Source organism: Lonchura striata, chromosome 19, assembly GCF_050655825.1.
Source record: "Lonchura striata isolate lonStrDom1 chromosome 19, ASM5065582v1, whole genome shotgun sequence".
Lineage (NCBI taxonomy): Eukaryota > Metazoa > Chordata > Aves > Passeriformes > Estrildidae > Lonchura > Lonchura striata.
In genome coordinates this window covers 11,365,888-11,643,712 of record NC_140721.1, presented here as the reverse complement: position 1 = coordinate 11,643,712, position 277,825 = coordinate 11,365,888, and the positions used below count along the sequence as shown (strand labels likewise).

Genomic DNA, 277,825 nt, shown 5'->3' with positions numbered 1-277,825 from the left:
CATGGACTGGCGAGTTTTCGTTCCGAGGGAAACGGCTGGAGTAAGTACCCAGGTCCCCCTGGCGCTTAGCTGGCGCTTGACTTCAAAAAATCCTTATATCGAAGGATATGTCCCAGACTGAAGTTGTCCCCACCTCAAACTTGTGTGGTCCTGATAGAGCCAAGGGAGACCTCAAACTCACATCAAGAACCTGGACTGGTGAGTTTTCTTTCCCAGGGAAAATGGCCAAAGGATGTGCCCAGGGGTCCCTGGCACTGGGCTGGGGCCTGACTGCAAAGAATCCATATATCGAAGGATGTGTCCCTGACTCCAGCTGTCCCCACCTCAAACTTGTGCTGCCATGATAGTCCCAAGGGAGCCCTACAAACTGACATCAGCAACCTGGACTGGTGAGTTTTCTTTCCCAGGGAAAATGGGGCATAGTTTGTGCTCAGCTGTCCCTTCCCCTGAGGTGGAGCCTCACTTTAGAAATCCAGATATTGAAGGATGTGTCCCAGACCAAAGTTGTCCCCACCTCAAACTTGTGCTGCACTGATAGAGCCAAGGGAGCCCTCCAAACTCACATCAGGAACCTGGACTGGTGAGTTTTCTTTCCCAGGGAAAATGGCCATAGTATGTACACAGCCGCCCTTGGCGCTGAGCTGGTGCCTGACTGCAAAAACTCCAGACATCAAGGATGTGTCCCAGACCGAAGTTGTCCCCACCTCAAACTTGTGCTGCCCTGATAGACCCAAGGGAGCCCTACAAACTGACATCAGCAACCTGGACTGGTGAGTTTTCTTTCCCAGGGAAAAGGGCGAATGTATGTGCCCAGGGGTCCCTGGCCCTGAGCTGGCGCCTGACTGCACAATATCCAAACATCTGAGGGAAGTCCCAGAGTGAAGGTGTCCCCACCTCAAATTTGTGCTACCCTGACAGTCCCAAGGGAGCACTAAAATCTGACATCAGCAACTGGACTGGTGAGTTTTTGTTTCCAGGGAAAGGGGTCAGAATATGTGCCCAGGTCCCCCTGGCCCTCAGCTGGTAGCTGACTTAAAAAATCCAAACATTGAAGGATGTGTCCCAGACCCCAGCTGCCCCCACCTCAAACTTGTGCTGCCCTGACAGTCTCGAGGGAGCCCTACAAACTGACATCAGGAACCTGGACTGGTGAGTTGTCTTTCCCAGGGAAAAGGGCCTGAGTATGTGCCCCGGGCCCCTGGCCCTGAGCTGGGACCTGACTTCAAAAAATCCAAACATCGAAGGATGTGTCCCCGACCAAAGCTGTCCCCACCTCAAACTTGTGCTGCCCTGATAGTCCCAAGGCAGCCCTACAAACTGACATCAGGAACCTGGACTGGTGAGTTTTCTTTCCCAGGGAAAATGGCCTGAGAATTTGCCCAGGGGCCCCTGGCCTTGAGCTGACAGCTGACTGCAAAAAATCCAAACATCGAAGGATGTGTCTCAGACTCCAGCTGTCCCCACCGCAAACTTGTGCAACCCTGATAGACCCAAGGGAGCCCTACAAACTGACATCAGGAACCTGGAATGGTGAATTTTCTTTCCCAGGAGAAACGGACCATAGTTTGTGCTCAGGTGTCCCTGTACCTGAGCTGGCACCTTGTGGGAGGGTCACGCTCCAGCACGGTGTGGGTGGAGGGAGGCAGAGATCTCTGAAGCTTACTCTTGGAGGAAGAGGTTTATTGGGGGTGCAGGAAGGCCTGTGCTTCGTGCTCTCAGGCGTAGCACGTGGCCGGGCTTAAGACGATGGGTGAGGGGAGAGACAAACGGAGGGTTTAGGAGAGGGGAAGCCCCAGGAGGGGAGGGAGAGGTTCTAAGAGAGGGGGAGAGGTCCAAGAGGGGGAAGAGGTCCAAGAGGGGGAAGAGGTCCAAGAGAGAGGGAAAGGTCCAAGAGGCTGCATAGCTTCTCAGAGCCCCCTTATCAGGGGCTCCTAGGTGGGCTGGGATAAGGCATGGGCCAATGGGGTTACAGACACTAATGTTTTAGGGGCAGGTACAGAGGTGTGGGATGAGCCACACATCTTTTGGGGGGTGGGATGGAACGATCCATTTCACTCCAGGATTCATCCAAGGGCAGAAGTGACATCCGGCTAGCTGAGAGAGCAATCATATCTATCTATCATCTGCAACAGCACCTGACTTCAAAAAATCCAGACATCGAAGAATGTGTCCCAGACCAAAGTTGTCCCAACCTCAAACTTGTGCAGCCCTGATAGTCCCAAGGGAGCCCTACAAATTGACACCAGGAACCTGGACTGGAGAGTTTTCCTTCCCAGGGAAAAGGGCCAGAGTATGTGCCCAGGGGCCCCTGGCCCTGAGCTGGGGCCTGAATGAAAAAAATCCATATATCGAAGGATGTATCCCAGACCCCAGCTGCCCCCACCTCTAACTTGTGCTGCCCTGATAGTCCGAACCGAGCCCTACAAACGGACATCATGAACCTGGAGTGCCGAGTTTTATTTCCCAGGGAAAAGGGCTGAAACTGACACACAGGACCATGCGTCCCTAGGCGGGCAGCTAACTGCAACGAATACGAACATCGAAGAATACGTCCCAGACACCATCTGCCAAAAACTCAAAGTTGTGCTGCCCTGACAGTCCCAAGGGAGCCTTACAAACTGACATCAGGAACCTGGACTGGCAAGTTTTCTTTCCCAGGGAAAAGGGCCAGAGTATGAGCCCAGGGTCCCCTGGCCCTGAGCTGACAGCTGACTGCAAAAAATCCAAACATCGAAGGATGTATCCCTGACTGAAGGTGTCCAAACCTCAAATCTGTGCTGCCCTGATAGACGCAAGAGACCCCTACAAATTGACATCAGGAATGTGGACTGGTGCGTTTTCTTTCCCAGGGAAAAAGAGTCAGAGTAAATGCCCAGGGGCTGCTGACCCTGAGCTGGGACCGGACTGCAAAAAATCCAAACATCGAAGAATGTATCCCAGATGGAAATTTTCCCCACCTCATACTTGTGCTGCCCTGATAGACCCAAGGGAGCTCTACAAATTGACATCAGGAATCTGGACTGGCGAGTTCTCTTTCCCAGGGAAAACGGCCAGTGTTTCTGCCCAGGAGCCCCCTCGGTCTTAGCGGGTGGCTGACTGCAAAAAATCCAAACATCTAATGATATGTCTCAGATCCCAGCTGCCCCTATATCAAACTTGTGCTGCCCTGACAGTCCCAAGGGAGCCCTACTAAATGACATCAGGAACTTGGACTGGTGAGTTTTCTTTCCCAGGGAAAAGGGCCAGAGTTTGTGACCAGGGCCTTTTTGCCCAGAGTCAACAGCTGACTTCAAAAAATCCAAACATCGAAGGGTGTGTCCGAGACTGCAGCAGTTCCCTTCTCAAAGTTGTGCTGCGCTGACAGTCCCAAGGGAGCCCTAGAAGGTGACATCAGGAACCTGGACTGGTGAGTTTTCATTCCCAGGGAAAAGGGCCGGAGTATGTGCCTACGGCCCTGTGGCCCTGAGTGGATGGATGAGTGCAAAAAATACGAACATCAAAGGATATGTCCCAGACCTCAGCTGTCCCTACCTCAAGCTCATGGCACCCAGGAGACCACAATGACACAATGCAATCTCTGGGAACTAAGTGGCAATTGCAAACTCTAACCCTAACTCTAACCTCTAATCCTAGCCCTTACCCTAACCGTAACCCCTTACTCAAACCTTCTGCCCTCCTCCATCACCACTGCCCTACCACCCTTGTCCTCACACTAGGAAGCACTGCAAGCTTTACTGCACTGCAAGCTGGAGGTCAAGGTCTAGGTTGTGCTCAAGCATGCTGGAAAACACCTTTCTGAGAAGAGATGTCTTCCCAAAATGCAATTTTGAATTCTTTCCCAAAGTTTGTTTTTACTGCCACCATCTTGGAAAGGACATCTTGACTTCACTGTAGTGAATTCTGGCCATTACTGCCATCTTGAGTGTGGTGTGATGCAATTTCTGGTAAATCTTCACCATCTTGAGAGTAGCACTGCAAGTTTGTTCTGGATCTGCCATCTTGACTGTTATAGCACATGACTTCCTGTCATGCTCACCATTTTGAGAGTGGACTGATGCCAATTCCTTGCTCCTCTACTACCTTGAGCACATTATCATCATAGAATCACAGAATCACTAGATTGGAAGAGACCTTTAAGATCATCTAATCCAACCCATGCTCTAACACCACCTCAACTAAACCATGGCACGGAGTGCCACATCCAATCTTTTTTTTTTAAACACATCCAGGGATGGTGATTCCACCAGTTCCCTGGGTAAATTAAATAGCACACCTGCGCAGTACCTCGTATTTACCACCAGGTAGCAGCAGCGATTTAAGGCCCAACCAAGGTCTCGGCCTTTGTCTTGCAGTGACACACAAAACCACTTTTTCTTTGAATACACAGAGCCATTTCTATGGCCTTCATAGAGATCATATTTTCAAGCTCTTTCTTATTTAAATTATTTATACAAAAAGTACATTTGTATTTTCAAACTCTATATATCTGTATTTGGAATTTCTTATACTCTTAAGATCCTGCATGTAAAACAGTAGATAAAGGGTTGTATTTGGAAATAATTTTTAATTAAAATTATATATATATATATATATATATATATATATGTTTAAAATATAAGAAAAATTACCAGTTTTAACTACTGTAACTACTACCCTAAGCACTACCCCCTACAACTACTTAACCCAGCAACTCAGTATCTCAGGAGCAGTTCAGAGGCAGCTCCCAGGACCCCAAAGCCAGCCAGAGTCATAACTCCTGGAAGCTTTCATCTTGTAACAATCCTCAGAATTCAGAATTTTAGGAGGCAGAATCCCACTTTTAGCCCCAGAATCCCACTTTTAGTCCCCACATTAGTGACTGCGAATGTTAGCTCTTTTCCATAGGAAGGAAAGCCTTGCAACTGACTGTCTCAGGGGCAGTTGAGACACAGCCCCCAGCAGTCCAAGGTCAGCTAGAGCCTGGCAGATTTCATCTGGAAGGAATCCTCTGATATTTGTAAATTTAGGAGGCAGAATCTAATTTTTGGATTACAGTGCCTGACCATGAATTGATAGCTCTTTTCCATATTAAGGAAAGCCTGGCAATCCAGTGTCTTGTGGGCACTTGTGCTCCAACCCAAACCACTCCATGACTCTATGATTGGTAGTGCTTCAAGAAGTCTTGCTGAATGAGTTCAGGGACAGGGGTACCACTGCAGGCTAGTAACTGCACTGTTATCCCAGTGCCTGTGGCTGGGAATGGGTCAAAGGGCTCTTTCTAGGTTTGGTGAGAACACCCTGGAAACAAGTTGATCTTTCCTCCTGAACCTTTACAGCAGAATGCGGAAATGAAGTTGACACTAACATAAATGCAGGTTTTATCTGGGTCTGCAGCTGTTATAAGCTCCATCCATTTCCTGATGCTCAGTCTTTTGGTCAGTGCCTGGACCTCCACACTCTCGTCCTTGACAGTACCCAGCACCATCCAGGATTGAGTGTCATCATGGAACACGGGACAGCAGGATGGTTCCATGTGCATGGCACAGGCATAGCCCTGTGAACAGACTGCTTGGTGATAAACATCCAGGATGTGCATCTGGATCTGCACGCCAGCCCCAGAGCTGCAGAAGTGAAGGGCACACATTGAGCTGATGGCATCAGCTACTGTTTGTTCTAAGGCTACTTTCTCTCTGTGGGTGCTGGCGACTTTAACATCGTCATCCACACCAAAAAATAAATATCCACCCTCGGTGTTTGAAAAGGCTGAGATGTATTTAGGAAGGCTTTTTTCTGATGCATTACAAACTACTCTTTGTACTGCATTCCTTAAATTCAGTAAGTGCTGCCTCTGTGAAACACAGGACCTCCTCAATGAGCACTTCATCCTTCTTTATACACCTGCCCACAGCATCTTGGATGTTGTGCTCTTGCATGTTCAGAGGAGTCTCTTTTGCTCCCTCATAAAAACTCAGCTGAGCTCTCTTGGGGTCAGTCCATTCTCATTGTGGCACTTGCCACAGTTTTTCTTCCTCAGGAATTCAGGAGCTTCTCTGGAAGTCACAGGATAAACCAATGCACTTGGGCCTATGAAAACAAACCAGTGGTTAAGCTGCAGAGGTGCAATTTTGTGGCTGCACCTCCCAGCTCCGGACCTCCACAGCACCATGTTTTAACAAAAAGCAGCAGGTCACTCCCCTTCTGCATCCATGCAAAGTATTCAGAGGCCTTGCTTCTGCCAGTGTAATCCCTGAGGCTTGTCTCTATGTCTCCACAAATGCTATGCTCCCAGAAGAAGTCATTCTTGTCCTCATGCTCCATTCTCAGTATTCCTCCTCCTGAATTCAGCAATGCACACACTTGCTATGGAAAAGACTTCTGTTTTCTGATTGCTAGACTTCTTCTTTCTGGAACTCTTTCCTGAAAGTATTTTCCCAATAACCACAAACACATCAGGAGTTTGTGTTCAAATCAATCATGCAGCTGCCCCTCCTGGCTGGCCATCCTGATGCTGAAATGATATATTATTAAAAATACTTCATGATTATCACAGAATTGTTAGGATTCAGAATTGAACAGAATTGTTGGGAAAGTTCTCTAAGACCATGGGAGTCCAATTTGTCCCATAGCACTGCCAAGGCCACCACTAACCCATGTCCCTCCCCATAAGCTACATCTACACATCTATTAAATCCCTCCACAGATGGTGATTCCACCACTGGCCTGGGCAGCCTGTGCCAGAGCTGGACAACCCTTTCACTGAAGAAACTTTTCCCCAGTGTTCAACCTAAATCTCCCCTGAGAAAACTTGAGACTGTTTGCTGTGATAAATGGATGTGATTCATGCTAATAAAATTGCAATTATATCAATAGTTTGGGAAAATAGTAAGAAAAAGCATACATTATAAGTATTACAGAGCAGGAGGGTTACCTTACAGATTATTCTTGTGAGAAAATGGATATAGGATGTAATGGTGGAAGAAGCAGAATATCCAAATGTAGAAACGGCCTTGAGGAGGAAAAACTCCCAACACATAATTGGCAGAAGTCAGTGTCCTGGTTTGTAAGATAAGCTTGTATTCTATTTGCCATCTGTTGGAGGTTGGGCAGGTTTGTTATCTCTTCCAAGAACAATGGTTTGCTCCGAAGAGGTAATGGTTTGTTAATGGGCCATTGACTGACTCACTGAAGGCCTGGTAACATAACACCATCCCATTGTGAGATACTCCACCCAGAGGGGGAAGCCAAGCACTCTTATTGTATAAAGGGGTACCTTTTGGGAGACAGAGCAGCTCTCTCTTTGCGGGATTCCCAGAGAAGCAGCTCCTTCGGCGGGATTCCCAGAGAAGCGGCCGGAGCGCGGTGAGGCGGCAGCGGCAGAGCTCGGAGGCGGCCCCGGCACAGAGGAAGACCGGCCCAACTGCCACCAGATCTTCAGAGAAAACTATACCCCTCTAAAGATCACCACTTCAGCTGCAATTCATCAGCCACTGCAAGAGGAGCAGCTGTCATTTCAACCGGACTGCTACTAACACCCCGACTCCTCAGGGTGTCAGGTTGTGGACTTTATCACTAGTTTTGTTTGTACCAATTGCATTTGCCTTTTCAAATTGTTATCTAGTTTTCTCCTAGTAAAGAATTGTTACTCCCATTCCCATATCTTTGCCTGAGAGCCTTTTAATTTAAAAATCCTGGTAATTTGGAGGGAGGGGGTTTACCTTCTCCATTGCACAGGAGGCTTTAGCCCTCCTTCACAGACTCCTGTCTTGTCAAACCAAGACAGTCAGGAACTGACTCCAAACCAAATTTGGCACTAACTGAAGTTAACTCCTAGAGCAGGATCGACCTTGAATATGAATAAAGTTGGGACCATTCCAGACAGGGAGTCTAAAATAGTGGTCTTATCTATGAAATAAATAAGGTTTAATTGGAACATACTGCTTACTTATATAACATCAAGCTCAATGTGAATGTGCCACCTGCCAGGTTATCCAGAGGACATGTGAGGAAGACCTTTGGCCTTTCTCCAAGAAGACCCCTGAAGAGACCAGAAGACCCCATAGCAACAATGGAAACATGCACTGTGCAGCAGAATGATGTAGATGTCAAGAATCGGAAATAGGAGATTTGTGGGAAACTATTAATGAATATGTATTAGTATACAGTATATGTCGTGTTTGGATCCTTTTGCCTTTTGTACATGAGGCAGGATGGGAAGCTCTTCACATACCCCAACCAATCAGTTTTTGCTTATGCTTTATCGGAACCGCTACCAAATTTATTTTTGTAACTACCGAGTTATATTTGATTGTGTTATTTTATCTCAATTAAAACTGCTGCTAAATTTAAAGTTTGTGGTATATTAAATTAGACATATGGGACCTCATTCACAACATTCCCCTCATGCCACTCCTTGTTCTGTGGGAGCAGAGCCCAACCCTCACCTTGCTTGTACCCTCCTGTCAGGGAGGCCAGCACCAGCCCCCGTTTAGCAGAAACTTCCCTTCTCTTCCCGCACCGCCCCTCCCCACCAGGCCGACATCGTGCTCTGCATCTGTATTTCAAACAGTTTAATTTGAAAAATATTCTATTCAGTGCTAAAATAACTTTCCACTTCCACACGCGGCCGCGCCTCCAGCTTCACCAGACTCGATCACGGACTCGGCGGGACATGCAGTGGCAGTGGGGGGAGAGTGGGGCTGGGGGGACAGTGGGTATTGGGGGGCGGCAGAGCCCCAGGGCGGGAGCGCTTCCTGGGTGCTCCAGCACCCTGGCGCTTCCTTCACCACCTCAGTGAAAGCGGGTACCTAGGCCGGGGCGAGATCCTCCAGCACAGGGCAGCAGCTCCCCCTGCTCTGCTGGCTCCTAGGGGACTGCAGATTCCACTCAGCTGGAGTTGTGCCCCGAGGCAGAGCCGAGGCCGGTCAGTACCTGCCCTCCAGGAGGGGAAAGTGCTCCCCTCTCTCCCAGCTGAATGGCTTAAACTAGCAGCTTATTGCACAGTGTCCCAGTGGGTCCCTGCTGGCCACCCCTTCACTGCCCCCCATAACACATCACCCGGAGCCAGGTGGAAGGTTGCTCTCCTGTTCCCAGCACCCAGGGGAAGGGCAGGCAGGGGAGCCACAAGCAGGCAAACAACATCTGCCAGTGTCCCAGGGACCATGGAGAGCAGGGAGCCCCATGGAGAACCCCCCCACACATGCAGCCCACCCAGCGGAGACCCCCAACTCTAGGGCAGGGAACGGGGAGAGAAGGAGCCAATAAATAGAGGCAAATTTGCAGGTACTGGCAGCAGCCCCATCCATCAGGCAGGGCAGGGCATGGCGCACTTGATGTGAGTGGTGGGAGCCCCGACACTGGGGAAGGGGCAGGCTGGAGGGAAGCGCTGATCCTGGTGGGGCCAGGCAGTTCTGCAAGGGGCTGGCGAAGGTGCCGGGCCAGGCAGGTTAGCTCTCTGAGGCTGTGTGGCACACAGAGTTCTGATCAGCACAAAATCTCTTCAGAGGTGGTGCACTGGAGTCCTCCTCCTCTTCAGTTACCTGCAAGAGCCAGAGGTCACAGGCAGTGATACCAAGCTACGCACACCTAGACAAGGCTGTGTCACACTATGGGGACAGCCCGGGCTGTCAGTTATGCACAGACCCCAGGGCACCAGGAATGGGAATCCACTCCAGCCCTGGAGCCTGCCAGAATTGTAGTTTTCGCACACCCCCATATCCTTCCCTCACACTTCAACACTTGATCTGAACCAGGGGATAAAGACCAAAGCTCAGAAAACCAGGAGGTTCTGGGAGCTCCCAGGGGGCACTTTGGGACTGCAGAGCAAGTCCATCCACCAAGATGCTTCAGCTACAAGAAGTAGCAACAATGGTCAAAGGGCCAGTCTGGGTCCAAGCACATTTAGAGATGGCTTCAATCCCCCTTCCCTTACCTGAGTCTCAAGAGGGACTGGCTCTTCCTTTGTGAGAGTGGGAGGCTCATCTGCCACTTCTGAGGAAGGCAGGGAGGGCTCTGGGGAGAACAGGTGGGTCAACAAAAATGCAGAGCCAGCACCCAGCTCAGTGCTGAACCAGGATAGAACACCTAGCTACAGAAGTCCCCGATGCCCTGGTAGCTTCCAGAAGCGCCAAGGCCACCCACCAGACCTGCAACAGCCCTGGAGTGGCCTTCCCTGAGCCCACCCATCTGCCTGCTCCCTTCTTGGCCCAGCACCCACCTTCCAGGGTCTCCTGCCCCAGGGTAGGAGGCTGCGAGTCATCCGTACGGAAGTCAGACGTGTGGGCAGGACTCATAGACTCACTCTGCTGAGGACTGGGGCTGGAGTTGGGGCTGCTGTCCACCTTGAGCTGGTATACATCAGACAAGGAGCTCTGGTTGCTGTTCTCATCTGCAGAAACAGCACCTGGTGAAGAAGAGCACCTTGACACAGCGGCACAGGCAGCCCAAGGTCCTGCTGAGATGGCAGAGCATGGTCAGAGAGTTAACCAGGGGATTCACTGTTCCCCGTCAGCCTAAGGGCTGTCAGGCACAGGACTGAGTCCTCCAGAACACAGTGGGAATCATATACATAACTGGCCATGGCAAAGGGAATGTTCCTGCCCTGGGAATGAGAACTGCCAAATTCCACATCTGCAGCTTGGGAGGGCCCTGGGCATCCAAAGAGCAGGAATCTCCTGCTCTGTATTAGGGTTTTGCTCCTTCTCTGTGAAGCAACACAAGGATTAATACTCAGCACCTGTCTCCCATGAGAAAGCAGGCCTGACACACACCTTGCCAAACTGCAGATCTGCAACATAACCCCACCACATCTCCTGAAGTGCCAGCAAATTCCTGATTTTCCTTAGCCACACACAGAGAAGGGGTTGGGGAGATGTGTACATTCTATTTCAGCAGTGAGTCTTGCTCTGCCAGAGCCTCTCCTGGCTGCACCACAGTGCCTAGACCAAGAGCAAGGCCACGGAGAGCCATTGCCCCTTCACCCTAAGGTCCATGGAAATAACTGTTGGAAAAGCAATCTTGGCTACAGGTGGCTACTGGACTCTCCCAAGCAGAGAATGGAAAGGGGTGATCAGGAAACCCCACTCCTCTAGTCAGCTGTGAAGCTTCCCACAAAAGAGTCCAGAAACAGCCCATTAAGAATCTCTAACAGCAAAAAGGAACAGTTTAGACAGAAACAATCCAGAAGTGGATCAGCCCAACTCCACAGCTCAACTTCATAGCTCTCTAGTCCACACCAGTGCTCAGAGGCAAGCACTGCTCTTCTCCATACAGGCAGCACAGAGAACCAGCAATGTCCCAGCTGCTGTACAGCCTTGGAGTCTTTCCCCATGCTGAAGGGAGCTCAGCCAGACCCACCTTGGAACTCCAGAAGGAGGGAGGAGTTGGCAGAGGTGTCAGCTGGGAAGCCATTGGGTTCTCGGGCCGTGCTGCTACTTGATTTGGATTTCTCTTTCTTAAGGAGAGAAAGAAAAGCACAAACACAATGTCAGAGAAACACATGCTGCTCCAGAGGAGCCATTCCCCTTTCTGTCTCCAGAAGCCCAGAGAGATGTGCTCAAGCTGGCCTTTTTCCCTTGCCTTTGGGGGCACATTCCTAAGTGAGAGGAAAAAACTCCATCTATGAAGGGACTGGAAAGCAGGAAAAGAGAGGAGGAGCAGACGCCCATCTAGGAATGACACTGAGTAAAGCAAATCCTTGGAGGAGTCAAGCAAAGAGTCTTAAGGGAAGCAGGAGGGGGCTCAAGGGAGCTCAGGGGGCTTGACAGTTCAGGGGATGCTCAGGTTGGCTGAAGGGGCCTGTTGGGGCTGGGAGGGGGGCCCAAGAAGGCTCGACAGGGACTTGGTGGGGTTCGGGGTCAGCTTGGGGGGGGATCAGGGGCTTGGGGGCGCTGGGAGGATCACAATAGGACAGGAGGGGCTCGGTGGGGCCTCAAAGGTCCTCAGCAGGGCTGGGAGGGCTCAGCGGGGCCTCAGGTGCTGGCTTGGAGAGGGCTCAGGGATCGACCTGGAGGGGACTCAGGGGGGTTTGGCGGCGTTCGGCGGAATCGGGAGGCTCAGGGATGGCTCGGTGGTCGGTAGGGCTGGGGAAGGCTCGGAGCTCAGCTGAAGTTAAGGGAGCTAGGCTGGCTGTGGGCGGTGGCTCCTGGCTCGTCTCCGCGCGCGGTACCCACCTCCTTACTGTCCGCCACTGGCACCCACTTGAATATCCGCAGGGACGTGTCACCCACCGTCACCCATTTCTTCTCCCTGCGAGACACGAGGGGGCCGGGCCGGGCCGGGGCACCATGGCAACAAGCCCCGCCCCCCGCCACCTTCCGGTTGGTCCGGAGCGCCGTCAGTTCCGCACCGGGCGGGCTGCCCCGCCCACCGCACTGCCATTGGCTGCACTCAAAGCCCATCACAGCCGCTTCCGTCCCCGCCCCGACCCCATTGGCCACCGCCCCTCCGCCCGCACCCGCTGGTTGGGCGCGCACTTCCGAGTCGCACCCCGCGGCGCGGCGATTGGCCGCGCGCGGGCGGCGCGGCCCTCCCCCTCCCCCCCCCGCGGGCCCGCCCTCACCATCTGCGGACGCGCTCGATGGCCGCCATCACCTTCTTGATGTCATCTTTGGCGCGGCTGCGGGTCTCGGCCCGCACCGAGCGCCCCGACATGGCGCGCGCAGCCCCGCAGCACCGGCCCCGCCGCACCCGCCGGCGCACCCGGCCCCGCGCACGCGCACTGCCTGGCCCGCCCGCGCGCTGCGCCTCCTGCGTCACCGCGCCCGACACGCCCCGGCTGCTGCGCCTGCGCAGACGCACGCGTCTGACAGCGGGCGCGGAAACGACGCGCGCGGGAAGCGGCGGTGCAGCGGTGGTTTCCCGTGGGGCACGTCCCGCTGCTCGATTCCCCCGAGATCCCGGGCCGAGGGAACGGGGCCACCCCGAGTCCGCTGCACCGTTACAGCACTGCCCCGTTCCCTGCAGCTGAATCCCTACCGTTCAGTATCAACACTGAACTTTGTCAGTTCTCTTGGAAAAAAAAAAACAAACGAAACAACTAACCATAAAACCTACCCCAAATGCACGCAACTCCCAATTCTAAGCTCAGGAGAACTCATAGGCATTGCCTTAGCAATCAATTCCATGGGATACTGATGATCTAAGCCCTGAGGGGAAAACAACACATGAATGTGACACTAGGAGATGCCACTGTCCCCAGCCCTGTCTTGCCATCACAGAGCACGCAAGGAAGAACCTGGGCACTCTGTTTATTATTGCTGTTCACAGTTATTTAAAAAAAAATAACACCCCCAAGGGAGAGTGCAGTTGCCTCCTGCTGTACAGGTAGCTTAGTACTTCTTGCCATAGATAGCAGCCAATGCTTTGTGAGCGCTGGAGATCTGCTGCTCCAGCCTCTCCTGCATGGCTTTGTTGCCAGTTTTTTTCAGCATGGCCTCCATCTCCTCCACCACAGCACGATGCCCAGCAGCGTTGTGGAAGACATGGATAGCACGATCCCCACAGGACACGATATAGCGGCCGGTGGTGTCAAACACAAGGTCTGTGACACAGTGGCTGTGCACGCCAAGAAAATGCTCCTCCTCCTCACCGTGCCGTGTGTTGTACACCACGATGTCTGTGCCGCCCGCCACGGCGACCGTGCGGCTGTCAGGGGACAGGGCAATGCGGCATGGCTCCGGCACTGCACACTGCCCTGTCAGAAGCAGATATGGGTCCTGCTGCTTCTTGTACTCCACATCTGTGTCCCAGAACTTCCATGTGCCATCCTTTGACACGGTTGCCATCCTGCAGCCAAAAGAGATCACGGTGAGTGTGTGGAAAAAGGGTGGCACCTCTTACCCTGCCCTGCCCATGAACCAGGAATCCTGTGGAGAGAGATCTCTTGGGAAGGGTGAGTCAATACACAGATACAGTCTCTGTTCTCTTTCCAAAGCAAAAAACCTACTACTAGACCAGGCTGCTCCAAGCTCCTTCCAATACAGCCTCAAACACTTCCAGGGATGGGGCAGCCACATCTTTTCTGGGCAACCTGTGCCAGGGCCTCACCACCCTCACAACCAAGGCTTTCTTCCTAATGTCCCACCTAACCCACTCTCCATCAGTCTGAAACAATTCCCCCTTATCTTGTCACTTCAGGCCCCTGTAAATACTGTCTCATCTTTCTTGTCAGTTCCCTTCAGGTCCTAGAAAGCCACAATTACATAACCTGAAACCTTCTATTTTCTAGGCTCAGCAATTCCAATTCTCTCCACCTTTCCTCATACCAGACCTGCTCAATCCCTCTGATCATGTTGGTGTCTCCTCTAGACTCACTCCAGCAGCCCCGTGTCCTTCCTGTGCTAAGACCCCAGAGCTGGAGGCAGCTCTGCGAGTGGGGTCTCACATGAGTGGGGCACAGGGGCAGAATTTCCCTCTCCTTTGTTACCCATGTGCTGTTTCTGGGCTGGGTCATGTCCATCTCTCACCTACCAGCACTCCCAGGCTGCTCTCAGTCTGTTCATCCCCAGCCTGGATTGATACCGGGGGTTGCCCTGATCCAGGTGCAGCATCAGCACTTGGTCTTGTTAAACCACATGAGATTCCTATGAGCAGGGAATACATAGGTGGCATGAGCTAGATTTGGCTCCCCAGGGTAGTGTTTTACCCCCTGCAGTTTAGTGATGCAGCTGGTGAACCCTGGAAGAGATGAGCTTACATGTTGTTAGGGTAACTCGGAGCAGGTAACACACATACCTTCTTGAGTCATTGGAGAAGGAAAAGGATTGTACACCAGCAGTGTGGCCTTTCAACTCAAAAGCCCTGGTCACCTCCCTGAAGTCTCCGTTCTTACTAAAATACACTTCCCACACTTTCACATCAGGGGTAAAGCCACAGGATGCCACAAACCTGTGTGAAGGAACAGAAGCAGAGACACAGGTTGCCTCTTAGAGAGAACCTGAGCAAGGCAGGGCCACAGTTCTGCAAATCCATCCTGACTCCTGCACTCAAGCTGAATTTCCACTTTTCTCTGAAACCTAGCTGGTAAAGGGAACACTAAGGAAGGGTACCAGAACAACTCAGGAATGAGAAACTCTTCGGTCAAAGTAGAAGAGCTAAATGCTATGGATCCCCAAACTCCTCATGCCAGGAGCAAGGCAAATCCAGCTACAGCAGCAAGTGATTTTCCCAATTAACAGATTTCCCAGGAAAATAATCTTTATTTTTATAATTAACCTTTAAGAGGTCACAGACAAGTTCAAAATGCTGTTTTCTTTGCAGAGGGCATTTGCTCTGTCCCACCCCTGCTACCTGAGACCAAAGCTGCTCTCAGGTTACCAAAACAGCAGTGCTGAGGCAGAATAGCAACACAAGAGTGCCTGACCCCACATCAGCTCCATCTCCTGGAGGGCCAAGATATCTTTTTAAACTGTGGAACCCTCAGAAAACTGCATTGCAATAACAATTAACTGCCAATGGTCTGAACTGATGCTATGCTGTGCAAAAGAGTAGCCTGGAATCCTGCCTGTCACTCACCTCCCACAGGGTGACACTGTGGCATAGGCATTGTTCATCTGGTTGGTGTTAATGCTGGCCAGGACTTTGCCCTTTGGGCTCCAGATCAGGATGGTTGTGTCACTGGAAGCTGTCATGATAAACTTCCCTGGGGAAAAAAAGGCAAAGTTCAGGAGAGCCCCCAGACCTAACACTGCCACAGACTCAATGAAGCCCCAGGATAACCTCTCCCTGCAGCTGGAGAAAACCACCAGCAGCACCAAAATCCAAGGAGTGTCAGTCTCCTAGGACAGAGTAAAGAGCAGTATCAGAAGACTCAGCTCCTGGTTATGCCTGAGTAGTCCCCTGGCTCCCAAGCAGGCAGCAGGCACTGAGCCCATGTGTGCCCTATACTCAGGACTCTGAGCCCCACAAGCAGAGCTGGGAGCCCCATGTGCAGCCCCACTGGGCTGTGCCACATACAGGAACAAACACTTCACCTGATCTGCATGCCCAAAATCAGCTTGAGGATAAGCACCTTTCAAGCTATGGATTGCAGGCAGGCAACTGAATCCCAGTCACAACCATGATCCACAGACCACGATCCATTATTGCTGGTTGTGCCCATACTGGACTCCTGCTTGTTCCCATTTCCCCTTTGCCACTTCAGCCCAGGCAGGGAGTTGCCTGTTTACCTTCCAGCTACTTGTTGCAGGTTTAAGTTTTCACTTTCACACCCCCAGTTTCAGTTAATATTTTACCTGACCTCCTATTACAGAGGTGAATTCACATCCACCTGCTCCCAACTGCCACTGGCACATACCTGACACATTAATCCATCAAGCCCTCACCACTAAAATGTAATTTCCACCCACCCACCCCCACCTCTGTTCTAGATGATCCCAGAAGCTCAAGGTAGACCATATTAACTCACTAGAGAGATTTCTCACTGGTTAAAGAGAGACTGGCAGCCCAGAGAACAGCAATCCTCTCAATATTGAGGCCAGACCTCTTTGCAACAGCATCTCTGAAAATGTAAATTAAGAAACTGTGCATATCAAGGAGCTGGTTACAGGGATATTATTGGTGTGAAAACAACACCTTTTGGTTCAGTTGGTAGCAAATTAAGTAAAAAAATCCCTAATAGACTACAGAGTTTAGTACAGAGTTTAGTACTGATGCTGTACACAGCCCCGAGAATGCCAAAAACTCCAACACTTTGAATCAAGCAGCTTCACAAGGAAATAAAAGCTTATCTGGAGAGGTGAGCAGCTCATTTCCATACCTGTCTCTGCAATCCCTATGTTAATGACAGGAGCCTTGTGCTTCTTTGGGAAGTCCCCAGAAGTCGCAGTGAAGGTGAAGCTGCCATCATCCTTCTTGGTCATCTTGTAGACGCGAATAGTCTCAGCATTGGCCAGCCAGACAATGAAAGCCCTGTGGAGGGACAGGCTCTGAGCCCCAGCTCAGCCCAGGTCACTCAGGGGCACCTGGGAAGAGGGATATGCTGCCAGATGAAAGTATTTACAAGGGCACCAAGTTCTCTCCCTGTGTTGGTTCAACTGCAACACTGAATGAAAAAGAATGAAATTTATTATCCATACGAGGAAACAAGATCCCTTTCTCTCTTTCCAGAAGAGACCACTTCAAAAAGCCAAAACACATTCTTCCACCAAATTTCCCACCCAGCAAGAGCTCCCCTGGCCACTGGAGAGACTCAGTAGCACATTGCAGCTGCAGTCAGCTGGCAGTGACCTCAACAGATACCTTCCATGGGGGCAGCAAGCTGTGCACAGGGATATTTGGCCTGAAAACCACATTAACCCACCAGGAGCTGGACTAGATGATCTCCAGAGGTCCCCTCCAACTTGAACTACCGTGATTCTGTGATTAAGTGCCAGCTGCTCTCAGGAAAGGCCATGGATAAGTGATACTGTGATGACCTGGTGAGAAATGCTGCCTCCACCCATCCCAGAGCAACACCACTGATCCCACCACAGCTTGGCCGTGAGACTGGCGGCTCTGCAGGACATCCCGGTACCAGTACAAGGTCCGGCTGTACCGTGAGTCAGGGCTGAGGCGGACGAGCTCGGCGTGGTCCAGCCCCATGTTGATGCGCAGGCAGCGGTGCTCCCGCCCTGCCAGGTCCCGGGTGCTCCACAGCCGCACTGTGCGGTCGTCGGAGCACGACGCCAGGTACTTGCCGTTGCTGCTGAAGTCCAGGCATGTCACCGGACTGCTGTGGCCCTGCAGACAGAAAGCGATCATGAAGGACATGGGGCGGATGGGGAGGAGCAGTAAAACACCAGCACCTGGTGGGGGGAAGAGGTACACCAGCATCGAGATGGACACCTGCTCCTGTTATGAGCAAAACAGCCTTGCTGGGACACTTGGCTAGAACTAAGTACTAACATTGAAATGTTAATTAGCTAATTGCTCCTGGGAATCACCTACACCCCCCCCCCCCCCCCCCCCCCAACTACCATTCTAGGACTGGGATGCAAAATAGGGAGACCAGTGGAATCATGGGAGGGGGGTTTGGGGATGAAAACACCCATAAATGGAAGGCTGGGCACAGTGGAGGGGGCTCAATGGGTGCACTGGTTGGGGAAAAGGGAACCACATCCCTAGTCTGTGTTTGACCTGTCACCATAACCCTCAGAGGACCAGACTGGACTGAGCTGTGGGAAGCAGGAACAAAGGAATAACTATTTCTGGTGTTATGAGGAGGAAAGGAGAGAGGACAGCTGCTGCTGGACTTCAGCAACAGGCTCTGCACATCCCTTCACCCTTTGGCTACCAGTGTGCCACGAGGAAAGGAGAGAGGATGGTCTGCTGGGACTTCAGATACAGACTGCACACCTCTTCATCTCTGGCTACCAGTGTGCCACAGAGGCTCCAAGGACAGATTCTGCACGCTTTCTCACCCTTCGGCTACCAGGAAAAAGCTACAACAGCGGGGGCGAGCTCCGTGTCGAGCCCCCTGCCCAGCTGATCTTTTTAATAAAGAGCTGCACATTAAGGCATAGACCCTGCTCATTTCACTCCGACCCCGGCAGGACAATGGCACCGGGGGGGGGGGGGGGGAGGGGAAGGGGGAGGAGGGATAGGTGGGGGCAGCGGCCGGCGGGACACCGATACCGAGGGGGACACCGATGCCTAGCAGCACACTAGCATCAGCACTGGGAAGGCACCGGCCCCTTGAGGTACCTTGAGGGCAGCCACCAGCAGCCGATGTGCGAAGCTGTGCTGGTGCGGCTTCTCCCTGCGAGCCCTCACCACCGCCTTCGCCTTCCGCGGCTCCTGCGGCCTGGCCTGTCCGTTCGCCCTGGGTCCTGCGGGAGCGGAGGGGTCGGTGGGTACAGTTCAGCTCCGCTCCGCTTTGCCCGGTGCCCCACCGTCCGCACGGTACTCACCGTCCTGCGGGGCGGTGGGGGTCTCCCGCGGAGCAGAGCGGTGCAGCGCGAACGCCAGCAACAGGACAAGGATGAGGACGATGAGGGCGCCCGGTATCTCCGACGCGCCCAGCGCCGCCGCTGCCTCCATATTCCCGCCGCCGCGTCAGCGGCCGGCACCGGGAGGGCGGGAATTTCCGTGTGCGGGTACGCGGTCCCGGTAATACGCGGAGGGCGGCCCCTGGCGGTAGCATCGCACCCCCCGCCCAGGCCGTGCCCCATTCAACAGCGGATACCCCTGACTCCTCCTAGGCCCTGTTCTCAGCCCCTGCCTCCCACATAGCCCCGTAACACCCCCCCCCCCCCCCCCCCCCAGACTCTAACACACTCCCCCAGCACCTGAGCACCCCAGACCGTGCTTTCCACGAAGCCCGGGCTCCTCTCATCTCACTTCCAGCTTCTACGTCCCCCCCGCCACCCCGGTCCCTGCCCTCATGCTCCCCAACGCCAGCTCCCCTCGAGAGACTGCTCCCCCAAAACCCGGCCATCACCTCCCGCCAGCTCTTACCTTAAGCCCGCTCCCTGCCCCCGCCAGCCCCTGCCCGCACCTCCTTTCACACCCCACACCCCCCACGCCAGCCCCGGACCACCCCTCCACAGCCTCTTCCTTCACTTGCCCCCACCTCAGTTTCTCTCATCCCCCGCCCCCAGCCCCTGGCCCCCCTCCCCGTCGCGGCTTTCACCCGTCCCGGTGTCACCCCCCTCAGGTCCCGGCCGTGCCCAAAGCGGCCCCGGGTCTGAAGAGCCAGGCGGAGTCCGTGGCACAGCAAATCCTTTATTGCAGAGGACAGGGCAGGACAGCCCTCGTGCAGTCCCGGTCCCCACGCCGGTGCCCGAGGGACACCCCGTAGCCCCCGGAGTAGTCAGATGGAGGAGGAGGCGCCAGGGCGTCCCAGCGCCGCCACTGCCCGCGCCGCCTGCTCGGGGACACGGGCAGGGTCGCTGAGGATGGCGGTGGAGATGCTCAGCTGCCGCAGGGAGCTCAAGACAGCTACGGGGATAGGGGACAGGGGGCTGGAAGGCGTGACCCATGCTGGGGAAGACGGCGCTGCCCGGCCCCGCTCCAGCCCCCGGAATGGTGGGACTGGTCGCTTCCACAGTCCCAGCAGACGCGGTGAAGGGAAACCCACCCTGAGGAGCTTTGGGGAGGGCTGAGTCTGCCCCGCCGAGACACGGGGTTGGGGCACTTCCGGCTCAGTTGGGGCGTGGGTGTGCCAGGAGCACGGGAAATCACTGATCAGGAGCCCCAGGACGTCCCACACATCATCCCTGCCATCCCCCAGGACACCCCTGTTCTCTTCCCCTCAGTCCATGCCAACCCAACTTGGTCAGTGTGCCACAGCCAGGCACAGGGCCACCTACTTGGCCGAAGTGCTGGGAGGGAGCAGTGCTGGTCCAGCCAAGCGAGCGATGTTTGGGTGAGGCTCTCCATGCTGGCTGTGGACACCATGCCATTGAAAGACTCGAAGAGGGGCCGAATAATGATACTGAACTGTTGGGATCAGAGGAGTTAAGGACCAGCTTTGCTATGACAATGGTCTCACTCCTCCCAGGCATGGGCATCACCCTTCTATCGCAGCAGGACAGACTTTCTTGTCTGGGCATGGAGCAGAACTGCTGGGACAGCAGGACAGGCCATGGAACAGACCTGCTTAGTGCTGTCCCAGCATAGCACCACATCTCACATTAGACCAAACTGCTGGGGTGATGGCCTAAGTGTTACCTGGGTAGGCAGTGGGAGACATTCAAAACCCCTGTCATGGCTGGGGTTGCTAGAAAAGGTTGCTGAGATACAAGACATGTCCTTCAGAGCAGGTCAGGGAACCAGCTAGAAAAGTGCTCAGGGACCAGGCAGGACACCAGTCTGTCCCGTAAGCTCCCCTATTGCTTCCAGCCTGCAGGGACCAGCCTGGTGTTTTTGTGCAGGCAATAATGCACAGAGATGCCTCCACCACAAGCATGTCCTAGAGCCCATGCTGGCTTTACTATACCCCATGTCCTGAGGAAGGAGCTCAGAAGGATGCATCAGAAGTAACCTCTGCCTTGTCCAGATGCCCTTTGCTGGATGGGACTATGGGCAGCAGTGCCTTTCATCACTCTGCCACTTGGGATTTCACAGACCTCACAGGCTCAGCCAGTGATTCCCAGTGTGTCTAATCCATGCTCACAGAGGAGCAGATCCAGCCCTTTGCCCGTAGGTTCCTTGGCCCTTGATCCTCTCCATTCCTGTGTTTCCAGGGTATGGCATGCAACCACCAAGACCAAGCCATCATGTTCACAGCTTTGTGTCTAGACCTTTCCTAATCCATGGCTACTGCCTTTCAGAGCCAGTTCCCATGTCATTGGGAGCAATTCCCTCCATAAGCTTAGCTCCACTTCCCTTCTCCCTGATGACCACTTACCCAACTGTTTTTGATTCCTTGGAGCAGAATATCCCTCCTAACCACAGAATACCAGCATATTCCCACCATGTGACTTTGGCTGGGAAACATCTCCCTGTGGTCCCCAAAGCCTCCTGAGCTTAAGAGACCCCAAAGACCCAGTAGCAGCAGATGAACCAGAGCACCTGGTGTCTAGTGGAGGGTGAGACAGAGCAGCAGGCACTGGCCCCAAAGGATACGATCCAGAACTTCCAGTTCTGCAGTGTGGAGGAGCGAACATACTCATCAAACATTCTGCGCAAGTGGTCAAAGCGCTGTCGTGTGATGGGCACCCCTGTGGCTGGCAGCTGCTCCTGGCATAGGCTGTGGGGAACAACCAGTGTTGTGGGGCCATGTTTGGGAGGCTGGGAAGCTCAGCAGGAGTTGCCAGCCACCTCTCAGGGCAGGTGTGGGACCTGGCCCTACTCTGTCCTGCCTCTTGAGTCTCAACCCTCCCACAGAGAGGATTTGAAGAGGGGCAGTCAGCTGGGAGGTGCTGCAGGGAGCCCTGCCATGTCTGTCCTGCTGCTATCCTGGCACTGCTGCTTGCCCTGCCTGGCTCCCCTAAAGCAGGCAGTGCTCCCCATCTCCCCCAGCCATGGCCTCCTTACTTGATGGAGCCATTGAGCTCCTCGATCTGCTCCCGCAGACGCTGTGCCTCATCCTGCAGAGCTGCCCGCTCCTGCTGCAGCTTGCAGATGTACTCTGCTGTCTTCTGCAGGGTGGTGGCCTTGCTGACCTGGGGGGCCGTGGGGGTGAGAGGGGAAGGGGTCCCAGACTACCCTCCCACAGCCTCACTGTGTGCCTGCTGTGTGCTCCAGCCTCCTGCACCACAGGCTGGGGCGCAGGAGAGGAGGTCTGTGCTGTGGGTCACAGCAGGGATGCAGTGTCTCTGGCTGATGTGCTGTGTTCCTCCATGCCCAGGGCTCACCCTGGGTACTCACCTTGATGCTGGGCTGAGCACTCAGTGTGCTCACCAAGCTGTGCAGTGTGGTGAAGCCAAGCTTGATGTTGAAGCGTCTCTTCTGCTCAGCGGAGATGTGTGTGATGCGGCGGCTCTCCAGCTGCAGGTCAGCGCCGTCAGGCACCTCCCAGCAGCGGGGACAGCATGGGCCACCAGCCCCACTGGGGACAGGCTGGCCCAAAGCGTGAAGTGAAGGTAGATGGTGTCTTGGGGGGAGGAGGAAAGGGGGATGCATATAAAGTTGGCAGCTCTTGCCATACCTTGCTGGACTCAGGCCTTCCTGGACGGGACATGGGCTGGTGCAGGGAGATGCTAGTGCCCTGCCTTGCAGTGAGTCCTGGGGAAACCTGGCTTGGCTTGGGCCAGTCACTGCCTGAAAAAGGAAAGGTGCTGCTATGAAGAGTGTGATAGCAACAGTACTCATGACAAGGTGATGTCTCAGCACCTGGGACAAGCAGAGAGGGGCATCCCACAGTGCTGTCCCCACCCCAGGACAAGCCACCCCACTCAGCTGATGGGGATGCTCCACTTCAGCCTCCAAGCACACATTATCCCAAGTCCCTCTCATTTTACAGCTGTTCAGAAATGAGAACATCTGAGATTTGACATTTTAAATGCCCAGTATTTCTTGGGGTGGAAATTGCATGGAAAGAGTTGTGAGGGCAGCAAGGTTGTGGTGTGCAGCACCAAACTGAACTGGGAACACCAGAGCCCGGTTTCCAGCAGCCGCACTGGGTACTGTAGGTGAAAGCGGATGCTTCTTGCTCCAAAACCAAGCTCCGGGGTTTCAAAACCACAGTCTGACATTTTGTTCCATTTTTGTCTTTCCCTATTTCTGCTTTTGCTGCTGGAGAAAGAAGCAGGCAAAGGGGCACAGAAGGAATCATCCAGGCTCAGCAGGATAAATGGAAATAGCCAGGATTGTAGCCAAAATGAAAATTCCCACAGCGCTTTGTCCAAGCTCTCTGCAGGAGCCCCAGTGCCCTGTGGAGCTCCTTGGGGTGGTCCAGACTCACCACAAGCTGATGTGGGGGACAGCTGCTCTGTCTTGGGGACTTGCAGGGGGCCCAGCTGTGTGTCCACTGTGTGCAGCAACACCTGGGAAGGGCTGGAGCCAGGAGCCAGTCCTGGGCTCATCTGGGCCATTCTGGAGAGGAAGGTGGCAGGGACTTTGGGGACAGTGCTCTGCTGCTGGGAGAAGACAGAGGAAGGGGATTTGGGGGATCAGCACCCCACGCACACCAGGTTGCACCAGGATGTGCAGCTCCTGCCATCATCTGCAGGGGCAGCCACAGTGCCCCAGAAAAGGGGCCCTGCAAGCAGGATGTCTCTTACTTCTGCCTTGATTGTTTTATAGGACAAGAAACTCAGGCAACTCCTGCCATCCCCAGCCACCCAGCCACATGCCCCCTCCTTCCCTCCATTTCTGTCCAGCCCCCACCAAAGTGTGACCTCCAGAGCCCACCTTCACCCCTTCCCCAGCAGCCAGGAGAAGGCAATTCCCAACCCAGGGGGGTTTTTAGTGCTTACCGGGGAGATAGGGGTCGTGGGCATGAGTCCTGCACCCATTGGGCAAGGGGTATCCAGCGCCAGATCCTGCTTGGCTGAGGGGGTAGGGAGCAGATGGGCACTGCTGTGTGAAGCTCTTGGGGCTGGGCTGACCTTCCCTGCCCCAGGAGACAGCTAGTCCCTCCCTGCACCAGAACTGCTTCAGCCCCTTCCCTGCTGGATTGCCCCAGAGAACAGGGATGTATCTCTGTAGGAGGAGTCTATTCTCCTCACAGGGGAGTTCTCAGGAGTTTCGGGCAGGCAGGGAGCCCTAGCCCCTCCTCAAGCAAGCAGAGGGCCATAACAGTGCCCAAGGGATCTGTCTTATCACACCGACAGGTAGCATATCAGGCAGGATACCAGTGGCCCCCCAGCCGTTGCGCCAACAGAGCCATAGAGACCAGACTAGGGTCACAGGAAATTCCCAGCAGTGCCTGTGGCCAAGTCCGGGGGCTGGGCTTATTCTCCCTCTGAGGCCACTGAAGCCAGGGCTGATCCCTCAGGTATGGCTTCACCCATGGCTTTGGAACTATCCCACTATGGAGACTGCCATGCGCCCTGCCCAGTATTCCCTGTGTTGCAACCCCAGGGAAAAATGGGGTCCCCACTCTGAATCCCACAACACCATGCCCCCCACCTCACTCCTGTGTCCCCCCACAGCCCCCCAACCCTGTTACCTGTGGTCAGGAGCTGGCTCGGGCAGCGGTTGGGCTCAGGCAGGTGGGACAGGGGGTGTCCTGGTAGCCTCCTTGCCTTGGTGCCACTGGGCTTTGCCTTGGGCTGCCCACCCTCACCCTGGGGTGGCCCCTTGTGGGGGGTAAACCTGGAGTTGCCCAGCAGGGTGGGGGGCAGGAGCTGGGAGACAGCAGGGCTGGAGTACCCCTGGGGCCCCATGCCTGTGGCATAGCCCAACCCTGGGACGTAGGGGGCAAAGCAAGGGCTTGAGAGAGGGGAGGCAGGGTGGGTGGCAAGTGAGGGGTCAGGTGAACTGCTGTAGGGGAGCTTAGAGCGGGGGGCCGAGGTGGGGGAGAAGGGGGGTTCCAGGCTCAGCAGTGGTGCCCGGGGGGACGGGACTGGGGGGGCATAGTGGGGTGCTGGTGGCTCCGGGCCAAGGCACTTGCCAGGGAAGTCGTACTGCAGTGTGGGCTTGTGTCGGATCTGGGGGCTGAGGCTGCTGGGTGCCACTTCGGGGGGTTCAGGGGGCAGGGGGGCCAGGGGCAGCTCAGAGCCCAGGAAGGCGCTGTGGAGGCTGAGCTGGGAGGCACCACTGGGCTGCAGAAGACATGGCAGGGTCAGGATGGGTGACTGGTACACCACCAGTAAGCCAAAGGCTGCAGGCTGGGATCCCACTCACCTGCAGGAGGGTGCCAGGTAGGAATGGGGTCTCGGAGCTCACAGGCAGACCCCGAGCACCCATCAGGGACCCCCCACTGCTGAACAGGGGCTCAGCCATGGGTGAGAAGCAGGATGGGTCCTGGTAGCCCAGTTGTGTCTGAGATGGGGATGGCCGGTGGCTGGTGAAGATTTCTGCGGAGCCAAGTAGAGAAACAGCGACCGGCATAAGTGGACGTGCCCGGCAAGGAGGGGGACACCATGGGGCATGAGGGGTGGAACCATACCCTGCTACTGGCACTCTGCACTTTTTGGGGTTAGGGCATCTCCAGCAAATTTTCACTCAGGGCCAACAAGTTCTGTGCTGCCCACTGCACTGCTGCTTTGCGTGCAGCCTGTGGCTAACCACATCCCATGGCCTTCCCGAAGCCAAGCCGCGTGACCCTGCCATGACTCCTACTCCCTTCCTCTCTCCTTCCCACAGCCCTGGTCCTTCCGCAGGCCCAGACACCACAGCACAAAGGGCTGGCCCCACACTTTTGGCAGCTCTCTCCCTGGGTGCATCAGCCCCATGAATGCCTTGGCTCAGTGCCTGTGTCAATGCTGGTTCTGGCATCGCCACAGGGAGGGTTTTTCATGGAGAGGATGACTGTGGGACACGGATGGCACCACTGGATGCTTCCCTGTAGGATGCAGTAGGAGCGTTCACTATGTTTGCTGCCTAGCAGCCCCTGGCACAGATGCAGTGCCTGAGCAGGCACTGGGAACAGGCACTTGCATCTCCTCTGGGAATCACCTAGCTGTGCTCTCCAGCCCTTGGCTGGCACTAGCATGCCAGCTCCAGGCCCTGCTGCTAGTTCTGCCCACCTGGTGTGCACAGCCATGCTTAGGGCACCATCTGTGGTCCAGGCTGCAGCACCTGGGGTGCCCTGGCTGGGACCCACAAAGGCCTACGGTCCTGCTGAATCTACACCAGAGGAGCAAACATGCCAGCACTGTGGATGCCAGGGGACTGGACATGGTGATGATTCCAGCACACCACACGCTGCCATCTGAGGGGAACACTGATGTGAGACAGGACAGAGCCACTGCTGAGATGTCCCAGTCAGCTCTCAGACTGCCTCTTACGCCTGCCACAGCCATGGTGAATCCCTGACAGCATGTCAGGGCCATCCTTGCCCCTCCACAGGCCAGCACTCTATGTGTGCCGCAGTGCTGCCAGGCAGGAGCTTGGCCTTCCTGGGATGCAGTCCCAGCCCCACATTGCCCCCACCTCAGTCATGCTCGCACAAAGATGTCTCTGCCACCAGCACTGAAGCTCTGCAGGTATTTATAGGAATCTGTGGTACCCAGCCTGCCAGATCCAATTGTGCCTCTCACCGTGCCAGGCCCTCTTGTGCCTCTCACTGTGCTACAGGGATAGAAGGTGGCTGGCAGTCCCTGGGAGCCTGGTCCTCCCTTTCTCCCACCCTTCCTCACCCCATAGCTCTTGCCCATGCTCCTCCTCACTGTCGTATTGGCCTGTTACACTCTAGGCAGTGAGGCATGGCCAGGGCACAGCCTACACAAGGGAGAAGAGCCTGCATGGTCAGCAAACCACACCTTTGGTATCCTGCTCAAACCTGGGGATTATCTCCAATGTGCTTGGGCCTTCCCAACCCAAAGACCCTTCAGCACTTGTCCCAGGCTTTGGGGAGAGCCCTGCAGTGCAGCAGGGCATTGCCACCCCATGGGACAGACAGCCCAGCCCCAGTGCCCAGCACTGATCCTACCTGGAGCACGGTGCCAGCAGGGCACAGGGCTGGACTGCTCCCTCGCCTCTGCCATCAGCACTCGTCCATCTGCCTCACACCGCACTCCAGCACCCACTGCAAACACGAGATGCTTCCTCATTTGGGGATTGGTTTGCAGGCACTGACTGACAGGCACTGAGCTCTGCCACACCACCCCACACAATGACAGCCCTGTGACCTCATGTGCTTACCCCACATGCCTGCCCTGTCTAGCTCTGCACAAGGCTGCTGGGTGATCCTTGCTCCCAAGTTGCCTGCCCTGCTGAAAAAGTGACCTTTTGGGACATCATTGGGTTGGCTGGCACCCAGCATCCCTATCTCCTCTCCCCACTCTCCCCACAGTCCCAGGGGTACATGGCACACACAGTGCTCAGATGTAACATCTTATCACCCAGGGAGCTGCTCCATCCAGGACAAAACTCCCACTGACAGGTCTCCAAGCACCCTATGGGATGCTGCTCTGTCCCAGGACACACTAGCCTGGCAGACCAGGAGCCACAGCTAGACTTGGAACCCTGCTCAGCCCCAACAGTGTCCTTGGGCTAAGGCACTGGACATGGTCAGAGCAGGAAGGGATGTTTCCTTCTGATGTTATGGTCTGCAGTAAGACCCATCCCATTGCCAAGAAGCACCCTGAAGCAAAAATGGAGGCATTTTCCCCATAAAAAAGCCAACCTAACTGATATATTGTCTCAGAAAGGAATCACTGCGCTCCTGCCATCTCCTGCTGAGCTTGAGGCCATGCTGGGCCCTCAGACAGATTCTGAAGCTACTGCTGTGACACCATACAGAACCTCTCAGGATAAGGAACACTTACCAAAGGTCAATTTGACCCACTTGTAGCTGTCACACCTTCTAGCAACTGATGCCCACTTGGAGCACCAGGCACAGAAGGTGAAGCACCTGCCATGACAACAGACCCTCCACCCTGCATGCCTCACTCTGATGGGATCTCTGGTTGCAATGAGTTGAGAGGGTGCTGGCAGGAGTCTTCCCACCTCATCCATCCCAAGAGCATCCATTCCAAGGGCACCCATGCCACCACCTGCCCTGGCACATAGAGTGCCCAGCCTGCTCCCTGCCAGCATCTGGTCTTGCAACACTCCACAGCCATATGGTGCAAGTACCCTTCTTTCCTCCTCCTGAAGGAAGTGGAGATGGACCATGGAGCTCCAGCCTGCTCACACAGGGGTCTGGAGATGCTGGTGCTGCCCAAGGCCACTAGCTATAACTGGGTAGCTAGCTCTGGCATGTAGAGGGCAAAGCTGGTCACCAACAGTGCCTTGCTCTGGCATTTATGGTCACTGCTGTGACCAAGACATATCCCAGATGACTGCATGGATACTCACAGCTCAGAGCCTACATGGCAGCATGGGGCAGTTTGCCCCTGCCCACTTGCTGGTGTTCCCACAGTTGGAAATTAGTGCCAGATTTGTCTTTGGGCAGCCTGGCAGGGACACTGACTTGTCCCCAGGGCATGTAGCACAGCCCTGTGCAGGGTCCCAGCTCCAAACCAACCACCCAGGCTGGCTGGTCAGTGGAGTGAGGAGGGGACTCAGCAGAACTTACTCTCTAGAGGTTTCCTCTTCCTCTGGGGGACAATTGTCCTTCCTCTATCTGCAGCCAAAATGAGGGGCTTTAGCACTCCTGGAAATAACCTCTTTTTGTAGAAATCTCCTCCCACAGCTCGTGGCCAAGCCCTTCCTGACCTTCTGTGGCTCTTTCCAGGGGCAGGCAGGCACAACAAGGCTCTGCCTTCATTGCCTACAGCCCCTGCCCATCCATGCTGCTTTTCCTATGCCATTAGATGTGCAGTGCTTTCTGCCTGCCTCAGCAATTCCCACTACTGCCAGGCCAAACCTGTGACCCCCCCATTTCAGGCAGTCACAGCGTGCAGGGCTGGGTGGGATGCAGTACTTCAACCAGGCTGCCTCTTACCTGATATGTCCATGTCATCCAGGCTGGGCTGCAGGGGTGCCAAATCCGGCTGTATCATGTCAGCATTCCCAACATATGCTGGAAGAGGGCAGAGCTGGAACATCAAAGCCCAGCCACTGCATCCCTGAGACCCACCTTGAGGGCTGCTCTCACCATTGCCCTGACACCTACTTGGCTGTCACATCTCTGTGTCACCCCAGAATCACCCTGTATCTCCTGGGCAGGGAGAAAAGTTCCTACCCTGAGGAGAGCCAGGGACATCCCATCCTATCTCACCACTGTCCATCAGCCCCTCTAGGGCCTCATCCAGCTCCCAGGAACCCCAGTGAAAGGCTGATCATTGGCACAAGACCTGTCTGGAGCTGCAGATGCCCAAGGGACATGGCCAGGTAGGGACAGCAAAGAGTGGCCATGGAAGCAGGACCTGCCCTGGGGGCTGGGGCAAAGTCCTTCATGGTGCTGGTGGTCCCTGGGGAGCTCAGCCTTGGGACAGAGCATGCTGATGCATAGGGAACCAAAGGAGAAGGGGATGACCCCACCCTGCCCAAACACTCCTTAGCATCCCCTCCCCTGGTGGATCCTGTTTGGGCAGAACAGACACACCCCTTCCCCCTGCCCAATCAGGGCAGATGCCAGGGGACCCTGCCTGCCCAAAAGGACATGGCTGGCAGCTCTCAGGGGCTAAACCAAGACAAAAAAATCTGGATTCCTCCTCCACATCCTGCTGAAGCATGGTCTGCAGCACCTACCATCCTCAGGGAGTGCCTGGTGGGTGCTGGGCATCTGTGTCATGGTGAAGAGGGTGTCAGATATGTCTGAGAGGAAGGTGTCCAAATCGAAATGCTGCCTGCTCCCATGCTCCTCCTCCTCATCTCCAAGCAGCATGGGCACCACATTGCAGAAGAGCTGGTTGCACCATTTCTCTGTTGGCCTCCAGACATCCTCGTCCTACATGAGGTAGAGCAAAGGAGCCGAGTGGACCTTTCATGGGTAGGGTCCATGTCTGGCTGTCTGGCTGCCCACCCAGCAGCCCCCATGCTCCCTGCAGTGTTTGTTCCCTCCAAACCTTAAGGCCTGGCACATTGCTACTTCCAGAGGGTGAATCCAGCATCCCAGGTGCTTAGCATCCCATTCCAATGGGTTTATCATGCCCTGGGGCTTTTCTTTGCCTTTCTACCCAGTGCAGGAGTCCAAACTGCGTTCCCCTTTCTCCCTCTTCCCACCCTTTCTCAGCAGACTCACCCGCTTTGGACTGGAGATCCCTCCCTCCCGTGTGGATTTTCGGAGCTGGAAGGAGAAGACAGCCTAGGTCACCCCCCAGGCAGGGAGAGCTCAGGGGGCCAGCCAGCAACACCCTGCCATGCTGGCAAAGTCATGTCCTGCCCTGTCAGCCATGGCTCCAAGTTGGTTCCATCCCACTGCTGGTACTGCCACAGGATGGGGAGCAGCACAGGCAGAGCCACTCACCCGTTTCTTATAGTAGATCCTCCACTTGTGGTACTCCCTCATCACCACCTCAATGCGGCGTTTCCAGTAGTTGCCCTCCAGCACGACAGCCTGGGGGACAGGACAGGGGGTCATGGCTGAGCTCTCTGGCCCCAGCACCCAACAGCCAGGCCTGCCTTCCTTGTGCCTTGTCAGAAACACCTTTTTCAGCAAATCTATGAAATGCAACGTGTTCCCAGATCTCCACTGTGTCACACAGACCTTGGTGCTGCCCCAAAGAGCTGCAAGGGACCCTGTCCTACCTCTGGTTTTCGGTGCTCATCAGCCTCCATGCCTTCCAGAGGGGTGATGAAGCCACACATGGGGTTTTTCCTCCGCTCCACATCTGCACAGGGGAGAATACAGTTGGCTATCCCTATCTCTGCACTCCTCCACAGTCATTACAGCGCCAGCCCCATCCCACTGGCACAGCCTGGCATCTGGCAGACATAGTGGGGCCTGGTGCCCATACTCACATTGTATGTACCATGCTCTCCAGATCACATTGTTGAGTCGAATCTTATCCCAGCAAAGCAGCCGTAGCCCCTTGAAATTCTTCCACTTCGGAGATACTAGCTTCCCACTGAAACACCAAGCAAAGGGGAGGCTGAGGGGCACCACCTTGAAAGATGTCCAGGGGCCACCAGCCTGGTGGTAGGTCAGGAACAGGTACAGCCACATGACTCTGCTGGAGGTGCTTGCCAGGCACCTGTGGGAGTACCCAGTGGAGCATTCCAAGTTCCTGCACACCCTGTGAACAGCACAGACCTAAACCCTGAGCTTCACAGACCCACAGAAGGCTTCTCAAACCCCTGGATTAAAGCACAGCCCATTGAAGCATTGATTACTTGATGTTTGAACCCCAGCTTTGAGGTGGGATCCTGCTGCCCCTGACTACACCAACTGTGTACTGGCCCTGGGGGACAGGAAGGTAAGTCTCTGGCCCAGATGACATCCATGGTGACATGTACTGTAGTGGCTCTTGCCTCATCACAGTGTTTGGGCAGCTAATTCTGACCCTTCCTTTAGCACCAGGCAAGGCTTGGAAATGCTGCCTTCAGCTGGAGCAGTCAAGGGCAGCCCTTGTGGAGGGTCTGGGAAGGCAGGACAACACTGGAGGATGTTCAGGATGTTAAGGGACACTTGCCTGTGCTCCAAGACAGACACAGAATGACACCAGCCCTGGTCTATTCTCCACACCGATCCCTCCAAACCTGCCCCCCCAGCCTGAGCTGAGCTCCCTGCTTCCCATTTCCTGGTTCTGAGGCAGCTGTGCTTGTTCTGCAGCTCATCGTAGTGGTGGTGGTGATGTCCCCGATGGGACCTGCAGTGCAGGAAGCCTCATTTCCTCCTCGTCCTCATCTTGTTTCCATCCAGCTGAGGAACACAACCCCTCATGTGCAGCCACTGAGGAAGTCCTGAGGGTCCTGCTGCCCCAGGAGCTCTGAGGGGGAAGCCAGGGTCCCTCTGCCTTACTTTGGAGTCCATTTCACATCTCCAACTCTCCCAGCAACATGGTGTGGCTTCAGGACAATGCCAGGTGCTCCAGGGGTCCCTTTGAGAGCTGGCTGCAGGCTGCATGGCATTCCTGCCTGGGAAACCATGTCCATGTTCAGTAGAGAGTTTGTACCTTAAATATCTTGGTGCTGCTTTAACTCCTACTTTTCCTTGGCACATGCATGGAGCAGGAAAGGTGGAAGCGGAGCTGGTGTCAGGGTGCTGCTGTATCCCGTGTTCCCAGCCTCTCCAGGTGCCATCTGGCATGCCCCCAGGGAGGTGCATGAAGGCTCTGACTTGTTCATTAAAGCTTGTGAAACCTCTAAGTGCTCTCAAATAATGATTTTGGTGGGTTCTGTTTTGACCTGCTTTGTAATCCGCCTCTGGCAGAGGAGGAAGACTGGACACCCCTGCAATTCTGAGCCTGATGCAGGGATGTGTCTAGGAGCAGGTGCAGGAGTGGATGGGGATGGTCTCCCAAGGGAGACCCAGCCTGACACATGGCCCCCAGGGCTGGGGAAGGACCTGTGACTCCAGCCTGCAGAGAGTTAAGGCTGACACTGACCACTCTGCTATCATCAGGATTTTGAACTTTCCCCAAGCGCACATGGCAAACAGCAAGATGGTGCCAAGTGGAGGAGCCAATGGAAGAGACAGGATTCCTGGGCACATGGCCAGATCTTACTGGTCAAGGCCATGTTCCTCACTCACAGCCAGCTAAAAAGAGCAGCCTGAGCCTGTGGGACACACCTTGGCCTCGTGCAAGGCCAGTGGGCCATGGCTAGGAGTTGCTGTGGGACCTGGAGGCAGTGGAAGCCTTTGAGCTTTACTACCAAATGCCTTGTCTCCCCCTTAATGATCCTTTCTGTTTTGGGGCTTAACAGGCTGATCTTTGCTCCCTGCTATTCCTTGAAAAGGGCCCCACCCTTCACTGCAATTATCTCCCCAGGGGAGACGGACACAAACTTCACATTGAACCGTGGGAAGGTTATAGGGTGCCCCAAACAGGTTGGGGGTCCTGCTGCCCTACACTGTCAAAAGGAGGGGGACACAGATCCAGCCATAGGCTACAGCCTGTTTGGGGTTCAGGGTGAGGTGGGCTGGCACCCACCAGTGGCAGGTACCACCTCTGGCAACAGGGCTCAGCCTGGGTCCAATGCTGGCATGGGGCCAGCAGTACCTTGTTTGGTCTGTGACTCATTTACCTATCCAGCAGTTTCAGGTGTTGCAGTCCCTGATTTCATGGCAACACGGGTACTTTCCTCTTCATCAACAGCAAGAGGAGCTGCTGTATGAAAAGAGGAGTGATCTGGAGAGATGGAGGGCTGCACCAGCACAGCAGCCCAGCCCCTATGTATGATCCTTGAACAGGATCAGGCTCAAAACCTTGGGGAATGACCAAAGAAAGAAGTGCAACTCCCTGCCACAAATGACAGCAGAACCACAGTGCAGCGTGGGTGGGTTTAGCCCAAGCACGAGCCTTTCCCACTCATCAGAACCTCTAGAATGGAGGTCATCTGCAAGAAAAAATAAGGTTGAATTATGAACTCCACTGGGTGCATCCCTGGAATCTCTGCCTGGTGTTCACTACCCCTGTGTGAGCATTTAGGGCACTGTGAATTAGAGAATCAATAGCAGCAGTTCCACTTCTCCCAGGGGAGACACAGGCTAACAAGAGGATGAATTAGTAGGGAATTGTCACACAGTTTTAAATCACAAGAGAGGCTGAGTGTATACTCCAAGTCACTTCCCAGTCTGATGTCCCTGCTTGTCAGGTCTCCTCTCCGGAGCACAAGACAAATGTTGGCAGGTAAGACCACAAATTACTGCAGTTCACATCTCCCAGTCTGCCCCCAGTTTTCCTTCCTTCAGGAGGATGTTCCCCAGATCAGTGATTCCCAACATTAAGTCACAGGAGGGGGAGTGAGGCCAGCCATGGCACTGTGCAGGTCACACTGTGGTGATGGAGAGGATGAGCCTTCTCATGCTAAGGCCAAAATGTCAGCAGCTCCTGAGGGAGCTCAGCTCCACCCTCAGCTTTTTGGATAATGAGATGCAGCCAGGTGAGCTGCAGGGGGAAACAACATGCAAGGAATGCAGGAAGGATGCAAGGAATGCAGGATGTTCCAGGAGAAGGAGTGAAAAAGGATCATTAAGCAGGAAGCTGCTCTAAATGTCCTGGGATATAGGTAAAAAGGAACTGCTTTATCCTAGCCTTAGGATGAAGACTTCAGAGAGGGGAGTTGCTTCTATTTGGGGAATCTGAGGAAACAAATTACTGATGGAAGAAAACTTTGATGTGGAGAGAGCATTTCTTTACCAGTGAGGGGTGAGGTACAGTCCTGCCCATGGAAGGAAGATAAGTCATATCCCCAGAATGATTGCTTAGACTGAGACAGGACTGCTATAATGTCTGTGAAAAGCAGAGGAGGAATGCTGGAGAGGGGAAGAATTCCAGCGGTAACCATTGAAAAATATTTAGGGAAAGTTTAGTGAGTTACCTTTGAAATGGTGTGAGCCCAGACAGCAATGGATGCAGCAGGCACAGCTCACCAGGAGACAGGATGGTTTTCCCCTCTGCTCCACACTGCTATGGCCAAGCCTGGACATTGTGTCCAGTGGACAGAGAGGGAGGTATACAAACTGGAGTGATCCTGGAGGAGACTATCAAGGTGGCTGGGGACTAACATATATGACAGAAGAGGACTGTGAGGGATGGGTTTGTTCAGCCTGCAGAAGGTGAAGAGAGAATTACTGCCATCAGCTGCCCTAAGGAGGAGATGGAGCCAGACAGTTCTCAATCATACACTGAGAAAGGCCAAGGGGAAACAGACCTAAGAATTGGAACAGGGAAACTCCAAACTACAGCCACAGACAGCAATTCCCTAGGGGAGAGGAGCAGCCCTGAGCAGGCTGGACAGATGGTGAGGTCACATCCTAGGGCTCCATCTGTCAAAGTAATGGCTCTGAGCAACCTGACTTGGCTTTGGATCTAGCCCTGCCCTGCATGAGAGTTGCATGATGAAATCCACAGGTGCCTCCCAGGTGACAGCTTACAGTGGTTTCTCCTTGGTTAGGAATTTAGTCTGAGCTTAACTGTGGGTGCTCTCCTGAGGGCTGGAGGATACTGGGCTGGTGACCCCAACTGAGGCTGTTCTGCCTCTGGGAACCTGGATGGGAGGGGAAGTGTGAAATGACAGGTGATGCAGACCAGTATCAAATCAGACAACACTAAATGTAGAAATGCACCAAGAACACTTAACTCCATTATTCCACCCTGATACCTTTCTCTAGCTGCTGCCTACAAGAGTGTAAAAAAATTATTAGCAAAAGAAAAGCTAAGAGAGCTGGGGTTGTCCAGCCTGGACAACCTTAGAGACCTTAGAACCCCTCCCAGTGCTTAAAGAGGATCCAAGAGAGCTGGAGAGGGATTTTGGTCAAGGGCCTGGAGTGACAGGAAAAGGGGGGATGATTTCACAATGTCAGAGGACAGGACTAGATGGGATATTGGGAAGAAATTCTTCCCTATGAGGGTGGTGAGATCCCAGCACAGGCTGCCCCATCCCTGGAATTGTCCAAGGCCAGGCTGGACAAGGCTTGGGTGAGCATCCCATTACATAGGAGCCAGTATCTGCACTGCCATGCTCAGTGCAGGAAGGAAATGAGCCACTGAGATTCCAGGTAGTGGGGAAAACTGGAGCAATAGAACCCTGACTGCAGTGGAATGGCCAGCCCCCAGTTACACACAGTACTCCAGTTGTCAAAGCCCTTGTACCCTGTCTGTTTCCACTCTGCCTGGGAGCTCCTGAGCCCAGGGGCACACTGAAGCTTCCTTGCACCTCATGAGTCTACAGTTTGAGCACCCTGGTGTGACAGTGTCTGTTTCTCCAGCCTCAAATCTGCAGGGCTCAGTATGGAAAGAATGGGGCTGGGAGAAGAAAAGGCAGCGAGGCCACCAGTGTTTCTATGACCCTTGTTTGTGGCACTCAGGAGTGACCTGCCCAGCCAGGAAGCATGATCCTTACCTGGGTTACCCCATGCTGAGGCTCCCTGTGATCCCAGAGAGCACTGCTATGCTGTGCTGGCTGCTGGCAAACTGGGATGATTCCATCCATCTCTTGGGATATGATCAAGGGTCAGATGTACACAGCCATGCGGGAACTGGTACCCTCTGTGCCAAGGATGCCCTGGCAGTGACCACATTCCCTATTGCATTGAGCACTTGAGGACTCCAAGGCAAACCAGAGAGCTCAGTCACTGGATGAGATCCTGGATGAGGTAATGGGCACCTCTTCAAGGCTGCTTTGCTGAGGTTTTGCTTTCACGTGGTAGAACATCATCATCTAGGTTTTCACATTTGGACATCTTGGGAGAGCTATACAAGTGGTGTGGCACTGACTCCATGCTGATGCCGTGCTGGAGAGAACTCAAAACCTCGGGGCTTGGCAAAGGAGGGGAGCTGCCTCCAAAAATGTGGACTGTGGCCATAAGAGACACACTGCACTCTGTCCTGCTGTCACCAAAGAGCTGCCACTGGGCTTTGGCAATTTGTACAGCAGGGGAACAATGCAGGCACCCATCTGATTTTGCAGGAGAGAAGGAGGAAAGCTTTCAGGAGACCTTGGATAAAAGCCATGCAGCCATCCAGTCCCAAGTGCTACTGCATATCATGGAATAACCTCAGGACATGGGGATAGAGCCAAGGACAGAAGGCAGGACTGCTCTGGGCTGGACTGCCAAACAACTGAGTGTTAGCTGTCCACAGAGTCACTGCTGCTCTACAGAGTGTGCTAGGTCTGGCCATGGAGGAAATACAGCTGGACACAGTGACGCCTGATCTCATGCAAAAATGGAGAAAAGTCAAGATACATGTGGAACAGAGAAGCTTCTCACTTGGCTCTGCAGCCAACAACCCAGCATCAGCTCTCTCTCCCTGAAACTTTCCAGGATGGCAATTTCTGAGCATATGACACATCACAGCCCATGAAAAAGAGGAGGAGGAGGTCAGATGGAAAAAAATTCCTGGCTGGGGAACGGGGGGGCTCAGCTAGCCTCCTGCCTTCAGCCAGCTGGGGGTCTGTAAGACACACACAAGGGCTCTAGGACTCACCTGTACTCCAGGCTCATGCACTCAAAGAGCCGGGTGAGGGTTGGGTCAATACTCCGGGGATCAGCCAGCTCGGGCTCGGCACGGTGGTGCCGCCGCCGGGGTAGCGAGTCGCTGTGCGGGCACGACACCATGAAGTGGCCACTGTGGATGACCTGGGAGTAGTTCTGTGCTGCAGCACTGGGTCCTGTGCCACCCACAGCCGTGTCCTCTGAGTCTGAGTCAGAGTCAGAGTCGGAGACGGGGCAAGGCCCAACCGGAGGCTCCAGGAATGGTCCCGGTAGTCCCACCTGAGTTCCTGCCATTCCTGCTGCCTACTGGGGAACCCTGATGGATCTGACCCGGCACTGTGATCCGTGTCCCCGTTGAGCTGAAGCCCTACAGACACTCCATTGGCATCGAGCACATGCTGAGCTCCCCAGTACAGAACACTGGCACCACGCCTCCTGCTAGGCACCTCCTCCAGCCGGCCCACAGCACCATCTGTTCCTTGCTCCAGGGTTCAGCGGTTGGTTCCCCAGGGCTGATGCACTGCCAGCCCTATTTATGGCGCTGCTGGCTGATCCCGCCCATGGCAGGCCTTCAGCAGGACACATCTGGTGGCCACCAAGCACCAGAGCTTCAGCTCCATGCCACTGTCCTGCTCCAGCAGTGTCCTAACAATCCCAGCTTTTACATCCCCCACACACCTGGGGCGGGGCACTGCAGGTCCCCTGTCCCCCCGTTGCTGTGGCCAAGGGTTGGCTGGCGGTCGGCTCTGTTTACCTGGAGTTAATCACTGATCCTGGGTGCTGGTGGAGTGAGGAGCAGGCGGTATTTACCCAGTGCCTTGCTTTAATGGATCTCCCTGCACTTTCAAGGGAACAAATACAGATTAAGGGACACAAACAGGTAAAATTATAGCAACGGGCACTCTGTTCAGCACAAGGCAAGCCAAGGCACTGAGCCAAGTGCCGAGCTGAGAAACAGCCCCAGGAAAGCCTGCTCCAAGCGGAGATCCAGCAGGAGAGGAGATACAAACAACAAATGTGAGAGAGAACAGATACGAGTTTGGGTATGGTGGGATTTACACATCTTGTTGTCATGTAAAAATCAAAGACTCATCAAATCCTAGAATGATTTGTGTTGGAAGGGACCTTAAAACTCAACTCATTCCACTACCCTTCCACTAGACTAGGGACACCTTCCACAAGAACAAGTTGCTCAAAGACCTGTCAACCTAGCCCAGAGTACTTCCAGGGATGAGGCAGCCACAGCTTTTCTGGGCAACTTGTGCTCAGACTTCACCACCCTCACAGGAAATAATTTTTTCCTAATATCCACTCTAAATCCACCCTGGATTGCCTTCACCTCTGAGGTTTCTAGTTTCTGGCAAATTCTTTCCCAGCCCCACATCCTGGAAGGAGCACACATGCCTGGAAAGCACCCAGGCAGAGATCTTAGGTACCTCCAGTGGAAATACAATATAAATGGGTGGGATAAACTCAGAATAGACAGCTGCAGGCATCCAGTTTGTAGATGGAGCTGAATACTTTCCATACCACCCAGGTAAGTCCAAGAAGGGTCAGCAGCTATCCAGGGTATTTTCCAGAGCTAGAAGAAGAATAAACACAAAAAGCTGGTTTGGACAGCTTCTACACTGGTTGGTGCAACCCTCCCTTTCAGACCATTTCTTCACTTGAGAACCATGTCTTCATTTTCCAGCCAGATTTCTGTGGGTCTGTAGCTTTTTTTCCCCTCTGTGATCCATTACAAACACTTCAGCATGTCCCAAGCTGCCTGTCATGATGTTGAATAGAGAAGTAATTTTAAAAGTACCATCTGTATACATTTTAAAGCAGTAATGGGCATGTGAATGTCCTGGGAAACTAAGAATTAGGCAAGGCACAAAGAAACAAACATGTCAGAGATACAGAGGCTTTCTGGGCACATTCCACTCATGTTGTGCAAAAGGCACTTCCCAGAATTTTGACCAAAAACATTTGCCATCTGTTCACCAGTCCCAGGCAGACTTCAGTCCTCTGGGATAACATCTATTTGAGGGAAACAGAGAAGCACATCAAGTGAGGCCTTTATGAACATCACAAATCCTTCATTGCTGGTCCAGCAGCTCTTGTGCTGCAGAGGAGGGAAATCCCATGAGGTGACAGAACCTTAGTCAACCAGGGAGCAGAGCAGGAGTCTGACACAGGGGCAGGTAGGCTGCAGAGATGAGGAATTTTGTAAAAGGCTGTTTGGATCCTAAAATGTTTGATGCCATTGGAAATGAGAATCAATGTTGATAAGGGTATAGTGAAGCATATCCTTCACTGTACACTGGGGGACTCTAGATTAATGCCAGTCAAGAGCTGAAGGTAACTGCAAGCAGTTCCCTGAAAACATCAGCTGAAAGTTCATGAGTAATTAAAAAGTAAAAAAGGCTCCAGATATTGCAAGGAAAATATTGCTTGCCCCCATATAAAGCAAGCTCACAAGTGTGTGTGGCTTTGGTGCCTGGCTGAGAAAATTTGGAGAAACACCGGAAAAGGTCACAAAGATGAAGAAAATGGGTGGTCAGAAGTGTGAATGGCATCCTTGCAAGAAAAAGGATCAGGACTGTTAGGAAAGATGTGAATCAGGTAAAAGGCACTGACAGTGTAGACATGGGTATAGGAGGAACAGGGAATGATTATAGGTGATTATTCATCACTTTTCAGAGCTGGAGCTTGGAATGGATGATCTCCAGAGGTCCCTTTGAACTCTGACTATTCTGTGATTCTGTGTTTCTGAGGGCACCAGGCAAAGGAAGTGCTGGCATGTTCATCTCAGGATTTTGTGAAACTAAAAGTCCAATCAGACTTAATAAGGAATTGGATAAACTGATGGAGGACTGTAACCATTAAAATTCTTTCTGTGTCCAAAGCAAAGCTGACTGATGGGAACTCAGAGCTTGGAGAAACCTGGTCTAGTGGAAGGTGTCCCTGCCCATGGCAGAGGGATGGAACCAGATGAGCTTTAAGATCCCAAATAATTCTGTAAGTCCATGATTCAATATCTATGCAATGAGGTTCTTGATGCTTTTTTCCTTGGATGGTCTTGCTCACATTCCCTCTGTGAACAGCTGGTGCTGACAGGAGCTTAACACTCCATGCAGTAGCAGGACAGAGTAAGGAACATAGAAAAGAGAACTGCAGCCTTCAGCCTGCAGCTAGACTCCTCATAGAATATTTCTGGGCTCTCCTTGTCTGCCAGACATCCTTCCCACAGGAAGCTGCCTGGCAAAACCTGGGCAAGAGCACCCTCTGGGGACCAGCAGAAATGTAATGGTGATATTGCACTTCTCAAATCCCTTCTTTTCACACTGACATTGCATTTTAAGTGGGTTTCATGATGGTGATGCATGCCAGGTTGTTTGCCCAGAAAGCAGAGTCTGCTGGAGAGGGTGGGCTCATTAGACTTCATCTCTGTTACTGTGGGACAAGCTGAACCTCCCTGGAGAGAGCAAGAGAAGCCTGAGGCCACACAGCAACCTTGGAGCTTCTACGAAAAGTGAGGTATCACTTCAAAAAATCGTGGAATTGTTTGGGTTGCAAGGGATCTTAAACATATTTCATTCCAGCCCTACTGCCATGGCCAGGAAACACCTTCCACTACACCAGGTTGCTCCAAGCCCAGTTCAACCTGGCCTGGAATACTTCCAGGGATGGGGCAGCTTCTCTGGGCACCCTGTGCCAGGGCCTCACTATGCTCACAGGAAAGAACTTCTTCTCAATATCCCATCTAACTCTGCCCTCTGGCAGTGGGAAGCCATTCCCCCTTGTCCTGTTACTCCAGGGGCTTGTTCAAAGTTTCTCTTCATCTCTCCTGGCGACTCTTTTGTTGGAATCTGTGGTATTGATGATTCCAAGATTGTAGAAAGTCTCTGTCAGCCCTGTTGCCAAAGAAGTCATAATTTGTCTGTGCTGGTTTCCAGGTTGTTTATTCTGTTTATCTCTATCATGTTCTGCTGCCCTGCCCAGCTCTGTCCTGCAGGGCAGCATGTGGGGCTCTGCCCTCAGAGGGATGTTACAAACATTAAATACCAGAAACTCCCTGGGCTGGATTTACAATAACGTGCCAATATCTGTCACCTACGTTGGACAGTGTGTCCCCAGCCTGAACCAACAGAAAAATGCCAACACCACAGTGACACATGGAGGGCATGAAGAAGGAGAAAAAGGACAAGACACACCCAATTTCCTCCATCTTGTCCCCTTTGAACCCCTAATCTAGAATCCTAAAATTTTACTTTTGCACCCATGCCACACTTAATTATTACTTATATCAAACACTCAGAGCTGGTAATTCATCCTGTAAGATTGAAAACTCTTTTCCATGGACAGAGATCACAGACAGTGTCTCTGGGGGCTCTGTCCAGGGGGGTTCCTGACCCCTGCCAGGGTCGCAGACCTGCCAGGGCAGCCAGAGGGAAGCTCTGGACTTCCACATCTTTAAGCACTGGAAGAGGATCAAAGGTCTCTTTCCCAGGCTGGACACCCTCAGCTCTCCCAACCTGTCTCCAGAGTAGAGAGGCTCCAGCCCTTGGAGCATCTCAGTGACCACCTCTGGACTTGCTTCAGCAGCTTCATATCTTTCCTGTGCTGGGACCCCAGAGCTGGAGGCAGCTCTGCAGGTGGGTGCCTGCTTTTGAGTCAGGGATGGGATGAAAAGACGCCATGGTGTTCAGAAGGCTTAAAGAAGAATAATCTTTATTAGCAGGAAGTAATGTTCCTTTGATAACCAGGATTGCTAAGGTGAAATATGATTGGTCTCAAAGTGAAAACTTTTCACACCATTGGTGCACTATGAATAGCACACTGTGATAGAACATATCTATAAACAGCATGAACAGAAAGAGAGATAATTGCTTTCATTCCTTCTCATAACTTTCCCAGGCTAGGCCTGGGAGAATTCTCTCTTTTCTCTCTGATTGAACTGAGAACATCTACAGCTGGGGTCTCACAAGGACAGATGGGGACAATCTCCCACCTGACAAATGTCCCACTGGTTAAAGATAATAAGCAGACATGGTGCAAAAGAGATTTTTCTGCATCTTGCTAAAGAGACTCACCATGAGGATGGAATATACAATGGAATTGTCTTTCCTGTCATGGAAGGGAATGTGATGCTCGGAGCCCAACACAGGAGGGTGGTGCTGCCCCTGAGCTGCCTCTCACCCTACCTGGATGCATAGTGGGTGCCCAGCCTGGGGGGAGGCATTAGCAGAGGGTCCTTTTAATCATACATCTCCATGTGTATCTCAAGGCAAGTGAGTTAGCCAAGAAAAAAAAACAAAAAATATTTCTAAATGCAACACAAAATTCCCAAGTTTGGCAGCCAAGAACACTTTATGTAAGTTATTGTCTCCTACACTGGGTTTAGTCTCCATTCTGAGCTGGCAGATGCCTACTCCCACCTGTCACACACCTCATGACTCACTGAAGAGGAGCAGGAGGCAGTGGGAGGCAGGGAGAGAAATCCCAGGTTTCAAGGCAGACATGCAGTAAAACAACAGTGTAAAAAAATCACACACAAGCCTGACAAAGTAATAGAAGATTTGTTATGGATGATTTTTATTTTCTAGCTCATGTCTCTATATTGATTAGGAAACAGCTCTCACCTCCCTGAACCAAAGGTACTCCAGGACTCACATGCCACTGAAGGCAATTTTAGTACGTAAACACCACGGAGGCTGGAAGCTGGAAAGGGTGGCATCTGCTGAAGAGTTCTGCCCTCAAAGATGAGGATGTGTCATAGAATCATGAGGGTTGGAAAAGCCCTCTACCTCAAGTTCAACTCTTCTACCAGCACTGACTCTGGGAAGTCATCATGGCCCTGACTCAGGGAAAAGCTGAGCTGCAGCAGTAGGAACCCTCTAATGCATTAACCTGTTTGAGAACTTCAAAGGTCTGAAATAGACTTTCACAATTCAGACAGTTCTTTGAATACCAATTTATTTGACTAATTAACATCAATTAAGCCTTACATGCATGAGGTTCAGAGTGGGAAGGTGCCTGTGCACTTTACTATCTTGAGCAAGATCGTCAGTAAAAATCAGGTAGTTTTCGTGAAACTAAGGATGTAATTTAACTGACAAAGCCACAGAAGTCTACTGGGTTGACTATTTCACATGTTATATAAAGCACGCTACCAATCTGGAAACTTCTGCATTTCCAGGAGACTGTTTCTATTATTAATGTCATTAAAATGATCTGACTCTGAACTAGAGGACACAGGCACAGCTGAGAAGTAAAGAAAATCTACAGGAGGAATTAAAAATTGAAAATTCCTTCTTTTATTCAGTAGCTACATATGACCAACCTCTGCAAAGACCCCGTGGCACATCCAGTTTGGTTTTGCTTTGTTCCAATTCTTTGAAGACCCAGAATTAGCCCCAGGTTGGACAGTAAGGAAATGAAAATGCAACTAGCAGTAGGTGGTGGCTTTGATGAGGATGGCTGAGGCTCTGCAGTTCTCCGGGCACAGGCTGCCCCATGTCATGGCCCCTTTTGAAGTTCAGATGCACAGAGTAACAAGCTGAGTACCACCACCCACCCCCAGGGCTGGTGGCACAGTTCCCACTAGAAGTGTCCTGATCCCAATTTTTAGCAGAGAGCTTCATGTTGTTGTGCATGGTGGTTGTGCCCTTGGAGGCCATGGCTTCTTCGAAGCACCATCCCCAAGTGCGCTCCCAGCCTCAGCTGGTAGCCCTGGGACTCATCATCCAGACTGAACAGGTTGTAGTCTGCACACTTCATGTTATTTGAAGCATCCCAGATGACAAACCTGACATGGTAGACCTTCTGCCTCATGGATGTACTCGGTGCCCAGCCAGAACTCGGTATGCACATCCCTAAGCCGTGTTTGTAGGTGCTCTGGGACTCATTCCAGCTGACTGGTGTATCTCTGTGGTTCCTCTGGATGACAGTCCAGCCTCCATCTTCCCTGTTCATCTCACAGTAGACCACAATGGTTTGCTGTCCTGTGGGCTGGATGATGTAGACGCCACTGGAGCTGCTAGCAGGGAGCTCACTGCAGTCCTTGGGCCAACCTGGAGCATGAGAGAACATTGGAGGACCAATGCACAACATCCCAGTCTGCTGTCCCTGCAACCCTGGCATTCACTGGATCCCTAGGGTTGGGAAGGAGGAAACCTCACTCCTTTAGCATTGGACCCTGTGGATGGCTGTGAAAGTCCAGCTTTGCTGAGAAGGGACATTCTCTGTGGACTTGTGGCAGCAGAGTAATAGTAGCAAAGTAATGGCAGTAAAGTCCTCTGAGATCACAGAATCCCAGAATGGGTTGGCTTGGAAGTGACCTTAAAGCCCATCTTGTTCCACCCCCCTGCCATGGCCAGGGACACCTTCCACTAAACCAGGTTGCTCCAAGCCCCATCCTTGGACTTGGACACTTCCAGGGATGGGGCAGTCACAGCTTCTTTGGGCAACCTGTGCCAGGTCCTCACCACTCTCAATGTCTGATGTTTCTTCCCCATTTCCAACCTGACCCCACCCTCATTCAGTGCCTTCAAGTTTGGAGGAGCACTTGGAGTTCTGCTGAAGTGATCAGCTGGCTGATCCCCAGGCTGACTGCCAACCCACCTCCACTGTGCCTTCATTCCCTACACTTCTCCCTGTTCCCTGGGGGATGTGGGTCCTTACTGCTCCGGCCCTGTGTCTGCTGAGGGTCAGCTGCCTGGTTCCACTGGATGATCCCTCCAGTTTCATCTGCATCAGGAAACAAGGAGTGAAAAGAGCAGCCCTGTGCCACAGCAAAGAGATAAGTATACCCCCCACAGGATATTATTTCCAGCACTGAGTTTTTTTAAGGGCATTTCAGTGATGCCACTTGCACATTTTTCTTCCTGTGTGGTAGTTTTTGGTTGGAAAAACTTCAAAGGCATCAGAGACTATGGAGATCAGAGATCAGAATGGGAATGTTGCAGCCATTAAGCAGCTGCCTATTTGCTCCTCTCAGCAAGGAGCAGACAGCATGTCTGAATAGAACCATGGAATTATGAATGGTTTAGGTTGGAAGGGACCTTTAAAAGACTACCTAGCCCAACCCCCCTGCTATAAGCAGGGACACTTTCCCCTGAACAAGTCGCTCAGGGTAGTAGTGATGAGTAGGATGTACAGAGAGAGAAGGATAGAGAGGGAAATCAGACCATGGGTGTTCTCAGACCAAGAGCAAACAGATGGAAGCTGTTGTTGTGAACCTGCTTTTCAGTGGTGGACTCGTGTTCGTTCGATCCATAATGAGCTCCAGAAACCTTCAGAGTGTGAGGGAGCTCACAGCTATGAGAGAACGATGCTCTGTTTAAGCGAAATCCCAGCACCCATCTCAGTAAGACCATTTCCCTGAGAGCCTCTGGAATTGTGACCTCCATCAGTGGTGTGATGAAGTTTTGGGACTGTTTAGCCACATGCAAGCTTCAGAAAGCGTTTTGGTTTTTCACTTAGACAAAGTCTTGTAGTAGATAGGGACAGGCGAACGGAAGATTTCGGGATGTGACGGAAAGAAAGACCCCTTCCCCCTCTCACCCTGCAACATGTTATCCATTACCCCAAAGAATGTAACCACACCTAACCCAGTAGTTTTCCACTCCTGACTAACCCTAGAGACCCTACCAACCCCCCCTGACGTAGCAGAGTCCCCCAAGACTATTTAAACCCATGAGATAAGATAATAAACGCTTTTGACCGTCCACCACATTGGTGTCCAGCGCGTGTTGTTAGCCCGAGTGGCCCAGGGGAGACTGGGCTGCCGTGCTGTTCCTTGAAACCAGGTCACCTTGCCTTCCCCTGAAGGCAACATAACTGGTGCCGAAGCCCGGGAATAATTCGCTCGGGTTGCGGGTGTCGCCTGGACAAGAGCAGCGGCCAGACCGGTGAGACCGTGTTCTCGGCGAGGGAGACGTCCCAGGACCCGCGATCATCATGGATGCCATCGCCAGGGTCGTAAGTGAGGTTCATAAGCAATGGGGAATTGAGTGTAAGCTCAAAGACTTTTATCTTGCTATAGCAAGGCTGCTTGAGCATGGGGCAATTGAACGCCCTGTGGATGTTTTGCATCTGGAGATATGGGAAAAATGCACAGCCGCGCTGGCCGAGGACACGAAATCCTCAGGCAGCGGCAAATGCCTTAAGGCGTGGGGAAAAGTAGAGAAAGCCCTGCGCAAAGCAATAGAAGAGCAGGAGATGTGGAGCGCAGCGCGTACGTGTTTATTGGTTACACCCAAGCTAGGGGTAAGAGCGGCAACGCAAACAGCCCCTGAGGACGATCCGCTCGGGAGCGGGGATCAGGGGGGGCTCGGCGCGTCCCTCCCCTCCCCGGGCCGGGGCCCGGGGCCCCCCGCGGAAACCTCCCAAAGATCCACGGCTTCCCCATCCGCCCCACCACCGCCGGTCGGTGACCTGGTACCGGAGGTGCAGCAGCGCGCAGAGCTCTGTCGGTGGGGACTGGCGGGGGAAGCCAAAGGCGCGGAGGCCGTGGCTCGGGAGGGGATCCTGCCCACGCCGCCTCCATACCCCTTTGAAAATGGCGCCGGCAGCCAAGGGGAGGGGCGGGGCGCGGGCAGTCTCGGCGCGAAGAGCCCAGAGGCGCGGAGTTTCGCTAATGCGCGTGTGCGGGAGAAAGAGGAGGAGAGCGGCAGAGGGCTCGGAGCCGATCGGCAGCCGTGCCTGACGCCGCCACCATGTAAGGGAGAAACCCACCCCTGCAGGAGGCAGGGCGAGCCCGGGGGGCGGCAGCGGCGCCGCCCCCGGGGGGAGGAGCGGGGTTGGAGCCGCACAAAACGGCACCGAGCCCCGGAAGTGCGCTGGCATTCGACTTCCGACTCGGAGTCCAGCAGCAGCTCCGGCAGCTCGGAAGAGCTGTCAGCAGCCGGCTGGGACTCTGAGACGAAGAGAATAGAGCCAATGCAATTTAAAACAAAACCAAGTAAAGCTTTAAGCCGCACCGAAAAGCAGCCACAATACGAGCCAGCCCAGTTTACCGACTGGGGAGAAATAAAAATAGCCTGTGCCGAATGGTCCCCAGCGGCTGCCGTACAAGCCTTCCCAGTGAGGATCACCGGCCCAGAAGGGAACCAGCAGAGGGTATATGCCCCGGTAAACCCAAAAGATGTACAATCAATTGTCAAAGCCATTGCAGAAAAAGGAATCAATTCGGCCATGGTCTCCACATTAATCGATGGTCTTTTTAGTAATGACGACCTGCTTCCCTTTGATATCGAGCGAATAGGTCGCATGATACTTGATGGTGCGGGAATGATTGTGTTTAGACAAGAATGGGAGGATAATTGTACAAAGCTATTAGCCCAAGCACCTGGCGCGAGGCAGCCACTACACAGATCGACTTTATCCAGGCTTATGGGAAAGCACGATGATATGATCACGCCTCAGCAACAAGCCATGCAGATGCGGGCTGAGGAGGTCAGGGCGACCACTCAGGCTGCTAGGGAGGCTATTCGTGCAGCCTCCCGGGTCGTGGCCAAGCTGTCGCCGTGGTCCACCGTGAGGCAGGCAGAGAGAGAAAGCTTCACGCAGTTCGTAGATCGCCTGCAGGCAGCAATAGACTCTTCTACCCTGCCGGCAGAGGCAAAGGGCCCCGTGGTATCTGACTGCTTGCGCCAGCAGTGCAACTCTGTCACCAAAGATATCTTACGTTCCCTGCCAGCCGGAGCCAGCCTGGCTGGCATGATCAGACATGTAGTGAGGGAAGAACAGCTGACACCCATTCAGGCAGCCGTCCACACCCTGACCAGTGCCATGGCGTGTTTCAAGTGTGGTGAGGCAGGTCACACCGCGGTGAGCTGTCCCCAGCCGGCACGGCAGCCCGCCGCGGCACCTCCACCCCAAGCACGCCCGAGAGGAGCCTGTTGGAGCTGCGGGAGGAAAGGACATCTAGCCAAGGAATTCAGGTCCCGGCCCCAGGGAAACGGGAGAGGGAGGGGGCGTGCGGGCTGCACCCAGCCTCCTCCTGCCGCGAATGCAAGGCAGCCCATCTATGCCAACCCCCAGTGGGACGGGGCGCCCTTATACCCCATACCCACACAGGAGGCAGCCAGCTTGGTACCCTCGCCAGCGAATTTCGCAACACAGCCTGCGGTACCTTCGTACCCACTACCGCCGCAAGCAGTGCCTGTGCCGCAGGGTCAGCAGGGGACGCCCCAGAACGGGACCCCTGGGTGGCCCTGGCCATGAAAATAGGGAAGGAGCCACCGAAGGTGTGGGAGACGTGCCGCCTTTATGGCAGTCAGGACCCCCATGTCATAGGGCTTCAGTTTTGGGCAGACACAGGAGCAGACTGCTCGATTTTTCCCCAAGCACTGTGGCCCCGACACTGGCAATGCAAAGAAGTCCCCCCAGTGAACAGAGTGAGAGGGCCGTCCCGGACTTAAAAATCACCAGACCCCGTATGGGTCGAGCAGTGGCCCCTGTCAAAGCCTCGAATGGCAGCCTTGCTGGAACTGGTCAACCTCGAGCTGCAAAAGGGTCACATAGAACCCTCCACCATCCCGTGGAACACCCCTGTGTTTATATACTAGAAGCTACCTTTCTAACCCTAAACGAAACCAAACCGAACCTAACTAACTCCTGTTGGCTTTGTTATGATGTTAAACCCCCTTTCTACGAAGGCATTGCTTTAGACACCCCCTTCAGTTACTCCACAGCCAGTGCCCCCCACCAGTGCAGATAGGACACTCCCCGCAGAGGAATCACCCTAAGTCAAATCACAGGACAAGGCAAATGTTTTGGCAATGCAACTTTAGCAAAGCAGAAAGGCAACTTCTGCACTAAAGTTGTCAAGCCCAACAGAAAAACCAGTAAGTGGGTAGTCCCATCCACATCTGGGATGTGGGTTTGCCAGCGATCCGGAGTGAGTCCTTGTGTGTTCCTTGCCAAATTTAATGACTCTATTGACTTCTGTGTCCAAGTTCTGATTGTTCCTAGGGTCCTGTACCACTCAGATGAAGAAGTGTACCACCTTTTCGAAGAACCTGACAGACTCCACAAAAGAGAAATAATCACAGGTATAACTATCGCAATGCTGCTCGGCCTGGGAGCAGCTGGTACAGCCACAGGTGTCTCAGCCATCGCAACCCAACAGCACGGACTCTCTCAGCTGCAAATAACCATCGATGAAGACCTGCAGAGGATCGAGAAATCCATCTCCTATCTAGAGAAATCAGTCTCTTCGCTTTCAGAAGTAGTTTTACAGAATAGGCGAGGACTGGACCTCTTGTTCATGCAACAAGGAGGACTGTGTGCAGCTTTAAAAGAGGAATGCTGCTTTTATGCAGATCATACGGGAGTCGTTAAAGACTCCATGGCAGAACTCCGAGATAGACTGGCTCAGAGAAAGAGAGACAAGGAAACCCAGCAGAGCTGGTTCGAATCCTGGTTCAATCAATCACCTTGGCTCACCACTTTAATTTCTGCCCTGGTAGGTCCACTGGCAATACTGCTTTTAGCTGTTACCATAGGACCATGCCTGCTGAACAAGCTAGTCTCATTTGTTCAGGCCCATCTAGAACGGGCGAACATTCTGTTTGTAGGCCAGCAACAAATGCTGTAAACCAAAAACTGCGAACACAGTCAGCTGCAAAAGCCTTCGAAACTCACCTTGCGAGATTTACTCAGGTTTACCAAAAACCCTTTTTTCCTTACCAAGTTACAAGTTTGTACCTCACTCCAGTGCCTATATCTACGACTACCTCATGTTACTTATGAAAAGGAGGGGGGAGATGTAGTAGATAGGGACAGGCGAACGGAAGATTTCGGGATGTGACGGAAAGAAAGACCCCTTCCCCCTCTCACCCTGCAACATGTTATCCATTACCCCAAAGAATGTAACCACACCTAACCCAGTAGTTTTCCACTCCTGACTAACCCTAGAGACCCTACCAACCCCCCCTGACGTAGCAGAGTCCCCCAAGACTATTTAAACCCATGAGATAAGATAATAAACGCTTTCGACCGTCCACCACATTGGTGTCCAGCACGTGTCGTTGGCCCGAGTGGCCCAGGGGAGACTGGGCTGCCGTGCTGTTCCTTGAAACCAGGTCGCCTTGCCTTCCCCTGAAGGCAACAAGTCTCTCTGAAGTTTCAGGGCTGTGAATGAACTATACAAATATATATGGGAAGAGAGTACATAAAGGAAGAGAAACAGTCTGCCTAGAAAAAGCTGCCACATACAACCTTGTCAATAACAAAGAAAGTCGAATTACCAAATCTGGTGAAGTTTGGTTAATATATTAAGTTAGAGGAAGATTTGATCAGGATCCTTGTATTTCCACAAGACTATTTTCCACCCCTCCCTTTCTGCACAGAGGAGAGGGCTCCTGATATTTGGATGAACAGAGTTCAGGGATGTAAGACAGAGAACACATACCAGGAAGAGGCCCATTGGAATGGATATTAACAGTTTCATGTAAATTTACTTTCAATCTCTCCAGGTTTTCAATGTGCAGAGCAAGAAGTGGGGATAGCTGGGCCAGCATGGAGGTGAAGAGCAGAGGACTGTAGTGATGAGCAGCTGGAAAAAGAAGATAAACAGTGAATCTGGGAATGTGTATCCTCTGGAGGAAAACTGACATGTTGGGTTGTGGGCATTGATGGTACCTAAAGATACTCAGAAGCTACTGCAGGAGCCATAAACAAAGCACAGGGACCTAAGACCTTGGAAAAAAAGGCTGGGATGCCCAGCTGCACACAGAATTGATCCCATCCCATCCCACACTCATCCATGGGTGGGGAGCTGAGTAGGTCTGGTCTGGTGGCAGCACAGCCAACTGTGATGTTATATAGGGCTCATCAGTGAGGTGAAGCAGCTGATCAAATAGCAGTACCCATCCATTCCTGGAAATTTATGGTCTGTTTGTCCTCTGCAGGTACCTCTGCTCATGCACCATCTGTTGTATGTCTGTGGTAAGGTTCCCAGCTGCTAGGGTTCGCACAGGATTCCAGGAAACCAAGAAAAGATTTTGATTACACCTACCAGGACCATGGCCCCTGGTGTCAGCCAGCAGGTTGACCATTACACCAACCAGAGGACTTGCTGGTGCAGCCCAAGCACTGGATGAAAATGGGGACTGAAAGCAGGGGAGAAGAAAGAAGAGACTCCAGCTTGGTGCTGAGGATTTACCAAAATACCCTGCACAGATGTGACCCAACAGCTGCAGCTCCTGCCTGATGCACTGGCTACAAGAGAATGGAGATGTTCTCTGAGAAAGCACCAGGGCTGGGGTGATGCCCACCCACACACAGTGAGGGAGAGCAGGTCAGCAGAGCCTTCCTGAGTTTGTCCCTCAGGACATATGGGATAAGGGCAGGAGTGTAGGGAAAGGGGCCAGGTTTTTGCTCAGAGCTGCCACCAAGTATCCAGGACCACCCCTGGGAAAGATTGTTGACCTTAGCCCCAGCCTTTGCTGATGGAAGGCACAAAGCATCTCTGCCAGCAGCCCAGCTCTGCTTGTCAGCGAGGTGAGGTAGTCAATCCAAACAGCAGAACTCACCCATTCCTGTACATTTATGGTTTGCTTGCCTCTTTCCACAGACTTGTTTTCTCACGTGCCAGCTGTTGTGCTTCAGTGATAAGAGTTCTCAGCTGCTGGTGTTCACACTGAATTCCATAAAAGTGACAAAAACTACTGATAAGGATTTTTCTCAGGGTTGTAAATACTTATGGGCTTTGAAGCCAAGCCCTGTAGGGACAGTCTGTCACCTAGTCATGCCAGAAATCTCTGTTAGACATCCACCAGCTCTGTTCACATTCACATCACTTGAGGGGATATTGTGCTCCAACATTTCACATGGGATTCCACACACACCGAGCAGCAAAAGGGCCTCATCTGCAGCCCTGACCCTTGCTTCCAGTGCCATATACAACCAGGGACTGTAGCATTTGTCTCAGACACATTTCTGGCAGCCCAATGTCAAAACAGATGAGAAGGGTCTCCCCAGTCCTTCCAGCAGCACTCTCCATGCCACACAGAAGCAGGGCTGGCTCTCTGCACCCACCTGGGCACCAAGTGCAGCCCCAAAGCCAAAGTGCCAAGCTGTGCTTGCCATCCCAACCTGTGGGCACTGGGGTAGACATGGCTGCTGTTACCCTTTGGTGACATCCTCATCCTACAGCTATAAGGGAGGTCCCTGCAGCCAGGACCCCATGGTGAGCCCCTCCAGTGTTGTGGATCCTTGAAGTAGCAGGGTATGGATGGCCTTGGAAGTGTGAGCCCAGCCAGGGTATCTGGAGGTCACAAGGGAAGCTGAATTATGGAAGGAGGGAGAAGAGCCTCCCCCAGATGGAGACTTGCAGTTGCCCCTGCTCTGCCTCTGGCCTCACTGTGGGGTCTGCTGCCCAGGGAACCATCATCTTCCAGCACAGAGAGTGTACCAGAGCCAGATGGACCCCCAGTGCTGGTGACACACAGTGGTACAAACTGTTCCATCAGGGCCACAGCAGGAGTAGGAGGTCAGACAGAAGGTCAGAGAAGAGAACCTGCTGGTTCAACCAGCACCCAAGCACTGGATGAAAATGGGGACTGAAACCAGAGGGGAAGAAGGAGAAACTGGCCCAGTGCTGAGGATCTACTGAAACAGCTGGCACATGTGTGACCCAATAGCTGCTGCCTGAGGCACTGGCCGTGAGAGAATAGAGACGTTCTCTCAGAGAGCACCTGGGCTGGGGTGATGCCTACACACACACTGGAGGAGAGCAGGTCAGCAGAGCCCTCCTGAGACTGTTTTTTTTCCCTCAGGACACATGGGATAAGGGAAGAATGTTGTAGAAGGGGCACTGTATAACACATCCTGTCAGAGAGCTCAGAGTTGCCACAAAGCATCTAGACATCGGGGATAGCCCCTGGGAAAGATGGTTGAGTTCAGCCCCAGCCTTTGCTGATGGACAGCACAAGGCATCTGTGTCTGCAGCCCAGCTCTAGGACTGATGTCTGGGCAGCTCTGCAGGAAATGGGATGAGACAGATCCAGCTGTCACAGAGGTGTCATGTCATGCTGAAAGTTGGGGACTTTTGATAAACCACTTTCCATATGTGTTATTCTCTTTGATTTCCAGATGACACTAATCTTCCTTTCAATTCATTCTCTGGCCCTTCCATTTGCCTTTCCTCTCTCCTTCAGCTGCTTTATTGACTTGCAGAAGTTGGTACATCTCCAAGATTTTAACTCCTGGGCAGATCCAATGAATTGCAGGTGATAAATGCCCTGCAGCTGGGAGATTTAGATTACTTTATTGTTCCTCAAGAATAAAATCTTGAGGCTCTTTGTGTAATTGTGAGCAAAGACAAGCCACTAGATGGGCACACAATGATGAATGCTGTGAGATAATGTGCTCACACAGAGGAGGTGTGCATAGGGACAGACTTGGGAGTGAAGTGACAGGGCCCAGCATGGTCCTGGGTGCAGCAAGACTGGTCAGCAGCACAGAAATTATGAATGACTCCTCCTCCTCCTCTTTCTCATGGCTCCTTTCCTTGCAGCTCCAGGAGATACAAGCAGAAATCCAAGCTGGGGGACACCAGTGAGGACCAAGGGAGTGGGAATGGATGAGTGTGTCCAGCATCCATCCTGCCATTTCTTTCTGATTTGCTGCTGCTGTGCTGTTTCCTGCATCCCTGTGAGCTGCATCCTCTGCACCTGGAGCACCAGGTCTTACACAACAAGTTCAGGTTCAGTGCTTTGAACAGTTTACTGTGGATGGTCTTACATATTTACTTATTTACCATAAAAACATCCTTTTGCCCCTAGACCTATAGAAAAAAAACCCAAACTGTTAGTGTTCAGAGGATGATAGGTGTGGATCCCGTGTCAGTGCCTTGATTATTTTCTGGTTCCAGGATGTCCTCTTCTGTAGCTCTCCTTTTAGGACACTGTAGACTAACCAAATTACTAAGAACACAATTAATAGGATTATTACACTCTCAATGATAGACTTAATCCATGAACTCACATTCCACCCTAACCCTTTAAAGACTTTGTCCAACTAGCTTGTAGTCAAATCTTTCTGCTCTTCTTGTGCTTCATGCTCTATTTGTTTTAACTGATTGATGTCATATTCTACATCTGCAGTTACATTTGGGATGTGGATGCAGCAATGATCAGTCTGTCCCTTCAAAAATCCACACACTCCATGCTCTTTGAGAAGTAACAAATCTAAGGCAAATCGATTTTGTAAGGTCATTTTTGTGGTGGCTTGTAATTGTATGTTTAGTTCTTTAAATCCTTCCCTAGTGACCCTAGCCAGTCTATCTACCTGACCTGTAAGTTTGTACAACATTTCTTTATTCTGATAGTTTGCTCTAGGACCAAGCAAAGACTCTAAGGCCCACCCAAATTTCACTCCACTAGAGGGTTCTTGCCAAGTTTCATCTTGATTTTCATTATCTGTAACTTCTTGTCTTGTTCTTATCTGCAGAAGTTCATCTTTTCCCTTAAATGGGGACTTTCTCCAAATTGGACACAAAGTAGGGAGGCCTAAAGTAATTTATTTTACTTTCCCATCTACAGGTAGATGGGTTGTCAAGTTACCATCACTTGTTGCCCATACAAATTGTCCTGGACTTCAGAGTGTACTCCTGGTACATCCTACAAGTATTTTATAATTCACTTTACCATGTTTGTGTTTGATACCTCTGCAGGCACAACCAATTTGTAAGGCTACTGCCAGTAGTGGAATTTGTTTTATTTCTAGATCATCAGAAGTGCAATCATAAGTTTTATTACATGCCCACCAACTTACTTTGTCTGTCTTTGTTCCACTACTAGTGGCAGTGTTCACTACTGCTGGATCTGTTTCATTTTCTGAATCTTCCCATGTAATGCACCAAGGAGTGGTAGCCATGTACTGGAATTTTTGAAGTATACTCAGAGACCAAGCACTGTCCCAAGGCTCTATTTGACCTTTGTGATCTTTTGCCTCACACTTCCACACCAGAGTGGTTTTTGTAACATTTTCTGTAACTTTTTTATAATGTGGTAGGTAGCATTGCCATTGATTTGGGATGCCCCCTGCCCATTCTATTGGATAACCTATTGTGCCATTATTTTGAAGACAGTCTCTTTGACTCAAAGGATGCAACCATTGTCCTTTTACTTTCCAGGTTACCTTGATTACCTGTCTTGATTCTGGTACCTGTTTGCATGTAATTGTTTTGTTCTTTTGTATTTCAGGCAGTTTTGTCGTTATGATTCCCCAATTTATTGGGTCTCCCGCTGCCTTTGGTATTGGCAGACAGGCAGTTATTCTGCTAGTGTTCTGCATTTCGGCAAAATCTTTAACTAATCTAATCATTACCTGAATTGCATTGGAAACCTTTATCACCTGTGTTTCTGTCTGCACCTCCCTCCTCATTCTAGAATGAAGAGTAGTTAATTGATCTTTTTGCATTCCACATCCCAAAGACCATGAAACGAGCATTGGTACAATTAATGGCAACATTCCTGAAACAGTTAAACACATCTTATCTGCAGCTTTGTTGGTCCCACAGTTTACACAGTCCGCAGTCTGGGATGGGCTTTCTTCACTCAGTGTAGTGTATCCAGGAGTCCACTCCAGCTACCTTGACTGCTGTAAAGGTGGTCAGTAGTACCTGATGGGGTCCAGTCCACTTTTCTTTCAGTGGTTCTTCATTCCAATTCTTAATGTACACCTCGTCTCTTGGATGTATGTCACAAACTGGATTCTTGAGAGTCAGTGGCCTGTTCCACACGAGGATGCTCTGAAGCCATTCTGAAGTTTTCCCAAGAGACAGAACATTGTTATATACTTCCTGGTTTTCCATTACATGTACATTTGGATTGGGTCCAGGAGATTCGTATGGTTTCCCATACAATATCTTATAAGGATTGACTGACATCCCACTCCTAGGCTTTATCTGGATTCTCAGCAATACTATTGGTAAAGCCTCTGGCCACTGCAGTTTAATTTCTTGACATATTTTACAGATTTGCTTTTTTAGTATCTGATTTATCCTCTCCACTTGTCCACTTGACTGGGATCTCCATGGTGTGTGGAGGTCCCAAGTTATTCCCAGCAACCTAATTACTTCTTTTACCGCCGTGGCTATGAAATGAGGTCCCCTATCTGATGATATCCCTAGAGGAACCCTGAATCTGGGAATGATTTTTTGTAGTAACCACTTAACTGTTTCTTTTGCTTGGTTCGTGCGACAGGGAAGGGCTTCTGGCCATCCAGAAAATGTATCAACCCCTACTAACAAATATTTGTATCCTCGAGTTCTTGGTAATTCTACAAAATCTACCTGTCAATAATCTCCTGGTTCTATCCCTACCCGAAGCCTTCCTAGTTGTGCCTGTTGTCTAGCCACTGGGTTGTTTGTCAAGCAAATCTCACACTTTGACATTATTGATTTTGCCATTGTTAACATTTGTACTGAGACCAAATAACGTTTTAGAAACTTTACCAACACCTCTGCATACCAATGACATTTGTTATGTTTAATTTGTAGAACCTCTGCCATTACCAAGGGCGGTACCACTATCTGTCCGTGTGCAGTTACATACCACCCATCTGGATTCTTCTGTGCATTCAGCAAATGTCCCAATTTCTCATCTTCTGCTGAATATTTCAGCTGTGGAGGTAAATTGAATTGAGATACATTAAGTTTTAAAGGTATCAATGCCATTGCTGTTTGCACCTTTCGAGCGGTCTGTCAAGCTGTCCAGTCTGCCTTTCGATTTCCCTCACAAATTTTGGAGTTTCCTGATTGATGTGCTTTACAGTGCATAATTGCCACTTGTTCAAGTTTTTGTACTGCTCCTATCAGTTGCAGAACTGCATCTTGATGTTTAATGTGCATCCCTTGAGACGAAAACAGGCCCCGTTCTTTCCATAGGGTCCCATGCACATGCACTACTCCAAACGCATGTTTTGAATCAGTCCATATGTTCACCTTTTTCCCTTCACTTAATTCTAGTGCTCTGGTTAAAGCAATGAGTTCTGCCTTCTGGGCGGATGTATTTGGTGGCAATGCTTTTGCCTCTACCACTGTACTGATTGTTGTTACCACATATCCAGCGTGTCTGATTCCGTTCTCCATGAAACTGCTTCCATCTGTGAACAACTCCCAGTCTGGCTGCTCTAGGGGGACATCTTTCAGATCTGCTCTAGCCGCACAGGTGTGTTCTATTACTTCCACGCAATCGTGTTCCAATGAGCTTTCTTCAGATGTTGTACCTAGGAACAAGGCTGGGTTCAAAAGGTTAGTTGTTTTTAATGTTACATCATCTTGCTCCATTAAGATTACCTGGAATTTCATCATTTGACTCGGGGAGAGCCAATGGCCCCCCTTCTGTTCCAACACAGTTGTTACCATATGTGGTACACAGACATCTATGTACCTTCCATTGGTGAGCTTCCTGGCTTCTTGTATCAGGATCGTAGTGGCTGTGACTGCCTGCAGACATGAAGGCTATCCAGCACTGACGTTGTCAAGTTGTTTGGAAAAGTAGCCCACCGGCCTTTTCCAGCTTCCCAAACGTTGGGTTAAGACTCCCAATGCCAGACGCATCTTTTCATGTACAAACAGCTGAAAATCTTTGGACAAAGCAGGTAACCCCAATGCTGGAGCAGTTGTCAAAGCCTCCTTTAGTTTGAGGAAAGCCTCCTTCTGTGGTTTGCCCCAGGTAAATGGCTGCATCTTCTGGGCCTCATACAGGGGTTTTGCAATTAGTCCATAGTCCATGATCCACAGGCGGCACCACCCTGTCATCCCAAGGAAGACTCGCAGCTCATTAGATTCTGGGGCTCTGGAATGGCACAAATAGCTTGAATACAGTTAGTACCCAGTTTTTGCTGCCCTTGTGAGATTTCACATCCCAGGTAAATCACAGTCTGTTGGGCAATTTATGCTTTTTCTTTAGATACCTTATATCCTCCCATTCCCAGTGAATTTAAAATCTCGATTGTTACATTTTTGCAGGTTGTTTTCTCCTCTGTGGCTATCAGTATATCACCAACATACTGTAGCAGCAGGTATTGTTCTCTCAGTGCTTGCCCCCTCCTCGCCATCCAGGTCTCCAACTCCTCTGCCAGTTGGTTTCCAAATAGGGTCAGACTGTTCTTGAATCCTTGTGGGATTTGTTTCCAGGTGAGCTGGGTCTTTCTTCCATTTCCTGGATTTTCCCACTCAAAGGCAAACAGGTTCCTACTTTCTTTGTCAAGGGGTATGCAGAAAAAGGCATCTTTTAGATCAATTACTGTAAACCATTTATATGTCTCTCTCACTGATGTTAACAATGTGTAGGGATTGGCAGCCACTGGATAAATGTCCTTAGTTATTTCATTTATTGCGCTCAAATCCTGCACTAGTCTATACTCACCATTGGGTTTCCTCACTGGAAATATAGATGTATTATATTCTGATTCACATTTTTCTAAAATTTGGTATTTCAAGAATTTATCAATAATTTTTACTATTCCCTGCCATGCTTCTGGTTTTAAAGGATACTGTTTAATCTGTACTGCTTTTGCCCCTTCCTTTAATTCAACATGTATTGGTTGTGCTAATTTAGATTTCCCAAGTATATCTGTTTCCCATACTGAAGAAATTACTGCATCTTCTGCTTCCCTAGGAATAGAGGGAGCTGGTTTTTCCTTAATCATTAAAATTTGTCCTGTCTTTGATTCAGGTATTTTCATTAAAAGCTCCCCATTCTCAAAGGTTATCACCGCATCAAGTTTTGCCAATAAATCTCTGCCTAAAAGGGGAAATGGACACTCAGGCACATACAGGAATTCATGCGTCAGGACCTTATTTCCAAAACACAGATCTAAGGGTTGTAGGAATGGCCGATTTTCTTCTTTCCCTGTGGCCCCGACTATTGTTGTTTGTTTGTCCCCAATTTGTCCTTGCAAATCATTCAGTACAGAATATGTGGCCCCCGTATCCACCAGGAATTTTGCTGTTCTATCACCTAGCTGTATGGTCACGAAAGGTTCCTTGGTATTTTCTAGTCAGCTGCTGTGTTCTCCTAGCACCATTAATTTTGCAATATCTTGATCCTGGCTTGGCTGGTTGCCTTGGTAAAACCGGTTTGGGCACTCATTCTTCCAGTGACCTTCTTGCTTGCAAAAACTGCACTGGTTAAATCCTAATTTTGGCACAACAGTTCCCCCATGTCCCCTTCCAAGTCCACCTCCCCTCCCCAGTCCACGGCCACCCCTGCCCCCCCCTCTCATGACTTGGTTTCCTTTCCCTTGTATTACTGCCAGGAGGTTTTGCTGTTGCCTTTTACTGACTTCTTTTCCCCTGTTATTGTATAGTTTCTAAGCTACTTCAAGGAATTTGTCCAGATTTCTTAATTCTTCACCTTCTAGTTTTTGCAGTTTTCTCCTAATGTCATCCTGTGACTGCCCCAGGAAAATGAGAGTGAGCTGAACCTTTGCTTGTGGTGTATCTGTTTGGAGATCTGTGTATTTTCTTGCTGCTTCCTTAAGCCTATCCAAAAATGCAGTAGGGAATTCTTTCTTCTCCTGCCTTATCTCATACAATTTAGACCAATTTATAGTCTTAGGCACAGCATTCTGAACCCCTGTCTGGACCCACTCTTGATATTTCTTCAGCCTCTGCATATGCCCAAGTGCATTAGGATCCCACCCTGGTTGGAAAATTATCATCTAGGGTTCCCATTACAAGCCTGTTTCTGATATCCTCCCTTGCCCTTTTCGTGGCTGCTTTAAGTACCATCTCTTTCTCTGTAGAATCCATTAGGGTGTCTAATATTACTTGTATATCATCCCAATCTGGATTCTGAGTTTTCATAATAATTTTTACCACTCTTGCCACTTTATCAGGATTTCCCCTATAAGTTCCAGCTGATTGTTTCCAAATTACTAAATCTGCAGGGAAAAAAGGTACCTGTACAAACACCGGCCCCTCCGGTCCTATTCTCTGTCGTAAGGGGGCAATCACAGTCCGCTTCTGTCTACCCAGATCTTTTCTGGCCAAGACTGGGGCGGGCTTTGACCGATTCTGAGTCCTATGAGATACCAGTATCGCAGGTTCACTTTCATGTCTACTCTCACTATCTCCTTCACTTTCATCCTCCCCCCTTCTATGCATCACAGTTAAATTTAGATCATCTCCAGGGGAAGAGGGGTCAGGTGATGGTGGAAGAGGAGGATAGGAAGAGAGGGTTTGAGTGGGTGAAATAGGACTAGACAAAATAGGATTGGGTGAAGCAGATGATGAAGTAGGGGTAGGGGCAGGCAGGATAGGGTTAGGTTCTCTTGGTCTTGCAGTGGCTACCTGTAAACCAACATCTGTATTGTTCCTCTGACTCAGACTTTCTTTCAATGCAAAATGTTCTAAACGTTTCTCCTTCACACAAACCTCACACTTATCACTTGTAGATACCTTAACTACCATCAATCCACATTCAACCTGCCATTTTGGCTTATCTCGCAAGTAGAAAAAAACAATCAATATATGGAACCTCATCCCATTTTCCTTTGCATTTACAAAACAGCATCAATTGCAAAATAGTGTTATCTTGCAATGTTCCATGCACTGGCCACTTTTCACCACCTTCCAAGACATAGTCTGGCCACCATGTATTACAGTAATTAATTAACTTACCCCTATGTAAGTCTTGCCCAAAATTACCCTGTTTCAAATGTGCCAATAAGCACCCCACACTGCCTACACAACACAGAGGCATCTGTTTTGTCCCAGGAGCCATCACGCACCATCCCCCACACGTTGCTCTATCCATCAAACCTCTATCCATCCCAAGCACTGGTTGGAGCCATTCACAAATCCTGCAAGTCCTTGGAGAAAAAGAGCTTAAGGATCTGTCAGTGTGTGGACACAGACACCATGAACAGGCTTGAGCAGAGGCAGGTCTGAACATGGCTTTAGAAAGGCAGAGTCAACACCAGATTGTGACAAGAGCAGTTCAAGGAGGTTTTTAACATGAATTAAAAATGTTAGCAGAGTTCTCTAACTCTATTCTTTTTTCTCCCTTATATACATATGTAATCATTGGGATGAGCTTTGTTACTTATCTTCCTGGTGTTGTCAACATCTGCACACCATTGTTCCCTATCTGTACCTGGCCAGGTTTATGATGTCACCCCTTGCCACAGAAAGCACAAGATCACTGCAGGGACACAGGGATGAAACACAAGGACAATTGAGTTTGCCACTATTAGTGGTAAAATCAAGTTCTCCAGATGAATCCTTGTTATTCCAAACTCAAGGATGGGGGAAAAAAAGATAATACGGATGTGCTCCCATCATCCTGGATGTTATATGTAATAAAAATAATTCTTGCTGGTAGAGTGATATATATGTAATATTTGATATTATTAAGAAAATGCACAAGTCAGCACTGGGGGTTGTCTCACATATGTGGAAACTGGTTCCCGATAAAACCTCATTTACAAGTTAATACATGTAGCTCATCAAGAGATGGGTTGTTTCTCAAGGTGATCCAGGAGCTCCCGAGCAATGATCATCCTGGCAACAGCCCAAGATTGGGATCACTGGAACCCTCCAGGGTGATATATCTGAATACTGTATTCCCATAACTCCATCAGGAGGACCCATCTTCCCGGACACCAGATTGTTCAGCTCAACAGAGAGAAAAGAGACTTTATGAATATGTGGGACTTTGAATGGAAAGAAAAGGCAGATCACTGAAATCCCAGCTCGAGCAAAAATTTAAATGAACAGGGCTTATGCCTCTATTAATGCCTCTCTATTAAAAAGATCAGCTGGGCAGGGGGCTCAACACGGAGCTCACCCCCACTGTTGTAGCTTTCCTGGTAGCCAAAGGGTGAGAAGGCTGCAGAGTCTGTCCTTGGAGTCTCCGTGGCACACTGGCAGCTGGAGGTGAAGAGGTGTGCAGTCTGTATCTGAAGTCCCGATCAGCAGACTGTCCTCTCTCCTTTCCTCGTGGCACACTGGTAGCCACCAGGGTCAGTTGCTGAAGTTCAGCAGCAGCTGTCCCCTCTCCTTCCCTCCTGGTAACACCAGGAATAGTTGCTTCTCTGTTCCTGCTTCCCACAGCCCAGTCCAATCCAGTCCTCTGCAGGCTCTGGTGACAGGTCAAACATAGACTAGACATGTGGTTCCCTTTTCTCCAGCCAGCGCACCCATCCAGCCCCCTCCACTGTGCCCAGCCTTCCATTTATGGGTGTTTTCATCCCCAAAACACCCTCCCATGATTCCACTGGTTCCTCTATTTTGCATCCCAGTCCTAGAATGACAGTGTGGGGGGAGGTGTAGGTGATTCCCAGGAGCAATTAACATTGCAATATCAGTACTTATCTCAAGCCAGCGGTGTCACAGTATTGCCTTGGGAACCAGGAAGGCTGTTTTGTTCATAACAAATCCCTCCCTTATTTCTTTGATCGGGCTTAAGCCCGCATCAACTTACAGTCTCTGGCTTTTAGGGTTAGCTTCTTTTGGTAATTCTCCCAATCTCTAGAAACTAAGTAAGGCTTAATAACATTCTAACTTTTTAACTTCTTTGGCTAAAGGACACTTATTCTTATTAAATAGTTACAAAGTACTTATAAACACTTGAGCCAATTCATTTTTGTCTCTTCAGTTAATTTGGTTATTACATTTTTAAGAGTTCTGTTAGTCCTTTCTACCCTTCCCAAGCTTTGAGGATGCCATGGGGTGTGCAATCTCCACCTTATCCCTTGGGCTTCTGTTACCTGATGCAAAGTTCGAGCAACAAAATGTGGACCTCGGTCTGAGTCAATGTTTTTGACTAGCCTGAATCGAGGTATGATGTTTTCTAAGATTATTCTTGCAACTTCTTGTGTGGTTTCCTTTTTGGTTGGGAAAGCCTCCACCCAGTGAGTGAGATGATCTATGATCACTAGTACTGTAAGATCTGAACTTTTTCCTCTGGGGTGAATTGCCCTAATAGTTCCTCTAGTGCTTGCCCAAAGAGGTTTGGGAATTCCGTAAACACCTGTGGGAGACGTGTCCACCTTAGCTGTTGCTTTCTCCTTCTGTCAGGATCTTCCCACTCAAATGCAAACCAGTCACGACATTCCTCTGCTAGCGGGCATGCCCAGAAGGCATCTTTCAAATCTACAACTGTGAACCAGGCATGCTCTCTTGGAATTTGGCTTAAAAGGGTATAGGGGTTGGATACCACAGGGTGTCTGGTAATAGTTTTCTTGTTTACTTCCCTGAAGTCCTCAACTAGCCTGTATTTCCTTTCTGCTTTTCTTACGGCTAGTATAGGAGTGTTATGGGGGGACATACATGATTCTAGAATACCTTGCTCTAGTAACTGTTCGATCACTGGGGCTAATCCTCTCCTGCCTTCAGGGGATATTGGGCATTGCTTGAATCGGATAGGGGGTGTATCTCTTTGCATTTCTATTTTTATTGGTATGATGTTCAAGTATCTACACTTACTTTCTTCCACCCATACTTTGGGGTCTATTTCTTCTATGTCTCTCTAGGTCAGTTTCATGACCTGGACTGCCATCCTTCCATCTTGTAGGATGATCCCTATCCCCAGTTGGACTTGCAAGTCTCTTCCCAAGAGATTACTTCCTAAATTTGGCAGATAGATAAAGTCTGCCAAACATTGTCTAGAATCCCCCTTGATTTCTATATTTTTAGCTACAGATGCTTTAAATGGCCTTCCCTCCACCCCTAAAACCTCACAGACCCTCTTCCCAATAGTGACTCCTACTGGTAACTTGTTTATACTGGACTTATCGGCCCCTGTGTCAACTAAGAACTCAAAATCTTCATAATGGGGACCTACTTCAAAGTTTACCAAGGACTCTTCTTGATGGTTCATTGGATCCCCTAACTTATAGAACCCCTTACACCCCTAGTCGTCTCTCCTTGAAATCTCTTCTAAGACTTCTTGTTCTTTATGCAATGCCTCATCAAACTGAAACTTCTTACAATTCTTTTTAAGGTGTCCTGTCTCACCACAGTAATAGCACCTCCTGTTGCTTTGTGAAAACTCAGGTTTCCTGAACTCATTAAAGTTCTTAGTTTCAGATGATGGTGCTGGTTGGTCTCTACCTTTTTTTGGTAATGGCCCTGGTCTATTCCAACTTGGCTTAGACGGCAGTGCTGGTGATCTGTCTGCTCTCATACTTTCTCAAGAAACGGTGATCATAATTCTAGCTTTAGTTTTGGCTTTTTCTTCTTCCCTCCTTAAATATACTCTTAGGGCTTCTTTGAGTAACTCATTCATGTTCTTTTCTTGCCAGTCATCCATTTTTTCTAGCTTCCGTCTAATATCAGGCCAGGATTTGGTGACAAACTGGACCTTTAAGAGGACTTGACCCTCTGGACTATCTGGGTCTATATTTGAATATAACTGGAAATTTCGTTTAAGTTGGTTAAGCCAAATTGCTGGGGTCTTATCTTTCTCTTGAGTACTATCAAAGACCAGTTTCGTGTTGCTTCCTCTGGGGATAGACTCTTTGATTCCTCTCATCATGAGGGATCTATAGTCTCTCATGTTTTGCCTTCCTTCTTCCTGGTTAGGATTCCAATTGGGGTCTACTAAGGGTATCTTTTGGTCCCCTGGGGGCCCCAGTCTATTTTCTCTTTCCCATATCTTCACCCCTGCTGTTCGGATCATCCGCACCTCTTCTCGAGAGAACAGGATGCTTAGAATAGAGTTCAGCTCTCCCCAGGTATAAATATTCAGCCCTAGGAATTGGTCTAACTGGTTAGATATTCCAGCAGGGCCTTCTACTAAATTTCCTTGCTCTTTCTTAAATCCCCAAACTTCAGAAGCGGTCAAAGGTGCATCTACAAACCCGACTCCTCCAGCTGCCCCACCCATAGGAACTTCTTTAGGGGGAAAGAGCTTTTCTACCCTTGGTATTTTGGATCAGGTGTTACAATATGGCCCTTCTCCCAAGGCACCAGGTGGGGAAATAGTAGTGGAGATAGATGCTTGTTGGAGGCTATGGGGCATGCTAGGTGGTGAACAATCACTAGGGAAGGGTGGCCTCAGCTCCCAAGTGGGAGGAGGCAAGGAAACTCTGGTTGGAGAAGGGGAGGAGGGAGTTGGGAAGATGGTTGAGGAAACTGGGGGAAGGGACAATGGAATCAGGGACTCAATAAAAGGGGCCTAAGGATTAACTGGGGAATCTGTTGGGGAGGGAACAGGAGTAGAGAGGGGTAGGTAATCAAGCAGGTCCCATTTTTTTCTTTTTCTTTTTCATTCTCTTTTTCTCTATTTCTTTGTAACTTGCATATTCTCACAGTCCCATCATTTCTTGAGTTCTCCAGCTAGCAAGCTGCATAAGATAGTTGTACTATATCAAGGACTTCTCGGGCTTCTGGGTGTTGGTTTAACTGATTACACATCCACTGATCTTGGGTTCTGTACCATGGCCACTGTCCCTGTAATTTTAACTTCGGCCATATTTCTGTACTGTAATGTATCATCTTACTCTTGTCCAGACCCTTTGTGGTCTCCCAAGAATCCCATTGGTCCAACAATTGCCCCAGGGGGCTGTTAGGGGGAATTCTCTTTACTTTCTCTTTGAAAGACCTGCTTTACTATAACCTCTTATAAGTTTATATAAAAGATTGTTAAAAAGAAATGACAAAGGGGAGGTCAGCCTGGGGAAAAAACAAAACAAAAACAAAACCCAAAGGATATCAGAAAAAAAAAATTATAACCCAGATACCGGTCCAAAAATGGGAAAACAATGTTAAAAAACTAACTGGTGGGGTAATGTATTGAAAATGGGATGGTGGAAGAAATTAGGATTCTTCCTTTTATGTGTTTCAACTGTTTTGATGTTTCTTCTTTGTTTAATCCCATGTTTTATCTGATTAAAAACAGAGTCCAAAGAATGCAAGTGAATAAGAAAAATTGCTCAAGCCAAATGATTTATAAAGAATAAGAGGGGGGATTGTGAAAAATGCGTATTTTACGATTGGCTTTTCACAAATGTTACAATGAATATTATATCTGTAATGTTAGAATGTTATGCTGTATTAATTCTCTTAAGTAATGTGTTAAATAGAGTTTTAGGTTACAACATAATGTTGAAATAGAAATCTCAAGCAAGAGATGAGATAATCAAAAAGTTCTTCACACAGAGATGATAGTGACTTGGGGCCCATGAAGAGCTACTGCCTCCTCATCAGAAAAGACAAACATTCTTCCACCTTCTCTCCATCTTTATGGAACCACCAGGATTAAGGGGAAGAAGCTGACAAAAACCAGAAAAGTTCTTTATTTGCAAGGAATGTATGCATCATGTATGAGATATATGAATATGCAACAGGCTATTACTTTTAAGGTTATTCCTTTGTTCACAAGGCATGCTTTTTGTGACTTAGTGTCTGAGGGCATCCAGACGTCCGTAGTTCTTTGCTTTTTATTGTCTTGTAATTGTCCTAACTCTAAATTTTATTACTGTAATTGTATTACTATTTTTATAACCATTTTATTATTATTAAACTTTTAAAATTTTAAAAACCAAGTGATTGACGTTTTTCCCAATTTATAACACTGGAGACATCTTCCAAATAGGAACTTGTAACACCTTTTTACTTTCAAGCCAGTGAATTTTTCATATGAACTCATGGTGAGTGCAGCTCCACAATGCAGATGCCAGGACTCATCACCTTAGCAGAACAGCATTGGCTTTGCAGCACTGCAACACTTGACAAGAACATCCTCTTCCCTGTGGTGATAGCTTGGAAATATTTTGAAGTCAAGGCTACTTGTCTCATGAAATACCTTCCCAGGTGTTAGCCAGCAAAGTGACTTTTCTTCCTACTCTATCCTAATGTTATAGGTAAAAATGATCAAGCCAAATTATTAATTAATAAAATAGATTTTTATTTTGATTGAGATTTGGCCCAAGCTACAATCAAAAGGACAGTGCCGAGCCTGTGATTGGCACTGGGTGAAACACAGGTCCGACCTCTACAGCATAGTGTCTCCTCTGTTCACCCCGACTTCCCGTCCAAGCTGGTTTTATACAGTTTATAATGCCTGAGGCAGAGTTTTCGGCAATCAAGTTTTTCTTCCTTTCAGAGTCCCACATATTCATGTAGTTTCTTTTCTCCACCTCGAGCTGAACAAAACGTGTCCAGAGAGCATCTATGTCCATGACTGAGTTACTGGAACTTGGCATTGAGATGTATCTTTCTGATGGCTCCAGCTATCTCAATCATAGATATTTATCAAGTAGATCATCGCTTGGGAGTTTGTTTATTCATCTGCAAATGAAGTCCTCCTTCCTTTTGTCAGTGGTGGTTTCGACATATGTGAGGCAATCCCCCCAACTCTGGCTTGCATGCTTAAAATCTTATAAGAATATTTCTCGTCAACATAACATATTTTATATATATTTCTTTTTATAGGCACAAATTATCCAAAACACACATAACACTAATAATTTGTATGTGGCTACAGGCTTGGCAGGTCTCAGACAGCCACAATAGCACCAATCACTGCCCTTTCCAGTTTCCCACACCCTAGGGAAGAGCCTGCAGGTCCTCTCTAAAATTTCCTCAGGAGGAATTCAACAGTGCTGTGGTCCAGCCCCATGGTCCTGGAGTGACAAGAAGTGATGGGTGGCCTAGGAGAGGCTCTGGTTCCTCGGGAATCTGAAGCAATTCTTCAGCAGCAACATGGACACCAGGCCAGGAGGAGTGTAGTGGTTTTGGTTTGCCAATTTGAGATTTTGCCAATTTTGAGACTTCACAGCCAATATACCAATGCATGTGGTGGGTTCAGTGCTGGCAAATCACCAGTGCACCCACTTCCTGCTGTGAGATAAGATTAGGAGAAAGGCAAAGCAGGCACAAAACTTTAGAAGGGTATAAAGAAAAGTTTATTAACAATAATTAAAAGAAAGAGGAATAAGAATCAGAACAAAACTTTCAGGACACTTCTCCTCCCACCACAACTTTTTCTTTCCCACTAAAGAAGCAAAACCTAAAACTTCAGTTAGTTTACCACCTCTAAAATAGTCTTTTTTCAGTTCACTTAGTGAGAGGAGTCCCTCTTATTAATGTTGTGGAGGCTTCTCCACAAGAAAACAGTTCTCTCATAACTTTTAATTTCCATGAATAGCAGCTGCCAGGGGAACTCTGCAATCATGAAATCCCTCCCATTTTACACAAACTTTTCCCACAGATGTGTTTATGGGCCATGTCAACTTATGGGGTATTGTTTTAAAGATGAACTGTTCAAAGGCACAGGTTCTCATTATCTATCTCTAAAATCATCTTCATCTTTGGGAACAGAGGTCTTCTCTCCCTAGGGCCACAGGGTCTTCACTCTTCTCTCTGCTCAAACTTCTTATAGATTACAACTACTTTATCATCTGCTTAGTTTGGCATAGAGACCTTTGCTCGGTAGTGATTTGAACTCTTCATATCCCAGTGATTTCATGTGTTACAGGGAAACAGAGTCTTTTCTCCATAGCTTTACAAGGGGATTTCAGCCCTAAGATTAAGGTATCTCCTCATCCCTCCCATCTGGAACTTCTTCACTGACCTCGATGTCTTTATGTTGGTCCTTTATATTGCCTGCATTTTGTTCTTTTCTCTCACTCAAGGGACAATTGAAGCACTGAAAGTTAACATCTTGCCAAAGGCCTGCAGATGGTCACCTGACCCTGGCCAGGCTGGATGATACAGATGGCAGGAATGGGGGGAATGGGAGGCTAGGATCTGATCAGCCAGGCCAGAACTCAGCAGCACGCTGGGGAAGGGGAGGGGGGTGGCTTCTCCTTCCCCCTACCCGGTGGTTGCAGGGGAACTTCCACGGTGGTAAGTAAAATCCTGGCCGAACCAGTCTGGCGGGGGCTGCTTCTGGGGGCTGGCGAACTCAGTTTGGCCCCAGGCGAGCAGCAAGATGTCAGCAGCTGCAGCCATGGCCCAGCCTGCCCGGCCCATGGCACCCCCTTCCCTGCCCAGCAGCCAGTGGCAGGAGGCTGGCAGGTGCCCTGGGGAAGGAGTCCAACCTGCAGCAGAGGCTGCCCGGCCTGGCCTGGCTGAGATTGAGGGCTGGGGCATGTTACTTCTTATAGTAAAAAAGGCAACCCCGACTCAGGGAAGAAATGATGATGTCTGACTCCACATCAGAAGGCTGAAGGATAGCTTTATTAAAATTATACTATATTACATTAATACACTATTTAAAGAGAGACTACCCTCTTCTACATAAATACTTCTTACTTACCTATCAACTAACTGACAAACTCGTGACTTCCTGCTGAGAGCCTGAGCCACAGCTGGATCCAACTGGTCACTGAACCCAAACAACCTTCACCAGAACCCAATCCAGCAATCACTTCAGGTAAATAATCTCCACACCAAATTCCACATGGGGAAAACAAAGGAGCAGAGATAAAGATTGTTTTCTCTTCTTCTCTCTGTGTTTCTCCTGAGAGACAGAATTATGTCTCTCTGTCCAGAGAATGTGAACGCCACAACATCTTTTGCCAGCTGGAAGAGAAAGAGGAAGTTCCCGGGTTTCTTTCATCTTTGACATATTTTTCACAGAGTTGTGTAAAAGTTTCTAGTAGCTAAAAGCTTTGCATTACTTCCATAAATGTCTCCCATGCAAAACCAGGATACTGAAGCACCATGTCTCTCAGCTGGGGTCACCAAGCTTCCCCAAAAAGGGAAAACTGATGGAATAGCAGCTTGAGTTTGTCTCCCCTTAGCCAGCACTGAGTGCTGCAGGGAGAGCTGTGGGATTGGGCCTTTGGATGGGTGTCTCTGGCTTCTCTCAATTCCCCAGTCAGGGAAACACAGTATATGTGAAGGAGCTTTTCCGTCCACTCCTCAGCCTAAAACAAAATACTGGTTTTAGGCCAGAGTAATTTCTTACCATGTGGAGGATGGCAAAGAGACGGGAGAGAACCCTTTCTCTTTAGGACGGCAAAGAGAGGGGAGAGAACCCTTTCCCAAAGAGATCTTTGGGTACCACAGGGAAGGTAGTCTGGTCAGATGCAGAGGCCACCCCTAAGCTCAGAAGCCTACAGCACCCTACTTTTTGCCCATATGGGTACAAAGGAGCTCCCAGTACATGCAGGAGGCCCCATGCCTGTGATTGACCCAAGGCAGGCTTTCTCCTTGAAGACACCAACTGCAAGCAGGTGTTTCCTACCCAGGAATTTGGGAAGATTGGAGTTGAGCTGTTGAGTAGGGTTTGGCTGTTGCACACTCTTGGTGCAACTGCCTGTGCTGCAGTGCCAGTCCAGAACCCTTGACTCAGGTGCTACCAAAATGTGCTAACAGGGATGGCATTACTGGCTTGTCCTAGGGTGACTTTATAATGCTTGTATCCCCAGTCATCTGTTCTGTTTATGCTGGATATTAAATTCTGCACTGTTAAGACTGGTTTCAAGAGTGATGTGGGAGGGGAAAAGCGCAGTTTGTTTTCAGAAACTGCACGTGTTTCCCCAAATACTTTCTCACAGACTGCATTGTTTGCAGCATGGACAGACAGCAGGAGAGAGCTCTCCTTTTACTTTTTTTTTTAGCTAGCTAAGGCAGAGAAGTTCCCCAGACTTTGCCTTTTCTTTTTCTTGGAACTGATCAGCACTACTCTGGACTAAAAACCCAGAAGAACACTGGGAGCTCACACCTGTGGCCCACCAGGGCCAGGACGTGGCATCTTCCACTGCAGGAGGAACTGATAAGAGACTGAGCAAACAGAGCTACACCAGAGAAGGAATTTCTGAATTTGCCTGCTGTGTCTCCCCCTCGAATCCACGGGGATAGAACCCCTGTGGAGCCCGGCCAGCTGGGCAGTGGGGTGACGCAGGCAGAGGGAAGGAACTTCTCCTTGGATCCCAGGGTACTTGGAGAAGCTCCCACGTGAGTCCAAAGATGAGCTGGTCCCAAAAGCAAAGGAAAGAGGTGCTCTCCCTCAGGATTAGTTCCAAAGTTTAATGAGGGCCTGGAGAGATCCCAGGCCACATCTGGCTTCGAAGGACCTCCAGAGCAAGAGAGAGCGGGCCCCGCCCAGAGCAGCCAGGTATAGGGGTGCGGGGAAAACCGAACAGCCAGCAGGGGAAGGACATGGGAGCGGCTCTCGGGGGGCAAGGCCTCAGAGTGACCACTGAGCAAGGGGGTCGGGGAGGAGTCCCAGCCAGGGTCCAGCTACCTGGTGACCCTGGGGGAAGGATCTGGACAAAGGGGAAGGGTCACCAGGTGATGGACACATCACCTGGGAGGAGACAGGGGGATGGGTTGGGGTTTGATGGACATACAGGTACTGATGGGGAAACTGGGATGAACCAAACAGGTACAAAGAGGGGATATGGAGGGACAAAGCATTATGAGGGGATATACAGTGCAAACACAACTTTACATTTGCCATCTCTTCAGAACAGCAAGAGGTTTTGTTGTTTAATATTATTATTTTTTTCATGTTTGTGAATGCTTTGCTTGTTAAAGAAACAGGGTTTTTTCCACTTTTCTCCTAGGAAATCTTTTCCCAAACCAGTAGGGGGAGGGGCTGCTTGAATATACTTTCTAGAGGGAACCCTTTGGAAGTTTCCTCCCAGATTTTCCCTAAACTAGGACAGGCTCTGATAGTGAAAGATTTTGTGACCAAAAATATATAAGGATGCATATTTGCACCTGGGATGGCCATGTACTGTCTGAGCAAGACCACCAGCCAAGAAACATGCTTCAGGCTCACATGTATGGAGTAAAGCCAGAGCCTTTTGGTCCAATTCAAATGTTCACTGATGTTAGAAAGGAACAAGATTACATCAAACACCTGGATTAACTCCAGGCTGGAGCAGGAGAGTTGACTCAGACACACCTGGGATGTCATCACCAGCAGCAAAGAGCATCTGCAGATGTCTCATAGAATCTGCATCTTTTGTGTGTACTATGAGCCAGAAGCTGGGCAGCGCTCACTGCCTCACTGGGAGAAGGTCAGTGATGCTGGGGATGTTTGGGGACATTCTCTATAAGCCTATTGTTTTCCCACACCTGGGAGCTCCTCGGGTGCTGCTCTGCCCACCTCTCCAGGAGCCTGCCTGCCTGGCAAGGGCATAATGTCACCTCAGTATCAGGCAGGCAGGCAGTTCCATTGGAAGTGATTGACTGAAATCAGCCAAGGAAAATAGTGTCAGAAATTTTATCACAGTCTCCTGGGAATATATCAAAGCATCACCAGGCTCCTAATAGAGTAAGTACCGTAAGCTGTCCCGTATATAGAAGCAGTAATGGGGTATGGCTTTCTGCAGGAGATAGTTTGATGTATCTGGGCCATTTCTAACTAAATCCTCCCTTAAGTCCCCTTTTTCTGGCTCTTCCAGCTCCTCCAGGATTAATCAGCTATTTCCTTTTTCTCTGAAAGACACAAGGTTGCTTGCAGCTCCCAATGCAAAGCCCTGTGGGAGCTCCCCTCTGGGGAGCATCAATGGGGACAGCAGGGTGGCAGCCTTGGCCACCCACTCACAATTGTGTCCTGCTCCCAAGTCCTGTGTTATTTAAGGCCCTTGCCAGCACAATGTCCAGACAGCTGGCACCGAGTCTAGTGTTGTGTAGTCCAGCAGGCACCAGGATGAGAGCAAACCCTGATTTTGGATCCTGGCAGCTACCTGGGGTGAGGGGAGAGGCATGTTAAGACCCACATGACCAAAATCACATTTAGGATCAAACTGACCTTGGAGCACTTGGGGCAGAGTTGGCTTCTGCTGGTTCAGAACCCAGAGGAGCAATAACTGGGAAGTCCAGATTGCCATGGGAAGGATGGGGAAATTGAGAAATTGCTTGAAGGTGTAGGAACACAAGATAAAAGTTTTCAAGCACAGATCATAAGAACAGCTGACAGATCAGCAGGACACTGTGCCCAGAGATTAGGCACATTGACTTCCTCCTATGTCAGTACAGAGGAAGTCCATGACCCAGAGAAGGGGCTTTGCAAACCACCAGGTCAAATGCCTCCAAGTGTGTTTGGAAGCTGCTAGGAACAGCATCAATGCAGTACCTCCTCAGGTGCCCTAAGGGCAGGCAACCCTGGGCAAGAGTCAGACCAGCAGCATGGCCAGCCTGGACAGACCCCTGTCACCCCTGTGTCACCTCTCCCACCACTCACCAGCTCCTCACTCCTCTGGGTCACCAACTCAATCTCACTCTCTAAACACACATGTATGAGACTTGCAAATCTGCTTTTGTTTCTGAAGAGGGAAAATCTGAGAACATCCCCAGGGACACAGCTTAACCTCCAACCTGTATTCAACTCATTTGCTCAGATAAATGCACTGAGTTCCACCACTGTTTAACACAAGTGGAAGCTGATTTCAAGTGAGTCCAAGTGCTTTAATTTTCTCTATGTACACTGCTGGTGAAGGCAAGGGAAGATGGGGATTGAGGGGAAGGGCAAGAGCAGTTAAGGGCTATAAGTGAAGAGCAGTGCGGGGGGTCAAATCATGATTTCCATCATGTGCTCCCTGCTGGAATGCTAAAGGCACCAGCTGTGGCTGAGAAGAGGCAGCCAGTAGTAAGGCTTCATGACAGTGGGCACCATCCTCACAAGGATGCTTTCATCTGGCTTTCACACCTGAAGGAGCTGCAGCTGCATGGACCTCACACCTTCAGGTCCTCTATGGTGGTAACTACTTGACAGTGACACCAACCCATTGCTGGAGTTTGTGGCATCGATATGCATCCAGGAATGCCTGCCTGGTTGGCAGAGACTGTTCTCACAGCTCACCACCCCAGCTTTGGTATTGCCCAGAACAGGAGAGATCACCAGACACTGCAAATGTGGCCACTTCCCTCCCCAGCAAACAGGCATCCCACGATGGGATTCTCCTCTTCAGGCAACCTCTGGTGTCTGGAGAACAGCTGCACACAGTCCAAATGCAGGAGTGCCATCTCCTGGGCACTGGGAGACAGTATACAACTGCCTTGGAAAACCATCCTGGAATAACTCGGTGCTCCTGAGGCTAAGAAGCTGCTGCAATGGGCAGGTACCACCCATGAAGAGAAACCCAACCTTTGTGTGCCTCAGCAAGCAGCTGCAGGGTAAATGAACAGCTCTCTAGTCAGTGCATGATTAACCTGTGCCAGGAACTACACACAATTTCCCAGCCTGAAAAATGACTGCGGGACACCAGACCTTTACCAGTCCTGTATCAGCACTGAAGGGTTGCCATGCCCCAGATCCCAATGGCTTGCTATGGAGGAACAGGCACATGGCTCCACGATGGGTGTGCAGGGACAGGTAACTCACCCTCCCATCCCTCCCTGTGGTCCTGCCTCCCTCAGCTCCCTGCCCTGCCTGCATCTCCCCTGAGGCTTCTCCCTGTCCAAGGACTAGCCCTGTGCCTGCTGCCCCCCTCCTCGCATGCTGTCATCCCCCAGGGTCAGACCCCTGATGTGTCCCCACATTGTCAGAGCTACAGAGTGGCCATATTCCCTCAACACCACCTTTCAGCTAAGCATGTTCTTCCCACATTATACTGCTCCACAGGTCTGCACCCCATTCTTCCTTGGTTCATTACACTCTAGTTTTCTTTCCCCTCCCCACTTTGCCCTGCAGCCCAGAGAGGCAGACATACATCATGTAGAATTTTAGCTCAGGTACTCTAACTTCTGACAAAATAACATGGAATGAAGCCAAGCTCCATGTGAAGTACCACAATAACCTGTTTCACTGGCTGTGAACTGACTGTGCTTTCAAGCAACTCTTATAGTAATGGGAATCCTCAACAACCATTCTTAAACTCACTGATGGATTTATGGCATTACTTATCTGTTCTGGTACGAAATAGAATCATAGACTCATGAGATGGAATAGATTGGAAGGGACCTTGAACATCATCTTGTTACATCCAAATAATGGACAGGGACACTTTTCACTAGGCCAAGTTGCTTCAAGTCCTGTCCAGCCTAGCCTTGGACACTTCTAGGGATGGGGCATAACTTCACTGGGAGCCTGTTTCATTGCAGAATACTACTACTAGTGCCAACAACAATAATGTAAAAGTGAACACTTATGTTGCAGCATTACCCTTCTTTCCTGCCTGCTTACAGTGCTGTAGAAAATGCACTGGATTTTTGATCCCAGAAGACTGTGCTCTATGTTCCATTATGCAACTGCTGTATTCCAGGGATACTCACAGCACAAACTTCCCAGAATTACACAACACATCAAATGAGTGTACACCCAAAGAAAGTTAAATGATTTTAATACTTCACCAGCAGAAATGATGGGATCCTCATTGCTATAAAGCAATCTAGTAAACTAATAATAATCTGATTATTACATCTACAATCTGGAGAATACTGTGCGAGGTCCAGTTACTGTCCTGTCTTTTAGGGAAATTAATGACACCATTAATTCTGTTGCTCCAGAGCAGAACTGGTCCCAGTTCATACATCCATGTGGGCCAAATCACCCAGCATAAACAGCCCTCTGCATGCAGGAGGTACTCTGAGTGTCCATCTGCCTGACACAGTGCATGATTAGACTGGATACCGGGAAAAAATTCTTCCCTGTGATAATGGTGAGGCCCTGGCACAGGTTGCCCAGAGAAGCTGTGGCTGCCCCTGGATCCCTGGCAGTGCCCAAGGCAAGGCTGAATGGGACTTGGAGCAACCTGGTTTAGTGGAAGGAATCCCTGCCCATGGCAGGGGGTGGAACAAGATCATCTTCACAGTCCCTTCCAACCCAAGCCCTTGTGGGATCCTATGATTCTAAGCAGTTTCCCAGGGTTGCTGCTTCTCATCCTGAAGAAGCCACATCAGGGCTGTATAAAACAGACCTAATCCTCAGTGCCATGAACAGCACAAACCCCGGATCCCTAGAATGTATTTACACATTAAACACAAATCTGCTTTCCAATCAGCTATGAGATTACAGCTTCTGCTTTGACTGCTTTAGGCAAGCAGTGCTCGAGCTTCTGCCCCTCCAATCTCCAGTAAACGTTCATGCCATGAAATCTCCCCACACATTTCCTATAGAGAAAAAACAAAACCATAAACCCACAACTGTCGAATTTTTATCCTTCCTCCATTCCCAGGAGTGCGTAGCACCCACGGGATGGGTCGGGCCTCCCTCCCCATTGTCCCAACAGCCCCCAGCCCGCAGCTCCTGCCTCTTCTTCAACCTCACCCGGCCCGGAGGCCGTCCCGCCGGAGCCGCCGCTCCGCGTCCCCACAGAGCGGAGGGAGCCGAGCCCAGGGCCTCCCGCGCGAGCAGCGGCGCCCGCCACACAAACCCCCACGGCCCCACAATGCCCCGCGTCAGACGCGGAGGACAAAGCCCGGCGCGCGGGCGCGCGGCCCCGCGGGGGTACCCGGATGGGCGCGAGGCGGGGCGGTGGCCGGAACGCACTCTGATTGGTAGTCACGGGGTTGGAGGGGGCGGAGTGCGCTCTGATTGGTCGCTGCGCGACAGTGGGCGGGAGGGCGGATAACGGAGGCCTACAAAATGGAGCCGCGCGCTGCGCCGCCGCTTATATAACGCGACCTCTTACCCCGCCGCGCCAGCGGGGTGGGGCGGGGCGGTACGATCGACCGGCTGTGCGGCCAATCTGCAGCCGGCAGAGTGGGCGCCTAGCCAATAGGCTGCCGGCGCCGCGACGCAGGGGGCGGGTGCTGCGGGGCGGGGCGGCAGGGTCGGGGCGCGCGCGCGGGGCCGATCCCGCCGCCTGCTGTAAGGGGGAGCGGAATCTCCCGCCATTTTTCAACCGTCCCTCCCGGGCCCCACCGGGTACCACTATGGCGCCGCTACTCGGCCGCAAACCATTCCCGCTGGCCAAGCCATTGCCGCCGGGGGAGCCGGGCGAGCTGTTCGTCATTCCCCACACGCAGGAGGCCTTCCGCACCCGCGAGTATCCGCCACACCGGGGCGCGGGGTTCGGGGCGGGTCCTGGGGCGGTGGAGCCGAACAAAGCGGTGGTGGGATCGAGCGGGGAGCGGGACCGTGAGGAGAGCGCAGCGGGCGCTACCCTGGACTCGGCGGGGTCGTTGTTCCGTGAGGAGTTCTGAGCCTGTTACAAGCGGGCGGGGGATGTGGGACAGCAACTCCGCGGGGCTGGAGCGGGCGGGGAGCGGAGCTAACGGGGACGGTCAAAGCGGGCTATGAGAGCAATTCACGCACTCCTGGAGCGGGTGTGGATACTGGGGTCCCGCGGGCCAGGTGCACACTGGTGCCGGAGACTTCCGCAGTTCTTAATCTCTGGAAAATTAGACAGCGGCAGGAGCTCTCGCTGCGTACATCCCGGGCTTTCGTTCTGAGCGTATCTCTTCCTGGGCTGCTTTTGCCTAAAAACCAATTTTTAATTTTTTTTTTTTTTTTTCCCTGCGTGTGACAGCCCTTGGTCGCAGGAAATGGCCCTTGGCCAGGCTGGTGACTGACAGAGCTGCGCGGTGGCAGAGTTTCTGTCCGGGGCCGCAGTAGGGTTGAAGGGGCAGGACCTCGGCGCTGTAACGTGCAGACTTGCTGCTTCAGAAGGCCGGCTTGGTGTTTGTGCTCTAGAAATCAGGATCTGAGTTGAGAACTAAAGAAGGGCTCTAAGTGAGAGGTAATGCGTGAATATAGGAAGGAGGTGTTGGAAGACAAGGGGCTCCAGAACTTCCATAGCCCCTGTGTTGAAGAATGTCTTGTTTCTGCAGTGAACAGAACAGGCAGAGGAAGCCCCTAGGAAGGATTAGGTGGCTTTTGAAGAGGAAATGCATCTCTTGAGTGCAGGTAGGCATTGTTAATGCATTCACTCCAGTGAAACAAGATTAGGTGGAGTGTTGGAGACTTGCTTTTTAACTGTGTTTCAAATTAAAACATGCAGTGTGTGATACCAACCTGCTCTTCTGGTGTGTGCAAACTGAAAGTAGCTAAGTCATCCACCTGACCAGGCAGTTCTTTCTCTTTCCCTTAGAGGAGTGATCAGTGATCAAAAAGATAAGTTTAAGCCTAAATACTACTTTTATAAAAGAAGACTTGGCTTTAAGGGCCATCTGCCTTGTTGGAACAGCACAGGGGAGTTCTGAGGCTCCTGAGAGCACCATTTTTTTGGGGTGGCTCTTGTGGATATAGTGAGTAGGTGGAGGACATGTTTCTGCAAATGCTTGGGTCGTATTAAAATTAAGGGGAGAATAAAGTGTCTCCTCCTGAGAGGGGGAGGGTGTTAGCTGTAGGATTAGAAGGAAAGAAGAAACCAAGACGAGCTGTTGAGGTTCTGGAGAGATGCTCTTTTCTTGGAGGAAGTATTTAACGCGGTGCTGTGGGAGGCAGCCTTGCATGTTCCAGAAAGTTCATCTTGGCAGGCAGATGTCATGAGGCTAAAAAGAGAAACCAAGCAATGTTTGGTTTCTGCTTTGCCTTATGGTGTATAATATATGCTAGGCCAAAAGTGGAACAGAAAATTGCAAATGAGCCATTGAGCTGCAGGGAGATGTTGCTCAAGGAAGACTTGGAGGGTTTTTTTGGTCACTTCCATTTATCCTAGATAGTGCTGAGGAGTGGCTCTGGAAGATGGGAGGGGCCTACTGAGAGCATGCCCGGCGGTACCTGAGTTTTCACCCAGTGTTATTTATGCCAAGACCTGACAGAATATATTCTCCTGAATTGTTTTCTATCTTTAAAAATCATTCATCAGCTCTTCCCCTAGAGACTGTATATAAGTTCTTGTACTACACAGCTACAAGTGAGGCATTTGAAGGACACCAACGTTTCTTAAAGCTTTTTTTTTATTGTTAAGATTTGCAGCTGTTGCAGGTTGGGTCACACAAAAAATGGAGACTGTGCTGGTGTGCATGAGGAGAGACATCTTCCTCTTGGATATGTGTTGTGGAAGTGTTTGGCAGCAATGGGAATGGAATAAGCTGGTCAGCAGCGTTCAGGTGTTTGGTTGGCCTCTTTTTCCTTTGTAGCTTTATGCTGTTTCCTGTGACTGCCAAATCCTGCAAAAACCTTAAAAGAGAAGTCCTGCTGTGTAGAACCCTTTGCATTCTGGCAAAGCCTTGGGTCTTGCTAATCGTATGGGTGTGGGGATGACAGATCATAGCCAGGGATAGACTCATCCCTGCAGGAGCTCAGTGGGGTGTGCTCTGAGCTACCTGAAGTGTCGGGAAAATGTTTTGCACTTGTACAGTGCTGTCAGCATTGCAGTAGATGCTGAACATTTGCAGTCTCCCAAATACCCAGTGTGTACCCTGGAGAACAGTCAGCTCAGCTGTGGGCATGTAGGTCTGCTGCAGCATAGCTTGGAAAACTGCTGCCAGATCAGGAGGTATGCTGGGTTCAGAGAGCTCAGCTACCCTGGGCTCTTCCAGCCAAAGTTTTCCCTCAGCTTCCAGTTTTGGGAAGTTCTATTGTCTCTTGTCTGAATAAAAAGCCTGCTGTCTTTCTTTAGTTCATACTTTTGTATGGTATCAGTGCAGAGAAGAGGAGGAGTTAGGCAGGTTAAAGGCTGCTGCTCACATCCTCACATGTGGTACTGGCCAGACAAACTCTGCCTGGAAGATAGCAGCACCAAGACACTGTTGTGTCACACTCTCCAACTGCAGAAGAACTTTGCCACACATCCTTATAAATGTATCCACATTTCTGGGAAGTTTACCTCCTTGGCTAATGTAAGTGCAAACAATTCAGATAGAGTAAAACTTTCTTGGAGTTGATATTAGTGCTCTCCCAGAAATTACTAATTGAGGAAGAAGTAAATTTTTTATTTTGTCAACAGTTGTTTTGTGCAGTGGTTAGCTTGCTAACTTTTAAACATCTTTCTTTAAAAAGGTCCTTTTTTTCTTCTGTAATTTTGTTTGTATTTTAATTTTGCCATCTTTCAGCATTAGGTGATCTGCAGTGACATGGAAACAGATTTGATGTATTAATACCTACACAGTGGATAATCAGTTGCTTCATTTAATATACATGTTATTTGTAGCTTTGTGGGCAATGTTTGCAAGTAGCTTGTGTCTAGGATTTTTTATTTATTCCTGTGTGGGGAATTTTTGGTATTGGAGGCTCCCACTGTGTAAAGAGGTGGGTTGATTGTGGCATACCACAGGCATGATGACTTGCAGTTCTGGATCAGACCTGCTGAACGATCTGAAATTTCTTGGGTTTGTTTCCAGTCTGAATGGAGAAGACAAACAGCGTATATGTAGTGGAAAGTTTGAGCTATAGTAAACTTTGCAGAAATATCCTTCTGCATTTTGACTTTGTGCTGGCCCCAGGAATTCAAAGCAGGACCTGACCTGGACGTCTTGGCAGAGCGCAAAGGTGGGACAAATCTGGAGCCCTAGGTAAGGTGTGTGTCCAGAGTTAGTGTTAGATGAGCTGACCAGCTGGAGGTGGAATTAAATTGCATGGAAGAGGCAGATCTGAGCTGAACAGGGAATGACCCTGTCTGTCACTTCTAAATTCCAGGCTTTTCTGGGAAATGTGAGTCCTGATGTGGTAAAGTTAAGCCTGTTCTCATAGGTGTGTACAAGGAGTGGAACATTCATAGGGAGAAGTCTCCTGAATCTCCCTACTGATATCGGAAATAATGTTAGGGGAAAAAAGTGTCATTCAGTTATTCCACAGATACCCAGAGGGGAAACTAAGGGGAGAAAGCAGAGAGATTGCTGGATGAAGCTGGAGATGACTGCTGCTCCTGTATTTAAGCTCCTGTCTGCTGTGAAGATTTGATTTGGTTTTAATGCTGTTCTTTGTGGGAAAGGCACAGGAATAAATAGTATTATGGTTGCAACTTAGTCATTATTAAAGTGATTAATTGAATCATAGAATCTCAGAATGGTTTGTGTTGGAAGGGATCCTAAAGCTCATCTTGTTCCACTCCCTGCCATGGGCAGGGACACCTTTCACTAGACCAGGTTGCTCCAAGATCTGTCCAACCTGGCCTCGGGGATGGAGCAGTCACAGCTACTCTGGGCAACCTGTTCCAGTCCCAGGTTGCTGAAAATCCAAAGAAGATTCCTGGTTTCTTGTTTAATTTTTTATATTTTTTATTCTCTCCTACCTCATTATCACTACAACAGGTATCACAGTGGCACTCCTGGGCTGGTCAGTGGAGCTTTGCAAATGAGCTGTGATTTTTTTCCTTGCCTCTGCTCCACCAAAATGATCACACTTCCTGCTCCTGAACCACAGAACCTCTTGTTTCTGTGAAAAATTTAGCGTCTTTTAAAGCCCAAGGAGGAAAAGAATGGGCCAGATGGCTTGAATCATAGTGGGGTGATAACTTGTCAGATCTTCTGCTGAGGACCAGGAGGCTCCACAAGCAGGACAAGCTGGGAGACCATGGGATTTCTGCTGGATTTTGCAGTGTGCTTCAGGAAAAGGGAGTACTGTGGTAGACTTTTCTGGAGTTGACTCTGTTCCTGGTTAATATTCTTGCATAGTGCATGGTTAATATCCTTGCGTTGATCAGAGGGCAAGATTGCTGTGTCTGCAAGTTACCTGTACATCAACACCCATAATGCAGCTGCTGTACCTTGTTATGCTTTACCTTGGAGCTATGAGGAAACATTTAAGGAAATTTGCTTTGCTGGAGTTGTAATTCCTAATAGGAATCTTAAAAATATTCCTATTAGTATTTAAAAAACATAAAGATTAAAAAAGATTCGTTGGTCACACTACAATGTCCTTGAATGGCAAAAGGTGTGAGACACACAGAGTGCTTTTAGCTGGTGGCTCTGCCTGTGCAGGAGTGTAGAGTAATCTGCTGTTCCCACAAAGCTCTGAGAATCGGTGCTGTTGTGGCAGTGGGCTGAGCTGTGGCTGTACCTAGTGTGCCTTATACTGCATACTGGCTTTGCCACTGGAGGGCATATGCAGGAGAAGCTAAAGGTGCTTTTCTTGTTTCTGTTAGAATTTCTCCTCTTCCCATTAGAAGGCATGTGGCATTGATCACAGGGCAGTTGGTGTGGATTTACACCACAGTGATAATTGTGCCTGTGTCTTCTGTCCATAGTGAGTGTGAAGTAGCTGCTCTCTGTTTACCCTGAATATTAATTACCACTCAGGTGGAGCAGGGAGAGCAGCCAAAGATGCTCACAGCAGAGTAGCATTTGCTGTCTGCACCCTGTTGGCTTGCCCAGGCACCCTTGAATCATGTAATTCCACCTGGAATAACATAACCTTGAGGCAGGTTGTGACACAGGAGTGTCAGCACCTGAAGCAAGCCAACAAGAAAGACAGGGACTTTTTACAAGAGCTTAAAGTGACAGAATCAGAGGGAATGTTTTTAAATTAAAAGAGTAAGTTTGGATTAGATATTAGGAAGAAGTTCTTTGCTGTGTGGATGGTGAGTTCCTGGCGTAGGTTGTCTAGAGAAGCTGTGGAAGTGTTCAAGACCAGGTTGGACAGGGCTTGAAGTGACCTAGTATAGTCCCTGTGCATGACAGGGGGGTGGAACAAGATCAACTTTAATGCCCCTTCTGACCCAAACCATTCTGGGATTCTGTGATTCCATGAAGCAGGTGATGTAGTTGGCGAGTGAGCTCCTCTTGTTGGAAACCAGAGGAAAAAATGGCCTTTCTATGGGTTTCAGTTTCAAATGGTTTAGGTTGTTTTTTTCTTTTGTCAAAAGATTGGGGGTGATGGGCAGCTTGGTAATTTGCATCTGGATTTTGTAACGCCACCATGAGGCATTGGTAGTAGCAGTGCCACAACAGTTATTGCCAGGAATTTAGCAGCAATCCATGCTGTATTTCCTGCATGTGCCTGTGACATTGATTGTGCTGTTTTCCAGTGTATCAGACTGGAAAAGCTGAAAAGTAAGTTAGCAATGCTGTGAAACCTTCAGCCATCTGTGTTCCCCTTGTGCAGTGCAGCTGAGCTATTGGTGGTGTGGAATCTTCTGTGCCAGGATGAGCAGGGCAGGCATTTTGGCCTCAGAAAGCACCAGCACTTTAATTTAGCACAGCATCCTCATGGTAGTCACAGGGTCAGACTGTACTGAGGCTCTCCTTAGCCTTTGTACACTCCAGTCATAAGAGTTTAATTAAATTTTACTGGTTTGTGCTATGGTGATTGTGCTTTCCACTGCATAAATCCTGTTTTCCTGAGCTGCCACGCGTACAGAGAGTACGAAGCACGTTTAGAGCGATACAGCGAGCGGATCTGGACATGCAAGAGCACAGGAAGCAGCCAGCTGACACACAAAGAGGCTTGGGAGGAGGAGCAGGAGGTTGCTGAGCTGTAAGTACTGGTGGAAATGTGGGTTTGGGCTTATCTTTAGGTGTTGGGGTGTAAGAGTGGGCTTGGGAATGTGTGGCTAGTTTGTGAGGTGAAGTAAGGAGCTTTAAGGAGAGCTGGGAATTCTGGAGTTGAAAGCATATTAATTCCAAATTTTAAACCATCACTAATACAATTGGGTAATTTACTTATTTGGTGCTGTATCTTGGTATTACTTGAATGAAAAGTAGTTCAGCATATGGCACTTGATGTATTTTAAAGCCCCTGGCATGTTAGGAACATTTTAGAGGGAAAGAGAACAAATCTTGAATAGTACAGTCAAAATAGAATAAAAGGAGTCGGTTGAAGTGTTTGAGATCAGCCAGGTCTGCACCTGTCATTGTTTTCTCCAGATCTGCATTAAAGTCATTGCACTGATTAAAAAAAAAAAAAAAGTTGTATTGAGATTTTGGGGAATCTGCTCTTCTTGAAACAAAGAGTCCTTGTTCTGTGCAAATTGTGTTCCTGTGGTCTGCTGTGGCCCTGACCTCCTCCTCTAGCCCACAGGATTCCTTGGATGAGATCCAGCATGGCCCTTATCATAGAAGTGAGTTTTCTGTAAAGGTGCAAGTCCTTGTCTCAACCAACACATACAATTTACTGTGTGATTACCAAATTGTAGGAATAATGCCAAACAAGTGATGTATTTCTCCATTCTGTCAACTGATGGACTTGGACTTCTGTGACTGTTTTTCCCCTGGATATAAACTGTGGAGAATGTCAGTGGTACCACCTAAGAGATGGAATTTTCTGCTGCCTCTCTCCATGTTTCTGATCCACTGGCAGAGTTCACAGCCTTCTCCTAAGGAGAAATTCCACATCATTTGTGCTTGATCACAACCTTAAAGACAACAAATAAGAAGCCCATTTGCTAATAGTCCTAATTTCTTTGAGGGGTGATGCACTACTGTCTTCAGGCTTTGTTCCCTGGTCTACTTTTTTGAGAGTGCAGGGGAAGTGCAGAGGCAGCTCCATAAACTTAAAATCCCGAGTCAAAACTCAGTGGTCTGCTGCTACTTTGTTTTGGTTGTCTGTGTTGGATTGATTGACCACTTCTGGAAAGTTAAGAAATGTCAATGAAATAGAAATGGGAAATTTCTCCATAACAAATTTAGCTATAGTCTCTCTAATATGGAGGGGGAGCGGGGGGGAGGTCTGGGAAGATTCTGTGAAATGCAGTTTTGGTCGTCTCTTTGAAACAGGATGAAAAGCTTCCCAGGTAGTTTGTCTGCTTTAACACCTGACACTAAGCTGGATAAAAAAGTTCATTTAGACAGGCTGCTAAAGGGATAAATTTGCTTATGGCAGTTATAACACAGCACATATAGCTGAGGGCTCTCAGCCACGGATACTGGAGTCTGGGAAGATGAAAGTGCTTTGGAAAAATTGAGTATTTTTTTCCTCCTTATGGTAACTTGAAACGGACTTTATTTTTTAGCCAGAAGGCTTTATGCAACATATGCCTTACTGTCCCTGCCAGCTTCCTGAGGTCAGCTTTCAGAAGGGAAAGAAGTGAAGTTTAATATCACAGTTCTTTCGTTTCTTTGAATGGAAAAGTTTGGAGCTCCTGACGTGTGAAACACACAAGATGTTTTTCTCTGGCAAGATAATATGGTTGTGTAAACCTGCCCCTGTCTTTACTGCACTGGCAGCCTGTTGGGGGAGAAGGCAATACTAAATCTTTATCAGACTTGTGGTGTTACTGGAAACAAGCATTTTAAAGTAACAAGCCCCAGGATAATTGTGTCATCTTGATCTATATTTAATATCTAATAGAGAAACAGCAATAGCCATCGTGAAAGAGTTCACACTGAGTGCTGCTCTTCCCGAGTGTTTACAGTATTCCTTCTGGGAAGGACCAGGCCAATTGGGATTTTCGTGCCAGTTAACACCTGGGGAAGGGAGGAGAGCAAAAAGCCCTTGCATGTTTGCATGCTAATAGTACATCTGCCTTGAAGGTCCTTGTGACTGTTAACACAAGGAATTGGGAAATGGGAGGGTACTTTGCATTTGGGCTTTTATTCCCTTGAATAACAAAAACTTCTATGGTTGCTCAGCTTAAAGGAGGAGTTTCCTATCTGGTATGAGAAACTGGTCCTGGAAATAGTCCACCACAACACTGTGTCATTGGAAAAGTTGGTGGATGCGGCTTGGTTGGAGATCATGACCAAATTTGCAGTGGGTGAAGAGTGTGACTTTGAGGTAAGGATATGTTTTCCATTTTGTCCTGTGCTTCTGCATAGGCCTAATTCCAGATAAGCTAAAGGTAAGAGATAGGAATAATATGTTAGCCACTCAAGTTATTAGAAAAATGTGAAAATTTATTCTCTGTAGAATCCCAGTGACAGCATCTGCTTTTGGATGGAAAATGGTTCTGTAGGCCATACTTCTAGTGGAAGGTGTCCCTGTCCATGGCAGGAATTTGGAACTTTTAAGCTTTTAGGGGCCCTCCAAGTCAAACCATTCAGGATCCTGGAAGGAATAATATCAAGCAAAAAATGACTGATATGCGTGTGCATGGGAAACAGATAAAATTATTATACTGCTTAAATATGTGATGATCTGTTTATATATGAATACATTATTTAATTAGAAGAAATTAAAAATTATCGTCTGTCATAATCTTTTCACTTGACACATTGCAGGAAGGAGCAGTAGTCTGAAACAAATGGAGCCTGAAGCCAAAGCTTAAAAATCTCTAAAAAGGCCATAAAGATCTGAAAATTCCCACTAAAACTGGGAATATTGATGAAAACTCCAACTTTTTGAAAATGGGGAGGAGTTAATGTTGTGTGTGAGCAATGTTTAAGAAATAGTCTCTAGACTGAGGTTGCTGAGAACACACTTGCACTTTCTGCACATGCTGTGTCCTTAGGCTGAGGAAGCAGCATTGGAAAAGACTGTGGGTTGGGAGTTTTGCTTTTAGGTCGTCTTAGCTGGTATTTTTCTCTTCCTCATAGTGTCAAAGCCTGTTAGCTCACCTGTTGTGGTCAAGTTCAATCTTCACCAATATTTCCATGCAGGTTGGTAAGGAGAAAATGTTGCCAGTAAAAGTTGTGAAAATGCATCCCCTGGAGAAAGTTGATGAAGAAGCCTCGGAAAAAAAATCTGACGGAGCTTGTGATTCTCCGTCGAGTGACAAGGAGAACTCCAGCCAGGCAGCCCAGGACAACCAGAAGGAAGCTATGCTGAAGGAGGATGACAGCAGGAGGGATAGTATGAGTAAGTAGAGAGACAGCATGGCAGTAGGTAGCACCTGGCAGTGAGTGTTGGAGTTGCTCAATAATCAAATTTACATCTCGGTGCTGGGCTGTTAATGTCTAAACAGTGTTACATGGTGAAAATCCAGAAGTTATCCTTAGTGGTGAATTTTTGGGGCATCAGTGCTGTTGGCTTTTAGCTGTTCTTGCCTGATTAAAAGCAGAAAATGTGCTGTCATTCTAAGGTGTAATACCAAAAGCAATGTGTGAAATATATAAACATCTAAAGTGTATCAAGGGTATTTTAAAAAAAAATTAGGGGAACAGTGAAGATTTGTTCAGAATTATAAAATTCTGCTGCAGTGTTCATCCTCAGTGGAAACTTCCCTGGTTCTAAAGTGTGTTATTTTGGAGTCAGAGACAAGCTCTAATTCTTTGTCCCCAGTCATAAAAAATATGTGAGGTTTTTCATTTTTAGTTTCCAATTTTCATATGTTGAGATAATTTTTTTTTCCTCTAACAGTTTGAAATAAAGCTTCCTTTAAAAGCTTGTTCCTCTTTCATATGCTCTTCTTGGTGCAGAGATAGGTAGTGCTGTCCAAGGCTTTTCTTGACTCTGAGGAAGTATTGAAAAAACCAAACAAACAAACAAAACCCCACAAAAACAAACCAAAAACCCAAACAAACACATTAAGTTTGTCCTGTGCAACTTCTTAAAATGGAATTATAAGATTCTTTAAAACAGATTATAAAACAAACCTATCCCGACCCCACAACATAGTTCTAACCTGGAGAGCTTTATTTTCAAGTCTCATAAATGAATAAACTGTTGACATTTGTAAATAGTGACTCCAGCATTCAGGAAAGTTGTGTAATCCCCTCTAATGTAGGGAAGGGGAAACTTTGAAAATAGCCCAGCAAGAAAATAGTGAAGTCAAGAGTGGAAAAGAAGTCATACCAAGGTCTAGTCCTGAGCTTAAAAATTCAGCTGTTTTTGATGGGTACTGTGATGAGCTGTTCTGATTTCATAGTAGTGTTCTGTATAATCAGGAAACAGAAAAAGGTTTCAGAAACAATCTGGTCTTATACACATCATTGGAAAAAGGGGTTGTGCTTGGAGAGGGGCTAATGATGCTTTAACATTTATTTTTTATTGAGTGATGATTCTCTTGAGATGCCACATAAGAGGCATGGGAAATACCTTTTACTTCAAAAATGCTCAGTGATCAAATTTAAAGCAGCAATTTTGGATCTGGATGTTTAAAAAAGATTTATTGTGATCCTTTGGGCATTGGTGTGTGGTATTCCAGCAGCTGTGGGCATTGCCAGTGCACCACTCCAAGATCGGATACTACAAGGAACGAGGGTTCCTGCTGTTGTTTCAGTCCCTGACTCAGTTGGTTCTGGCCTATATGTAGTCACCTCTGGAAGCTGGGACTGTCGTCCCCTTCCTGGGAAGGATGAATCTCAACATCTTCCACCTCAAGATGCTGGCAGAGTCTTAACCTAAGCAGTAAACATGCATTGTTTTATTTCTTTTCCTTGTACATATGCTGCTACTAAAAGGCTATTTTATTGCTAATGCTTTTATATTCTGGGTTATGACAGAACATAGGCTTATAGTAACATCATTGACACAAATTCATCCAGAATGTGTTAATATAATTATGCAGCATTTCTTACACAGCAGACTACAGAAGTAGGAAATGTTGAGTTGCATCCACAGAGGCTGGGGGTTTGCAATGACACTGACCTGGACTTTTTCTCTCTAATAATGGCCACATGTGGCCACATGATGTGGGTTGAAGTGACTACACTACTGGAAGCAGTATCAAGCTCTGTATAATTGTGATGTAAGGGGTGTGTGTGCCTGTGCACGCAAGAGGGGACAGAGCAAACCTTGGCAATTCTATTAATACTTCTGTCAAACTTGCTGGTTTTGTTGGAGGAGAAATGGAGCAGAGAAAGATAGTTTCAGTCTCTCTGCTTAGGAGTCTACTCTCCTTCAGAAACTAAAAATACGGCATTATACCAGCTTTGTTGCATCATTTGTGTTTGAAGTGACTTTATATTTTTAGTTGCTTAGGGAATGAACTCGGGAAAATCTGCAGGAGCAAGGAATGGCTAGATTGTCCTGAAAATTGATGGTGAACTGCTAAAGGGTGGTTCTGTAGCTTGGGCTGAACTTGGAACCTGTACTGCTCTGGACAATCTGAAATAAAGTGAATACAGGAGACAATGCAATATAGATGCTTTAGAAATACAGAACTGGCTGTGTTGAAAGGGACCTTAAAGATGCTCTCATTCCAGCCCTCCTGCTATGGACAGGGACACCTTCCAGTAGACCATTTTCCTAAGAGCTTCATTCATATGGCTTTGAACTCTTCCAGGAATAAATGTATGTTTTATTACAATAGAATGCAACAACAAATGAAGTTGGCTTTTTAAAATTAACTACAGGATGGAATGGGTAGTAATTTCTTCCTCACCCAAATACCCAGGTGCTGTTTGATGGAATTCCATATAGCCATCCCTGTTTGTGGAATCATAAAACAGATTTGTAAATCATTTGTAAATCATAAAAGAAGAGGTCACTTGGGTTTATACCCATGTTAGGTATAATGATGCTGGAGCTTCAGTGCTCTATTATATGATTCTGAGATGTATATTCTTAAGTTTTATTTAGGTTTAACATCTGCTTTGATTCTCTATATATTTAGCAGATTATTACTCTCATCCCTCATGCTTGCTGTATTGTTTTCTTTGAATCCTAGGAAGAAGTTCTTCCCTGTGAGAGTGGTGAGCCCCTGGCACAGGTTGCCTAGAGTAGCTGTAGCCCAATGCCTGGAAGTTTCCAAGACCAGCTTGGGCAGAGCTTGGAGCATGCTGATCTAGTGGAAGGTGTCTCTGGTCTAATGAAGGGGGGAGTGGAATGAGATGAGTTTAAAGTCTCTTCCAACTCACACTATTCCATGATTCTACAGTAACCACAATCATAAGAACATTTGGAGATTGCTTTCTTCTTAAGACAAAACCAAGTCAGTGATTCTTGCCATGAAGTTATTTCAAAGAAGGCATGGCAGAGGCAGCCAGGACAGTTGGAGGCATTCCCTTAGCAGGTTTAGTGGTCGGGTTATATCTCCCATTCATAAATCTTATAGACATTTTCTACCTTTGTGTAGGTGGTTGCAGCTTACTATCTGCAGAGAGATGGGTTTAAATGAAGATGGTCCTTTGTACTCTTTGAAGATAGGTGTTACCTCCTTACTTCAGAGCTGATCCGGGCCTCCATTCCCAGCCTGTATCTTCCAGCTATTTCTAAATCCCATTTGGGTTATATTCCTAATGTTCTAGTTTAACCAAACACTGTACAGATAGCAAGAAGTAGGATGCCTGTCCAGAGGTGGTCTGGATTTTTTAACCTTTTTTTTTTTTTTTTACTGTAATAATAAGACCATGTCTCACCTTCTTTTATCAGATGATCGAGCACGTAGGTCTCCTCGAAAGCTTCCCACTTCGTTGAAGAAGGAAGAAAGGAAGTGGGTCCCACCTAAATTCCTGCCACACAAATATGATGTCAAACTGAAAAATGAAGATAAGGTGAGTTGTCTGCTTGAGTCCTTTCTATTATAACATGAATATGCAAGCTTAATTAATCACTGCTAGTGATTATACAGCCCAATGTAGTACTTTCTGCTAGAGTCATGGCACTGGAAGTAGGATAGTTGTCTGAGGCTGACCAGTCTGTTTCTATCTGTAATTAGGTTTTGTGCATGGAAACAGTTGGTACCACACACACTGAGTCACAGAGCTTTATTGTAGTTGCTTTTAAGTGCCTCATCTCTGGTCTTGCAGTTCATGAAACTAGTGAAATCATGAGTGGCAGTTGTTGCTGTTGTCCTGACCAAGCTGCTCTGAGTTGGAGGTAGCAGTGCTTTGGGAAGCTCTGGGTAGCTGCAGCACTGCTCTGCTTTTTGTCTACTCTTTGGTAATTTGACAAGTGAAGCAGTGCTGACCTCAAAGAATACTATGTGCAGAGATGCTCCTTTGATCTCAGGAAAAAAAATCAAACATGAATATGTAAAAGCTTTAAAGTCAGTAGCAAGCACAAGCTGGAGGAAGGTCAGAGATAAAACAGTGGGCTTTGGTAAAAAATCTGCATCATAAACTCATGGTTTTTAACTGTTTTAGCTATCTGATCCTCCTACCAATCTCTGTGTCTCAGTTCTGCAAATAGTTTGGTTTGAGTCTTTCCAAATGAGCTTTGAATGAGCGAAGAGTTTTTGGACATGAAGCAGTACAATGATCCCTGGTTCCTTATAGGCATATGATCTGTATTTATAATGTGGTTAGAAGTTAGTCATTAATAGTGTGTCTGTTTGTTATCTCCAAGATCATCAGCAATGTTCCAGCAGATAGCTTAGTCCGTACAGAGCGTCCTCCCAACAAGGAGATCCTGAGGTACTTTATCCGTCACAACGCACTACGTGCTGGCACCTGTGAGAATGCCCCGTGGGTTGTGGAGGATGAGTTAGTGAAGAAGTATTCTCTCCCCAGTAAATTCAGTGACTTCTTGCTTGACCCACATAAGGTAAGAATTCCTAGAAGTACCTGCTCTGCTTTGCATGCATTCCTTAGGTCTTGGCAGAGACCTCAGTGTGCTGGTTTTAGAATCACAAAATTATTAGGGTTGGAAAAGCCCCCTAAGATCATCAAGCCTAACTGTTACCCAGCACCAAGGCGACTACTAAACCATGTCCCAAAGTGCCAATTCCACATATCTGTTAAATCCAGAGAGAAGCAAAGCAGGAAAACCTACTCTTTTGAAGGCTGACATTTTGAGAGGTGACATGGCATGCACAGTGATCTGCTTAGAAAATTTGAGATGCAATTGCCTTTTAATTTTTCCAGTGGTTTGCATTACTTGTCTATGAGTAGAGACATGATTTCCTGGTGCAGGAGAAATGGGAGAGCTACAGTCTTTGTGTGGTAGTGTCAGGTATTGGACCCAAGACCTGGATGCATGTGACTTCATGAGGCCTGGTTCATGTACAGGGTTGCATTGAGTGATGGCAGATAATACAAATTTAGTACTGAATACATGCATAGCGTGAATGGGTTCTTCCAGCCCTTAGTGCTAACCAGCCAAATATAATATTAACCAACTAAATGCCATACCATGAAATCTGCTGTTTTAAAATTATCTTCTGGTGTAGAAAGGACTATTTTGTTTATTCAGTAAACTCACTTTTTCATGGACTGTCAAGTGTTGTTCTAAAACTAGAAGATAAATATTTGTTCAGGACAAGGGGGAATGACTTCAAACTCACACACAGTAGGTTTAAATTGAATATTGGGAAAAAATTCTTCCCTGTGGGGGTGGTGAGGCTCTGGCACAAGTTGCCTAGAGAAGCTGTGGCTGCCTCATCCCTGGAAGTGTCCCAAGTTCAGGTTGAACAGGGCTTGGAGCAACCTGGTCTGGTGATCAGTGTCTGTGCCTATGGCAGGGTTGGAACAAGATGATCTTTATGGTCCCACAGAACCCAGGCTATTCTCTGAATCTGATTATGATTGTAGAAGCCTGTTACCCTTAATGCAATGAGCAATTTCATTAGAAACAAACATTAAAACATGGGCAAAAATAATTGACAGAGATCTAAGTGACTTATTTACCTTTCAATATTAATTTTAGTATATGGCTCTCAATCCCTCAACCAAGAGGAAGAGCTCTCGGTCACCTGACAGAAAGCATCCTAAGAAATCCAAAGCAGATGGATCTTCACTGGGACAGCCACTGAGTCCAACCCTATGGTGTCATGTGCATTTGGAAAAATCTATAATTGGCTCTCCACTGAAGGTGAAAAACTCTAAGAACTCAAATTGTCCTAAAGAGGAGCTGGAAGAGGTGATGAAAATTGTGTCACCTGCTAAACTTGCTTCTAACTTTCACATTCCAAAGAGGAGCCAACTAGGAAAAGGCAACAACAAATCCTTGGACAAAAAGCAAAGAGGCAAAAGGGTTCTGAATGGGCAGAAATCATCAGGGAAGGCAAAGTCTCCCAGGAAAGGTTTGAAGACCCCCAAAATGAAAATGAAACAAATGACACTGCTGGACATGGCTAAAGGTACCACTAAGGTGTCCAGGGCTCCCAGGAATTCTGGAGGCACCCCTGGATCTTCCAGGAAACCCCAGAAACATCTGCCTCCTGCAGCACTCCATCTCATTGCCTATTATAAAGAAAACAAAGACCGGGAAGACAAAAAAAGCGCTCTTTCCTGCATCATTTCCAAAACCGCTCGGCTGCTTTCCAATGAGGACCGTGCCCGTCTCCCCGAGGATTTACGAGGGTTGGTACAGAAACGCTATGAACTCCTGGAACACAGGAAGAGATGGGCCACCATGACTGAGGAACAGCGGAAGGAGTACATGAAGAAGAAAAGGGAAAAGCTGAAAGAGAAACTGAAGGAAAGAGCAAAGGAGCGGAAGGAGAAAGAGATGAAGGAAAAACTGGAAAAACAGAGGAGATTTGAGGACCAAGATCTGAAAGGGAAGACATTGCCTACTTTTAAACTGGTTGATACTCCAGAGGGGCTTCCTAACACACTTTTTGGGGATGTGGCCATGGTGGTGGAGTTCCTGAGCTGTTACTCAGGGTTATTGATGCCCGATGCTCAGTATCCCATCACAGCAGTGTCCCTGATGGAAGCCCTTTGTGCGGAAAAGGGAGGCTTCCTGTACTTGAACAGAGTACTGGTCATCCTCTTGCAGACCCTGCTGCAGGATGAAATTGCTGAGGATTATGCTGAGCTGGGAATGAAACTTTCTGAAATCCCACTTACTCTGCATTCTGCTTCTGAGTTGGTTCGCCTGTGCCTGCGCAAGTCAGATGTGCAAGAGGAAAGCGAGGTCTCAGATAATGTAGATGAAAGTAAGGATTCAGCAGCTTTCGAGGATAATGAGGTACAGGATGAGTTTTTGGAGAAACTGGAGACATCAGAGTTCTTTGAGCTGACTCCTGAAGAGAAATTGCAGATCCTTGGAGCGCTGTGTCACCGGATCCTAATGACGTACTCGGTGCAGGACCATGTGGAGGCCAAGCAGCAGGCCTCAGCTGAGCTGTGGAAAGAGCGCCTGGCTGTCCTGAAGGAGGAGAATGACAAAAAGAGGGCAGAGAAACAGAAGCGAAAAGAAATGGTGGCTAGAACTAAGGAGAATGGGAAAGAAGAGCATATGATGGGAAGAAATGAAAAGAAAAAACATGAAATCATGAAAATAGAGCACCAGGTGGAAATCGAAGCTGATGATATGATCAGTGCTGTGAAGAGCAGGCGCCTTCTTGCCATCCAAGCCAAGAAAGAGAGGGAGCAACAAGAAATACAAATGAGAGGTAAGAAAAATTACCTAGTGAGTAGAGTGTTTGTGTGTTGTGAGATAACTTCATGGCAAAAGCAACAGCCTGTTTTCAGAAGCATTGTCTGGTTTTAAAGAATTTGCTCACTGGAGTTTTATAGTTCGTCTCCTGTGGTTCCTGTGGCAGCTAAAACTTTGTAAATTTAAGAAAAACCAATACCTGCTTCTAGTTTTTTTTTATCTGTGGGTGGTTTTTTTTCAATACCTTTCTAATTTTGGCAGGCCCAGAGAGGTTGGACAACGCAATATCTGTTTTGGGAACAGAAGATAACCAAAAATTTGTCTTATGTTCAAACATCATCTGGTTCTTGGGTATAGACGAGATATTTCCTGCCTAAAATCAGTTTCTACTGCTGGGAACAGCTGACCCTGCTGCTGTTCCCATGGTCAGGTTGCCAGCAGCCCTTCTCTCGATCAGGATTTGGGCAATAAATCTGAGTTTAGTGTTTCTCACTTTAAAGAATTAGTTATGGAGCTGTATAAATATAAACGGTCCACTCAAACCTCTCTAAATCACAAGTTGTGACACCAGACCTTGTCTCTGTGTCTTGAGGAGCATAGATGTTGAGAGAACACTTCAGAATTAGTTTAGGGGGGGTTTTATTGGTTGTAAATGTGGATTCTGGGCACATGGAAGTGGACAATGTAGTTCATCTAGGTTGTTACTTTCCTTCTGAAACAAGTGAGAGATAAGCATCCCTTGTGGAGCATGGCTTTTGCACCTTAGCTGGAATGTGGGGATATCTGTTCTTGAAGACCAAAAATCACAGAATGGTTTGGATTGGAAAGGACCTTAAAGTTGATCATGGTCCACTCCCGCTTCATGGGCAAGGACACTTTCCACTAGACCAGATTGCCCCAAGTCCCAGCCAGCCTTGCCTGGCACAGGTTGGCCAGAGAAGCTGTGGCTGCCCTATCCATGGAAGTGTCCAAGGCTAGGCTGAGCAGGGCTTGGAACAACCTGGTTTAGTGGAAGGTGTACCCTGACCATGGCAGGGTTGGAACAAGATGATCTTTAAGGTGTCTTCCAATCCAAACCATTCCACGCTTCTGTGATATGAGGGTTTTTATCCAGGGCTTCTTCAACCCGATCCATCCTTACAACTTAACTACTTCTTCTATATATATGTCCATATGGGTGGGGTTTTTTGGGTGTTTTTTGGGTTTTTCCTTGTTTTTTTTTTTTTTTTCTTAGAATGATGGGCAGAAAGTATATGGTTGTAAAGAATGTTTATTAAAATCCCCAATAAAATGTTTTTTTACTCCCATGGTACAGTAAAATAAAAGACAATATTGATGTCTGGATACAATAGAGGAAAGCTAATGCTGCTCTTTGCTGATTTAACAGTGAGGATGGAGAAAGAAGCAGAGGAAGAAAGAATCCGGAGGCATAAAGCTGCTGCTGAGAAAACTTTCCAGGATGGAATTGCCAAAGCCAAATTGGTGATACGCCGGACCCCAATTGGCACTGACAGGAATCACAACAGGTGGGAAAGGAAATGACCATGAACTTCCATCTCTGCCCTGAGAGAGGGACTGTGTCAGATGCCATCCTCCAAAAAAGGGATTGATAGGAAGGGTGTATGGAATTGCAGAGGAGATAGAAGTGGAAAGTATTTGTGTATAGGGAGTGTAGTGGCTGGTTACATGCCCAGCTTTCTGAAGCCTTCCCATGGAGGTCAGGACCAGTGAAGGTTCAAGTGCTGGGAACTTCGTTATCATCTTTTTTTTTCCATGGTTGTTGGACAGGAATGCTCTTGGAATGGATTCTAAGCAAAGATTTCCCTGTTTCTCAGCTGGGTTAACATAAAGATATGCATGCATTCAGGTTTTAGTGAGCTGAACACACAGATGCTTCTCCACTCAATGCAAATAAAAGTGTATGTGTATTTAACTAGCCAAAAGGGGACAGGTACCTGTAGGGAGCGCTGGTGTCCTGGACAGATCTCTGAAGTCAGATCTTAGAATATACAGTTTATTGCAAAGGGCATGGATTTGAGGGCCCTGCTTGGAGCTGCCAGCTGCAGCTCAGAGCAGGCCCCAAGGAGTGAGGACAGTTTATAGTTTCTGTATTTTCCAAATCTTTGCCAGGCAATCATATTTATAAGGCTTTCCTATTTCATCTTCACCAACAGGTACCTAATAACATATTTCTTACAGGTACTGGCTGTTTTCAGATGAGGTTCCTGGCCTGTTTATTGAGAAAGGCTGGGTACATGACAGTATAGACTACAGATTTACCCTTCCCCACCAGAAAAAGGAAGATTTGAAGAAGGACTACAACCCTGGAGGTACAGTCTCTTGAGGGTATTTCCTCTGCTCTGACTATTCAAATGGAGTCATGAATGTGAAAGTGTCAGAGTGTTTTCATTGGGATACTCTGATTTAAGCCTCCTTTTAACTCTAGGAGCCTGCGCAAAGGAGGTGCTGGTGATATTTACATTCTACTGCTGCAGGTCTGGAGACTTGCCTACAGTGTTCCACCTAAGGACCATGGCATACAGTTTCCTCTTCTTCAAGTAGCATGGTTGATGTCAGTTGGTATTATCCCTCTGATTCACCCTGACCCTGCTGAGTTACAGTGTGCCAGACCCTTGCACAATTAGTTGTGCTGCAGAATGAAGATGTCTTTCACAATGCTGATATTCTGCTGGTGCCAAAAGTCCCAGATCAGCCTGTGGAATTGTTAGATATGCACAGCTTTGCTGATTGAAGTTGTTTTGGCAAACATCCCTCATGCACTTACTCTCAGGTGAGGTGCAAGGGAATTGCTGAACTTCTAGTGCTTATTCTGTGATTTTGCCTGGCTGACTTGGAGCCCAAGTCTGGGAGCCTTGCAAGCTTGAACAGGCACAAAAACCTATCTGTACAGAAGGAAACTCAACAGTTCTGTGTGGAAGTAGTTCTTGGGACAGAAGATCCTGCAATAATCGGACTCAACTGAGTTTCAGTTGTGATCATTTCTTGCTTTTGGAACATCACATTCTGGCACCGAGTCCACCTACAGCAGTCCTGCATGGGAGAGCTTGTGGAGTTAGATCCAAGTCCACACCTGGTAGGGTTGTCTTAGACAAGGGGCAAACTAGACACCTGTAGAAGAATAGAACAGAGCAACCCTACAGTGAGATCTTTCTTCCAGGTGCAGCTTAATCACCACCTGTGTCTTTGAGACTGACTGAGCTGAAGATGTATCATTCCATGTTCCTCTGTGGGTATATTTTCTTGCTAGAGCCATTTCAAATACTGACCAGCTGTGTTCCTTTTCAGCTCCTTGCTTCCAGCTGTTTTCATCTCTCAGCTGCTGCTGCTGCTGCAGCCAATGGGCAGGATTTCAGCACATTCCTTTGGAAACTTAACAATCAAAGGCCTGAATGAGCAAAAATTTAAATTCATGTCAGAGTGTTATCTGAGATGTCAGAAATAAAAATGCTGCTTTTACCTCCTTTGGTTTTCAAAGTGCTTTGTCAGTATACACCTAAAAAGTTAAACTAGCTTTACATATTTGGAATAGTAGAAATGCTGTTCAAGAATCTTCCTGAGCCTGTGCTTTTGTTTTGCAGAGAAGCGGAAGAGCACAGGCAGTGATGGCCAAGGGAGCAAGGTGCACCACTCCATGCTCACCACAGACCTGCCTGCTGAGACTACCACTCCCAAGCAGGGCCAAAACTTATGGTAACATACACTTTCATGGCTGTAAAGTACTCAAAGTGTAAAGGTCAAGGAGTCTAGACAGATTTCTTTTACCAAACCCTGCTACAAACCTGTTCCTCTTTCAGTGCTGAGCAGTTGGGTTGGTTCAGCAGCTCTGCAGGCTCCTTTTACTGATATTATTCCTGCTGATATTACTACAGCCAGTCCAAGAGCCAGTGGAACCATCATTCACCCTAATCAATCATACAAAGCCAGTATAAATCAAGCTATTAAAATGCTTCTTTGATGTATTGACTTTAAAATATTTTGTTCTTCCATGTTGACAGCCTCTTATCCCTTTAATACTTCTCAATGCCAAGCAGTGTCTTCTAAGTGAATCAAATCTACCTTTGAGCATGCTTGATTGTAACCTGCTCCAGTAATTGGCCCTATCAGTGTCCTTAAAGAAATTCTCCTGTGTTGGATGTTGCTCTGTGTGGTAAGGAGTGCTCTTCAGTTGTCCCCATGCCAGAAAACCCTGGCTAAGCTTCACCTGTTAACTGTTGTGGAGCATTTTGTATTTCTTAGATAACCCTGAGGATAACTGTCAACTCCTGCAGCTCCCCTCTTTAAAAGTGTATGTCCCACAAGAGTTCCACTGCTGACACACAGAGTGAGGTTCCTTGGTTTTTGATAGAGTTGAACTCATCTCCAGAGAATAGTTGCCAGTCAGAACTACTTTACTAAACGTGTACCTGCTCACCCACCAGGAACTGTAAAAGAGACTGAAATTGTGGGTGTCTCGATTTGTCTGAGCTATCAGCATTGAGTGCTGACTTGGTATTGCCTGGCTGCTTCTCTGTCATGGCAGCAGGTCACAGGATATCACAGAGTTCCTGTTTTTCCTTCACTGCCCCATCCTCCCATGAGAAATCCCAACCCTGTTACCAGTCTGGGCCTTTGCACATCTTGCCAAAATTCAGGCAGTTGGTCTTTCCTGGGGAATGGGTCCTCACAGGCTATGTGATCCACAGGGAAGTCCTCTGCTCTTCCTAACTGCCTCATCTAACACCTGATCTTTATTGAGCAGAGATGGCAAGGTGTTTTCTACGAAAAGGACCAATTCCATAAGGAAAACAGCAGCTTAAATTTACAGAGCGTATTGCTAACACTGAGGGCAACATAGAGCCAAATGGGATGAGTTAACTAACACAGGATTCCTTCAACTTCTGTGACTCCAGGCTGAACTTGAAAAAGCACAGTATTTGATCTGCTCATTCAGGTTGGCAGCTCCCAACAACATTCTGAGGGAGATCAGTGTGGTGACAGAAGCAGGAGTGCTGTGGAGTAACCAGTCACAGCCTGGGAGGAGCAGCTCTTGGAACCAGATCCTGGACACACTCAGTACTGAATTATATTCTGTCACTAAGAGGTGCTTTGTATGGAGTGACCATAATGGATGGTATTCTCCTTTTAGAAAAGAAAGCAACAAAAATAATTAAGAAGCTTCTTTTAAAAAAGCTTAAAGTGGCAGCCAGAAGCCCAAAACACTTTCAAAAAGATTTGCCTTAGAGTTTCCTACTAAATGGTCAGAGCAAGTGCTGTCTCTTACCTTTGGGGTTGAGGAAGCTGGAAACAAATAGAGAGGAAAGTGCTGCAGCTGAGGCACACAACTGACTGCTACCAGCTGCTCTTGATCTGTGAATTGCACCTGTTCAAAGCACCAGTGGACAAATTACTGAGAGAGGAGTTCATTGAGGAGTAGGAATTGTCCTGGCACACAGAGGAGTCCTCAAACCAGCAGTTGCTGCAGTATGGAGAGGTAGGTAGAAGAACTGTCACTGCATACCTGCTCTGCCTTTTGGCCACCCAGACATCAGACACTGGGCTTTGTGTGGTGTTTTTTTGGCCCGGCTATTATGCCACGGTGTCCTTAATTTTTATTCTTTCTTCTCCCTGCTAGGAAGGAAGGACTTTTTAAGTGTTGACAGTCAAAGCACTTGCTGGTTTTCACAAGGGCCTACGTGCACTGTTCTGCCAGGCAGGGGCAGCAGTGCAGGTGGAAGATCTGAGCCCCAGGCGTGGGCCTTGAGCAAGGGCACAGAGGCAGCTTCTCAAAGGACAGATAACTCCTTCTGATTGAGTGCTGTGCTGGCTGTCTCTCCCTGATTAATAGGGCATCCAAAGCTATGCCTGCAGCTAAGCAATAAGGTCTCTCAGCTGAAAGGTTTTCCTTAAAGATCTGGAGCTCCTTAGAGTTTGTTTGCTAAGTACCTGTCTGACACCTGCCACCACTTATATGTAAGTATCCACAGAAAGCCAAGTGACAGGCTGGGAGCTCTTACTTCAAGGAAATAGCCAGGAACTATTAACTTTCCTCTGAGGAAATCCATATTCCTATTCCTGTCATTTCCTTTGGGGCCATTGCCATTGATCTCAAGATCTTATGCTCTGAGCATAAGTGGTTATGGAAGAGTCTTCTCCTTGGCTGCTATGTGTATATTGTCCTTGGACACTGTGAGAAGCCCCAAGCCCACACTGAAGACCTTTGATATGTGTTGTTTGGATACAAGGACTTGCCCGGTTATAACTCATAATTTTGGTATGTGCATAGGAAGTTTAATTTCTTTGTGTTCTGCTTTAAGTCATGCTGTTTGTCTCTTTTCCTAGTGGTGTGTGGAACATGGGATTGAGTAGCCTCAGAATGTGTATAGAGCATTTTTAGCCCTTTTATCCTTTAGAGTGGTGAGACTAAAATTAAACACCAAAATAACTGATTAGTTGTATTTCACAGTCCTGCCCCTTTCCCCCTTGAGGATGGTAGCTGGTAGGGCACTGATAAAGGGAGAAATAGATTTATACTTCTATCAAGAGTTACATAAACAGTATCTCACAGAAGTAGTTCTGCTGTCAGTACTTTGTCCCCAAAAAGAGAAGGGTCCAGTGTTCAGTCCTAAAAGTGTAGCATCATAAACACTTAGTTACTTCTTTCTTCTCCAGAACAGATGGACCACTCTCTCTGTTCACCTTGTGCTCCACTTGCACAAATGTTGATCCTTATTTAAAAATCTTTGTTCTGGGTATATAGATTCCAAAGAAGTCTCTGTCTGTACCATAGTGCTTGTGAGCTGTGTACTTCCTGATCTTTCCTGCAAGAACCATGGGGGAATCATAGCCTTGGCAGGAGACTTCTCATCCTGGTCAGAAAGGAGTTGAGTTTTGGAAACAGTGGCATCTCTGCAGAATAACTGCCATTGTTCTTCATCTCTTAGGAATTCAGCATGGTATGATGGGTCCCCTCAGCAGACAATTTCAATTAATGAGTGGGTGCTGACAGACTCCATTCTCATGCCTGTATTCTAAAGATGGAGTGCCCCTATTTCCACAAACCCTACAAAGCAGTTACTGGTCCTAGGTTCCTCTAGTTGTTGTCCTCTCAATTTCATTGTTCCTTAGGCCAGGTTTTAGACCTTTCTGTGTCCCTTGTAGCCTGAGAACAGGTAGGAATATTCAGCCTGAATGAATACTGAGAGCTCCTTGATGCTTGTGCCATTTGTGCCTGCTGTTCTGGTTGCTGACCTGTCTGTTGGCTTGTCCTGCCAGAAATGTCAGGAGAGAATCTAGGCTGTTCTTTAGGAATGCAGGAAGCCCTTACGTCGGGATTTCCCACTTGAATATCAATTTGAAGACCCCCCACCTGGTCTTGACTTTCCCAGAGGGATCTTTCCCATCCTTTTAGAGTGTGTGATTAACCTGTGCCAGGCCACACAAAGGGCACCAACTGTCTTACCATCCCTCTCTGCAAGACTCACTTTTGTCTTCCCCATTTAAAATGCCAGCCCTGTCTTACCATGTCAATGCTCCCAGCCTGGAAGTGGTTGAGCTCCAGTTGGATGTGCAGGTAGTTCCTACAGGTAGGGTATGCCTGGAGCTAGTTTGGGAAGCAGGAGCTGTGGGTGCACAGAGCAGAAAGGGATTACTAATCAAACTAACATGATGTCTATGTTTGTATTTTGCAGATCAGGCTTAGGTTTAGGCTTAAGTTCAGACTTAAGTAGATCAGTTCCCTGTCCCAGAAATCCTAGTTCTTAATCTTCAGGGTGAACTGGGAAGATTTAAGTACCTGTTGCAGCTGTTCTTCCTTCCCTGTCCCATGTCCTTTTCAGCAGGAACAAAGTTGTACCAGGGCTTAACTCTGACTTTCTTAAAAGGGTGGGAGCTGTCTTCTGCAGCTGCCCAGCAGCCTGCGTTGTCTTCTCCCAAACCCTACATCATGACTGTTTCCAGTGCCCTTTTTACAGTGTGACAAAACAGTGCAGTGACTTCCCCTCTTTAATTTGTCTCCATGGGAGAAAGCAGGGAAAGCTCAGGCATTGTAATCTTTAATATTTTTCTAGTTGGATTCCGTAGTGTATGTTGATGTCTGGTATTGTTTTATCATGACCTGGGCAACCCATCTCAAGGTGTCTGGGTAATACTCCTGTGCTGGGTATCTGTAGAGCAGATGGTTTGGAGTGTGGTTTATGCTATTCTCAGGTAGTGACAGATTCTAGTGGGTGAAGGATATCTGAAGCTGCTCTGTCCTCTTCCACAGGGAGAAGTGCAGAGAGTAGTGCTGCCCAAAGGTTTTGATCTTGGGGTACAGAGTGAGGCTGCTCCACAGGGTCAGATGTACTGAAGTAGATGACTGGCTAAAAAACATTCTGCTTCTGTTGCTGAACAATCAATGCTATGTTCTATTAGAGTAGTGAATTTCCTAGCTGAATGCAAATTGTGAGGCCATTGCCCTAGTAGGACCATACACAGAATCATTAAATAGTTTCAGATATGGTATTTAGTAAGTATTTCTACCGGAAAAATAAGCATTGTGGAGACTGGTATTCCAAGAGGAGCCACAATATCTTTCTCTAGTTGTTGCTTGGCTCATCTGAGCTTGTGCCCAAGAAGAAAGATTAAATCTGGAATCTTCTAGTAAGGATCAGAGAGTGGTCCTTTGCAGTTGTTTCCAAATAAGGTTGATTCTCCTATTTCCTGTTTTCCCTCTTCTAATGAGCAATACTTTAATAGAAGATAGGGAATGAGTCGTATTTTCTATAAATGACCTCTGAAGCTTGAGTTGAATCCACATCCGCTCACATGAAGGATCTCCATGGTTTCCTGGAATAGGGTTGGAAAGAAAAGAAGGAAAGGGCAGAATTTCAGGTTGTCTTAAATCTCATTTAAATGCAGAACCCAGCATGCAAACATGATCGTACTTTGGAATTGAAGAATATCTTGATTTCGAGAACTCTGTAAAAGTAGTTCCCCTTTTAGATTGGGCTAACTGCTGATGGCCACTGCTGTCATCAAGGATTCCTGAGCGGGAAGGTTTCAAGCTGATCAGTGTGGTTTTCAGATTCTGCACTTGAGCTTTCAAGTTTGGGCAAGCTTAGAGGAGGACTTACGCACTTGCAGAGACAGAGCCTGCACAGGCACACAGCTCCAGCAGCAGAAGTTGTGGGATCAGCCAGGACATCTCCTTTTTAATCTGGGGACTTCTGGTTATTGAAAGAAAATATTAAGTTGCCATGCTGTCAGTACATAGTGTGTTAGTCTTTTCTAGTCATCTAACACAACATTCAGATTGCTTAAATTAACTGTAGAGTAGTGAATGGAATCCCTGGGGATAGACAGCTAAATTCAAACATCAGTGTTTTAATAAACTTAATGGGGAAAATAATTCTATAAACCAGTTTTGTGTTTATTTTGATTCTGTTTTTCTTATCCTGACATTGGCTACATTTGGGGACCTTGAAACAAAGCCAACCTGAGTCAGAATTCTTCTACCAGCATTCCTGGAAATGTTTCATCTTTCTCCATCGGGTCAGGATATAGGTTACCTCTTATCCCTACCTACTGATCATTGGGAACTATTTAGAAGATGAAATTGTATTGTCACAGAGATACCCTAGGTGATCTAGGTGCATTTTTCTGTCTTTCAGGTTTCTCTGTGACAGTCAGAAGGATTTGGATGAGCTGCTGGATTGCCTGCACCCCCAAGGAGTAAGGGAGAGCCAGCTCAAGGAGCGCTTGGAGAAAAAGTGAGCCTGCGCTTTGTTTTTGTGTGTGTGCCTTCTCCAAGTCAGAGCATGTCCTTGGCACAGCAATCCTTACCATTCCTGGGGCAGCATCCCAGGCTGGGCTTTGATTATTCCTGTGCTGGAGAGGACATTCAGGTTGAATAATTGCTGGTTTTCTTGGGCAGATTCTGGATAAGTAACACTGAACAGTGAGGAAGTTCTGCTAGTCTTTAAATTCCTCCTTGAAACCAGGAACTAAGGCAGTGCTGGTTGCTGTGAGCCAGAACTGCCACGTGCTTTCATGTGTCTTTCAAAGAACATTCTGCACTGGTGGAGCTCATAGCTCTCAGTGGAGACCATTGTGCGAGAGCCTGCCCAGCTCCCAGGGCAGTGCTCTGCCTGTACTCAAAGGTTGGATTTGATTTTCCAGGTATCAGGACATCACACATTCAATTCATTTGGCTCGGAAACAGAACTTGGGCCTCAAATCTTGTGATGGCAACCAGGAACTGTTGAACTACCTCCAGAGTGATCTGATTGAGGTTGCAACGCGGCTGCAGAAGGGAGGCCTGGGATATGTTGATGTGACACCAGAATATGAAGCAAAAGTGAGTGAACAAGACAAGTATGAGATTATACTTTCTGTGGAAGGTCTTCAGTCTTTTGTTCTCCTCAGACAAGAGGAGCAGGAAATAAATTTTCTCATTTGTCCTTTAAACAATTATTTCAAGATTACACAGCTGATGGCTTGAAGTGTAGGCAGGTCATAATGTTGGAGCTGAGTGTCCTGTTCACATATTCTTATGACAGACTTCTTTATGGAGCAAAACTCCATAGCTGATTTTTATCTTCTACATCAAAGCCAGCATGTCTTGTTGAGACAGCGGCAATATGCTGATTCTATGACCAGGTGTGGCAGGTAACCACACTACATTAGGTACCATGGGTGGTCATTTGCTGATGCATTTCAAGCAGCAGAGAGAGTAATATTCAGCCGTTATGGGGTCATATGCTCTTCCAACAGGTGTACTCGCTGGAGAGCCTAAAGGATTTTGGAGAGTGTGTGATTGCGCTCCAGGCTGGTGTTGTTAAGAAGTTTCTGCAAGGTTTCATGGCCCCTAAGCAGAAGAGAAGGAAACACCAAGGAGAGGATTACATTGCCAGGGCTGAGGAGATAGATGAAGACAAGAAAATGGCAGAAGAAGCCAAGGTACTGTTCACCTCAGGGCTCTGTTTTGGTTTTGCAGTAGAGCTCTTTGAGCCGTAGCAGTAACATTTCCTGGGGTACTAAATCTTGAGCAGCTTCCTCCCATTTCAGATTTGTAGTTGAGTGTGTTTGGTGTTTATGGGGCCAGGTGTTGCCTATTTATTTTTAGGAGTAAATGTATGGGGAAAATAAAAATAATAGTGAGGAGTTACCTAATTTTCTCTCTGTGAATAGGAAATGGGTCAAGTTCCTTCCATACAGTTCTGCTTAAATAAAAGTATATTATGGAGAACTTAATAGGAGTTGTATCTGCCAGAGAGGTCTGATGGTGCTTTGGTCCACAAAGAGAAGGAGAGACATGCTGGGGATTTGGTGACTTCAAGGGAGTGAGATTCAGGTAAATACCACATTAGGCAAAGGGAGATACAAGTTGTTGGATGCGTAGAAGCACTTGGAGGTATGTCTGGGCAAACAAGCCTCCTGGGCAAGCCTCCAGGAGAAAAGTAGTATTGTAAGACTAAGTATGTATCCCTCCTAATAAAAGGGATAGAGAGGAACTGCAGAGGGTTGGGAAGGGTACTGCAGGCACTTGTGGCGCACCAGTGTTTTCACCCTAACAGGGGTTAGTTCAGGGGTAGTTTCTATACACTAAGTTGAGTAGGACATTAATGCCCCATGGCAAGACTTTCTCCACTGTCCTCAGCTCTGCCTGACTGATCACTGACTTCAGCAGAGGCAACAAGATCAGAATTGGATCAGAGAAGTACTTGAAAGTCCCAACTTAAAAAAACAAATACTTCTTCATCTGTGTTTATCTGAAGGAAGCAGGCAAAAAAGGTAGAGGGCGACTAATGTACAAGAGCATGTAGTGACAGGACAAGGGGAAGTGACTTCACACTGATACAGAGTGGGGTTAGAGTGGGTATTGGGAAGAAATTCTTTCCTGTAAGAGTGGCGAGGCCCTGGTACAGGTTGCCCAGAGAAGCTGTGGCAGCCCCATCCCTGGAAAAGTTCCAGGTCAGGTTGGATGGGGCTTGAAGCAACCTAATCTTGTGGTAGGTATCTTTGCCTATGGCAGGGGAGGTTGAAACAAGATGAGCTTTCAAGTCCCTTCCAACACAAACCTTTCTGGGAATCTGTGACTGAGGCTGGGGGTAGTTATTTTGGTGTGGATCTGTGGGGCTTTTTTTAAAGCTCCTGTCACTATATGCTGAATGCTTGTTTGAACATCAGGTCTTTGCTAAGTTGTGCTATTGCTGTGTTAGCGGAATAATTTGGATAGGTGTTAGAAATTTTCACATTTCTCAGTTGTCCTGAAGTATTTAAACTTTGCTAATTTTAAATCTTCAATCCTAAATGCAAGGGTAATGGGAGGATGATGTATCCTGAAAGCTTGCAGCAAAATGTAGTGCTGTAAAGTTGGTGAGGTCTGAGGCAGAAAGGATTTGGATCAGCACATCTGTTTGTACAGCAGCACCATATTGTGCTTTACTCCAATCTGCCTTGGAGCTGTAACCCTGGAGGCTGTAGCTGTAAGGCATACTCAAGGTAGCATCAGATTTATTACAACACAGTCGGTTTGTGCAGGTCTCTCCCCTGCAAGCACTTGATTTAGTGTCATGCCAGTCTGTTTGGAGCATTTATTTATGCAGTGCATTGCTTACTATCTTGTTCAGACTTTTCTAGACCTTTGTGGTGGTACAAGCAATGGTCAACTTTTTTGGGGTTATTTGTTGGTTTGGTTGGTTTGGCAATTTTTTTAAACCTCAGTTTATCTGAAATAAGCTTTCTTTTTGCCAAAACAGAAAACGTTTACAGACGACCTTGAAAGAGCTGCCTGCTTCTTAGATACAGTTAATCTGAGGAAAATCCCTGACTTCCAGGCAGACTGTTGTGGAGAAAAATCTGCCTAGGCTAGGAATTATGAAGCCTTTTGAGCCAGAACTGCACTGAGAACACACAGGAGGTGCAATACAGCATAGTCACACTGGAAAAACACACTCAAATGTACTTCCAGACTTTAGAGGAAGAATGGCAGCCCTGTGGTATGGGTATGTCTCATTTTCCCTTTGAGAAACAAGTTATGGCTTAACAGGCAAGGCACCCGTTCCTGCTGGCTCAGCTACGTTGCTGGAGCTCACACTGCTGAGTGGCAAAGGATTGCAGTGAGACCTGGCTTGAGGCTGCTCCTGAAAATCAGGCTGGTGCCTCTGTTGATGCAAACATTTCCCATTTCCAGTAGTAGTAGCATGCTGGACTGTCCCAGAACAGCACAGGGAATGTGACCTCTTTGTAGCATGACATTGCATCACTACAGCATGAGAAAAGTGAAGAACATGGGTGGGGTATCACTCCTGTGACCCAGGTTCAGTAGTCTGTGCAAGGGAGAGTCAGTCTGCACCTGCAGACAATCCCTCAAAGAGCGGCTTCACAACCAAGCAATTCCAGATTCAGCTGTTCCAAGGGGTTTCAGCTCAGGGTACCAGGTGAGAGCCTTTATATCCGCAGGCTTGTCTACCTTTACCAAAGAAGGTGTTTTCTGTCACTCTGAGATTGACATGTGACTGAGGACTTTTATTCTGGGGGTTGCTTTTTGTTTTTTTTCCCTGCTTGGTTGCTGCTATCCAGTATGGAGGGGATTTAAGTAACTTCCTCCAGTCTTCCATTTTGCCTTGTTAGCAACTGGAACTCCCTTGATACTGGTGCTGCTCAAATGCCATAGTCTCCTGATGCTTGGGAAGCAAGGCTAGAAATCTGTTAAATTCCACAGACCTGGGGAGAAGTATCTCAGCAAAACTTGCCAACAGCTTTTGCAGATTTATCTTGGCCCGGCATGTTAACAGCAAAACCCATGGAACAGTTTCTTGGAAAATCAATACACCATATGTGAAGCACCTCAACAATGTTCTGCAAATAAAGAGTGCAGAGCTGTGTAACCTCCACAGGCACTGGGCAGCTTTACGTTTGTCTCTGGTGGTTCTCCAGGATCCACACTAGCAACAGTAGTAGGGATGGTGGCATTTCAGAAGCTTGTGTGTTTTTCCAAGCATCTGATATATGCTGTGCTTCCTCAAATTCAGAGGAGAATGTGCAACTCTGCAAAACTCTCAGGTTTTGTTTGGCTCCCAAATTGCTGTCAGCTGCAGAGTTTAGATTTTCCTATCTGACACTTCACTGTTTGTTTTTTCATTCTCCTGCAGTAGAAGAACATTAACTTAAGGCCTATTACATCCCTGTCATGTCTGGGCCATTGCCTCACTGTTGTAGAGCACAAGATTACCATTGGAGAGGGAGATGGCTCTGGATAACTTCTGTCTTGCTGCATTTCAGATTTATCAAAATGGTGTTTCCAAACCTCCTGAGCTGGGTGTATGGTTTCCCGTTGGCCTTGCTCTGTGCAGACCCTGGCAGCTGCCCTGGTGTAAGCTTGGCCTTGACGCTGTCATCATTATTCCCAGTTTCTGGGATTTCAGATGAACTGAGACCATTAGTGTCTCAGGGAAGCATCTGGTTTCATATTTGGCGGTGCAAATGCCTGTGCAGTGTGATTGTAAGTTGGTGGCACAGGGTTCCCTCTGCCACCTGAACAGCTCAGGGACTGCACCAGTGTTGCTGAGGTCTGTGTGCCTGTGTGGTACCCACTGGAGGGCAGCACAGGCCACTTCAATCCTCCTTCCACTGTGACTTCCAGCTGTTCCACAACTTTCCTCCCACATTTTACAATGCTAGATTTCTGCCTTTTATTTTCTTAGCCTGCTGATTATTTGGGTTAGACCTTCAGAGCAAGAATTTAGTGGAGTTTATGTAGATTGATTCAGCTTGACTGTGAAATGCAAAATTAACCGTTGACTGTTACAAAGAAACTGTTTGATCCAGGGAGACTGGATATGGATAAACCACAACCAGAACTGCTGAGATAACACAGAAGGAAATAAGTATCAGAGTTGAGCTTTGGTTATGAAGGGTCCCAGCTAAGGGATAGAAAAACATGTTTAGAATGGAGGGAGCTGTGTCTGTGCATCATTTGAAGATGTTAGGTCTGTCTGCAGGTTGCTTCAGCCGTGGAGAAATGGAAGACAGCAATCCGTGAGGCCCAGACCTTCTCCCGTATGCACGTACTGCTGGGGATGCTGGATGCCTGTATCAAGTGGGATATGTCAGCAGAGAATGCCAGATGCAAAGTGTGTCGCAAGAAAGGTAGGCATTCCTGCCCACAGAATTCCTACCTGTGTAACAGCTGGATGCTGTCACCTCTCTGCTGCACTTAGGCAATGTGTCCTTGTAGTCTGCCACTCTGACTATGGCTGTATTTTAAGTTCTGAATGTCAGGATTTATGGTCAGCAGCATTGACCTCTCAGAAACATTTGAACCTGGCTTCAGTAAACCATTCTTATGTAGCCAATATTGCAGAGCTGCTATCCCCTGGATATTTAAGGTACTTGAATGAAAGTAATCTACAAATCCTTCTGGGAACATTTGTGCAACTGTCCATTCCCTAGGTTTATTTTTGGAATTGTCTTTGGGTATCTGAGACTTGTCAGTTAATCCTGCCTTTTAGAAAAGGAGCAGGCAAGGAGAGGTTGGGAAGGTTATTATGCGGAAAGTGAGGTGGGATATTGCTGCTCTGAGGCCAGAGTGGGAGCAGAACTACTCAATGAGCTGGAGAGGTCACCAAACAGGTGATGAGGGGATACTTTCTCTGTGTGCACTGTAGCATGAAGGATTTTAGAGTCTTCTAGGTGGAGGGTGAAGTAGAAGGGGTGTCAGCAGAGATTAGGTGCTGGTATTTGTTCTGCCATAACCTCTCCTGTTGGATAGGAGCCTGGAGGAAAGAGCCTGTTAGTACATTCTGTGTCACCACTTTTACATTTGCTGAAACAGTAGTGGGAAATGAGGGCAGGCAGAGCCTGGGGGACTGCTGGGCAACTTCTGTTTACCACAAGGCTTGCCATCCATCCCTTCAGAGAATTAAGGGCTGAATGGTGCAAAATCTGCCTTCACTGCAGAATCTCAGGGTATTCCAAACCAGTGCCAAAACTGTCCTACCTACTGTTGAGAGGAGCTTCTAGGCAAAAGTAAGGGGTTGGGGGTGGGGGGAGATGCTCACCTGAGACTAACACAATAAGTTTCACAGAAGTTAAGAACTGAGATGTTAGAGAAAGACAAAAGACAAGCTGGCAAGCCCTCTGCACTTTCTTTTTCCACTTTAGTAAAGGAAAGCTGGCTCACGATTGTTTCCCAGTTTCCCTTCATCAGTGGGAGGCACAGAGAGAGACTAGTCCTGCTGCATACTGATTTTCAGTGTAGCCTTGTCACACTGAGCAGAAACAAGATATCATGTAGGTTAACCAGACTGAACATAGAACAAAAATAGCTCAATTTTTAGCTTACAGCTCTGGGGCCTGGTTTGCAGCAAACTTTCCCCATGTTTGTCTGAGTGGAACCTCTTTGGCAGATTTCTATCTTTGCCTTCAGTGAAATCTTCGCAGGGCAAGGGACTTCGCATTGGTTTTGTTTGTTTTTAAATGCTGCTGTTCATAAATATCGTGGTGGAACAGAAAGATGGATCCCCAAGTAAGGCCATAAGAGAAAGGATCCCTGCCCTTGGAGGAGACTCTGCATCTTTCTCTTGCTTAATCCTGCCCTCTAGCACTGCAGCAGCTTCTGACTCTTGGGTTGAGTGAGGCTGTGGCCCTGTTACAAGTGAGCTTCACTTCCCTAGGTGAGGATGACAAGCTGATCCTGTGTGATGAGTGTAACAAGGCCTTCCACCTGTTCTGCCTGCGGCCGGCGCTCTATGAGATCCCAGACGGGGAATGGCAGTGCCCAGCGTGCCAGCCTTCGACAGCCCGGCGCAGCTCACGAAGCAGGTGAGTGACCTTGTCGCAGCACAGTCCCAGGCCTCTTTTCACCAGACCCAAGCCAGCCTGGAGCAAAGCCCCTTTAGAAGGTTTGAAATTACCCCATTAAAGCAGCACTGGAAGAAAAGCAGTTTCAGGATGCAAGTTTAGCACACCTGTGTGTTCTACTGATGTGTTACAAGTTCATGAGTTACTTATTAAAACTTGGGTTTGGAAATGAAAACATAGGCAAAACAACCACCAAAATTAGTTGCACCAAGAATTGTTTTCCTTTGAGTGTCTGGTTGGGTTGTTTCTTCATGTAGTTGGTGGCTGCAATTCTGTGAGTTCCTGGGCTGAGTTACTGCAGTGTTCTTGTAAGCTACAACAGACATTACTCCAGGATGCAGCTCAATTCCTACTCTGCTACAACAAGTCAAAATGCCATTCTAATGGTTTTCTGTACCTGATAACCTTAGCAAAACAGGACTACCTTATAATGTGACAAAGGGAATGTGATTTGAGGAGGTGTGTCAAATATGAGTAGTTGCCTCCTGACAGCACAGGGTTAGATAAGTTTTTTGAGTTGCAAGCTGGAACTTAAGCATTTTACAGTGGGTGTCATTTGCTGGTGGTGACTGAGCTGCATCTCCCTGTATGCCAGTGAGGTGAGGCTGTCTGTCAAGTGGCACCTGATGCAGAAGCAGCCAGCAGATTTTCCCTGACAGAGGAGCAACACAATAGAGGTGTGCCAGCCAGTACCATGCAGCTGGTGTATAGCTTCAAAAGTATTACTTACTCCCTGGACACCGTTTAAGAGTACATCATGCTTGTACAGAAATGACAGGGCTTAAAGGCAACTGTTGTAGCCTGAGTTCATAGTTACTTTGATGTGGGCAGAGCCACCTGCAGGCTGCTCAGCTCCTGGCCCAGAGCCATCAGGTTAAGAACACCTGTCCTGTTTTCTGCTTTCTGCTCTTGTCTTCCGGGCTGAGATAGGAAAAGAATGTCAGCCTGGCAGATTGACAAAACCTGTGTTATTTAAATGATCCTGAGATTGTAGAAAGTCTCTGTCAGCCCCGCTGCCAAAGAAGAAGTCATAACTGGTCTGTGCTGGTTTCCAGGTTGTTTATTCTGTTTATCTCTAACATGTTCTGCTGCCCTGCTGCAGCTCTGTCCTGCAGGGCAGTGTGTGGGGCTCTGCCCTCAGTGGGATGTTACAAACATTAAATACCAGAAACTCCCAGAAACTCCTGTGCTGGATTTACAATAAAGTGCCAATATCTGTCACCTATGTTGAACAGTGGGCCCCCAGTCTAAACCAACAGAAAAATGCCAACACTACAGTGAAACATGGAAGACATGAAGAAGAAGAAAAAGGACAAGACACACACAATTTCCTACATCTTGCCTCCTTTGAACCCCTTATTTAGAATTCTAAAATTCTATGTTTGCACCCGTGCCACACTTAATTATTACTCATATCAAACACTCAGGGCTTGTAATTCATGCTGTAAGATTGAAAACTCTTTTCCATGGACAGAGATCACAGACAGTGTCTCTGGGGGCTCTGTCCAGGGGGGGTTCCTGACCCCTGCCAGGGTCCCAGACCTTCCAGGGCAGCCAGAGGGATGCCCTGGATTCCCACAGCAGATCTTTTATCCTCTGTGCTTTGGAAGTTTTATTCCTTTTATTGCTCAAGATGCTCTTTCTCCAGGGGATTTAGACTCCCACAGCAGCTTTGCCTGTGCATGCTGGTTTTTAATGGTCTAAATGAGACCCCACCAGCAGTGCTCCCTCCTAGCCCCGGGGTCCCCAGCACAGGAAGGACGTGAACCTGTTGGAGCAAGTCCAGAGGAGGCCACCTAGTTGATTTGAAGGATAGAGCACCTCTGCAATGAGGGAAGGCTGGGAGAGTTTGGATTGTTCAACCTGGAAAAGAGAAGGCTTTGGGATGACCTAATTGCAGCTTTTTAGTACTTGAAGGGAGCCTGAAAAAAGATGGAGAGAGACTATTTACAAGGGAGAATGGCTTCCTTGACATTCTTCCTTGACAGAAAGCATGGTTAAATTGGATAGTGATTGGGAAGATATTCTTCCCTGTGAGGGTGATGAAGCCCTGGCACAGATTGCCCAAAGAAGCTGTGACTGCCCCATCTCTGGAAGTAGTGGAGCTTGGAGTAACCTGCCTCTAGTGAGAGGTGTCCTGGCCCATGGCAGGGGGACTGAAGCAAGATGGGCTTTAAGGGCCCTTCTGATCCAAACCATTCTATGATTCTATGAATGATTAAACAGACACAGATGAGAAGCCAGAATGTGCTGGGCAGGGAGTTTGTGTGGCTTCTGACTTCAGCACATGAGAAACCTGACATTCTGTTCACCAATCTGTTTCCCATAAGGTAAGGAAGTCAATCTATTTCCTTAAGAAAAGGGAAAATATTCCAGGAGGAAAAAGAGCCCCTGTTGAAACTCTTTAGGCTAGGCCTGCAGACCTGGGCAAATAGCAAATCGTCCTCTCAGGGAGGAGTAATTACACAGCAGTCACAGTCTTAAAATCCCCTGTCCCATGGTCAAGGTGCCTAGAATACCAAAAAATACCTAGATTCAGCTCTTGGGAATTTTCAGCCCAGATGTTTAGCTGAGGAACTGCTCTTTGAGCTGTAGCTATAACTTGATATTCTGGAATGCAGCAAGAAGCTTTTGGCTGAGCCTGGTGGTGTTGTACAGCCCAAACAGTACCAGGGCCACTGATGCTCAGGCTCTTGTATCACAAACACATACACCTGCCTTGTTCTAGGAACTATACAGAGGATTCTGCTGAAGATGAAGGCGAAGAAGGTGAGGAAGTTTCTGATGTACCAGATGCTGAAGAGGAAGAGGAGGAGGAAGAAGACTATGAAGTTGCTGGACTAAAATGTAAGGCTTTGACCGTGTAGGGAAATAACAGAAAATAGTAACCCTCCCGCCTTCAGTATCTGAAATACTGATCCTTTTTGGGACTTGTGCTTTTCCTCATGCAGACCAAGTATAGGCCTGGGAGATGTCACAGGGAAAGGCTGTGGCTGTGCTGTGGTTACTTGGGGAGCTGGAGTAAACCCATGGCCATTTGTGATGGGATCAGCACTAGTAAAGATTGAAGTTGCTCACTGCCCAGTCACTCCTTGGGGATACTGATGACACTATTCTGAGGGCTGAGAGGGGTCAGTAGAGGCTGCAGTGGGCTGTGGGGGGCTCAGCAGAGCCTGCAGAGTGGTGGGATTGTCAGTCTCTATGCCTACTGGATTTGTTGTACACTGGAAGCTGTTTAATTGCTTATGGGAGCTCTCGCCACAGCCCCCTCTCCTGCCTTTTCTTTTTCCCACCAGTTCATAACCCCTTGAGTGCAGGATTTCTATTGATTTGGCAAAGAGTCATTTTGAAATAGGAGGACTAGAACTTCCCCTCTTTATTCGAGTGAGAGGGCACAGTGCTCCAGGTGCAGTGTGGCCTGGACCACCAGCACCCTTTGATTGCCTGCAGAGACCACTTGGGATGCTCCTGGGAGGAATAAAAGACTGTTTTCAAGACTCCTCAATGTCTGCTTTTTCACCTAAACATATTTAGTATGTGTCTCCACTTTGGTTTTAGGGGAGTATGATTCCAGTCTCAGTTGGTCAACTTGCTGCACTGAAAAGCTCAGTCTGGGAATGGCACACTGCCAGCATTTGCTTTTTGTCAAACTGTCCTTGACTGACATAACATTAAATACAGGTTGTCTTAAACAGGGCAGATGGAATCCAGAGAATGGGACTCAGATGATTATCCCAAGTTCTTTTGAGGGTTTCCATGCAGGCCTGAGCCTTGATTCCCTTACTTTATTCTGGTTTCAGGAAGGCTCGCTGATGCCACGGCTGTGCATACTGCTTGTTGTTCTGCGGTGTATCCATGTCTACACTTGGAGTGTGTTTAGCCTGTGTTGCATGGCCAAGGCAGGAGCTGAGCCAAGCTTTCCAAACAATAGCAAAAGAGGGTTACAGTCACTAAAAATAAAGTGCTAAATGCAACCCCTGGCTTTAGAGAGCATTAACATGGAAAGGTCACCATGGAAAACTTTTGTTTTAATAGAGAAATCACATTGATCCTCAAGGCGTTTATCCTGAGGGATCTAACCTAGAGTGTTGGATTGTCAGACATTTAGCACGTGCTGCACGCTTGACACACAAGTGGAGCGACAGCAGGTGGACGTCCTGCTGCCTCGCCGCACGCCCAGCATGATGATTTATGGGACAGGGCTGGGTCAGAGACTGCAGCTGAGGTTTCCAGTGTGCTGGATACAGCTCAAGGACTTGGGATCAGGTGGAAGGGCTTTGACTTAGGATGGCAAACACATTCTCCTTGTACAGAGGGGTCATGGGAGAAATTTAAGACAAGGGAGTGCGTCAGCATGCTTGCATTGCCACCAGTGTGGAGCTCTGAGAGTCAGACTCACACAGGCAAGTGCATTTCTGTAGGATGTAATGTGGCAGCCCCAAGTCTTAGGGAATAAAATCCCATTGTTTCCCACTTGTGGCACATAGAGCAGCTCCCAGCTGCAGTAATTTGACACTCCCCCTGCCCACGGTTCCCTTCTCAGAGGGGCTTATCACACTGTGTGGGCCACTTGGAAAAAGACCCATCCCCAAAACTGTGAGGAGCAAAGGGGCAGCAGGAAACTGAGGAAACTCAAGGTTTCTGCTTCCAGTGCTTTCAGAGGGTATGTTGCTGTTTGAGACCACTGTCTGTGCTTGCATTGCTTTCCTGTCTTTCCCTCAAGCCTTGATGCATGGGGGTCTCTTAGTGCTGCAGGCACTAAGGGTTTGCTGTAACCTGCAGTGGATGATCCAGGAACTTGAGGATCTGCTGTGTGTGAGTACCCTTTTAGCAGCAGGGTGTTGCTAGCCATGGCCTCTTCAGGCAGGCAGTGATGACCCACAGATCCCCTCTGCAGAAAGTGTGAGAATGTAGCTGAGATGAAGCTGGGTGGTCCCTGAGCTCACCAGCCTGAGTGAGGCTCAGCCTAGCATGGAAGGCAAAGGGTAGTTGTCTGCTTCCAGGTGCACCCAGGCCTCTAAGCCCATGGCTTATATGTTTCAGTGAGGCCCAGGAAGGCAGCCCGGGGCAAGCAGGGCTCCATGTACTCCTTGAGGCAGGGAAGGCACCAGAGGAAGAAGCAGACGCTGCATACTGTGCGGGGACCCCGGCAGCGCACGGCACCTGTCAACGGTGCAGACATCGATGAGCTGGTAAGAGTCAAATTTCTCCCTGGAGACTGTTCACATTGTGGGTTATATATCAAACAGGTGGCATGCTTCCTCCCTTCCCTTCATAGAGAAATGCTCTGAATCCTAGTGGAAGCCCGGATTGGGCTGGGTTAACAAAAGATACATATCCTTAAGGGCCTACAGCAGACAGAGCCCAGATATGCCAGGCATCCCTCCCCAGCCGATTTCACACATTGTCCCCTTGAGCAGCCGGCAGCCTGCAGCTTGTTAAAGGGTTTTAAATAGTATCCATATGTCTCTGCAGAGAGGTGGGGGAAGTGAGGGAGTCCTGGATGGCCAGGGAATGCCAGCAATGCTGGACCCTTGCTCCCCAGCCTTGGCCATTTTATGACAGTTGTTGTCTGTATGGTCACTCCCCAACTTCCAGGATATAATTTGGCTGGTTTAGGTTTCACTTGATATTTAAAGAATAAAGCCATAGGCTCCTGCACAGCGCAGTCTGTGCGTGCTGCGTGGGGGGAGCTACAGCGACTGACTCTGGGGAGCACCAAGCCATAGGGCATACGTGAGGATACTCCAGCCCCACAGCCACGTCACAGCGTCCTGCAGATCAGCCATCTGTGGCATGACCAGCACTAGTGGTGCTGGTGTGCCGGTCACTCTCCTTGGTCATGGGCTGTGGGCTCTGAGGGACTGTGTTTAGTGGTCTGTGTTAGACACTGAAGGGCAAGCAAGCCCAGCATTGACAGCCACAGCTAGCACAGAGGGATATTCCAGTGGGGAAAATCTTACTTGAACAGCACACTGGCTCAGAGAAGAGGACTTTGCCATGATTTATCATTTGTCCTGGGAAGAGACTGGAGCTGGGTCACAATAGTGAGTACCCTCTGCTGTGGAGCTTTCCTGTCATTCAGTATTTCCTCAGCAGTGATGTCCCATGAGCTGTGCTGCAGAATCTATGAGGATGCACCCATGCTGGGTGTGACCTGTTCGGAGTCTCGGGGCACATGAGTGACCTTGTGCTGAGCCTGCACGGGGACGGCAGTGCTCGGGGCACCAGCTGCTCCCTGGGATTTGAAATGGCACAGTCAGCTCTGCCAGGGCAGAACAGCAGCACAAATGCTTCTCCGTCTGCCTCAGGTGCTGCCCACTGCAAGTTCAAGAGAAGGCAGGGAGAGGGAATTCATATTCTCTCATTTGCTGGCATTTATTTTTTGCCTGCTTGTTGTGGCCATATTGTCTTTGAACTTATTTTGAAAAAGCCACCTGCTACCAGAGGAGAGCTGGGCAGTTTGTGAGCTGTTGCCATCAAGCTCCTGAGTGGGGCTGCTGTCCTGAACCCAAGCAGCTGCTGTATGTCATAATCACAGAATGGCCTGGCTTAGAAGAGGTCCTAAATGCATCTCATTCCAACCCCTCTGCCATGTGCAGGGCTTGGCACCACTGGACCAGCTTGTGCCAAGCTCTGTCCGAGCTGTCAATGAATACTTCCAGGGATGGGGCAGCCACAGCTCCTCTGGGCAGCCAGTGCCAGCCTCTCACCATGTTCAGAGGGAAGAAATGTCCTGGCTGTGCTAAGAACTAGCTCCTTTTGGCCTCAGGGCTGTTAGCTGAACCCCAAAGCCTGCAGCAGTTCCCTCCTTTTACCAACACCCTTTGTGTGGGCAGGTCCTTCAGACGAAGAGGACAGCGCGTCGCCAGAACCTTGAGCTGCAGAAGTGTGAGGAAATCCTCAGCAAGCTGATCAAGTACCGCTTCAGCTGGCCCTTCAGGTGAGGGCAAGTGGCATCTTCCTCCTCTGTGGGCAGGACTCGCCACAGGCGGTGTGGGGATGTGGGCTGGCTGTTGTGCAGTCCTGCCAGATCTACCTGGGAGACATAGGGCTCCAAATGCAAGTCTTACCTGGGAAGAAGCTGCTTCAGAAGAACCACCATGTTCTCAGTCTTCTGCTGGACTAAAGATGTGGTGCCCTTCTGAGGTGGCAGACAAGGGGCTGATGCAGGAGGTAGATGTTCTCTATTGCCCCCAGGATTTATGGAGCACTGAAGGAGGTGCTGTGATCGAGGGAAGGTGTGGACATTCCCTATGCCTGAACCAGCCCCCTGGGCTCCTGTGCTTCCCTTTCCTGTCTGATGTATCTGTAACACTGTAGAAGTATTGCTTGGGCTTGTTGCACCACTGTGGGGCTGCAGGTCAGGGGTGCCACAGGGGGGAAGGGGTGGTGGGACCACACTTCTCTGCAGTGGTGCCAGGGTCGGCATTCCCTTCTATCCCTGTGGCCCTTCCTTTGGCAGGGAGCCAGTGACCACGGAGGAAGCTGAAGACTACTTTGAGGTCATCAGCAACCCCATGGACTTCCAGACGATGCAGAGCAAGTGCTCTTGTGGCAATTACCGCTCTGTGCAGGAGTTCCTCTCTGACATGAAGCAGGTGTTCTCCAATGCCGAGCGCTACAACCAGAACGGGAGTCATGTACTGTCTTGCCTGGAGAAGACAGAGCAGTGTTTGATTGACATGGTGCACAAACACCTGCCAGGCCACACGTATGCACGCAGGAAACGCAGGAAGCTCTCTGCCAGGTGCCAGGGACTGGAGGAGCAGGAAGGGGACAGTGAGTCAGAGCCTCTTGAACATTCCCGGGGGCGGAAAAGGAAGAAATGAGGGATGGGGAGGCTAGGAGGAGAGCCAGAACTGGAGCAGGCCTTCTGGTCCTGCCAGGCAGTTGGATGGGGTGTCTGGAGGGAGTTGAGAAGCAGCGGGGGCACTTCTCTATTAATCCAGCCTTCCCTTGGGCCCATCCTATTTTTAATTTTTCTGCAATTTCCTCAAGTATTTGGTCATCCATTGAGTGATGATGACTTAATGCTTCCTCCAAAATCTATAAAGCTCTTCATAAGTCTGTCCTGACGGGAAGGGAAGGTGGGAGGGCAAGGGGAGGGCCTGGCCAAGCTTGGCTGGGCAGAGAAATACCAGCCTGCTCCAGCTCGGGCACTGCTGGTTTCCTGGAATAAATTGCTTCCTTGCCTCTGCAAGCAGCCAAAGCATGGTGGGACCGTTTGATGCCAATCATGCGAGCACACCAGCCTCAAGCTGGTGCAGGGGGGGGATCGTGTTGCTCCACAGAAGGACTGGGTGCCATCAGGCCAATGGGCTACTCAGGCTTGCCTATATATAATTATGGTGTTAATTCTGAGCCCCAGTTCCAGGCTGTGTGGGGCAAGCAAGCACTTAGGTGTACTGCGGTCTGGTTTTTACCAGCATCCCAACACCACTGCTCTGAGGTGCTCCTGCTTTCCCCTCTCCTTGGGAAGCAATCCCTGGAGGTCTCAGTGCAAGGAAGGCTCTGAGCTCAGCTCCCCACCTGTATATGCCAAGAGGAAGCTCCCTGCTCACTTGGACCTGCATGCAGTCATGCAGCCCTTTGGAGTGCCAGCAGCAAACTGGAGAGTGTGGGTGTCTGCGCAGCCCAAGGAGAGCTCCAAGGCTAGGGGAGCAGCTGTTACTTTTTAAATTAATTTTTTAGTTGAAAGTGGCTTGTTTCTAGCTTTGATCTTGTACAAAGAACACCTGTAAGATACCCTTGTCTTGCTTTGGCACATGTACAGTTTATATAAAATGGTGTTTGCTTTTTGTTTTCCTCCTCTTTAAAACTCATTTTCCTACCAGTAAGTAGCAGGAGTTAACATCAGGGGACTTTGTGGAGGGAGAGGAAGATCCTGTGCCATGGCCCAGGACCAGCTCTTGCTGTCCCAGATGCTGACTTTTCCCTAAGAAGAGGATTTGTTTTCTCATTCTCTCTTCCTCTCCATCATGACAGGTTTGGATGATACAATCAGGGCTTGAACATCTTATCCCAGAATTGTTTCTTGTGGAACAAATGGGCCATTGGGCTGTTCAGTACTGGTTTTGTAAGAAAAAAGCAGAAGCAGCTGTTGTAGCTCTTGGATTTGAGGAGAAAAGAATCATCCGTTACAAATTGCACCCTAGTTTTGTGAATGTTTTAGTTTTGGGGTTTTTTTAACAGGTGCTTGTTTTCAGTTCTGGACTGTCTACGATTGCAGATGAGGCAAGTTTCCAGCCCCTTCCCTCTCCTCAGCCTCAATCCCTGCCCCACAGAATAGTGCTGACATTTGTATCTCACACATCCCTTCAGAGGCTGTTTTGTCTTGTTTCCTAGAGAACACTTCCTGCAGGTCCTCCACAGTGGAACCTTTGGAACTGCACGTTTTCTAAAAATCAGTGTCATTTGGGGGGAAGGGGTTTCTGTAAAGGGCTGTACTTGTAATAAATTGGAAACTTAAGAATAAACATTACGTACTTGTGTTTGTAAATGTGACTTGTGTGAGTTCTTTGTTGGTCCCTTTGTTGGTGTGGGATTGTCTGATATGGCTCTCCTCTGCCTTCCTAGAGCCACCACCAGACATCTCTGGAGCACAAATGGAGCTCTGGTGTAAAGGAATGGTGAGTCAGGATCAGCTCAGCTTCCGGGATGGTGCTAGTCTGTTGCTGCCTTCCCCCGGGACAAGGAACAGAGCTATGCTCTGCGTGCCCCTGGAGTGGGGAGCAGTCTTTGTCCCTTGTCCCCTACAGGGTTCCAGTGTGACACTTGTCCTCCTGTTCCATGCAGGGTACCCCTGGAGGGGCTACCTCCAGGTGATGGTGAGCTGGGATGTCTCTGCTCTTTTGCCCTAGCATGGCCTGACTACCCCCAAAGCCTCTTCCCTTATGTTGGGGTGTGTTTTGCAACCCAAGCCATGCTTGCAGTAAGGATTATTGCTGCTGTGTCCCAGGCTGCTGTCCTGATCTCCAGCAACCCAGTAGGGACACTTGGAGCTCCAAGGGCAGCACACTGAAGCAGTGACGTGCCAATGCTCATGACCACAGCTGTGACACAAAGGGTTTGGCCGAAGCTTTACTTGTTTCTGCTGGGACAACAAGGGCTCCTGGGTGTCTTCATCCTGCTCCTCACTCTGGATCTGAGCTGGGAGTGTTCCAGCCAGGCCCCATACTGCTGGGCAGGGAAATTCTAATGGGTTTGACAGCTTGAAGGCTCTCAGCAATGGGCTGATGCTTTTTTCCCTGGAGAAACTTCTCTCCACAGGAGGTGGTTTGGCTTGCTGGCTGTGCAACAGGACCTGGGTGAATCTGAGTGACTCCTGGATATTTCCAGGCCTCAGTGTGGAGATCTTGCAGCAGCATCTGCTCTAAGACCTTTTTGGAGATTTGTTTTTTATAGCAGCCCCTCCATGGCATCAATGTCCTGTGCAGGCTTATAAATAGCTGTCCTCACACCTGGCAGGGCAATGTGGGGGCTTGGCGGGCAGCCAGAGCCCTGCTATCACCATCATCAGCCCTGCTGCACCTGCTGCCTTCAACAGACCCTGGGAGCTCCTATGATAGCTGGAGTTCCAGCGTGGCCTGAGGAAAACAAGACCCAACTTTGGCCCCCTGCGTTTCCTCGTGGCTTAATTCTTGATCATTAATTAATATTCTGGGTAATGGAGGTTTTAGCAAATTCCCAGAGCACAGTGGCTTTTCTTTTGCTACTCAAACCTGGAGGGAGAGTCTATCTATGTGAGGGTGGATAAACTCCATGGCTCAGCAAATGCCAAGAGTGACAAGACTCCATTTCTCCATGCTGAGCTGGACCAGGACCTCAGGGACCTCAGAATGTCCTGGTCCTGTTCACGCCAAGCTGGCAGCCCCAACTCGCCCTCCACAGCCATCCCAAGCCAGACACTTCCCTGTGGGGCCTGGGCACTGCTGAGCCCTACTTGTTGCTTGCTGGGGGTTTATTGGAGGCAGGTGTTTGGTCTCCTTGGGGCTGCTGTGAGCAGGATGGCGATGGAATGCAGGGGTGAGTTTGGGCAGGGGGCGTGTACAGAGGGAGCCGAGCCCCACAGCACAGGGTGGTAAGAAGCTGTGACTAGGAGCCAGCAGTGTCCCTTGGCCAGCCCTTGCATGTGACAGCTCCGCTTTGCAGCAGGCTCTGTGGAGCTGTGTCCTGGCTATGCTCGGCTCTCAGGACTGGGAACCTCCAGTGGAGCCAGCCGGGCTGCTGGGGCCGATAGCGGGCAGTGGTGGGCCCCGATAGCTGGGGCCTGTTGGGACAGGTTATCTGGGTGAGCACTCCGGAGGCAGCTGCTCCTTGGCAAGCACTGGGTGCTCAAGGGCAGCCTGTCCCCAGGGGTGCCGCCAGCCAGGCACCAGCGCTGGGCTGCATGCCTGGCACACAGGGTGAACCAAACTGGCTCAGGGCCTGGCACCCACGGCAGAACACAGGGAGAACGTGTGGCTCTGTGCCCCCTTCCCAGGCAGTCCCTGCCTAGAGCTATGCCCAGCTCCCCAGCTGAACTTTGGAGCCCGTCCCACAGCCAATATTTACTTTCCTGCCTCAGGTCACGGCCCTCTTCTCTACCCAAAACAAACCTTCCTGTGGCAGCCAAGGGAGCTCCAGAGGCTGCAGCCCACCAGTTCTGGGGCCAGGTAGGGTCCCTGCCCTAGCACCATCATCACCACCAGCCTGGGGAAAGGGCTGGATGCCCACCAGCACAGCCAGGGGCACACAGATCTGTTGAGAGACCCTCGGTGCCCTCCCAGCAATACCCACTGGGGGTTCCTTCACACCTTGTCCACCACACCAGCTCCTGGAGGAGGAAAAGGCTTTTCTCAGCTCAGTGACCCAACTTCTCCTGCCTTCCTGGCATCCCAGTGGTGTCAGGGAGGAGACTAAAGGTGCTTCACTGGTCCCACCATCACAGCAACACAAAGGGGTGGATGAGGCCTTGCCCCCACTCCAGCCATAGCGGGGGGGGCTCTTGCCCCTGTCCTCCAGCCAGTTTGGTAGTCTAGACCCTGAAGGCTTCATCAAATGGGGGCCAAGGGCTGTTGGGGTGAGCAGTGGATGCCAGGTTGAGTGTTGGAGAGAGGGTCTGTTGCTGGATTGTTGCTCCCTGGACACGGGTAGACCCTTCCTGGGGTCCAGATCTGCCCAGCCTGCAGGCTGGCTAAATTAGATGATGAACAAGTTAAGCATCACTAGAGTTATGTTGCCCCTACAGATCCTGCTTGTCACAGGCATTGTGTTGCCTATCCCCCTGCCACAGCCACCTGCCTACTTCTCTTCCCTAGCACTGGGAATCCCTGGCACATCCCTGGGGCCAGCCAGGCAAAACAGCCCCACCAAACCCCTGCAGAGACGAGCTGGCCCCTGCCAGCCCCTCAGGATGTCTTGGGGAAGGGTAGGCACTTCTCCCCCCTTTGAGCCCCTGCAGAGCCACACTCCTGCCCACCCTGTGCCCACCAGCCCCAGCTCCCTCTGCCAGCCCCACCAGCACCAGCTTAAACTTGAATTTCTCTCCAGACAATGGGGAAAGCGAGCTGGGATTGTAATCAGAGCAGGAGATAAATAAAGCTGTCCAGAAGTTTCCATTACCCACACCTCGGGCTTCTGCAGGGGACATCAAAGCTGAGCCCTCTCTGCCCCAAGGTCCCGTGTCCCCAGCCCATCTCCCTGGCTCCTGGCCTGCCCCCTCAAAGCCCCTCAGCCTGGCACCAAGGCTCCAGCAGCCAATGGCACCGACACAAATCACCTTCAGAGCATGGAGTGGAAAAGATGATTCGTGTCACAGCACAGGAAAACCCTCCTCCTCCTCTTCCTCCCCCTCCTTGCCAAGGAGGGGACAGAACTGGCCCCAGGGAAGCCACAGAGGGGAACTGGATGGTGGCACTTGCCAGCACTATGCTCTTGCCAGAGACAGAGGCACCCCAGCATGGCCTGGCATGGCCTGGCCCAACATGAAAGCCCCCAAACTGGGGTGGGGTCCCATGGGGGAGCTCTTGACCCCCTGGAATCCCTGCAAACAGCACCAGGCTTGGATCAAATAACACATCCAGGGTTTATTGTTTTTTCCATTCCTTGCAGCTAATGATCAAAAAAAAATTTAAAATAAATTACAGAATTAAATAAACATGGATGGATTATTCCTCTCCCTGTCCGATCCCCACCATCCCCCAAATAAAGCGTTAGAAGAGTCACTGGATTTGTCAAGAGCAACAACAAAACAACCTCTAGGAAAAAGCGGCTACTTGTCAGTAAGTGGTGCTGGGGGGTCCTGCAGCCTCGCCCCTCTAAACCTGGGAGTGTCCCTCCTGCCACCACACAGCCCTTGCCCCTGCCCCTGCCCCTTACCCGTGGGGCCACTTCTCCCGATGTGGGGGTCAGCCCCCATCTCTAGACGTGAGTCGGGTTGTCCAGGTACGGGTCTGTCTTGGTCATGTGCAGCATGACTGCAGGAGCTTTGTAGTGGCAGTGTCCCCCGCCACAGCTGACCCCACTGCAGGGCTTGCTCCGCGTCCTCATGCCCAGCCGCCTGTTGCACAGGCTCTGCCAGGTCTGCAGCGTTTTAGAGCTCCACACCCACACCCCACTGGTGATGCCCACCACCAGTGACATGAAAATCTTTAGCATAAAGACAGCCACGGTGGGCACCGAGGTCTCAAGGGAGCAGTCGGTGGCACGGCGGCCGGGCAGGCGTAGGCAGCCGCGCTCCAGTGCCCGCAGCATCCAGTAATCCATATTCAGCCGCTCATAGAAGTAGCACACAATGACACAAGTGGCTGGGACAGTGTAGAGGATGGAGAAGACCCCAATCTTCACCATCAGCTTCTCCAGCTTCTCTGTGTTAGTGCCACCCGTCTTCATGATCTTCCGGATATGGAAGAGGGCAACGAAGCCAGTGAGGATGAAGGAAGTGCCAATGACCAGGTAGCAGGAGAGGGGGATGAGGACAAAGCCGGTCAGGGCACTGATGTCCATGCTCCCCACATAGCACAGCCCGGTGAGCTCATCCCCTGCCACCTTCCGCATGGTGAGGATAACAATGGTCTTCATGGCTGGGATGCCCCAGGCGGCCATGTGGAAGTAGCTGCTGTGGGCCTCGATGGCCTCATGTCCCCACTTCTTCCCGGCAGCCAGGAACCAGGTGAGGGTGAGGACAACCCACCAGAGCGAGCTAGCCATGCCAAAATAGTAGAGGATGAGGAAGACAATGGTGCAGCCTGTGCTCTCCAGCCCCTCCTGTATGATGTAGAGCTCACTGTTCTCCCGGTCACAGGCAATGTTCTCAGCTCCAGCCACAGAGCGGATGATGAAGGCCACAGAGTAGACATTGTAGCACATGGAGAGGAAAATGATGGGCCTCTCAGGGTACTGGAAACGGTGGGGGTCGAGCAGAAAAGTGAGGACAGTGAAGGCAGTGGAGACGAAGCAGAGGGTGGACCAGACAGCCATCCAGATGAAGGCGAAGTCCTTGTCCTCCCGGGACCAGTACACGTCCACCCCAGGGGAGCACCTGGGTGCGCACGAGAGGCTCTTCTCTACGTACTGGAACTTCTCAGGATTGTTGCAAGCCCCCAGCCCATTGGGTCCCTGCCCCTCGGTAGCGGTGCCAGGTGGCCAAGGCCGGGGGGCCACAGGCAGCATACCCTGTCCCTTGTGCGGCTCGGCAGCTGAGGCGTTTTCAGGGGCCTCCATGCAGAGGGCATTGGGGTCATTCTTGGTGGGCAACCTGCCACAGTCAAGTGACTCAGGCCAGCCGAAATTGAACTGTTCCATGATGGGGACGCACTTGTGGCGGGCCTGCTCACACATGGGGCGGCAGGCAGGGATGCTGGCACTCACCTGATCGGTGCACATAGGCGCGTAGAGAGAGCAGAGGAAGAAGCGCAGGTGAACGTGGCAGCCGTACTCCACCAGCGGGGCGAACTCGTGCAGCTTCAGGGCGGCCTCACGCTGGCTCTCGTGCCCCAGCAGGTTGGGCATGCGGGTCAGGTTGTACCCGATACCCCGGCACATCGGGATGTCCACGGGCTGGCACCGCGCCGCGCGGCCCCGCGGGCCCTCCAGTCCCGCCAGCTCCAACCCGCGACCGCCCACTCCAAAATGCCACAGCACCCACAGGGCCACCCGCAGCCGTGCCGCCGCCATCGCCCGCCGTCCGCACCGGCCCCGCGGCTGCTACAGCTCCGCCATCGCCCCGCCGCGCTGCCCCCGCCGCCGCGGGGCCGATCGCTGCGCTGCTGGAGGCGCCGCGCCGGGGCAGCACCCGGCCCCGGCCCCGGCCCCGGCCCCGGCCCCGGCCCCGGCCCCGGCCCCGGCCCCGGCCCGCGCCATGCGGCGGCGCCCCCCGAGCGCCCCGCGCCGCCCGCGCCCGCCGACACCGGCAGCACCCGCCGAGCGCCCGCCCCGCCCCGCCGGGCGTGCCCGGGAGGGGCCGGACGGGCCGGGGAGGGGCGAGGGGCGGGACCCGGCGGCGGGGCCCGGGAGCTGCCGGCGCTGGGGAGGCGCGGGCACACACCGCAGGCACACACCGCACTCACATGCGTTCACACACAGAACATTTACACAAACAGGTACACACGTGCTGCTCCCGCACACACCAATGAGCACGTGTCCCTGTGCACCCACACACCTAACACACACACCGACATGCACACCCTTCCACACAGCTACACACATACCCTACACTTCTACACACCCTAACGTGCATATGCCCACACACTATCACACATAATCACACACTAAAACACGCACTTATCTACACACTAATGTTCACATGCACACGCACATTGACACACGTGTCCATGTGTACACACACATACACTCGTGCACATGCACACGCAGACCAAGACAAGCACAAACAGGCTAACACATGCACGCACACACACATACTGAAACGTAAACTTTCAGGAATTTAGAGATTTTAGAGGAGCTAAGATTTTAGTTAGAAATAAGCCTTACTATAGTTAATTAAAATAAATGAGTAGGCCTTGATGAAGTTAGGAATTAGTAGTTAACTAATAATTGATTGCTTGTCAGCACAATGTTGAGTTAGCTGGGTTTATAATGAAGAATATACAAACTGACAAATAGCTTTAGGAACATAAGTCAATTGTGGGCCTCCTCTGTTCTGAAACCAATTGAAGACAAGGAATGGGAGTTCTACCAAGAGTTCATTTGTCATATCTGCATTGAAAAGGTAGAAAGGTCAGAACGAGGCAGACTTCATTTACTTCTTCATTTTGGGACCCCTCCCCATGAAAGGGACCACTGACCCATTTCAAGGGACAAACTACGCATGCTTAATAGCTTTTGGAGTGATTAGCACATGAAGCGAAGAATGGGATGTACCAAAATTATGAATATGTATTTGTATTTTGGGTATTCAATACTTGGATGGATAAAAAGACTCTGTAATCACCTGGAAGGCGGGTTGTGTATTTGGGAGCTATCCCGCACGCTGCCCGGCGTCGAATAAACACACACTTTCTAACTTTAAGCTGTTAGAGAGTTTTTGTCCGTCACATTGGATATCGGTACTAGATCAACATCCATATTTTTTAATAAATCAAAAGCACAGCTTTGGTGCCGCTGCTGAGAACGGAGGAACTCGCAGCAGGTGGCACACGATGCCTGTGCCCCTGGGGTTCAGCATGTGGTAGAACACTGGAAACTGGGAAATGGCTCAGCTCTAGTGCCCACAGCACAGGCCAGGAGAGCTGAACGACAATTCAGGGCAGGCACAGGGCAGGGCACAGCAATGTCGCTATAAGGCCAGGGCAGCTCCTCGCAGGTGACATAAGTCAGAGTAGTCAAGCCAGGGCTGCTTGACCCCAAAGTCCAGTGTCCCACTCACAGGGTGACAAATTACATCCAAGGCATGGGGAGGTGTTACAAACACTCTGGGGGTGGCAGCACCCCTGAGGACAGGCTGTGCTGCCCAGGCCACCGTCACAAGGCATGATCAGCAGCCCCCCACTCCTACAAGCTGCCGATCCCAGGTTGCTCTGTGCCATATCCTGCACTCCTTTTGAAGCAGCTTGTCCACCCTGGGGTGATTCCAGCAGGGTCCCAGTGTCCTGTGGGACATCTGGCATCCAGTGCCTGGCTGGCGCCAGGGGATCTGGGCATCCAGCCATTCCTAGGCATTTCCACAGCCCTATGATTTCTTTAGTAACAGCATAACAACCTGTCAGTGTGGCTCCTAATCACTGATGCCCACTGTGCAGGATCCAAACATCAGCGCTATAGGGAAATTCCATGGAAGCTCCTTATCAGCCATATAAGCAGGAGATAAGGTGTTGCCCTGGAATTTCCCTCTAACACGGGGTTTCTGCACAATGGGCTCCGGGGCCCTGCAAATAGGGTTATTGGGGATTATTTGGGATGCTGGGATGTTTGGCACCTTGGCCACCAGCTCTGGAGTGTTTCAGAAATCACCACCCATGTGCCCAGTGACACAAAACAGCTTCAGGGGGCTTCATGATGTGGGTTAGGGCCACATACTCTAAGAAATGGCTGTTTGGGGGTAGTTTGTGCTGTGGTACAGTCCTGGGGACAAATTGTCACGAATGGCAGAGCAGTGAAGTGATGGGGGATGGAGGTGGCACTTGCAGTGTGCTGGGACCTTTCCCTGGGTCCCTCATCCCTCCAACCCCGAGACCCAGGGCATGTGTCCTGTGTGAGGTGAGGGACCCAAGGCAGTCACTGCCACTGCTCCAGCACACCCCAAACACAGCTCTGGCCACTGAGGCTTCCCTTCAAGGAATTGATTGCTAAGGAAAGCTGGGAAGCATCACCTGGAAAACCTGAAACTTCTCTGACCCAGCCCTGGCTGCCCAGTGAGGGGCTTGTTCTGTGTCCTCATACCCAGCTGCCTGTTTCACAGGCTTTGCCAGGTCTGTTTTAGAGTTTGACTAAAGCTAGAGTTTAGATAGGCAGTGGGCACAGCCAGGGGCTGATGAAACCCAGGATCCTAGCCCCACCTTTCTGGTTCACCCCCATGGGTGCCCTCCACCTGGACTATGAAAGGTTAAGGGGGGGGGAGGCGGCAGAGGGCACAAACAAATATATTTTAATTTAATTTTGCTTTAATATGTAAAACTGTTGCTCTTGGCTCCTGTTACTGCAGCCTGGCCAAGAGCAACACAGGGATTTTTGGAGTCAAGGGGCTTCTTGTAGAGGTGTGGCTGCCCCTGACCTCTGCCCTGCACCTTGGGGTGCTCCTCCCTCATCCCTCCCCTCTCCCCCAGCTACTCCAGGGGGTGTGCAAGCCCTAGCTGAGCCCCAGGAACCTTCCCGGAGCTGGATCTCACCCCAGAGGTATGGAGGGGGTATTGGGAAGCACAACCAGTACCCCAAGCCTTGCCTTTGCACTGCCCCACTGCTGTGCCTGATGGAGAAGTGCCCTGTCCCTGCCTGGGCAGTGCAGGAGTGGGGACATCCCGGCCATGCACAGAAGCTGAGATCTCCAGCAGGTCTGGGAGCCCCACAGTGAAAACAAGAACCCCAGGTAGAGCAACTCAGAGATTTACGGTCTTGGAAGTGGCGCTGCGCTGTGGATCCAAGATCAATAGCAGAAAGAAAGGGCTCTCAGAAGTGCTCAGGAATCCTGCCCGGGAAGCGGCCAGGCAGGCGAGCGGGACGGATCGCCGGAGCCCGGGAGCCTGTGGTTCCTGGCACAGCTTTGCCCCATTTCCTTTCTTCCCGTCAACAGCGCCTGAAACCTGGGCGAGAGCCTCGGCAAGGGGAGGGGATGAAGGGAAAAAATCCACTGGTTGCCCTCCGGGTCCAGGGCGCTGCAGAAGTGCCTCTCTGACCAGCCATGGCAGGTGGGGAGGACTTGGGGGATCCTCTTGGCACCAGAGATGAGGACAGTCACTGAGGGGGCAGTGGAGGTGGGGTGGTGGAGCAAGGGAAGGGATGGTGGAGCTGGGGAAAGGGTGGATGGAGCACAAGAGGAGGCAATGGATGTGGGGAGAGGGAGGGGAGAGAGGATGGGGAAATGGAAATGGATGAGTGATGGAGTAGGGAAGAGAGTTATGGAGGTGGGGAAGGAGCAGTAGAGTAGAGGAGGAGGGGATGAAGCTGGAGAGGGGGGCAATGGAGCCTGGGAGAGAGTGATGGAGCAGAGAAGGGAGTGATAGAGCTGGGCAAGGGAGGAGGTGATTGATCCAGGGAGGAGGTAATTGACTTGGGGAATGGGTCATCAGGGCAGGGGAGGGGGCAATAGAGCAGGGGAGGGGGCAATAGAGCAGGGGAGGGTGAATAACAGCAGGGGATCTATTGGAAGATGGAGTTAGGGAGTGGGCAATGGACTCGGGAAGGGGGTGGTGTAACTGTGGCAGAACTGTGGGTGCTACTCTGCCCAGCCTTGACCAGGGCAGCAGAACTTGTTGCAGGGAGTGTGTGGGGGGCTCCATAACATCACTGCCTTTGCCTCAGACCTGACAAGCCCCCAGACCCCAGTGGTCCCAGTTCCCACCAGTGCCTGGCTCACAGAGAGAGGCAGGGGCTGGGGCAGGGAGAGGACAGCCCATGTCCATGTGAGCCAGGGCTCTGGGCACTCTGTGCCCTACCTGCCAGCTTGGAGGCAGGAAATGGCACAGTCCTGCAGGGATCTGGAAGAGATCATTTTCTCTTCCTGAAGAATTTCACAGGAATTGCTGTGCAAAAGGCCAGTGGCTTCAGTTTCAAAAGGATGCCAGTGCCAGGCTGGATGGGCTGGTGAGAAGGTGGAGGGGTCCATTCTAGGAGCAACCCACAGGGCTGTGGGCTTGCATCCAGCCAGCCAGAGAGGCAGATTACCCCTGCCCCAGCCACCATCTCCCTGGGGACACCAGGATCACCACGAGTGATCCTCAAACCCAAGTTCCTCCTGCCTCAGGCACAATCCTGTGTGATGCCAATTCACATGCACGTGCAACGAACTGTACCCACCATAGGACAGCTGATCTCTTTGCACCTGGGCAGGTTCTGTGCCATGGGCAGGTGCAGTAGGGGGGAAAGATGGGGATTTTGGCATTTGCTTCCCAAACAAGCAGGTGGAGCACAAACAGTGTCCCCAGACAGTGTCTCCAGGCAGTGTCTCAGTCACCTCCTGGCCTCTGGTTCTTTGCAGGTATTTGTGGTTACAACCCAGCCCATGGTGCAAGGACCATGGCCTTGACTCAGGGATGCAGGCTGACCTGTGTGACATTACCAGTGATGCCCTCTGCACCCTTGTCACACCATCACCCTGCAGCTGGGGACTTGTGCTGCCAGCCAGCCGCCCTTCCCCAGCCCTGACCACAGTATCCCTGGGCCATGGCATCCCCATTCACACAGCAGTGATACAAATCAGGGAGGAGACACATGGCTCAGGGCATGACCTTAACCCCAGGATCCCTGGGAGCCTGAGGGACCAGCACAGGGATGCGGACCACAGGCAGCTGTGGGACTCAGGGGAGGACAGTGGTGTGTCCCAGGGGAGCTATGGCTGGGGCAACGAGGGATGAGAAAGACAATGTCCCTACCTCATCCACAGTATTTTATCTGGTGAGTGTGCTGGCAGCACAAGGGGCTGTTTTCAGCTCCTGGCAACACTGAGACACTTGTCCCCAGCAATGGGACCTCTCTCATCATTGGGAAACCTGGACTGAGCCACATCCCATCCTCAGCCACCTCATTTACCCCTGCAGAACCCTTCGAGGGGGACAGGAGCCAGGTGAGCCCTGGCAGCAGCCATTCACTCTGAACCCTACTGGTGGCAGCAGCTGAAGATGGGAGCAGATGCTTGAGAGAAGCTGATCTTCAGTGCCCACCTCTGTTTCCTGGTAGCCCAAGGATGGGCTGAGGAAGTTCCTTGTGCTGGGAGCAGGCTCCTAGGTTCTCCCAAACAACATCCCAAGCCAGCACAGGAGCCCTTCCACCCCCAGCCCTGCTTGCCCCCCGAAGTGAACTTTCTTCCCCAGGATCCCCCGCTCTGGGCGGGTGCCTGCACCAGGTCCTGGTGCTCACACACACAGTCAATCCTTTCTTCAGCCCCAGGCACAGGCTCGGCGCTGGCAGGAGGCTCCAGGCTGCACAATGCTCCTCCTTGTTCACCCGGACCAGGGCTGACTTGTGGGGAATGGCAGGGAATCGCCTCCATTTCCTGCTGGAGTTTTATTACATTCACCGTATAAATAAATAAATATGATCCAGAGAAGAAGGGGAGAAGCACGGGGCAGGCTGGAGCCAGGCAGAATGTGGGCTGGGACTCAGCCCCACACCACCAGGGCTGGGGGCACCCTGGGAGGGGGTAGGAGATGCACCACAACAGCAATGTCAGCAGTGTCCTGGGCTGTGCATGCTCAATGCCTTTCCAAGGAGCAGCAAAATCCAGCAGGCAACTGCCTGGTCAGGGACTGTGGTCACCAGCCCTGCTACCTGACTGGAGGAGAAACCTCCCAAGCAATGTGGGAGGAGTGGAAGTCCCCTCAAGCCCTGCCACCTCCTGATGAATTGCTGAACGACGCCATGGGCCAAGAACCTCTGCACAGGTTCAGGCTTTTACAGAGTAACAGGCTGGACACAGTCAAAGCATCCCCTGGAAAGAAAGAACATCCTTGAAGAGCTAAGCCCGAACCCACCATATGCTGCAGGAGCAGGGAGGGCTCTGGGAACCTGCTAGAAATAGTTTTATCCCACCACTGACTTGGCCAAGCTGCCCACTTGGTTGCCAGGACCAATTACATGTCTCCAGGTGCAACCTCAAGACTCTGTCACCTGTCACTTCCCCTGTCACAAAGCCATGGAGGACCTTCTCCAGGTCCTCACCTGCTGGCAATGCCATTGGTGCATGGACCAGGAGGAAGAATCCTGGCTTTTCCAGGGTTCTTGGGTTGAGTTGGTCTCATCTCCCCTGCCCAGCTGGGCCCAAGTGCAGGCAGAAGGCAGGAGCAGCCCCAAGTGAGGTCTCCTGTCTCTGATACCTCTGGGTGAGCATTTCTCCTCCCAGTTACTGGACAGAGTTTTCAGTGCTGGGAAATCCCATATTGCATTTCTCCCTTTCTTCCCAGGCCCCAAACACCTTCTAATAGGTGGCATCCCAGTCTACAGCAGGAAGTTGGAACAAAAGGATCTTTCAGGTCCCTTCCAATCCAAACTACTTGCTGATTCCATGGAAGCAGCCCATGTTCAGGCATCATTTTGATGGTTCCTACCCAAGGTTGGGTCACTCCTTGCTCTGGATAAACCATCTGGCACCAGCATCCTCTTCCCTGAGCTGATTCCTTCTTGAGTACTACCTCTTCTCCTCCTCTCCATATGGAGAACCCTGGAAGATGCTCATCTCTCACCTGGCCAGAGGAGAAAGGAGGAAGTTCCTCAGACATGTCTAACCCCATCACCAGAGATCTGCTAAAGTGCAACAATTCCATCTCCATCTTCCCTGTTTGAAGAGGATCTGCTGTGGATGAGCTGTAGCTCAAGGACCTGAGTTCCCCAGAGCCTTATTTCTCAAAGAACAGAGCCTGATGTCCTGGCAGGGCCAGCTCAAGGGACACAGAATTTTGACAAGTTCAGGGTAAAAAATTTTCTGCTCTGCTGGAGATGGACCCAGACCCCTTCTGCCCTTCTGCCTTCCAGGATTTGGGTTAATGTCCAAATGGAAGGTTCCTGGTGGGTCACTCTGCTCTTCATTGTCACCAGCTGGTCAGATGGGCTCTGACACTTCTCAGGGATCAGAAAACCCCTCCCCTGCGTGGCCCCCACAAGCATTCCACTTGGGAAGTTCAGACCTGATCCCAGTCTCCCTGGGGAAGGTGGGATTTAGGCACAGGGAATCCAAGCTAGCAAAGAACTACACCCTTGATGATCCAAGTGTGTTCCAGAAAAGCAATGGGACCTCTTGCCATTTCCTGCAGCCTCACACAGGCAGGAGCATGTCAACCCTCGCAGCTCCCTGAGGCACCCATCCCTTGGGGCAGCATTGGTGCATACAGGGAGCTGGAGGGACGCATTCCACCAGGGAAGGACTTTGTATTGGACCAGCACCAGTGTGGCCTCCTTTCATCTCAAAAACACTCTAATATGCCAACATATCTGAAAATATTCGAAAAACCAAAGTTTGACAAAGAAAGCAAGCAGCTTTTTCTTTTCCAAAACATATCTTCACAAGATGGGGCAGTGCCTTGTCAGGTCTATCATTATCATTATCATCATCATCATCATCATCATGGCACTAGGAGCTCAAAACAGCAACTTCAAGTGGAAACCCTCAGGTATGTCAAACAGAAACACAATTCTCCATTCACTGGCTAATCCTGTTCTTGAGGGGAAAAAAAACCCCACAAATCTCCCAGATTTATTCAGCCAAACTCAACACTTTTGGGTTTTGCTGATGGTGTCTAAATATAGTTTGTGAGAAACAAATAATCTTTCAGGGATTTCTGCTACCTCCATCTCTCCAACCACCTTATTTAAAGGTCAGTGGTGTGGTGAGGGCTCACAGGCATCATAGGGCAGGAGCCTGGAGGTGAGGAAATGAGGTTTTTGGTGTGTCACCAAGGCTGTGAGCTGGGTCACCCATCCCTGGGCTCCTCCAGCAGTGCTGGGGTGGGCTCTGGGGTGGCTCCACTCTGTCCCCATCCCCAACTCCAGCCTCTCCATCTCCTGGCCCTGCTAATAGCACAAATTTCCCTGTCATGTGCTGGTCACTGGAGGAGATGGGGAGAGCAAAAAGCTGTTATTGAGGAGGGCACAAGCTAGAGGTGACATACTTGGAAGGTCAGGCTGGATGGGGCTTGGAGCAACCTGGTCTAGTGAAAGGTGTTTGGTGAAAGGAAGTTGGATCATCTTTAAAGTCCCTTCCAACTCACACCATTCTGTGATTCCATGATCTCATCCCAGAGCAGCATGAGACAATAGATCCCAGCTCTCTGAGTGCCCTGCTGAGCCTCTTCCCCTGATGTTCAATCTGCACATTCCTGCTTTTTCCCTGCCCCAGGGTACCCTGAGTTCCCTTCCCTCTCTCTCAGTCCCTAATCCTGCCCTGCTCCAAGCCAAAAGAGCCACAGGCAAGGGAGTCGGTGCTGTCTGGCAGAGCTGAAGATTCCACCAGCTCTACATACTCCCAAAATCCAGGGCTGGAAAACAAAGGTCTCCAGGTCTGCAGCAGAGCCATGGCCCAAGGAAATGTCATATCCTGTCACCCTGCTGTGGCTGTCTGAGAACCCAGCTGCCCTCTTAGGTAAGTCCAAGTGTTTCTGCAGACAGCTCAGGCTCCCAGTTGTTGGAATCTGAGGTATTGACGATCCCTGGATTGTAGAAAGTCTCTGTCTGTCAGCCCCGCTGCCAAAGCAGAAGTCATAACTCATCTGTGCTGGTTTCAAGGTTGTTTATTCTGTTTATCTCTAACATGTTCTGCTGCCCTGCCCAGCTCTGTCCTGCAGGGCAGCGTGTGGGGCTCTGCCCTCAGTGGGATGTTACAAACATTAAATACCAGAAACTCCCTGTGCTGGATTTACAAGAACGTGCCAATATCTGTCACCTACGTTGGACAGTGTGTCCCCAGCCTGAACCAACAGAAAAATGCCAACACCACAGTGAGACATGGAGGGCATGAAGAAAGAGAAAAAGGACAAAACACACCCAATTTCCTCCATCTTGTCCCCTTTGAACCCCTTATCTAGAATTCTAAAATTTTACTTTTGCACTCATGCCACACTTAATTATTACTCATATCAAACACTCAGAGCTTGTAATTCATCCTGTAAGATTGAAAACTCTTCCATGGACAGAGATCACAGACAGTGTCTCCGGGGGCTCTGTCCAGGGGGGTTCCTGACCCCTGCCAGGGTCCCAGACCTTCCAGGGCAGCCAGAGGGAAGCCCTGGATTCCCACACCCAGTAATGCAGGTTTACTGCAAACACCCCCGGAGCAGCAGTAAGGTTTCTAAGTATAATATGAGATACCTGCATGCCATAGGGGATGGCTTTGGGTGGTGGGAGAGAGCTGCAGTACTGCAGCAGACCTGGGTTCAGCCCTGTGCTCCACGTTCTGGTGAGTCCCCTGGCACCTCTGTAGCATTCCCATCACATGTCAGCCCCAGGGGTGCCAGACCATGCCACGGGAGCTGAAGGCCACGCAGCCTGTGGAGCTGTCCTGCTTTCCAGCCAATTCCTAGCCCCAGCCATCCACTTCGGAATGTGCCATGTCCATATCCCTGCCATGGCCTCTGCCCTGGCAGGCAGGTCACATCCCAAAGCCCCCTCTAGGCCCCACACCCCTCCTCTCCCACCACATTTTCCACCCTCACTGCAAACCCCCAGTGAAGGAAAATGTGAAGCCGTGGAAAACCAAGCCTGTCCCTGTCAGCCAGGCCACATTCCTCCTCCTCCTCCTCCTCCTCAGCTGCTTGACCCTCAAACCACAGCTTGTTCATCTCCAGGATCTCCAGTGTCCCACTCCTTCTGTGCAGGATCTGGAGTACCTCGAGCTGCAGGGAGCCTGTTTTGGAGCGCTGAGGGTTTTGTGGAGAAGCCACAAACTGAGGGTTTTGTGGAGCAGTCAGAGTTGCTGGTGTAGCCCCAGTGGCTCCCCATTCACCTTTCTCTGTGTTGCTCCTACGTCCCACATTTAGTACTGGTCCCTCCAGCATCTGACATATGAGGCCAGGGGGACACCACTGTCCCTCTCCTCTGGGCTCAGCAAGGGGAGCAGAGCTGGGAATCACCACGTTCCTGACCCTTCCACACTGGAACGACCACAATCTTTCCCCTGCACTTCTCATTCCTGACACAGGTCAGTATTCCACCCTCAGCTTTCAGACCCATGTGCATAATCTGAAGTCTTCCTTTGCCTACATAACTCCAGAACCTTCTCTACTACCTTCCCCAGAATCAGCCCCCAGAGCCTGTCAGGCTCCTGCATGGCTTTACATAAGAGGATGCTCTGCATTGTGGGAGAGGCAGCAGGATACACTGAACACAAGACATGCATGGGAAAGGGTGGACAAACTACCAAAACCCCAGAGAAAACGGCTCAAATCTGATTTATTTTCCAAAAACCTGGAAAAAGAAGTGCAGGATCACCAGGGAGCTCCCACTTTCAATCTCAGTGTCAGAGTCCAGGAATCCCTCTGGCTGGCCTGACTGTCTCAAGACCCTAGCAGGGGTCTCAGAGACCCTGGCAAGAAGTCAAAAAACATCTGTGGCTTCAATTTTAGCCTGTGGAAAGCTGTCAACTCTGTATGGGGAATTACAAGTCACAAAGGTTTCAGTAGTGTGATATTTGAACTAACACAGAGTGGAAAAATAGAATTTTGGGATCTTTAAAATGGGGTTCAAGATGGAGGAATCTGGGCATGTCCTAGTCTTTTTCTCCTTCTTCTTCTCCTCCATGTCTTGCTGTGATAGTGACACTTTTCTATTGGTTTAAGGAAAAGATTCACTGTCTATCAGAGGTGATGGGAATTGCTGAAGATAAAGATACATGCATAGTTTTGAGTATATAATGTGGGAGCTGCCCAGGACTTGAGGCCAGACTGCTATGGCTTCTGTACTAGGCAGACCACAGCAGGTCAGAGAGAAAATATTATAGATAAGAAGAAATAAACAACCTTGAAAAAGCAACTGAAAGCATTGCAGGACTCCTTCTTCAGCTGCGTTTGGGATAAGGAAGCACAGACCCTTTGGGATCTCTCTTGGGGTCACCCTGACCATCAGGAACCCCGAGAGAGAGAAGAAATCGACATGTCAGGGCCAGGTGAGGAGTTGAAGATGCTGGACCCCTCCTAAGAGCATCCTTACCTGGGAGCTGCATCATCCCTAGGGAGCACCCTTGGAACCTGCTTGGATGGGAATGCTTCTGTCAGCTCTGGAGCCACAGCTGTATCCTGAAACAAATGCTAATTGTTCCCAGTTCAGGATAGAACTTGGATACTCATCAGCACATAGTACCAGCCCTAATGATTCTCCCAGGATGGCTGGGAATGGGGGCAGTGGAGCTGGGGAAAGCTCCTGCTGCCTGAGAAGGGAGATTTGTGTCTATGCTGCTTTCAGGGAAAGGGAAAACGTGCTTTGGGCTCCCCTGGGCTTTCATAACAGCTCCTCAAGGGATGGAGCAGCAGTGTGGAGGTCCCCAGGGACCCCAGTGCCTCATAGCAGTAGTGCAAGAGCTGGCCCAGGGGACCTTTTGTCCTGCCAAGTGATCCCCCCTTCCCTTCTCCCACTGTGATTGGTTGTCTTAGGGCATCCCAAAAGTAGCTGGGGCCAGGGCTGAGATAGCACAACCCTACAGGCAGCCCCAGCCTGGGATATTCTCAGCTGGGCTGGCTGAGGACACTGAGTGAGGGCACCGGGGGCTGAAGAACCACCCAAATATGGCAAACAACTGAACCCAGAGTTTGGCTGGGCTGTGGGTGCCCTTCAAGGAACTCAGACAAGAGGAAAGCAGAATCGTTTTGCCTGGATCCCCAAGGCTGAGCCAGGCTGGATGCTCTGTGTGTCATACCACGCTTACTGCTCCTGCAGCTCACAGGGATTTTCTCAAAGCGGGAGGAAAAAACCTAATGGAAGCTGCAAAGTCATGAAGAGTAGCAACACAAGATAGCAATACAGCAGTTGCACCCAATGACCTCAAACCTACCTAAGAGAGAGCAAGCTTCCAAAACCTGGCAGGTGCTGGGAACACTTTCAGCAAACATGGGAATCCCTGGGGCTGGGTCCCAACTCTACTAGAGGGGTTTGCACCTGGAAACACCAGCTGAAGGCACGAAGAGCCCCTGCTCTGCTTGGGGGGGGGGATCTCCTTGGTGACCACATTGTTGGGGAGGTGAGGTACCCCAAATCAGCCTGTAAGCAACAGCCGCTTCCTCCATTACCCAGTCAGCACTGCCAGCACACAGGGGAAGAAAGGAATTTCTGTGTAAATCCCATTTATTGTCGGGTTTCTCACTTCCCGCCCAGCAGACAATCCCAGTCCTCAGTGCAGCGCTACATGAAGGGGTGGTTTCATGTATTTTTGGAAGGAGAGAAAAAAAAAAATGCCCTTACTGAAAAGAGCCTCTTTCAGCTAATAATGAAGTGAATATTATATTAAGAGTGAAAACATATTCAGGGGAACTTACAGAGGGAGACAGAAAACCTTTTCATAACACCCTGGCCACAAACACAACTGCCAATTAAAGCGGCTTCGCTCTCTGGCCAGTGCCAACACAAACGAGGGGCCAGGAGTGGAGTATGGAGTGTTCTGTGCCCAGCTGGGCTGGGCTGGGCTGGCAGCACAAAGGGGTTTCTGCTTCCACGACTTTCAGAGCCAGCCACCGGAACAAAAAGATTGGAGTCCCTTGTCCTTACCTGGGGGAACTGGTGCCCAGTAAGGCAAGGGGGTGCCATGGGGGTGCTTGGTGCTTGTCTCAGCCTGGGGGTTCAGTACCATGGGAGCTCCTGGTTCCTGTCCCAGCCCACAACAGGGTGCCCAGTAACTCAAGGGGCTTCAGAACCCCAGGGGGATCCAGTGCAACAGAGCCCCTGGTCCCTGCCTGTCGCCTCCTCCCTGCCCTGTCAGCAGCACAGGGATGGTGACAAGAGCCCATGCCCCCAAGTCTGTGGGATCAGCAGGATTGCTCCTGGCCCAGGGGAGGGTGCTGAGCACCCACCCAGACTGAGCTGATAGGACCAGCATCCCCATGCATGCCAGGAAGGTTTGGAGAGGTGCTGCAGTGGGAAATGCAGCACCTTGTGCCTTGGAGGAAACCTGTGACCAGCCTGTTGGTGCCACAAGGTAAAGCACCTTCCAGCACTCCTATTTCACATGCCCTGGATGTCTCAGCACAGGTTTAGCACAGCCATTTCATGTGTTTGGTTACTTGCCAGTGGTCCTAGCTCAACCTCGTCCCTGGCAGAGCAGAGCCCACACCTCAGGGGGCACAAAGACACCCACCCACACTCCCCAGGGTTTCTGCAGCAGCTGCCAGTGGAGGGAACAGACATGAAGTGGGATCTCACAGCCCTTATGTGTTCTTGGGGGTCAGTGGTGTGCAGGGGAGGACAACATGATGGGAGATGCTCAGGTGACACACAGGGGTTTTGATTCACACTTCAAAGAAGCATACCTTGGATTGATGGGTTGAGGGTGCATGACATTTCAGGTTTGGATAAACAGCCATGCCAGGAAAACTTCACCTGAGATCAGATAATCTTGGAATTGAGCAAACCCAGCACAGCTGCAGAGCTGCAGGCTGACATTTGATTAGCCCAAACTGGAAATACAAGACCACTGCTGAGCTGGGACCAACCTTTGGAACAGCTTCTCCAGGGAACACATTGAAGATGTTTGTCAAAAACTATTTCATGGTGAGAGGAAAGAGAGGCATTTTGGCCAAAATTAAAAATTCCAGTAGGAAACTTTTCTCTGATTCAGTGTTTTTTGACTACCACCCCAAAAAGGTGGCTCTCTGTAGAGATTTTTGTCTCTTTTGCTCAAGGACTAGTATTTCTGCTTTAATGCCAAGTCAGGATCCAAGCACACCTCTGATTTTGCCCAGAGGCCAAAAGATTCTATTTCCTCCTTTAATAACAATAAAGAAGGAAGGAAGAGAGAAAGGAGGGAGAAAAAAAAATAAATAAATAAGGAACAAAAAGAAAGTAGTTTTTGGATATAATTTGGTAAAGAAAAGTGCACTTCAGCAAGATCTACATCACCATGGGAAGTCTCCAACAGCAACAAACTGCCTTTCAACAGACTTTGGGTAAAGCACAATTAACCAGCATGACCTGGGTGGCAGGGAAGGGTGGTTGCTGTTCCTGCAGTGTGTGGGCTGGAGGCAGGACTGGAGTGGATCTTCCAGAGGCTTGGAAGGCTCCTCACTATGCCACAGCAGCCACACCACTCCTACACTTCAGATTCAGCAAGAGAAACGTCTTCCTCAATGGGCTCTGTCCCCACAGGTTGGGGTCCAGGAGATCCTGCTTTTCCAAGGTCATTGTTGGACAGAGATGTGCTATGTCTCCACTCATGGATCCAGGGCTGTCAGTGAACTGCCAGCATGGCCCATGTCAGGGAACTCCACGGAGGCAGAGCTGTCCCAGTCTAGAAATCTTGTTTTGTTTATATCTTCAGAACTATCTTATTCCAGGAAGCACAAAGTTCTTTGCTTGCAGGGAAGGGGCATCAACTCCCAATCAGAGTTACTACAATATTTATGCAGAGAAAGACACATATACATATTTAAAGGCCATCAGAAAGGAGTCCCAAACACCGCTGGGAAGGAGGCATTGCCATCTAGTGTCAGGCTAGGAAAGGGCTCAGTGACACACTGGCCCTGCAGCAGGAGCTGAACTGGATAATCCCAGTGGGTCCCTTCAGCTCAGGACATTCCATGCTTCTACAATTCTCCTCTTAGTGCCAGGCCCAACCTCTCCTGACTGGAGATACAGTTTGAGACCCTTCTGCAAAACAGCAAGGCCAAGAACATGGGCAGACAAGGCTACCTGAGACGCATGGATGGCTGGGAAGCCCTGGCTAATATGGCTGTGGAAGTCAGAATCATGGAATGGTTTGGGAGGGACTTTAAAGCTCATCTTGTTCCACCCCCTGCCATGGGCAGAGACACCTTCTGCTGTCCCAGGGTGCTCTTAGCCCCATCCAACTTGGCCTTGGACACTTCCAGGGATTCAGAGGCAGCCACAGCTTCTCTGGGCACCCTGTGCCAGAACCCTCACCACATTCACAGGGAAGAATTCCTTCCCACTATCCCATCTAACCCTCTCCTCTATCAGCAGGAAGCCATTCCTCCTTATCTTGTTACTCCAGCCCCTTGTCCAAAGTCCTTCTCCAGCTCTCCTGGAGCCTCTTTACACAGAGGAGTGGGCTCTAAGGCCTTCCTGGAGCCTTCTCCAGGCAAACACCCACAGTTCTCCCAGCCTGGCTCCAGAGCAGAGGGACTCCAGCTCTTAGACTATCTCTGACTCTGCATTGATTCAATCCCAGCCACAGCCTCATGTTCTGAGCACACAGAGTTCTGGAGTTTGCTCCAAAGCTGGTATTATTCAGCAATTTTAGATCTAGCATCAACATTCACAGGAACGTTCAGCTAAAACAAAGAGTACAACAACCAGTCGCCCACGAAGGGAGCCAGTTCTACAGACCCCATTCCAAATTCCAGCTCCTTTCAGGCATTAATCACTCTTGCAATCACTTTTATTTGTGCAATAAATTGGCACAAGTCCTGCCAGCTTTAGTGTTCAGGTTGGTTTATTTCACCAGAACAAAACAACCAAACATATTTTTTTTAAGAACAACCTGTGTAAACAGAAAACTTCATGGCGTCCTCCTCCTACTTACAAATTCCCTGAAAGCAGCCTGGAATCTATCTGCAAGAGGCAGGATGTCAGGAAAGAATTTCCTTCAAACAGTGTGCATGGGAGAAGAGAAGGGATTTACACAGACCCATTCCTCTCTCCAGCAGCACAGATTTAATTATTCTGGAAACTGCCTCAAAACATAGCAAACAAATCAAACTTCAGGAAAATCAGGTTGTGCATAAACACTAAACCTTCACTTCAGTCTCTTGAAGTAAAACAGTGCTCCTGTCCCTTTTCCCAAAACTTGTATGTGATGCTGAGGTCTCCATGTGCCAAAAGATGGACGGCTGCAACAGTCCTAGGATGACAAAGTATCACAGTCAGTTTTTCCCCAGCACCACCTGTACAGTTTATTGAATTTCAGCTCTCAATGATCCACGGTTACCAGCATACACCTCCAGTGGCCCTGAAATAAACACCCAGAATTCCACAGATTAGCACAAGTGGAACAAACACAGTGAAATCCCCTTAAAATCCATTCAACTTCCTCATGAAAGACTTGGAGAAAACAGAGTATTAAGTGACAAGAGCTAAAAACAAGTCAGGCCCCCTCAGGAAAATCCCCAAAGCACTCCTTGGGCCACCTCCCTTCCTACACAGGGTCATCCATGCTTCCCATTGCTTTTCCACTCTGGTTCTGGGATACTGAGTCCTGGATACTTACTCTGCCTTTGGGAGAAAGCTGAATCTTGTATGAGACATAGGAATTTCTCCTCAACCCAGATTTCTGCTGTTTCTCCCCATATTTCCCTGCTCCCAGCTCCTTCCTGTTGCAGGCCAGGAGCACTGGAAGGTTTGGCCATCTGGCTGCAACCCAGCAATGGATCACAGAGCACCCCCAGCACTTAGGGCAATTGTTTACCTCACCCCACCACTTGCAGCTGGATCCTTGACAGTCTTGAAGCCCTGGCAAGGGAAACTACAAATTTCCACATCCAGCAAAAATCCACTATTTCATCTCAGCCTCCACCCATACCTCCCCTTCTTCAGGGTCACCAGAAGGAAATATGTATCTTGGTACAGCATCAGCTTGGTCTGGGTAAGAACCAGGACTGTTTTTAAGTGGTGAGGACTGTTTTTAAGTGGTGATTCCTCCCTCCTCAGCTCTAAATTTGAAAGGGGAATCTCTCTGGTCACTGACCAGGACTTAGCTCACTTACCTCACCTTCTAATGGCTGCACTGACCTTGTTGCCAAAAGCTTCACCTGCTCCTCCAGTGCCTCTCCCAGTTGGGTTTTCCCTCTGCTCCTGCAGAAGCAGCACCTTCCCCTCCCTGGTCCCGAGACAGAATAAGCACCTTCCCCTGTGTCTGGTGCCACAGGTCACATCCTGCTGTCCTTGATGTAGCTACAAGTGGCTCCTCTCAAATACCAACACATAAAAACTCCTTTTGGAAGTATTTCCCTAATTTTTGAGCACAAAAGACACCAAAATACTGTTGGAACATAAACCTTGTCCCTCTCTCATCTATAGGATTACCAGCAGAAGGAAAAACAGAATAAATGAAAACCCAAGAAAATCCTTAGAAACCTTTCCCAAAACAACCCAGTATCTGTATCCTACAGGAGCTCTGAGGGTCAAAGGCTCCCATCCCAAAGGTGCATGACTTGCTCACAGCTCAGGAATACCAGGAGCCCAATCCCATTTTTATACTCTTCCAGCATCTGCGTGCCACCACAGCTGGCCCAGCCAGCTCAGCTGGCCATTCCAGCACATGTAAAACAAATTACTGGTAGAAAAATAGGGAAGCCTGTTCCTTAGAGGATAATGAGTTACAGGCTGCTAACCAGGAGGCAAAAAACAAAACAAAACAAAAACAAACAAACAAACAAACCACCAGGAACTGTGAGGGGAAAAATAGCTTCTTTACAGACTAATAGAGGAGAAGATGAAGCATCACATGATGTTCAAAATCCACACCTCATTCATTATACATCCTTGAAAGGCACCACAGGATCATGGGATAACTGGGGCTTTGAGGAACACCAAGACTCTCCAGCCCACCCCCAATGACTCATCTCCCTCTGATGACTCTGGAGTAGTGGGATCATCACTCCATGGGCTCAGAGCCACACAGAACCCATGACCAAGGGCCACCCTGCCAGAAAACTGGGTCTGAGTCAGCACAATGTGCCTCTTACAAGGGTTGTACCAAATTTAAAGTTCAGGATAATAAAAGCACGAAAGACTTGAGGAACTTTTAATATGTAAGAAACACAGGAGTGAGACTTCCAGCCTACCACAAACTGTGAGTTAGTGCATTCACCAAATCCCATGTTACAGCCTCATTTAATGGGCCCCCTTGTACTGCCAAACCTTCCAAAACTGGGGGTACACAAGGTTCCTGACACACAAGATATCAGTTGTCAGTCCAGGCTGGTAGCACTTTCCAGGAAGTCCATAAAGAAGGAAAATGACTGAAAGGCACTTCAGCTGATCTCCTCTTTGAAAATGAATCAGAGAGAGAAACACTTAAATCATTTCTCCAGTTCACAGCAGAAAGTTCTTTTAACCAGAAGGAAAGAAAGGCTTCAAGTGAGAAAAAGGAATCCTTATCCTTGATGTGCTATAGTGTTCTCTGCATTGTTAAACTAAAGCATCCTTGCTCCTCCTAAAATACAACTGATTTCCACTCTGTTCCTTGTCAGTCTAATCCCATCCCCACACAGCAGTTCCTTCACATGTTCCCAACAGGAATACTTCAAAGCTGATCACTGGGTGTTCCCACCAGCTGTTAGCTGGTGTTTGGGGTGTCTAACTTGGAATGAGCCTACAGCTACTGAGGCTTCTTATACAACAGGAAAATAAAGGATCAGACCAAGAGGTTTCTGGTTTCATGGTTGCTATTTGAAGCAATAAAGTCTTTATGTGCAGCTAATTTAAAAAAATATTCAAACTGAAATCCTAAAGCCATTTCAGGTAATGTTTGATCAGTTTATCTCTTTCATTTCCACCAAATGGCTCCACAATCAGAAGAGAAGTGGAGGGGAACCACAGGACCCTGCAGACACAACAGCTGGATGGGGTTCAACACCAGTGCTGCTCCTGCATGGAGGAGAACAGCACACTCCAACCAGAACCCTGCTCCAAGATTTGTTTCCTTCACTACAGCAGGTTGGCAGCAACTCATCCATGAAATCCAGCAAGGCACATTCAGATTTCAAGGTCACACACAAGCCTGTTGGTCTCAGCTATTTTAAGTCATCCTTTGGAACTACAAAGCTGATCATCAATTCATAGGGAGTAACACACCAGGTCATGGGTCATTTATAATCATAATTATGATCTAATTATATCACCTTTACTCTGCATTAAAATCACAATTAAGAGTTAATGCTTTAACTAAGGCTTAAGCTGCTTTTCTGCATAAAACCCTGCAGGTGCATCTTCCCCAGCTTCCCCTTTCCTGCCTCCATCTCTAGAAGGGCTGTAGGGAGGCACCAAACACAACAGATAAAGTTCCTGCCAAAACACAAGGAAACTGGAAAACTCAGAATTGTGCACTTAAACATTCTTTGCCAGTTCAGCCCTCACTGCCCCCACACCTTGAGGCAGCAGCTCCCAGAGTGCTGCACTGGGATAACCCTCAGTGAGAGGAGCTCTCCTCAAGGCAAGTATCCAAGAAATCAGGTTGGTGGTGGCAGTCTGGAAAGCTTTCACGTATCAGAAACGTGACCTCAGTGGATATTCAGAGAAATGCAGCCTCCTCTCTCAGGGGAAGCAGAACATCTCCTCTTCAATGCTTCTGTTCAGATCTAAGTGGGCATGTTCAGATCTAACTGAGCATGGAGAAGAAATAAAGGGAAGTTGTGACTCAGGAGCCAGAAGGATAAAGCACATCCTAACACCGCAGCTCCACATGAGCCTGGCTGGGAAAGCTGAAAGATGTTATGAGCACACGTCAACAAAGAGCCAAACCCGTGAACAGCAAGTGCCTGAGAAGTGCTCTTCTCTCAGAGCCTGACCAGTCCACAGGCACTGACACTGGAGAAAAACCACTGCGACCAGAAGGGAACAATCTCATGGACTCCACTAGAGGTTCCTGACGGTCTGCATCGCTCTGGAATGCTAAGATGAAATTCCAGCAGCACCAGGGTGCTCTCAGCAGCTGATTGATAATATTATGTGCTGGGCAATTCACCCTGACAGCAGGAGAGGAACAGCAATTTACAACACTAGCCTGTCCTGATTAATCTGGGCATGAGGCACTGCCATCCCAGGGAGCTTTCTCTGAGCAGGTGACATGCCTTAGGGAGAAAATTCCCTAATTAGGGACCATTTATATGTTCTCTGTGGAAGTGGCTCTGCAGTCAGCCATGCTCTCCTCTTTTCTCTGTAAGTGCTCTTTAGGGATGTCCAGCTGTGAGGGCTTCAAGTGGCCACTCCAATGATTGAGGTGGCTGTGGATATATTCTCAGAGCATGGCAGCACAACAAGCACAGACACTCACCCTTCCCACATCCAAAGTCAGAACCACATCACAGATATCCAAATCCACAGAGGAAAGTGGAAGGAACAGATATGCTGCTCCTCTTTTCTAGAGCCAAGCCACATAAACTTAAACTGTCATCTCAAGATTTGCACTCAGACACATTTTTTCCTCAGGACTTTTTTTCCAAGTCAATTTACCAAAACTCTCAGCTGTACAAATGATCCACAGTGAGTTCCAAGAGCTGTGTGTATGCTAGATAGACACTCTGTGTGAGGAAGAATTCTCCAGAGATCTGTAACAGGTCTTGACTCCAGAGGCCCTGAATGCTGACGACATGAACTACCATCCCAAACCTAAAGCGATGGAAGGAAGAGCTGTGAAGTCTCCTTAGATCTGGGATAAGACAAAGATACATAAAGCAAAAAGGACACAAAGCAGAGCTCTTTCCCAAGCACATCTTAAAAAAAAAAAAAAACAAAAAAAAACCCACAAACCCTTAAAACAGCACCCAGACAAAGCAACAAAAGTTCTCATTCAGAGAGCAAGAGGTCTCATAAGAGAAATGATTATGGGAAGGTGAAGGAAGTGATGAACTCTTCAACACACACACTTCTGACTCGGGAAGGATTTCACCCAGCAAGTGGGGGCTGAAACTGATCCTCGGAACAGCTCCCAGTTCTTCAAGTGCTCAGATAACCTCTATTACAATAACGTTCAGCATTCTATGGAATCAACAGCCCCTGATAAAGCAGGGTGGGCTGTGCAAGAGGCACATTAAGGTCATGTCTATCCTTACTGGAAATAACTCTTGAGCTCAGCAAACCAACTTTCAACAGTGCCAAGACACTCCCTGCATCTGAAGCAAAAAGATTTTCCAAAAGGTCATTCCCTAAATATGGAGCCCTGGTGGGGACTTCCTGGTGCCAACAGCCAAAATCATCACCTGTTTGCAAAGTGCTGTAGCCACTGTGTCAGACACAGCTGCTGATGCCCAGATGCTACTCCAGCAGGGATACAGGCCCCAGTTCCATCAGACGCTCTGTGCTGCTGATGATGGAAAAGACACTCCGATACAGAGCAACTGAGGGAGCTGGGGAAGGGGCTCAGCCTGAAAAAAAGGAGGCTCAGGGGGGACCTTCTAGCTCTGCACAGCTCCTGACAGGAGGGGGCAGCTGGGTGGGGGCCAGGCTCTGCCCCTAGGGAACAAGGGACAAAACAAGAGGGAAGAGCATCAAGCTGTGCCTGGGGAGGTTTAGTTTGGATTTTCTGGAAATTTTTTTCACAGGATGGTTAGGCACTGACACAACTGCCCAGGCCAGTTGTAGAGTCCCCATCCCTGGAGGGGTTTAAGAGATGTGTGGATGATACACTTGGGAACATGGGTTAGTGATGGCCTTGGCAGTGCTGGGGGAACAGGTGGGCTCTGTGATCTTAGAGGGCTTTTCCAACCTTAACAACTCTGCGTTTCAGTGATTCCGTGCACAAGTGAACAAGGTGAACAAGGCTTAGGAGGTCACAAGCAGATGAGTGTTTCTCAAAACCACAATGAACACTTTTGAAGGCCCTCAGCACTCATCACATTACCCTCAGCTGCCCCTGTATCATCACAGCTACTGCAATACCCAGTTAGAGCATTTAAAACTCTGCTCAAGTTTGTTAGGGTTTCACTGCTCACTAGAGCAGAGAGCTGGCAGGTGTCAGGACTCGGACTAGCACCAACACTCTCTTATACCCCTGAAGGGTATCAAGCCATGATAATTTAAAATCCCTAGATTAAAGAGTGAGAAAAACAGGACAAAGACATCTGTTAGTTCAAAGGGAAAGTCTGGAGCCTCCAAAGCAGGAGGATTGGTGCCCAGACAGAGCACAACTTGAGGCAAGAAAGGAGGTCTGAAAAATTTTAACTCAGAGAAAAAACTTAGGATAATCACGTCCTTCCTTGCTGCTGGAAGTGAGGGATAGTGACTCTGAGTGCTCTGCAAAGCTAAGACTTCATAAAGAAATTCCCATCTTACACATAGCCAATTCTGTTTAAACTCCACCTGCATGATAAACCAGATGTTATCATGGGAACAGAAAGAGTCCAGCACCTTTTTCATGTTCTACTGATTTGTAGCACCAGAATATTTTATATTAGAGCTGCTGGAAAAAGCTCCGAGAAGTAAAACCTCACACAGGAATATCCCTTGGGGTCTCAGCCAGGCCTTCCCAAGACCAGTGCCAGGTGACCTTTAACAGGCAGGAGGTGGAAGAGAACAGAATCACAGAAGGTTGGACAAACCCTCTAAGATCAAGTCCAACCACCAATCCAGCACCACCACATTCATACAAACCATATCCCACATCCATGCATTTTTGGAACACTTACAGGAAGGGTGACTCCACTACTGCTCTGGGCAGTCTATTCCAATGCTTTACAAGCTTTTCCATTAAAATTTCCCAAATACCCAATCTAAGCTCGGTACAACTTGAGGCTGTTTCCCCTTGTCCTGTCATTTACCACCTAAGAGCACAGCCCAACCCCACCTGGCCCCAACCTCCTGTCAGCAACATTTCCTTTCAGCACTGCAGCCAGGAATCTGCTCCACCTTACCTGGGAGCTTTGTGTTTGAACACCAAAGGAAATTACAGGCTTTAGACACTTCCTAAATCAGAGAGAACAGCCGAGGGCCCATCCTTAGATAAGGCTGGAGGACCAATACTTCACCAAAGCCTTGAAGGACAGGCACAGTGGGACACTGGGATATTGCACAGGTCTCTCTCCTTTCCATTTCACATCATCTTGTGGCTTCTAAGTCCTGGCCAGACCTCCCAGTCTGGGCAAAGCCAGCCCTAGTGCATCCAGAATCACGTCCAGTACGTCCCCTAGGAAAGCATATCAGGGATCCCTAAAACCAGGTGCCACAGTAATTTCTTCAGTTTCCAGAGGAAAACAGAGCCAAGGATCCTTCCAGAGATGTATTACAGGTACTACTGCAGGCAGGAACTGCAAAAATCCTCAGAAAAAAGTGCAAGACACTAGAAGAGGAGAGAGCCTGAAGGAAAACAAAACCCCCAGCTCAACAACTTCATTAAAGCTTTTCTCCTTCCTCTGCTTAACAAGGAGAATACTTAATTAAGTCCTCCTTCAAGTCTTCCCCCTCAGCTGGGAAGGCTCAGCAGAAAACAGAGATGTAACAATTTCCTCTGCAGCACAGGGCACCTCAGTGGGACAGGGATTTGCATATTCTAAAGGAGCAGTGAATCGCTGCTTCTCTGTTGTTTGGCCGCAGTGGGGAGGGACATTTCAGCTCTGCTCAGGAATAAGAGAGAGCAGGAGGGGAAGGAGAAAGTTGCTGTTTATTCCAAGTCTGGAGCTTTCCCAAGGCAGGAGTTTGATTGTGTTATGCACAGACTTCTCAGTTTATTTGCAAGGCTCTTGCAGCTTAGTAGGTCAGTTCAACTGGCAACTGCTGCTGATTTTAAGCCCAATTATAGACACTTCTACCTGGTGACACAGCCTCAGTTCTGCAGCCAGTTCTTGCCCATTAATGCCTCCAAAACTGGTAGAACTTGCAATTCATGGCAATCATCAGTTTGACCTCAAAGTTACTGTTATAATTTCAGTCTTGTCTGTTTTCACTGGAACATCTCCCTGTGTACTCCCATCTCCTGGGACCACTTCTCCTGTGTACTGAGCTGAGATACATATTAGAGACAAGCTTTCAGCTCTGGCGCACCTATAACCAAAATTAAGAGTGCAGAGACTCATCCTCCTGGGACAGAACTATCACCAAGGAGCCACTACTAGAATCCAGACATTCCTAAGGAAGTTGTCCCCAGTCCTCATGATTTAGTTCTCTTATGAGAGAGAGTCCACAGCAACACAACAATGGGAAAGTTGGTTTTTTTTTTGTGATGGGTCTTTCAATCAAAACAAAACAAAAAGCTCCAAAAAGCCAGAGGCCTCAGCCCACCATTCTGCAGTTTAGGGGACACCAAGGAGGACTTCCAGCCCTGCACATCCCAGGAAATTAGGCTCTACATACCTGCACCACACAAAGTGAACAGAGACAGGTAAATAAACCAAACCCTCAGAGGGGCCAGCCTGAGACCCAAGGGATTCAGAAGAAACTGCAGCAGGATGGATTTAAAAAGGAGTTTGTGCTTCTGTCTCCTTCTGAGTACTTCTGAATTCCCCCCAAGAAGGACCACAAGCAGCCTTGCATTTCGCCAAAGGGAAAATCTACTCTGACACAAAATTCCACTGAAAGGGTAGGAAATGTGTTCTGAGTGAGATGTTTGAGGCAATTAGAAGAACTGGGCTCTACAGCTGGCAGGGGTTACAGAAATCATGGAATAGTTTGGGTTGGAAAGGACCTTAAAACCTGTTGGTTTCACTCCCTGCCATGGACAGGGGCACTTGCCACTAGACCACGGTGCTCAGAGCCACATCCAGCCTGGCCTTGAGCATTTCCAGAGATGGCACAGCCCCAGTTTCTCTGGGCAACCTGTGCCAGGCTCTCCCCACCCTCACAGGAAATAATTTCCTCCCTATATCCAATCTGAATCTTCCCTCTTTCAGCTTAAAGCCATTCGCCCTTGTCCTGTCGCTACAAAATGCCTTGCAAAAATATCAGGCAGAAGGAAGATGCTCAGGTGCACCCAGGTTTGAGTGTAATTATACAAAACAGCCCTGGATTAGTCAGTACAGAGAACTGAACTTTGTTCTTGGAACACAGCAGGGCTCAGCAAAGGCACAGCAGTCTCAGCTTGGAAAGAGCTCTGAAGCAAGGGATGGAGGCAGCAATGATCAGGAGGGAAGAGATGCTACAACTACAGCTCTGAGCCATTCAGGAGCTGGACCACAGGTCAGCTCAGTGCTCCACAAGCACCTGTCAGCTGGTATATAGGGAGATTTTCTTTAATTTTTGTGATTGCACTGGTCCATTAACCACAGACTGCAGACAGCACTCCCAGCCCATCTCCTCACTCAGTGTCTAAGAGAACGGATGAAGCTGGCCTGCCAAACTGCCCCAGTACAGCCTGTACCCTAAACTTTACTGGTACAAAGCTGTTGGAAAACACTGAAGAATGTTCTGCCTCAATTCTGACCAATTACCAGTGTCTTTGACAGGGAGCAGGAGCTCCTGCTGGAACTGCTTTGCCCCTCTCTGAATGCATAATGAAGTTTTAAAGTAGCAGCCCAACCTTCAGCTCACACAGGACCCTGCAAGAACCTCCTCCAGCAAAGGACTTCTTTTGCCATGAATGAACAGTAGATTTTTGTTTGGGACTCAGTGATTTATGTTCATCTGGGAGACTTAGTTTCCTTTTAATACTGCAACAAAAATCAACTTCAAGGAGGCTTGGAAACATTTTTGACTGACAGCTATCCATCAGCTATGTAAGGTGTGAGAAATCCATACACAGGAGTCAGTGGATAAATTGGCTGATAAACAGTTCAGCCCAGCACTTAAGCTTGACTACAGGAGATATTTTGCTCTTTTCCTTTGTACTTCTCAGTCTCCTCTAACCAAAATCACTGGCTTTACTTACAACACAAAATGCTTTTTGGGAAACAAGTAGTCACACAATTCTCCCAGGGGAGGACCTGTCTGATGCCCCAGCAGATCACTACAATCACTCTGACTTCCACCACCTGATTCCAAACCCTCACAAGAGCTTCCCAGGTCAGACACCACCAGGGATGAGACCCAAGGTCCTGTATGTTTCCAAACTGCAACTTCCTGAAACACAGCAAGTGGAGAATCAGAGCCTCATGCCAAGTCTAGAGCCACAGACTTTCTGCACAAGATCTCATCAATCTTACATCCCCTTTCAGAGCTCCTTTCCTGGGGGCAAGTACCTGCTAACACACTTAGTAGCCTCATCCCAAACCCAGGGCAGGATGACTTGTGCTCTGAATTCATATGCCCAGCTTGGACCAGAGCACAGGGGCAGCAGGAAGGGTAAAGGCTCCACAAGGAGTCATGTGCAGTCAGGAGAAGGTTGTGTTCCTTTAGAAGCAGCATTCAATCCAACCTCTTCCTCAAACACTGCCTTAGCTTCCTCATAAGCACAAAGAGACAACCTTAAAACACCAGAGCTGATGGAAAGACTGCCAATATTCATTTTCTGCTACCGAAGAGGTACTGTCTGTATTGCAGGAGAGACAACAGCAGCAAACTGATGGCCCTGAGTGGGCATGGTTCATGACAGAAGGATTTTGTCATTTTCCAGAATTCTTTCCCTAGGGTTTCCCCCAAAGCAAGAGACCAGAAAAGATTTCTGCTCCTGCTTGCACCTCCCTGAAGATTTTGAGAAAAAAAAAGATCAAAGAGCCTTTGTACGTTTATAAACCTGTCAATTTTGCTAGAAGACTTAAAGCTTTAAAGAGTCCAAAACATCTACTTGAAGTTTTCTATACAGACTTATTTTAATACTTTAAAAAACCCCAGAAATAAAATATTTGTATTTTTCTAAAGTGAAGAATTCCAGACAAAAGTGCTGAAGACAGAATTCCAGACAGAAGTGCTAGAGGGGAGGAGGAAATCCAATTCTTAAGTTTGACGGGAACTTTTCTTTTTTTCCCCTTTCTTTTAATTGGCAGAGAAACAAGATTACAGACCTATTTCAGCCCCTGGCTCTGACCAGGAATAGCTGGGATGAGCAGCACAGGAAACAACAAACCAAACTTACTCAACTGCTGCCAGCTCCAAGTCCCTGTCCCACACATTTGCCTCACAGGAAAGACTCTTCAAGATGATGATGTAGCAGTACTCTACCCCACCATCCTGCCTTTCCTCTCCACACACTCCCATCACTTTCCATTTTGCCTCCAAAAGCCTCCCCGGCAAAAGAGAAGCAGGCTCTCCACCTGAGAACACTACAGGTATGACAGGTTTTGGGAGAGCTCAGCCCTTTTAAAAACCTGGTTACCTTGATTTCTTCTCAGCCATAAGAATTGAGAGGGTCAAACATCTGGCAGCACATTTCTTTCTCCGTTTCCACGTACTCCTTGTAGCATCTGCAAAGTAGAGCACAGAATGGCGTCAGGGGCTGGAGACTGTCTGTGCCACCCCCTGAAAAGAATGTTATTTTTTGGATATAAATAAATTAACACAATGGAAGAGTGTGCTGGCAGCAGAGGCACAGCTCCACCAAGCCCTTCTTTCTACAATGTCAGGAAAAGAGCTGGGAATGTCATGCCTCACCCCCAGCCCTTGGATCTCTGCTGTGCTTGGGACTAATTAGATAATTCGCCTTCTGTGAGACAGGTGCTTTCTACACTGGTCTTGGAAACATGGGATAGTGCAGAGGAACCCCATCTGTGTGCTGTGGGATACTTTTGTGTGTCCTTATGCAAGTCCTTTTAGCACCCAGGAGACACTGTTCAACTGCCATACAGCAGGATATCTGCCATGGATATAGGATCTGGGCAGAGGATGGGAAGGAGACAGCAAGGATTTGTGTCTGGGCTATGTGGATGACAAGCAGATGTATCCTGCTCTGTTCTGTCTTCCTTGCCAGTGTGACAGGATGTCAAAAGCTTCGCAGTCTGCTCCATTTGAACTTCTCCAAGCGCAGTATCTTCTGCTCTCTGTGCTCTCACCTCACTGGTAAGGAATCTCTGAACTGCAGGCTGACTCAGTTTGGGAACACTGTTCCAGGGATCAGTGGCTGCCCATGAGTTCAGCTTTCCTGCATCTGCTGCCATATAAGGCCAAAAGCAAAGAGTTTTGTGCAACACACTAGAACCAGCCCCAGTGAGAGGCTGGCTCAGGTTCTCTCAGCCCCAGCCCTCAGCATCCTTGGGGCCCAGAACCTTAGAGGGTATGAAATCCCAGCACAACAAACTCTCTCCTGGTAAGTCTCACACAGAAGTTGCTGACCAAGGATGCTCACCTGTAGCTGGCACATTCCCACACCTATGATAGTAGGAAATCCAAGAGCCCTTTGTTTGGATGAACAGGGTAATGCCAGATATTGGAAGAACCCAAATTCATTCTGGTTTTGATGCAATGCAAGCCTTCCAACAGAATTCCTAGATCCAGCAGCAGAATTTGCACCAAATCCACCACAGCAGGTACCAGACACATTCTACATACCTCTCACTCTGGATTCTCCTGAGCATTTTGCCTCTTGTTCTCCAGAGCATTTTGCCAAGAACCTGTTTCAGCCATGAAACAGATGCATTCCAAAGGTTTGTTTTAGACAGCAAAAGGGAGATTGCTGATTACCATACAACATTGCTTTTAATGAAGTATAAATGTACCCAGTAAGGAAGTGAAAAGCCACTAAGAACAAGGTTTTGATTCATATTCCCTTTCTGAAGCATTTGTCAGATCACACTACCAGTTCTCAGGCAAGGCAGGCTGGCAACATTACATATCTAGCCAGAGGTACATCTGCTTCACACTAATTCCACTCTTTGTCACAGGCAGAAGACCTCTCCTACAGTGCTGCCTCCAGCATTGAAAACACATCCAGCTGCTGGAGCAAGTCCAGAGGAGGCCATGAAGATGCTCCAAAGGCTGGAGCCCCTCTGCTCTGAAGACAGGCTGGAAGAACAAGGGTGCTCACCTGGAAAGAACTCCAGGAAGACCTCAGAATCCCTTCCTTGCCTAAAGGGGCTCTACAAGAGCTGGAGATGGACTTTGAACAAGGACAAGAGGGAATGGCTTCCTGCTGCCAGAGTGCAGGGTTAGATGGGATATTGGGAAGAAATTCTTCCCTGTGAGAGTGGGGAGGCCCTGGCACAGGCTGCCCAGAAAAGCTGTGGCTGTCCCATCCCTTAAGTGTTAAAGGCCAGGTGGGATAGGGCTTAGAGCACCCTGGTATGGTGAAAAGAGTCTTTTCCCATGACAGTGGAATGAGCTTTAAGGTCCCTTCCAACCCAAACCATTGCATGATTAAAAGCAAAAAGTACACCAGTTTTAACAGGCAGTGAAGCAGGAACTCCAGGACAACAGTGGTTTAAGGTGCACTCAATTCTGACACATGCACACTCCCTGAACATGCTGCTCTCTACAGAGCTGGAGCTGACAGAGGCAGAAATGCCTTGTTGCTTCCTGGCCACACCACCTAAACACCATTAGCAAAATTTCTCTTTTATCTACCAACATATTTCAAACAAAACTAAGTGAAAACATGAGGCTTCTAGAATCAGGCCTTCTAGCTTCCAAGAGCAGCCAGCCAGATCTAGTTTAGAACTCCCCACCCTCCGTGGACAATTTGATAGCTCCACATCCAGTTGGAGATCAGGATGAATACAAGAGATTAACTTAAAATTTCCAGACCAGAAGCTAATACTGCCTTCAAGCTCTTTGTACTTCAGAAGTAACAGAACAAATTTGCAGATTTGGTGTTATGCCAGACTATTGAAGACAACATGGATACACAAAACAGAAACAGCCCTCCAGCAACATATCCCCTGGCAAAAGGCACTCAGCCCACCAGCTTTTCCAGCAGCACCAACCACTCTTTTTAGGTATTACTGCCTTTCTGCAAGTGCCTGGCACTGACATACAGAAGAGGGTTTGTATTCAAGGGCTGCTTTGTGAGCTCCAGAGCTGAGGACAGCATCTCTTCTGCCTCAGTAAACAGTGCCAGGAGGACAGCACACACTTTTGGGAAAAAGCTAATGCTTTTGGCAGTTTCAAAGGAAGAGCATCATGAGGACATAGATAACCATTAGTCACATTTTGGTGGGGTGGGGGCATGACTAAAGGTGGCATGAACTCAGCCTGTGAGGAAAAGAAGACTTCATCTGTGGGGAAGGGAAGAGTTCATCTTCAGGGCTGTTCATTTATTATCTCCAAGACAGCAAGAAATTAACTTTTAATGAATATTAGTATTGTGCATTGAAGCACCTGCAGCTGCTGAAAATAACAAACACATCTTAAAGGGAATGAAAATCACACTCATTGAGAACATTAACAGCTAGATCATCAGCCAACTGTATTTCACTGTATTTGAGATATTCTAGTAGCCCTCACATCTCTGTCCTCAGCCTGATCTGCTCACAAGTCAGGAAACACACATCCGACCAAAGAAATATATGGAAAGGGTGGGTACTCTGAGCTCCTGACTTGCAGCTTCTGGGCCTGAAAAGTCTTTCAAGCTGTTTTCTCCATATGTGTTTTCCCAAGTCACTTATTAACCCAATAGTTTGGGGTTTTTTTTAATATTTTTAATATTTTGGAATGGCTATTACAGCCTGTCCAAACACTCTCTCTTCCCCAGGTATGGAAAGGAGGGCTCTCACCTTGCCAACTTCTTCAGCTCATTGTTGATATCACGGCTGAAGGGCTGGATGCGCTGAGCTCTGGCCAGGAAATCCCGGGATTTGTTGTACTCCTTCATGTATAGACAAGCCTGTCATGGAAACAATTTAGATGCATCACAAGATAAATACAGACCCACTGACCTTCTTCAGGCCTTGTGCCAAAACAAACTTTCCTGCAACAGAGAAAAGCAATTAATGAACACTCCAGGAAAAGCTCCATGTGACACATTTCCAGAGAGCCAGACTTTCCAAAAGGGCAGATGCAGACAGATCACCTTGACTACTGAAGCAGCCCAGAATTCAGAGATTCTCCTCAGTTTATTCTGGGCTTCCTCCACAGCCAGGCTGGGATGTTCCATGATGATTTATTTGCCCACCTGGCCACACCTGAAGAGCGCTTTGGCATTTCCTTGGTCCATCTCCAAGGCTAACTCTCCGTATTTCAAAGCTCGGTCGGCACGTTCCAGTTTCAGGTAAGTGAGTGAGAGATTCAGGAACAGCAGCAGTTTGGAAGCGTTGATCTGGCTCTGCTCTGCCTTACTGGAAGAGCTGTGACCCAGGATGGAGAGCGCCTGAACAGAGAGGGAAAACCAGTCAGTGCACAACAAATGCATCATGGAAAGTGAGAAATCCATCTCATCTAACAGCTACATCCGTATTTCTGTTCACCTAGGTCACTAAAAAGTAATAACAATCAGAACTCTAAATACAGAGCATGGCATTCTCAGCATTACTAGTCATGCTGACAGGTTTAGAAAATTACCATGAAAAGCAGCAGAGTCCAAAAAAAGGACCCAGGTCTCAGATTTAATATGGATGTCTTACAGGATAAATATGGATATCTTACAGGGGAGAAGGCAAGTCCTTTCAAAAATACCAAGCAAAAGCAACTTTGAATCATCTCTACCCCCGAAAAAATAGCAGATGCCTTCCAGTTTGAGAATAACTGAACATCTACCCTGCTGAGAGAGGGAGCTGAAAAGGCTCAGACTGGGAAAAAGGACCAGCGAGATCACCTTCTCACTCTCTACAATTCCTGGACAAGAAGGTGCAGCCAGATGGGGGTCAGGCTCTGTTCCCAGGTAGCTGGACAAGACAAACAGCCTTGAGTTGCAGCACAGGAGGTTCAGGTTGGATGCTGGGGAAAATTTCTCACTGAAAGTGTTGTCCGACCCTGGCATAGAGGCTGTTCAGGGCAGTGGTGGAATCCCCACCCCTGGAGAGATTTAACAGCCCTGTGGACATGGGTTAGTGGTGGCCTTGGCAGTACTGGGGAACAGTTAGACTTGGTGGTCTCAGAAAGTTTTTCCAAACAAAATTATTCTGTGACTATTCCTTCATTTACCACTGCTGCTCACACAAAATCAGGTGTGCAAGCCCGGTTCTGAAGTAACAAACCTGCAAAATACCATAAAGTTATTTGATCTCTAACCTGTACCTGTTGTGGTGAGCTAAAAAAATCCCTTCTTTCACAGCTTTCCCAAAGCACACCCCACATTTTCCTGGTGCCATACCCTCTTGTATCTGTCCTTGGCAATCTTGAAGTGCTGCTTATAGAAGAAGTAGTTGCCAAACTCTCTCTCTGTGGCTGCCACTTTCAACAGCTTTTCTAGAGGAAGTTTATCCTGCTGTTCCTGTGTGAAGAAATATCTGAATTTCAGCTCAAACTAAAGAAAAGAGGCAGAGAACTCAAATAGGGCAGTCCTAACCAGCCCCCTCCTATTCACAGAGCAGAAGCCAGGTCCTTACCAAGGCCAGGCCACCACCATGTGGTATCTCCCCAGCCAGGCTGAAACATTAGTGTTCTTGTGCTGATTATTCCCAGTAAAGAGATCAGGAAGCTCCCCAGGCCCAAAGTAGAACGGAAAAAAGCAGGAATGTGTTCTTAAAACCTGCCCAACTCCTTCAGCACACAGTTGAGTTAACACAAATCCTGGCACTGGCACAAAGCTGCTTGAACGGTTTTGTTGCTCTAATTGCTCTCAGGCCAGCTCTGGGACAGCCTGACACTCCCAAAGACAGCAAAACAAAAATCCCAATAATCATTAAATAAAAAATATAAAAATGGAGGGACAGGTTTTCTTTTGGGTCTGCAAATTGGAACCAGCTCATAGAGGGAGGTCAGTCAGCCAAAATAGGTGGGCAAGGAGGGAGCACAAGTGTGGTTTGCTCACAGGGTTCTGGGGAAAAATTTGCCTGTGCAGGGGCTGGAGGGGCTCCCCCATTAGCTTCTGCCTCCACTCACTGACCCATAACCACAGCCCAAAGCCCTTGGCATGAAAAGGTGAATTAACAATAGCACTGTAACTCACCAGGAAGGAAAAAACAAGGAGCACTTGGGAGAGGAGCCAAGAGGCAGAGACAAAGGGTGGGGGCTGGTGGGGCACTGGGACACTGCAGACTGAATAGGATTATTACAGTCAGCTCCTTACTGTTCCTTAAAGAAATTCCTAGAAGTTAATGCCCTCTAGTGCAACCATGAGGTTTCTGGTGAAACTAATAATAAATGGGAGCCATTCCACTGACTCCATCCAGCACAGAGGAGCAAACAAAGGCAAACCTCACCTTCTCCCTCTGCGTGGGAGGGCAAACAGTGAGATATGGAGGGACACAAAGGGCAGAGACACGGATCAGAGCAGAGCTGGGAGCCCAGAGACTAGATACTTGCACCAGCATTCACCTGAACACATGTAACGCACAAGCCACACTTGTGTGAGACAGGACAATGATGGTTCACCCACCAGATTTTGGGCTCAAGCTTTATTAAAAGAACTCACATAAGTCAACTCAAAGAAGGCATCGCACTCCTCTGAATCGATGAAGTCCAGCACCTCCACCTTGAAGAGGACCATGGTGTTTGAGGGGATGAAGGGAGGACAGCCCCGCTGACCGTAGGCGTATTCGGGAGCGAGGACGAACAGTGCAGCCTCGCCTTTGGTCATTGACAGTAGCCCGATCTCCAGCCCCCACAGTGTGATGTCTGTCATAACAAGGGGTGAGACAGGTGAGCTTCACAAACACCAACACCCTCACACACCAAACTATGATTTCTCCTTAAGCCTGAAGGAAAAAAAAATCCCTGGGAGCTCCTGTCTCAGCAACTACAACAGCAAGCTGCTCCAGAATGGATTATCAGGGAAACTGCCACTGTGGGACTGAGCATGTGGTACTGCAAATCCAGAGCTAGATGAGCTCGAAAGGGGCTTTAGAGATCATCCAGTCCAAGCCCTGCCACAGGCAGGGACACCTTCCACTAGACCAGCATGCTAAAAGACCTGTCCAGCCTGGAAAACATCATCTGCTCTCAAGAGATTTAAAACTACCTGAGCGCAGGTGGGGAACACCTCCCTACCACTCCCAGGCAGAGGGTGAGCAGGTCCAGATTCCATCTCCCATGTGAACCAGGAGGATTTTGGACTCCATGAGCAAGTGTTAAGGGTTTCAACTAACCTTAAGACACCAAACAGAGTTTAAACTAAAATGCCTTAATACAACCCCAGTTCCCAAAATGCCTTAATACAATCCCAAGCCCCATGACAAAGTTTGTGGCTCAACCTACCTTTTCCAAGTTTCATCAGCCTTGGATACTTGCTGTTCCCATTTGAACAGAAGAGCTTATTCCAATTTCCCAGGTACCCGGAGTACTTCACTGTACAGCCCAAAGCGAGGAGTAGGGACAAGGGAAAAGCAAGAGGTTGATTTCATATCCCACAGCATCAGGAGTACACCAGGAATTGCAACCACCCAGTCATCCTGCTTCTCCTTTTCTGTTCTGCTATAGAACAGCAGAGGCAGCAAAAACCCTTCTGTTTTACACCAAAAACCTGGTCACATCCAAGCAACCATCTGCTGTGTGTTTTAACATCCCCAGACAAAGCAGCTGCTTTACAGTCCTAATCTATTTAAGAGATGTAACTTTGCACATTTAAGAATTGGAAACTTCAGCTAAGTGAATTAAAATGCCCCAGCTATATGCATAAATATTTAAAAAGAATTCCCTAACCAAAGCTGGAGCTCTAGAAAGAGGGACAAGGGGGGAAATGTACTGCTACCCCAAGCTCTGCATCTGTAACTCCAGTTCTGTCTCAGAAAATGCACTGTAATGGGCCTCTCTTGACACAGCACGAGGGCCCTGCACTTCAGGAACTGCTTCCAGTTTCAAACTTCTCTGTGAGCACAGGTGGGGCCTAGAAATCCTTCATTCCTCAAGGTCAAGATGCCTTCTCATTTAATGTTTCAGCCACGAGAAGTTAAACAGGGTATCCCAAGTGCTAAAATACTGATAAGGAGAGGAGACAATCTATGAAACAGAGACACACTACAGTATAACATGAGCATGTTTAAGTCCTTGTTGTGGTCTTTGCCAGTCACCAGTATGTCAACATTAAGAGTCTTGGGGGATCTTTCCCAACAGGCTCTGACCTGTTTTCCTCAGCACCTGCTTCAGGTCCAGCTACACAGACCAAACTTCACATGGGGGAGACAGGTGACAGAGATGAGCACCAGATCCCCACTCCAGCCCACACTTCCAAGGATTTTCATGTTCTTAGCCCTGCTGAACACAGGCTAAACTAAACAATTCCTATTTAAAAGCTGCTCAGGAGATGGTTACTGGTGCCTGAACTACTGAATTCAGGCATAACATTCCTGCAGAGCACCCCGAACACCCGCGGGCAGCCAGGCTGTGCTCAGGCAGCCTCACTGCAGGACACCAGCCCTGGAGACACCGCGAGAATCCTGGAACGGTTTGGGCTGGAAAGGACCTTGAAAATGATCCAAGTTCAACCTATGAGCAGGGACACCTCCCACTAGAGCAGCGTGGCCCTTAACATTCCCAGGAACGGGCAACCACAGCTTCCTTGGGACATCCTTTACAGGAGTGCCCGGACCTGGCCATGGGACCTCTCGGGGCCCACAGGAGACCCCAGACCCGGCTCTACCTGCCACAGAGGCGCCCGGCGGCACGGGCTGCCCGGTGCCGGGGCGCAGCTGCTCCTTGCGGACCCCTCCATCGCCGGTCAGGTCCTGCAGGGCTTGGAGAGACTCCGAGGCCAGAGGCAAAGCGGGTGTGGAGGCCGGGGTCGGTGCTAGAGCCCACGGCAGAGCCGGAGCCGGGTCCCGCCGCCCCTCACGGCCGGGGCTTCCCGCCATCTCCGCCGCGCGCCAGGCCCCGCCCCCGCACCAGGCCCCGCCCCCCGCGCGCGGCCTCCGGCCAATCGTGCTCCGAGCAGCTGCCCCGGCCCAGCGCGCGGCTTTCGCGACACGCGAGAGCTGGCGCGCCACGGCGCTGCACCAATGGCAGGAGGGACGTCGCGGCGCGCCGCGGTGCACGCTGGGGGATGTAGTCCGTGGTGCGCGCTGCCTCCCGCGCTTCCTTAGAACAGAAACCCCAAACCAACCCAAAACTCAAAAACCAAAACCAAACCTGCGAAAAAACGCATATTTTATGATTGGCTTTTCGCAAATGTTACAATGAATATTATATGTGTAATGTTAGAAAGTTATGCTGTATTAATTCTCTTACGTATTGTGTTAAGTGTAGTTTTAGGTTCCAACATAACATTGAAATACAGACTATGTATGTGGGGGATGTTTGGTTTTTTTTAGGGATGAGATACTCACTTTGAGAACACCTAAATCTTCCAAAGGAGAAGAATTGATGGTTTTCTTATCAGAAGAAGCTAATTTCTTCAGGCCTTGTCAGACTCAAAGACGCCAGGGGATTAAAGGAAACAGTTGACATACAAGAGACAGAGTTTCTTGTTTAGAATAGAACATATGCATAACCATGAAGGATGTATGAATATGCAACAAGTGCATTGGTTTAAGGGTGATTCCTTTGTTCACAAGGCATGCTTGTTGTGGCTTAAGTGTCCCAGAGCATCTGGACATCCATAATTCTTTGCTTTTTATTGTCTTGTAATTGTCCTAATGCTAAACTTTATTACCCTAATTGTATTATTATTTTTATAACCATTTTATTATTATTAAACATTTAAAATTTTAAAAACCAAGCGATTGGCGTTTTTCATAAAACCCCACAAAAACAACATTGTGAAAAACCAAGCCAATTGCTTAGTTTTTAAAATTTTAAAAGTCTGAGCAAGGCCTGAAGAAATTTGCTTCTTCTGATAGGAAAACCATAAATTCTTCTTTGGAAGATTAGGGATTCTGTGACTTTTATCTTGAGGTGAGTATCTCATTCCCTTAAAAAACCCCACATACACAGTTTGTATTTTAGCTACTAAAGCTTCATTTTAACTACAAAACTACATTTACCATACTATTAAAATGTTAAGACAGCACAACTAATCAATATAACATAATACATATAGTAAATATCTGTGTGGAGCCATATTATATGCATTTTTCACAAACATCAAAAAACCCAACCAAATCACAGCAAAAACCACACAACTGCAGAATAAATAAAACAAACAAAAAACCCAAAACCACAAATCAAAACCCAATCAAACAAAAATCCAAACCAAAGGTAAAACAAAACTAAAAACACCCCTGCCAACCAAAAAACAAACAAACCAAACAAAACCAAACAACCCCAAAACAAAACAAGACCAACTCCCCCCAAAAAACCCAGAAAACAAACAAACAAACAAAACAAAAACTACACAAACCCCAAACAAACAAAACCCCAAAACTACAGTCCAAAACACAACAAAACAAACAAACAAAATCCCACAACAAAACATGTTGCTTCTCTTTCAACCGCCACTTTGCTCTCGGGGGTTTCTCGCCGCTGTCCCCTGCCCCTCCCCGGCCCCCCGGGACCCTCCGGCTAGCTGTCCCCTCCGGGGCCGGGGTTTTCCGCGGTCCCGCTGCCCTGGGCTTACCAGGCAGCGTCTGGGTTAGCACGGTCCGAGCTGCGGCGCTGCCTCAGTCGCCGCTAGGATTCGACATAAAGAGACCAAGAGAGACCAATGGTATGCTTGTCCAGAGAGATTGTATTGCCTGAACGGTAGCAGGGACCAAAGGCCCCGGGCTATTGCTCAGATACAGTTTTATACAGCAAAATTAAGAGATAAGGTTTTAAACAATAGAGACAGTGTTCAGCTAAGGCACATCAGAACCACCCCAGGGGCCAGGTCCAATGGGAACTGCTCAGGGGTGGCGAGAAGGGGGTCTACAGAGGAATGCTGAAGCGGGACTTTCCCGAAACAGTGGAGCATACATAAATGTATCTTTTACCTCAGTTTACCATCCCCAAGGCCTTTCTAATACAATGGGGCATACATGAATGTATCCTTTTCCTCAGTTTACCATTCCCAAGGCCTTTCTAAAACCTTCCTCCACGCTACCATGCCAGCATGATAACTACAAAAACAGAACAGAAACCCCAACCCAACCAACCAAACACCACCACAGGCAAAAAAATCCAAACTGGTTTGGAACAAGGTGGTAAGTTTGGTTTTCTTCAGGCACTTGAAACGGTATAAATGCAAAACTAATGAGAATGCAAAATAAAAGCAGAAAGAAACCCACATTATTGAGAATTTGAGACCATCACAAAAGAACATAAACTCGGAAGGAAGGTCCCCACAGCCTGTCCCCAGCCCCCTTTGGAGAGAAGTTGCTTCATTCTCTGCTTTGCTCTGTCTCCAAGACCTTCAGTGTAAGGCTGGGTGACAGCCCCAGGGTGATCCTTCCATCATCAGATTCCTGAAGCTGGACACTCCTGGGGAGAAGCCAGGACCATCCCCAGCCCCGTGGGAGATGCTGAAAGGGAAGATGGGGAATGGGATCATGATGGGATTCATATGAGGGATGCTCATAAGCCAAACACACCCATGAACCAGGAGTTATTATATGAGAAAATATATTTTTTTCACAATCAGACAAAAGAATTCCTTGTTCCTTGACCCACACAGTTAGAGCACTGTTTGGGTTCCTTGGGGTTTTTTTCCAAAAGCATAAGAGGTTTTCACCGCACCACAAAAAAAAAAAAAAAAAAAAAAAAAAAAAAAAAAAATTGTAGTTAATAGCAAAGTTAATCTAGCTGATAACAATATCATCAAGTCAAGTTATCTTAAACTTAGGTGATAACAAAGTGATTTGCTGAGAACATTCTCTCTGCTCTCTGCTGCAGTGGGGATAAATGAAGTCCTATGGGGACTTGGCTGCTGTGGGAAGCACACACAGCTGGCTCTTCTCTTGGTCCTTACAGATTGGATACACACTGCTCTGTGCTCCCTGAGGCTGATGGGAGCGGCTGAGATTTCAGTTCACATCTTTTGGGGCAGAGCTTCCCAAATCCAGGCCCCCATCTCCAAGATAAATGTGCTTTTCATGTTTTCCTTCTGCTTCTTACTTAGAAGTATCACTTGAGTGATGCCAGGCTTTGTAATGATGTCCATGTGCTGAGATAACTCCAAAGAGATCTGTGGGAATTCATACAGGGTCATGTCGGAGTCTGAGGTATTGATGATTCTGAGACTGTAGAAAGTCTCTGAGCCCTGCTACCAAAGAAGAAGTCATAACTCATCTGTGCTGGTTTCAAGGTTGTTTATTCTGTTTATCTCTCACATGTTCTGCTGCCCTGCCCAGCTCTGTCCTGCAGGGCAGCGTGTGGGGCTCTGCCCTCAGTGGGATGTTACAAACATTAAATACCAGAAACTCCCTGGGCTGGATTTACAAGAACGTGCCAATATCTGTCACCTACGTTGAACAGTGTGTCCCCAGCCTGAACCAACAGAAAAATGCCAACACCACAGTGAAACATGGAGGGCATGAAGAAGGAGAAAAAGGACAAGGCACACCCAATTTCCTTCATCTGGTCCCCTTTGGACCCCTAATCTACTTACTTTACTTTTGCACCCATGCCACACTTAATTATTACTTATATCAAACACTCAGAGCTTGTAAATCATGCTGTAAGATTGAAAACTCTTTTCCATGGACAGAGATCACAGACAGTGTCTCTGGGGGCTCTGTCCAGGGGGCTCCTGACCCCTGCCAGGGTCCCGGACCTGCTAGGGCAACCAGAGGGAAGCTCTAGATTTCCACACCTTATGGTGACTGTTCTGCGGTATCCTTTATGAAATGAACAGGTTTTATGCCTTTATTAGTGGTCAGCTCTTTATTAAAAAGTCAGCTCGGTGGGGGGGGTGGTGTAGCTTCTTCCAGTAGCCACAGGGTGAGAAAGTTGCAGAATCTGTCCCTGGAGTCTCCGTGGCATGCTGGTAGCCAAAGAAAAAGAGGTGTCCAGTCTGTATCTGCAGTCCCCGCAGACCATCCTCTCTCCTTTCCTGCTGGCACACTGGTAGCCAAAGGGCAGAGAGATATGCACAATCTGCTGCCAAGGTACAGCAGCAACTATCCCCATCCTGCCCTGCAGATAACACCAGGTAAAATGTCTGATTCTTTGTGCCTGCTTCCCACAGCCCAGTCCAATCTGGTCCTCTGCAGGTTATAGTGACATGTTAAACACAGACTAGGGATGGGGTTCCCTTTTCCCCAACCAGCACACCCATCCAGCCCCCTCCACTGTGCCCTTCTTTTTCATTTTGGGGTGTTTTTCATCCCCAAAACCCCCTCCCATGATTCCACTGGCTAATTTTGCATCCTAGTCCTAGTTTGGGTGGGGTGTAGGTGATTCCCAGGAGCGATTAGCTAATTAACATTTCAATGTCAGTACTTAGTTCGAGCCAAGTGTCCCAGCCAGGCTGTTTTGTTCATAACACTTTACCCTCCATATACAGGTCTCAGCTTCCTGGAGCAGATCCCTCTTTCTCAGATCAGATCTCTTTCCTGGAGCAGGCCCCTCTTTCCAGGGCTGGGCATGCTTTGCTCTGCTTGAGTACAGCATGAACACCACCAAAGTCTGCAGCAAATCCCCACCAACCTATGACCCACAGGGTTTAACAATCACTAGTAATGTCAGCATGCTTCCACATACAGGGACCAGCTGGGGTGTCCGGGGCTGGTGACCAAGGTCACTGGGGTGATAGAGGTGGCTGGGATGGCCGAGGTAACGAGGATGGTCAGGATGATTGGTTGGTCAGGGAGGCTGGGATCACCATGCTATAAATGAGAATTTATTCAGCCAGATTAAAAATAAGGAAAAAAATAATTTTATTAGCGGTCAAATTCTATCTAGCCAGCCACAGAAAAAGACAGAGCCGAGCCCGGGAATCGGCCCTGTGTGTGCCACAAGGAGTCAGCCTCAGCAGAAGTTTTCCCCTATGCCCACACACCTACATCCTGGCACAAGCGGTTTTTATAGGGAAAATTCCGCCCGAGGCCAAGATTTCAGCAAGCAGTCTTTTCTTCTATTCAGAGTCCATAGGTTAATGAGATTTTCGTTTTTCGTGATGAAGAACAATTCAGTGTCAGGAGTTGGTGAATCTCTTGACGAAATTTAGGGTAGCCTGCATTCACATGTATCTGCCCGAGGATTTCCATGATATCCATCTCGGGTCTTTCACCGATGATCAGCGCCCGGCTGGCCGAGCCACATCCTTTTACTTGTAAATCGGGTTTCAACATACACCAGGTTTCTCCTGCGGGGGAGGGGAGGGGGGGGGGACTCCTAATACAAACGTGTATACTCCAACAAATATTCAATATCACATATATCATACTAGAAATGGCGCGAATTGTATCTACTACACATAACACTCTAATTGTATTGTTATTTTTATAACCATTTTATTATTATTAAACTTTTAAAATTAAAAAACCCCCAAGTGATTGGCGTTTATCACATGGGGTAACCAGAGTGGCGGGGGTGACTGGGGTGACCAGGCTGGCTGGGGGCTGTAACCCGGGGCCTTCCGCCGGCAGCGCCCGCCCGGTGCCCGCACCGTGCCCGCCCGGTGTCAGTCCGGTGCCCGCCCGGTGTCAGTCCAGTGCCCGCCCGGTGCCCGCCCGGTGTCAGTCCAGTGCCCTCCTGGTGTCAGTCCGGTGTCAGTCTATTGCCCGCCCGGTGTCAGTCCGGTGCCCGCCCGGTGCCCTCCCGGTGTCAGTCCGGTGCCCGCCCGGTGTCAGTCCGGTGCCCGCCCAGTGCCCGCCCGGTGCCCTCCCGGTGTCAGTCCGGTGCCCGCCCGGTGCCCGCCCGGTGCCCGCCCCGCCGCGCGCCCTCCTCCCGCTCGGCCCCGGCCCCGGCCCCGGCCTCGGGCCCGGAGCGGGGCCGCGCGCGCCCCCTGGCGCCCCGGCAGCCCCGGCGGAAGAGACGCGGGCGCGCATGGCGCTGTACAGCGCGGCGGCCGAGGTGCTGCTGCGGCTGGAGCGCGGCGAGGGCGGCCTCAAGAGCCTGGTGTACAACAGCGGCTTCCCGGTGCGCCCGCAGGGAACGGGGGTGCGGGGCGGCGGGGGGAAATCGCACTCGGGAGGCCGGCGGGCGGCGGCGGGAAATCGGCCCCGGGAGGCCGGGGGGTAGCGCTGACCGCTGGCTGCTCCGCAGCACGTCCGGCAGCTGTACGCGCTGGTGTCCGAGACCCTCCGCTACGCCGCGGTGCTGGAGAAGCTGCTGGATGGAGCCGCGTTGCTGCGGGCCGAGAAGAAGCTGGCGCCGCAGCTGGCGAAGGTGCGGGCATCCCTCCCCGGGCCGCGGTGTCCCGGAGCCGCGGTGGGCTGGGGCGGTGGGGCCGGGCTCACCTCGTCCCCTCCCGCAGGTCCTGGTGTACGACCTGCTCTTCGGCAAGGGGCTGAAGTGCGGCGGCCGCTGGAAGGCCCTGGCCCGGCGGCACCGGGCACGGCTGGAGGCCGAGCTGGCCCGCATGAAGGTGCGGCACAAGGTGAGCCGCAACGAGGACCTGCTGGCCTCGGAGCAGGCAGTGAGCGCCGCAGGTGAGGGGGCTCGGGCGGGGTGGGCACCCTGGGAGTAGTGGGATCTGTGTCTGACCTGCCCGGCCCCTGCAGCCTCCCAGGTCCCACGCTATGTCCGGGTCAACACCCTGAAGACTTGTGTGGACGATGTGATCGACTTCTTCAAGTGCCAGGGATATGCCTATCTGGGCAAGGCAACCAGGTGGGTATTTCTGCTATCCCACCTTTCCCAGAATGTCAGCAAGTGGGATGAAGTCTGGTGGGTTGAAGGGTTGCTGAACGTGGGTGCTCAGAGTGGTTGGTTTGGGGTCTCTATCACTCCCCACTCTTAGATGCTGCCTGTAGCTGGAGAGGAGCTGTGGGATGAAGGATTTCTCAGCCTGGGCTCTGCTGTGAGCACTGGGATTTTTGTATTCATGTTCCCTGTGTCTCATGGACAGTGTGGAGGAGTTGAAGGCCCTTTCTGGAAAAAAATTCTTGTTGGATCTGCATCTTCCGGAGCTGCTGGTTTTCCCTTCGCAGACAGACCTCCATGACAACCTGCTGTATACTTCAGGACACATAATTCTGCAGGACAAGGTGAGGGAACTGGGGAGCAGAAAGTTGCGGGGGCAGGGAAACTACTGACAGGGATGAAAGATGAGCTTCTTCCACAATGGCTCAGCTTGCTGCAGCATTTAAGTCAAAGCAGAAACTGTGGGACTCCCCTGGGGCTTTGCTTGCATTGTTTGAAGGTTCAGGATGAAATCCTGGGCTATAAAATAAATACCTGTGAGAGTTGGGAGCAGCAGGGGGCTGTGGGTTGGGCAAGGCTTTTGGTGGAGCGTGGTGGTGGCCTTGGCCCTGTGTCATGGTGGTCTTTGTGACCCCACAGCATCAGCCATGCCCGAGGAGGGGTCAGATGTTTCTGCCCACCCTTCTGACGGTCTTTGCTCTCTTGCAGGCCAGCTGCCTCCCTGCCTTCCTCCTTGGCCCTGTTGCTGGCTCCCATGTAATTGATGCCTGTGCTGCCCCTGGAAACAAGACAAGCCACCTGGCTGCCATCCTGAAGAACAAGGGGTGAGGGCAGGGTTGTGTGCAGGGGTGGAGGGAAGGGGGGAGGTGGCCCTGGTCCCCCCCCAGCCCACAAGAAGGTGGCAGGAGGAGCTGCAGCCTGTCACCAACTCAGGTGAGCCAGTCACTTTTCGGCCACTGTAAGGACCTGAGGGGACATGAAGTCACGTCTGTTCCATAACCCTGCCAGAGGGGAGGCAGCTCTCAAGGTCTGCCTGGCCAGTATTTGAGTGTTCCCGTCGGCCAGGCGGTCTGTTCATGGCTTGTCTTGGGCACTTGGCTCTGCCTTCAGACAGATCTTTGCCTTTGATGTGGACCCCAAGCGTGTGGCCACCATGAACACGCTGCTGACACGGGCAGGGGTCACTGGCTGCCAGCTGGTCCAGCAGGACTTCCTGACTGTGGACCCCAGGGACCCCAAATACAGCAGAGTAACCCACATCCTTCTCGACCCATCCTGCAGTGGCTCAGGTAATGTGTGGGGCTCCCGCTGCTCACCTGGAACTGGGCAGTGGGTGTGTAAACCCCCAGTGACAGCTCCTGTCCTGTAGGGATGGTGACCCGCAGGCCAGGGGAGGAGGTGGCCCCGAGTGCTGAACGCTTGCAGGCGCTGGCTGGCTTCCAGCGCCGCGTCCTCAGCCATGCCCTGAGCTTTCCAGCTCTCCAGCGCCTGGTCTACTCCACCTGCTCCCTGCACCAGGAAGAGAACGAGGAGGTGGTGCAGGCTGTGCTGCAGGAGTGGGGCTCGGCCTTCAGGTGAGTCTGGCTCAGGGGATCTGGGGGGTGCAGAGCAGGGGTTGGGGCTGACCCCTTTCCTGTGCTGCAGGCTGGTGACTGCCTTCCCATCCTGGCCCTGCCGAGGGCTCGCAGCCTTCCCTGGAGCAGAGAGCTGCCTCCGTGCCTCCCCCGCAGAGACTCTCACCCACGGTTTCTTTGTGGCTGTGCTGGAGCGGTGCAGGGAAGGGGCTGTTGCCCCCAGGTGAGAGGGGGCTGGGGGGGAATTCAGCTGCTTCTGGGGGGGCCCATGGCCAAGGTCAGCACTCTGGGCACCCTGGGGACGATGTCGGGGTGTGGCTCAGGCTGTTTGCTCCTGTCCACAGCTCCCTGCCTGCAGCAGCCAAGGAGAACCCACAGCCAGGAGAGGGAACAGAGCCAGGGGCAGCTCCCAAGAGGAAAAAGAAAAAGCAGCGGGTTAAAGAGTGAAACAACGTTTTCTGGACAACCCCCTGCACAGCTGGGGACACATACTGGCCTGAACACATGTGCTACCTGCAGTCAATAGTGAGAATTCTGTAACACCAGAGACTGAGTGCCAAACACTGGGACCACCCTGGTGCCAGGAAGGGGCAACTACTTACCCAGGGCTGCCCCTTGCAGCCAATTCCCTGCTCCAAGTTTGCCCCCAAGGCAATCCTCACTCTGCACCTTGCAGGGCTGGGGTCCTCCAGCTGGGTTAAGGGTGGTTTATCATGTTCCCTCCTGAAAAAAAAATCACTGTAGGGATGAAGCAGATTAAAAGTTTCTCTCTTCAGTTTTTTTCCAGTGTGTTTGTGTAGTCCTGCCATGAAATTGCCACTGCTCATAGTAGAGGCAAAGTGGGGGGAAAAAGGTGAAATAATAATAATCCTGTCCCTCTCTTTGGATTGGGGGAGCATGGACATACGAACCAGAGGGTGCTGCACCTGAACTCCACTAGCACCACCCTGCTCTGGAAATCCCAGCCCTAGGAAACACACATGAGCACAGCCAAGTGAACACAGTCATTTTATTTTAAACCAGAGACATAAGAAGCAAGGAAACAAAAATTGCACATTCACACTAAAATCCTCATCAGCCACACCAGGAATGATCCAAGTCTTCAGTCAGTTAAAACCCAGCCTCCCGCCAAGCACAAGGGGCTCTCCTAGCAGGGCGTGTGTGGCAGGGAAGGAACAGCCTAACTCCTCATGGGTGTGTGGGACTATGTGTGGAAGCTACTTGGGGGCAGGACCCAGAGCCAGGGTGCCCTCAGCCTTGTCCTAGCTCATCCCCATCTTCTCAGAGCTGACCTGGCCAAACCCAGGCACCTCGAGGATGGGGAGCAGGTGCTCTCCTGGCCAAGAATCCTAACTGGAGCAGAGGGAAGGACACCCAGGGTCAGTCTTGGCAGGCATTAGCCCCTTGCCCTCTGCTTCCTCCAACCCCAAGGACACATTTTCCCAGCCTGGCTGCTCTTGGCCCATTGCATCCTCAGCCATGCTGGTTGGTGATGGCCAGAACATTCCCACCAGCACCTGCAGGTCTTCTATGTCCCCTTACTGCAGGGCTGTGTCCCCACTATGTCACACAGAGCCCATCACCTGTCCTTTCTGCTGGAAGAGATGCCTTGACCCTGGCACTCAGCACCATAACATGATAGCTCCTGCTCCTCACCCTCAGAGAAATAATTAAAAAACTTTAAAAAACAAACAAAAAAAGGTTTAGTCACATTCACATACGTCACATTTAAAAGGAAGGGGATGATGAACAATGCAGGGGGGGGAGCATGGTAGAGCCTGCAGGATGCAGCTGCCTTTCCCAGCACAGTGCATTCCTGCAGGCACAGCCAGGGCAGGAATAGCTAAACACTAACAGCTATGGGGTAGGCAACTTCACTGAACCAAGCTTGAAGGAATTTGAAGGCAATTTAGCTTAAATATAAAAATAAATTTTTATTTTGTTAAAAAATGTTTAAATATTTGTGATTTTTTTTCTTTTTTTTTTTTTTTTTTAATTTAGACCTCAGCAAACACACACACTCACACGGCTCGGAGAGTAAAAACCTGGCAGCAAAACATTTCTGGGAATGGAGTACCCATCCCTCACCAGGGCAAGGGATGGCTCTTTGGTGACCCCAAGCTCCGGCAGTCTCTTCCCACAGAAGTTCCAATGCAGGGAAGGGAGAAATCCCACTCTTGGCTGGATGGGGACAGGGGAGGCAGCACCACAGTTCCTAGGAGCTAGTAAAACCCACTGGGATGGAGATGAGCTGAAAAATTAAAAACAACTTGGATTTGGGATGGAGAGGAGAATGCATCTGCTCTGGACTCCTTCTGTGAGCAATTCCAGAGCCCCCTGAAGTGCTGAAGAGGTACTAGGAGAGAAGGGAAGGGAGTGGAGAGACTGCCACGGTTGGAATCCCCTGTCCTAGCTGCCTTTTAGTCATGACATGGAAGGGACAACTCCCCAGCATGAGCAGCCACGCAGTGATGCTACTGTCAACACCCAATTAGCTGGGGCACGTCTCCCCCCAAGGACTGGTGCCCCCAAAAAAGAAACTCCAAACAGCAAATCCGGCATAACCAACATGCCGCCACACACACGGTTTAGCTCTTCCTCCAAATTCGATTCAGTGAGTGCAGGAACAGGAGCATGGATAAAGCAGAACTGGGGAGCAGGGTGGGGGCAGCCCACAGCCCCATGGAGCAGCAGAGAAGGGAGAGGGGTGGGGGGGACCCCCATCATCACCCCATGCCTCCAGCCCAGGTCCTGGGCTATGTCATGTCCTCAGCTGGAGGTAGCAGGACATTAGGTCCCAGGGGTGGCACCCAGCCGCACCCATGCCAGTCACCTGCAGCACCAAAACAGAGCCAGGTTGGAACCAACCCTGGCTGTAGGCATGGGACTGTGTTCACCAGGCCATGGGATGACCTATGGGAAAGATTTCAGGACCTGGTTAAGACAGTGTCTGACAGCAGCTCGGAACCACAGCATGTCACTGGCCAAGCTCTGAGCAGGACATGGCCTTGGGGCTGGCTGAGGGCTGGGGAGGAGCACGGAAACAGCTAGAAGAAGCAAATGGGGAGAAATGTACATATTATTAAACAAGGCAAAATAAACTGAGGGAAAGAACATTGTGGATTATGTACAGAAATTTGTCCAGCCTTTGCTCTGGAACTGTTCAAGTAACAAGAGTTTGGTTTATCCAGCATGGTCTCCAGTGGGTGTCAGGGACTGGGCATGGTCTCAGTATAAGGACAGCTCCAGTCCACAGCCCCCCACACGAGAGCCAGTGGAGCCCAGCAGCACTAGGGTTACTTTTTGCGGGTGTGCTGCCTCCGTGCCTGCAGCCGTTGGCGAGTGCCCGTCTTGGATCCTGCCCCGATGGAGAAGGCGGGAGTGGATGAACCTGGAAGCAGAAAGGTTGCTCAGATTGCTGGCTTTGGGATCAGTGCCATCCTCACCCTGGGAGGAACAGAAGGCTTGGCAGCCCTTAGAGCCCAGCACGTCTCCCAGAGAAGCTGGCCCTACCACTGTCCCCAGCCTAAGGGCACACCCTGATCCATGAGCTCCCCAAGGCTGGAGCACCAACTCCATCCTTACCAAAGGAAGTGCTGACTCCTCCAAAGCTTGAGGCAGGAGTGCTAGGTGTCCTGAAGGAAAGGGTGCTGCTCCCACTGCCCACGGCTCCAGGGACAGGTGTGCCCTGCCCAAAGGTGGGCACTGGAGATCCTGGAAAGCAAGACGTCACTGTGAGCCAGGGTTGGCAAAGGAGAAAGAGCCTTTGGGAGCCGGTGGAACTCAAAGGAGGCACAGGATGCTCTCTGGGGGGCTGAAGCATCACAATCCATTCCCTAGAACCAGCCTCTGCTCCTGAAAAGCCCTTTTAATGCAAAAAGTTACACTCTCCAGGTAATCCCAAAGCTCTCTAAACAGCAGTGCCGCACAGAAGGATTTGCCAAGGAGAAAAAAAGACCTTGGCCATTCTAGATCAAGGAGTTGCTCACTGTGGGGCTTTCAGTTCCACGGGAGCTAGGACTATCCAGTGGGGATCTGAAGTCTTAGGGAAACCCTGAGAGCAAGCATAAAGTGATGGCAGTTGCTGGCTGGCAGCATTCCAGCTTGCTAAGGTGTTCCAGTTGGTTCTTAAGGACTCAAGACAACCTCAGCCCCTGTAGGACACTCGGATGGGCAGAGCTGGGAAGCTGGTGCCTTCAGAGGGGCCAATTAGCAGAATTTAGGGATTCCCCTCCCCAGAAGGGCAGGATCCTTACAGGGAGTGATGGGAGTGTCTTCCCTTTGCTTCTGCATGGCAGAAGCACTGACCTCACCAGCACTGTGGATCCTGAGAGCCTTGACATGGTCCATCAGGAATACTACTGCCCAACTCTAGAACCTCAAGATGGCTTGTCTGCTCCCATCCCATCATGGAAATATTCAAGGTCATGCTGGACAGGCCCCTGAGCAACTTGGTCTAGTGGAAGGTGTTTCTGCCCATGGCAGAGTCGTGGATGGATCAATGTTATCTTTAAGGTCCCTTCCAACATGACCCATTCCATGATTCCATAAAGACTCACCTCCAAATGCAGGCTTGCTGTTGGGAGTGCTGCTCATGGTGAAGGCAAAGGGCGTGCTCTGGCCCTGCACTCCCAGTGCACTCTGTGGCAGAGATGAGCCAAAGGGTGCTGCTGCCGGGGCTGGCCCGCTCTGCCCAGCCCCAAAGCTGAAGGCCACAGCTGGGGACCCACTGCTGAGGCCCGGTGTACCCATCCCAAAGGCGCTGGTGGAGGGGCCCGGCTGGGTACTGGCCCCAAAAGTGAATGGAGATGGGGTGGTACCAAAGACAGTGGCACTGGTGCTGCTGCTTGTGGTCTGGGTAGTGCCACCAAAGCTGGATGTGGTGGAGGTGGCTGTTCCAAAAGAGAACACTGAAGTGGTGGTCCCAAATGCTGCCTGGGTGCTGCTGGTGCCAAAGGAGCCCTGGGCACTGGTTGTGCCAAAGGCTGGCTGGGCACCACTGCCAAATGCTGACTGAGCTACTGACTGTGCTGGGGGGGCTCCGAAACTGAATGAGGGGGTGAAGCTGATGGAGCCAGAAGCAGGTTTGCTGGTGGGCACCTGGCTCTCAGCAGCCCCAGTGCTGAAGGTGAGCTGGCTCCCAGTGCTGGGGTACGGTGGTGGTGGCTTTGCGCTGGCTGAAAAGCTGCCAAAAGCTGAAACGGAGGAGCCAAATGTCAGCGGCGCTTGAGCTGTGGTGGCTGCGGCAGAGGTGGTCAGTGTAGTGCTCCCAAATATGCTAAAGCCCACGGTGGTTGAGTTTGAAGGTACCTGGCCAAAGGGAGGGCCTCCTGGGACACTGGTGGTGGCAGTGACTGTGGCTGGAGGTGGCTTCCCAAACTGGAACACAAGCCCTGAGGTGGCAAAGCTGGTTTCTGTGCTGGGAGCAGAGCTGGAGAGGCCCCCAAACAAGAAGGGCTGTGTTGTGCTGGTGGAGGTGGCAGCAGTGACAGTCACGCTGGCGGCAGGGCGAGCGGAAACAGGCGGGTTCGGTCCAAAGCTGAAGACAGGTTTAATGGTGGCATCTGTGGAGGAACTCTGGGTGGTAGCAGCTGTAGCTGCAGTGGTGAAGATGATGTTGGGAAGACCTGTGATTCCTGCCAGAGCAGATGTGGAGGCAGTTGTTGGTTCTGAGGTTGGCTGTGCCGCAGGTTTGAAGGTGAAAGGAGAGACTTTGGCTGGAGATGAAGCTGCAGTAATGCTGGCAAAGATGGGCTTGAATATAGAGGATGTGGAGGATGCTGAGGCAGGGCCTGAGCTTACAGGCACAGTGGCTGTGGTGGAAGTGACAGCCGTGCAAACTGCTGCGTTCTCACTCTTTGGCACAGCACCAAAGATGGGCTTGAAGATGGGGGTTGTGGTGGGGGTGGCAGTGGGCGGGATGGGCACAGCAGTGGATGCAGTGGGTGTGGCAGAGGCCATGGTAGGCATTGCAGTGGCCGTGGTGAGCACAGCAGTGGCTGCAGTCACTGCTGGCTGGCTGGCTGGTGGGGTGTTCAGCATCTCAAACAGAATGCTTGGCTTTGGGAAGGAGGGAGGCTTGCTGGGGGTCTGGCCCAGCTCAGTGAACACAGGAGAGGCCAGGCTGCTGGGGGCTTGCACCACCAGCGCAGGGGGAGCGCTGGGGGCAGGTGTGCTCAATAGAGACACAGGCTTGGTGTCAGCAGAGATGGCAGGCAGAGAGCTGGACTCCAATGACACAACAGGAGCAGGTGGCTGTGCAGCTGACAGAGGAGGCTGGGATGCTGCTGCAGTTCCACTGGAGTCTGGAAAGCAGGAAGAGCTTATTTACAGACAAGGGGACACCTTCAGAAGCCCACCCTTCTGCCAGGTACCCACGCAAGGCTGCAAAGGCTCCCGGAGCTCCCATCACACCCAGCCCTCCATGGTTACCATAGCCTCGAGCAGGACCAGGGGCTCAACATCCCCAAAGGTGTCCCCTCAAGCCCTGCATGCTAGCTCTGCTGCCAGCAGAGCACTTCAACAGAGGGTTTAGTCAGCTGCCTCATGCAGAGGCAACGAGGAGTTCCTGCTGCACCTGCCTGACTCTGCTGGCATTCCACTGTGTCAACTCTCCTCTTCTTCCTCACCTGGCATTGTGGATACAGCCTGGCTGCTCTGCATCTTCTTTAAACTGTCCAGAAGTGAGGAACTGGCATGAGCAGGAGCTGCGGAGGCAGGCAGAGGCCCAGGGGAGGTCACAACAAACACCGGCGGTTTGGACACAGGCATCATCTCTGCAGTGGTGCTGGAGACTGCATCTACAGGGAAACAGCAAGGTGTCAGGACCCACAACTGGCTGTGAGGAATAAACCCTTAGCAGAGCTTCCCAGCAGGCAGGGGAACTGTACCTACACCCTACAGGCAACTTCACCTAACACCACAAGGCATGAGATCTCTTCAGCTGGAAGGCACCAAGAGCACCCCCAGATCTGAGCTTGTTCCTACCCCTCCACATTTCCAGCCCATCCTTACCAGCCTTATCCTCCAAGACACTGTTGAACCACTGCAGCACTGCTTTCTTCTCTGCGTCCAGGTCCTCTGAGGTGATGGAGTAGCCAAGTTGAGGTGGCGGGGGCTGCCAAGAGAGAGCAGCAGCAGCTTAGCTCCTTCCCAGGGAAGCAGGCAGAGCCTCTCTGAAGCTGTACTGGCGACTGTCTGTGGTGAGCCCTGTGAAGCAGGTGGTCCTGCTGCAGCTACTCCAGTCCCCAACTCTGGTGGGCCCCCGGCGTGGCACTCAGGGCATGGCAGGCCTTCCCCAGGCCATTACCTGGTCCGGCAGCAGGCAGCACAACCACACACAGCCCACCAGACACTGGGGCTGGGGAGAGCGTCACTTCCCACTCGATCAAAGACGGGGCCTCCTTCCTGAGGGCAGGCAGGTCAGTGTGCCCCCAGCCCTGCAGAAATTGCAGTGAGCACATTCTATTGCCAGAGCAAGACCAAAGGGGCTGTGAGACAGCAACGTACCAGCAACAGCTGGTCCCCACGGAATGATGACAGCAACGGGATCTTCCGCTTGCGCTTCCCACTGCTTCCCGAAGCAGAAGGTGGGCTCAGGGAATTCTGCTTCTTCCACACTGGTGACTCCACAACTAGAGAAGAAGACAAGTCAGGCTGAGCTCTGGGCAGAGAAGTGTTTGGTTGTAGCAATGGGTCTGTACCTTCTGAACCCACTCTGGGTGGCCCCACTCAGAGGGCAGGGCCAGGGGCATGGTTTGAAACTGAGGACAAGGCTGTGATACCCTGAAGAGCAGATTCACATCCAGTAGGTCCATGACATGAGGCTGGTGGGGCAGTGGCCCCTTCCTAGCTCCATGGATTGTGCCAACACACTGCCTTACGCAAACCACATGCCACAGCTGGCACTATATCATGGGGCCCATCTACAGAAATACAGAGGATTTCCTCTCCGTTTTAGCTGAGGAAGAACTGGACTAAGCTCAGACTGGAATTTGTAAGAGTGCTACTCACACCACTGTAGGTTGTGGATCAAGGCTGACACCTGATCCAAGCTGGGTTGGGAGCTGGAGCTCCCCCTTGCAAGCCAACTCCCAAGCACCTGCTAGCACCCCAACACTGTCAGCACACCCTTATCACTTGGAAATCCCACTAAGGCAGTCACTGAGGCCAGCAGAAGTGCCACTGCCTTGGAACCAGCATAGGGCAAGTTTCCAGGTGACCCCTCAAGCCAATCCCACTGCAGACCTCAGCTGCTTCCTGTCCCACTCTCTTGCCTGCACTGGTGACGTGAGTGCAGTGTCAGGGCACACCTACCTTTCTCTGTCTGCAGCTCCTTGTCTGATTTCACTGGGGTGGAAGTGTTGGAATGATGTGACTCCTCTTCCCTGTGTAAGCAGGAGGGACAGTTATGGTTGACCCTGGGCCCAGCCCTGTCCGCAGGGAGCAGGATGAGACTGAACAGGCTGAACACTTGCACGAGTATCCCTGGTGTTTATTTGCCTCCTGCAAACAGATCTCAAGACAAAAGCTTTGCCCAGCTCCAGGCACAGTAATTGCTTCCTGCTCCAGATTCAGCTTGGCTGAGCCTGTGCACCCTCCACAAGATGAGTCAGCCTCAGGAGGGTAGCTGGGGGGTCTCAGATGGAAGTCACTGCTCCTCGCAGGTTGGACCCAACCAGGTGCTTGTGTCAGTTTTAGTTCTGACATAAGCTCAGGCTCCTCTGACTTGGGAAAGAGGAGAACACAGACTGTGCTCCAAGGCAGGCACTAAAATACAGATCCTGGGATTTGACTTTAACATAGCAAAAAGCAGGGCCTGTCTCTTCCTAATGATCTGGCAATCCAGGCCATGCCCATGCCACCAGGACCATCACCACGGTGACAACTGTGTCCTGAAATCTCTGACCTGGCTTGGGAGTGGGCCAGAGGTGACACAGCTTAGACACACCACAGCACGACAAGGTGACAGGGAGGCCAATTGACACAAGTGGGTCTCTACATCACTACGTGTAGGAGAGGGGTCTGGACTTTCCCAGCTACAGTGGAAAGTGGGACTTGCATTCTAAGATGGCTGGGAAAGACTGCTCTCTTGCTGGCTGGCCATCAGCTGATTACCTGGCTTTCTTGAGAGGCCACTCTGGTGTCTGGGGGCGGGAGGACGCTGGGCTGGACAGAGGGGACACGCTCACACCTCTTCTCTTCCACAGCTGGAATGCAGAGAGATACCAGCAGTAACTTGGCATGGGTCTGGCAGAGAGCACAGGCTCCCTGCTCACCCTCAGTAAGCCCCATTTGCCAAGGTTTGTTGAGCCCAATGAGCTCAGAGCTTCTCCTGCTTCACCAATACTCCCCCCCATATTTTAGGGAGCACAAAATTTGGCCACCCTAAGCTGAATGCACATAAAGAACAAGCAGCCTCCAGAGCTTTTACTGCCCTGGCTGAACGCAGGGAGAGAGTACACTGCTGGGCCCTTGCCTTTGTGTGACACAGGTAGAGGCCACCCTACTGCTTTGGACACCCTCGTGTGTGGGGCTGCTCTGGCAGAAGCCAGCGCCTCCACGCCAGGAGCTCAAAGCAGATGGATTCCAATGCAAGGGTGAGACTCTCTGCAGCCCCAGCAAACCCGTCCCTCCCACCACCTGGAGCAAACCATTCCCCACACAGACAAAGCTCCGTCACAGTCAGCAGGTGGGACTTGGGTCAGAGTGGGAACATATGGCTCCCACACTGCTGACTACTGCTGAAAAGATGTCAGCACAGCAAAACCTTTTTTAATTTTTTTCCTTCACCTGGATCTATGCAGTCTAGCAGGCTGGCCAAGTAGCAGGAGAGGGGGAAAAAAGACTCGTTCTTGGTTTGGTGTAAAAGCAGCAGTACAGTTCAGCCTGGGACTCCTCCAAAAACCAAGTAATTGCTGCTCGGCCCATGGCCCACAGCTCAGCTGTTCCCCAGGGTGGTGACACTGCCAGGTTGAGCCACACTGGGTCCAGACATCCTGCCACACCAGTGTCTCCTCATGAGCCCAGAGCTGGGATCCCAAAAGAATGTCAAGATACAGTGTTCCTACCCGTGTGAGGCCCCGGCTGGAGCTGTAGGAGCTGGCAATGGCATTGCGGATGGAGCTGGGGATCCCACCAGCATAGGTGTTGTTGAGGGAGCTCATGGAGGAGGTGCGAGACCTCTTGTTGGAGCAGTCATCTGGGCAGTGTGAGATGAGGCCCCTCTTCAGAGAGCCTGGCCTGGAGGGGGATGAAAGTTTGATAAGCTCCTCACCTCTCCTGCCCACCAGACCTTTTCATGCAGGGCAGATAGAGGAAGGAAATCCTGCTTAGAAACAACCCTCAGCAGCAGCACACCCTTGCTGTCACAGGGTGACAGACTGAAGGCACAACCACAGTCTCTCTTGCTCTGCCCCAAAGTCAGGCTCTGCAAGCAAAACCCAAGCCCCCTTTTCCAGATCCCAGACATTTGCTCCCTCCCATTCTAGCAGTTGCTTTTGGCTGTTGGGCACTTACTTGGGTATGAGAGAAGCAGGGGCACCATTGGCTATTAATGGCTCAAATGCTGACTGCCCACTTCCACTGCTGTCGTGGCGCCTGTGAGAAGAGAGTGTGAAAGCCTATGACAGTGTGGAAACCTCTCCAGCCTGGGGAAAGACAGGCTGAGTACCCAGAGAGAGATCAAACTTTGCTTTTTTCCTGGCACCCAATACTCAGGACAGAGCTTTCTCCCATCTACACCCTGCTGCAGATTTTCTCTCCCTGTGGGCCTCTCCTTGCCGACTCTCACCCTAAACACCAGGAGCTCCTCCAGCAGCCTGCTTGGCACAGTAGTTTTGCGTAAGAAAAAAAAAAATTGCTTAAATCCATTACTCTAAGCCAAAATACTTCCAGAAATGAGCTGCTCAGTCTTTCTGAACAGACCTGAGCTCTGAAACTCCCACCTCTGACCTCTTCTTAACCAGCGCCTGGGACATTTCAAGTAAAAAACTGAAATCCCCTTCCCACTATGACTTCATGACAATCTGAAGTGCCAAAATCACAAAAGACATCCTCCCGTAAAGTGGAACTAAAGTTGTAGAACAGCCCTGTCACTTGGTCATTTGGCCAGCGCTCCCCTCAAGCCCAGGGCAAGTTGACCCCAAGGCACAGGTGATCCCACTCTCTCCAGGTGACACAGCTCCTTTCTGTCCACCAAGGAAATTTTCTATCTGCAAGCATTCCTCGTGCTTGCCAGACATTAATTCCTTCAAAACTGGCTTTTGTGGCAGAGCTGTGTATTACCATATTACAAAAACAGTTTAAAGAAAAATACTCTGAGCTGATCTTGTCTGTGCACCCATTCTGTAGTTGTCCTGATTGGCTCTTGTGGGGCTCTGATCCAATGAGCCAAGCATCCAGAGATGGGAATTCAGTGCTGACAGAGGTCGGTGTGCCCTGCTTTATCCTGTTCTGTTCCCTGGGCTACCTCCAGCAGCAGCCCCAGTGCAGGACAATGCCCCAGGCACTGCCCAATCAGTGTCTCAGCTCCCTATCCCAGCCCAGATGGAAGAGCCTCCATGGACACAACTAGGAAGGACAAGGCCACTGTTGGAGCAAATCCAGAAAGGAACTACAAATTTGGCAAGGGGACTAGAGCACCTTCCCTATGGGAACAGGCTGAGACATCAGTGGCTGTTCAGCCTGAAGCAGAGAAGATGGTGTGGAGATCTCAGAAGCCTTTCAGGATCTGAAGGGGAAAGGATCTCAAGGAAACAGAAGGGCTACATCAAGAAGTGCAGTCATAGGACAAAGGGGAAAAGCTTCAAATTGAAAGCAGGGTACTTTAGGTTGGATATACAGAATAAATTCTTCCCTCTAAGAGTGGTGAGGCCCTGGCACAGGCTGTCCAGAGAAAGTGTGGCTGCCTCATCCCTGGGAGTGTTCAAGGCTAGGTTGGACAGGGCTTGAAGCAACTGGTCTAGCAGAGGGTGGCAATGGGTGAGCTTTAAAGTCCCTTCCAACCCAAATCATCCTGTGATTCTAGGAAAAGCAGGAGGGTGGGATAGCAAAGCAGTGCTGTAGGTGGTTTGAAAGGCTCTGGCAGACAATGGCTCTCAGGATTTACTCCTTGTCCTTCCTAGGGACACTGGCAAAAACACAGCACCCTCCCTCCTTTGAACTCAGGGATGGAAGTTGCTGACCTTGAGTAACAAAAGCAATAGAAAGTGTCTCATTTACTTGCTCATTTCACCTCCCTCTGCTAGATCAGCTCACAAGGGAAGTGCTTGGAGCTCTTCAAATGCAATGCTTCTACCTGGTAATTCCATCTCTCCTGGGAGCCTGGAGCTGACAGAAGGATGGAGCCCACAGCAGATACCAACATTTCCCACCATGCTTTCTCAGTCTTCAAACCCCTGTGAGGAGACAAGCCACTTCCCACCCAGGCTTCCCAAAACATATCAAGCCAGGCAGGAGAACACACTGGACCCATACCTAAACCACACTCCTGTGACTGCAGAGGAGGACTTTTAGACACAGCACCAAGGGCTGGGTGATGGATCAGCGGTGCTTCCTCTCTGCAGTTCACTTCTCACAGTACTTTTCCAGCCCTGACTCGAGGTCTCATGGGGCCTGGCATGGTCTAATGCACATCCCATTTATCACTTCATGAATAAGAATCCCATTTGCGACCTTTCCAACACACTGGCAACTTGAACCGCTCCCTTTTTACCTTCTTTTGTTCTCCTGATCATTCCCAAAAGTCTGGTCCTCCTCCTCCTCCACAGCCCTCTTCCTGCTCTCCCTGATGGCATTCAGCACAGTCTCCTTTGCACACGGGTCAGGGCTGCTTGTGGCTGGCAAGGCCAGAGGCGAGACCAACTGTTCCAGGCTGTGGAACAGAGCAGAGTGAGGTGTGAGGCAGGCCGAGGTACTTGGTGTGATCCCCGAAGGGAGGACAGAGCTCTCCCCTGCAGCCCTTTCCGGAGGTTTGGACAGCACCATCCCCCCAGCCACATGGCAAGCGCTCGGGAAGGGCTGCTGCTCTCGGGCACAGCCAGCTGGGCGCTCCCCACGGCGCGTTCTGATCCCCACCACGGCTGATAACCGGTCACCCTGTACTCACGCCGGGGAGCGGGCGATGCCGACGGCCGGCGGGGCGATTTTCACAGTGACGGGGCTGCGGAGCGGCCCGGCCCGGCGGGCCCAGGGCGCGCTGCGGGGGGAGCCGCCCTCCCAGCGGGCGGCGGGCAAGCACAGCGGCACGGCCGGCCGGGCCTCCGGCAGCGGGTACCGACGGCGCGGGGCCTGCGGCCGGCAGCGCGGGACCCTGTGGGGACAGAGCACGGTCAGCGCCTCCGACGCGGTCGGGGGCTTCCCCGTCCACTCTACCCCCGTCTTCCCCTGGCCTACCCGGGCTGGGGGCGACGCGGCGCGGCCCTCGCGGCCGGGCCCCCATTGGTGGCGGCTTTGCCGGGCGGGCGCGGCGCGGGCGGGCCGGGCCGCATGGCGCACCAGGCGCCCGCTGCGCCCAGCGCCGCCGCGCCCAGCAGCGCGCCCCGCAGCAGCAGACAGGCCAAGGCGAGCGCCAGCGCGGCAGCCACGGCCAGCGCAGCCCTCACGGCCCCATCCCGCCCCCCGCCCGGCCCCGCGCCCGCCATCGCTGCGCGCCCGCCGCTCCCGGCGTGCTCTGCGGGGCGGGGCTCAGGGGGAGGGACACGCGCGGTAGGCGGGGCTTCCCCTCGGCGCGACGAGTCCTGTGGGCATGCGCGGAGGGGCCGGGCCCCGTGGGTGGGCGGGGCTTAATGGGCGGGGCGAGCTGGGACAGCGGCTTTTGGGGCGGGGCTTCGGCGGCGGGCGGCGCTTCCGGCTACGGCAGAGACGGGACCGAGGGAGAGGCGGGACCGAGGGAGAGACGGGACCGAGGGAGAGACGGGCCGGGAGAGAGACGGGACCGAGGGAGAGACGGGACCGAGGGAGAGACGGGACCAAGGGAGAGACGGGACCGAGGGAGACGGGCCGGGAGAGAGAAGGGCCGGGAGAGAGAAGGGCCGGGAGAGAGACAGGACCAAGGGAGAGACGGGACCGAGGGAGAGACGGGCCGGGAGAGAGACGGGACCGAGGGAGAGACGGGACCGGGACAGCCGGGCCCCCCCGAGCACGGCCGGCCCTGCCTCCGCTGGCCGCCGCCTGCTCTGCGCCGCCGGGCGGGTCTGTTTCAGGCCCCGACCCCGTCCCCACCGCCAAGATCCCGAATGACACGCCTGTCCTCCCCTCTAGTTCCCCAGCCAGGGTCTTCCCCTCGCCCCCCCGTCATCCATCTCCCTTGCCCCGGGCCATGTGCCCCCGGTTCCCACCGGGACTTTCGAGCTTGCCCCACCACGTCTCCTCCACCCAGCTTCCAACTTCCCATCTCCAATCCACAGGCCTCTTTACCATCCCAATTCCCATGTCCTCCCACTCCCGGTCCCTGTGTTCCTGTCCTGTCTCTTAATAACCCCCATACATCATTCCATGACAGCCGCTGTGTCCCTCCCCCCATCGTGTTCCCTACAGTCCCCCTATACTATTCCAGCCTCTGTGTCTCGCTGTCCCAGTTCCTGCACGTCCTCACAGGTCCCAAATCCTGACCCCGTATCTGACTTTGTACCCCATGTGCAGGATCCCGGGGACACAGTCCCACTTCTCTCCAGTCACCACCAGTCCAGCTTGTCCCCTTGTCCCAGCTGTAGGGTGCCATTGCCACCATCCTGCTCTGAGGACAGAGCTGGGAACGGTGGGAAATTCTCTCTGGCTAGCTGAGCCCTTGCGTTCCTCAGGAGACATGGCTACCCCTGGGGCTATCCCACCCTACTGCCAGTCAGCTGTCTCCTGGAGGACAGGGACCATGGCAGGCAGGGACAACAGCAGGGATAATGACAGGGCAGTGGCTGCTGTCACAGGGCTTTTTGCACTCCAGGGGTCCAGGTGGCCCTGGCAAGGCTGGAAGACTCTAGGTGCTGCCCAGGGTGGGTCAACCATGCTTAGGAGGGGACATTCCCCCAAGATCCCTGTCTGTGGACTCCACGGGCCACCCAGCTCTGCCGGGGTGACAGGATGATCTGCATGGCCTCCCCACTGCAGCATCATCCTCCCAGGAAGGGACGACCAAGTCACCTGTGCTCCGCAGGGCTGGGCTGGGACCACATCCTGGTGCTCTCACAGCAAAAAGAAGTGACATGCAGGCTGGCCATGGAGACACGCAGGTGTGGGACAGTGGGGGCAAAGGCTGGAGGTCATCACCAGAACAATACCCAGGTCACCAAGTGATTTTGAGGGCCACTGAGCACACTGATGAGGGCAGAGCCCACAACCCCCTTGAGACACAGGTCCCCTGTGTCCCCCTCAAGCTGCGGGGCTGGGCTGAAGGCTTTATTGAAAAATCCAAAACAAACAACGCGGTCATTATCACACAATGAAAACCCAAATCAACTTGCCATGCAGTGGGGGGGGGGGGCACCCCTGCCGTCCCTGTCACCAGGTGCCATCACTGGAGACACTGCAGGGACCCTCTGCCCACGGCTGGCTGAGACACAAAAGGGACAAGTGGATTAGGCCGAGAGCAGTGCAGCTGTCCCCAAGCCCCCACTGCCACTGTAACCTCTGTGCTGCTCCCCAGCCCCAAGGCCTGAGGTAGTTGGGTGTGCAGGCGAGACTTCCCCCGAAATAGCGGGGAGGGTTTTGGGGCTGTGTGTCCTGCAGGGATGGGATGGTTGGTATTGCGTCCAAGGGGAGCCAGCACGGGTTGGAGATTGAGAAGCAGGCCCAGGTGCCTGCAGCGGGCTGGTGCACAGAGGAGGTGGTCCAGAGGCAGGGCTGGACAGGGAACGGGTCCCTGCACGTGGGATGGCTGCCTGGAGGGATGGCAGGTCCCACTGCTCCAGGTGCCAGCTGGGTGCTGACAGCACCTTGCTGGGAAAGCACACAGTGACAGCCCAGCCTCTTCCCAAAGGGAGAAAGGCCAAATCCCATCCTCAGTACCCCAAGTGGAGGGAGACTGGCCCCAGCGGGGTCACCAGCAGGACTGTGGGGGATGGGGACATTGCTGCATGGTCTGACATCACTGTCTCCACTGCAGTGAGATGAGCTGGGGGTCCTGGAGGTAGCTGATGCCCCCTGCCCTGAGTCCCCTGCTCAAGGCACAAAGATTCCCTGGCTGGTGCCAGCTCCACGGCCACCCCTGCCCACAGCCACGCTGGCCCTGGTCCCCCTGCACTCAAGAGGGTGGGAATGACACCAGAGTGGCACCAAAGTGAGCAGGGACAGGGAGCTGCTTACTCTGACTTTGGGGTGCTCCTGGCTTCCCCCCAAACCTTCTGTGCTGCTGCCCTAGAGTCACCCCCTGTCCCCAGGAGCTGGTGGCTTGTGGTGGCACTGTGATGGCCCAAACCCACACGCAGCACCTTGCGGAGGATTTATTGCTGGCATGAACACAGTGAACTGTCAGGGCAGAGCAGCCCAACTCGGGGGGTGCTTGGGAGGCATTTTGAGGACCTGGAATAAGGGACAGGAGCTCATGGCAGCATCCCTCCTGCTGCTGCCCTTTTCCTAGCTGTTCCTAATACTCTGTCACTGGCCAGGGTATCCCATGGGAACACCACCTCTCAGCCTGCAGCGGCCAAAGGCACTCGGCGTCCCCGACGAGGTGGAGCACACTTAGCACCAAGTCCAGCAGCACCCCAAAGGCTGTCCCACACCTGGTAGCACCCCTGGGGCCTTCAGCATGCTCATTCCCAGGGCGGGGGTACATTCACGTCGAGCCAGGGGCTGGATTAAGGCTGGAAAAGCAGCGAGAGGCAAGAGAAGCCCAACCACTCACTCAGCCAGAGAAGGCTCTAGGGGTTCCCAGAATCTGTGCAAAAACAAAACTAAAGGGTTAAAGACCCCCATGTAGACACCTCCCCCCACCCCCAGCAGTTCTAATAAATACAGGTGTGGTTTGCACCCTCGCCCCGGCTCCGGGGTCTTGCTGGCGGCTCAGCTCTGTTGCTGGAGGCAGCTCCTGGGGGGACACAGGGGATGTGTGCTTCAGGGGGGCTTCTGCACCACTTCCTTGGGATTCTTCTCAACAGACTGCGCCAAGTGGGGTCCCAGGGGTGTCCCCCACAGGGTTCCAGATGTCCCCTGTGGTCTACTTCTACCACTGGTACTAATCTGCAGCTGTAAGTGGGAAGACAAGGTCAGGGGGGTGCGCTGCCCCTCTGCCCCATCCCTCTGAGACCACAAGGCTGCTCTAGCAGCACCTGAGTCCCCTGCCTGGGGATGGTGTAGATCCCACATGTTGGGGTTTTTCCTGTTTAGAGACCCCATAGATTTGCCCATGTGTGCCAACTATCCTCAGGCTTGTGCCAGCAGCAGCAAAACCTCACTGCCATGGATGGCAGGCAGGACTCCTCCACCCTGCCCCACCTTTTCCGGGAGCAGCTGCCCAGCTGGAGCAGGGCTGGCACCACTCACCGTCCTCCACCCAGCCCTCGGCCACGCCGGCCAGCTCGTAGTGCTTCTTCCGCAGCTCCCCCAGCTTCTGCCGCTCCTTCTGCAGCTGGTTCTCCAGCTCCAGCACCCGCACCTGGAGACACGTCCCAGGACATGCCCACCCCAGCACAGAGCTGGGCCAAGCACTCCCCTTTCACACCCGTTATCCCCCCAACATAGAGCCCAAAGACCACAGAGATGCATCCCATGAGCGCTCCAATGAGTGGACATGGGCAGGGGATGGAGCTCAGGTGGGCAACTGCTTGTGCAGACAGGTGAAAGCACAATGATCTGTGTGGGCTTCCCAGGTAGGGAAATTCCCCAGAGCTGCCCCATGCCAGGCAGAGGTGGGTGCTGTGGGTAGCACATGGGGGGCAGGGATGGCCACGGGCTGCTATGTCATGATGGGAACAGCATCAGGGAGGGATCGAGGACCAAGTGGATGTGACTCCTGGGCATACCCATCTTGCTGCCTTCATGCCTTGGGCTTTGCCTTTGCTTGTGCTACCTGGGGGCAGCTGGGTATGGTGACCTCAGATTTGATGCCCCACCCCAGGCAGCCCAAGAGAGACTTGACTGGGTGTGTTTCTCAAAACAAGGGAACCTCCTACCTGCGAGTCCATCTCCTGTCGCTTGATCTGGGTGAGTGTCATGCTGGAGAAGTCCATGCTATCTGTGGAGAAACACACCACCAGCCCCCCTCAAGCTCTGCTCCTCCAGTCACATCCCCCAGCAGTTCCCATGCTGCTGGCAGGGTCTGGCACCATGGGATATGCAGGGAGGCAGTGAGGGGCAACCACGGGCAGAGACCACAGGGGCACAGCCAACCAAGAGTGGTGAGTGCCAAGAGGAGAGGTTTTGGGGCAGGTTTGTGCTCCAAGCATTAGGACCAGAGAAAACAGCCTCAAGTTGTACCAGAGGAGGTTTAGGTTGCCAAGAAAGGAAAATTTGGCAGAGGCTGCCCAGCATGGTGGAGCCACAATTCCTGGAGGGATTTAAAAACCATGTAGATGTGGCACTTGGGGACGTGGTTAATGGTGGGGGAACAGTTAATCGTCTTAGAGAACTTCTCCAACCTTAGTCATTACATGACTAAGCCCAATACTTACCTTTCTCCTCCACTTGAGACTTCCCAGCCTTGGTGGAGGCCACCACACTGGCCGTGGCCTGGGTGACACCCCGGGAGGCTTGCTGGAGCTTGCAGAGGTTGGCGCTGTCTTTGTCTGCCTTCACCTGACAGGAGTGAGGAGGGAGTCACACCCTGCCAGGTGAGCAGACCAGCCCCAGGATTTGGGATGATCACATGGTGCCCCAGCATCACCCTGAAGCATGGGAAGGGGAGCAGCCTTGCTCCTACCTTGGAGGCTGCCACCAGCTGAGCAGTGCTGGCTGCGATCTCCCGGGAACAGACCATCAGCTCCTCGAATGTCCCCTTGCCTTGCACCACCAGGTCAGCAGCGTCACTGCAGGACAGCAGAGAGGAGCTGGAGCATCATCCTGCCGCCCCTGTCCCGCCCCTGTGATGATGGCAGGACTCTGCCATCCTCTCCCTACTCTGGTGACAGGGTCACTTACACCATGACAGTGGCACCCCAGCCCACCGCCTTAGAGGCAGAGATGAGACCCTCGGTCCAGCGTGAATTCTTGGCATAGAACTCCTTGGGGGATGCTGCACCCTGCCATTCGTAAAGGCACAATTAGTTACTGAGCACCCCCAAATCCCTGCTCTGGGGGGAAAGGAGGAAGTTACACTGTCTTTCAGGATTTGTGTGGGAGGTGGGACACACTGAACTTGGGGGTTGTGGGGTCCCCTGTGAGGGAAGGGAGATCAGGACCACCATGACACCCCAGGAACCATAACCAGGATGAGCCCCTGGGGTCGGCAAGGAGCTCCTGGCAGCTGGTGGGGAAGTCCCAGAGAGACAACAGTTGGAGCAGCATGTCCCAAAGTGTGTGATGACCTCCAGCTGGACAAGCACCCCCTTGCTCCCACCCCTGTTCCAGCTCACCCGTCCACTCTCCACGATCTCTCTCTGGAGATCCTTGGAGGCCAGGACCAGGACACGGATGGCCTGCATGAGGCCTGTGCAGGAGCCCAGGATCCTGTGAGACAAACACCACTGAGTCCCCTCTGTGGAGCAGCAGCCCTGCCTGCAGGATCTGTCCCCATCCTGCCTGCCTGGCGCTGTCCAGTCCTCTGATCACCACTCACCTCCCGTTAACTTCCAGTTTCACCCCAGTGTCACCAGCCCGTGACTTGCTCAGCATCTCCTGGTTGAGGGGAGAAAGGCTGTACTGAGCCCCATGTGTCTCTCTGGCCTCTAGAGAGGCCAGGCCCCCAGCATCGTGCCTGTGGGCACCTCTCTGCTCATGGTGACCCTCACCTCAATACGAGCAGATGCTGTTTCAATCGCCATGGCTGTTGCTGCCATCTCCTTGTCCACCAGGTCACCCAGCTCCTCCTCCTTGATGTCCAGACCTCTGGGACGCAGCTCCTGGGGATAGGATGGGATGAAAGGGACCGTCCAGGAGCACTACAGTCCCTCTGGTGGTGCCTGCCATGGCTTGATCCCATCCCACTAGCCCTCCTGGGCCACCCACCTCCCCAATAGCGCTGATCTGGCCCAGGCAGGCTGTCACCAAGCTGCAGTCAGCAGTTGCCACCATCCCTGGGTCTCGCAGGGCGCTGAGGTAGCTCACAGTTTCACTGCCACACTGCTTGCACAGCTCCAGCAGACCTGCGTGGGCAGCATGGGGGGCTGAGGGGGCCACATGTGGGAAAGAGATTTCTGGTTCCTACCCTCCACAGCACCCTGCCTGTGCTGGCCTCTGCCTGCCCTGGTTTCTGCCCACTTCAGCACCCTACTTGCCCCAGCACCCTGCCACCTTATCCCAGCATCCTGCCATGATCCCTGCACACCCTGGCCTCCACGCACCTCAGTATCCTCTTTGCTCTGGTGCCTTCCCACCCCGACATCTGCTCACCCCAGCCCCTGCTCACCGACGCCCCTGCCCAGCCCAGCCCTTGCCCATCCTGACCCCTACCCACCCCAACCCATGCTCACCCTGATCCCCTGCCCACCCAACCCTGGCCCGGGTCAGCACTCACGGTCAGCAGGCTCCACGGGGGCCACGTGGGAGGTCGCACTGCCCTGCAGGAGGGTGTTGCTGACCAGATGGGCGAAGAGTGCCAGACAGGGCAGCAGGGAGCCCACGGCTGTGGCAGGACAGGAGGCACAACCTCAGCCCCCACTGCGCTGCTCACCTGCCCTGCGTGCCAGGGCTGCCCCTGTGCCCGATGCCTGGGGCTGCCACCTCTCACCTGTGCCATCTGCAAGGTACTTGCTGTGTGCGTCCCGTAGCCGATCCGCGCACTCAGAGGCTGCCAGCACCTGGGACAGGAGGCAATCTGCAGGCAGACAGCAGGCAGGGCTCAGCCGGGACCACAGGGAGGAGGCAGGCTGCGAGAACACCACATTTGGGAGCAGCAGGGGCATCACCTGCTGAGCCGGTGCAGCTGATATGAGCAGGATCCTCCATGCGAGCCAGGGCATCCTGCACCATGCGCTCAGCCTCGTGCGTGGTGCCCTGCAGCAGGGACAGCTGCTCCTCGGCCAGGCACTGCTGCAGCACACGCTCTGTGCTTTCCTGCTGGGCCAGAGCCGGCTCAGAGCCCCTGCTGAGCCTGCACCCTCTGGTCTGGCCAGAATGGGGAAGGCAGGACCCTCATGGTACCTTGTCTCTCAGCTGGGTCCGCAGCATCTCCAGCTCTGTCCTGCTGCTCTCCTGCTCACGCCCGAGTGTGTCCCGCAGCTGCTGCAGCTCAGCCTGCAGAGCTGCCATCTTGTCCCAGTGCTGCTCTGCTGCTTGGTTCAGCCTGTCCCTCTCCTGCTCCAGGCTGGCAATCCTAGTGTTTTGCTCCGCTCCTGCCTGGGGGGGGTGTTACATTGCGACACGAAATAACTCACAGAAACAGGTTAGATGTAAAAGGAAAGAAAACTCAAAAAAGAACACTTTATTTTCTGACTCTACTGTATACACAATAGTAAAAATGACAGTGGATTGGAGGGTGGAAGTGCCACCTCTCCAACCACACTGGTCAAACCAACAGCCCATCAATTCTCTCTATCCACAAAAAAAATGCAAATCATTATTTACATGAACATGCATGAGAAAACTCAGTTAAAATATGTAACTATCAGAAGGCATAGAAACTTTTAGAAAAACTTTAAAACTCTTAAAAGAACAGGGCAACAGGGGGGCATGAAACAGCAGTCGAGGCTATGCTGATGGTGAACCCTCCAGTTTGGGGACCCATTCTTTGTCCAGGCTTGGGCCACCCCAAATGTTCCTGCTGGGTGCACCATGGCCTGCACAAGCACAGCTCCCCACACTGAGCAGCACTGATGATCTTATCTGGTGACAACTGAGGCTCCTGGCTTTTTCATTTTCATCAGTGAAAAGACATTTTTATCACAACTGTCACCATCCTGATGGAGGAGTGGATGCAGGGTGCTGCCTCTGCTCCATGCCCATCCTGTTGCTGAGTCTGCCCATCTCATAGATGGGTGACTGCAATTTCCTGCCAGCTTCTGCCTCCTACAAGCCCAGGCACCCCTGCTGTCTTCCACAGCTCTGTGGGCCTGGGTTACCCTCTGGCACATCTTGCAGTGTGATGCCACACCACTACCTGGACTTACAGCAGGCAGAGCTACTGACTGACCCTGTTCTTCCAGGCATTTTTATCCCACCATCCCTGCTGCTAGAATCCATTGCTCCACATACTCAGGAGCACACTCAGGAGCGTGAAGGTCCCCTGTGTCACATCAAACTCACTCGGATGTGGCAAAGATGATGACAGGGAGCTAGTTTTGAGGCCAGTGGTGGGTATCACCTCTCAAATGGTTAAGGCCTGGCTACCCAGCCCAGAGGGGTGCTAGGGGCCTCATCATGTGCTCTCACCTGTGTGCTGGACTCCAGTGTGCCCTGGAGGACCTGCAACTCCTGTCTGCTGGCTGCCAGCTCCCGCTTCAGTGTCTCCAGCACCTCTGCCTGCTCCTGAGACTGCAGCAAGGAGAGAGGTTGGCAGCACTGGTGCTCCATGGGGAGCCCCAGCTCATCCCTGGTGTGTCACCCCCCCATCCCTACTCACCTTCCTCTGTGCCTGCTCGCTCACACGCTGGAAGGAGTCCTCCAGCTCCTTCTTCTCCCGCTCCACATCCCCCTGGGCCTGCCTGGCCACTGTAATCTGCTTGGTCGCCTCTGCATTCTGGCGACAACAGGGAATGAGCTGAGCAGTCCCTGCTATCAGAGGGCACAGCTGAGAGAGAGGATGCTGGGGGTGTCTGGGATGCCCACCTTGCGCAGCAGGTCAGCGTGGTTCTGCACCAGCTCGCTGTACTTCTCCTTCAGTTTGCTGTACCGCTGCTCATTGGCCTGTGCCCGTCCTGCCGTGCATGCAGGGACACAGAGCTGAGCACCTGAGACCCCCTCACCCGGGACTCACCCCCACCCCATGCCAGTGCTGGCACTCCCTGCTCACTCTCAATTTCAGTCAGGCTCCGCTGAGCCTTCTCCGTATCCTCTCGCTGCTTCTTCAGCTCCTCCAGCTCTGCACGCAGGAACTCGCTCTCATCCTGTGCCTGCTGCTTCAGGTGCTGCTGCTCAGCTAGCTCAGCCTCTAGCTCGCTGGCACGGCCCCTCAGCTGCACTGCACCCCGTGCGCTCTGCAGGGATGGGTGGGGGCTGATGGTGCTGTTCAGTGCTTGCCAGAACCACTCAGTGCCCACTGGTACCATCCAGTGCCCACCAGTACTGTCCAGCAGCCCCCACATGGGTATCACCCTGCCAGCCCCCAAGGGCGTCTGGGCAAAGCACAAGGATGTTGGGTAGTGGGCCTGAGCTCAGCCCCCTGACACACCTGGGGACCCCCTGTATGGGGGAAGCCACTGGGAAGAGGGCAGGAGAGAGGTGAGGTCACTATCTTGTCCACCCAGGGACACAGTCACCAGCCTACCCAACATTCCCAGTGGGTCTCATCCTGCCCACCTGGCTGTCACCCACCTCAGCCTTGAAGTTCTCCAGCTCCTCCTTCAGGGCTGTGATCTCCCCATAAAGCTGCTCAATTAGCCGGTCCCTGGGAAGGAGAGACATGGGATACATTCTCAGTGCTATGGGAACACAGCCTGGGAGGGGAGGTGTCCCCTGTGTCACCACAGCTGTGATGCCATTCCAGGCAGGGAGCTCCTATTAGCATCTTGGCCACTCTGCAGCATTGCCAGGATTGCTTACTTGTCATCCTTGTTCATCCCATTCTGGCTGTTGAAATTGAAGGGGTCACAGCTGAAGGAGCTGCCAAAGATGTCATCAAACTTGTTATCAAACAGGCTCTGTGGGAAAAGCAGGACAGACCTAGAAGTGACCTCACTACCACTTGGGAGCCCTTGTCCCTCTATGTCACCAGTGGCACTGCCAAGCCAGCCTGGACACCAGGGCTGGTTCCCCCCACTTCAGGACACTGAATGTGATGAACTTGATGATCATGGTGCATCTGTGGTCCATCCCCACCTAACTCCTGGAGAGAGAAGATTCCCAAAGCCACATCATTGCCTTCTCCTCCCCCTCCCCACTCAATGCCTGAGGACAACCCTTGGTGGAGAGGAGGATGAAGACCTAAAGGTCTCCATGGTAAAGCTCAAAGACAAACCTCTCCTTGCCTGTCACTGGAGGGCACCACACCACTGAGCAGCACTGGGAGAATTCAGGCTAGCTCAGCCCCAGCAGTACCCAGACAGGACACCCAGCATCCAGATGGGACAAGCAGCACCCAGATGGGACATCCAGCAGTTACCCAGCACCTCCCATCTCTCTCCAGTGACACTCCCCAGCTCCCGAGGCCATCCCCACCGTCTCAGCCCTCACGGCAGCACAGATTTAGAGAAATAACCCTCGCTCAGAGCCAGAGAGCTCCTCCTTCCTCACCTGCGAGGCTGCGTCCATCTCCACCAGGTCTGTGATGGGCTCACTGTCGGGTGAGGACGCCTCGGCGGGGATCACCACCACAGGGCTGATGTGCTCTGACAGCGCAGAGGCACGCAGGAAATTGGGAGGGTTCTGGGGAGGGAGCGAAGCAGGGCTAAGGTGGAAGGACTGGCACTGCTGCTGGACTCAAGGCACAGTTGGCTGAAAGTATGCCCTGGAGCCAAGCTGGCCATGCCTTGACCCATGAGAATGGAGCCAGGACACACAGGGATGGAACCAGGACCCACAGGGATGGAGTAGGACCCACAGGGATGGAACCAGGACCCAGAGGGTCGGATCTCAGCAAGAGCTATGGATCAGTGAAAGAGGGGATCCCAGCTTCCAGTCAGAGGGCAGCTACATCCAGTTGGATGACACCGAGTGAGGGATAAAAGAATCCTCAAGGCCCAAGAGCCCCACGCTGCCACCAGACCTAAGAAGCTGGGCAAGGCAGCAAGAGGCTTTTTGGGCCTTTTGCCAGTGCCCCCACTGTTGCCCCTGGGCCCAGGAACAATGAACACAGGGACTGCAGGGTCTCACCTCTGGCAGCTGTGGGATCTGAATCAGCCGCTTGAAGTACTGGAGGTTGCTGGAGCGGTAGAAAAGGTCTTTGAGTCTGTAAGGAGCAGGGAATGGTTAGGGATGGTTCTTGTTCAACCTGGACAACCCTTTGCCTGGCTCCAGGGGTTGTCACCTGGCCACCATACTGCTCTGGAGGGGAATGTGTTTTGTGCTGTCAACAAACTTGGGGCAGGTCCTGGAAGTCCTCCTACTGCTGGAGGGTTTATCTCACAAATCCCAGGCCTGATGGGCAGGGAGAAGGACCTGAAACTTGATCGACCTGGTCTAGTGGAAGGTGTCCCTGCCCATGCCAGGGGTTGTACTTGATGAGCTTCAAAAGTGCCTTCCACTCTAAACCAATTCTTGCCTACCCAAAGTTTTCAGGAGCAGGGGGGCTTCCTGCCTGGAGCCAACACCCTCACCTTCAGTTCTTGCAGGAGCATTCTCCCCAGAAGCAGGGTATCTCCCTCCAGGTCTTAAAGTTTTGGGGAGGAGAGACCCCAGCCACACCACTCCTAGCTCCCACCTCTCCCAGTCACCTGAGCATCCCAGTCAGGATCTTGGCACTGTTGATCCCTGTGCCAAGGTTAGTCTTTGTGTGGTCAAGCACAGTCAGAGCTGCTATCTGCTCTTTGAGTTTGTGACCTCGAATCAAGCTGTCTCTCAGCACCATGACATCCTCCTCTGGCACCATGACATCCCCTCCCTGCTCTTGGTGGCCAGTTTTTGTTTTGGTTACTCTAAATCATCATGTACCAGAGACCACAGCATGTCCCTGCTCACTGATTCTTGATCTCAGTGCCTTGGGAGCACTCCCAGAGCACCAGTGCTGGGCAAGGCAGCAAGAGGCTTTTTTGGGCCCAGTGTTCCGGGTCTGGGCACCTACTTTCGGAACTGTTCCAGGAAGCGATCCCGGTGGCCCTGCAGTGTATCTGCTGGCAGACCTGGAGGAAGCAGAAAGTAGAAATATCAGTGTCTTCATGGATTGGGGAAAAACCTATTGGCACAGCCACATGGAAACAGGTCTTTCCCAGAGATGGCCACCCTCCTCTGGGGGTCCAAATACTCCATGCAGTGTCCTGCTGTAGGAGGGGACCACACCCCACACTCCTCAGGGCAGGGAGAAGTGTGGGCTGGTGGCTGCCGTAATTCCAGACCCTGAAGGATATAGGTTTTGCCATCGTGACTCCCTTCACCCCCCAAGAGGTGGGGGAAGAGGTGGTGGTAAACAGCCCAGGCTGAGCAAGGTGGTGGACCCAGTACCTCCCTGTGCGTCCCCCGCCTGTCAAAGGCAGTGGTGCTGGGGACACTCACAGGAGTGGAGCTTGAAGAGCAGCTTGACAGTGTAGTCATAGAGGTGGCTGCAGTCCAGGATCACCTGGATGAGCGGGGCCAGCCGGCACTGACCTGCTGCTGTCACTGACACCGAGCGCGACATGTCCAGAGAGCTGAACACTGCGGGGAAGGAGCGCAGGATCAGAGCTGGCAGCAGCATCCCAGGGTGCCACACTGTGTCCACCAAAGCCACAGATGTCATCCAGAGCAAGACACCCACTCACCCTTAGGGACACAGCCTGCTGCCCTGTAGCTGTTTGTGAGCTCACTGGGAGGCAAAACTCCCACCCAGGTCTCCCATCCAGGCCTGGGAACACTCCAGCCTGGCACCATAGGCCTCCAGCTGGGACTGAGCCCTAGCCATGTCCCTGGGCAGAGCTGACACATGACCCCTGTGCTCTGCCTGTCACTATTGTCCCACTGGCCACTGGAGTGAGTGTGCTGGGCGTGCCAGACGGAAGATGCTCCAAAACCAGCTTGGAGCAGCTGAAGACCATCTCATTCCAACACCTTCCACCAGACCAAGGTGTTCTAAACTCTATCCAACCTGGCCTTGAACTCTTCCAGGGATGGGGCAGCCACAGCTTCCCTGGACAACCTGTGCCAGGGTCTCACCACCCTCACAGACAAGAATTTCTTCCCAATTTCCCACCTAACCCTGCCCTCTGGCAGTGGGAAGCCATTCCCCTTTGTCCTGTCACTCCATCCCTTGTCTAAAGTCCCTTTCTGGTCCTCTTGGAGTCCTTTGGGCACTGGAAGGAGCTCTAAGGTCTTCTGGACCCTTCTGTTCTCCAGCTGAACACCCCCAGCTCTACCAGCCTGTCTCCAGATCAGAAGGGCTCCAGCCCTCAGAGCATCTCTGTGGCCTCCTCTGGACTTGCTCCAGTAGCCCCATGTCCTTCCTGTGCTGGGACACCAGGGCTGGAGGCAGCTCTGCAGGTGGGGTTTTACCTAAGTGGGGCAGAGGGGCAGAAGGGCAGAATCACCCCCTCACCTGCTGCCCATGCTGGGGCATCAGCCCAGGGCATGGGGAGTTTTGGAGCACACATGGCTGAGCATGTTGAACTCCTCATCCTCCAGCAACCCCAAGTCCTTCCTGGCAGGGCTGCACTCTATCCCTTCATCTTTCAGCCTGGATTGATACCAGGGCTTGCCCTGACCCAGTGCAGCACCTTCCACTTTGCCTTGCTGAACCATAATTCAGGTGAAGTGCCCCTAGAAGAGCTGAGCTGTGGTGGCCTCAGCCAACATCCCCTGTCAGAGCCTCATCCAGCTTGGATCAGCCCCACAAAGGGGCTGGACTCCAGCAGATCTCTCACTCCACCGTGCCTCAGAGTAATGCAGGCCTTTACCTGTCTGGAAGAGGTTCAGCTCACACTCCAGGTAGTCAAACATCTCCACCGTCAGCTGAAAACTAGGAAACAGGGTTGAGGATGGTTGGGGACTGTCCCCAAGAACACCCATGAGGAAGGGTCCTTTCCCTGCTTGGTCATGCTGCCAGTGGGGTTGGGCAGATCGTGCCAACCACCTGCACCCACTCCCTCCCAGACCTCCCCCTGCCCTGCACTCACAAGTTATTGACATCATTCTCCCCAGCCTCATCAAGCTGCCGGTCAGACATCTGCAGATTTCCAGGGAATCGGGGATTCTGTGGGGAAAACAGGAGTCAGGAAAGAGTTCCAGAAGATCTTCTGGTCTGGCCACATCTCTGGGAGCACCAGGGCTGTGATTGTGCAGCCTCACAGTCAGCTCTTGGATGAGCCAAGGGAGTGATGTTGGGGACAAGGGAGGTAGCACAGGGTCTCTGAACCTTGGGTGACCACAGCATCCCTAATCCACAGCAAGAAAAGCTGATTTTTCTGGGCTGAGAAACCTGCCTAGCAGGGAAGAGACGGGGCTGCCAGCAGAGAGCTGGACAGGATGGAGTGGTATCTGCCCCCTGGCCTTTTGGGGAAGGTCACATCACACTTCCAAAACAGGGGGATGGGCACAGAAAACATCTCTTTCCAGCAGTTTTCCTATCTAGGATAGCTGGGGAAGAATGGGGTGTGTGTGTCTCTTACTACTTGTAATCCACCAACTCCCAGTCCAGCCCAAGGAGCTCTGGGCCACCAGGAATCCCTCAAAGCACTGGTCCTTGGGCCATTTTTGATGGCCACTGGCAGCTTTGGGAATATTTCATGGAGGCAGCAGGATGGCCATGCTGTCACCTTGCTGTCATCCCAGTGCACACCCCTTGCTACAGCCCTGGGGACAGGGACGGGGAGGCTTACCTTGGTGTGAAATTCCATCTTGGTTCTCAGCAGTTTGAGGTAGATGCTGCAGAGCTGACCGTAGCCCTCACTCAGGTGGCCCTGTGGGGACCCCAAAAAGCTGTTGAAATCCAGGGCAGGCTGTGGAAAAGCTGTTTTCTGCTGCACAATGATTGACCCCTCCTTTATCTCCCCAAAACCATAGCCAAACCCTCCTCAATGGCACCTGGATGCAGACTGGCTGTACTGCAGGGATTTGGTCAGAACTTCTCATCACCTCCTCTGCATGTTTCAGTGCTTCATTTGACTGTCAGGGTCGAGTTTTTACTGGGTTTTGCCATAAAATGGAAAGAGGCATCTGATTTTGGTGTAAGGGAACACGGAATGCAACTGAAACCTAGCCCAGGTAGGTGATACTAGCCACAGGTCAGCCATGACTGTGCTCTGATTCCTGGGAGAGGGAACATCCCAAATTTACAACCACCCCCCAGCCTGGCCACAGCAACCCCAGGGTGTCCCCACCACAGCTGGCAGGTTTGGCCACTTACCCACATCCTGCTCATGTCACTCAGCTCATTCTTGTATCGCACGGAGTCTTTCAGGACCTGCAGAAATGATGGTGACAATCAGTGGGCAGAGCATCAGCACACAGTGCTCCATACTTGAAACCGGGAACTGGGTGACAAATGGGAGGTCTTGATGCATTCCCAAACCTTTACTGCTGCCACCAACCCTGTGTGCCTGCGCTTCCCCAGGGAGGATCCTTGCTGAGGGCTCTTGCACACATTGCAGACACTGAGCAGTTTCCTTTGGCACTGGCACTGCCGATGGCACTGGGGTTTGAGGCACAGGGGGTTTTGGGCTCTGACACCCAGGATTGACCTGCAGGAGGGCACTGACCCTTTGGGAGAGCTCCAGCACGGATGTCCACATAGGACTGACCCCCAGGAGGACACCAACCCTCCAGCAGGGCTCCAGCTCCAGGACTGACCCCTGGGAGGCCAATGACCCTATGGGAGGACTCCAGTCCCCACCCCAGGACTGACCCCCCACCCTCCAGCATCTCCCATCACCCGGTGCAGCCCTGCAGGAAAAAGGATCTGGCCCTCAGCTGAGCTTTGGGCACTCACATTGGAATGTCCATCCCGGAGGAGCTTGTGGAAGACATGGCAGAACTTCCAGCAGAGCACGGCATTGCCGGACAGCGGCAGCCGGTTCACCACTGACCAGAAGGTCTGGGCTCCCTTCTCATGGTGCGTGCCCAGGATGCACGGTGCCGGCGGTCAAGGAAGCACTCCTCTGCCTTTTGGTGATGGAGAATGGCCACCCAAAGACAGCTGCACCCGGAGTGGTCAGGCCACCACAGGGAGCTAATGATGCCTAGTCCAGGCAATATGCTGTTCCCAAAGTGGCACAAGCCACCCTCTCCCCACCAGCCCTGTTCTGGGAGCACCATGGCAGATGCAAGGCTGGGGCTGTGCCTCTGCTGAGCCTTCCCAGGTGGCTGGCTGGGATGATGGGGATCCACTTTTGGTAGCAGCGTCCCTGCCTGCTGTGGCCACCTTCCCTTCCTGCCCTCTCCTGGGATACACCAGCCTGGGCATCTACCAACATTCAAAGGCTATGACAGCAGTAGCAGGAACCCCGTGCCATGCTGGAAAGATATCCAATGTTGTTAACAGCCCCCAGCCTCCCCAGCACCCTGGGTACCTCTCCTCACACACTCTCTTGATGCCGCCCCAGCCCCACTCCCACAGCCCTTGTCCCACAGCCAGCTTTGAGAAGGATATTCCTGGCATGTTTCTCCTTGACAGCCACTTCCTGTGCATTAATGGCCTTATTGATGCTGACGGTCTGCAAGAGAGAAGTGATGGCGGGGTGAGATGGGAAAGGTTGAGGCTCCCTCATGGTCCCCCCCTCCGGCTCTGCAGTGGTTAGGTTCCAGCCAGGTCCCCAATCCCTGCTTGTGCTAGATGGATGCTGACCTTTCCCAGATGCCTTTCTGGGATGTAGTTGGCATCCACCAGTTTTAGCTGCTGCCAGGACTCATTTACTCAGGATAATAATGAAGCAATTAAAGCAGTGCTCACAAGGAGCCCTCTGCCTCCCTCAGAGTGGTGGGACAGGCAGAGGGAAGCTAAATTCCTCCCCTGCCCTTGGATCGTGGGCAGCAGCTGACAGCTCCCACCCTATTTTTGGGGTGCTGAATAGGGAGGACAATTTGGGGGGCACAAAAAATTGGGCAGTGGGATGGCAAGACCACTGCCAGGGCTGCCTGGCAAGGTCTCGTCTGCTTCATGGATTAGAGGGACAGGAGTGGAACCCACAGGCAGAACTTGCCATGCAGGTGTTGAGGAACTTGAGGAGTCCCCACTGAGGAGCCTTGGCACAGCCAGCCACCATTTATCCTACGGAAGGCAGTGGCAGCCACTGGAAAAATTTTCCAGGCAGGATTTTTAACTCTACCCTGTTTCTGATCCTTCATGGGGACACTAAGATGCCAGCTCATGATCATCCTCTCCCCAAGCTCCCACATCACCAAATACTTCCTTGGCACCAGCTCCAACGAACACCTCGCTGCCAAGGGATGGACCCATCTGGCTCAGCACTGCCAGAAGTAGCTAATTACTGACATAAACCAATTAAAGCCATGAGATTAATTACAATGCCTTTCTCACTACAATCCTTGCTGTAACCCTGCTTCCTGGCCCTCTCTATGGTGCTTGCAGCCCCATCCCTACTGGCTCTGGGTGGTGACCATGAAGGTGACCAGTAAGGACCATGGAGGTGACATGGGAGGTCACCAGCAAGATGCAGGAAGCTCATGTTGAAGTGTCAGGGGACCTAAATTCCCAGCTGAAAGTCACCCATCCCAGGCAACTGTCTCAGGGAAATTTCTCTCTCTCAGAATTTTTCATAGAAGTGCACAGAGAGAAAGAAAGAGAAAACAATTTGTTTCTCCTCTCTATGCACTTCTATGAAAAATCCTCAAAGAGAGAAATGTCCCTGTGACAAAGCAGCCAGAGCAGAAACTGGATCTCAGCTCGGTTTTTTAAGGAGAGCTGAAAGAAACACCAGCAGTGGAGAGACCCATGCATCCCCTCCTGAGGGGTTGGATGGAGGTAACAGGTTCCCAGCACATAAGGACAAGAGTGGGAGCCAGCTCTGCTGCTCTGCCTGTCTCACAAGCCACAGCCCCTTATCAAAAAGACCTTAAAATTAAATTTAGCATTAAAAAAGGCTTGGGAAGGTGCCTCTGCCAGTCTCGAGAGGGATGCCCATGTCCTAGAGGCCTGGAGCAGGATGCCCACATCCTAACATCCGTGACACATGTCATGGATCCTGCTCTAGGGGCAGCTTGTTCTCATTCAAAACCCCAGTCTGCAGCCCCAAAGTCTGTCAGGACAGTTGTGATGAACCAGCCAGCACTGTGAGGAGTGCCAGGATCAGCATTTAAAAGCACATTCCATCTCAGAAGGGAGTCCTGGAGCACAAGGAACAAGCCAAATGCAAAGCAAGAGCTGGAGAGCAGAAACTCATAGCCAAAGGAGGGATGTAGGCCCCACTTTCCTGAAGCTGTTCCTGCTGTTATTGAATGAGGGAAGCTATGCTGCATCCCTGGGAAAGCCAGAAATGGAGCTCCCAGTTTAACTGCTCTTTCGTGCCAGCTTTTCCCAGCAAAGCAAGGACACTGTTTTCCAACCAACACAGATCCAGTGACCTCCAAGAATGAGGAGACACAGTGGGAGTGTGATGAGCACTGGCAGCCCCTGGTTCCAGGCAGATCCCCTGGGACCAGCTGGAGCCCTCCTTGCGGGACAAGCAGGGTCAGGGAAGGTGATCTGGCTGCAAAATTGGATCAGAGCAGAGGGAAATTTGGGGCTGCCTGGACAGCAAGTCCAGACCCCTTCCGCACAGAGGGTCTTTGACTCACAGATGCCTCTCCCCACCACCATCCCACATCTGCAGCTGATAGAATTTTAATTTAATTATGAGCTTCCAACCTATGAGGGCGAGTTCTGACCCATCAAGACACATTTGGGCAGCACTGCTGGCCCCATTCCAGTTTCATGAACAGGACAGGGGACACTGGGGACATGGGGCAGCACCACGCCCCACCCTGCTGCTGGGACAGGAAACCCTGGAGTTTACTCTTGTGCAATGGGTCAGGCAGGAAGCAGGAAGAGAGTCCGGAGGGGTCTATTGCACAAGGAGAGGTGTGAGGGTGACACTGCCACAGGGCCAGGACTGAGCTCAGTGGGGCAGGGCTGTGCACAGGGCTCTGCCAGTCTGGGAAGGACACTGGGGCTGGGAAGGCTGCAAGGGAATACTGCAAGCACTGTCAGCCTTCCAAGTGCCACTTGAGCAGGGTAAGGGAACCCCACTGATGTGTGCATGGAAAGGCACAGGCTATTTGGGAGAGGAGCAGTCTGTGGCTATCTATCCTTCAGTAATGACATCTTTCCAATAGTCTTTTCCTGCCTCTGCAACATCAAGGGGATTCCCAGAAACCTGTGGAAAGTCTACTGCCTGACAGGCCACCACAGCTTTGTTCCATGGGAATTCCCAACCTCTGATCCAGCCCAGACCTTCTCACATGGACATCCCACAGCATAGCAGAGCCATCAACAGCTCCACACTGGGGTGATCCATGGATCAGGTCTCATGTCACCTCTCTGGCATGTGTCTGCAGGCTCCTGACAGAGAAAGGCAAAACTGCATGGAGGAAGAGGGTCAGGATGACAGAGGCTTTCTGAGCCCTGCCACACACTTCCCTCTGCTACACACACCCTCACTGCCCACCAGCTCTCCCCCAGCTCAGTCTCTGAATGCAAAATTTCCCATTTGGAGGCAAAGAGCCAAGCTTGGCTCAGGAGCAGCACAAAGCCTTCCTGCTGCTTTCATTTCCAGAAGGAAACAAGTGTTGATTAAAGAATCCAGAGCTACTGCAAACTATTTGGACAAACTGAGTAAGTCACAGTGCAAATCCTCTTAGTAATGCTCCCTCATTTCTCCTTAATTCCTTTCTATAAGTGGGAGAGCTGGGATGGAGCGTACCTCTGGAAAACTGCTCACAAGCCCTGCAGATGCAGGAGCTTCAGAGAAGAGTGCAAGCAAGAAGACTTGACTACAACAAGCCTGGAAGAAACATCCATGGGCTTAATTAAAATGCAAATCCCAGTAAAGCAAAGCTTGGCTCAGGCTCTGGAGGGTGTGCAGAACATGGGAGGCAGGCAAGCTCTTACAAGGACACATCTTAAGCTGCACCAAGGCAAATACAGGTTGGATATTAGGAAAAAGTTTTGCATGGAAAGAGTGATAAAGTACTGGAATGGCTGCCCAGAGAGGTAGTGGAGTCACCATCCCTGGGTGTGTTTAACAAAGCCTGGATGTGGCACTGGGTGCCAGGGTTTAGTTGAGGTGTTGGGGCTGGGTTGGACTCGATGATCTTGAAGGTCTCTTCCAACCCAGTGATTCTGTGAATCTCTTTAAACATCACCCACCTTCAGCAGCTAATGTCAAAATCCCAGCCTCAAGGCGCTCAAGGAATGGTTTTGTCCAGCAAAATCCTGGAACAAATCCAGCTGGGTAACACCTGGGGTAGTCAATGCTCCACTGAGGACTGGCAAGAGCTCCTGAGGACACAGGTGCTGGGCACCTGTGGCCTGACAGCAGCAGCAGGAGCAGGAAACAAGCCTGGCTTTGTGCCTGCCAGCAGCTGGAGGGAAAGGGAGGAAGGAAGGCAAGAAAGCAATGCTGGCAGGCCTGGCTGGCCACATGCGATGTAAAACACAGGGATGTATTTCTATGTATTGGACAGGAAGATGCTCAACCTGCCTTTCAGCTCAGTCCCATAGGCTTCCTGGGAGAAGGAAGTCAGAAGATGTGAAAAATACCTTCCCACCACTTAATCCAGGCTATTTGGCTGCATCTGACGCTGAATCCATGAATTTGTAAAGCAAGTGCTCCTCTCCTGACTGGCTACATCCTGGAGATGCTCTGGGGATGAAGCTCCTTGTCCAGGCTGTGTGAGCATATCCCAGAAGATGCTGCTGCTCTTCTTACCTCCCGCCCCCTCAACATGAGAATAGTTCCCAAAATGACACAAGTCTCAGATTTCCCACTGCTTGCGTCATAAAAACAACCATTTTCCTCAAACCAACAACATATTCCAGTGACAGAGACCCCAAAACCTCACTGCATCCATTGGGGTCACTCCCAGCGGTGGTGGCTTCAGATGTCCCTCTCCAGGAGGAGATGCTGATGCCACCAGCCCAGATGCCAGCAGGAGGAGAACCAAGGTGTCTGGAGATAGCCCTGAACCCCAAGTGATACCAGTGCAGGTGTTTGGGGTCACCTTGTCTGTCCCATAGCCTGCACATGAAACATCCCAAAAGAGTCACTGGGAAGATGGCAATAAACTCCATGAGCCACGCTGGAATCCAATGGCATCGCCATGATGCTCTTTTTGGCACAGACCTTGCTCTGGCTTGCTGCCTCCAGGTCTGCTTTCCTGAGGCCAGGAGCATGATGACTTCAGATGGACAACACCACTGGCCCTTCCCGCATTCAGCAATGACCGAAAGAGGAGTGTTATGGAGCTCTTCCAGCACAGGTGGGGTTTCATGGGAAAAAAAACACCTAGGCCAGAAAATGGAGTAGTGGTGTGAGTTTTAGACGTCTCTGACCACAAGGAGACATGCGAGGCTGGAAGCAGACACCCAACTTCTAGCATGTGTTTGCCTTGAGAGCTGTACTGCTGTTATCCCAGTTGCAAAACCAAAATAAAGTTGTAGGATGTCTTTTATGTCCATTTGGAGTGTGCCTGGACAGCCCACTCCACCAGCTCCCAGCTCCTCCTGAGGGTAGCAGAGGTCGGGATCCATAGGAGGATGCACCCATGAGCTGTGTGTGCAAGGACTTGACCCACTGTTGGCTCTTCTAGAGCCTCCAGTGAAAATTCCAAGTTCCACACCATCAGGAGAGATGGGGTAGGATGAGACAGTGTGATCCAATTGCTCCTCCACCTTCGATGCAAAGGAAAGAAAGAAGATAACCAGCTAACCATTCCATGGTGGATCCCAAGGGTTCCAGTGAGACACTCAATGCCAGCAGGGGAGAGCTGGAATGATCACAGGGAGAGTTTGGCTCCCAGAAACAAGAGTTTACCACAGTGATCACATCACAAGGAACAAGTATGTGGAGTGCTGGGCAACTGGCTTCCTCCAGCCATAAAAAACTTAAGCAGTTTAATTATGTGGACATGGAATTTTAATATCCAATTTAAGGAATGTGGACTTTTCCAATACAGAGATAAACCTCAGAGGAAAAAAAATTATGGTAAGAAGACATTTTGGGGAGAAGAGCTGGCAAAAAAGCAGGCTACAAAATCCAGACGTCACAGGGACCAACTGGGGAAGTTGTAAAGTTCAGAGCCCAAGCTGCCACTGCCTGGCATTTCTAACTCCAGAGCACAACCAGAACCCATCACAGGAGGCTGGATCTGAGGAGAGGCAGAAATCCAGGGGGACCCCCAGGATACCCATTCCTCCATTAAAACATGCACATCCACTCATTTCTCTTCTCGCTTAATTACTGCTCAGGGCAGTCAATCTGTGTCCAGCTGGCTCGGCTGCGGCCAGAGTCTTTCCCATGAGCTGCCCCCAATAGCCAGGCTTTTAATTTTAAATGGGGATTTTATGCAAGGATAATCTCTTCCAGCAGTGGTGATTTCTGTCTGGGGAGGGAGTGTGGCCATGTCTGGCAGGGTCAGCACTCCAGGAAGGTCTACCACCACCTTCAAACATTTTTGAAACATTCCCAGTCATGCTGACCAGAGCCTTCTGCTTCCCAGCAGATGCAAATACTTAGGTATTTTTTTGGAACATGAAGAGAGAAAGGAGTGAGGATGAAGGATTCAGGGAGCAGATGCAAGGAGCTCATCCAGATGTGCATTTCTATTATCAACTGCCACCCAGCACCCACCTTCCTTGTGAAGCATCACCACAGCAGGAACACAGCAGCTCTTATTGTCCTAGCAGGATATTCTGAAATTAAGCTCAGATCTAGCGTAAGTGGAAACCGTTCCTTGCAATGCTTCTGGGTGAGCAGCAACTCCCGGGAGCAGGATGGGGCATCCCTCTCCCGTTATCCCCCCAGGATGTCTGGATCTTGCAATGGTGCCAAGAGCAGCCATGACCACGTGGGCTTAATGCTGTATCTGAGGGACGTGCTGGAGCACCGGGAAAAGCCAAATCCCTCTTTCCAGGTGAGCAGCGCAGGAGTCAACATGCTCCCTGTAGGAACAGTCCCTAAAAACCCACTTCTCACCCCAAACTTGTTTTCATTCCTTCTACCTGGGTGAGGGGCAGACCCCACGGACTGGAGGAGCTGTGACAGCAGCACTGGGCAGGGGGACACAGGTGCATGGTGATACAGGTACATGGGGACATAGGTGCTCGTGGGGACATGGCAGCATGGATGCATGATGAGTGCTCGTGGGGACACGGATGCATGAGGACAGCAAGGCTCATGGGGACACAGATGCACGGGGACACGAGTGCCCGTGGGGACACGGACGCACGAGGACTCGGATGCATGGAGACACCAAGGCTCGTGGGGACATGGATGCATGGGGACACGAGTGTTCTTGGGGACAGAGATGCACGGGGACACGAGTGCCCGTGGGGACACGGATGCATGGGGACACCAAGGCTCGTGGGGACACGGACGCACGGGGACACGGATGCATGGGGACACCAAGGCTCATGGGGACATGGATGCATGGGCACACGGGACACGGGTGTTCGCGGCACGGCCTGAGCACGGCCGAGCCGGGCATGGAGAACACGGCTCACACGGCTGTGTAGGAGCGAACCCGCCCCGGCCGCAGCCGCACGGGGAGCTCCGCATCACCACGGAGACGAGCCCCCGGGTCCCGCTGCCGCACGAACCATCCCCGCTCCCCGCGATGCTCCTCCGGGAACCGCCGGTGTCGCGGCTAACGAACCTCCCCGGGAAGGAGTTTCCCAGGATGGAACCCTGATTCCAGGCATGAGCCAGGAGCGGCGCGGGGGTCCCGGGGCGGCCGTGGCCGCGCACTTACCACCTTGCCCAGCTCCATGGCGGGGCTCGGGGCGCGGGCTCAGCGCGGAGCGGCGGCGGCGCCCATGGCGGCGGCGCTGGAAGGTTCTGCCGGACCGGGGCGGGGGCGAGGGGGGGCTCTGCCAAGGGCGGCACGGCCCAGGCGGGAGGAGCGGCCGCGGCGCTCGGCCAGAATAACAAAGGAGCCCTCGGGGGGCGGGTGGAGCTGTGGGACGGCCCCCGGGCGTGCCGGCCCCTGCACCGCCCACCCGCGCCGGGGCAGCGGCAGAGCGCAGGGAAGGAGGATGGCCGGAGGGTTCGGGGGCGGGGAGCTTCGCATCCCTCGGTGCAGCCCTGCTGCGCTACTACTGGATGTCCGCTTCATTCCCTGCACGACGCCCAGCCGAACTCCTGCCCCACTGCCACATCTGCTGCCCATTCCTGGCCTCCTGCATCTCCTGCTCCGTCCCCTGCCCCACTGCCTGACCCTCTACTCCACTGCCAGACCCTTCTCATACTCCCTGTCAGACTCCCTACCGCTTTGTTGCCCCCTCGTCCATTCCCTGTCAGCCCCCCTGCTCCGTCCCCTGCCCCATCTCTGTGCCTGGGGGTGAAGCTACGCCAGTGGGTCTGTCTGGGACCTGCACAGAGTTCCCTTGTTCCAGAGCCTCCTCGGCTGCTAGCATCTTGCTTCCAACCACAAAAGCAATTAAACCAGTGTAGTAACAAGGTCCTGGCCCGAGTCGGTCCCAGGGGCAGGGAGGAATGGCTCCTTGACCACCATGACCACCCCAAAGAGGGACAAGAAAGCATCCAGGCAGGAGGATTTTGGTATCTCCCAGCTCCTCCTTGTACTCAAGGAATATTTTCTGATGGGAAGGCACAAAAGAAACCCAAACCATTCTTCTATCTCTCCTATCACTCCTGCTATCACACTTCTATCACTCCTAAAAGCAACCTCAAAGCACTGCCAGGGCCCTTGGCTTGCCAGCAGAGGCTTCAGGACCCAAAGAACCAAGTGCTGCTGCGGGGCCAACCCAGACAACACACTAATCCAACACACTAATCCCTTGGGATTACCACAGTCTAGTCTCGGCTCAGCCATTTACTCTGGGATGGTGACTTGGCCTCTGTTAATGAGATAACAGGATCCCACATCCTTAAGAGGATACAGGGCTACCCCTGCACTCTCCCAACACCCAGCTCCACAACCACCCAGTTCGTCTCAGCTTTGGGGAAGATTTTAGGGCCAAGTCCAGGTTGTGTTTTCCTCACATGGTTGTTAAAGCCCCTGTGAGATCCCTGGGATGGATAGAGGGATAGAATGCTCGGCAGCACTGCTTGTCTTGGAGCACACGGCTCACAGCTTTTTTGCTGGACTAAATGTGTTTTGCTAGAGCAGATGGCTTGAAGCAGCAGCCAAATTCCTTTGGGAGCAGAGTATGGATGCTGCTCTGAGCCTGGGAATGAGCATGGATCAATGCTCTGCAATCAGGGCAGGCACCTGCCCCTACTGGGGCTACCTGCTCCTGTCATAGGTGCCATCATGGGGCCAGGTTTTGTGGTCTTCCCCCAGTGAAGTCCCACAGTGAGTGACTTCCAGCTGTGTTCTCAACATGAAAAGTGAGAGCTTGGATCCTTCCTGTGCGGCCCAACCCCAGGATAGTGTTCCCCCCAGCTTAAAGGGATCCTGGAATTAATTGATTTCCCCCTTAGCTGGGTTTAGCATCACTTGGAACTCAATGCCACGACCGCTGCTGCCTGCTGCCCCAGCACATCCTGGAGGTGCAATCCAGAATTTCCAAGGCATCATCTCCAGAGTCACCAAGAAGCTAAGCCACAGCTTCCAGAGGCCACAGTGCTGCAATAAGCACTTGGTCATCAAGTATTAATGGCTGATTTGCATGAAGAGACCTTAAGACAGGTACGCAAAGAACACAGCCAAAACCAAAGAGGATCTGAACTAAACCCAGTCCCTCCCACATGCACAGGCTGGACGGGACTTTCTCTACAATGCCACCTGCATGGAAAATAGCCTCTAAAATAATACACAGGATACATAAATTTTTTTGTAGTTTCTGGTGAAATGCTGTAATGCTACTGGAACCTGCTTGCAGCCATGCCAGACTGCCCACCCCCCACTCACAGGCTTTGTGCTCCCAGCATCCCTACTCAATCCCCCAAATCAAAATCAGCTAATCATCATTAACCTTATTTTTCCAAATCAAGCTTTCAGACCAGCTCCCCCCTGAACAAAGTGCTCAGCTCAGGGGGAAGGTATCTAGGGTCACCTGCACAGCCAGGACATCCAAGTATTTGAGGCCACGGCTGCAGTGTGGTTCCTCATGGCTAAGCTGCTCCAGCTAGCAAAGTTCACAGTTTAGACACCACCAGGAAGCACTTGGAGCAAGGGCAGAGAACTCCAAATCCATCTGGCTTCACAGCATGGGGGGAGAGCTTCAGCCAGGACGCAAAAATTAGAGCCAAGGCAGCTTGAGGAGAAAATCTGGAAATTAACTTAAAAGCAATTTTGGGAGGGTCCTCAGAGCAAAGGGAAACCCCAGTTCCAGAGAATCCAGGAAAGCTGGAAGCACTGAGCAGGAATGACAGCATCCAACCAATCCAGGGCTGAAGAAAGGCTGGTGCAGCCTATGGGGATAAATCCCACCACTTCAGGGATCCACTGAGGTAGAAGGAATTTCATGCTCTTCCCAAAGGAGTTCCTTGCTGTAATTCACTGCACCACTGTGAGGATACAAGGGTGAAAAGGCATTCCTGGGGGTGCTCTTGGGTTATTCCCAGGTGGTCTCATGAAGAGAGGGGATACACAGAATATCTCCCAGTTAGATGGGCAAATCCAGGCTTCATCCCAGACTCCAGAAAACCTCTCCAGGGCTGCATCCTATCTGAACAATTTGGGATGCACTTGCAGAGGCCCTAGCAAGCCTCTATAGGTGGAATGGAGGGAATTAGAAGGGATGCACTGATGCTGCACCAACTGCAGGGCATCACAGGCACTGCCTCCACTGGGGTAGGAAGGAGCCTTTCCCACAGGGAATAGGGAAGGCAAAGTGATGGCTGCTTCCCTGGAGAACCAGGGAGGAGGCAGCTCCTTGCTTCACCCTGTCCTCTGAGGGCCTTCATTCATCATCCTCTGGTCTGATCTGGAGAGGTGCAGATCCCTCCTCTCCCCGTGGCTGTACTGAATCTACTTGGGTGCTTCACTCCATGTCCCTTTTCTCCACCCGGGAAGCACTCTCCACCCTCCTGAAGCTCTGTGGCTCTCCTACCAGCTTCCAGGATGGGATGCGTGGTCTGGATCACGATGGATGAAGAAAGAAGATACATTCAGCATCTTCCCCCAGCTGCTGGAGGCTCTGCAAGCAGCTTTTAATCTCTATTTCAGCAATCACCTCTCATTAAAATGATGGGAATTAGGGTAAAATGTCTCAGCAAGTGTGGCCTTTTGTCATTGCAGCCTAGAGAGGCTCCTCAGAACGCTCCCCAAGGCTTTGGCTTTTATTGCTTTTTACATCTCTGATTTCTTTTGGAGCAAATCTCTGCCTCATCTGCTCAGGATGAGAGTGGGAAGCATGGACCAAGCTGCTCCAGGGAGCATTTATGTGCCTCTGAAAGGTCTCCTTCCCTCTTTTTTCCTCTCCTTCTGTTCATTTTACCAAGTCTAAAAATACTCCACTAAAAACCCTCTTCCTCTGCAGCCGCCTCCCTCCTGGATGACTAATAATATATGTTGCTCCTTCTTGATCTCTCTGTATTTCCCAAGTCTTTCCCAAGGGAAGGAACCAAATCAGGGCTGTGTTCTCAACCAACTCCTTGGATTCAGACTCTAAAATTAATTTTCCTCAGAGAATGGTATTTTTTCCCAGCTCCTTCAGTGTAGCAGCAGTTTAAACTCACCTCCCCAGCTCACAATAAACGAATCCTGCTCCATGGCTTACACCTACCCAATGCTGCTGCAATATTGTTCTCATATGGGAGCTCCAGGATCCTGTCATTTTCAGGACTCTAGGGAGACTAGCAGGTTCTCTGGGAAAACCACCAAGCACTTGGAAAACTATTGTCTGTTCTTTTCAGGTTTCAGTTCTTCCCAGCAGATTTCCAGCCCTGGAGCATGCCCTTGGGGAATATGCTGTGAAGGCTGGGTTAGGCTGGGTTTGGTGTCTGGTCCTTGGAGCTGGGTGACCAGCACTGGCTGTGCAAGGAGTTTGCATTTTAGGAACAGGGGGTGAATGCTGGGCACTGGGGGTGTTTGGGATAGTGGGACTTAGTGGGGAAAAAAGCCATTGCCACCAATGTGGTGACAGCAAGGTGAGTTTTTTCTCTGAGTGGGATGTTACAACACTGTAACATGGATTGGCTTTCCTGCACTGCTCCATGTCTTTCCAAAACAGAGCCAAGACCTGCACCAGGCACATTCCCTACTGCCAGCACCACATCATGGATTAGTCAGGATACAGGGATGGAACAGTACTGGCAAGAGCTGGAGCTGTGATCAGTTTCTCTTGACTCAGATACTGTAGTACAGCCAAATCCCTCATGGCTCAGCCCACTGTGATTTTCCAAAGAGATCCATCCTTTGGAAAACCCTCATGCTGACACTGCTCATGTAAAAATGTCCCCAAATGGTCACAGACCTGGTGTACCAGCTGCTGCCAGCCCCAATCCTGTACTGCATGGAGGCAGATTTAAAGGGTGTTTGGCTGCTCCAACACTTCTGGAAATCCCCCTGGCCATCTAATGCCCAAATACCTTTGCAAATCTTTATTAAGGAAAAATATCTGCTTGGGAGAAGTGCTTAAAAAGCTCAAAGCAATTTCCAAATCCTTGTAATACCACAGTTTCCTGGGCATGTGAAAGTGAGAGGAAAAAGCAGATCAGGCTGAAGCAAGCCCAGGGCCAGGGCTGGTGGCTGTGCCCAGGGCTGTGCATGGAGTGCCAGGGGTTATTTCAGCATCAAGCTCCTCCAGCTGCTCAGCATGACTGGAGCAGCAGGGAAAGCAGGGAGGAGAGCAGCCCTTCCACATCCCCCCTGGCAGGAGATCCAGGAGGGCTCCCAGGGCCCATGGACAGAGAGTTGTGGGTGAAGCTGCTGCTTGCCCGGCAGGGAGCCAAACTCCATTATCTCTCCTGCCTTTACAGGAAGCCACTTGGTTGAGCTGTCAATATAGAGATTGTCTTAAAAAAAAAAAAAAAAAAAAAAAAAAAAATTCGGGGTCATGGTGCCATTATCGATCATTTGATATTTTTAGCTCCCTGTTCAATCCATCCTTGTTGGTGTTACAGCACTCACACAGTCCTCTGGAACACGGCTCAGTGGGGCCACTACAAGGTAGGCAGAAGCTCGGAAAGCAGCAATACAACGCCAACAAGATTAAAAATGCAAGACGGAAAGAGAGAGGTGGGGTAAGCAACATCCTCCCCGCTTGCTGCTTCCAGCTCCTGCCAATGTTGCAAGGAGACACAGATAGATCACCCCATCCAAACCAGAGGCAGATGAAACTCCTGTTCCCTACCTGGTGTGGAGGGCTGGGAACCCATAGAAAGGTTGAGACTGAACTGAGTGGTGCCATCAATGGGCTGGAGGGAAGGGAGGGCATCCAAAGGGAGCTGGACAGGCTGGAGAAGTGGGTCCATGGGAGCCTCATGAGGTTCACTCAGGCCAAGGCCATGATCATAGACCTGGGCCGGGGTAAACCCTAATGCCAGCACAGACTAGGGAGGTCTGTGAGGATAACCACCCTCAGCATCCTTCTCCATCCACGGGGCCATTTACTCCCAGCAATGGCCCCCAATGTTGTCCTCTCATCTCTGCTTGCAGGCCTTCCACATCCTGGATCCACGGATTCCATTTCTCATCATTGTCAATTCCATAGTGATTCAGTGTATTCTACCATCACTGATTTCCTAAATGGATGGATGGATGGATGATGGATAGATGGATGGATGGATGGATGGATGGATGGATGGATGGATGATGGATGGATGATGGATGGATGGATGGATGGATGGATGGATGGATGGATGGATGATGGATGGATGATGGATGGATGGATGGATGGATGGATGGATGGATGGATGGATGGAAATGACCCTGTAGAGGACTGGGGGATTCTGAAGGGTGATAAATGGGACATGATCTAGCCACGTGTGCTGACAGCCCAAAAAGCCAAGCATCTTCCGAGATCTCCCCTGGGCCTGTACCTCTGGGGTCCCAGCACAGGACAATGACAATGATGTTAAACTGAACAAGGGTGGGGTCAGGTTAGAGATGGGGGAGAAATGTTTGACCATGAGGGAGGTAAAGCGCTGGCCCAGGTGAATGATGGCAGTGGGATGTAAACCTGCACACTTAAGCTCTATGTGACAACTTTCTCATCATTGCAGATGTCTCCTGGCTCCCCTGCAGCCCCATCCTTACATGCAGTTTATCTGGGAACCCTCCTAGGAACCCCAGGCTGGCTCTTCCTTTGCACACACACATTGCTCTGCTGTGGTGTCACTCCCTTCTCGCCTGACACTGACACCACTGAGATGAGCCAATACCCAGAAGAAGGAAGCAGGGTCAGCAAAGAAGACAGCTGCAGTGGGAACTAGTTCATCCTGCCATGTCTGACCCTCGTGGCTCCCTGGGCTCACAGGGACTGGAGCTCCAATGTCACACACCACCTTGCAAGCCCGAAAGTTTACAGGTGTCAATGCCCCCAGCAGCTTTCCCCATCCACAGGGATGTTTACCCCCAGCCATGAGCCCACTGACTCCCACATCAACAACCCCCAACTCTGTCCTCCTTTCTCTACTTACTGCCCTTTCATACCTGGATCAATGTCACTAGTGACTCAGAAGATGGTTGATAAATCATAGAATCCCAGAAGGATTTGGGTTGGAAGGGACCTTAAAGCCCATTTCATTCCACCCCTGCCATGGGCAGGGACACTTTCCACTATCCCAGGCTGCTCCAAGCTGTGTCCAACCTGGTCTTGGGCACTTCCAGGGATGGGGCAGCCACAGCTTCTCTGGGCAACCACCCTTGCAGGGAAGAATTCCTCCCTAATACCAATCCAAACCTATAATACCCAAGCCATTCCCCCTCTCTTTCAGTTTGAAGCCATAAAACACATCTCCAACTAATTTCCTTTTAAAGTTGTCAAATTCTGCCCTGGAGACTCCATAAATGGGGAGCTGAGGCTTCACATGACACACAGTGCCAGAACACATTCAGCATCTGCCCTTGGGTGCCTTCCTCCCTCCCCCAAAGTATAGTGAGGCCCTTGTGAATTTCCAAATATTTGCCTTAGGTGATCCTTCCATTGCCTCATCAGAGGAATCACTTTAATTACCTGCTTTTGCTTGCGCCTAGAATTGAGACAGTAGGGCCTGACAATGCCAAGTGTGGTGCTCAGCTCAGTGTGAAGCCTATAACCACCTGCCAGGAGCTTGCCACACCATCCCCTGAGCCTTATATCCATGTGAACCCGGAGAAGGGAGCAGGAAGCTGTGTGGATGCTCCAGTACAGGCACACACACCTCAGCACCTCCCTCAAGTGCTAAATGCAAGCAGTTTGTTGCAGATGTGTAGCAAAGGGGGAACAAACTCGCTTGAAGTGAAACCACTGGATGCAATAGGTTGGGAAATGCCACAGCACATGTTTTTCCTGCACCAGACCATGTCCTACAAGGCCAGCCCCTGCCTGCAGCCCCCTCAGCAGTGCTGGGATGGTGGTGGGGACGTGGGTGCTGTGCCTGCCTCTGGCTAATAGGCAGCAGTTAAGGTATTTATAGGAAATAGGCAACATCCTTCCATCCTGGGGACAGTTTTCAGCCCTGAGCTTGTTCCTGTTTAAGTGCCGTGTGGTTGCAGGGGGAGGTTGGAGAAGAGCAGGCAATGCTGGCCCACAGTAGTGCTGCCTCCTCCTAGTGCTTCCACAGGTTTGGCTGCTTGCTTTGGCCCCAGAGGCCACTTCCCAGCTCTCTCCCCCCATCCCAGCTACCGAGATGCTGTCCACTTCCCCATGTCCCAAACAGCTGCTTCCCAGAAAGGCTGTGGAGCCATGCACTCTGGAGAGCTGCAGGTTTGCAGAGAGGTCAACTGCTGGGCTCCCTCCCAGCAAACCCAGGAGGATCGGGGTCCTCCGAGTTGAGTCCAAGGGGAAAAAGGTTGGAGCAAATAGGTGTCCAAATGACAGCTAAAAAATGACATGGTAAATTCCCTGCCTGGCATCCCCTCCTATGCACCAGTGCCAGGATGAAACCCCATCCTGGGGTGAACCTTGAAGGGCGCAGCCCCTCTGCTCTGGAGCCAGGCTGGAATACCTTGGGGTGTTCACTTGGAGAAGAGAAGGCTCTAGGGAGACTTAGAGCCCATTCTTCTGCCTAAAGGGCCTCCAAGAGAGCTGGACAAGGACTTTGGACAAGAGCTTGGAGTGACAGGACAAGGGGGAATGGCTTCCCACTACCAGAAGGCAGGGATATATAGGATATTGGGAAGAAATTCTTCCCTGTGAGCGTGGTGATGCCCTGCCACTCCCTGCCCAGAGAAGCTGTGGCTGCCCCATTCCTGGCAGTGTCCAAGGCCAGGCTGGGTAGAGCTTGGAGCAACCTGGTCTAGTGGAAGGTGTCTCTGCCCATGGCAAGAAGTGGAGTGAGATGGTCTTTAAGGTTCCTTTCAACCCAAACCATTCCAGGATTCTCTGCTATGCAAGTTCAAGCATTCCTTGTGTTCTTTTAGTAGTCCCTGCTTCCATGTCCAACACCTCTCCAGTGCCTGTGGCTGCTCCTGCACAGGTGATGCTCCTGCAATAGCCTCATAACTTTGCCTGGCTGAGAGCACCTGGCAAGCTGCCTGCCCCCGGGGTGTCAGAAGGGCCTGGGAAGCCTGCAGGGCTGGAGCAAGGATCTCTGCTCTGACCAGGGTGGAGCCCGAGGTGGAAAAAACCCGTCACATAAAGGAAACTGTGTTTCATGTGTTATTGCTGTTTGAGATGATTGAGGGGAATAGCAGGCATGATTCCATGCAAAAGGTTGCAAAATCCTTTCCTGACATATAAATATTTTGTTTTCTTCCTTTTCCTTGTGTGGAAATAAACACCACTGGCTGGAGCACTTCCAGCATACCCTTAGGTTTACCCAGCCCAAGGAGAAGGGTTGCACTGTCCTGCTCTGGCCAGCCCCTCCACCGAGGCTAGAGGGGCACTAAGAGCATGAAACCAAGCTCCAGGTGTGGAAAACATGCGTGTGCCTACTGGGACCATTGGGAAAACAGATGGGAGGCACTTGGAATAAGCACAGGCTACAAGAAGCAGCTCCATCGGGAGCTTTTCTGGCAGCAGGGGATGCCTCTTGTGCTGGGAGCCACAGATTCTCCATGGCATGGGGGGCATCCCCCATGTGTAATTCCACAGTGGAATGGGCTGGGCATGGATGGCTGTGTCTGCCACTCTGTTCCCTGCCTCCTCAGGCCCTATGAGCAGGATGATACATCTTCCACACAGGGATGAAGGTAGGGAGAGAGGTGCCTGAAGGGCCCTGCACCCCAGGGATGCCCCTGCTAGAGTTCATCAGGGCAGAGAGAAGGGCAGCTGTTGCCCTGATTTTTAAAAGTGTTAAGTTTTCTTTTATAGTTCTTTTGAAAGTCTTTAAAGTTCTCATAAAACTTCTTCAGACTTCTGATCTGTTTATATATTTCTACTGGAGTTCTCACACACTGTTCATGTAAATAGTAATTGTTTTGCATTCTTCTTTGTGGGAGGAGAGAATTGATGGACTGTTGGTTTGACCAGTGTGGCTGGAGAGGTGGTAATTCCATCCTCCAATCCACGGTCACTTCTGGAATTCTATAAATATCAGATGCTCAAATAAAACACTCTCTTTTTTTGGCCTTTGAATTTACCAAGCATTTGTGTACTTACTTCATGTCCAACAGCAACAGGCAGCCCCAGGATTTCCATGTTGTTCCAGGAAAGCAGGGGGTTTAATGTGGAAGGGAAATCTCTGCTCTCAAATGCAAATCACAGGAGCACACACAATACCACTGACACTGGCAGAGTGTCATAGGGGACATCCAAACACCAGGAATTGGCTCTGGTCAGCCCAGCCCAACACAGGGCACCCTGGTCCTCATACCCCCAGCCACTCCTCTGGCACATCCGCCTGCTAGAGATATATTGGACTGGGAGGTGACAGGGTCGGGTGGAGTGACACAGGGACAAGGCTCCTGGGACACAAAAGCCCACAGGAATCAGAGCAGCCTCGGTGAAGGTGATGAATGGCTAAGCCAGGCACTAGCCCGAGGACCTGGGAACTGCACCCAGTAGTGCAGTAGTTTCTTCTGTGGAGAAAATCCTTCGTGTTCCAATGATGTTCAGGGAATCAGAACTTTTTGGTTTTTTATTTGTCACATTTCTAGATAAATAAAGAAAAATGTGCAAGAAATCTGCTGTATGATATTATCAGAAACAACCCAGAGAGCCCTGAGCACAGCTTAACCACCATGACCAGTTCCTCTGCTGTACCCTGGTAAGGCAGAGAAACAAATCCATGTGGGGACAATTGGTGGGAATGTCCAAATGCTGCTTCTTTCTGGAAGAGCATATTGAACCTAAACACAGGACCAGGAACATCTGGAGGGGACAAGCAAACACTCAGGCCCTGAAACCAGGCTGTGGGACCAGCTGGGGATTGCTGTGGCAGGAGCTAAGCACTATCCTTACCCTCCAGGGCTGGGAAAGATGGAAATACCCATAGGAAGAAGCAGAAGACCTCAACCATGGCTACATACCCTGATTATAAGATGCTGGCTATTTCCCCAAGCAGAAATCACAGCTCTTTCTGCTGCAGCTGGAAAGAAAGAATCCCTTGGAGGTGCTGGGAATGGGTATCCAAAATTTGCTTATTATTCAACAAAAGGGCCTGACTTCACCCCTCTGATAGGAATCCATAGTTCTTGGCATTCCCACCACATGAAATTTTTTTTTCCCTGCTGATGGGAAGAGAAGTTGGATTGCAACTACTCCCAGAGTTAGTGAATGCCGCAGAGAAGGAGGGAAAAGGGTTAAAATTATAAAAGATCTAAGAGGGACACTGGCTAATTGTCATTTCCAAGTGATGACTGATTAGAAGAAAGATTGGTTCCGATTTGATCCTAGACCTATTTTTCCCTATCATATCCCATTCCCAGCTCACAGAGATGTTAGTGCACACACATGGCACTCTGGAGGCTGATAGGCAAGGGGCAGCAGGGACCCAAAGTGGTTCTGTGCTAAAAAAACTCTCAGAGAGGAGATTCAGCTAGGATATGCCCCACAATGGTATCCAGGTATTAAGGGATTAATGGAAAAGTCTAGACATTACACAGTTAATTATACCCTGCTCCTAAGGGAGAGAGGAGCCAACCCCAGGATGCTGTGGATGCTGTGCCAGGACAGCTCTGTCCACATGCCCCTGCCCCAGCATAGTACCACAACAAAAATCCCAGATAATAATGGGCTGAAACCACAGGTTTTGTCCAACAATTTCTACTCTTTCCTTTTCTCTGGTTTATTTGTGTTTGTGCTGCTGCCAAAGCTTTGCTTCCCTCTCTGTAGGCAGAAATTGATGGATATTTAGTCTGAGCTCTTTGCTCAGAAGCTTTGGCTGGTACCTGATTGCTCCTCCATCCCCCAGACACTACTAATTCCTCAGGAGTTCTCCTGCTAAACCAGCTGTATTGAGGGGTGAAATCTGGGGATTATAGAAAACACAGGCAGGGATGACAGACCCCGTTTGCTGGGAAAATAATCCCAAGGGGGTTCAGTGGTTGGTGTGAGGGCACTGGAAATAAGGCAAAGGAGAAAGAGGATCCAATGTGAATGGAAAAAATGTGGATTGGTTCACAGTTCTGTGCCTGTGGCAATGGAACTCTTTAAATTTGGACATTTCAGCTAAAAAAAAAAAAATCTGGAATGCAGGAGCAGAGAGCAGCCCTATTTCTAGCTGCGACTCCTCCCTGTGTGCTTGGCCTCCAAGACAACTCAGAAACTCAAGGCACTTCTTCCCGAGCTATAAAAAGAGCTGGAATGGGACTGCAAGAGCTAGGAAAACAAACAAGGGAGCAGTCTGCCCTTCTGTTGAGGACATAGGTAAAGCCAGGAGAGGGTCTGGCTCAACCCACCTTTTGAGGTGCCCCCAAGGAAAGAAAGTTGTGGGGCAAAGCAGAAATTCCAGGCTGGATCCCACCCACCAAAATGTTGTCTGTGCCTTGTCCCAAGGCACCCCACCACCTCCCACCCCTCCTGTGTGAGGAGAAGGTCTAGGACTGGCCCCATACATCACCTCAATACAATTCTGGGTTCCTTATGCTTGGGGAGGATCAAAGGTACCATGGTCATCAGGAATAGAGCATGGAGTGTCCTCTGGGACCACAGGGTGGAAGGAACTTCACCAAAACACATATCCCCTTTCCCCAGGTTGCTGAAAGGGTTAACAGCCTCACCTGACACCTGCCCCATGAATCCCAGCAGGACTGGACAGACTATGTGAGTTCCAGGTGGCCATAAAATTCAGCACAACTCAATACTCACCTTTGCCCTCTCCAGACAAGTATTTACCTCTGCAGAAGCAGCCAAACCTTGCAGACTGTTGGAACATTTCATTCCCATTAGTGAAGTGCACAAAACATTCCTGGCTGGAAAAACACCAGCAGGTCACTGACTGGGAACAGCACCACCAGAAGAGATGAGTTCTTCAGTGCTTTCACCGACTTAGTGCAGAAGAAGCATCTCTTCTGGCACAGCCATTCCCAGCTTCAACACTGACTTCTTCAACACCCAAAAAGTCAAAGTCTTCCTCTGCCACTACCTCAGCATTCCCTTAGGACCTCAGAAAATCTCCTCACACCACTAATTGGTGCTATGGGACTTTCCTCCTGAGCAGCTCCAAGGGTTGTAGAGCTGGACTGGGTAGTCCATATGGAGCAACCAAAAGTTGGCACACTTGGTAACCATGGCTCAGGATGAGAGGGACAACAGATGGGACCAGAGGGCATCGCCTCAAGCTAAACCAGGGGAGGTTCAGGTTGGACATCAGAAGGAATTTCTTCATGGAAAGCATTGTCCAGTATTGGAAAGGGCTTCCCAGAGAGGTGGTGGAGTCCCCATCCCTGGAGGTGTCTAAGGAATGACTCAACATGGCACACAGAGCTCTGGGCTGGGTGACAAAGTGGGAATCAGTCACAGGCTGGACTCAATGACCTGGGAGGTGTTTCCCAATCCAAAGGATTCTGTGATGCCCATGGATCAGCAAGGTGAGGGCTAGCACCAGTGTGATGATCTGCCAAGCCCATGGAGATGCCAAAGTGCTGATCCATGATTTATTCAGTGGGATGCAGAGGTTGCATTTAGTTCATTTAGAGGTAGGATGCAGAGGTTGTGGATGAACTGTGACTTCACCGAGATCAGGCTGGGGATCTGAGAGTTGTATCTGGCTTGTGCAGAAGATGCCAATTGATCTATTCAACAGTTAAACAGAGCCCTCCTGTGCCCAGGAGCTTGATCCTAGAGAAAGATGTCTCTGCCCATGGCAGGGGACTGGGACCAGATGATCTTTAAAGATCCTTCAGCCTAACCCCAATGTTTTAGAACAGTCTCTTAGTACATGGAGCTGCCTTTTGTAACTGCGGAATCTCAGTTCCTTCTTTGGTGGGACACTTCTCCAGCTTGCCATGCCTCACAACAATGGAGAGCATGTCCCAAGGGTTGGTTGTGGTTGTGGTTGGTGTTGTGTGATGAGGATGGGATCAGCTCTGTATCTGCTGCAGAATCAGACCCTGGCCATGGCTTCCAGCATCTTCAGGCCAACACAGGGTGTCAGTCCCCGCCATGGGCTGGGAATGTCCATTAGCTTGGTCCTGGAGACTGTGCCCTCCACAGTACTTGGCACTCACTCACGAATCCCCTCCTGCCCCTTGGTTGTGCCAGTTTGGTGCTCCAACAAAAAGGTGCCTTTGTTCCCACCAATGCAGAAAGCACCAGTCCAGTGGCTGGGAACACTGTGCACTGAAGAATCGGGCAGCTCTAGAGTTGCTCTAGCTGTACTCAGCTCATAGGGAGGTTGCCAGGCTGGTTTGATGGTTTGGCCATCAAAGTCAGGTTCAAGGGGACCTGGGGTTGCCCCAATGTGCCATACTTGAATCTTGAAGTGAAGAAGATCCTTTATTGCTTGGCAGTGGAGCAAACTAATAAAATCCTGCTGAGCTGTGGCTACTTTATTCCAAGACTTCCATAATTTTAGATGCTATTTTTACCTAGTCTGAGTGGTAGCCAGCTTTGTGTTATGACACCAAATCCCAGTTTAACACTATTAGCCTTTGCCCTTCCCAGGTGGATGCTTAGTCCTGTTGTGCCAAGTGCTTGCCATGCAGGAACAAGGAAACTTCCATCAGGGAAAGGGATCCTTTGGGAGAAGTGGCTTCTTTTGCCAGGGCCAGGCTGGAGACTTGCTGCTTATTGCTACCATTTGTCTTTTTTATTGGAATAAAAGACGGATGTGAGCAGCTCATCACCCTCGAGAGAGACTGTGGCATCGTGCTTGGTTTGAATTAGTAGATGCTGGTTGGAAAATAGTTTTTTCCAGTTGCCATGTTCACATGGAAGTGAACAAGAATACAGGATTTAGTAAGCGCAAACTGTGTTGCAAAGTGCTTCTGCCAGAACCTCAGGGAAACCCAGGAATTGTCCCCTCTCCTCTTAAGAGCCCAGAAAACACAGGATAGCATCAGTGGGGAGACCTCAGCAGTCATGGCCCAGGGGGCCTAAAGAGCACAAGGAAATCTTGAACTCACATAGCACAGCATACTGGAGTGGTTAAGGGACCTTAAAGATCACCCAGTTCTACCCCCTGCTATGGGCAGGGACACCTTCCACTAGAAGGAAGACCAGGGTGCTCCAAGCCCCATCTAACTTGGCCTTAGACACTTCCAGGGGTGGGGCAGACACAGCTTCTCTGGGCAACCTGTGCCAAAGTCTCACCACCCTCACAGCCAGGAATTCTTCCCAGCATCCCATATCTATCCATTCTCTGTCAATCTGAAGCCATTCCCCCTTGTCCTGTCACTCCAGCCCCTTCTCCAAAGTCCCTCTCCAGCTCTCCTGGAGACCCTTTAGGCACATCTCCCTACAGCCTTCTTTTCTCAAGGTGAACACCCTCACCTGTCTCAGCCTGTCTCCAGAGCAGAGGGGCTCCAAGCCCTAGCACATCTTTGTGGCCTCCTCTGGACTCGCTCAAACAGCTTGACTTTAATTCCTCGAATTGTCCAAAGCCAGGCTGGTCTCTCCTCTTGGAGCACCTGGTCTGGGAATGTGTCCCTGTCCATGGCAGAAGTAAAACAAGCTAAACTTTCAGGATGCCTTCCAACACAACCTTCTCAGTGAGTCCATAATAAACTCTTCAGTGTCTGTGTATGCCTTGAGAGAATAATTCACCTTTCTACTGTGGACTGGGACCATTTACTCAGCTCTGTGATTAGCCTGGAACAGCACACAATGTATAATTAGTCCAGCTGTGGGCTGGACTTGCACATCCGGGCTAAAACACTGGCTGTGCTGTCTATATCTACTGTCACCCGGGGAACAGGCTGTCCCCAGGAAGTTTTCTTACTTGGTGACTGCAAAATAAATCAGCCAAGCTGGTGGCAGGCATGAGGGCCAGAATCTAGCCCTTCCTCCAGCCCTCATGCTGCTGTATGATCTGAGGCTGCTGACCCTCTGTCCCAGGTTCAGAGGGTACAGGGATGAGGATGGGCACAGAATCCAGGTGCTGGAGCTCACTCTGCAGTGTCATGTGCTGGACAGTGCAGGTGATGCTCATCCTGGTTGCATGTCACGTACATGGCATGATGCAATGAGCACCTTCTCCCCATCCTTTGATTCTTAGTCTTTCAGCCAAAATTGTCCCTCCTGCAGCTCCAGCCCCTGTCCAGAGGTTTTTACTTCTGGGAAAGCAAAGTTGTGATGAATCACCCTGTCCTCATGACAGGTGTCCACATCCCACATGCCCTTCCTGACTGTTTTCGCTGGACTTGGGTCACGGCCAGGGGCAGCAGAGGGGACCACACTCAGTCCAGAGTCCTCTGATGGGGAATTTAGTGAAAACCCCGCTTTCCTGGCTGTTTCTCCTCAGCTCTACAGATGGATGGAGTTAAATTGGATAAATTTCAGAGGGCAAGAACCCATCTGCACCCCTAGGACAGGACATCCTTGGTGAGGAAGTACATGCTGAGTGAGAGGGAAAGGGGTTTTTGGGGCAACAATATCCCCTAGCATCCCTGTCTTCCCACTCAGCCTCTGGTGTAATTCAGGGCAAGGTTCTCCCTTGCCACTTGGTGGTCCAAAACTATTATGTTTTCCCAGGTACAGAAGCTCCTGGACTTGGTGCCAGTACTTTCAGCACCAAATCTATTCATCCTCCTGAGGCTTAGCTGCTTCTGGAGTCAATCCCCTCATTAAAAAAACTCAGATATTTCTGCATCTAAAATAGATATTTCTATATCTAAAGAAAACCTCCTAAGCCACTCCATCCCTGTGTGCACTAATAAGAAAAGCAGCCCCATATCTGGTACGGGGCAAACGATTTTCTTTCCCTGGGGATGGAAATAAGTTTCTAAGAGGGACTCTCTGAAAAGAGACGAGATGACCCATTACCTCACTGCTGAAGCTGCATTCAATCCCCAGCAGCTCTAGCTCCTAGTAAAAGCCAGGAGACCAAAAGCACACATAGCACCAAACCCAGGAGCTCCTTTTCCTGGAGATGAAAGGGCCATGAATTAATCCCCTGTAGCACCTACTCCCCCAGGATGAGCTCAGCTGTTGTCAGCCCTCGCACCCCACAGCCAGGGGCTATTTTTTCCTGTTCTTGCTAGTGTCAATATGTTTCTTTAAATATCTTTTCAGAGAGGCTGTATATATATAGCCCCACGCTGGTGCTTTGAAAGAAGCCTCATTTCCTGTGTAAGAACTGAATTTCTTGGCAAAGCTGCTTGTGGCTGCAGCATCTGAACCACAAAAACTGGTTTTTTTTTCAGTAGTAAATGGAATTTCCTTTGCAACTGCGAGTTCGACTGAGCTAGGTCTGATCTCTAATTAGCTGGGTTGCTGTGTCTGGAAAACACAGGACCATTTTCCCACTTATAAGAATGCTGGGAGAAAAGGATTAATTGCATTAATGGAGCTGTGATGGCGGCCCAGAGGTGACACAGCCCATGGTAGGGACAGGATGGGCACAATCTGCTTTTAACCTGTATTTGGCTGTGAAAAAGTTGGGTTGACATATCAAAAGAATTTATTAACTGACACTGAGGGAGAAAAAAAAATCAATTTCATTTGTGCCTGATACTTTTTATTTTGCACCATCTCTCTGCACCTGGTTTTAGAGAAGGCTCCTCCAGCAGCAAGGCAAGAAGCAAAACAGCTTTGCAGCCCCTGAGGGATGGCTCATGGATACTAAGGACATTAAAACCTTCCAGAGCAGAAGTGGCATCAGCTACATTCAGAGTTCTGCATCTCCCTGGCATGGAAATGCCACACCTTCCCACTGGGAAATCCTTAGCAGGAGGATCTGACATCCCCAGCACCACCCTGGAGACTCTGATGGCAGGAGTGGAGATGTAGCCAGCAATCACCTTCTGCTGCAAATATGTCTTTGCAGGGTAATTTCTGAGCCATAAATTGCTTTTATTGTTGCACACAGTCCTAGGGACCATCGTGTAAATGTGCTAGAGGTAGTGGCAGCTGTGGGCAGTCCAAGTGGTCCCTGTTCCCCTTTGCTGCTCCTTGAATTTACCAGAAAAAAACGGCAGCCAAAGAACCTAAAATGTAAGTTTTTTAGATTTTCTGCAGGAATTTTAAAGAAGGATCTCCTCCCAACCCCCACCCTTGTCAGGATTCCATCCCTTGGAATTGTCCCTATGGCAGGGACCATGCTGGGCATGCAGCCTCATTGGATGGCATGAAGCCCCAGCAGCCATGAGCTCTGGGAAACAAACATGGAATTTCTGTAGCTCCTCCACAGCCCTGGGCACTGTCTCCACCTCATGTTCTCATCCTTGGGACACAGCACGGACTCAGGACAGGGCAGCCTGCAGTGGTGTGGGACATGATGGCTCCTGATGGAACACAGCTGGGCACTAGAGCAGTGCTCAGGATGGGAGACACAAGATAATTATTTGGTGACTTTGCAGCCCAGGAGATGACAACACACCAGCATAATATGCCACCTCCCTTCCACCCAAAATCCACAAGATGGGGACAAGGACTAAAGACCAGGGCATGTCCTACTACAGCTTTAATGTCACTTCCCTCAATTTTGATATCTGAGCGTTTTTGCCCAATGCAGTGATGAGTTTAAAAAAAGAAGGAACAAGTTGGTGCAGGAAGAGCTGAGCTGTGTAAGGATCTTTCGTAAGGATCTTTCCACACCTCCAGCCTTCCAGGAGTCAGCTGCTGCTTTGCTTGGGAATGTCATGTACCACCTCTGGGAGTCTGCAGTTGCACCTGCACTGATGCCCTGCTGGCCATATCCCTGCTGGGAATGAAGGGAAATAAATATCCCATGGCACTGCAAAACATGAGTGAAGGAGCAGGAGAGGCTGGGGGATCACCCCTGGAGCATCATCCCTGCCCCGCTGAAGTCCTGTGTCCTTCCAACCCTGACTTCACCCTCAACACTTTGGCTCATCCAATTGTTGAACACCCAGTCTTTGCCAACTAGCCAAGCACAGAAGGAATTTCAGTCCTTGGCTCCATCATGGCACAAGGATGTCTGCTGTGGACAATTACAGCATGGAAAGAGGAAGAAGGAGGGAAGGTCCCAAGGAGGGAAGATCCCAAGCACTACTCTAAACAAAGAAGACCTTCCCTGCAGAGCTCCAGCACCAGCGCATACCCCTTAATCCAACCAGGAGAACTTGGAGGGGATGCAAACTTCAGACACCATGTGAAACATTTATCTTAAAATGTGGCAGGATTTTCACTTTCAATGTTTTTTTCTCCTCCGTTAGTGATCCTTGCTGTGCCCAAAGATTTGTGCCAAGGTTGAGGTGGTGAATGGTGAATCACCACATGAAACATCAGCAAAGGGGGAACAGTCATTGCAACACTCATACTCCCTGATGGCAGCAGAACTGCAGGATTTGGTGTCCCTGTTGCTCAACTTCCTATGAAAATTATCAGCATCGACAGAAAAGGAATAGAGCAGTCCTTGGCTGTGTCTTGTTCTTCCTGAGCTGCTCTTGCCCAGCAGGCAGCAAGAACAGCATGAAAGGAACACCATGTCTGGGCATGTCCTCAGGTTTCCCACATTTGCATTCCCAGGAAAATCAATATACTTGCACAACTGTAGGAGCAGAAGAGAGGCCACCAGGAAATTTACTGCTGTTTGTCTGCAAGCCAACAGATGGAGGCTGTCAGGACAGAATTGTTGTGCAATGCAAATGCAATAACCACCATGGAAGCTTTCCACCACCAGAATATCCCACCACCATGGAACAATTCTAGCACCAGTTTACCACCACCACAGAAACATCCTATCACCACAGGAACATCCCACCTCCAGACCTCCCCACTACTAGGATGTCCTACCACCACCACAGCTTTGTAGGGTGCTCTTGTTCTTCCAAACTGAGCTCAGACCACAGAAACTGGGTGCTGCCAACCCAAGCAGGTGTTCCTCAGGCTCCCCAAAGGCCCATTTGGATACACTTTCTGCCTGTTTTAGCACTTTTACCCCAAAATAAGCGTTGCGATGTATGTGCTGCTGCCTTGAGACAGCCAGGATTGGGGGGAGGGAAGGAGTCTGTACATGCTAAAAACACAGGGAAATTTTTCATTTTAAAGCCATTTAACAGATGAAAGTTTTCTTAAAAGAAGTCACTTTCAAAAAGAAAAAACCCAAAGCCACAAAGTTTCTCTAAAAAAAAAACCTCAGAAAGAAGAAGTTGGACAAAAATTGTACAACCAAGACCTAACGGGTGCCTGGCAAGTTCTCTAAAGTGGAGAGAATTATGGGGAAAAAAAAAAAAAAAAAAAAAAAAAGAGGGAGAAAAAATTAGTTAGAAAGGGAATTGCACGGAGCTGAAGCACAGAAGAAGAAAAAGCTAGACAAGGCCATGCTGTGTCATTAGTCTGGAAATAAGATGAGGAAGATGAAATCCAGCTCGTAGCAATGTGGGGAGTGGTGCCGCTCCACCACCCTCTCCACTCAGCCCTTCCCAGGAAACCACTAGCTCAGGGGGAGCCTGAGAGAGCTCCAGGCCCATCCGGCTGTTGCTGACACAACACGGAGCCAGAAGGTTCCAGGAGCAAACCAGTTCCATTCCTACCTTTAGCAGTATGAGTAAATAATTGATGTCTGAGGTAACCTGAGCGGGAAGGTGAGCAGAGCCTTGCACATGATCCTGCATCCAACTTCATGGCCTGGTGGGTTTTCTTCCTGCAAAACCCCCTCAGACATGATCCTTGGTGTTTATTTCCATCTCTAAGCCATATCCCATGTGTTGCTCCCACTCTGGGCTCATTCAAGTCTGCTTCCACTGGTCCCATTTCTACCCTTGCTCCTGCCTCAGTTTCCCTTCCTCTCCCACGGTAGGTCTGGACAGTTCTGCTTCACTGGTACTTTCCATCCCTGGACATGGAGCAGAGCCAAGCTGTCCCCAGCTCCCTCTGCCGCCATCCCTCTCTCTTCACTCCCCCCATGCTTTGATGCTTTATCCAGGCATATCCCCAGCTGCTCCAAGCACAGCCTTTCCCCAAATCACCAGCTTTTTCCACCAAAGCACCCCTACTGCCCTTCCAGTTTGGCTGCCACCTTTCCTCTGTGCAGGACATCAATCCATCACCTAAAACCTGAGCAAAGGGCCCCATCCACCCCCATACTCTGGATGCTGCTGACAGTGCCTCTTCCCAGGAGCCAACTGCAGGGACAGACCCTGTCCACACCTGGGGTCTCGGTGTGACACAGGAGCAGAACTGACTCCACTGGCCAAAGAGCCACTTCTGTGTTCCCTCCAGCCAGGGAACACAGGCTATGTGTGCTCAGGGAGGTTCCAAGGACAGGGTGGCACCGTCCTGGGCATGATGCCTGGCTGTGGCCGGGCTTGGAGACTTGGCAGCTCAGGCCAGCGGGTCAATGTTCCCTAGCCCCGCTGCTGGGAAGGCCAGGCTGAACAAACACTGCTGGGCTGGGGCATCCCGGCTGTTCCTCCAGGGCCGGCTCCAGCCCTAGCCACGAAGTCCGGCGGGTCCCCAACCCCGTCGCCCCAGGGCGACCCGCGGCCCTCCTCCGCCAATCCCCCCGACCTGCCGCCAACCCAGCTGCGCCCTTGCGCCAGCACCAACCCGCCAGGCAGCTCCATCTGGCTCTGGCTCACCCGGCTGGCCGCGCCCACCCAAACAACCTCGCCCACCTCGGGTAACCCCGCCCGCCTGGCACAGGTACGGGCGAGCCGTGCCCACCGCACCGCGCCGCGCCCCGGCTCGCCCCGCCCGTCAGCCACCGCCTTCCCCTCCTCACCGCTCGCATCCCCGCCCCGCCCCGCCCTGCCCGCACCTGGGCGCGCTCGAAGCTCTCCCGCTCGGCCTCCAGGCTGCCGCCGCCTGCCCGCCGGCTTAGCACCTTGGGCAGCGGGTTGGCCACCTGCTTCATGGTGCTGCTCACCCGCTCCATGGCCGCCCGACCCGGCCCGCCGCCCGGCCCGCGCCGCGCCGCCACCGCGGGCCCTGCGCCATTGGCCCGCCCGCCTGCCCCTCACGGCCCGCGGGCACCACCCTCCCAGCCGAGCCCCCCCCCACCGGCCCGGATTCTCACTCTCATTGGTTCATATGGACGTCAATCAACGCAAGCTCCCGCCTCCCCAGTCCCCCTGCTCTTTGCTCCGCCTTCAGGGGCCGCGCCCTTAGCACCGCCCACCCGAGCGCCGCGGCCACGCCTTTGCGCAGTTCCCTACTGTGATTGGTCCGCGGCCCTGCCGCTCAGACACCGGTGTCCCGCCCCGCCCCTCCCCTGTATGGGGCGCGGCGCCCCCTGGCGTCGGCGGACTGATCGGGACGCGCCGGGCCGAGCCCAGGGGCCGCCGTGGGCTCCGCCGGGCCCGGGGGCGGCCGCCGTGCACCGGCTCCGAGCCGCGGCTGAGCCCTCCGGGGCCGCCGTGCACCGGCTCCGAGCCGCGGCTGAGCCCTCCGGGGCCGCCGGCCGCCGAGCCCCGTATGGCTCCGTGAGGCTGCGGCCCCTCGGCCGAGCCCGGCGCGTGGCCACGGGGTGACCCGGCACCGCCGCCCCGTCCCCGCTGTCCGCCTTGGGCCGGGCCGCCCCTCACGGGTGTTCGTGGCTCCCCACGGCCTGGGCCGGGGGTGGGGAGGCGGCTCCGCCGGCTGTCAGCGCCAGCAGAGCCCCGCAGCCTGCGGAAGGGTCGTGTGAGGCTTTTCCCGTGTGGGATCCAGGCTGGGGGTGGGAGCTCTGCAGGGCATTGCTGCAGGCACAGCTGGCAGAGCCCAACAGGAAGTGTGTAGCATTGGCAGAGGGGCAAAATGTGGTTACAGGGGTCTGAAAAACGCCAATCATTTGGTTTTTAAAATTTTATACGTTTAATAATAATAAAATTGTTATAAAAATAATAATACAATTAGGGTAATAAAGTTTAGAGTTAGGACAATTACAAGACAATAAAAAGCAAAGAATTATGGATGTCCGGATGCTCTCATACACTAAGTCACGAAAAGCATGACTTGTGAACAAAGGAATCACCCTTAAACTAATACACTTGTTGCATATTCATACATCCTTTATGGTTATGCATACGTTCTATTTTAAACAAGAAACTCTGTTGTATGTCAACTGTTTCCTTTAATCCCCTGGCGTCTTCGAGTCTGAGAAAGGCCTGAAGAAATTAGCTTCTTCTCATAAGAAGCCATAAATTCCTCTCCTTTGGAAGATTTAGGTGTTCCTCGAAGCCAGTATCTCATTCCTAAAAAGAAAAGTCCCCCCACATACATAGTCTCTATTTTAACATTATGTTGTAACCTAAAACTACACTTAACACAATACGTAAGAGAATTAATACAGCATAACTTTCTAACATTACACATATAATATTCATTGTAACATTTGCGAAAAGCCAATCACAAATATGCATTTTTCACAATGGGGTCTGAAAAAGAAGAGAGGAAAGGTGAGAGAAGGATTTTGTTTCCCCTGGACTGTGTTTTATTATAACTTGATCTGGTCCTGTCACTCTAATCAGAGATTTTTGTAGCATTAGATTGGATATCAGGAAGGAATTATTGACTGTAAGGGTGGTTGAAGCCCTGGCACAGGTTGCCCAGAGAAGCTGTGGCTGCCCCATTGCTGGAAGTTACCCAGGCCACACTGCATAGGGCTTGGAGCAGCTTGGTCTAGTCAAAGGTGTGCAGGAGGTGGAACAGGATTGTTGGAAATTATACAACTTCTAAATTTTTAAACTAACTTTAGTCAGTGGTTTCGTTCATCTTTGCCCAGGAAGGGAATGGAAGTTTCTTTTCAAGAGACTGTTCCCTAGGCAAGGCCTGATGAGTTTAACATCTCAAGGGACTGGGAGTGCCAAAGGATGCACAAGAGATAAGCGACCATTAATGAACATCAACATCTGAACATCCTTCCTGTTGTGTCGGAGACACTTAGTCCAGGAAAAGATCATAAAAGAAGAATGAGGGCCCGATGAGTATCGAAGGTGAAGAGATCAATAACCAATAGGAAACCAAATTCTAAGAACTGTGTAACTTCAGACCAATAAACATTGAACCAATGAATCTCTCTGAGTTTTAACTGTATAAGTATGTAAAAATCTAGAAAAGAGACATGTGATGGAATTATTTTCTTTGCACAACCCAATGTGTGGATGAAATTACTTCTGTTGCACATCCTGGCCAGAACATCATCCTGGCCAGAATAAAATAACGCTTGAGTTCTCTAACATTAAAAATTGTTCAAAAGGTTTTGTTTTTCCTGCTGTTTAAGTGACAGGATGAACTTTAAAGTTTCTTCCAACTCAAACCATTCTGGGATTCTCTCAACCTGGCGAATTACTGGCTCCTGTAATTTTGACCAGGACTATCATCCTATTCCAGAGGTGAATTTCTCACTTGGAACATTTCTACAATACTGGGAGGAATTCCTTTTTTTTTTTTTTTTTTTTTTTTTTTGTTTTGTTTTGTTTTGTTTTGTGAAGAGACTGAAAACTGAATTCCCAGATATGGCAAATGGGCCATGCTGGGACTGTGCCAGCTGGGTTCCTGAATCCTTAAAAGCAGATCATAACAAATCAGTGACTTTGCTCCAGGTGGGGAGAAACTGTGCAAAACACTGCTGGGGTGATGGGGCAATCTGGAAACAGCTGTTTAGCATGTAGGCTGTCAGGAGCTCTTGTGTAAGCAATCCTCCCAGCATATCTCTCTTTTCTGACTTTTTCAGCTGAAATAATTGCCACACCAGGACCCTCCTGGAGCTGCCCAGCAGGGTGTGTGACAGCCTGTTTGCATCACAGGCCTTACCAGTCCCTGTGCATTGGACAGCAAATCCCAGCTGATGGGAAATGGCCTGCGTGGAGCAGCGAGACCATTCCTCCCACTTGTCTCAAGTGCCTGTCTGCATTGTCCTTAATGTACTTTCTGGAAACCTGCCTCCTTCCTTGGGGCTGCTCCCAGGGGAAGTTTAATGGGTTTGATTCATCCACTGTTGCAGCGAGATGATTAATAATTGAAGAAATTACATCATTGCTGAATAGAGATGGAGGAAAGGAAGAGCAAAGGAAGGGACTGGACAAAGGATAGTGGTGCCTTGTGATCTGGACCTCTCCCACCCTCCACCTCACTGGGAACATCCTGCTCCTGGAGCCCATGGCAAGAGACCACTAGGCTGAGGCTTGGTATAGCTGCTTCCTCCTACTGAAGAGCAGAGCCACATCCTCTTTGTCCCTAGCCAGGGCCCAGTGCTCATGCTGGGACCTGGGCAGGAACAGAGCAAGGTGCTTGGATGCGGGACAGAGCAGGCTGTTTCTACTGGCTGCTTCTGCCTCTCCCAGGAAGGGGCTGTAACAGGATAGAACTGGGATCCAGCCCATGAGCTGCTGGTCAGACCACCCTGGGCTGGCCTATTCCACGCAGCCTTTCTGCTGGAATGTGCTGTGGGGATTTGCAGGGATTTGAGAGGCTCCTTCCCAGTGGGAGAGAGTGCCTTGTTTTCAGGTAGTTGAGAGGGGAAGGCACAGAGCTGTTCCTGTGCAGCATCTGTTCCTCTGCCTCAGGTTCCATGGGGAGATGATGGGGAAGGGCTGAAACTGAGCAGGGTGGAGGTAGAGCAGGTTGGGCATTGCTCTTCCTCCCCAGCAGGTCCTTTTTGGAAGCCATGGCTGGGGTTCACCTGTTCTCAGAGTGCTCTCTCCTCACTCCTGTCCAAGAGGCTGGACTGAAGGGTGATAGCAGAGCCCCTCGTGGGGGTGTCTGGCCTGTGTGGGGACAGACATTGTCTGGACATGGAGAGGACCATGTGTGCCCTCTCTTTTTTCCTGCTCAGCAGTATGTGGCACCAATCAAGTACTGCTCAGGCCAGGCAGGTGGGACTGGAGCTCATCCTTCCCCTGTTGCAGGGCTCCGTAGGGCAGTTCCCTCTTTATTCTCCATGCCCAGAGGTTCCTGTCCACAGGATCCTAAAGGAGGTCTGCTCCCATTCTGTCAGGACACCCTTAACCCAAATGGGAAGGCCAAGTAACAGGAGTGGGACCAGAAGGGACTGCAGGGGCTATGGGCCCTGTCTGGGGCTCAGGGATGCACTTTTCATGGGGGCTGGGAGCTAGAGTCTGTTTTTATAATTCCCTCCCCAGCCAGAGCTGGAGAGTCCCAGGGTGCTGCTGCAACAGTCATCACCCTCTTGTGGCCTGGCCTGGGCTCAGGGAGAGGACAGATCCCCCTTGTTTCAACAGGAAAACAGAATCACAGAGCTCCACAGTCCTTCCTCTGTTATCCTGCTGGCTGTGCTGGAGTGGGCTGGCACAGGGCTCTGTGCTAAGATCCCTTCTCTTTCCACCTTGGAGGTGGGAAAAATGGATCCCAAATGGATCCCCTTCAGTCCCTTTACACATTCCAAGGCAGGCCCAGATGCAGCCCTGCCCTGGTGATGGGGTAATTTGCTCAGACTCTGGGACAAAAACAACTTCTGAGCCGAAGTATCCATCTGGAGAGGGCAGAGTAGTAGTCCAGACCCAGCAGGAGGGTCCTTGAGGAGCAAAGATTGTGCCAGGAGGAGCAGGCATGGAAGCATGGGGAGGATATTCATCTTTTGATACTGTGTTTTGAATGCTTTGGGCAAACAGATGTTGCTACTGAGTCTTTGCTTGTGCTCCCAAAGAGACCCTGGGCTGCTATGTGGGGCAGGGACAGTCTTGGTGCAGGATCTGGGAGGGCATTGGAGAGCACTGGAGACAGAACAAGGTGGGACTGGGAGAGGGTCTTGGACAGGACTGCTTGGCTAAGGTGCTTGAGGTCCAGTGGGGCCCTCACCTCTGTCCTGTCTGGGTCTCCTACTTTCTCAGGTGTTACAAGGAGGGCTGTAACCCCAAAACGTCATCTGCTGTGTTTTCTGCACGGAAGCCTCAGCAACTGCCTCTGCTTGCCCAAGAATTCAAAAGCAAAGCTGAAGAGGTTTCCAGATGAATCTGCAGAAGAGCTGAGCTCCACAGGGACACTGAGCTGCAGGGGCAGATGCCTAGGTGAGAAACCAGCTCACAAGCAGGACCTGGAGGTAGGGAATGTTTTTGCCACTTGCTGGAGAGTGTCCCCATGGCATGGCCAGCAGGTCCAGCTAGAGCACCCCACCGAGCCCAGGTCTCTTCCAAGGCAGGACATGGCAAGCCTGATTTCACATAATCAATGGGTTGGAAAAGACCTCCAAGATCATAAAGTCCAACCTATGACTGATCACCACCACGTCAATTAGACACTAAGTGTCACATCCAGTCATCTCCTGGGATGGTGACTCCACCACCTCCCTGGGCAGCCCATTCCAATGTCTGATAACCCTTTCTGTGAATAAATTCTTCTTAATTCTTCCTTTATTTCTGTGTTGGAAGCTTTGGCTGCCAGAGTTGGATTACTGAGGAAAGGATTTCAGTGTAAGACTTGGGATGTAACAGAGTTGAGCGTGGGAGCCCTGTGCTCATTGCAGTGCAGTCTTGGGAGAGCACAAGGCAGGTACTGTGGCATGGCATGGGCATGGATCTGGAGAGCCAGTACATCCCTGTCTTCCCTTTATGATACAGGAAACGTTCTGGCTCTCTACAACTCCCTGGCAGGAGGGTGGATCCAGGTGTGGGTCAGGCTCTTCTCCTAGGGAACAAGTGATAGGACAAGGGGAAACAGCCTCAAGTTGAACCAAAGGAGGTTCAGGTTGGATATTAAGGAACATTTCCTCACTGAAAGACTGGTCAAGAATCAGAATGGGCTGCCCAGGGCAGTGGTGGAGTCACCATCCCTGGAGGGATTTAACAGAAATAGAGATGTGATGCTTAGGGCTACAGTTAGTGGTGGGAGTGCTGTACTCAATGATGTTAGAGGTCTTTTCCAACCTGAATGACTCCATGATTTCTATGTTTTCCATGATCCAACATCCACCAGTACCCTTGTCAAATGTTGTTTTCATGATTCCTGCAACTCCATGGCCTGACTTGCAGATGTCCCCTGTACCTCCAGCTGATGACAACAGGTGGCAGAGTGTGCAAGGACAATGCAACTGTCATTCTGGTGCTTGGCAGCTTCAGGTCCTGCCCGTCTCAAACCCAACACCAAATGGTTTTATTTTTCTTTCTCTGAACTGTGGCTAAACCTGTCATGCTGTGCTGCAGCTGCTGGACAAGCCCTGCTCAGCTCCAGGTCAGTTGCTGCTCAGTACATTGTTGGGGACACAAAGGAATTGCAGCAGAGGCATCATTTGGCTGTCCTGGGAAGTGCCACCACGTATCTGTGAGGGCCACATTCCAACATGGCATCCAGCCACCTCCTGCTCTTTTAGGCTCTTGGTCACAAAGTGAAGCTTTTATAGCTACCCCAAATTTGTCTTGGAAAATTGCATGGACTGCAGCAATTTATTTCTGCCTTGCTGTGTGCTTAGAAATTGTTGGAGTCTTTCCACTGACATTTACCAAAAATATTTATCTGGAGGCACATCCTGGTGTGCCTGTAGATTTCAGTCCAGGGATTTCAATGCAATTTCACAAGCTGCTATGTAGCCCTGATGGTCCTGTTGGACCAGTTGCCCTGGGGAATCAAAGATGAACAGTTGCAGAGGATGTAGACTAAGGATCCCTGATACCTCTAGATGTGGCCACAGCAGACCCCTTGAAGAGACAGATCAATATTTGTGCTGCACCCTGGAGTGTGCTTCCAGCCCCCAACCATTCTCATTTTCCAAACCTTCTCAAGCTTGTCACCCTGAAATCCAAGCTCAGGCTCAAGGAAATTTCCATGTGCTCATCGTGTCCCTTGGCAAGGAGCTCCTCATGTGAAGAGCTGCCTCCCTCTGTTCCTTTTGAACCTTCCTCTTGCCCATTGAATAATTGACTAATTGAATAATCTGTGGTTCCTGCTCTGGGACAGACAGTGACTATTCATTTTGTCCCTCTTTCTAGGCCACTTATCATCTTTCAGACTTCAATTCTCACGTGGAAAGTCTAAATTCTCCTTGAAAGTACTTCTTCTCATCTGACATCTTGCTTGGAGCTGCACCACCCTGGGATCTCTGGCCCCAGTAATTTTTCTTCTGTTTCCAACTGGTTTGCTCACAGTTAAACCCAGTTTCCCACAGTTGTGATCCGGCAGCTCCCAGGAGCACTGTGATAAAGTGATTTCCCAGACATTACTCCAGCCCAGGAGGTGGTGTGGTGGAGCAGGCTACCCTCAGGGCTGAGTTTCCTCCCTCATCCCCAAACTGTCCTGGTGATGGATCCAAAGATACTGTGTTTGGTTTCTATCTATAGCTGAAGCACACCATAAGGTGGAGGTTTTACAGACTCCATAAATAGCCACTATTTAGGATGTATAATATGGAGAAGGTTTTAGAAAACAAAATATTTAGAGGTTTGCATTATTTGTCTTGGTAGGAAGGAGCAAGAATACAGAATGTTTAAGGAAGAAACAAAGCTGAGGAAAACAGTGAATAGGGGAAATAACAGAGGAGTCGAAACCTCCAAGAATTCCTTTTGGTTGAATGGAAGCAGGAAATACAGCATGGTACATCCGAAAGGAGGGAGACTTCATTGACAATGTTGAGGCACATTTATATACCTCCTATAAAATACTGATTTTTCAAAATAAATCTTGTTTTGAAAAATTTCAATCAAACCTGTAGTTGAATATGCAGAACACTCAACTAAAGCTGCTCTGAGCTGGGCTGTGTTTGTGTGAGCCATCAGTGAGGAGGTTCCAGCTCATTCGTCAGTCTATTCTCCTCCTCTCAGTTTTATTCTTGTCCCTGTGTGGATTTGTGTCAGAACAGTGTAGGGTTGTGTCTCAATAGGAATTTGTGCAAGTTTGTTTCTGATTGTGTTGGTAGAAATGGAAGGAGCAGGGGATAGAAGGAGTAGATGTTGATAACACCTGATCTTGGAGGACTTTTCCAACATTAATTATTCTGTGTCTCTGTGATTCTGTGACTCACACTGAGCAGTTTATTAGCACTCCTCAGAGAAGAGTGTGACGGGTTTAGAGGTTGCCACTGATAATAACTGACTGCAAAAATGTTGGAGTCTCCTGACCTCCCTCCCCACTTCAGCCATATTTATATTATTTTCTTGGGAAAAGATAAAGTTATAGTTCATGTAATTTACAGTTTAGGTGGAGTTAGATAGACTTTAGTTATTAGCATAAATAGAGGTGAGGAAAGTAGTATGTATTTCTGAGTTAATCAAAGTTCAGCTTTGGATTTCCATCTAGATCATTCCTTTGGCTTAGTTCCCATTAGCTGCATTGTTTTCCATGGAGTCTCTCCACAACACCACTGTGTCACTCCATCTTTTGCTTTCTATTTGCTTTGATTTCAACAGAGAATTACTGCAGTATCTCCGTGTTGCTCCATTCTTTGTTCCATGTCTCTCTTGGAGTGGCACACCAAGCTCCAGCAGCATTCCTGCTCCTAAGGTGTGCAGGCAGTTTGTCCCTGTCCTTGCACTCCTTCTTGCTGGGCTTTGGGTTTCAGTCTCTTCACACCTTTCTTGTCCCACTCTGTGCAGTGTTGAGGGGAGTGGATCCATGATGGTGGTAGGACTTCATGCCCTCAGAGGTACCAGGTTTCATCCCAGTATCTGAATGGGCTCTGGAACAGAGAACAAGGTAAGTCATAGAGCAGGAAGGATCCCAGAGGAATCCTGAGCTCGTCAGCTGTTTGAAGCAGGATATTCTGAGTCTTTTTCACAAGTAAAACCTCAGCCTTGATTCCGACTGTTTCAACTGACTCTCACTCTGGAAGCTTAACCCCTTAACACGAGCTGGGATTAAAGCGAGCCAATCCATGGAGAAAGAGCTTCAGAGAAGAGAATGGATGTGCCAAGGCTAAGCTGGGGACTGGGTTGTGATGGCAGCAGAGAATCCATGGGCTGTATGGAGCCTGCCTGCCTTCTGTGGGAAGGGGCAGGTATGTCTCTGCTCAGGAAATGTCTTTCCAGAAACCTAGCAACATGCCCTATGCTCCCAGGTCTCCATGGGCAGGTCCTCCTCAGCTGCCCACTCCCCAAGCTTGTAGCTGCACCTCCTTAGCACCAAAGCACCATCTGTGGTCTCACCCAGGCTCAGTTTTGTTCATGCTTAGTAAGAGTATTGTAGGGAGAGAAAAAGGTTTATGTAAAACAAACCCCACCATGGCAGCATCCTGCACCCTCCAATGAGTCTGCCTCACTTTTCCATGGAGTTCAGTCTCCTGAGATGTGCTGATTAGCTATCACATGCCCTGGAACACTTGAGAACCCCAGGCCTGCAATCCACCCTTCCAGGGAATATCTTCATTTCCCTCTGATTTCCTCTTCTGGCTTCCTACAAGGAACCCCACTTTGGGTGGGAGATTCTATTTTGTGATCATCCTCCTCCATAGAGGAGTGAGACAACTTTTGTTATTGGACCACCAGGAAAAGCAGCTTGCTCCTCTTGCTTTTGCATTGTGGCTGTGGTTGCCCAGCACCCAGATACATTTCCTAGCACCATGGAGACTTTTCTCTTCCTCCACTCTTCTGAGGCTTTGTCCACAAACCTTTGCCTGGGAAAGCGCAGAGCCCTTCTGGAGGGATGTAACATTTCCAATAGTTTTCTGACAGTGCAGAGAGAGACAGTGCATTCCCATCCCAAGCAATGTGCACTAAATCAGTCAATCTTTTCTCTATGTGTGGTTGGCTGCTGGGACAATGAACGAACAGTGTCAGGAGGGTGCTAGTGCTACAGTGCTGGAACCAAATAACCATCTTTGTCAGCTTTGGTCTGCTAACATGGTCATCAGCTCCTCAAATTCTCTGTGGGCATCAGTGGCCGATTCCCATGTCCATGAAGAACTGCATAGTATTTTAGCTGTCACTAGTATTTGAGAAGTTGTGATGTAGCGGAACTGGTTCCCTAAAGATTTGTTGCAAGGGATGCTCAAGGACATAAGAGGAGCCCAGGTCTGGAATTGCACCATGCTCCACCCTCTGCTCTGCACATTTATGCATTTTATGTCTTCAGAGTCCCACAAGGAAGCCCCCATTGCAAGTGGGACCCAGCATGGCTGGGTGGGCACATCGGTGGTCAGCCTGACTCTCAGACTTTCCCTGCTCCAGTTGCTGTGGCAGAGGTGAGATCTGTTGGTCCGTGACACAGATGTTCTGGGAAACACAAGTGCGTGACAACCATGGTTGGCCTTCATCCACTGCTGTGACTTCTAGGCAAGAGGTCTACCTACTGATCTTCTGAATTACTAATTCTGGGTTTTCTGCAGAGCCCTTAAGTCAGGGGAAATGAAATGACAGGTCATATCCTGTTCTGTCCTCTCATGGTATCTTATCACCCATGGTATCATACCCTGTGCCATGTCAGGACGCTGCTGTCATCGGGGCTCTGAATGGTTTCCTCTGCGGGGCTGCGTGGTATCTTTGACACTGCATTTTTTCCAATGTGTCATTGTTTTTGGTAATCCTTGGTTGCTGTCTTTTTCTATAAAGAGGGCTGAACCCAGGGATCCCACACCAGGCACAGCGAGGGACACCCTGCAACAGTCCAGCCTCACTCCTACAATTCATTTCCGCCCAACAGGACCATGAAGACCTTCACAGCAGCCCTTTCTGTACTTTTTGTGGTTGTTGTCTGCTACCAGGCCACCTCTTCTCCAAGTGAGTCCAATCTCTCCTCTCCAGGAACTCTCTCCTCTTTCTGTCTGCTGTATAAGGTTTAGTAATGCTTGGCAGCTCTCTCTTGCTAGCATCTGCTGTAGGAAAGTAGAGGCCTGTCTTACCTGGGCTCCCTGATGGGAAGATGGCTGTGGTGGGAGCCCACTGTGGGAGCAACACCTCTTCCAGTGGGAATCTTCTCATCTTCTGACCATACTTCTCCCCACTGGCACTTTTCCTGGTCTGATGTAACAGAAAACTTCTCTTCCAGTTTCTCTCAATTTTTATGGTCCCTGCTGTGTTGAGTACATCACCAGACCATTGCCCTTGAGCCGTGTGGTAAAGTATGAGCACACAGGCAGCCACTGCTCTCCACCAGCTGTGATGTAAGTAGATCTCCTGCTTCTGAGGATCCTGCTTGTCCTGACAGTGTGAGGGAACCCCACATCATACCTCATCCTGACATGGAAAAGCACTGAGCAGGGCTCTCCCATGTGAGAACAGCCTGGGAACGTATCAGAGGGCAATCCCACATCCAAGGCAACCAGTTTGTGGACCTCCTTATTAGATTTGAGCCAAAAGAGCTTTTGCTGGTCATCCCACCTCACCCCAGATAGTGGACCCAGCCAGGATGGTGTCCCGGACATAGAGATGCTGGGGACAAAAGTGTTTTAAGTGCAGAGAGCAGAACACCTGTAAGGACGTGGAGCCACCCCCACCCCATTTCCCTAGGGCTGTTTTGCAGCCTGTAGAGGTGTCTTATGGGTGTCACTGTTGGTGTGGAGCAGGTGGTCCCACTCTCCTCTCTGTTTTCTTTTCCTTCTCCTCTCCTCACTGGATTTTCTTTTCCAGATTTACCACCATCAAGGACAAGCTGGTCTGTGCCAACCCTAATGACAAGTGGGTCCAGGACATAATGAATCAATTAAAGGACCATAAGCACAGTGGATGAGCAATACCCTGCTCTCTCCAAGCACCACTTCTGCAAGGACGTGCTCTCGTGGACACATCCATGACATATTCTATTTTCTCATTGCCTGGGAATTTGGCAGGGTATTCAACTCAGTGTTTAGCTCTTTTATGGAAGGTCATGCAAAGGCAGTCTTAATTTATTTGACATTTTCAGTAAAACTTTTCATTCTCCTTTGTACTGAATGTGTTGAAGTTATTTTTGTATAATAAAAAGGAGCAAAACTTGCAACTTCTCTCAGCGGTTCTTGGGATGCTCTACAGAGACTGGGGTGCATAGCAATGGATGGAATGGGGTCAGGGCTGATACTCGAGGGTCCGTGGGTGATGGGGTGATGTGGGAGTCCAGGGCATCCCTCTGGCTGCCCTGGAAGGTCTGGGACCCTGGCAGGGGTCAGGAACCCCCTGGACAGAGCCCCCAGAGGCACTGTCTGTGATTTCTGTCCATGGAAAAGAGTTTTCAATCTTACAGCATGAATTACAAGCTCTGAGTGTTTGATATAAGTAATAATTAGTGTGGCATGGGTGCAAAAGTAAAATTTTAGGATTCTAGATAAGGGGTTCAAAGGGGACAAGATGGAGGAAGCTGGGTGTGTTTTGTCCTTTTTCTCCTTCTTCATGCCCTCCATGTTTCACTGTGGTGTTGGCATTTTTCTGTTGGTTCAGGCTGGGGACACACTGTTCAACGTAGGTGACAGATATTGGCACGTTATTGTAAGTCCAGCCCAGGGAATTTCTGGTATTTAATGTTTGTAACATCCCACTGAGGGCAGAGCCCCACACGCTGCCCTGCAGGACAGAGCTGGGCAGGGCAGCAGAACATGTGAGAGATAAACAGAATAAACAACCTGGAAACCAGCACAGACGAATTACGGCTTCTTCTTTGGCAGTGGGGATCAGAGACTTTCTACAATCTCGGAATCATCAGTACCTCAGATTCCGACAAGGTGACATCTGGCTGTCCCCCAGCCCCTCTGTGCATGCAAGGGATCTCACTTCACATCCTGCCTGTCCCGCCTGCTCCCTGCCGCGGCACATTCCCAAACTCCCGATTCTTTGCAGCGGGTGGCTGTCACGGGGGATATTTTGGCACAGCTTTTGGTGTGGCACGGGGTCCTTTACCTCGGCCAACATCTCTGGCCAGCGGGCAGTGCCTCAGGGGCTCTACCGAGCTCAGCCATAACCAGACCGACCCCATCTCCACCACCGTCCATGGGGATGTCTCTGGCCACGGGTTATTCCTGGTGCTTCCCCAATCTGTCCCGCTGTCCCCGCGGGGTTTTCTCTGGCTTTGCCCCGCCGGGCTGGAGGCAGTCCCAGTCCTTGGGGCTGGCTGCAGCTGTCCCGGCCGGGGCCAGCTCCTCCCCCAGCAGCACGGAGGCTCCGTGGCCGGTGCTCCCGGGAGCGGGGCCGGCTCGTCCCCAGGCTCTCATGGCACTGCCGGTGCCTCCTCGCCGTCGGGCTGTGCCAGCCGTGCCCGCCTGTGCTGGCTGACGAGGGAATTGCCCGGCGAGACCGAGACCAGCGGGCACCATGGCGCTGGCGGGTGCCCTGGAGCGGCTGCAGGAGGAGGCCATTTGCCCCATCTGCCTGGAGTACATGAGCGAGCCGGTCAGTATCGACTGCGGCCACAACTTCTGCCGAGGCTGCATCGCCAAGCACTGCCAGGACAAGGGGCTGTGGGCCGACGGGCCCTTCTCCTGCCCGCAGTGCCGGGCCTCCTGCCACCGCAGCGGCTTCCGACCCAACCGGCAGCTGGCCAACATCGTGGAGAGCATCCGCCAGCTGGGGCTGCGGGGCGGCGCGGGGCCCGGGCTGGAGCCGGGGACCCCGCTGTGCCCCCAGCACGACGAGCGGCTGAAGCTGTTCTGCGAGGAGGACGAGGAGCCCATCTGCGTGGTGTGCCGGGAGTCCCTGCAGCACCGCCCGCACACCGTCTACCCCATCGAGGAGGCGGCGCACGTCTACAAGGTAGGGGAAGGCTGAGCACCGGGTCCCTGTCTTGCCCCAGGCGCTCTGGCACCGGGTGTGCGGCCACCGGGACCCCAGCACGCCCAGTGGCATGGCTGGGAAAGCAGGAGGGGTGGCACAGACGGTGACCCCAGCATGCCCAGTGGCATCGCTGGAAAGGCAGGAGGAGGGCTGGCACAGACGGTGACTCCAGCACAGCCAGTGGCAATGCTGAAAAGCAGAAGGAGGGCTGGCACAGACGATGACCCCAGCACGGCCAGTGGCATCGCTGGGAAAGCAGGAGGGGTGGCACAGACGGTGACCCCAGCATGCCCAGTGGCATCACTGGAAAGGCAGGAGGAGGGCTGGCACAGACGGTGACTCCAGCACGGCCAGTGGCATCGCTGGGAAAGCAGAAGGAGGGCTGGCACAGACGGTGACCCTGCCACAGCCGCCCTCGCAGCAGGGATAAGGCTGGACACCCCCATTATCTTCCAAATTGTTGGTGGACCAAGGCTCACACCTTCCATCCAGATCAGGGACGCAGCCTAGCTCCCTATCCATTCACATACCCTGGAGGACTTGAGCCCGTAGGTCCCAGAGGACATTTTGCCGTGGTGGAGGGATGCTGGCACCCAAACCCCACATCCCAGCTATGATCCTGGCAGTGCCACCATCCCCCCTTCACCCCAGCGTTGAAAGAGCACCGTCACTTTGATCTCCAGAACCTTAATAGTGAGGAAAAACATAGGGGAAACCTGTGCAGCATGGGGAGGGTTAATGCTGTGAGCGGAGTGAAGAAGCTGCTTTGTTTGGGTGCCAGTGCCTGGCATTGCCTGGCACTGGGTCAGTGTCTTCCCTCAGGAAGAGGGGACCCAGCCAGCTTGCAGTGCTCAGTGGGTGCTGTTGGGGTGAGTTGAGCTCATTTTTCCTCTTTCCAGGTCAAACTCCAGAAATCTCTGGAGACTCTTTCAAAGGAAGTGGAGGAGGTGAAGAAGCGTGAGTCAGCTGAAAGGATGAAAACCCAGGAGTGCAAGGCAGGTGCCTGTCTTAATTTTTAAAGAATAAGCTTTAGCGATATCATGATTTTTAAAAAAAACGTCACCCAGAATGATCTTGTCTGGGGACACAGATTTATCATTGTCTCCAGGCTGTGTCCCTGTGTTCTGCTGTCACATGTATGAGCAATGCTGGAAGCCAGGCTCAGTAACCGTGTGCGGCTCTATAAAAAGATTTGCAAGGAGCAGCATGCCAAAGTCCCTGGAATCATGAGGACTTTGTGCTGGTTAAACAAGTAGACATGGGCTATTTGTTATTGCCCTTTGTTTTACAACATGTGCTTAAGTTCCAAGCCAGGCATGAGCTGTGTGGAACAGGAACAAAAAGTGTTTTCATAACAAAAAAAAAGCTGAATTACTGCAACTCTGCCTCACTCCAGACAGTTCTGGGAAGAGCAGACGCCAGCAAACATCTGCATTCCAAGTCTCTTGGGGTGAAAGCTGGAAAGTAAAAGTAACTGCAGAAAAGGAAATGAAACTGCTGGATGAGTTATCCAGCCCTGAATTTGAGAGGATGGTTAATCAGCTCTGGCAGGGAAAACAGGTTTCTCTGAAGTCCCCTAGTTTTTTTCTCAGCTCCCTTGTCAGTGGCAGTCCAGACAAGTGGTGGTGGGTCCCTATGAGCCCTCTGTCCCCACTGGGGCAGAGGGACAGAAATTGTGAGAGCTGTGTCACTGTCTTCCCATCTGCCTGAGTCAAGGCTCAGGGTTGTGGCTCAGCTGCCTCCAGTTTCCTCTGGTTATGCTTTTATAGCAAAAAGAGCAAAAAAGTTCCATGTGAATGCTTCGGGGAAAGAGGTTGTCCTGACTTATCAAGTCCTCATGACTCACATCCAAGGAATGGTGTACTTGGATGGGGAAAAAAAAGGAGTTCAATTTTCTTTCCTTTATCTTCTTCATTCCGAGGTTTCCTGGCCTAAGCTCACTGCAGTGTCTTTCTGCAATTCCAGGTTTCCAATCAGCTTTTAGGGATGAAGTAAAAAGCCCTAAGGCACTGGCAGACCCTGCCAGTTGCTGGCTCTTCACCTTGTAGTGAAACCTGAGGAGCCTCCTGGGCTCTGCCTTTCTATCCCTCCACAGCCCCGGGGCTTCCTTTACATGGCAGATAGAGACAGGACTTGAGGGAACCGTCTTAAACTAAGAGAGAAGAGATTTAGATTAGATATAAGGAAAGAATTCCTCCATGTGAGCGTGCTGAGGCCATGGCACAGGTTGCCCAAATAAGCTTTGGCTGCCCCATCCCTGAAAGTGTCCAAGGCCAGGCTAGATTGGGCTTGAAGCAACCTGGTCTAGTGGAAGGTGTCCCTGCCCCTGGCAGGGGGTGGAAGCAGATGTTCTTTAAGATCCCTTCCAACTGAAACCATTCCATGATTTTTTTACTTTTCTACCTCTTGCCCTTTACTGGGGATATTTCCAGCATTGTCCACCTGCCCAAGCAGTTTATTAGCCTGGATTTGGCTGGAGGTATGAGTTGTAATAAAAACCTACCCCAACACCTAAGGGCACCTCCTTGCAGCCCAGCACAGCCCAGACCTCTAGGGTCCTGCTGAGCAGAAATGCCCCAGGCAAAGTCCCACTGCTGGTAAACTGAGGATGTGGAGCGGAGCTACAATGAGGTGGAAGCACAAGTTTGTCTCTGGCTGGTTTTCAAATTCACGCATTTATCACAAAAATGCAGTGTTTTCCCAGGGCCTGATTCTGGGCATGGATGCCAGAACATCCAGCTCTGTCTTGGCTGCCTAGATAATGTTCACCCCATGAATCTTCTTATCCCAAGGAGACAGTAAAGAAAAAGCGGGAGAGGATTGTAAGTGAGTTTGGGAAGCTGCATCGACTGCTGGCTGATGAGGAGAAGCTACTGCTCCAGAAGCTGGAGGAGGAAGAGAAGCAGATTCTGCTGCTGATCAATGAAAACCTGGCCAGGCTGTTGGAGGAGAAGTGCTTGCTGGAGGAGCTGATCCTGGAGATAAAGGGGAAGACCCAGCAGCCAGCTGATGGGCTGCTCAAGGTTAGGCTTTGCCACCAGCACCACTAACTTAGCCCCAGTGCCTTTGTCACCTGGGTGGGTGGCTTGGCCCAGACAAACCCAGAGTCATTTTTGTCTTCTAGGACGTGAAAAGCATCCTGAGTAGGTGGGTGATTTTTTCCTGGTAGGTGCCATGATTATTCCTGGTAGGTGCCCATGATTATTGCTGGCAGGTACCCATGGTTATTTCTGGCAGGTACCATGGTTGTTCCTCTGACTGTCTGGATGCCTCCAGGCTCTGAGGCAAATGTTTATGTCTCTTCCACAACAGCCACCCCATCCTCTCTGCCCAGCATCTGCTTTGGTCCTCCTGGGGTAGACACAGGAGGGACTGAGGCAATCCCTCAGAGGTTCCGTCCTCTTTTTTCAGGGGAAAGAGCCAAGGTCTTGCCTGTTTTGTGACATGTGAGCTGCATCCCCTCCTAAGGGATGTGCTGCCTAGAGTCTCTGTTCCTTCTTTCCCCAGCAGCCTAGCACTGCTGCTCCCTGTATCGTTTAACTCTGATCTCATTTGGATTGCCAATATGCAAGTAATTATCCCCGGTGCTCTTCCCAGCCAGAGCTCCAGGGAGGGGATGGGCAACAAAAGGGCAACAAAAGGGCACTGACCCACTCCTACTGGAGGGGGGCCATGGGAAGGCTCTGGATACAGCCCAAGGGCATCCCTCCCTTCTTAGGTGTGAAGGGGTGAAGCTTCAATCCCCCAAGGCTGTGTCTGTGACCCTGAAGGAAAACTACAGCATTCCTGAGCACTGCCTGGGCATGAGAGACATGCTGAAGAAGTTCAAAGGTGAGAGAAGTTCAAAGGTGAGGGAAGTTCAAAGGTGAGAGGACATTTGGGCTCTAGTTTTCCCCAGTACCCTGGGGCACAGGGAGGTTTTTCCAATAGGCTTTGTCCAGCTGCTCCAAGTTTGGGCACTGATGAGTTCAGGCCAGTTTTGTGGTGGGAAGACTTATGGCCTTGGATGGATTGTGAGGGGACCCTGAAGCTCAGGATGTCCCTTGGGGGTTTCAAGCACCATGTTGCCCATGACCTCTTGCTTTCAGAACTCTTTCTGAAGCTGTGGAACTGCCCTCTTTGACTTGGCTCTGTATCCTGATGCGGCGAGAGCTGGTCCTGGATGGTTGGGACGGATGGAGATGAGAGATCTCCAGAGTCCAGCCTTAGGATATACAGTTTATTGTGCGGACCCTGCTCAGAGTTGCCAGCTGCAGCTCGGAGCAGGCCCCAAGGAGTGGGAGCAGGGCAATATAAGTCCAAGAGAGGGCAAGAGAGCTCCAAGAGAGTTCCAAGGCCCAAGAGAGCAGAGAGAAGGGCAGGAAAGGAATAAGAAGAAGCTCTGGTCTCCTGGGAACACCTTATCAAGAGGGTTTAAGAGGGGGGTGCAGAAAAGGACTTTGGACCAGTGGGGTTACAGATACATCATACTTCACGGGAGGGTTACAAACGCAAGATAAACTCTACATTTTTGAGGAATGATACAGAACACTTTATCTGACCCTTTGATTTGTCTGTGGGTCAAAAAAGGGAGTTACCTTCTACTAGCTACACCACTGTCCACTAGTGCTTAGCAACCAAGGTCTGCCATTTCAAAGCCCATTTTCATCTCAATCTGTCTCACATTTTCTGCAGTTTCCAAATTCCCCACTAGGCAATCATAAGGCCTTCTTATTTCATCTTCCCCAACAGCCTGACACCAAATATTTCAATGTGTCTGATTTTCTATATTACATTTCCCCACTGCTAGGCAGTGCTGGAAGCTGTGCAAAACCACAAGCAAATAATTGTGGGATGTGGGATGGTTTGGGAGAGCCCAGCATTCAGGTCACAGGCACCTGCTTGTGTCTGTGTCTGCAGATGCCTGAAGCCTTTTCCACCCTTCCATCCTTCTCTCTGTGTAGTGGACGTGATTCTGGACCCAGACACAGCACACCCAGACCTCACTGTGTCCGAAGACCGCAAGAGCGTGCGGCGCGGGAGCAAGAAGCTGCTCCTGTCCCTCTTTGACAGCCCCAAGAGGTTCGGCACTGCCCCGGTGGTGCTGGGCAGTCCGGGCTTCTTCTCGGGCCGCCACTACTGGGAGGTGCAGGTGGGGGACAAGCCCGAGTGGGGCCTGGGGCTGTGCCAAGAGGCTGCTTGCCGGAAAGGCTCTGTCCTCTTCTCCCCCAACAATGGTTACTGGGTGCTGCGGCTGCAGAACGGGGGCACCTATGAGGCCCTGACCGTCCCCACCTCCCCCATCACCCTGAGCGTGAGACCCCGGCGCGTTGGGATCTTCCTGGACTACGAGGCAGGAGAGATCTCCTTCTACAACGTAAGCGACCGCTCCCACATCTACACCTTCACCGACAAGTTTTCCGGCAATCTCCGGCCTCTCTTTTTCTTGGGTGCCTTTTTGGGGGGCAGAAATGCAGAACCCTTGGTTATCTCCTGGGTCAGGGACCCACAGGGAACCGGATGCATCATATTGTGAGAGTGGCTGCTCTGGTTTGTCACTGGTGGGCACAGACCTGGGAGCCCAACCAGCTTCTCCCAGTGAGTGGGGCAGCACTAGGGGAAAACCTCAGTGCCCTGGTGAGTGTCCTGGCAGGATTCTTAAATGGTTCTGGCTGCTGGGGTGACCTGCCATGTGTGACACCCATTGTGTGGCATGTGTTGGGAAGGCACTTTGCAGCAGCCAGTAGTGGGGACAGGGGAGTCCCCTGATCACTGACACCCTGATACTCATCTCACAGGCTGCCAGAGCAAGATATGTGCCCAGCCTGCTGTGTAGTGCTGACTTTGATGTGAATTGTATTGGAATAACACAATAAAGGTTTGATTTGGGGAACCTGGTGTGGTTCAGGCTGCTGGCGAGCTCTGGGCCGCTCTCCCCACGGTGGGCACCACGAGCGGCCGCTCGCGCCTCAGCCCCAGCAGGGCTTGGCCGCAGCTCTGGGCCCTCACCCACAGAAGTGGCCCATAAAAATGCACCCATGTCAGAGGATCGAGGCAAAGGAAAAGGGAAGGACCCTTGCTTCTCCAAGCAGTCTTTATTTCTCCCCGTGCAGGGAGCAGCATGGGTGACAGCGCAACAGCTCAAAGGGAGGGCAGAGGCAAAGGGCACAAAGTAGAGAAAAATGACAACTTTTAAAGGGAGGCTGTCCCCAGGGGGGAGACAGCCTAACAACAAATCAAGAGCCAGATAGGAGGAGGATGGGGTGGGTATATGTACATGAAACCAATGGGGAAGGAGAAGGGGAGAGTGCATACCTAATGTGCCAATGAGTGAAGATAAATAATCATGACTTGACAATGAAGCTTCTAGATAAATGGATGTAGCAAATAATGACAGACAAGCTGCAGGGGCAGGATTTGGAGGATGGGCAGGGAAGGATCTGGAAGTAAGGGAAGCATACACGAGTACTGTGATGGGGAAAGGTGGGAAAACAGGTGGAAAACAACGTGGGGGAGAGACTATTAGGAAAACTGAACAGAGGTGAACAGGAAGAAACAATTACAATATTTTAAACAATTTCTTAAACATAAACTTCAAAATCCCACTACCACAATGAACGGTTTGGGTTTGTAGTGCTGCTACTCTGAAATATCTGAGAAGGTAAAGGGTGCTGCTAGACCTGACCCTCTCCAGTCCAGAGAGACTCCTTGAGAGATCCTGCTGTGGCATCTGTGGGACACGGCAGGGATTTGGGAGTGGCAGCTGCCTGTGTGGTGGCTTCACCCCCAGCTTGTGGCCTGTAATGAAGAGAGAGGATATCTGGGTGTGGGTGGTCCCTGGGCTGCTGTCTCTGGTCCCCTGGTCAGAAGATCCCCTCCAAGTCTGTCAACTTCAGCCCCTCCACCCCCCCTCAAAACCCCATGGGTTGGAAAGCTCCAAGTGTGGGGAGCTGCCTATCACAGGTCAGGGGTACTTCTGGGCTGCAAGATCCAGGGAAAGAAAAATAGCCCATACTCTCTCCAGTGTTTATCTGTGGTCTGTCCATCCCCTGGGACATCCTTCTCCAGGCTGTCTTGCTGCCCCAAGGCTCTTGCCTTGAATAGGCTGCCAGTGTGTCACTGGAGGAAAAGCTGATCTGAACTTGAGTGGGGCCATGGTCTCTTTGCACAGGGCCAGGAGACACTGCCCTGGGTGTACAACACACTGCCCCATGGCACATGGTCTGCAATCAGTGCCACCAGCCCTGGACTACCAGCTGGAGTGGCTATGCAGTGTGTCCTTCAGACAGAAATCAAGGAGCTGCGCAAGTTGAAGTCTGATTCAATGCAAATAAAATGAGATTCGGTAAAACATAGTCTGAAATGCTCATCACAATTTATCATAGAGTCCTGGACTCTATGATTTGTTTTGGGTTGGAAAGAACTTTAAAGCTCATGTTGTTCCACCCCGTGCCATGGGCAGCAACACTTCCCACTATTCTGGGTTGCTCCAAGTGCTGCCCAACCTAGCCTTGGCACTTCCAGGGCTGGGCAGCCACAGCTTTTCTGGGCAACCTGTGCCAGCTCCCCCCCAACCCTCAGAGGGAAGAATTCTTTCCCATATCCCATCTAACCCTGCTCTCTGGCAATGGGAAGCCATTCCCCCTTGTCCTGTCACTCCAGGCCCTTGTAAATTGTCTCTCTCCAATTCTCTGGGGATGTCCTGGATGATGCTTTAGGAGTCTTCTAGTAAATAAATTAGCTGGACTGGGAGAGCAGTTTTTCTTGACTGAGTTTTGCTGTGTTTTGGGGAGTCCCACATTCCTTCAGGATCTTTCTTTTGGAGGCTGCACAGTAGAGAGAATAGACTAGTGAGACAAGCTCTGTCACAGCTTTGCCACATTCCAGGAGGGAGAAGAATGATAGGTCTTAGTGAGTCCTGCAGTGCATTGACACCCTGGAGATTGTGATCTTACATTCACTCCATGGAGAAGGAATTTATGGAGCCTGAGGAGATAAGAAAGGACATGAACTTCAAGGCCCTAACAAAGAGCTGAAAGCAGAGGCAGTTGGTGGAGGGAGTGGTGAGGATAGCCATGGAAACCTGTTGTGCAGGGAAGGAACCAGGGTAAATGTCACTGAACTAGGAGTGGGAGGAAGTGATGAAATAGAAACTGTCCAGAGCAACCTGCTTCTGGCAGGTGTCAGACAAGTGGCACTTGTTGCAGTGCTGGGGAGGTAAAGCATTTCCAGAAGAAGCAGAAGGAAGTGCAACAATTCCGAGATCTTGCAAGTAGGGGAAGAAATGAATGAGCAGAAAGGATGTGAGCTCACCCCAATGCAGCATCCAAAGTGTTTCTAGTAATTGTGAATCTGCCTCCCCCAGGAAGGACAGTGGAGGTCAAAGGTATGAGATAGCTCTGAGTAGGCTCCTATATTTTCCATCTGGTCGACTCTACATCATGTGCTTCCAAGGAACTGCTTGAAGCAGATACCAGTCTGCCCTCTGATGCCCAGGCTGGTTGGCAGTCGGCAGCTGGAGAGCAGCTGGGAGCACTGGGACCTGGTTTTGGGAGCTCCCTGCTGCCCTGAAACTGAGCCTGGGGTGATTTGCAAGCAGGATTTCTCTCTAAGCCACGGCAAGTGGAGTTTGTCCCTGTCTTTGGTGGTAGTGCATTGATAACCTCCACACAGACCCTGTCTTGCAAGGACCAGATCCTGCTCAGCCTCATCCAGAGGGAATGGCTGCACAGCACAGCAGAGAATCATAGAATCATGGAATTGTTCAGGTTGGAAAACACCTCTAAGGTCATTGAGTTCTAGTATTAGCCCAGCCAAGGTCTGTTCTGCTCAAGGAGTGTGGTTTGGCTGAGGGCAGGAATCCCTTGAGATACCAAATCCAGCAGAGGGACCATGGATTGGCTGTTCCTGTTTTTCTGAGCAATCAGTAGATTAAAATAACACTTTAGGCACTGGCTTCTGGGGCAGTTTTCTCACCCCCAGGCACTGGTGATGTCCCCTGTTAGGATTCAGCACAGTTAACAGACCTGCAGCTTTAGAAATGTGATTTCTCAAAAATGTTGCATCCTCCTCTTCTAGGAGAAAATGCTTCATCATCTCAGGGCTATGCGAGTCATCGTCTGCATCTTTCTAAGAATTCAGCGGAAATGTTCTTTTGGGTCCTCATGGCCACTTCCGCCTTTTGTTTGCCATCATAGGGAAGGCAACGGCCAGGCACAATTTCTTCTGTAATATTTATGTGTCTTCCTTAGCCCTGGAAGTCTGGGATATTTCATCACTTTAGGAAAACACTACTTTTGTATGTAGCATACATACCCATCCCCTTTTACATTATATTTTTGGATTCTGGTGCCTCAGAAGTGACACACCCTATGTTCACAGTATCTCTGGGAAGAGCTGTTCTGGATGTAGGACTGAGCCTTCCCTCCCTGTGGCAAATCAGGGCCCTGGGATGGGGAGGAAGGCATGGAATTGGCACTTCTGGGTGCACAAACACTTTGCCTTCAGTGTGTCTAATTCCTCTCTGAAAAGTGGAGATATAAAAGGTCAGACCATGATCATTGAATGACTTCACATCCCCATCAGCATAGCCCAGCTCCTCCTTCTGTGAGATGATGGACTGAAGCCTCCAATTCCTCTGGTATTTGGTGTACCTCAAAATGCCTACAGACACACTAGAGTGATGTAAACAGCAAATATAAATAAATAAATAAATAAGGCAGCAAATGCATGTGCACATATAATAATGATATTCTTATCATAGTAATAAATGAATTTTTGTTCACAACTAAGCTTGCATAGGAATTTTGTCAAAACAAAGCAAAAAAACCCTTTACCAAACAAACCAAGCCCCACAAAACAAAACAAACAAACAAAAAAGAGAAGTATTTTTATATACACTGTACAAAACATTCAGTAAATGTCACACTCTGATTTCAGGATGAGTAGTTGACAAAATCCAAAACCCTTGATAGTACTTTTCTTGTTTTGAGCTGAATCCAGAGAAAATTCCCCAGAAAACCATCCTCCTCTTGGTCCCAGCCCCACTTTTCTCTTCATCTGTTGCCCCAAGCTTAAGGATCCCTTCTAGTTCAGCATGTTCTGTGATTCTGCCGTCCACCTGCTTGAGCACCCCAGGAGATTGTTTATGGGAGCCCTTGAGCCCCAGCCATGAGCTTCCTAGGGAGAAAAAACTCTTTACCATGAGGATGAGGAGGCCCTGGCACAGATTGCCCAGAGCAGCTGTTGCTGCCCCAGCCCTGGCAGTGTCCAGAGCCAGGCTGGATAGGGCTTGAAGCAACCTGAACAGTGGAAAGTTGTAGCAGCAGCTCTCTGTCTACAGAGAGCAGCACAACTTTCCCAGGTATTGTGCTGGGAAAGGCTGTGAGAAGATCAGAGAAAAAAATGATAAATAATTCTTATCTTCATTTGCTGCACCTGTTGTTGTGGTTTCTTAGTTGGCTGTCATGGCTTGGAAAGGCTGCCCTCCTGCTAAGGAAAGCAGGAGCCTCCCCTGAAATGGAAAAATGTAGATCCCTTCCCTCCAAATTTTTATAAATTAAGGGAGGCTCTCTGGCAAAAATATGGGAGCAGGAATAACAGTTCGTGTTGCCGGCAGCAGGGTTCCTTTCTCTCTCCCCCTTTTCACAAATCAATGGGAATAACCATTCTCGGCTACCATTTGTTGCCGTGGGACCAGCTCCGGGCGGGGGCCGGTGGGACACAGCGGGAGGGGGGGGAGAGGTGGCCGCCGCTTTTCCCCTTCGGCTCTGCGAGGCTCAGTTCTAGCGCGGGAACAGACGAAATGGCGACACGGGGCTTGGGTACAGACACGTGTTTATTGTGGGAGCATGTCCCCGAGACACTGGGGCACCGACCCGGCATCGGTTATTCCCCGTGCCGGGGTGGGGGGAACCTGAGCTGCAGCCAAAGGGACGGGAGGCAGGGGAGAGGGGCAGGGAAACCACGGGGACAGCGATGGGAAAGGCGGCGGGGCAGGGACAGACCGCGCAGCGAGGGGAAAGGACGAGGGAACAAAGGGCTGGGACAAGGTACTGCGGGAGGGAGGGGGAACGCGCGGGAAGGGGGGAGGGGGAATGGCGGAAGAAGGGAAAATTACAAACCCCCGCAAGTTCTTTATTAGGGAAGAAAATAAAAAGATAAAATAAACAATGCAGTGAACCAAAACAACACTGACAGAGTCAGAATACAACCTGACCCCCTGTTGGACAGGGTGTTGGCAGCAGTGCAATTGAGAATTAAGGCTTCAGTCCTCCTGGAGTGCCAGCTGTGGTTCTGTGAGAGCAGTGATCCTGTAGAAAAGGGTGTAGATTTCCTCTGAAGATACAGTGGAAGAGGCAGCTGTTCCTCTGGGAAATCCAGCGCAGAAAAAGCCATGCTGGTGTTCCAAAAACTCAAGATTATATCCAGGTAGGAATGCTTGGCTCCTCCCTCTGGGCAGAGCATCTCCCAGTGGGATGTTACAGCTCTTACAAGTCAGGCAGTGACAATAGCCCATCATCAGCAGATGTCTCCCCTGAGAGATGATTGATTGTGGAATAGATAAGGAAAACTGCTCACTTAATAGAAAATAGCTGCCACACAGATGGCAAATAAATACATCTTGCTTCTCAATCTGGGACATTGGCCAATGGTGATGGTGTTTGGATTGAAGGACCAATTGGGTCCACCTGTATCATAACTGTCTGTAAAAGCAATGGGTTTCTTAATAAGGATAGTATAATGAAGTGATAGATCAGCCTTATGTGAATCATGGAGTCAATGCTACTTATTACCCAGCTGGGGGCCTGTGATGACAGAAGTTGTCCCTGCACATGGAAGGAGGTGGAACAGGATGAGTTTTGAGGTCCCTTTGAACTGCAACCATTCCATGAATTTATGATTCCATGATTCTGTGACCCAAGGATTGCACGGTGTGAGAGTCTCCTTGCATGCTTCAGCTCTAGCAGCAAAACCAGCCTCAAACAGCTGCACCAACCACAAACACATCCAGTGTGCAGGGCAGGGTGATCCCTGGGTGAGGATCTGAGCTGATGGTGCCATGGGTACTGCAGCCCCTGCCTGCTCTGGGCCACTCCTCATGCTCTGCTGAAGGTGCTCAGTTCTCAGCTCTCTGCCGAGGGTGTGGAGTTACAGCTCCTCGCTGGCTCCTCTGAGCTGTCACACTGTCCTGGGTTATAATATTGGGGTGTATTCCATTACCACCTCCAGCTGCAATCTCTTTCTTTCCTTATCCCGTGACTCAGAGATAAGTCCCTCCAGGAGGACCTGTTCTTTTAGCCACATGGCTGATAAGATCACAGCAATGAGATCTTATTGTGAGATGCTCTGCCCAGAGGGAGGAGCCAAACGATGCCATGAAGGATATAAGCGGGGTTGTGCAGACAGCAAGGAGATCCCCTTTTCCAAGAGGAACAGCTGAGACCTTCTCTACACTGGACCTCTGTGGACTCAGATTCAGTCAAAGAGAGAAACGGAGAGTTTCTATCCAGGCAGATGCCTGGGAAAGAGCTGGATAAGAATGTAAATAATTATTTATATCTCTTGTTTTTCACATTGTTTATAGTTAAGTTCTATCACTGTGTGTCAAGCACTCTGCACCAATGGTGTGGTTGTTTTCACTTCAGAACCAGTGGAGTTGGTCCTCACGAAGCTCTGTATAAAAGAGCAGTGTATTTTGAATAAATCGGAGTCTTAATTTCACAGCCTTCTGAGTCAAGTCTATTCATTCCCATCCTGCCTCAACCGTGACAGACCTCCAGAGGGAAACTACATCAGTCTACAGGACAACTGCTGGGACAGAACCATATCTGCTACCACTGCCCTCGCCAGCAAGTGTCAGGCTGTATATCTAACTCTGTCAGTGGTTCTTCTTTTGTGCTATTGTATGTATTTGGTTCTTTTTTCCCTTTTTTTTCCCTAATAAATTGTATTTCTGACTTAGAGCCTCTCACTGGTTTTGCTTTTCAAACCAAGACACACACACAGGTGGGTGCAAGATCACGAAAGATGAGCAATTCCAGGCTCCTGCAGGTTCCTGGAATAGCTGTGAGGAGCCAGCTCCGGAATGTGTCCCAGGTGCTTTAGGACACTGCACAAGAGGTTGTCTGCCGCAGGCTGCAGCAGTGCCTGGGCTGGATGGTGCTCACTGGATGACCCTGTGCCCATCCACAAGAAACCTGAGGCTGTGGGACTGCTCCTAGTGCCACAGAGGCAGGCAGGGCTTGTATCCAACAGGGACTGTGGAGGCTCAAGTGATTTGGGGATAATCTCATCACAGGCCTTCCCCCTCCTGTCTCCCGTTCCTGCTGTTCCCTGGAGTGAGGGCAGCTCTGGGGACTAGGCTTTGTGCCAGTCTCAGTCCTCAGGGTGCATCTATCCAGCAGCTGTGTGGCTGGTACTCAGTGGCCAAGATGAGTATGCCTTGTGGAGTTGGCCCTGGGATGTGCAGGGTCTGGTGAGTCCAGGCTTTCACCAAAGCCAGCCCCTTCACATGCGGGTGGCGATGTCTACCTGAACCTCCCGGCCATGGGCTCCCTCCCCTCCCAGCAGTGTCTCAGGGAAGGGGGCTCTGGTCCAGCTCTCTAACTCAGTTCCTTCCTCCCAGGGGGCTATTTTCAGCTGGATGCAGTCAGCACTGGGGTGGGATGACTGATGGCATCCACACGACCCCATGGGCTGAGGAGCCAGGGTCTGCAGGCCCCTGAGTGAGGAGCAGTGTGTTCCTTCCTCCCTCAGACACCCACATCCCCCTGATCCCTCCAGCCCCACCTGATCCTCCTCTCCCTGCTCACCATCCACCTTCTGCGTCTGCTCAAGGCTACCCCTTGCCCTGCTGGCCTGTGTCCCACTGGTGTTTATGTTTGAAATCCCAAATCCAGTATGGAAACGCAGTGTGGTGAGCTGAGCATTCTTCTGTGCAGTCCACAAGAGATCTGGGCAGGAGGAACCCAAATACTCCTTGCTGATCCAACAGAGCCTGTCCAGAGCTGATCAGAGCATCCCAAATACCATCAGTGGTGTAGGAAATGCCATCAGGGGTATGGGAAATACCTTTAAGTACCCATACTAAGGTGGGCTCCATTTTCTTCAGCTCCAGGGGGAGGCCAGGGGAGATGTCTCCTTGCAGGGGCAGGTCCTGGCCTGGGCTGGGGTCTGGCATAGTCACCTCTGACAGGCATCTCCAAAGATGAGCAGGTTTTGGAGTCAAAGTATAACTGAGAGGGAATATTTATTTTTATCTGTAGCTCTCAGAAAGCTTTCCCTAAAAGAGCCGATGTTAAATTTCAGCCCCTAAAGGTAATGTTTTGATTAACTATAATGGGGCCAGAAACAGAATTTAATAAGCTTCCAGTTGTCATAATGATTGGAGATTAAATACCTTATAAAATGCTTGAGACAAGTTACCTCGATGTAACCCCTGCCCTTCTCACAACTCCTCCTTCATGGCTTTTCTTGTTATTATTTTGCAAAACAGGATGTTCAGACACAGAAAGCTTGTAGGAGTTTTGACAGTGTGGCAAATGAAATAAAGAACCTGCTGTCACTATTATAATTTCAGCAATTTTCATCCCAAAGGATTGTAACAGAGGCAAACACAGATTTTTACAAAAATATTTATTTATTGACATCTGAATTGAATTTTATGTTGAAAATATACTTATTAAATACAGAAAATATAACCTGAGTCTACAGATTTAAAAAAATATATATGCATATTAAATAAAAATATTTCTTATCTCTGAGTTATTGCACCTGATCCCTTCCTAATTAAAAATCAAATAGCACATTTATAGCACAATAGCACAGGAACTAAGTTGGGTTTTGGAATGTTTTCAGTTTCTCAGCCAGCTCTAAATGACATTGAAGCACTTCCAATGCTGGTCATGCTCATCCATCCCAGCAGCTGGGGACGTGGAGTAGCTGGATCTGCACAGGACCTCAGTCCAGCTCCAGCTCATTCACGTACTGCTGGACCCACTCCTCCATCGGGTTGGCACAGACTTCCCGGCCCTTCCTGGTGATGAAGCTGTGGGGTGGAAGGAGGACAATTCTTAGGGGAGAGCACTGAATGGAGAATCACAGAATCATAGAATTATGGAATATGGTGTTGGAAGGCACCTTAAAGTTTATTTAGTTCCACCCCCTGCCATGGGCAGAACATCTTCCATTAGAGCAGGTTGTTTCAATACCCATCCAACCTGGCCTTGGACACTTCCAGGGCTGGGACAAAAGCCCTGTCCAAGCTCTACCTCTTCCAAAGGTGAGCAGCTCCATGCCCTGCCCACCCTATCCAGCAGCTTTATCTGCAAAGGGGTAGAGCAGGAGCAGCATGTGGCTCCTGTGCCCCAAGCATCACCTCGTACTTCTTGTATATCCCAGCTGTCCTTCCCTGTCTTTGGGAAAGGGCCTTTCCCTCCCTGGCTCCTCAGCCCAAAACCAGCCCTGGAGGAGGGACTTACACGACAGCAGGCTGGGAGCACTGGCTGTTGGTCTCGTAGTAATCCTTGACAAAGCTGCGTGGCAGCTGCCGGGAGATGTAGGAGAAGCAGCACGAGGTTGGTGGGTCGGAGCCGACTGTGAAGGGCAAAGACAGTCATGAGCAGTGGCAAAAGGATGGGGAACAGTGCAGGGAGCTGGGATTACCCATCCCTGGGTCTAGGCAGTAGGGATTATGTGGAGAAGGAAGGGAAAAGATGGTGTCTCTTTTCTTCTTCTTCAGTTATTTCCCTGTTGGGTTCACCCTGAGCTGCCATTGACACAGCCCGTGCCACCAGGCAACATTCCCCAGCCCAAACCTGGCCAGCCCTAGCCTTCTTCAGGGAGCCCACGTTTGACTCCTGTAGTAGGGGTGGGGGGACATGGTTGTGCTTTTACCCTAAAATGGGTAAAAAACCTTTAGCTTTTATGCTAATGGTCTCTGAGCAATCTTAGAGCACCTGCCAGAAGATGGTGGGACAGAGGCAGGGACCTGGAGTGGAATTACAGTCAGAAAGGGCTGCCCCAGCAGCGACATCTCTCCTGTTCCCACTTGGGGAGAGTGGGGAGACCCTGGACTTACGTGGAGCAGCAGAGGTCTGGTCGCAGAAGGCAGCCATGAGGATGGTGAGGGCAATCACAAACACCTTCATGTCGCTGGAGAAGTGGTGGCTGGAGCTGGAGCAGGCAAGGGTAGCTTGGATTCCTCTTTGCTGTCTGATGCTGAGACCATCAGCAGCCCCTCAATTTATGGGACAAGAGGTCTGTGCAAAGGCTTGCGTAGGCATGGTGGAAATTCCACCAGGGTCCACTTGTGGTGCAGTCTCGTGATGGAACAGAGCAGCCCCAGCCCCGGAAGAGTGAAGCTCCCTCTCGATTTAGTGCCTCCCCAGTGGTACAGGATATGAAACAATCATTGTGGCTATTTCTGCTTCTGTCATGCCTGTCCCTTAGTAAGAAGTTCCTCTGTGAAGGTTTCTGCATTTGTTAAGTCCCCTGTTACCCAACCTTCCTGGCAGTTTGGAGGGGAGAGTATATCCATGAAAAAGCTGTGCTGGAGGGCCCAGAAGCATCAGGGGGATGAGGCTGGTTGAGGAAAAAGAGACTGAAGTTTCCTTTACCAAAGACTTCTCCCATATTTGCAAAGCCCTTGGGGCCCCAGGAGCAGGAGGTGGGAGCTGTCACCAGTGTCCTGCATGGTTGGAGGTGCCCCAGGGCATGTCCTGCAACTGTGACAGCACTGCAGGCACTGACATAGATAGTGGTGGGCATGAAAGAGGAATCTGAGAAGCTGAAACACTCAAGTTTCCTCCTCAGTTTAGAAGAAAGGAATGCTGAGATGGGCTATATGTTATCTCCTGGAACTGCCTGATGCACCCCAGGTCCTATAAGGAGACAGTAAATTATAATTTAATTTTACTGTTTGGTTGTTTTATTTTTTTAATAGAGATTATAGCATTATATTTCAAGAGCTACTGGTAGCCTGGGCATAGGGACGCAGAGAGCTGAAAGAAGTGTGGGTATTTGAAACCCTGAAGATGAGACAAAAGGAGTTCCAGGAGCAGGGTGAGGAAGGAAACAGTGATCCTGAAAATGAGGAGCAGATTAACTGTGGGGTGAGAGCATGGGCAGAAACTGGGATGTTGGGAAGAAAAGGGTATCCTGTCTCACCTGATGAGGAAAAATGACCACAGACTGGGGAAACAGTACAATGAGTAGGAGAGTGTAAGAGCTCTGTGAATGCTGGGCAAGAGCTGAGACACAGATGGGTCTCTGGGAAGAAGCCACCACCCTCCACACAGAGAGCCATGGAGGGCTGACAGACTTCCTGAGAAGGAGAGGGAAGGCAGGGCAGGGAGGTGAGGAGTGCTCTGGGAAGAGCTGAGGGCTGTCCAGCTGTAGTGAGATGTTCTTAGAAGGATATCTGTTCTCTACAGGAAAACAGACATTCCTGGGGAATGTCTCAGTTTGGTTATTTGGAGTGGTGGTCTTGATAGACACTTCCTAAATACCAGTGGAAGGCTTATAATGTAAATAAATAAAACCAACCTCTCCCTGGCACCTATGTACTCCCCCCAGCAGCACTGGGTACTGACTCATCCTATTTATATTATTTCTATTTCAGTTATTTCCCCAGGAACCTTCTGTAAATAACGTGGTGTTTTCCCAATATCCCTCAGCCCTCCACCAGCCATGGGTTAGCTCCATGCTCCAAGGTGGGTAGCGAGGGCTCCAGAGGATAAGGCACAGGAGATGCCCCAGACTTGTCCCACCCCCAGGGAGGCTCCTGCTGGGAGCTGTGTTGGTGCCTCTGACTCAGGCTGGGGAACTCTTGCCAAGCTGAGCATCCCCTTCCATAGCTGATCTGGCCCATTTCCATCTTTCCCTTTGCAGAGAGGCACCTTGCAGGCTCACTCATCAGTTTATACCCCATTGCCTCACTCTGTTTGTCATCTTGCTTGTCTCCAAACATCCTGGGAAGATGAGGAGAGAGCCTGCCTCCACATGCAGGCAGGCAGGAGGTGGGAACTTGGCGTTCGATGGATGCCAGCTGGGCCAGAGGGAGTGAGCATCACCTCCCTTGGATCCTGTCTGGTTGCTCAGGGAATACAACTTGTACATGGATGTAGGAGCGTGGTTTGCCTCTGAGCTGCTCCCTCTGACTGTGCCTTCAAGCATCTGTGGGTTATGCCTGGAGATCCAGCACCTCCACCGAGGCGCACGGTGCCAAAATGTGAAGAATGTTCTGCTAAAAGAGGAGTTTCATGAAAACAGAAGGATTAGTTTGGGATCTGCTTTGATTATTCAAATGTTTTCAATGATACATTTTCCATTTCAGGCAGCTGGACACCTCTGTGTGTTAAACCCTTTGTCAGCAAGCACATACCAAATTATTTTAGAGTCTGAGGGGCTATTTTGAAATTAATAAAAGCAAAAATTTATTGAGTCAGTTTAGGAAAAGTTTAGATTAGGTAATGTGTCTTACAGGGGACTAGTAAGGGCTGAAAGTTTGAAACTTTTCTACTGCTGAGAGCCAAAATTAACCCCAAAGCCAAGTTGCTTGGTTTCTAGAAATCTAATTCTTCCTTAGAAATTTGATAAAAGATTCTACTCTGCCAGCTCATGGCCAGCTGGATGGAGGTGGTAGGTTACAGTCATGCCAGTGATGCCTTGGGATGTTGCAACATGCTCCTAAAAATGTTTTCTTACCCATTTCCCACATTCCAATGATGATGAAAAGAGAAAGTCATCTCTTCCAGCTCTTCCCCCTTTTTAGGAAGGGAGGTTGAGTGTGTCTCAGATAAGGAGCCACCTTCCCTGGGAGTTGCCTTGAGACATGAAGATGACCATGGAAGAGTGGGAAAAGTGGGCTGGAGCATCTCTGGGGGGATTAATTGCACAGCAAAGTGGTGGTGTAAGAAGGAAGTTTTCCCATCAGGTTGTTTCAGAATTCCTGACCCAGCAGACAGTACTTGGAGTCAGTGGGATTTGCCATCTGAAGGAGTCTGGTTGATGTTGCCCTGTTTTACATATGACTGAGGTTTTCTACAAGTCCCCCAAAAAATCCCAGGAGAAAGTGCTAAGTAAAGCAAATACCCAAAATAAGTTCTGTCAGAAATAGGGAAATTCTCTGTCTTGAATGAAAAGAGAACCTGGAAAAAACTGGTGAGACTGGCTGATGTAAGTTCCTATTTATAGCAGAGTTTAATGCTGAGGAACTGGGTTTCACTCAGAAAAGGAAGTTATTAAAGATGTCCTGTGTTCAGAAATTGCTCCTAAGCCAAGATTCACCAATCCCTGTAGCAGCTCCATCCTGCTCTGCTCCAGCTCCAGCACTGATGACATTCCACCAGTGTCCAGAAACTTCACCCCAACCATTCTTGTCATTGCTGGAGAAATGTTGGAAATTTTTAGATGCCGTCATATCCTGGAACTGACTTCAGTAAGGAGCTGTGCCTGGGGGAGTGACTGGGGGCCATCTGTTTGCAGTGTGGTGGGTCCAGGGGAGAGCACGGCCACTTTGGCTGGTCACCTCTGGCTGCTTCACTTTGTGTTTCCCAAAATTCGTTTCAGGACAGGAAGTTGGTCATAGCTGTGTGTATCTGGCTAAAGGTCCCATCCTTCTCCAGCAAAGGCGTTTCACAAAATAAAATATTCTAGGGAATACTCTTCTTTCTAATGGCTGATGCCTCTGATTTTTTCTGGCCTTTCTTTTGAAGCAGAGAAAACTAAAGAGGATGAACTGTACAGTATTTCAAAGCAAATTAAGGTGAAATAAAAAAGCCTCTTTGCTCCATACCCATCTGCATTCTTGGTATGAAAAGAAAAGAAACAGGGAAAAGCTGAGTTTTTGCAATTTTTCAGCCTTAGAGAGGTGACTGTGGGGCTGTGTTCCTGCTTCACCCTGACTGCTGACTCCAGGGGGTGGTACATACCCAACCCACCCCCTTCAGCATCCCTCAAACCCCAAATGTCTGGAAGGACCAGAAAAAGTGTCTCTGCTGGGGTTGCATCCTCTGCCCACCTCAGATCATTGTTGAGTCCCCCAGAAAGAAGCAGGGAGGGCCAGGCTAAAAATTCAGAGCTCTGCTGGGATGGAAACTAGAAGAGGGTAGAGTTAGAATAGGTATGAGGAAGGAATTAATCGTGAGAGTGGGCAGGCCCTGGAACAGAGTGCCCAGGAAAACTGTGGCTGCCCCTGGATCCCTGGCAGTGCCCAAGGCCAGGCTGGACAGGGCTGGGAGCAGCCTGGGACAGGGGAGGTGTCCCTGCCATGACAGGGGTGGAACAAGGTGCTCTTTAAGGTTCCTTCCAACTCAAATCACTCTTTGATTCTATGATTCTATGAATACCAAACCGACTTTTAGTGAACCCAGTGGGTCCTGCCTGCTCATTATCATCAAGGAAAAATAAAAATAAACAAGACACAAATAATTTCATTTTCATTGGTGCTCCTGCTGTGCAGTGTTCTAGGCATTTTTGGGTGGGATGGGTGAGGTGGCCCCAGGGAGCACGGGATATCTGACTGATTCCCACAGATTAGAACCACAGAGATAACCTTCAACCTTGTGTCAGGGCTATTGCCACAGCTGGGGGACATCCCTAATCACAGAATCATGGAATCATTTAGGCTGGAAAATCCCTCTGAGGTCATTGAGTCCAACCATCCTCCAAGCATTACCAGTGCCACCACTAATGCATGTTCTCAAGTGCCACATCCACACATCTGTTAAACCCCTCCAGGGATGGGGACTGATGGCCCCCTGGACTCCCTTGTGCAGTGCTGGCCCCTCTCTGCAGGGTCCTGGCTGTGGAAATTCAGAGCTTCCCTCTGGCTGCCCTGGAAGGTCTGGGACCCTGGCAGGGGTCAGGAACCCCCCTGGACAGAGCCCCCAGAGACACTGGCTGTGATCTCTGTCCATGGAAAAGAGTTTTCAATCTTACAGCATGAATTACAAGCTCTGAATGTTTGATATGAGTAATAATTAAGTGTGGCATGGGTGCAAAAGTAAAATTTTAGGATTCTAGATTAGGAGTTCAAAGGGGACAAGATGGAGGAAACTGGGTGTGTCTTGTCCTTTTCCTCCTTCTCCATGCCCTCCATGTTTCACTGTGGTGTTGGCATTTTTCTGTTGGTCCAGGCTGGGGACACACTGTCCAACGTAGGTGACAGATATTGGCACGTTATTGTAAATCCAGCCCAGGGAATTTCTGGTATTTAATGTTTGTAACATCCCACTGAGGGCAGAGCCCCACACGCTGCCCTGCAGGACAGAGCTGCGGCAGGGCAGCAGAACATGTTAGAGATAAACAGAATAAACAACCTGGAAACCAGCACAGACGAGTTATGGCTTCTTCTTTGGCAATGGGGCTGAAAGACAGAGACTTTCTACAATCCAGGGATCATCAATAGCACAGATTCCAACACTGGCAGGGCTGTATCACTCCGGGGAGGTCAGAGCCCCACAGGAGGTGTGAGTCCCGGTCCCACAGCGAGGTGTGAGCTCATGCTCATGCACGGCTACTTTCTGGCTTCATGATTTATTCAAGCCTGTAAAACCACTTCCCATGTGTGGGGCTATTTGGAGGTAGGGGTGCTCGGCAGTGCTTCTCTGAAGTGCAGGTCCTGTCCCCCATAATGTGGAGGGTTTTTCCACCCCAGATGGGTTTGTGCCCTTCAAAGGGGATATTGTCTGGCTGCCCCAGCTAGCACGAGATGTGCCTGGCACCCGCATCCCCCGGGAGAGAGGGGAGGGCTCGGGGAGCTTTGGCACTGCTCACTGATTGTGCCTTTCCTGCATCCCTTCATGGCCCTGCAGCCTCCCCCTGTGGGCCACTGCATCCTTCCACAACCCCCACAGCCTCTCCTGCATCCCCCCACTACCTCCACAGCCACAGCATCCCCGTTCCTCCACAGCCCCAGGGTTCCTGCATCCCTTGGGGACCATGCAGGGATGTGCAGCCACACGCTGGGACTTGGTGGGGTCAGTTTGTGAGTGTGCGTAGAGGGACCTGAGCTCAGTCAGAGATCACCTCAGGGACAGTCCTGTGACCCCCAGAGCACTTCACCTCTGCCCCAGGTGAAGGCACCAGCATCTCCCAAATGGATCATCCCACTCCCCAGAGCTTGCATCCACTTGTGGACCTATGGAAAGAGAAGAAAAGGCTACAGGAACTAACAGGGATGGAATAATGCTCCTTCCTCTGCTCCAAGATCCTTCAGTGCCAGGACTGGGATCGTGCAGCCCCCATAGGTGAGCTGTGCCCTAGGGGGAGGCTGACAAAGTCCCCCACCGGCCTGGGGAGAACCCTCATTATCACCCATGGGCAAAGTACCCCCATTCCCCTGCCCTGGGTTCTTGGCTTTGTGACCTGTGTCTCTAGGCAAGGGCAGGATTTCAGGGCAGCTTGAAGGAGTTGGAAAGCTTCTGGTCTAATCCTTGTCACTGTTTATACCCCAGGGGTGAAGACTCAGCAGCTCCATAACAACCTTCCCTACTTCTCCTTTGAATAATTTTAGCTTTCTATTTCTACCCTGCCTGCACCAAAACAAACCTCACCACCCAGTCGAGTGAGGCTAAAGTGGTAAAGAATGGCTTTTTTCCAGGAATAATAAAGGAAGCCTGGGAGGGGTCAGCTCATCAACACAGGAACTGCAGTAGCAGAGGGCTCTGGGATTTGCCAGAGAAGCAAAAACCAGTGGACAGAAGCAGAAAATCGAAACCAGAAACTGGACCTGGAGATCCACACTGAGTTGGAATCGCCGTGCAGAGCCACAGCAGGGGCACCCGGTGACACAAAGCTGGAGAGTGTGAGCAGCACTGTGATGGGGAGGAGCTGCACCTGGCCAGGAGCCTTCCCGGCATTCTGGGGGCAGCAAAATTCCAGCTGACAAAGCAGCTCTGTGGGCACCAGCTGGTGACATAACCAAAGGGCTGCAGCTGCAGCAGCTTTTTGCAGCATCTCCTCCTCCTCCTCCTCTTCCTCCTCCTCCTTCTTCACCTCCTCACATTCAGTTATCCTTTCTTTCCTCACACCGACCATCTCAGAGCTTCCCATCACAGCCACCACAGCTCCCCACATCCCCCCGTTACCCGTGCACACAATCAGCCTCATGGTTTGTGCTTTGCAGGCAGCACTTGGTGAGCAGAAGGTGCAAAGTTCCCATGAGCAAAGCTGTCACCTCTGGTGCCAGCCACAGGATGCCTTTCTGCAGCCAAAGCCTTTGTCATTGCTCCATTCAGCTCTGCTCTTTGTCACCAGAGTTTGTTTGTGAGTCGCAAGAGCAGAGGAACATAAAAGCTCCCACTGTTGGTTTCTGAATGAATTATTTCCGTGGCAAAAAGCCATAATTTGGGGTTTTTTTCAGCAGCAATTCAGCCGCAAGCTGGAGCCACTTCTTGTTCTTCACTGAGCTGATCAGACTTACCAAGAGAACAAAGAGGTGATCCTGCCAGACTTGCTTCTGGCAAAATCCACCACCTTCCCTGATATCCTTGTCAGGACTTACAGAGACTTTGCTCCCTCTAAAAGCACACCCTTAGCCGCTCTGCTGAGGTCTCTGCCCAGATGAGGATGTGCCAGAGCCAGCAGCACCAAGGATGTGATGCAGGACAAGACCATAAGGGAAAGGAGGAATGCAAAACAAACCCTCCCCATGGGATAAGTGTGGGAAGGAATAGACCAGTCTAAGGAACCTCCAAACTTTTCCTTTCAGTCCCTGCCAGGGACAACACTAGTGAAGGACAAGCTGGTGTTTGGGCAATTTTGTGTCTTCTTTTGTCAGAGGTAAAATAAAACTATTATTTAAATAAATTAAAATTTTTAATATTAAATAAATAAATAAAAATAAATTTTAAATGTTTTAAATTTAGTTAATTAAAATTAAATTAAAATAAGCAAAGTGGGGATGGGCTGTGAGGAAAAGCAATAAATTAGGGCCTTTAGGCCACCTATGGCACCTTTCTCCAGGTAAAGGAGCCAAGATCTTTGCACATAATGTAGAAAATGACTTTGCCAAGGGCTCAAGCTGGATCTTCCAAATTTTGTCAAAGCTTCCCTGAAGAGCCTGGGATTCACGTGATTTACTCCTCTCACTACCTGGAGATTCCACCAAATCGCCTAAAACAGGAATCACTTTTATCCCTCAGCTCTTGACAACTGCTGGATGAACCCAAAAATTGTTGTCCCAGCTGGTGAAAGACAGTGCCTCCATTGCAGCTCCAGGTAGCCAAGAAGGGGGTTTAGAGTTCTGGGAGAGAAAATCCAGGCTTAGGAACACAAGCAGAGGCCTGAGCATCCTTTCTGCATTGGAGAGGTGTTTGACTGTGTGCCCAGAATGTGACAGGACATGAGGAAGCCCAGGTCATCCCTCTTCCTGCTCCCCAGAGAGCTGCCCTGAGCTGTTGGCCTCCTGAGACTTGGTCTCCCCCATGTCAGGTTGTCCCCCACTTTTGTCTCACCTCTTTAGCCAGAAAATCCATCTTCTACCCAAGGCATCTCTTGGAGGGAGTAACTGAGACTGGCAGAATGTCTCGGGTGTGGCAAATCCCTTCTGCTAGTGAACTCCCTGCTCCCAGGTGAAATCCTGCCCTTTGGGATGCCTGTGACTGCTAAGGGCAAAGCGATGAAGGCTGCATTAGTGAAACAGCAGTGAGAGAGGCTGAGGCTGGGCTGGATACTGTGCTTGGAGGGGTGTGATTTATTGCACAAATTTCAGCTGGAGGCCAGTCAGCAGCAGGGAAACCCAGGGATCAATAGTGGGTAGTCCTTAATTTGTCCCATCCCTGGCTGATGGCACAAAGGTCACCCTCAGCGAGCTGGAAGTGATGCAAAGTTGGGAGGATGGCTTGTCACATTAAAGAGACATGCTTCCATCATCGAATCATGGAATGTATTGGGATCAAAGAGACCTTGAAACCCACCCAGGTCTGTCTCTTCTGCCATGGGCAGGGACACCTTCCACTATCCCAGGCTGCTCCAAGGCCTGTCCAACTTGGCCTTGGACACTTCCAGGGAGGGGGAAGCCACAGCTTCTCTGGGCAAGCTGCTCCAGGGCCTCACCACCCTCACAGAGAAGAATTTCTTGCTAATATTCAATCTTAATCTCCCTTCCTTTTTTTTTTTTTTTTTGGTTTGGTTTGTTTTTTTTGTTTTTTTTTTTTTTTTTTGTTGGTGGTGGTGGTGGTTTTTTTTAGTTTAAAGCTGTTCCCCTTTGTCTTATCACTTTTGGCCTGTGTGAAATCCATGGAGACCTCATCAGGATGAAGAGCCTCATGAAGCTCAAAAAGAAGTGCAGAGTCCTGACCCTGTGAAGAGCATCCCCAGTATATGGCAGTGCTGACCAGATGGAAAGCAGTTTGGCACAAAAGGACCTGGGGTTCCTGGTGGGTGCCAGACTGGACATGAGCAGAAATGTGCCTTTGCCATCAAAATTCCATCAGGCTCCTGGGCTGCATGAGGAGGAACACTGACAGCAGGTTGAAGGAGGGGACCCTTCCCTTATACTCAACATTGGTGAGGCTGTTCCTCAAGCCCTGGGTCCAGTTCTGGGCTCCCCAGGATTAGAGATGTATGGACCCACTGAGATAGTTCAGCAAAGGGCCACAGAGCTGATGGAAACACAAGAGCATTTCTCCAGGGAGGGGATGGTGGTACAGTTCGGGATGGAGAGGGCTCAGAGTATTCTTACCAATGCATGTGGAGCAAAGTAGATGCAACCCAGCTCTCAGTGATGGCCACTAAAAGGACAACAGACAACAAGAAATTCTATTTAAACACCAGATAAAACTTTATTGCACTCTGAAACAGGCTGTGCAGAGAGGCTGTGGAGTCTCACAACCCACCTGGACATGGTCCTGGGCAGGCTTTTCAGGGACTGGGCTGGATGAATTCCAGCCTCGGCTCCTCTGCAGCCCTGTGGGTGTGGGGAGGGCAGGCTCAGTGTTTTGGGAGGCACAGAGCCCTCAGTGCAGCTACCCCTGAGCTCCGGGACAGCAGCTCAGCAGTCTCTGGCAAACATCCAGCACACAATGGCACGAGAGCACTTCTGTGCTGCCTGTTGGGGTTTTTTCCAGAGCTGCATAATCCTATGCAAACATTGTCTTTCCCTACACAGCCTCATAGGGAAACCCCCCATCTCTGGAGTCCAGCGGGACCATTCTCTTTTTTGTGGCCGGGCCACTTGGCATGTTTTCTTTTACTTTTGATTTGAATAAAGCAAAAATGAGTGCTGAGTCACTTGGCAGTGTGAGGGACCATATTCCATTCTACCTCACTGTTTTCTGTTCCCTCTAATTCCCTTCAGCTATTTCACTTTCGTGTCATCCTTTATCATCATCTTGGAATTTCCATTTCTGTTATTCCCAGCTGCCTCCAGGACTCCCTTTTAAAAGAGGGCTGAATCCAGCTGTTGCACAGTGAGCTACATTTTCCAGAGCTTCTGCTCCTGCTCTGACAGCCCTCATCCGACGGAAAGATGAAGGTCTCTGCAGCTGGATTGGCTCTTCTCCTCATTGCAGCTGCCTTCTCCCAAACTTTCTCTGGCCCAGGTGAGTCTTGTTTTTTTATTTGTGAAGGGAGGACAGGTCTGAACCTTCCATATTATTTCTCCATTGAGCTCCCATGAAAGATATCTGGGAATTTATCAGCATTTGTGCCATTCTCCACTCTGCCCAGAGATCAGCTGCATGTAGGAACCCTGGAATCAGAAATTCATCCATCCATCTGTCCATCCGTCCATCCATTCATTCTCCACTCATCCATTCATTCATCCAACCTGGGGTCAAAGTACTTATTCCTGGTTAGAGCTGAGAGATTTCCACCTCTGCTCTGGGGCTGGAGGAGTCGGGGAAGTGAATCTCTGAGCAATGGCAGAGTGAGAATTTCACAGTACCTTGATACTGCTCAGGGCATTGGACCAGATGATCCCCAATGTCCATTTCAACCTTAATTATTCTCTAATTTCTCACTACCTTCTCTGCCAGCACAGCTGCCAGTGCTCACATTGTCTTCCTTTGCCTTTCCTAGCTGGACTCAACATCCCAATCTGCTGTTTCACATATAGCCAGCACAAGCTCCCATGGAAGCTCATCCAGCATCATTACATCACCAGCAGCAGCTGTCCTCAGCCAGGCGTCGTGTGAGTGCCAGTGCCTGGGACAGGGCAGGGACAGCCCTTGTGGGGGTGTGAGTGAGTGACCAGCTCTGCACGGCAAAGGGGGCTGTAGGAACAGAGCCGGGAACAGGGAATAACAAGGAGAAAGGGCTTGCACATGTAGGGATTCCCAGGGATGCTCCTGAAGGAGTGGGGGAAGCAGTGTGGGGGAAGGGATGGGCGTGGGGAGCATCATGACCAGCTGCTGCTTTCATTGCTAGCACAGGGGAAAACTTCTTGAAATGCTCAGAGCTGGGATCCAGGCTCTCCTGGGAAGCAGGTGTGAGCAGAGATCTAACATGTCCCATCCCTGTCCCACAGATTTGTCACAAAGGAGGGCCGCCAGGTTTGTGCCAATCCTGAAAACGCCTGGGTCCGAAGATACTTGAAAATTTTGGAGCAGAACTGAGCCGAGCAGTGTGGCAAGAGTAGCTGCTGTCATGGACAAGTCATATTATCCTGAGCTCCAGCCGTGGAGCAAGACCCTCGGACAAAAGGAGCCACAGGAGCATCTGCAGGTGTCCCCAAGGGATTACTAGAAGGGCACCCTGTGTTCGGGGCTGCTGCTCATCCTTGGCTTGCACAGATGAGGCTTCAGCCCCATCCCTCTGCCCCAGCTCCAGGCCCATGGGACTGCACCTTGGCTGTTGTATTATTTGAAGTTATTTAAGAAATCATTATATGGGGCAGTCAGTCCTTTTTTTTTTTTTTCTGTGGATGTTGATATTATTTATAGGGGGATGACAGGGAGGGTGTTTCTAGGAGGGTGGCCCAGTGTTGGATGATGGGAGACCCTGGTTTATATACGCCAACTTGTGGTCCTGGAGAATAAAGAATTTGGAGAAAACCATGGATTTTTCCCTTTTTCATGCCTCTGTGTGGTGTTCACCAGCACACACAGAACGTCCCTCTGAGCCATCTGAGCCTCTATAGGATACATGAAGATGGAAAATGGTTTGAGCAAACCCATAAAATTTCCATACTGCAGACTCAGCAACATCCTCCAAAACCTCATTCCCCCACAGCACACACCCCCAGTCCCCACATCCTCTACAAAATTAGAAGTGTTTGTACCCACATGGGGGACTTGTGCATTCATGAATCTGCTCTCCACACTCACAAGCACGTCCCACACATTTGCTGCTTCCAGCACATGCACCCCACATCAAACTGATCCTTGGGTGTGCAATGTCATGTTGAGACCAGCAGTACTGGAGAGGGGCAGGGACCCCATCTTTCATTCTGACCACCCCAATGGGGGTTGTTCCTCACTTTCTCACCTGTAGAACAAGGGGAAAGGTCCAGCTCTTGCTGTAGGGGTACAACAACCAGCAGAAAACCTGCTGCAGTTGTTCTCAGGATGCAGCTTTTCATGGGAACATGAATGGGAAGAAGTAGATCCCAAGGGTAAAAGCACAGTGCTGGGCACAACTTGTCCATGGAGATCATGCTCAGAGTTCCTTGGCATCTGCACTCTGGGAAGAAATCCCCAAAGGATTTGGGTTGTAAAGGAACTTAAAGCTCATCTCATTCCACCCCTGCTGTGGGCAGGGACACATTCTACTGGACACACATGGTCCAAGCCCTGTCCAGCCTGGACCTGGGCACTTCCAGGCTGGGGCAGCCACAGCATCTTTGAGCAACCTGTGCCAGGGTCTCACCCCCCTTGCAGGGAAGAATTTCTTCCCAATGCCCATTCTAAACTGACCTCCTTCAGGGTAAGACCATTCCCCTTTGACCTACAGCAATAAAAGTTTTGTCCCATCTTTCTTACAGACCCCCTTCAAGTGCCCCCACAGCATAGTCCAGAGCTGGTCTAGCCTTGCCCACATCCTAGTCTTCCTAAAGCAAAAAAACCCTTTCTTTTAGTGTTTATTTTTTCCCCTGCAGCTGTAGGTCAGATTTGGCAACTCTGAGGTTGGGAAAGCACCTCTGTATTGTCTTGTGATTTCTCTCTAGTCTTGTGTTTTCTGGGCAGGCAAGCTGGCTGTAGTCAAGAGGGTCATGAACAACCAAGCAGCAACATCCCAGCCAAGGGCAGCCCAGCCCAGCCCAGCTCCATTCTGTGTCCCAGGAACACATGGAGAGATGAAAATCTGCAGGGGGTGTATCCTGAGTGTGGCTACCTCACTGTGGTGTGAAACCGTGAAGCAGAGTGGTCAGTGGATGGAGAGAATCAGGTGAAAAACCTGGGAATAGGGTGCTGGATATCTCCTCTACCCCTGAGGACATCCCAACCCCAAGTTTGGCACTGCAGAGGAACTATAGGATCCCCAAACTGTGCCTGCTCTGGGACTCTGAGCTGAGAGGTGATGGAGGATGGATGTTTTGGAGAAAGGGAAGTTGAGGGGAGTACTGGGGTTTATCCCATGCCCAGGATGCAGGGACAGGCTGGAGAGGCTGGATCATCCAGTGCTGCAGCTGCCTCCCCTCAGCACAGTCCCTGGCTGTGTGCCCAGACACTTGTGGGAATTTCCCTCCCAAACCTTTCTGGTTTCAGTTTCTAGTTGCTGGAATTAGGGAATGTTTCCTTCCCTGCCTGCAGTGGCAGAAGGCATCAGGAAGACCTTCATGGTTCCATGGGCAAAACACTGGATAGCGTGATTTTCTCTGGCCTTTTTGAGAGCATGAACCCTGTGGCTGTTCCCTCTCTCCCAGCTTCACTTGAAGAAACCCCGGGAGGAGAGAGGCACCACGTAGACCCTCAGTCCCAGTGTCCACATTGTCTCCCTGCTGGTCACTGCTCCCAACCCCATAATGAACATCATGGTATGGCCTCTCACTGCCACTCCTGGAGAGCTGATGGTTTGATCTTGGCCTCACACCTCAGCTTCTTCAATTTCTGTCTTTTCAACTTGTACTAGCCAATTATTCCAAGAATCCTTTCTCCTAAACCCACCCTTTTATACATCCCATCACTGGTTCTACCCTGTGGAAAGTGGGGGCTGGATGGATCAGGCTAAGCACAAACATAGTCTGTATATCTGCCCAAGTTCTGATGGGACCTTGAAGATCTCTCTGCTTGAACCTTGTTTTTGCTTTTCTTTCCCAATCCTGCTCTGCTCCAGGTGAGTCCACCCACCCAGAACAATGGAATCACTACGGTAAGAAAAGACCTCTAAGATGGTGGCTGCAGCCATTCCCCCAGCACTGCCAAGAACATCCACACATTTAACATGCCTCCAGGGATGGAGACGCTGCCCCTGCCCTGGGCAGAGCTGACGATGAGAAAGGGGAGGTCAGGAAACAACCTGAGCATATGCAGACCACTGTGGCACCAACAGGGCTTGGGGCTGTTTTGCAGACAGTTTGACTCACACTGGTTTTTTTGGTCCTAATAACTAGCTCTGACAGACACAGCCTGAATTGTTCCCACACCCTGTAGAGCTCCAGCAGGGAGATGGGACCAGCAGTTTCATTTCCTACCCACAAAGTTACCAGCCAAAGTTACCAGTCAACCACAGGCTGATAAAGGGCTTTTGTTGGTTTTACTTTGTGCTTTTTAAAACAAATGTTTTGTTTCCTGCCCAAGGAAGCTGCAGAACAACAGTGAATTGGTGCTTGTCTTGTAATAAACACTAACAGAGCATCCCCAGAGCTAAGCCTGGCTCAGGCTGCATTCCAGAGGAGCCTGTGCCAGGGATGTAGTCCTGGCCATCCCCCTTTCCTCTCACCATAGGGACACCCCTGAATCCCCACCCTGAGATTTCCAGGCATTCCTTTGCCAAATCTGCAGTGGCAAAGCTCCACTAGCTCCCAGCCTTGGCTATGATATGATGTGGGGAGGGGCTGGGAAGAAGTTCTGGCTCCACATAAGTGCAGGGACTGGGAGGTGCTGGGGCTGCTGCTGCTGTGGTGCTGGGATCAGGGAGGCCCAGCAGAAGAGAAGGCTTCTAGACCTAAGAAGGCTGGGGCACTTCCAGCTGAGAAGTTGTGTTTTTCCCCTACATCTCCGAAAATAGTTGTAGTGGGGTCCCTATTTTCCAAGCAGGAGGGGAACAAGGAGAGATGACACACAGAGAAAACAGCTTTATTCATTGGCACTAGCACAAAACAGTAGTTTGAGAACAAGGCTGAACACTGTGGTTCCACAACAAGCATCCTGTAAGTAACCAGGGTACCACTTCCTTCTCTAGGGACAGATCTTACTCACAGCATCTACTGCACTGTTACAAAATTCAGTGGAAAAACTTATCCTGGGCTTAGAAGACAGCACTCAGACCTAATTCCAACCCACAGATAGCTCTGGGATTAAATCCCCCTCCCATTCTAGCAATGGAGGCACAAGGTGGGCTCAGTTTAGCTACATCACACAGCAGGGCACCCCAAGATGGGTCTGCAAGACCAGAAGGTCTCCAGCATCATGGCTGTCCTAAGCGTAGCTGAATTATTGTGGATAAATTACACCTTTGCAAGGCAAAACAAGCTTCCAGGGTCCCAAGGTGGCTCAGCAGGTTCTGGTGCTTGGCAGTGGTGTTCCTAGGTCTGTGCCAAGCTCTCATGGGTGGTCTGGCAGGACTTCTCAGATTCCAGTGCTCATTGCATCTCCAGGCTGTTCACGTATTCCTTCACCCACCTGGCATCAGGGTTAGCACAGACCTCACGCTTCTTCCTGGTCACAAACCTGGCAAGTCATCAGTTCAGGGGTTACAGTCTCAGGGGGTAAAAGGGGCACGAGGGTCATGTCATTGGGTCATTTCCCACAAACTATCCTGGAGCTGCAGAGCCTGCCTAAAACCCAGGGGGAGGTCAGGGTCCTTTGGGAGAACCTGCCGTGCTCAGATATTCTTCTCCTTGTCCTGTGCAAGTGTGGGATGTTGTGTGGATTGAGTTCATCAAGCTCTGGAAGGTCCTGCTGGCTCCTGCCCTGCTTCCCATGCCTTATTCCCAGCATCAGGACACTCCAAGGGGACCGAGGGACCACTTATTTCTCAGCTGAGGAGGGTGAGGGCTTACACACTGCACATGGAACCTGGGTGGCTGCTCCCTTCCCCCAGGGATGATGCCTCACAGCATCCTGCCCTGTTAGATGTGAAGCCAGGAGCCCAAAGGCTGGCAGAGCCTCCCCTCAGGGCCCAAAGCTGATACTTACACGACTGCTGGCTGGGAGCACTTGCTGCTGGTGTAGAAATACTCCTGCACGTGATTCTGAGGCAGCTTTCGTGAGATGTAGCTGAAGCAGCATAAAGCCATGTCAGACCCCACTGGAAGAGATCAGGAAATCCAGCCTGAGATCATTTCTCAATAAATTGTACACCTCCTTAATCAGCTGAACTGCCCCTTCTCCTCCTGTTTTCCCTAAAAATCAGCAAAGCATTGCTGTGAACAAGAAATGTGATAAAAATATTTCTAGGATTGTTTGTTAAATGCTTTACACTAATGTCCCAGGGTAAAAATCCCTATTGTTACCCTGTGTCCTCTCCTAAGTTCCAGCAAGAAAATGAGGGTAGAGAAAACCTGAAAATTTTGATACCAGTAAAATTAATCCCTAAGATGAAATTAGAAAGGAAGACCAGTCCAAATAAATCAGGAGAAGTTATTCAAACAGGTTTCCAACATTTGCAGCTGACTTTTGTGAGTTCTGCTCCAAATTACAGGCAGTCAGAGCAAAAGTTCACCCCAGGAGAGCAGAGGGATGCTGTACTCACATGGAGCAGGAAGGGCCTGAGAAAAGAGGTCAGCAACCAGGATGATGGAGAGGCAGAGTGTGGAGATGTTCATCCTGGACAGGGATAAGCAGAGGCAGGATCAGAGAAGGTTCCTCCTGTTCCTTTTATGAGGTGCTGGCTCAGTCTTTGCTTTTTATAGGTACGGTGGTCAGTCAGTGAGATTTGAAGGCAAATGTGGAATTTCCAAAACATAATAGAGCTGATGTCATGGCACCTTTGCCTCAGAAATACTGGAGAAAAAAAAAAAATACAGAAGCAGCTGCTTGAGGAAGTAGCAGAATAGCCTTTGTGTGAAGGCTAAGTGTGAGCAAATCAGCCTTCAGTGGCCAAGACAGGATGTAAAACCACCCTTGAGCAGCAGGTTCACATGTGTATAATCCAAACCAGCTCTGCTTATCAAAGTCACCTCAGCATCGCCACCAAATCACCAGGAAGACCCAGCTCAGCCTCACCTTCAATGAACCAGCTCTGGGGGTCAGGGGTGCTTAGAACCTCAAATGGAAGGTGCAGGTCCCACCAAGGGATCCCTTCTCCAGTGGTGGGTCTGGGAAATGTCCAGGGTGGTTCCAGGGGGTCAGTGAGGGCAGCATGAGCAGCAGGAATACTCAGTCTGGAGACTGGCTATAGATCCAAGCTGGCAGTCTTGGCACCATCAAGCACAAAATCCTCAGTGCTGTGCTTTCAGTGTGGGGTTGTCCCCTCCAAACCCCTCCCAACAATCCCAGTAGGGGCTGAGCTTGACTGGGAATCCTACCTGGATTGGCTAACTCTACAAAGAGCATCTTCTCCAAGTGCCAGTGGGTTTGGTTCCAGGTGGGATGCAGAGGGCAGAGCAGGAGCCTCCCCAGCCCAGGGAGGGACTGAGAGACTCCAATCCCTGGTGCCCACCTGCAGTCACAGGGGTCATGGCAGGGACTGCACAGATACCCTTGTCACTTGCCATGACATGATGGGTTCCCCAGGTTGTGCCAGGGTGCATTTCCTCTTTTTCCACCTCTCTACTTTGTGACAAGCCCCCATTTTGCCAGCTCAGAGCCTGTGGTTCCTCTGGGTGTTTTCCAGCCCAGCTGCTGCTCACAAGGTGCCATGAGCTCGTATTTCTTGGATTTCCTCACTGACCCTTGGACCCAGTGCTGCAGAGTGCTGCCACTCTCCTTCTCCCCCACTGGCCTCATGGGTCTGTGGGGGCACTCAGAACCTTCCCAGTGTACCCTCCACCACCCTGTCCCCATGGGTGGGGACAAGGGTTGCAGGAGGGTCTCCAGGGCTGTGCCAGGCACCTTGCTGGGGTGGGCAGGAGCCCATGTTTTTTCCAAATCATCCTCCCAGGAGGCATCCATGTACTGTCCTGAGGAACCTGAGGACATTTCAGGAGCAGGAGCTGGAGCTGAACCAAGTGCCTGACATCATGGGGCTGTCACAGATGCATGGTGGTGGCATTTTGGGGCAGCACAGAAATGTGCTGCAGGTATTTAGGCTTTGCAAAGGACAAAATCTCAGCTGGAATTTGACAAGGGACACTCCCTCTCAGAGATGGGGAGATGGATTATTTATTGCTACTGCCATATTTTATTCCAGAATTGTGATTAGTCTGTTGGCATGGCTAATTGATGTGAGCAGTGCTTATGACCCAGATCCATGCAGGGTGCAAAGAAAGG

General features: G+C 50.7%; 15 protein-coding genes and 1 pseudogene across 40 annotated transcripts in view; 5 read left to right on the top strand and 11 right to left on the bottom strand.

The window, feature by feature from the left end:
• Positions 1–5,124: 5,124 nt before the first annotated feature.
• LOC146765801 (protein SLFN14-like) lies at positions 5,125–6,330 on the bottom strand (the record flags this gene model as incomplete). The annotated part of the gene is given in 4 exon segments (XM_085557687.1): positions 5,125–5,785; positions 5,787–5,965; positions 5,968–6,070; positions 6,073–6,330. Coding segments are annotated over 4 exon segments (1,068 nt in total), but the record flags the coding sequence as incomplete, so codon positions are not given.
• A 2,201-nt stretch (positions 6,331–8,531) lies between these two features.
• On the bottom strand, positions 8,532–12,700 carry BCL7B (BAF chromatin remodeling complex subunit BCL7B). 4 transcript variants are annotated; one of them, XM_021540351.4, is made up of 6 exons: positions 12,536–12,700; positions 12,147–12,222; positions 11,332–11,428; positions 10,193–10,429; positions 9,908–9,987; positions 8,532–9,515 (listed from the first exon to the last, which is right to left on the bottom strand). In XM_021540351.4, exons 1-6 carry the CDS (start codon positions 12,625–12,627, stop codon positions 9,423–9,425), a joined length of 675 nt encoding a protein of 224 aa, XP_021396026.1. In that variant the 5' UTR covers positions 12,628–12,700; the 3' UTR covers positions 8,532–9,422. The 4 variants fall into 4 exon arrangements, with proteins under 4 accessions (XP_021396026.1, XP_085413812.1, XP_021396027.1 ...); XM_085557686.1 differs by having other exon boundaries at positions 10,193–10,426; XM_021540352.4 differs by having other exon boundaries at positions 10,193–10,378.
• A 506-nt stretch (positions 12,701–13,206) lies between these two features.
• On the bottom strand, positions 13,207–19,013 carry TBL2 (transducin beta like 2). 2 transcript variants are annotated; one of them, XM_021540354.4, is made up of 7 exons: positions 18,864–19,013; positions 18,658–18,782; positions 17,489–17,694; positions 16,733–16,884; positions 15,490–15,616; positions 14,710–14,862; positions 13,207–13,761 (listed from the first exon to the last, which is right to left on the bottom strand). In XM_021540354.4, the coding sequence occupies exons 1-7, from the start codon at positions 18,991–18,993 to the stop codon at positions 13,305–13,307; spliced, it is 1,350 nt and encodes a 449-aa protein (XP_021396029.1). In that variant the 5' UTR covers positions 18,994–19,013; the 3' UTR covers positions 13,207–13,304. The 2 variants fall into 2 exon arrangements, with proteins under 2 accessions (XP_021396029.1, XP_021396030.1); XM_021540355.4 differs by having other exon boundaries at positions 17,510–17,694.
• A 644-nt stretch (positions 19,014–19,657) lies between these two features.
• Positions 19,658–37,653, bottom strand: MLXIPL (MLX interacting protein like). 9 transcript variants are annotated; one of them, XM_085557684.1, is made up of 19 exons: positions 36,990–37,402; positions 30,859–30,965; positions 30,646–30,728; positions 30,365–30,454; positions 30,140–30,184; positions 29,647–29,845; positions 28,898–28,975; positions 28,529–28,576; positions 26,939–27,034; positions 25,189–25,361; positions 24,512–25,106; positions 23,817–23,890; positions 23,303–23,477; positions 22,547–22,659; positions 22,267–22,386; positions 21,934–22,061; positions 21,523–21,646; positions 20,265–20,394; positions 19,658–19,893 (listed from the first exon to the last, which is right to left on the bottom strand). In XM_085557684.1, the coding sequence occupies exons 1-19, from the start codon at positions 37,289–37,291 to the stop codon at positions 19,766–19,768; spliced, it is 2,808 nt and encodes a 935-aa protein (XP_085413810.1). In that variant the 5' UTR covers positions 37,292–37,402; the 3' UTR covers positions 19,658–19,765. The 9 variants fall into 9 exon arrangements, with proteins under 9 accessions (XP_085413810.1, XP_085413808.1, XP_077643578.1 ...); XM_085557682.1 differs by lacking the exon at positions 26,939–27,034; XM_077787452.2 differs by lacking the exon at positions 28,529–28,576.
• Positions 37,654–43,295: 5,642 nt separating this feature from the next.
• LOC110475903 (fibrinogen-like protein 1-like protein pseudogene) lies at positions 43,296–44,256 on the bottom strand (annotated as a pseudogene).
• Positions 44,257–76,627: 32,371 nt separating this feature from the next.
• On the top strand, positions 76,628–120,115 carry BAZ1B (bromodomain adjacent to zinc finger domain 1B). Of its 6 annotated transcripts, none has more exons than XM_085557677.1 (21): positions 76,881–77,539; positions 77,613–77,706; positions 79,390–79,548; positions 83,044–83,160; positions 85,254–85,398; positions 86,220–86,418; positions 89,875–89,996; positions 90,790–90,987; positions 92,089–93,784; positions 95,156–95,294; positions 95,968–96,098; positions 97,368–97,479; positions 103,419–103,517; positions 103,927–104,104; positions 104,521–104,706; positions 108,741–108,900; positions 110,427–110,574; positions 113,342–113,460; positions 115,657–115,805; positions 117,453–117,556; positions 118,079–120,115. In XM_085557677.1, exons 5-21 carry the CDS (start codon positions 85,360–85,362, stop codon positions 118,443–118,445), a joined length of 4,146 nt encoding a protein of 1,381 aa, XP_085413803.1. In that variant the 5' UTR covers positions 76,881–77,539; positions 77,613–77,706; positions 79,390–79,548; positions 83,044–83,160; positions 85,254–85,359; the 3' UTR covers positions 118,446–120,115. The 6 variants fall into 6 exon arrangements, with proteins under 6 accessions (XP_021396050.1, XP_085413800.1, XP_085413804.1 ...); XM_085557676.1 differs by having other exon boundaries at positions 76,906–76,989; positions 77,330–77,706; positions 79,367–79,548; XM_085557675.1 differs by having other exon boundaries at positions 76,881–77,706; positions 79,367–79,548.
• A 3,548-nt stretch (positions 120,116–123,663) lies between these two features.
• On the bottom strand, positions 123,664–125,861 carry FZD9 (frizzled class receptor 9). The gene has a single exon (XM_021540377.4). It carries the CDS (start codon positions 125,770–125,772, stop codon positions 124,018–124,020), a length of 1,755 nt encoding a protein of 584 aa, XP_021396052.1. The 5' UTR covers positions 125,773–125,861; the 3' UTR covers positions 123,664–124,017.
• Positions 125,862–141,826: 15,965 nt separating this feature from the next.
• FKBP6 (FKBP prolyl isomerase family member 6 (inactive)) lies at positions 141,827–161,834 on the bottom strand. 2 transcript variants are annotated; one of them, XM_085557673.1, is made up of 8 exons: positions 161,597–161,834; positions 160,216–160,305; positions 159,434–159,636; positions 158,171–158,290; positions 157,034–157,228; positions 156,636–156,745; positions 153,308–153,395; positions 141,827–142,360 (listed from the first exon to the last, which is right to left on the bottom strand). In XM_085557673.1, the coding sequence occupies exons 1-7, from the start codon at positions 161,805–161,807 to the stop codon at positions 153,320–153,322; spliced, it is 1,005 nt and encodes a 334-aa protein (XP_085413799.1). In that variant the 5' UTR covers positions 161,808–161,834; the 3' UTR covers positions 141,827–142,360; positions 153,308–153,319. The 2 variants fall into 2 exon arrangements, with proteins under 2 accessions (XP_085413799.1, XP_085413798.1); XM_085557672.1 differs by having other exon boundaries at positions 141,827–142,252.
• A 6,006-nt stretch (positions 161,835–167,840) lies between these two features.
• Positions 167,841–171,024, top strand: NSUN5 (NOP2/Sun RNA methyltransferase 5). Its single transcript, XM_077787457.2, has 10 exons — positions 167,841–167,949; positions 168,076–168,198; positions 168,287–168,461; positions 168,534–168,642; positions 168,881–169,019; positions 169,384–169,499; positions 169,786–169,964; positions 170,045–170,249; positions 170,320–170,472; positions 170,594–171,024. The coding sequence occupies exons 1-10, from the start codon at positions 167,857–167,859 to the stop codon at positions 170,694–170,696; spliced, it is 1,395 nt and encodes a 464-aa protein (XP_077643583.1). The 5' UTR covers positions 167,841–167,856; the 3' UTR covers positions 170,697–171,024.
• A 2,286-nt stretch (positions 171,025–173,310) lies between these two features.
• LOC110475905 (nuclear envelope pore membrane protein POM 121) lies at positions 173,311–183,907 on the bottom strand. The gene is made up of 13 exons (XM_085557667.1): positions 183,645–183,907; positions 183,358–183,561; positions 182,965–183,123; positions 180,768–180,848; positions 180,320–180,491; positions 179,367–179,458; positions 178,566–178,636; positions 177,759–177,883; positions 177,264–177,366; positions 176,879–177,049; positions 174,809–176,554; positions 173,835–173,963; positions 173,311–173,640 (listed from the first exon to the last, which is right to left on the bottom strand). The coding sequence occupies exons 1-13, from the start codon at positions 183,890–183,892 to the stop codon at positions 173,546–173,548; spliced, it is 3,396 nt and encodes a 1,131-aa protein (XP_085413793.1). The 5' UTR covers positions 183,893–183,907; the 3' UTR covers positions 173,311–173,545.
• Positions 183,908–185,565: 1,658 nt separating this feature from the next.
• On the bottom strand, positions 185,566–229,783 carry HIP1 (huntingtin interacting protein 1). Of its 5 annotated transcripts, XM_085557669.1 has the most exons (32): positions 229,589–229,708; positions 228,363–228,472; positions 200,704–200,767; positions 200,044–200,186; positions 199,462–199,518; positions 198,935–199,015; positions 198,233–198,309; positions 198,014–198,075; positions 196,641–196,781; positions 196,213–196,270; positions 195,306–195,381; positions 194,727–194,858; positions 194,037–194,134; positions 193,809–193,881; positions 193,288–193,471; positions 193,104–193,192; positions 192,898–193,014; positions 192,708–192,809; positions 191,481–191,675; positions 191,246–191,393; positions 191,068–191,154; positions 190,855–190,962; positions 190,347–190,483; positions 190,130–190,240; positions 189,958–190,016; positions 189,755–189,848; positions 189,321–189,421; positions 189,103–189,208; positions 188,855–188,978; positions 188,357–188,418; positions 187,728–187,839; positions 185,566–187,430 (listed from the first exon to the last, which is right to left on the bottom strand). In XM_085557669.1, the coding sequence occupies exons 2-32, from the start codon at positions 228,441–228,443 to the stop codon at positions 187,420–187,422; spliced, it is 3,090 nt and encodes a 1,029-aa protein (XP_085413795.1). In that variant the 5' UTR covers positions 228,444–228,472; positions 229,589–229,708; the 3' UTR covers positions 185,566–187,419. The 5 variants fall into 5 exon arrangements, with proteins under 5 accessions (XP_085413795.1, XP_021396053.1, XP_085413796.1 ...); XM_021540378.3 differs by lacking the exon at positions 228,363–228,472 and having other exon boundaries at positions 229,589–229,783; XM_085557670.1 differs by lacking the exon at positions 228,363–228,472 and having other exon boundaries at positions 229,697–229,720.
• Positions 229,784–234,131: 4,348 nt separating this feature from the next.
• On the top strand, positions 234,132–242,149 carry LOC116184310 (C-C motif chemokine 5-like). Its single transcript, XM_031506488.2, has 3 exons — positions 234,132–240,407; positions 240,676–240,790; positions 241,257–242,149. The coding sequence occupies exons 1-3, from the start codon at positions 240,335–240,337 to the stop codon at positions 241,354–241,356; spliced, it is 288 nt and encodes a 95-aa protein (XP_031362348.1). The 5' UTR covers positions 234,132–240,334; the 3' UTR covers positions 241,357–242,149.
• A 570-nt stretch (positions 242,150–242,719) lies between these two features.
• Positions 242,720–249,237, top strand: TRIM50 (tripartite motif containing 50). Of its 3 annotated transcripts, XM_085557664.1 has the most exons (7): positions 242,720–243,344; positions 244,265–244,360; positions 246,158–246,388; positions 246,490–246,530; positions 247,084–247,196; positions 248,309–248,496; positions 248,605–249,237. In XM_085557664.1, the coding sequence occupies exons 1-7, from the start codon at positions 242,907–242,909 to the stop codon at positions 248,878–248,880; spliced, it is 1,383 nt and encodes a 460-aa protein (XP_085413790.1). In that variant the 5' UTR covers positions 242,720–242,906; the 3' UTR covers positions 248,881–249,237. The 3 variants fall into 3 exon arrangements, with proteins under 3 accessions (XP_085413790.1, XP_021396035.1, XP_085413788.1); XM_021540360.4 differs by having other exon boundaries at positions 246,490–246,512; positions 248,309–249,237; XM_085557662.1 differs by having other exon boundaries at positions 248,309–249,237.
• A 6,212-nt stretch (positions 249,238–255,449) lies between these two features.
• LOC110475883 (C-C motif chemokine 4 homolog) lies at positions 255,450–259,999 on the bottom strand. Its single transcript, XM_021540362.2, has 3 exons — positions 259,426–259,999; positions 258,827–258,941; positions 255,450–258,393 (listed from the first exon to the last, which is right to left on the bottom strand). Exons 1-3 carry the CDS (start codon positions 259,493–259,495, stop codon positions 258,306–258,308), a joined length of 273 nt encoding a protein of 90 aa, XP_021396037.1. The 5' UTR covers positions 259,496–259,999; the 3' UTR covers positions 255,450–258,305.
• Positions 259,664–271,839, top strand: LOC110475884 (C-C motif chemokine 4 homolog). The gene is made up of 3 exons (XM_021540363.3): positions 259,664–269,893; positions 270,372–270,483; positions 270,820–271,839. The coding sequence occupies exons 1-3, from the start codon at positions 269,821–269,823 to the stop codon at positions 270,905–270,907; spliced, it is 273 nt and encodes a 90-aa protein (XP_021396038.1). The 5' UTR covers positions 259,664–269,820; the 3' UTR covers positions 270,908–271,839.
• A 2,675-nt stretch (positions 271,840–274,514) lies between these two features.
• The window catches only part of LOC110475885 (C-C motif chemokine 5), a 4,279-nt gene continuing 968 nt past the window's right edge, over positions 274,515–277,825 (bottom strand). Inside the window, exons 2-4 of one of the 2 annotated variants that reach the window (XM_085557665.1) lie at positions 276,147–276,220; positions 275,591–275,702; positions 274,515–275,122 (exon numbers count right to left, since the gene is read on the bottom strand). In XM_085557665.1, coding sequence (XP_085413791.1) covers positions 275,035–275,122; positions 275,591–275,702; positions 276,147–276,219 — 273 coding nt within the window. In that variant the 5' untranslated portion in view covers position 276,220 and the 3' untranslated portion in view covers positions 274,515–275,034. Of the gene's footprint in view, positions 275,123–275,590; positions 275,703–276,146; positions 276,583–277,825 lie in introns of those variants that run through there. The other variant, XM_021540364.4, reaches the window with a different exon arrangement.

Coding starts and splice junctions, on each gene's coding strand:
- BCL7B (XM_021540351.4), bottom strand. CDS start 12,627: ATGTCGGGGCGCTCGGTGCGGGCCGAGACCCGCAGCCGCGCCAAAGAT. Junction 10,430..11,331: donor CCTCCTTCTGGAGTTCCAAG/GTGGGTCTGGCT, acceptor CTGCCATCTCAG/CAGGACCTTGGGCTGCCTGT. Junction 9,988..10,192: donor GGGGCAGGAGACCCTGGAAG/GTGGGTGCTGGG, acceptor TGTTCTCCCCAG/AGCCCTCCCTGCCTTCCTCA.
- TBL2 (XM_021540354.4), bottom strand. CDS start 18,993: ATGGAGGCAGCGGCGGCGCTGGGCGCGTCGGAGATACCGGGCGCCCTC. Junction 16,885..17,488: donor TACAGCCGGACCTTGTACTG/GTACCGGGATGT, acceptor GTCCCTCCACAG/GGCTTTCATTGTCTGGCTGG. Junction 13,762..14,709: donor TTCTCCAATGACTCAAGAAG/GTATGTGTGTTA, acceptor TTTTGGCTGCAG/GATGGCAACCGTGTCAAAGG.
- MLXIPL (XM_085557684.1), bottom strand. CDS start 37,291: ATGGCAGGAACTCAGGTGGGACTACCGGGACCATTCCTGGAGCCTCCG. Junction 29,846..30,139: donor GGATCTCCAGTCCAAAGCGG/GTGAGTCTGCTG, acceptor TACCTCATGTAG/GACGAGGATGTCTGGAGGCC. Junction 19,894..20,264: donor CCTCCCAGCACTTCGGCCAA/GTAGGTGGCCCT, acceptor CTATCCCCGTAG/CTGTCTTGAGCTCCCTGCGG.
- BAZ1B (XM_085557674.1), top strand. CDS start 76,734: ATGGCGCCGCTACTCGGCCGCAAACCATTCCCGCTGGCCAAGCCATTG. Junction 89,997..90,789: donor AACTGAAAAATGAAGATAAG/GTGAGTTGTCTG, acceptor GTTATCTCCAAG/ATCATCAGCAATGTTCCAGC. Junction 96,099..97,367: donor GAAGGACTACAACCCTGGAG/GTACAGTCTCTT, acceptor TTTGTTTTGCAG/AGAAGCGGAAGAGCACAGGC.
- FZD9 (XM_021540377.4), bottom strand. CDS start 125,772: ATGGCGGCGGCACGGCTGCGGGTGGCCCTGTGGGTGCTGTGGCATTTT.
- FKBP6 (XM_085557673.1), bottom strand. CDS start 161,807: ATGGCGGGAAGCCCCGGCCGTGAGGGGCGGCGGGACCCGGCTCCGGCT. Junction 159,637..160,215: donor GCTGATGAAACTTGGAAAAG/GTAGGTTGAGCC, acceptor TTGTTATGACAG/ACATCACACTGTGGGGGCTG. Junction 157,229..158,170: donor CCAAGGACAGATACAAGAGG/GTATGGCACCAG, acceptor CTCTCTGTTCAG/GCGCTCTCCATCCTGGGTCA.
- NSUN5 (XM_077787457.2), top strand. CDS start 167,857: ATGGCGCTGTACAGCGCGGCGGCCGAGGTGCTGCTGCGGCTGGAGCGC. Junction 168,643..168,880: donor TATCTGGGCAAGGCAACCAG/GTGGGTATTTCT, acceptor TCTCATGGACAG/TGTGGAGGAGTTGAAGGCCC. Junction 169,965..170,044: donor CCCATCCTGCAGTGGCTCAG/GTAATGTGTGGG, acceptor CCTGTCCTGTAG/GGATGGTGACCCGCAGGCCA.
- LOC110475905 (XM_085557667.1), bottom strand. CDS start 183,892: ATGGCGGGCGCGGGGCCGGGCGGGGGGCGGGATGGGGCCGTGAGGGCT. Junction 177,884..178,565: donor GGAGCTGCAGACAGAGAAAG/GTAGGTGTGCCC, acceptor CTTCTTCTCTAG/TTGTGGAGTCACCAGTGTGG. Junction 177,050..177,263: donor TGTCTTGGAGGATAAGGCTG/GTAAGGATGGGC, acceptor GTTTCCCTGTAG/ATGCAGTCTCCAGCACCACT.
- HIP1 (XM_021540378.3), bottom strand. CDS start 229,705: ATGGAGCGGGTGAGCAGCACCATGAAGCAGGTGGCCAACCCGCTGCCC. Junction 194,135..194,726: donor AGATGGACGCAGCCTCGCAG/GTGAGGAAGGAG, acceptor CTTTTCCCACAG/AGCCTGTTTGATAACAAGTT. Junction 188,979..189,102: donor AGCTGGTGGCAGCCTCCAAG/GTAGGAGCAAGG, acceptor CACTCCTGTCAG/GTGAAGGCAGACAAAGACAG.
- LOC116184310 (XM_031506488.2), top strand. CDS start 240,335: ATGAAGACCTTCACAGCAGCCCTTTCTGTACTTTTTGTGGTTGTTGTC. Junction 240,408..240,675: donor CCAGGCCACCTCTTCTCCAA/GTGAGTCCAATC, acceptor CTTCTCTTCCAG/TTTCTCTCAATTTTTATGGT. Junction 240,791..241,256: donor TGCTCTCCACCAGCTGTGAT/GTAAGTAGATCT, acceptor TTTCTTTTCCAG/ATTTACCACCATCAAGGACA.
- TRIM50 (XM_085557662.1), top strand. CDS start 242,907: ATGGCGCTGGCGGGTGCCCTGGAGCGGCTGCAGGAGGAGGCCATTTGC. Junction 244,361..246,157: donor TGAAAACCCAGGAGTGCAAG/GCAGGTGCCTGT, acceptor TCTTATCCCAAG/GAGACAGTAAAGAAAAAGCG. Junction 247,197..248,308: donor CATGCTGAAGAAGTTCAAAG/GTGAGAGAAGTT, acceptor CTCTCTGTGTAG/TGGACGTGATTCTGGACCCA.
- LOC110475883 (XM_021540362.2), bottom strand. CDS start 259,495: ATGAAGGTGTTTGTGATTGCCCTCACCATCCTCATGGCTGCCTTCTGC. Junction 258,942..259,425: donor CCAGACCTCTGCTGCTCCAC/GTAAGTCCAGGG, acceptor TGCCCTTCACAG/TCGGCTCCGACCCACCAACC. Junction 258,394..258,826: donor TGCTCCCAGCCTGCTGTCGT/GTAAGTCCCTCC, acceptor TCCACCCCACAG/CTTCATCACCAGGAAGGGCC.
- LOC110475884 (XM_021540363.3), top strand. CDS start 269,821: ATGAAGGTCTCTGCAGCTGGATTGGCTCTTCTCCTCATTGCAGCTGCC. Junction 269,894..270,371: donor CCAAACTTTCTCTGGCCCAG/GTGAGTCTTGTT, acceptor TGCCTTTCCTAG/CTGGACTCAACATCCCAATC. Junction 270,484..270,819: donor TGTCCTCAGCCAGGCGTCGT/GTGAGTGCCAGT, acceptor CCTGTCCCACAG/ATTTGTCACAAAGGAGGGCC.